Below are 288,358 nucleotides of genomic sequence, written 5' to 3'. Positions count from 1 at the left end.
TAGTCTACACTGACACTTTGAGGAGCATCCCACTCATAACCCCACATCTAGCAAAAGCCAATCCAAGTAACATGCACACCTTTGAATTGTGGGAGGAAACTGGATCACTTGGTGGATGCCCACGCAGACAGAGCGAGAACATGCAAACTTCACACAGTCACCTAAGGCTGGAATTGAAATCGGTCCCTGGTATTGTGAGGTGGAAGTGCTAACCACTGTGCCACCATGCCTGACTGTGGTCAATGCCTGGAACTGGTTTGGGTGGGTGACTGCCCATGTCTAATTGTGCTAGGATCCCTGACTGACTGTGCGCCTATGGATTTTACTGCAGACTACTCCCATAACATTTTGAGACATGTACTACCACTTACTGCAGATGTTGAATTGAATTGAATTAAATTTCCTGTCACATGTACCAGGGCACAGTGAAAAGTTTTGTCTTGTGAGTAATACAGGCAGATCACAGAGATAAATAAGATGCTATATTGTTTTGCTGAATGCTGCTTCCACGTGATACAGATCCTAGAGCAACATGGAAAGCTGAGATAAGACAAGGTGTACACGATCTTGACTGAGGGCTACTGCATAGCATGACCACCTGTCTGCTTGTGTGCATGGGCTAATTGTCAATATAAGGCATGGCAAGGCATGCATATTAAGCGTAAGTCAGAAGCCACCAGGTGAATGCACACTGAGAGAGCAAGGGGGCAGCCCTGGTAAACAGACTGGTCCATGCCATGTAAAGAGTTCCCTTCTCTGTTTGGCACCTGTACCCAATGCAGCTATATACTGCTGGTCACTGGTGTGAACTGCTAGACTAGTCTGTCCTGTCAGTGAACAGTGCTAGTGCACCTGAGGATGCCAGGATGCTGGCGATGACGCCATGAAAGTGGAATGCCATAGTGGAAGGGCGCATGCAACTGGTGCTGGTGAATTGTGCTCTGTTATTGTTCCGTGGGTAAGGTGGAGGCCTTACGGAGCAAGTGGAATGTTGAACTCGCTGGAAACCCACTCTGATTGCCATGTTGAATTTTCCCGATGGTTGGTTTGTAAGGTGAGTTTGGTCAGATCATTGCTGTGGTTCTGTTCGCCGAGCTGGAAGTTTTTGTTGCAAACGTTTCGTCCCCTGGCTAGGCGACATCATCAGTGCTTGGGAGCCTCCTGCGAAGCGCTTCTTTGATGTTTCCTCCGGTGTTTACAGTGGTCTGTCCCTGCCGCTTCCGGTTGTCAGTTTCAGCTGTCCGCTGTAGTGGTTGGTATATTGGGTCCAGGTCGATGTGTTTGTTGATGGAGTTTGTGGATGAATGCCATGCCTCTAGGAATTCCCTGGTGTTCTCTGTCTGGCTTGCCCTATGATAGTAGTGTTGTCCCAGTCGAATTCATGTTGCTTGTTGTCTGCGTGTGTGGCTACTAAGGATAGCTGGTCGTGTCGTTTCGTGGCTAGTTGATGTTCATGTATGCGGATTGTTAGCTGTCTTCCTGTTTGTCCTATATAGTGTTTAGTGCAGTCCTTGCATGGTATTTTGTACACTACATTCGTCTTGCTCATGTTGGGTATCGGGTCCTTCGTTCTGGTGAGTTGTTGTCTGAGCGTGGCTGTTGGTTTGTGTGCCGTTATGAGTCCTAGGGGTCGCAGTAGTCTGGCTGTCAGTTCCGAGATGCTCCTGATGTATGGTAGTGTTGTGGTATGTCCTCGTTCCGTGGTCTTTCTCTTAGGCATCTGTTGATGAAGTTGCGCGGGTATCCGTTTTTGGCGAATACCTTGTATAGGTGTTCCTCTTCTTCTTTTTGCAGTTCTGGTGTACTGCAGTGTGTTGTGGCCCTTTTGAATAGTGTCCTGATGCAGCTTCGTTTGTGTGTGTTGGGGTGGTTACTTTTATAGTTTAGGACTTGGTCTGTGTGTGTGGCTTTCCTATATACCCTTGTAGTGAATTCTCCGTTCGGTGTTCTCTGTACCATCACGTCTAGGAATGGGAGTTGGCTATCCTTTTCTTCTTCTCTCATGAATCGGATTCCTGTGAGTGTGGCGTTGATGATCCGGTGTGTTTTTTCTATTTCCGTGTTTTTAATGATTACAAACGTGTCATCGACATATCTGACCCAGAGTTTGGGTTGAATTTGTGGTAGGACTGTTTGTTCTAACCTTTGCATAACTGCCTCTGCTATGAGTCCCGAGATCGGTGATCCCATGGGTGTTCCGTTGATTTGTTCGTATATCTGGTTGTTGAATGTGAAGTGTGTTGTGAGGCACAAGTCCAGTAGTTTAAGTGTGCCGTCTTTGTTGATAGGTTCAGCGTCCTGTTTTCTGTTCTGTATGTCCAGTAGGTTGGCTATTGTTTCTCTGGCTAGGGTTTTGTCAATCGAAGTGAACAGTGCCGTCACGTCGAATGATATCATGGTTTCTTCTTTGTCTATGTGTATATTTCTGATGATGTCCAAGAATTCCTGTGTTGATTGTATAGAGTGTTTGGATCCGCTGACCAGGTGTTTCAGTTTCTGTTGTAGTTCTTTAGCCAGTTTGTATGATGGTGTCCCTGGTAGTGATACTATGGGTCTGAGTGGGATGTCTGGTTTGTGTACTTTAGGTAATCCATAGAATCTGGGGGTGTTGTTGCTTTCCGGTTTCATTCTTTGTAGGTCAGCTCTGGTTATCTGTCCGTTTTTTTTGTAGATTCCTTAGTGTGTTATTTATCCTATTGGTGAGCTGTGGGGTGGGGTCAAACTCCCTCTTTTGGTAGGTGTTGGTATCTGCAAGTAGTTGTTGTGCTTTTTGGATGTAATCAGATTTATCTAGGATGACCGTCATTCTGCCTTTATCTGCTGGTAGTATGATTATGTTCTTATCGTTTCTTAGTGATTTGAGTGCTTACCTCTCCTTGGTGTTGAGGTTATGTGTTTGTCTTTTCCTTATTATCATAGGTACGACAGTTTGTCTCACTGTTTGTTCTGTCTCTTCTGTCAGTCCATTGTTCCTGAGTGTGCATTCTAGTGCTGCTAGGAACTAGAGGAAACACCGGAGGAAACATCAAAGAAGCGCTTCGCAGGAGGCTCCCAAGCACTGATGATGTCGCCTAGCCAGGGGACGAAACGTTTGCAACAAAAACTTCCAGCTCGGCGAACAGAACCACAGCAACGAGCACCCGAGCTACAAATCTTCGCACAAACTTTGGTCAGATCATAACCAGTAATGAGTTGGGCTGTTAACAAGGTGTTGCAACTATAAACTTCAATAGGGAACTCACCACTGCTTAGCAAGAATCTCACTACACCCACTGCGAAAAACAAACCCGTTGCTGTGAGAGGATCTCGATATTGAGATAGGCCCTGCCAGATATCTCACCTGATTCTCCCAACCTTCTCGCTATAGTCCACATCACCCAGAGCCTGGTAAGATTCCACCTTGCCATTCTTAGAGGACTTACTGGGACTAATGGGAAGAGGCTGTTTTCCAATCTGGAGAGAATATAGGAACAAAAACGTCAGGATAACAGTTCTCCTAAGATGTGACTTTGAGAGCACCACAGCTCAATGCTAAATACACTGCATTCACAAAAAATTACCATTGGCTGAATGTGTTTTTCATATGACAACATTCCCTCATCATGCTGGCAGCTATCACGATGCTTTCCGTTTGCATCAGTCTGCTCTTCCATCAGTCTTTCAGCCGCTAGAGTAAACTAGAGGGTAACTACCGGGTGCTCAGGTATATCAGCTTTACATATGGATGATGCCTCCACTCAGCAATTGACTATATGTGCCCAGAGTGTTTACAGTGATTGCTACAGTGCCATATGGTAACATTGTGTAAAACAGTTTATGCTTAGAAAAGTAAATTAAACTTTTAGTATTTAAATCAATTTAGTGATGTGTTTTTATTTTTACATTTTCACACTGTACCTGTGTGTGTTTATTAAAGGCTAAATCATAAGATCCTCAAGTGTTTATCTTGATTATAAATTAATTATTCATTGCTGATGATTAAATGAGGGCAGCACGGTGGCTCAGTGGTTAGTACTGCTGCCTCACAGTGGCACAGACCCAAGTTTGATTCCAGCCTCAGGCAATTGTCTGTGTGGAGTTAACACATTCTCCCTGTGTCTGCGTGGGTTTCCTCCAGGTGCTCTGGTTTCCTCCCACAATCCAAGATGTGCAGTTTAGGTGACCTGGCTGTGCTAAATTGCCCATAGTGTTCATGGATGTGTAGGTTAGGTGCATTGGTCAGGGATAAATACAGGGTGGGGAAATGGGTCTGGGTAGGTTACTCTTTGGAGGGCCAGTGTGGACTTATTGGGCTGAAGGGCCTGTTTCTACACTGTAGGGATCCCAGTTCAAATTTAGTGCCTTAATAGTTCTTATGCATAACCAACCCTACTTTCAAAAAGTTTTTGCTAAGCAAACTGACTTTACATTTACAGTATACAGTAGTTTGTTCCCCTTATCAAGGTTGTGTCCTTGGTATGGTACATTTAAATGCTATCTCTATACATATAAAATGTAAATTTTTGCCAAACTATGAATTATTTCCAGTCAGCTACATAGGTTAATAAAAATCCAGTGCAAATTTAATCTTCCTTGTGAAGCAACTATTTTTTAATATTACAAAGTGCTCATGGTTTTATTGCTCACTTACCACGTTAAGACTGTGTGACAGATTTACAGTCCTGAGCCCAATTTAATCTTGGAGAGCCTGAGTGTTAGTTTCTAGGATTGCAGTATATTTCTAAAGTAAAACAACACAAAAATCTTTGATTTTCAGAATACTGTATCATAATTGGATCTGTCACATTGACCCTAACCTGTAATAAAAATAAAAAAATGCCTGAAATGTATTACAAGTAGAACTCATCCTTCTAAATCAAGATAGGATTCTCTTTCTGAAAGGAAGGTAACAAAATCATAGCTATCGTTTTACTATGCACGTTCTAACTGTTTAACTTTGTATTTGTATTGTTTTGCTTGTATTCATCCTTCTGTGTTTCTTTTGCTTTCTGGCATTGCACAAGTTCATGATAATTAAATGTAAATATTTGTTGCTTTCTTTTTAATGAACATTATATTCATAAATGCTGTGATTATGAAAAAGTAGTGATTTTTTTTAGGAAACAATAACAGAAATGCTATGGAAGAGTAGGCCATTCATCCCCTCAAGCATGTTCTGTAATTTAGTCAAGTAATTGCTGATGTGTATTTCAATTCCACTTATTCATCTTTGATCCACATCCCATGATAGCATTTCTTAAAATCTATTGATCTCAGTCTTGAACATTTCTATTCATGTACACCCGAAACATAGACCTATTTGTTCTCTGGACAGGTACAGACTTTCTGAGTGCTTCCAGTATTTTTAGTTTATCTTGCAGATTTCTGGCTTTTGTGGTGCTTTATAGTGATATCCGTAAGCTCCCTATTGTATTGGCTTTGCTTATAACCACAGAATTTGATCCACAGTTTATTAATCCTGTTGTATCACCATCTGCTGACAAGCTGCAAGAATAAACAGGTCTTACTTTGTTTATGTTGTAATACCAATATCACGAGTTGACAGTGAAAATTCTTTACAGCACAGGTGGAATTTAATTTCACCCCCGTGAATAGGCTGGGGAGGTGGTAAGGGAGAAGAGACTGCAGAATGGGAAGGGAAGGCCTGAGCGGCAGTGCCTGTTGCCTTTCCAACACCCCAGATTTACTTCCGAGAGAGAAATTTGAGAACGGCCTTCCCCACTGAGGGCTCTTAACTGATTAGTGAATGATCACTAAAGGACCTCATCCACTGCCATCTTGGAAGGCTGCCATCTTGGAAATAAAACCAGCTCATCAACAAAGAAACCTCACCCCTGTTGAGTCCTGCTTGACTAACCTTGGCAAGACAAACAAATGTACCTTCAATATGGGAGCTTATTTTATCCATTCTATTCCAGGCCAGATATAGTATCAGCAGTGAACACCTCTCCTGGTGGCTGGTCCGGGATTGAAGAAATGTTGTCCCTTTGATTGGCTGGCAGCTCCTGAAGCAGGATCTCTATCCATGAAGAAACAGAAGGCCTGTTGTCTTCCAGATAAATACCTGCACGCAATTGAGTCGCAGTTTTTGAAAACCATTGTGGAAGGGTAGCTCACAGTTTTCCTTCAATTCAATGTTACAGCATGATTGGATGCAAAAGGATGTAGTTTATGGCAAAAGTGTAGAAATGGTAAAAGAAACAAGCTTATTATAGGTCTACTGCAGCATGAAACATTCACCAATTTGATCATTTACTATGTTTAACAACAATGGAAATTATGTGTAAATTTCTACATCCTTTATTGTCACGTGCCTTCCATATAAAATACAGTGAAAAGTGTGTACCATCGCTCAGACATAAGCACCATTCATGGAATAAAATAAAAAACATTAAGGCGAGTCCAACTTTTCCTTCTCAGCAGCTACAGCATACCACGGTCAGATACCACTCCGGGTATCCCAGCCCACACCATGCTGCAGAGAGTGTCCCTCTCCGTGTATCCCAGCCTACACCATGTTGCAGAGAGTGTCCCTCTCCGGGTATCCCAGCTCACACCATGCTGCAGAGAGTGTCCCTCTCCGTGTATCCCAGCCTACACCATGTTGCAGAGAGTGTCCCTCTCCGGGTATCCCAGCTCACACCATGCTGCAGAGAGTGTCCCTCTCCGGGTATCCCAGCCTGTGCCATGCTGCAGAGAGTGTCCCTCTCCGGGTATCCCAGCCCACACCATGCTGCAGAGAGTGTCCCACTCCGTGTATCCCAGCTCACACCATGCTGCAGAGAGTGTCCCTCTCCGGGTATCCCGGCCCACACCATGTTGCAGAGAGTGTCCCTCTCCGGGTATCCCAGCTCACACCATGCTGCAGAGAGTGTCCCTCTCCGGGTATCCCAGCCTGTGCCATGCTGCAGAGAGTGTCCCACTCCGGGTATCCCAGCCCACACCATGCTGCAGAGAGTGTCTCACTCCGGGTATCCCAGCCCAGACCATGCTGCAGAGAGTGTCCCTCTCCGGGTATCCCAGCCCACACCATGCTGCAGAGAGTGTCCCTCTCCGGGTATCCCAGCCTGTGCCATGTTGCAGAGAGTGTCCCTCTCCGGGTATCCCAGCCCACACCATGCTGCAGAGAGTGTCCCTCTCCGGGTATCCCAGCCTGTGCCATGCTGCAGAGAGTGTCCCTCTCCGGGTATCCCAGCCTGTGCCATGCTGCAGAGAGTGTCCCACTCCGGGTATCCCAGCCCACACCATGCTGCAGAGAGTGTCCCACTCCGGGTATCCCAGCCCACACCATGCTGCAGAGACTGTCCCTCTCCGGGTATCCCAGCCTGTGCCATGCTGCAGAGAGTGTCCCACTCCGGGTATCCCAGCCCACACCATGCTGCAGAGAGTGTCCCACTCCGGGTATTCCAGCCCACACCATGCTGCAGAGACTGTCCCTCTCCGGGTATCCCAGCCCATGCCATGCTGCAGAGAGTGTCCTGTTCCGGGTATCCCAGCCCATACCATGCTGCAGAGAGTGTCCTGCCCCGGGTATCCCAGCCCACACCATGTTGCAGAGAGTGTCCCACTCCAGGTATCCCAGCCCACACCATGCTGCAGAGAGTGTCCCGCCCCGGGTATCCCAGCCCACACCATGTTGCAGAGAGTGTCCCACTCCGGGTATCCCAGCCCATGCCATGCTGCAGAGAGTGTCCCGCTCCGGGTATCCCAGCCCACACCATGCTGCAGAGAGTGTCCCTCTCCGGGTATCCCAGCCCACACCATGCTGCAGAGAGTGTCCCTCTCCGGGTATCCCAGCCCACACCATGCTGCGGAGAGTGTCCCACTCCGGGTATCCCAGCCCACACCATGCTGCAGAGAGTGTCCCACTCCGGGTATCCCAGCCCACACCATGCTGCAGAGAGTGTCCCGCTCCGGGTATCCCAGCTCACACCATGCTGAAGAGAGTGTCCCTCTCCGGTATCCCAGCCCACACCATGCTGCAGAGAGTGTCCCTCTCCGGGTATCCCAGCCCACACCATGCTGCAGAGAGTGTCCCGCTCCGGGTATCCCAGCCCACACCATGCTGCAGAGAGTGTCCCGCTCCGTGTATCCCAGCCCACACCATGCTGCAGAGAGTGTCCCTCTCCGGGTATCCCAGCCCACACCATGCTGCAGAGAGTGTCCCACTCCGGGTATCCCAGCCCACACCATGTTGCAGAGAGTGTCCCACTCCGGGTATCCCAGCCCACACCATGCTGCAGAGAGTGTCCCACTCCGGGTATCCCAGCCCACACCATGCTGCAGAGAGTGTCCCACTCCGTGTATCCCAGCCCACACCATGCTGCAGAGAGTGTCCCACTCCGGGTATCCCAGCCCACACCATGCTGCAGAGAGTTTCCCACTCCGTGTATCCCAGCCCACATCATGCTGGAGAGAGAGTGTCCCACTCCGTGTATCCCAGCCCACACCATGCTGCAGAGAGTGTCCCACTCCGGGTATCCCAGCCCACACCATGCTGCAGAGAGTGTCCCGCTCCGGGTATCCCAGCCCACACCATGCTGCAGAGAGTGTTCCTCTCCGGGTATCCCAGCACACACCATGCTGCAGAGAGTGTCCTGCTCTGGGTATCCCAGCCCACACCATGCTGCAGAGAGTGTCCCTCTCCGCGTATCCCAGCACACACCATGCTGCAGAGAGTGTCCCTCTCCGTGTATCCCAGCCCACACCATGCTGCAGAGAGTGTCCCGCTCCGGGTATCCCAGCCCACACCATGCTGCAGAGAGTGTCCCTCTCCGGGTATCCCAGCCCACACCATGCTGCAGAGAGTGTCCCTCTCCGGGTATCCCAGCCCACACCATGCTGCAGAGAGTGTCCCACTCCGTGTATCCCAGCCCACACCATGCTGCAGAGAGTGTCCCACTCCGGGTATCCCAGCCCACACCATGCTGCAGAGAGTGTCCCGCTCCGTGTATCCCAGCCCACACCATGCTGCAGAGAGTGTCCCACTCCGGGTATCCCAGCCCACACCATGCTGCAGAGAGTGTCCCGCTCCGGGTATCCCAGCCCACACCATGCTGCAGAGAGTGTCCCACTCTGGGTATCCAAGCCCATGCCATGAGGCAGAGAGTGTCCCTCTCCGGTATCCCAGCCCATGCCATGCTGCAGAGAGTGTCCCTCTCCGGTATCCCAGCCCACACCATGCTGCAGAGAGTGTCCCGCTCTGGTATCCCAGCCCACACCATGCTGCAGAGAGTGTCCCACTCCGGGTATCCCAGCCCACACCATGCTGCAGAGAGTGTCCCTCTCCGGGTATCCCAGCCCACACCATGCTGCAGAGAGTGTCCCTCTCCGGGTATCCCAGCCCACACCATGCTGCAGAGAGTGTCCCTCTCCGGGTATCCCAGCCCACACCATGCTGCAGAGAGTGTCCCACTCCGTGTATCCCAGCCCACACCATGCTGCAGAGAGTGTCCCACTCCGGGTATCCCAGCCCACACCATGCTGCAGAGACTGTCCCTCTCCGGGTATCCCAGCCTGTGCCATGCTGCAGAGAGTGTCCCTCTCCGGGTATGCCAGCCTGTGCCATGCTGCAGAGAGTGTCCCACTCCGGGTATCCCAGCTCACACCATGCTGCAGAGAGTGTCCCACTCCGGGTATCCCAGCTCACACCATGCTGCAGAGAGTGTCCCTCTCCGGATCCCAGCCCACACCATGTTGCAGAGAGTGTCCCGCTCCGGGTATCCCAGCCCACACCATGCTGCAGAGAGTGTCCCGGTCCGGGTATCCCAGCCCACACCATGCTGCAGAGAGTGTCCCTTTCCGGTATCCCAGCCCACACCATGCTGCAGAGAGTGTCCCACTCCGGGTATCCCAGCCCACACCATGCTGCAGAGAGTGTCCCACTCCGTGTATCCCAGCCCACACCATGCTGCAGAGAGTGTCCCTTTCCGGTATCCCAGCCCACACCATGCTGCAGAGAGTGTCCCACTCCGGGTATCCCAGCCCACACCATGCTGCAGAGAGTGTCCCGCTCCGGGTATCCCAGCCCACACCATGCTGCAGAGAGTGTCCCTTTCCGGTATCCCAGCCCACACCATGCTGCAGAGAGTGTCCCACTCCGGGTATCCCAGCCCACACCATGCTGCAGAGAGTGTCCCACTCCGTGTATCCCAGCCCACACCATGCTGCAGAGAGTGTCCCGCTCCGGGTATCCCAGCCCACACCATGCTGCAGAGAGTGTCCCACTCCGTGTATCCCAGCCCACACCATGCTGCAGAGAGTGTCTCACTCCGGGTATCCCAGCCCACACCATGCTGCAGAGAGTGTCCCACTCCGGGTATCCCAGCCCACACCATGCTGCAGAGAGTGTCCCACTCCGGGTATCCCAGCTCACACCATGCTGCAGAGAGTGTCCCTCTCCGGTATCCCAGCCCACACCATGTTGCAGAGAGTGTCCCACTCCGGGTATCCCAGCCCACACCATGCTGCAGAGAGTGTCCCGCTCCGGGTATCCCAGCCCACACCATGCTGCAGAGAGTGTCCCTCTCCGGTATCCCAGCCCACACCATGCTGCAGAGAGTGTCCCACTCCGGGTATCCCAGCCCACACCATGTTGCAGAGAGTGTCCCACTCCGGGTATCCCAGCCCACACCATGCTGCAGAGAGTGTCCCGCTCCGGGTATCCCAGCCCACACCATGCTGCAGAGAGTGTCCCGCTCCGTGTATCCCAGCCCACACCATGCTGCAGAGAGTGTCCCACTCCGGGTATCCCAGCCCACACCATGCTGCAGAGAGTGTCCCGCTCCGTGTATCCCAGCCCACACCATGCTGCAGAGAGTGTCCCACTCCGGGTATCCCAGCCCATGCCATGCTGCAGAGAGTGTCCCACTCCGGGTATCCCAGCCCACACCATGCTGCAGAGAGTGTCCCACTCCGGGTATCCCAGCCCACACCATGCTGCAGAGAGTGTCCCACTCTGGGTATCCCAGCCCATGCCATGCTGCAGAGAGTGTCCCACTCCGGGTATCCCAGCCCATGCCATGCTGCAGAGAGTGTCCCTCTCCGGTATCCCAGCCCATGCCATGCTGCAGAGAGTGTCCCTCTCCGGTATCCCAGCCCACACCATGCTGCAGAGAGTGTCCCTCTCCGGTATCCCAGCCCACACCATGCTGCAGAGAGTGTCCCACTCCGGATATCCCAGCCCACACCATGCTGCAGAGAGTGTCCCGCTCTGGTATCCCAGCCCACACCATGCTGCAGAGAGTGTCCCACTCCGGGTATCCCAGCCCACACCATGCTGCAGAGAGTGTCCCTCTCCGGGTATCCCAGCCCACACCATGCTGCAGAGAGTGTCCCGCTCTGGTATCCCAGCCCACACCATGCTGCAGAGAGTGTCCCTCTCCGGGTATCCCAGCCCACACCATGCTGCAGAGAGTGTCCCACTCTGGTTATCCCAGCCCACACCATGCTGCAGAGAGTGTCCCGCTCCGGGTATCCCAGCCCATGCCATGCTGCAGTGAGTGTCCCACTCTGGGTATCCCAGCCCATGCCATGCTGCAGAGAGTGTCCCTCTCCGGTATCCCAGCCCATGCCATGCTGCAGAGAGTGTCCCTCTCCGGTATCCCAGCCCACACCATGCTGCAGAGAGTGTCCCGCTCTGGTATCCCAGCCCATGCCATGTCACCGTCTGGGTCCTACTCCTCGCAGAAGCAGAGTCCCGCTCTGGGTTTCACCAACTGACCAATCGTCTCCGTAGCCACGCTACCTCTGACAACGCCACCGCCGCACCGGAGCCCATCGATGCCGCCACCTGCCAAAGTGCTCTTTAATCAGGTAAGATTGAGGAAAAGAGAAGGGGTAGAAGGAAAAATAAATAAAAGATAAGTGGAGGCCAAGAGGACATGCTCAGGCACTGGAGCCTGAACGCTGCCTACTCATCCGCTGCCATCTCGACTAACTGACAGCATTATGGGGGAAAAAAAAATTATTGTTGCAGGTTGAAATTGACTTTCTACAAGTAATATAGGAAAATATAGGAGAGATGTTTGCATTAAGAGTTTGTATTAATAGACTTTAAAATAGAGGCATCTGAACATATATGTGTCTACAATACTTACAAATCGAGAAATACCAAATCATAGAAAGTATGAGAAGTAGTTAAAATGACGATGCAAATGAACGTTTTAAGTACTTCAATAGTTTTTCAGCATGAATGTAGCAATATAGAAAAGAATAATGATAACATTTCCTTAAGTTATGTGCTACTTCCCTTGTCTTTGCAATTTTTCAATGGATGCAATTGCCAATATAGCAGCAAAACTCTTTTGCAGCAAAGGGATTTTAGAACGAAAACAAAGCAACCATTTTGCAAAATGCTTTTCCTTCTGAAAGTTATTCAAGTTTTATATTTTTAAACTTCTGAGAACTTGAAGGAAAAAGCCAACACTTCATAGGATAGTTGTCTAAAGTGTAGGAAGTGTGATGAAAGCTGTGTGATTTATAGATACTAATATAATTTTTTCAGACTTTGGAATTTAAACCAGTGTCATGTGGACATTTGTCTATTTTTGTTCAGAGATTTAGTAATTAACTAAGTCAGTCTTTCCAGGACAATGAATTTAAATCTGTATGTGCCTTCTGGATTGTTATGCAAGTTTGTTTATATTGTGCGTATTTAAAATAGGAAAGAGAAAACCTTGAAAAAAAAATTAGTTTTTTTTGCAGTTAGAATAAACAAGAATTGTTTTTAGCTTAGAAATCCTCAGAGATTGGAAAGCTGTGGTGCGGTACGAGAAAACCCTGACTATTTTCAGATGCAAGAATAGTTCTCCTAGTCAAATAAGGTGTGATTTATGAAACTTCTAGATCGGAATGTTTAGTTAGAAATCTGTAATGGTTATTCAAAACTGTGAAAGTCCAAGATCTCAGTTATATCTGAGGATTCAAGGAAAAAGCTTCACAGCTCATTGGATATGAACTGAAGAAAAAGCAGTCAAATCAAATCAATAAATTTGACAGGGAAGAAAAATTTCTCAAGCTTTTGAGTAGCTGTAAAATGATGGTGTTGGGCAATATTTGAGTTTTGGTTTTGTCATGTGATTTGAAATCTTTCAAATTGTGTTATATTATGATAGCTTAAATTATTTATTTTGTTCTTAGTTTGTTTGTGTACTAAAAATTCCTCTGAACTGAATTATAGAAATATGTTTGAAATAACTTCCAGCAACATCTCTGACGTAAATGATTAACTATTTAGACAAAGTTGAATACAACTCTGTAGCGTTACACAATTTTGTTAATTGGCAAATGCTCATAACACAACTTTTGCCAGCAGCTGGTATAATAAAGTAGCTGAATAATCTAACCAGCAACTCCAATGAACAAGATGTGTCCATTTAAAGGTAAGTGGCAGCAAGTGGGATCAATATTTTTCCAGCCATTTTCAAGTTTGAAATAGACATGAAAATATCAGTCAGGTTTTGCCAAGATTGGGAAGCAGTATAGTAGAGGAAAGAAATAAAACACATAAGTAAAATGAGGCAACTCAGTGGAACCTATGCAATGGTATTACCATGTAGTACTCGATCCTCAAGTAATGTTGTTTAGGTTATGATATACTGATAAAAGCTCAGCTTTTAGAGCAGCTATGATAAAATCTTTTTTTTTGTACTCATTTATGTTGTGTGAACTTAGTGAACTATTGAAAGTGCAATATTTAAACTCAAGATGGTACAATGCTGGAAGCATTTAATTTTACTGAGTAATGGTGATAGGATTCTCTTGAAGAGTTTTGAAAGGTCGCTCAGAACACTTTAAGTGTCAGTGAACAGAAGTTCAAGGGTCAGAGTCAGTTATTAGTGAAAGAGAGATTCAGAGAAGGTGATTTTGTGCCACAAAACTGCTGCCATAACCTGGCTCTGTACTGCTTAATATTGGGGCTTGTGTTATGATCCAAATTGATGTTATTACTGGACAGGTCAGATCCTAGACTGAAACCTGATTTGATGGATCATATTATTTATACTTAATGAGTCAGTCTTTCATTGAAACACAAGCATGCAATGCTGCAGATCTGAATTTAACAATAAACAGAAGTTTATTATTGCAAAAGAAAAGATGAAGTAGAATGAATTTTCATTTAACACAATTTAAATGATTTCAAAACATAGCGTGAAAATTCAATGTTTTGTTTATATCCACAGGTTTCATTTACAGTGCTCAAATACCAGAGATTTTCCTTCTCTATCACATTCAACTATTGCTTTCAATTCCTTGTCTGATAGCCTTTTCCTGGAATATCCACGCAACTGAGATGAGACTTCCTCAGCCTTCAATAACCCCTTCAGAGTTCTAATCAAACAGTCTGGAATTTCAAACTAAGTCCTTCCACTGAGGTAACATATTACCTATTTTTTTCTGAACCACTTCTCTTTTACCCAGAGAGATGGTTTCATACATCCAAATTCAACCAGAATGCATATAATATGAAACCAAAAAGCTTTCCAAGCTATCAGTGTTTCTTTTACACAAAAAAATCAATTCCTGATCATTCTAAATTAAATCAGCCTGATGCTTTTCCTGATCAAGGGCTCATGCCCAAAATGTCGACTGTCCTGCTCCTCAGATGCTGCCTGACTGGCTGTACTTTTCCAGCACCATGCTCTTCGACTCTAATGCTTTTCAATGTTTACCATGTCTATTCATAAAGCTCTTCCAGTGGAAATAAATTCCTCCTTGCACTCCAGGAACTATCTCTCTTGTAAAAAAAAGTCTTGGCTGCAGAAGTACTGAAAAGTTATCATTAAGCTTCTTCATATAGATAGATCAAAACCTATATGCCACTAGCTCAAAAGTAAATAGTAATCACAAACCGTACACTTTACATAACACTCGAAAACATGCCTGATTCTTATTAACTCAGTGAAACTGATGAAAACCATCTGCTAGAGAAGGTGCAAGTTCAGTTCAACTGAGAGTTAGGGTTAAGGAAACCCATAGGCAGCATTTGCGTGGTGCAAAATGGAAGACATAAGTTTGGAGAAAGCTATAGGCAGTGAAAGCCTAGCTAAGCTGAATTATTGTTTCCTCCATGGAGCTGGAGTACATCCTGAGGAATCCAGTGAGGTGCAATTTTGGGATGAGATATTGGCCAGCTTTGTGCCATTATACAGTTGAGTTGTGTTGCTTGGTAACCATCCATAGGCCAAAGAAGAAGCAGGAGAGCTTTCTGGTTGAATAGGCATTGTTTTTGAGGGAGGTTCATGAACAATTATAATATCTGCTGACAGAGTAACTTGTGTAATGAAATTTGATCTCCCGTAGTATCACTACTATCTGAATGTCTTGCTGAGAAATTTTTGGGATTGGCTTGACCGCCCCTGTTTTTTGATGTTTTTTTAAAGTTTTTTTAAAATCACAGTTTGCTTGTTATCTATGCTTACCCTATGTTAATTTTGGATGTAGAGTATAAAATTGATTTATTTTTATAGGAGACTGATGTCATTTATTAACTTTGTGTAGTAGTACTTAGTTTGTTTGCTCAAAGGTGTGAAATTTTGTGGATTGCTGATTGCTGACCAGATCATAAACTAAATTTGGCAGTGTCTTCTGGAATCAAAACACAGCAAAGAATTGTCTATTATTCTGTTGTACCCATAGTTAGATTTTCAATGTTATATCAGTTACACTTATTGTGATTTTATTTCCATTTGAGTTTTTTTTAGAAATGTTAGATTATAACAAAACTAAGAATCCTATAGCGATAGAATGGTCGTCATTTCATACATTGATTCACATTTCTGTACACAAACATATGAGAGCAACTTGCAAGATTATTATAATAATGCTTCTTTAATGCATGAACATGTGATGATGTGTATGCACTGATGAACTCCCCCACCTGCAGAATATTTCCTTCTGTATGTGCTGGGATCTCAAAGGTACTCATTCCATTGTGATTGACACCTAACTGAGCAAAGGTGGCATTTACCAACAAGTTGACCTGGATTGGCCTGGGAGGCTAGTCACAATGATGTTAAATTATGTGCAGTCAAACAAAACACTTTCCAACAAGGCTGAAATGTTATAAATGTGATAGATACTTCTGTCATCACTCAGAAAATGTTACTATAAACCTTAGACTAACACAAGGACATTTTAATTCTGCTGTAACACATATTCATTGAAATCAGAATAATAAATTTCAGTTTTGCCCTTGTACCTTTTTGATATTGCCGTTCACCAAAGCAGCAGCTTTATTTATAGCAATAAATCTCATTTCCATGTTTAAATGAAACTGTCTACTCATAGCCTCATTTAAAATTATTTATTCTTGCCAAAACAAGGAATTAGACCTTTTAATTGCCTGTGCTACAGTAAAATTCATCACTTGCTGCACTTTTCTCATATGAATTATTACAATTTTATACACTGCCACTGATGTTATAATATACCTTCATGCAAATAGTTCACAATGTAATAAGATTTACATTTTGATCTGAATGTTTCAGTCATTGCTCCATTGGGCTTTATTACACTGGTGTAGTTAATCAGTGGTTGTCCATCCTTCAAGCTATGATTCATCCTGTATTTTCTGCATTAATGCATTTGCATTGAAATAATCTACATGTATTAACTATTTGTGCATTTTGTTCTCTTGTAATAGTAACTATACAGACATTTCTGCAGCGCATTAGTAAGAATTGGATCACATGACCATATCAATTTAGTGCTTTCAAGAAATATCCTATACTTTTGATCTAACATGACCTACTTGTTAGCAGCCCTCTGCAAATCCAGTCTAGAAATGGGTATGGTATTCTCACATTCATATTTATTTAATTAATATTATTGTTGGCTTTTAAAATATTGAAATAGTCTTTTTAAGATGTGGGTAGTGTAACATAAATATGAATGTATTAAGTGCTCATCAATATCAGAATAATTCTTGTAATTAACATTATTGGCCTTTCTTAAATATATTGAGGACATTGTTTAACATTTTATTGTAACTGTGCAAGCAAATTATGATTTAAAAGTAGAAACACTTACATTTGGAAACCCTCTTTAGAAAATTGTGGCACTTACTAAGCTTTAAACCTGTGTCAAGACCCACGTAATGGGACGAATGAGAGGGAAATAATCAACTGATTAAATCTCAATTATGCCCTTCACCTTAGTAGATCCTACTTTGGAAGTGACTAAAGAAGCTAGAATGATGTTTATTCTTGTTAGTAACTGATAGAGTTCATGCATGGATCAAAGCCCAGCAATCACATCCTAAGTTATAGTGAATATGGTTTAAAAGCATGTTGCACAAACACTGTCATGAATATACCAACAAATCAGGAATAACGTCATTGTTGCAGGTTTATGAACTGTTGACAATCTTGGAAAATTGTACTCAAAATGATGTTTCCACAAAAATAGACAAGTTATTCAACATAATGCACAATTCAAATTACTTTCCTAAGATGCAATGTTTTTTGTGTGTGAGCATAAAATTTCTCACAGCTGAATTTTACAAAGCCTTGAATGACATTGAGTGTGACAATTGGGAAAATATGTTGAGAATGAAAAATTGAAATGTCAAGACAAAAAAAAAATCCGATTTTGCGTATGAGGTTCCAACAGCTAAATGAGAATCTCACTAGTGAGCAACTAGGGGCCTATTTGTGTGGATTAACATCTCATTTATACCTAATCTCACCTCATTTACATGCACATTTCTATTTTCACAGGCAATGGAGAGAAATTAGGCAGCAACAATTCCCAACCTGAAAATCAGAGCAGGTTCTTGGTGGCTGTAATTCGTCAGTTTCTTCTCTGGACACCTTGGCCAGTATTTCACAAGATCTCAGGCCGTGCTCCAGAGGCAATGATTATCTGCACCCTCCATCTACAGAGCCTGTCATCAGTTGGACATAAGCTTCACTTCATCATAGCACATATTAGGCTCATTGATAAGAATGTCTTCCAGATAAGGATGTCATGGGACACTGTGACAAAACTGTGATATCTTCTGCAGTACTCGAGTCCAGAATGATATAGCCTTGACAGAGATAGCAATCAGAATGCCATATTCTGAGGCCCGACATACATGCAACAACCTCTGCCACTGAAGCTAACAAGGACCATGCAATCTGCAATCTCTCCTCAACATGAACTACCTATGCTCCTTCTGTCTGGTGGGCAGGGTTCATTACAGGACAGATAGAGGATGCCACTCAATCCTTGCATACTTAGCTCTGGATAAGTCGAGGATTCAATGAGGGTGTGTGATGACCAAACAGTATCTGTGAGAGCCGCAGCATTCAATTGAGTAGGAAAATAAGGACATTCATCAGAAGGAACAGCAACTTCACAATCCTACAGTACATCAACCAATCCTTATCTTCTTTAGCAGCCACCAATAATAAAACTGAGTTGGATGAAGTCATCATACATCAACTGTAAAGGTGTTAACACTCAGAGGCAAGGAAGCCCTGTTTAAGCCCAATTGCAAATGCAGTTTACCAGGTTGTAAACTTGAAAGTGTTAGGAATGCATTCACAGTAATGGAAATGGAAGAGTGCACAGCACCCCGCAATAAAACAGCACATGAAGCTCTCTGCATTCCTGCATGTCTGGTTTCTATCCTCTCTCATGAGGTCAAGGTTCTTCTCCTTTATTGGAGTGAGGGAACAAAATGTTGGCCACCCCACCATCTTTCTTTGTCCTTTCAGATCTAACCTTGGCCATTTTCACCTGCAGTGAGACAAAGGGAGGGAAATTATTGAGATAAAAGGGGATGGCACAGCTGTTTGTGCTGGTGCAGTCACAGAAACAGATAGTGAAGTGTGAGAGAAGAGGAAGCAGAAGGGTTAGTCGCTTGGGGACTGGCATGGATGAGATGTGTTGAGTGGAGATGCAGCAATGACGGTGGTAAGCCATGAGCATTAGTGAGTGGTGGGTATAGCATCAAAATTTGAGTGAGTGTGAGGTAGCAGACTTACCTATGTGAAGGGCAAAAGGCCTTTCTTACTGCATTTCTGGGCATTCCTGCAGATTGTGGAAATGGCACTGACGTGGGTGACAACTTCAGACCGGTAGGCAGAGGTCAGAACTGTGGTCTTCTCTGAGAGCCTAGGGGAAAGAAGAAGGGTCCCCTCTCCACTATCTCCTCCCCCAGAAACTCCAAGTCCCTGTCAGCAAACCAGATTACCAATTTACCTGTCTCTTGGAATAACTCACTTACAATTCTTGAAGGCACACAAACTGTGAAGGACAATTCTTGGCTTGCATTATTTGAAAAGGTGCACAGCTAGGGTTTAAGTAGAGTGTCAGCAACGTAAATGCTGGAGGGTCATGGGACCAGGGAGCAGCTCCACCACTGCTGAGTACAAGATTGTATAAAAACATCACCATGGAGATCAGGTACATATTCATTGAGGTGAGCATAGAGTCACAGAGTCATACAGCATGGAAAGAGACCCTTCAGTCCAAATAGTCCACACCAGCCATAATCCCCAATTAAACTAGTCCTGCATGCCTGCACTGGGCTCATGTCCCTCAAAACCGTCCATATTCATGAACTTATCCAAATGCACTTTAAATGTTGTAACTGCACCTGCACTCACCACTTTCTCTGGTAGTACATTCTACACATGAACCACTCTCTGTGTAAAAAAGTTGCCGCTCATGTCTTTTTAAAATCTTTCTCCTTTTGCCTTAAAAATATGTCCCGAGTTTTGAACTCCCATACCCTAGGGTAAAGACCCTTGTCATTCACCTCAACCATGTCCCTTACTATTTTATAAACCTATATAAGGTCACCCCATCCAACCTCCTACACTCCTACACTCCAGTGAAAGGAGTCACAGTCTTTCCAGCCTATGTTTATAACTCCATTTCCGGCAACATCCTGGCAAATCTTTTCTGAACCCTCTCCAGTTTGATAATATCAATTCTACAGCAGGGTGACCAAAATTGCACACAATACACCAACATACTGCACAACCTCAATATAACGTCCCAACTCCTGTACTCAAAGGTCTGAGCAATGAACACAACCACGCTAAACACCTTCTTAACCATCGTATCTGCATGTGACACAAATTTTAAAGAATTATGTACCGAGGTCTCCTTGTTCTACAGCACTACCCGGGCCCCTATCATTAATTGTGTAAGTCATGTGCTTGTTTGTAAAACTGAATGAGAATACTTATGAGGGCTCCTGAGGGCTTCCCTCCATGAAACTCCTTGAAATTAACACAGCCAAATTTTGCGAAATTTCAGCCTGCACTCCTTATGCGACTGAAAAGTAATCCATTGGCCTCCACAATTAAACTGTTTTGAACATGTGTTAAAGTCATCATGGCAGTTTAAGAATTTCTACTTGGTTTTGTAAACAGGCTGCTATTCGTAAATATGATAGCAAGGAATTGTATCAGCTGTAGCTCTGTTAGTAATGCTCTTAGCTCTGAGTCACAATGTTGTGGGTTTAAGTCTCACTTCAGAGCGTAAGTACAGTAAAATCAAAGCTGACATGCCTGTCCAGTACTAAAAGATGCTGCACCTTTAGAGGTTTCCATTTTCAGATGAGGTGCCAAAGCAAGGCCTTGGCTGCCTGTCAGGTGGGTGAAAAACATTGTATTATTTAAGAAAAAAACAACAGACAGCTTTCCCTAATGTTTGGCCAATATTTATCTTTAATTGCAAATTATCTGGGCATTATCACTTAGCAATTTGTTGGATCTTGCTGTGCACAAGGTTGCGTTTCCTACATTGCGACACTTCCTACATTTCAAGGAGTACTGTAAAAAGGACTTTAAGTGTGTGCTGGTTGTGAAAGGGCTCTATTAATGCAAGTCTTTCATTTCTATAACACAAATTATTCATTTTAGGAAAGAAAACCTGGAGCTGAGTTTTACCAGAAACTGGTTACATGTAACTTTGAGCAAATTTCAGAGATGGCTTCTCTCTGTGTGAGCCCTAGCGAGATTCTCCCATTTTTCTCTGCAAGTGCCTCCTTAGCCATACATCAGACTTCTATAGTGTCCCAGTCATCCTATCATCCATTTCACCACCTCAGCTAGGAACTCCTTGGATTGCTGGTGCTGGCACTATTACTAAAGCCCACCCATGCATCAAGTCAAGTGCTGCCAGGCAGGAGTGACACTTCACCATTCAAGTGAAGGTGGGAAGGTAAATGAAACAAAATGTTTCTCAAGGCATGGATGTAACACTTCTTTGCAAAAACAATTGCATGTGTGTAAATGTATTGTTATGTAAGAACTAAGCTAGACAGGTTACTCATCCTTAGCATCATCCCACCCTAAGAAACTGTGTAAAGGAGTGTTACTCTTCCCCCAGTACCCAGTGAGCCTTCTTAATCAACACTATTTCTCTCGTCCTTTCTTTCTTTTTATTTGTCTTTACTGAATATCTTATAATCCAGTAATACTTAACACCCAGTCTTACCCTTCCTTGAGCTAGGTCTGTGTTAACACTACAATATTAAATTTGCATATGGCTTCTGCACATATTATCTTACATGTTGACTTTCAATGAGATGACTCTCAGGACTGACTGTGGTCTACCTGTAAAGATTGTTTTCTGTCACTGCAAATGTTTTTATACCTCTTCTGTATGACTCTATAGCTGTGATTTTTTTTTTCTGTACTTTTAATTGCATACTGAAGGGAGGAATGAACTGCTTTAAAGTCAACAAAAGCTGGAGGATTGCTTCATGTTTTGAAGTCAAGTGACCTGACAGATTGTGAAAGTGTGGTGGTGGATAGACTACAGCTGAGGAGTTCTTTGGTTGGTCCAAGTTGCTGATCAATCTGTGGACTGATAACCAATTATTAATGACATAAAGTCTTTTGCCAGCCTACTATCATGTGATTGGCTCTTGGGTAGCCCAACAACTTGGAGCTGTGAGCAAGATATAGAGAAACTTTCAGATTCTCACAGCTCAGAAACTTTGTCTGTTCTCTGCAGTAAAGGGCACTTGAAGCTTAAAGGAAACCTGTTTACCTTTTCTCCAGCAGTTACCGTATATTATTACTTTTAAGTCATGAGTCTAAGGCCTTTTAAAAGGATGAACCAGCCACCCTGCCATTTGCAAACCAATGGAAACATCTGCAAAATGAAGACCAAGAAGCAACATTCTGACCACATCCAGACCATCTCAGCAGACCATGGACCACTGAACTGCTTTTCTAATTTTCCTTCTGTCCATAATGCCCATGTTTTTATTTTCCTGTCTGTATACGCCTAAGGGGAATTTCTAGTATTTTAATTAGTAGAGTTAAATACCAACAGTTCATTATTGTTTACCTGAAGCTGGAATCTAATTACATATAATTGATAGTATTTTTTATTAAGTACAGAAATATGGTCTGTGCATTCTGTCAAACTTGAGCTTCAGGTAAATTGGGGAGGCTTTGCAAATTTTTAAAAACTTTTAATTTTTGTGATAACTCCAGGAATAGCAGGGCCAACATATTTCCCCAGTGAGGATCCCACTGGCTTCCTTGAACAGACCGCCCCAATCAATAGCTGACCAGAATCTTGACTGATATGTGCAGAGCTCCCCAGCTATTTCACTATTTGAACTGGACCCTGCAGGACTGACAATGGACCATGACCTAGACTGTAGAGGTACAGAGCCCCAACTCTAAACATCCTAAGTAGCTAGCTAAAGTGTCCAAGCCTCTGATAGTGGATAATGCCCTTAACTTATAATGCTGGACACCTGACTGAAGGCTTGTCCCCCTTGCCCTTACAATGAATTCCCCCCTGTAGACTTTGAGACATGGCCATTTAGTTGAAGCACAATTTGTGTGTTTGCTGCCTAAACTGCTGGCACAAGATGAAGTATCATGGATCTCTACAATAACATGCCCACTGTCTTGACTGTTCACTGCTGATAATCATGACAAGCTGATCGGCTCGGTGCCTGTGCTAAACAGCAAGACAAGGTAGAAGTTATTGTGAGCCTTTAGGTTCACATCTGAATTGTCACTGTCTAGTTTCAATCCAGTGGTTGGAAGTATGGGAATCTGCATGTCAATGAGACAAGATTAGGTAATAATTGCATGCTAATTCATGCAAATGGATGCAAAGAGACCTCTCACTGCTCACTAGAGAAATTTCTATCTCACTGTTCAAAACTCAATTGGAGAAATTGACCTTTTCTCTTTTCACGTTGAATATCTTACTTCTGTTGATCTCACTCCATTTTCCCAACCTATGTCATTCAGCGGGTGGGCAAATTCCATTCTCATATCTTTAATTTATACCTAATCTCAATTTGGCTCCTGGTTTCTTCTGAACTATTTTCTCGCAATCCACCAAGCTTTTGTAGTGTTCAAATAAGAAAAATTAAGACCATCTCTTCTGGGCAACTATGGGTGCACAATATCTGCCAACCCTTCCAGCAATGTCTCCATCTGAAGAATGAACTTATGAAGTTTTTGCTGTCGATGTAATGTCAAGGGTAACAATGCTATACTGAAGTACAACATTTTTGTATTACGCATTAATAATGATAGTGATACATCCATGTAAGAAGGATTAAACTGCCTTCCCTCTGTTCAATGTTCCCTTTTGGCCACACATTATGGTTAATTTCTTTTTACATCAACCTATACCTCTCTCCTGTTAAAAATGTTGTGAATTATTTTTGCACTAAGCAGCCCATCAACAAGGTTTTCTTGAGTTAAAGAAAAAGCAAATGTATTAGCTGTTAATACCAATGAAAATGTTAAATATATGACTTCAAGCGTATGGCTTCTGTGCAGTCACTTGGCCATCTATATATTGTATATGATTAGATTACTTATAGTGTGGAAACAGGCCCTTCGGCCCAACAAGTCCACACCGACCCTCCGAAGAGCAACCCATCCAAACCCCATTCCCCTACATTTACCCCTTCACGTAACACTACGGGCAATTTAGCATGGCCAATTCACCTAACCTGCACATCTTTGGACTATGGGAGGAAACCAGAGCATCCCCATGGAAAACGTGCAAACTCCACGCAGATAGTTGCCCGGAGTGGGAATTGAACCCGGGTCTCATGGTGCTGTGAGGCAGCAGTGCTAACCATTGAGCCACTGTTCACACACACACACACACACACAAACAAAGGGGGAATAGAATATGTGGTTTAGAGTGATCTGAGGTGTAGGTTTATAGTTCAAGTCTAATGCTATTAAGTTGGTTTCTCGGATACAGTCATTGTGGCACATGTTACAGTTATCGAAAAGATCTCAATTTCCTATTAGTTTTGATTAGACTAGATTCCCTACAGTATGGAAACAGGCCCCTTTGGCCCAACAAGTCCACACTGATCCTCTGAAGACCCATTCGACTATCCTATATTTACCTCTGACAAATGCACCTAATACAATTTAGCATTGCTAATTCACCTAACCTGCACAGCTTTGTGGATTGTGGGAGGAAACCCAGGCAGACATGGAGAGAATATGCAAACTCCACACAGACAAGATACCCAAGGTGGGAATCGAACCCAGGTTCCTGGTGTTGTGAGGCAGCAGTGCTAACCATTGAGCCAACATACTGCCCATTTTCTGATCACTTTTTGCAAAACCAGGCACCACTTTCAAAGGGAGAGATCAAGACCTTATATTTGATGTTACTGCAAGCTTTTGAATGTTACTTTCTGAGCGTTTTATGGAGGAAGAAAAGCACAGGCTCATAGTCATAGCTTCTCACAGGAAGTCAGTGTAAAGTCAGCTGTTGTCTACCATTGAGGTAATCCATTGAGTTTGGATAGTCTATTGTCAGATCTCCCTTCGGTCACCATCTTTGACTATTTGGATTCTAGTAATACTTATCACTGAGAAACCTTGGCCTCAGAGACATTTGAAGATTGTGAACTGAACATTTCACTCTTTCGATGTCCAGGTAATTGCCCCTTGGATAACCTTAGAAATTCTTTTGAAGTACCTGTGAACTGGAGTACTTACAGGTCAGATGACTTTGGTGGCCATTTTAAAATGTCCCAATTCATTTTTAGCTCTATTTCTTTCAAATCAAATTCCAAAGTTTTTAAATTAGTTGATAAAATTTTGAATAGTAGTCTGTATTTTGCATGATCATTTTTCTGTATGTGTTTGAAGAATTGCTTTAATTGTGCATAAATACCCACTTCATTATGCTTCATGAAATATTGGATTAGATTACTTACAGTGTGGAAACAGACCCTTCGGCCCAACAAGTCCACACTGACCCACCAAAGCACAACCCACCCAGACCCATTTCCCTACACCTAACACTACGGGCAATTTCGCATGGCCAATTCACCTAACCTGCACATTTTTGGATTGTGGGAGGAAACCGGAGCAAACATGGGGAGAATGTGCAAACTCCACACAGACAGTCACCTGAGGCAGTAATTGAACCCAGGTCTCTGGCACTGTGAGGCAGCAGTGCTAACCACTGTGCCACTGTGCCACCCAAATATATTAAGACATCTGACATCACTGGTAGGGAAATTATTACAAAAAATTCTGAAGGACAGGATTAATCAATACTTGGGAAGGCAGGAATTAATCAGAGATAATCCACATGTATTTGTTAAAGGAAAATCCTATCTGACAATTTCAATTGAATTTTTTGAAAAGGTGACTAAATATATTGATGATGGTGGTGTAGTTGATATGGTTACATGGACATCATTAAGGCCTTTGACGAGGTCCCAGTGGAAGGCTGGTCCATAAAATAAGAGCCCATGGGACTCAAGGTAATTTGGCAAGCTGGATCCAATATTGGCTTTCAAATAAGAGGCAAAGGATGGTGATGGAGGAATGTTTTTTCTAATTGGAAACCTGTGGCTAAGAGTCTACTACATAAGGATTGTGCTGGGAGCCTTGCTGTTTATGTACAGTAAAGAATTGGATATGATTGTGGAAGGTATAATTAGTATGTTTGCAGATGACACAAAAATTAATGGCATTTTTGATAGTGAGGAGGATGGTCTCAAGCTGCAGTCTGATATTGATCCCAGAAAAATTAAGCAGAGCAATGGCAGATGGAATTTAATTCTGAAAAGTGTTAAGTGATGTATTTTGAAAGGTCTAATAAGGGAAGGGTATACACAATGAATAGGGAATACGGAAGCACAAACTGACCTTGGCATCCAAGTCCATAAATCACTGAAGGTGTCAGCACAGGTAGACAGAGTGGTGAAGGAGGCATATGGGATGCTTGCCTTCATTAACAGGAGCAGAGGATATAGGAGCAAGGAAGTCTTGTTACAACTTCATAAAACATTGGTTAGGCCACAGATAGAAAACTGTGTGCAGTTATGGACACTAAACGATCAGAAGGGAGTGATTGCACTGGAGAGATTCACCAGTATATTGTCTGGGATGAAAAGTCTCAGTTTTGAGGAGAGACTGGATAGGCTGGGTTTGTTTTCCTTGGACCAGAGGTAACTGAGGGGTTGAGGTATACAAAATTATGTGAGATACATTCAGGATAAATTGTGAGAATCTCTTCCCCATGGCAAATTTGTCTTAGACTGGAGGCCACAAGTTTAAAGTAAGCAGCAAATGGTTTGGGTGAGGTCTGAGGAAAAATGCTTTTGTCCAGATGATGGGAGATATATAGAGAGGGTGGTGGAAGCTATAACAATATCCAGAAGCAATGAAGTTTGCAGATGACTCAAAAAGTAATGGTATTTGGATGAGCAATTAAAATGCCATAGTGGGCTATGGAACAAGTGCAGATAAAAGGGATTAGTTTCGTTTGGTATCTGTTAATCAGCTTAAATGGGCAGTTGGCTAGATGGTTGGTCTGTGATGCATAGACAACAGCACCATACTGCAGGGGGCCATTCAAGCAGAGAGAAAATATATTACATTCAGTATAATTAGGGTGACAAATGCTGTTTAATGCAATTGAGGGTATGACTCCAAAAGGCTGTATTGCTTGTCTGGAGAACAAGTGGGAGGGGAAGTTCTCATAGTTTGTATGAGTACAAATGACATAGGTAAGACTAAGGAAGAGGTTCACTCAGAAAAGTTGACTCTGATTGTTTAATAATTTTGAGTATGCAAAGAATTGTGCTGACAATCAGTGTAGTAGGATCTGTAGCACTTGCACTGAAGAGCACTTGTGAATCCTCGATGCCACATGTATTAAAGCACAGGGCCCTGTTCTTTACATATGTACAAGAACAGCACCTGTTTCAACCCAATGAAGTAGATGACAACAAAGATCTCATTCATTTCTTACCTGACCTTTTCCTGCCAGACCCACTCGATCCCCCAGCTGGTGGACCTGAAACTCTCAAATCTGACACTCACACTCCCCAAAGTGTACAGGACTCAATTTCTCCCACTTACCCAACCTACCTAAAACATTGCATCACTTCTCTGACCCCTTGCTGACTTGCACTCTGGCACCCTACTCCCTTTCCACTGAGCCTTATTTACCTGGAACTCTATTCCATACTCCTGCCATACTCCACACCCATCTGCTCCCTAACCCTTCTATCACTCTGACATCATGCTTTCCTTATATAATTACCTTTTGACAACAGCTATCAGGACTACAAATTTCAGAATATAGCACTTGACTACTATGGGGGGGAGCTTAGATTTCCTTCATCTAACTGTTCTACACTATGAAACTGTCAGAATGGATGAATAGCTCTCTATTTCTGAAGGAGACCTAAGTGAAACTTCCTCTCAGAAGTGTGGACCTCCCTTCTTTTGTCTAAAAGAAGGACCAGTGCAAAAATCTGTGTGAGATTGCCATTCCCCAGAAAATCTAGCCCATAGTCTAATAAATACCCTCAGAGTGAAGAGTTAATGTTTATCCCAGACCAGAAGTGTGATGATAAAACCCTGAACAGGTTCCTTAAAGCTGTGTACATTTTTATGTGTCTCATGCACCAAACCACCAAATTCCCTCTGCATTACATATTTTTGGAGACTCTCTCCATTTGAATACTTGTCTACCTTTTTATTCTTCCTGCCAAAGTACATGACCTCATACTTTCCTACATTAAACTCCAATGCCTCCTCACTCAATCTATCTAGATCACCTTTTAGATTGTCCATGCCACATCACAATGTGCTTTTCCATCTTTTTTGTGTCATTAGCAAATTTGGATATATTAGGCCCTGCTCCTCCATCAAGTAATTATATAGATAGGAAATAATTGAGGCCCTAGAACTGATTCTTGTGGCATTAAATCTGAAAAGGATCCTTTAACCTTCACTCTCTGTCTTCTATGTGTTAACCAATCGTCAATCCATTCTAATACATTATTTCCAATAATGTAAGTTCCTATCTTATGCAATAATCTTTTATGTGGCAATGGGAAATCCAAATTTGCTGCATCTACTAATCCCCTTTATCAACACTGTTGTTATATTCTGATAATCAGTTTTGGAGCATCTTTGAATGCAGTTGCATGTGACAACAATGCTGGATATGATTTTCAGCTGGCTCTGTGGGAATTCTCTGTGGGAAAAGGGTGACCAAGATTAGAAAATGAATATCCGCATATTCATCATTTATGAGGTATATGCAAAAGGAAAAGGAGGTGAGATAGCACCCTTAAGAATGGACAAGGTTGGTACATCATCAAGAGAAGATCTTAGTAAGATGATCAAGATGTAGAATTACTTTGGGTGAAGGTAAGAAATAGCAAGGCACAGCAAAAAATTATGATGGTCATTGATGAGTCACCAAACATTTGTGATAATGTTGAACACTGTAGAAATCTTAAAATCAGAGATGCATGCAACATGGGTATGTTACGAATGATGGACGTGTGAGCCAATAATTGAACCTCATTTTTTCACAGCCATCCCAAAAGTATAAAATCCCAATTAGACCTCCAAGGTGACCAACTTTTTTGGCTGACTGCTATTCACCACATAATTCATCAGGTCTATCAGTAACAGAAGCATAACTTAGAATTAGGTTCTTATTATCAAATGTGTGCAAGTACAAAAGTACATGAGTACAGTGAAAAGTGTACAATGTTGCCACACACAGTGCCATCTCAGGTACAAAGCACCTAGTTACAAATCTTAGGTACGAAAATAGATGAGGTACAAAAATAGAAAAAATAAAGAAAAAAGCTAAAAGCGCTACATTACAGTTCTTCATTGTATAAATTAGGAAAATAAAGAAACAATGTTAAAAGATAAACATTACAGTCCTTCAGTAACTCCACAGTAGGGACTCGCCACATGTGGTCTCACTCTCCCCGGCTGACTCCAACGAGCTCGAATTTAATTAAATGCAAAAAAAGGATTTCTAATCTACTACTATGCTATTTAAAATATACCCTTTTAAAACACCAAATACACACAGACAAACTCATTCAGGATTAAGACAAGTAAAAGACAGTTTGGCACAGCTTGTCACAAGTTTGTGGATGGTAAAAGAATATACAGAGGAAACTCGATTATCTGTAGGACACAGGCGGTGAGTATTTCGTTCAGTTAATCGAATGCCAGATAATCAATGCCGGATAACATAGTTAGCCACGCATTGGGACCTTGTGATCTTGTTCGGATAATCTGAAATTTGGTTGATTGAATGCTGGATAATCAAGGTTCCTCTCTAGATGGAATAAACAAAATTTCAAAGATTGCTAGTCCGGATTTCAAGGGTGGGTTGAATTCTCTCACACAGTCTTTTTTGATTTTTAGCACTGATGACACACTGTTGTCTGTAGGCCATCCTTCAATTCAATAGTTGATTGGGTGTGTTTCAGTCTTTTCCTATGGAATACTTTCTTTTGAATTTTCTTGTTCTTCTGTTTTTTTTCCTAAAAAGACAGAGAGAGAAAAGGAGATGGATGCTTTCCATTTGCAGTTTTTGGATATTTTCCTCTGGCAATTACAGCTTTTTAACACTCTGCTGCTCAACCAATCGGAAGGCTGTCATCAAACAAACAATTATCAGTGTCACTCATCACAAATTCTATTCCCCACTGTTTCAAAATCAACATTGTATTGCATGACACAAAAAATATGAAGGTCTTGATTTTCAAATTGCAGTACTCATCTGAAATTTCAGTTATATAGCAGTCCAAGTTGCATTTCAGATTATACTTCCAACAAAGAAAAATATGTGGTAGTTTATAGAGAGTACAGTAATAATTGGTGACTTTAATTTGCATATAGGCTGATTAAGCCTAATCAGTACCAATGCTGTACAGGATGAATTCCTGGAATATGTATGAGATAGGTTTCTAAAGCAGTATGCTGAAGATTTAGGATTATCTAGTGAGAAAGGGGTAATTAATAAACTTGCAATAAAGGAGTCATGGGAAAATAGTGACCATAATTTTCATTTACATTTGAATGTGATAAATTTCTTTATGGTACTATGGTTTTAGATCAGAATAAAGGAAGTACAAGAGGCAAGTTGACTATGTTGGGTTGGGAATATATCTTTGATAGGCAATGGCTAGTATTTAAAAAGTATTCCATAACCTCCAACAGATATATGCTTCTCTAAGGCACAAACACCCAGCGCGAAAGATGAATCAACTATGACTGACAAAATAAATCAAAGATTGCATTAGATCAAATGTGGCTTAGAAAGGTGCTAAAAAAAGTGATAAGCCTCAGGACCACAAGCAATTTAGAACTCAGCAAAGGGTGACCAAAAAAACTGATAAAGCAATGTCGTGAGAAATATAAAGTAGAGGATAAAGGTATCTGGAAAAAGAAATGATTAGTGAGGACAAATGTGGCCCATTACAGGAGAATTTATAATGGAGAACAGGGACATGGTAGAGAAGCCAAACAATTACTTTGCCTCTGTCTTCATGGAAGAAGATATCAAAAGTCTCCAGGAAATATTAAGAAATCAAGGGACTTATCATAATCTTAGAACAAGGTCCATTTTCCTGAGAAGAGATATGGTTGTATTGGAAGTAGTTCAGAGGATATTCAATAGATTGATTCCAGAGATGATGGATTTGTCTTGATGGACAGAGACTGAGCAGTTTAGACTTACATTCTCTGGAGTTTAGGAGAATGAGAGGAGATCTAACTGAAGTAAATAAGCTGTAGGACAGATGTTTCCTCGTGGGGCAATGTAGAGGTCATAATCTTAACACTAGGAATAGCAGACTTAAAGCAGAGTGGAAGGGGAATTATTTCTCTCAAAGAGTTATGAATTTGTGGAACTCACTGCCCAAGTGTGGGGTGGATACTGGAACAATGAGTAAATTTAAGTAAGAGATAAATAGATTTTTAATTAGTAATGGGTTGAAGGGTTTTGGAGAGTAGACAAGAAAGTGGATTTGAGACCAAGATGAGATCAGCCATAACAATATTACAAAGAACTGCAGATGCTGGAGATCTGAAACCAAAGAGGGGTTTGGAAGGAGAAATGTACAGATAGGTTGAGATACAGCCTAGAGAGAGGTATACAAGGAGATAATGGATAGAAGACCAGAACAGAAGATACACAGAATAAGTAATAATAAAAGCTAAGAGTGAGAAGATAGGTTAGTTGTACTAAATACAATCCATAAAATGTGATATTGGACCAAGAAGCAAAGTGGAAATGGGTGACTGTGCTGAAAGCAAAACCTGTCATAACAGGACTGGGTTTGGGTGGGTTAAAAAACATGGAAGGCTGGACTCAGGCTCTAATTTTGAACTCAACGTTGAGTCCTACAAACTGTAGGCCTCCCACGTAGAAAATGAAATGTTGTTCTTTGAGCTTGCACTGAGACCTGCTGGAACACTGCAGTCAGCCCTCAGCTTACAAAGAGGAAAGAAAGGCAGATGAATGCATAGGTTAAAAGTTGGCTCAAGAGGGGGAGTTCAGAATTCCTGGGTCACTGGGACTGTTTTTGGAGAAGGTGGGACATATACAAATTGGTCGGTCTGCACCTGAACCACACTGGAACTTTCATCCTTAATGGTAGTTTTGCTACTACTGTTGGGAGAAGTTTAACATAGTTCTGGCAGGGGAAGGGGGACACAATATCAATGAAACAATGACACATCATGCTACAGCAAAGGAAGCAAGTTAGAATGAGTTCAGCTGTGTTGAGTGTCAAGAGAGTAAGGCAAGGCTGGATGGTCTTTAATGCTAGGAGTGTAATAGGTAAGACTCATGAGTTAATGGAGTGGATTGACATGCAAGTATGATATTGTCGCCATCATAGAAACATAGTTGAGGGAAGGGTTGGACTGGGAACTTAACTTTCTACAGATCTTTAGGCGAGAAAGAAGAGGGTATAAAAAGGATGATAGCGTAGCACTACTATTAATTCAGGAGTCAATTATTGCACAGAGCGATGATATATTGTAAGAATCCTCAAAAAAGGCCCTTTGTGGGTAGAACTTACGAATATTAAAGGGGGCAGCTACTTTACTGAGAGTTTATCTTTAGTCCCCAAAGAGTCAGCAGAGAAGAGAGGACCAAATGGTATTTCATCTCAATAAGTATGAGTTGATGCACTTTGGAAGAAGAAACAGATGAGGGAATATTTAATGCATGGCAAGACATTGGGTAGCTTAGCAGAACAGAGGGATCTTGGGGTAATTATACACAGATCCTTGAAGTTGACAGGGCACATGAATAGGAATGTTAAGAAGGCATATGGGGACACTTGCTTTCATCAGTCATGGCCTCGAGTATAAGGACAAGGAGGTAAAGTTAGAGTTGTAAAGAGCATTGGTCGGGTTCCAGCTGAAGTACTGTGTGCAGTTCTGGTCACCTCACTACTGGAAGGATGCAATAGCACTTAAGGGGGTACAGAGGCTGGTCACCAAGATGTTGTTTGGGATGGAGAAATTGAGCTATAAGGAGAGACTAGATAAGCTTGGATTGTTTTCTTTAGTGCAGAGAAGACTGATGGTCATAATTGAAGTGTATAAGATTATAAGGGGTATGGACAGGGTGAATAGAGAGCAGCTGTTTACCCTTGGTTGAGGGGTCAATCACAAGATGGCATAGTTTTAGGGTAAGGGGCAGGAGGTTCAGAGGGGATTCGGGAAAAAACGTTTTCTCAGCCAGCAGTAGGAATCTGGAATGTGATGCCTGGAAAGGTGGTGGAGGCTGGAAATCCTAAAACCTTAACAAAATATTTAGATGAGCACTTCAAATATCATAACATTCAGGGTAATGGGACAAGTGCAGGAAATTGGGATTAGCAAAACTTTAGTGGTAGTCATATCAGCGCAGACTTGATGGAATGAAGGGTCTTTTCTGTGCAGTATGAATCTATGAGACCACATTGTGAGCAGTGAACACAATGGGTGAGATTGAATGATGTATAGATAAATCACTGCTTCACCAGGAACGTTTGTCTAGTCTTAGGGTATAGGTGGTGAGGAGGGAGAAGGTAAACAGGCCGGTATTACACCTTCAGTGATTGCATGGGAAGATGTCATGGGAGTGTGAGGAGATGCTTGCAACAGAGGAGTGTATCAAAGTGTTCTGGAGGAAATGGTCCCTTGCAGAATGCTGACAAGGGAGGGAAGGAATATGGTCATAACACAGGGTGACACGGTGGCTCAGTGGTTAGCATTGCTGCCTCACAGCACTAGGGACCCAGGTTCGATTCTAGCCTCGGGTGACTGTCTGTGTGGAGTTTGCACACGGTCCCTGTGTCTGCGTGGATTTCCTCCAGGTGTTCTAGTTTACTCCCACAATCCAAAGATGTGCAGGTTAGGTGAATTGGCCATGCTAAATGCCCCATTGTATTCAGGGATATGTAGGTTAAGTGATTCGTCAGGAGTAAATATAGGATAGTAGGGGAATGGGTCTGGGTGGGCTCCTCTTCAGAGGGTCAGTGTGGACTTGTTGGGCTGAAGGGCCTGTTCCACACTGTTGGGATTCTATATATTCTATATCCCATTGGATGTGATGAAAATGGCAGCTTACAATCCTTTGGATGCAAAGGCTGGGGGTGGGGTGGGAAGTGAGCATCACAATGTTGCTGTGAGAGGGAAGGGTGAGGGCAAAAATGCAAGAGCTGGGTTGCACATAGCTAAGGGGCCTGTTGTTCACAGTAGTGAGGAATCCTTGGATGAAGGGAAAGGTGGACGTTTTTGAGATCCAACTGCATAAGGTGTCATCAGAACCTTCCCTCCCCCATTTTAGCTTCAGCATAAATGTGATTTTTTTTAACTAATAACATGTCTAATAAAAAGTCACTGGCCTCAAAGCATTAATTCAGCTTTCTTCCCACAGATGCTGCCAGACCTGCTGAGTTTCTCCAGCAATTTCAGGTGAGATCAGTCATGATCATATAAAATGACAGAGCAGGCTTGAGGGGCTGAATTGCCTACTCCTGTTCCTAGTTCTTTTGTTATTAGAGAGGAGAAACAGTATAGTGACTCTTCTGTAATTTATCTCACTGAATACGTATTAGTTTATCCTCTACTCCCAATATTACAATAAGGGACACAATAAAAATTCCTCAATTGTTATTCACACCATTAGAATGTATTGACTAGAGATTCGCATAAGCAAGGGTCATGCTATGATCACACCAGCAGCTGTTTAATCTTAATATAAAAAGTGATTTTCTATGTCCTCCTGGCATTCAGGGCTGGTGACAGTGGCAGCAGAGTTTCCCCAGCAGCACTGGACTCTTCAAAATGGTGATGCCAGCAAGGTGACATCTGCAGTCGGAGTGGGACTCTTGATATGGTGGCATTTGGCCTGGCACCGGAGCCAAGGACTCCTGCTTGCAGTAGGCCCAGAGAGGGGACTCCTGGCGCTGGTGTGGCGGCAGCTGGTATGCTCAGAGCAGGGACTCCTGGCATCATCGAGGTTCAGCATGGGACTTGGCGTTGGCGAGGTGAGCCCAATGGTGAAGAGATGATACCTAGGGAATGGTGTTGGTGGGTCTGGCACAGACAATGACAGGCAGCGAAGGACTCTCTTTTTTACTCTTTTTATGCTTAAACTGTTCAAAATGGCGCCAAATTGTAGTCACCGTTGAAGCTTTCCAGTATACTGTATTATTCACTGTAAAATGCAAGTGACAATAATAAACCATGTATTCATTTACTTTCCCTGTGCAATGAGTCTTTGTGTTGGAAAAGATTATCACTCAAAAGAAGAAATTAGGAGGGTCTTTTCATGAATTCCTTTCACGCAAAAAAGAATGGAAAACAGAATATATTATTTGGAATGTTTACTGAAGCCAGTTTTATCACCATACATGAAAGTGAATTAAGTAAACATGTGAAGACAAAAAAAAAGTAAAAAAAGAAGTGTACAGCACACAAGCAAGGACATGGTGCAACAACAGGTTCCAATGATATCGTGCTGCTACTGCCACAGGCATTTTTGTTTTGTTTAATAATTTATGAAATCCCTCTGATTCTATGATCTCACCTCTGATTTGACTGCAGTATGCATGTTTGCCCAAAGAACTACCAGCATTTGCAAATGTCCAAAGCTCCTTTTATGGAAATGTTCATGTCCAAATTCCCACTAACCACAATCTCATGGAACTGCTAAAATGAAAGGAAACCACAACAAAAACTTAATTTTTGATTCTTTATTTAGTATTGTCTCAACAAATTGGAGTGAGACAAGTAACTTGAGTGCAAGGTAACTGGATAAGTCCATTAACCTTCCTTCTATTGATATAAACCACATCGATCATTGGGAACAGATTGTGGCAGGTTATCTATTTATGATAACTTTTAAATGCAAGATGTAGAGATAGGCAAAAATGGATTGTTTACAATTTATTTGTGTTTCTCATACTGAACATTGAATTAAAACATTGAATTCTGCTGTTTAATTCTTTAAATGTCCAATTAAATTCTTTCCCATATAGATTGAATATTTTTTCTATTGCATAACTATTTTTTGTGTAATAAACTATTTGATCATAATCAATATAAGAGACTGGAAATCAAGAATTTTATTTTGGCTTTGCACTGAATCTATTAAAATTCAAATAATTTGGAATAACACCTTCCTATTTAATGATACAGTCCATAAATGCTCTAAAGGAAGCTACCAGGTGTCATCACAAAATTAAAGGTGTAGACGCAGAGGCTGAAGCTGAGAGAAGCAGAAGAAATGATATAGATAAGATTAGTGACATATGTAGGGGCTGAGATACTGTGTGACACAGTCTACCCAGTTGAACAAGCTGAAGCTACGAGTAATAGAAAGAACGTGTTTTACCTAATCCTCTCAGATAAGCTGTTCCATCCAGAATTATCACAACACAATCTTCAGGGTATGAGACTGAAAATGAAGTTTCAAACAGGTTTGATTCCTTTCCCATAAATGAGAAACTGTCAGATGGAACTTTATTTATTTCCAGCTCCCTTTGAAACACCCTTCAAGGGTGCCAATATACCAGAATTAATGCCTAAAGCCTCCTGCACTGATTGACAGACTGTGATATAAAGCAACCCATATGACACATGTAACACACTTCATTGAAAAGAAAAATGTTCTGTGAATTAAAATATTTAAAAATTAACTATTTAATTCAGTTGAAGTATGTGAAATGCGAGTGTATCTCCTTTTTGTGGTTTGCAGTAAATTGGAGGATAGGTATTTCTATAAAAATAGGAAGGGATGATAACTTGGCATTGTTGGCATTTTTGATGCTATGAATGTCCTTAGAACTCCAAAACTGCATCCATGATGACCACATTAACCCTTGAGATGGGTTTCACATTGGACACAGCTGGGATTAGATCCAGCCCCATTCAAGATGACAACTCTTTGCGAGATCTCTCATTTCTGGAAATCATTCTACCCTTTTAAACCCCAACTCTAAGTTTGTTAAAATTACTAACAATGTTCTCTTAATTCTACTTGCTAGTCTGATACTTCTATGGTCATTCAGAGCCAAGTATTACCGATGTTAGTTCCACAAGCCGAATGTAAACCTACTGGCTTCCCACAGGCCCGATCTTCCCAACCACAAGGAAACCCGGAAAAATGGACCGTCCAGCCCAAGAATGAACACTGGCCCCACAACAACTCGATGTTGAGAAGGCCCGACCAGCCCAGGAATGACAACCGAATCTTAAGGGAACTGAACAACATGGAGGCTCGACGGAACTGACTCCAAGTCTCCCCGGAGCACCCAAGGCCGTACCATGCCCAGGATCCCAGAGCACACAGTTACCTTCCAGAGCAGCAGACTTGCATCACCGACACCCGGGATTGACCACCTTACCAGGAAATGAGGAGGATATACTGGCCTGAGACTGAAACAACACAGTTTCAAGATCCAGCACACTCCTGACAAGCATCCAAGCCATTGAGAACAAAATGGATGAACTTAAAGCTCGACTTCAGAGGGAAATGAGAGATTGCTCTGTTTTAGAGAGACATGGCTCACTCTTGCTACACCTGACTGTACCTTACAACATGAAGGTTTCTCTATACACCACAAGGACTGCATGGCTTCCTCATGTAAGGCAACGGGCAGTGGAGTTTGCCTTATCATTAACATCTCCTGTTGCTCAGACATTGCGACACTGGCGAGTTACTGCTCCCTGGAACGAGAATACCTAACAGTGAAGTGCCATCTCTACTTGTTACCATTAGAGTTCACCTCTATTATTCTGACAGCAGTCTACATACCACCCCATGTGAAAGTGAAGATGTTCTTGATGAAATATACACCCGCTACAAAAGGGACCCGAGTCGGAATACCCTGAAGCCTTATTCATCGTAGCTGGTGACTTCAACCAGGCCAATCTCAAGAGGGTGCTACTGAAATACCATCAACATACCTCCAGCCCTACTAGGGGGCTGAGCATCCTTAGATCATTGTTATACAACCATGAAAGATGCCTACCACTCCATACCCCATCAGAACTTTGGAAAATCAGATCACAATGCTATGTTCCTCCTCCCAGCTTACAAGCAGAAATTGAAACCTGAGGACCCAGTACAGAAAGTAGTACAGCGCTGGTCTGATGTAGCAGAAGAGCTTCCGTTGAACAGGTCTATATTCAAGAATTCAGTGGCCAACCTAGATGAGTATGTCACTACTGTTGCAGCCAATTTTCATCCTAACTTCATCCACAAGTTCGCTGACTACATCACCATCATAGGCCAGATTTCAAACAATGACAAGGCAGAGTACAGGAAAGAGATGGAGTGCTCGGTGGCAGTGTGTAAAGATAACAATCTCTCCTTCAACATAGCAAAACTAAAGAGCTGGTTATTGACTTCAGGAAGCAAGGTAGAGGGTATACTCCTTTCTACATTGATGGAGCTGAGGTGGAGATAGTCGAGAACGTTAAGCTCCTGGGAGCAATGATCACCAACAATCTGTCCTGGTCCACCAGTGTTGATGTGATGGTCAAGAAGGCACAATAATGCCTCTACTTCCTCAGGAGGTTAAGAAAACTCTTACTAACTTCCATAGATACACCATAGAAAGTATTCTATCTGGATGCATTGTGGTTTGTTGTGAAAACTGCTCTGCCAGGACCATAAGAAACTCCAGAGAGTTGTGAACACAGCTCAGACCATCAGGCAAGCTAATTGTCCATCCATTGTCTCCATCTACACTTCTTGTTTCCCCAGTTATAATCTTTTCTAAACTCTTCTGCCAGGCAGAAAGTATAAAAGCTTAAACGGATGTACCAACGAGTTCAAGAACAGCTCTTCCCTGCTGTTATTTGACTTATGAGTGGACCTCTCTAATTTCAAATCAAATGATGAGCTTGCTTTTTGTGATCCTTCTCTGTAGCTATAACATTGTATTCATTGCCCTGTTCTATCAGTTATGAACTTCCCGTGGTGTGATCTGCCTCTACTGCAGACAAAACAAAGCTTTTCACTGTACCTAGGTATATGTGACAATAATAAATTAAACCAAAATTAAAGACATTAACATGTGCATAATGAATGGCCAACAGTAATACACAAAATTGATATATCATAATGGCAATTAGTGTGCAAAGTTCATTTTCCTGACAGCAGCACTATTTTGGAGATCAACAATGCAGGCAAAGTACACTTTTTAACTCTGTATAGTTGAACACGTTCAGCAGCAGGAAGGAAATACTCACCAACATGACTGAAAGGGATGAATACTCCTGACATTGCTGAGACAATAACAGGTTTGTACTCCATGAAAGCACTGGCACTTAAGCTTGTTGTTATTGCAGCAATCTTACTAAACTGTTGGTGGATGGATTCCTTCAGGCTTAACCAGATTGTCTGCATCATCATTAAGACCATCTATAATCGCCTTCATATCATTGTTTGACTCCATCACTATCTTAGCTTATCTACTGCTACAACTATTATTCATGTCTTTGTTATGTCTAAATTTGAGTACTATTCCAATGCACTCTCAATTGGTCTCCTACATTCTTTGACTTATAACCCATCCAACCCCATGCTCATTGGCTTGCAATAGCTCCTATCTAGCAAGACATTGAATTTAAAATACTCATCCTTGTTTTAAAGCTTTTCATGACCTTGCCCCTCCCTATCTTTGTAATCTCCTTCAGTCTCCACAATCCTCAAAGATATCTATGCACATGTAAATCTGACCTATTTGGCACCCTTAGTTGAAACTGTTCTATCATTTGTGGCCATTCTTCCATAGGAACAGAAGAAGGCCATTCAGCCTGCCGAACCTGCTTCACCATTTAATGTATTTATGACTGATTGAACACTTGAATGCCTTTTGCCCACACTACATTATAATTCTTTTTGTTATTGATAATCCAAAATTTATCAACCTCTACATTAACTACACTCATAGACTGAGCTTCCACAACCCTCTGGGTTAGGGAATTCCAAAGATTCACTACCCTCTGAGTAAAACAACAAATCTCTTCATCTCAGCCTTAAATGATACCCTCCTTATTTTAAAATTGTACCTCCTGGACCTAGTCTCCCAAAGAGGAAAGACCTTTCCAACTTCTCACTATTTAAAAAATACTCTGCACATCTGTTCTTTCTACTAAAGTGAATACCCTCACATTTTTCAATGTTATCTTTTTACCATGATATGCTTGTACAATCACTAAGCCAGTCCAAATTCCTTACAACACACATTCTTGCTTAGCCTTGTATCATCTGCCCATTTCGAGTGTTGTATTTGGTCTTCGCATCCAAATCACATTGTAAATCACTAAGGCTCAAGTCCTGCTCCCATGGTGCTTCACTAATTGCAATCTATCAATATGCAAATGACCCATTTACTCCTACTATTTGTTTTCTGTCTGTTAGCCAATCTTTATTCCATGCCTGTATATCATCTCCTATCCCTTGTGCTTTAATTTTGCTAACTGACTTCCTGTGAGGGACTGTTCCATGAAAATCCAAATATACTACAACCATTGACTCTCCTTTATCAATTTGTTAGTAACACTCTCAAAAACTCCAACAAGTTTGTCATACTTGATTTCCATTCCATGCCGACTATACCTAATCAGATTATTTTTATTCAAGTTTCTATTTATCACATCCTTTGTGAAAGATTCTAGTACAGGTGCACAATCCTTTATCCAAAATGCTCAGGACCAGCTGGTTTTCGGAATTCAGAATTTTTTGAATTTCACAATAAATGACAGTTTGATGATGACATTTTTTAAAAATCTTACTGGAGAAGCAGACCCACCTGAGTAAACCAGGCCTTGAGACAGAATTGAGGCCTGCCAGTGCAAGGCCACGCCCCTCCAGGTCACATCTGAGTGACATGCATTGAGTGGGTGTTGACTTAGGTTAAGTGTTTGCACGCTAAACAACCTTGTTAATGAGAAAAAATATTTACAAAAAAACCTTCGGACTTTGGAGCTTTTCGAATTTCGGGATTTTGGATAAAGGGTTGTCTACCTTTACTTCTGATGGGTCTGTAATTCCCTGCCTTTTCACTTGCTCCTTTCTTAAATAGTGGGTGACATCTGCAGATTTCCAATTTGTAGGAATTATTCCAGAAATTATGGAATTTTGAAAGATGATTACTCTATAGTTAACTGCTTCCACACGCTTGAATATAAACTTTCAGTTCCCAGGCACTTATCAGCTTTCAGAGCCATTAATTTCTTGAGTACAACCTTCCTATTAATAACAACTTCCTTAACTCCACGTTTTACCTAATTACTTGGATAGCTAATTCTGGGAGCTTTCTTGTACCGTCCTCAGTGAAAATAGATACAAAGTAACCACTTAGCTTCTTTTTCTGTTTCCCTATTCCATATTGTAAATCTCTTGACCCTACTTTTAGTGAATCCACACTCATCTTAGCTAAATGTTTCCTTTTTACATATGTGTAGAAACTTATAGAGTCCTTTTTTTTCATGTTTTTGCAAGATTGCAGTCACACTATTATTTTCTTTATCAGTTACTTGGTCCTCCTTTGCTATATTCTAAAACTTCCCAATCCTCAAATTTATTAATATTTCTGGCTGCTTTATATGCCTTTTCTTTTAGTCATTAATGATCCTTCACTTCCTTTACCAGCCAACATTGCATCATGAAGAAGGCATAGGTGCCGTCAGCTCTGTATTAGTTCTTTAAAGACTGTTCTTTGAATATCTACAGTCATTTCTTTTAATGTATTTTCTGGATCAACCTCAACCAACTTGTGCCTCATGCGATCATAATTCCTTTATTCAAATTTAACACCTTGCTTTAGATTGAACTATCTCACTTTGAAATATAATGTAAAAATCTATCATATCGTTGCTGCTCATTCCGAAAGGTTCTTTCACAATAAGTTTTTTTTAGTTTTCTACACTCTTAAGCTCTCAAATTTTCTTGCCACATCTCTTTGTCTCTCTCTATTGCATTCATCCTTTGGGATACTTATTAAAACCTACCTCTTTGATCAAGCTTTTGATCATCTGACCTAACATGTCATTATTTATGCAGAGAGTTTGTGAATGCATGGAATGTGTTGCCAGCTATAGTGGTGGAAGCAGAGTCATTGGGGTCTTTTAAGCAACTGTTGGACATGCACATGGATAGCAGTGAGTTGAGGGGTGCGTAGGTTAAGCTACGATGTTTCACATTAGGATTAAACCACGGCACAACATCGTGGGCCAAAGGGCTCATTCTATGCTGTATTTTTCTATGTTCTATATGATTTGGAATCACATTTTGGCTCATATTGCTTTTGTAAAGCAGCTTGGGACATTTCATTACATTAAAGGTGCTTTATACATTTAGCCCCACTGTGTCACAACTAGAATAATATGTTGCGTAATGCAAGAACTATCATTTAATGAAATGCTTCTTCATGAATTTAAGAAACATTAAGTGCTTCATATAAAACTAATTACATTGAAGTGCAGTCATTGCTGTTTTACAGGATAAGTGTAGTAGTCAAATTACACATCTTAAGAACTCACAAGTGGAACAATCAGTTAATCTGTTTTTACCAAATTTCTTCACGGAAAAAATACAGCAAGGACACCGTGAGGCTGTGGTATTCTTATTCCATTAATACCATATTTAAAGCCCTCCTAAATACACAGATACAGCCTCAACAAATTGGGAAATCACAGCATGCTTTCAGTGTTGGGATCATTCCCATTATTTCCTAATTTATGCTCCCATTTGGAAAGAGGTTGCCTTAAGAGAGTACACTTGAAAGATGTGCTATAATTAAGTGAAATGTAAATGCAAATTAGGCAGGTTCTATAACAGGTTGGTGATCTGATCTGCCAGTTTATTGCTCAAGTGCTGAAGGTGAAAATTATCCTCACTGAGTGAATTAGTCAAATTGCATTTTCATTGCATGATAATCTCAGATTTTTCCAGGTATTTTGCAGATCAAAATTTGCTCCTTTTTCATGAAAACTGCAAATTAACAACCTAGATTATTATATGTTCTTTGACGAATAGTTTTCTCAATTTTTACCTATATATGCAAGGAAGAATATGCAGTAAATAATAGCTAAGATCCACTATCTCTATGATGGAGAGGGGGAGGCCTGACAGTCAACAGCAAGGGAAGGTCTCGGTCCAACGTAGCACTGGATAGAAGCTTTCTTTTTGGTTCGTAAAGCTGAGATTGTGGTCCTAAGTTAGTGGATCACTGAAGTGGATCCTACAGTTCTGCAATAAATACAGGATTCAGAATGGGGACCTCTTGGATTTAACAGCACACTATCAATATTTGTGGATTGTAAGAACAATACAAAGTTTATTATTATGGTAGCTATATAAAACGTGGGTTCTGGCAGTTATGCAGAAGTGATGTGAGGGGTAGAAGAATTTGGAAAGAAGCTTCTATCTGATTTCCTTACAGAACAAAATAATTGTGCTCAAACAAAATGATTAAGATTTAAACAAATGTTTATGTTTTCTGTGTATGGATGAGAGATGGGGTGTACAATGTAGGTTTGTAAAGGAAACTGTACAAGAAGTCTACCCAGAGGATCTTAAGACACCTTGTTTTGATTGGTTCCAGGAAATATGTGACAGACAAGTCAACAGATAGGTTAACACCTGGATAACCTGGATTTGGACTTGCCTGGAGATTCTTCTAAGCTATTTAAGAGATGAAGCTCTGCTCAACAAGACAATTGACATAAAGGACTGAAGTTAAGTAAAGTAAAGCTGAGAGATCTCAAACCCTCAACTTGAGTTACATGATCTGGCAGATTGTTGGCCGGTATGCTGAGAAACAAATGGCATATCATTTTTACCCATGGCAGGAATGTGTACCATATTTGGATGGGGAAGAAAGGGAAAGATTCAAACCTGAGTTATAACCTACCAGCCCTAAGAGGGGATCAATTCAATTTAGACCTTTCTTTCCTTAGCAGAAACAACTTGATTTTAAAAAGCCATTGAGTGAAGATTGGCATTTTCAGGAGGCCCACAGCATCTTTCCCTTGCTCAGTGAACAACTTTATTCCTTGTGACCTTTTTGTGACAGAAAGGTACTTGAAAACACAGCAACTAAAAGCTCGTAATACAATAGGTATTTCATGTATTTCACTATTATATATGTTGCATAGACTACATGTATTATGCACAGAGGTATGGGGGCTAAAATGTGAGTACTGGAAGGTAATGGGGGCTAAAATGATAGTACTGGAAATGGGTGCAGAAAATTGCAATTTGCAATGAACCTATACCTGTTTATTGAAACGGCAACTTTCTACTATCTTCTGTCTTAAATAATTTCAGCATGCAGTTAGAGCTAAATGCGTTATTAAATGTCTGCTCGACTAAAGCGACAAGTTTGTGAATTGGCTAGCACCAATTAGTTAAAGTTAGCCTGCACTTCCTAAAAGGAGAGTGTATCATGGTAGCATCAGGTGTTGCCTGTCATGAAGAAAGTGAAAAATGTCACAATGCAGAGACAGTGGGTCCAAGGTTTGCTGGAGTTGCACTGGAGGCCTTAGTTGAGAAGGTGGCAAGGTGGAATGATGCCCCACATCAATAGTGGGCAAAGGTATCCTTTAGACACATACACAGAATACAATAGACACAGGTATCCATGGAAGTCAATGTGGATGGCACGGTGGCACAGTGGTTAGCACTGCTGCCTCACAGCGTCAGAGACCCGGGTTCAATTCAAGCCTCAGGCGACTGACTGTGTGGAGTTTGCACGTTCTCCCCGTGTCTGTGTGGGTTTCCTCCGGGTACTCTGGTTTCCTCCCACAGTCCAAAGATGTGCAGATCAGGTGAATTGGCCATGCTACATTGCCCGTAGTGTTAGGTAAGGGGTAAATGTAGGGGTATGGGTGGGTTGAGCTTCGGTGGGTCGGTGTGGACTTGTTGGGCCGAAGGGCCTGTTTCCACACTGTAATGTAATCTAAATGCCAATGGTCAAGCTCCTAATACCGAGATGTAATACCTGTGAATAGTTCACATAATGTCTTTTCGATTCTGCACCCCTCACCAGCCAACCACCAACAATCTCTATTAATCTGGTCTCATCTGACATTTAATGGAGGGCCCCACAGTGCCCTCCATTCTGCTGAATCACAGATCCACATCTCTCAGCTTACACATTCTGCCAGCTATAGCCATATCACCCAAAAAAAAAGACATTACTCAGTGACACATTTCCCACCCTCTTGTTGGACAAAGTGGTACAGAATTGGTGTCAGCAGGAACTAAGTAGATAGGATAATACTGCATATAACCATAGTACAATGATAGAATCATTAGACAATTATTTTGCTTTGGTATTTACAAGAGAGATAGAACAAACAGACATGACATTGAATGATAAGATGAGGGAAAAACAAAGTGCATTTAAAATAAAAGCAGGATGCTGAGAAAATAATTATCAACCTGAAAGAGGATAAGTTCTCTGGTTCAGATGGATTCCACCCATATAATTTAAAAGCAAATAGGGAAGAGATAGAAAATGCATGACTGCTCATATTTAATAACTCATTGGAAAATGTTTTGGGGGATTAGCTGATAGTTAATGTAATTCCTGTATTTAATAAGGGGAACAGAACAGTAATGTTCAAGGATTTGCTGACCTCTAAGCTTAACATCAGTGATAGGAAAAGTAATAGAATCCTTACCAAAGGAGATAATAGCACATCGAGAAATTAAAAACAAGACTAATAAGTATGATCAGAGAATATGGAGATGGAGACAATTGATAGAATAGATAGCAATCTATTCTTTCAAACAGGGAGCAGTGAGTAGAAATAAAAAGTATTTATTCAGAGCAGCAGATGGTAGAATATAGTATGTACAAGGTTTCATGTGGGGACCACTGCTGTTCATAATTTAAATTAATAGTTTGGACATAATGTATTTTGAAATCAAAAACAAAAAATTTCTTAATCCTTTGATGATACTAAATTGGGGGATAGTCAACACTGAGAATGACTCTAAGAAATTACAAGAGGACAGAAAAATATTTGCAAAGTAGACAAATAATTGATGAATGAAATTCAGCAAAATTAACTGTGAGGTGTATATTTTAAAAGGAAGAATAAAGAGGTCACTTAATTTTTTTTAAAAAGTTCCGATTTAGGTGGGATACAGTACAGTTGTATCATCAAAAGTTGTGCCACAGTTAGCCATAGGAAACCAAGCCAAACATCAGGCTTTACTTTTAAAAGGATAACATTTTAAAAATTGGGAAGTTATGCTAAATCTGTTTGAACCTAGGTAAGACAAGTCCTGCATACAGTTTTGGTTGTAGAAGGATATAGAGGCACTGGAGAGGATGTAAAGACGACTTACAATGATGATCCCAGAAATACATGGGTATTTATATGTTGATATATCTGGAATGATTTAACATTCCCTCTTCTTTCTTGGAAAAAGTAGCCTATGAGGAGACCAAAATACAGCAGATGTCTTTAAAATTATGCAAGGTCATGATAGAATACATACAAAGAGAATGCTTCCTTATGTGAGGAAGAACATAACTAGTAGCCATCAAAAACATCTTCACCAAAACTTTTAATAGGAAACTTCGAAGAAATATATTCAAATTAAAGAATGGTAAATGTATAAAACTCACTGTCACAGGAAATCTTAAAGTGAGTAGTGTGGCTACATATATGGGGGAGCTAAACAAGATATTACGGTGAGGGGATTAGATGGTCACATTGGTGGATTTAGATGAGAAACATAGAAAATAGGTGCAATTTGGTTCTTCGAGCCTGCACCACCTTTCAATATCTTCAAGGCTGATCATGCAGTATGTGGAGGTGATGGCCTAGTGGTATTATCGCTGGACTGTTAATCCAGAGACCCAGGTAATGCTTAAGGGACCAGGGTTAAAATCCCAACATAGTAGATGGGGAATTGGAATTCAATTTAAGAAAATGTGGAATTAAAACTCTATTGTGGTCATGAGCTCATTGCCAATTGTTTGGAAAAACCCACTTGGTTCATCAATGTCCTTTAGGGAAGGACACTTCTGTCTTCATCTGGTCAGCTTACATGTGAGTCCAGACCCACAACCATGCAGTCGACTTTTAACTGGCCCTAGGGATGGGCAATAACTGCTGGCCTAGCCAGCAATGCCCTCATCCCATGAATGATTTTTTAAAAATCTGCAACCCACTCCCTTTGATCCCTGTCCATACACTTTGATCTCTCAAGGGCCACACCCAGCTTCATCCCAAATATTTCTAACGAACTGGCCCCAACAGCTGTCTGTCATAGATAATTCACAACTCTGAGTGAAGAAATTCTTCCTCATCTTAGTCCTGAATAGCTTACCCCTTATTATTAGACTGTAACCCCTAGTTCTGGACTTCCCCAACATCAGGAACATTCTTCCCACATCTAGCTTGTTCAGTGCCATCAGTATTTTATATTTTTTTAAAAATGAGATTCCCCCTCATTCTTATAAATTCCAGTGACTACAAACTCAATCTTTCTTCATATGTCAGTCCTGCCATCCTAGGAATCAGTCTGGTGAACCTTCACTGGATTCCCTCAATAGCAAGAATATCCTTCCTTAGACTAGGAGACCAAAACTACAGACAATACTCAAGGTGTGGCCTCACCAGGGCCCTGTACAGGGCCCTGTATAACTGCAGTAAGTTCATCCCTATTCCTATACTCAAATCCTCTTGCTATGTAGGCCAGTATGCCATTAGCTTTCCACACTTCGAAGAAGAGAGGATGCTTGAATGGAGCATAAACACCAACATAGACAGTTTAGGTTGAAGGCCTTTTTCTATGCCATATATCCTGCCAACCCTAATTTTGAGTCAAATATGTTTACATATTGTGGCATACTGAATGATGTCATAAACCACTTTTTAATTACTCTTCTGTTAAACGTATTGATTTTTGTTGGACTATGGTTTCATAGCTAAGCCTTTTGTCGTTCAGTCAGTGAAGTCATTAATGCCACCTTAGTTCATATACATTCACTAGGTTCCTGACAACGAAAGACAGTATGGAGAGCCTCTTTTATTCAAAATGAAATTTCCAGCATCAGTTGCACATAAGCAATCATAAGTGCAAAAACTGGTTGATCATTTCCTTCTTTGAAGGAGAGGTTTCAAATTTCACACACAACCATAAGACAAATTAAGGCATTTTGGAAAAGTAAGAGCAAAAGTAATTTTAAAAAGTGACACCTAGAAAGTAAAACGTCAGCATTTTGGACATTTGGTCAGCGCTGAATAGATAGAGATTTGCTTTTAAAAGTCAAAGCGGAGGGTAGCAGAAAGTTAAATAAGCTTGGACTTAGTTGGATGACACAAGTCAGTGGTTGCAAAGAAGTTAACAGTAGTTGTTTATGGATGGTGCAAGACAGATTAGAGCGATATACCCAGACAATGGCTTTAAAAGTAGGATTAGCTACAAGCAGAACAAGTATGAACCAGAGGCAGTGAGTTCAATCAGACTGATCCGACACGTACTTTGCTAATATTGACGAACTCTGCACAATGTGGAAATTCAACACGAATTTTATGATCTATAATTTCTCCTACATTAGACTGTATCGTTGCCCATTAGGATATGTCATAGGTTAGTCTTAACTATGATGCTTATATGATGATGCAGGATAATGGCTGTGAATGTTATTCTTTTGCTAGCAGAAGACTATTTTAAACATTGTTCTGACTGGAACTCTCTATCCACATGTCTTGCATTGTTATTACACACAATATAGAATGTCACATTTCAGTGAGGTTTTTGCACTGTTCATGATTAATTCTAAGTATTTATTTGAATAACCAATTGATGGATGGATAGCTTCAAAACAAATTTTTTTTATTGAAATATTAATCAAATCTGAGACATGTATGATCTATAATTGGAAAACTAAAAGCTCAAGGGTTGTCAAAGTAACTGAAATTACTTTACAATAGCTAAAATTGAAGGCTGATTACATTGTTGGACACTTAAGCAAAAGGCTATTTTGATGTCTCTAATATTGCTGTCAATGTTTTGTTATCATGCTGTTCAACAAAGTTTATTTATTACAGAAAAATATTTATGCTGCAGAATTTTCTGATGCAGTACGGTCCTCACTGTGCACTGTTGCTGGGCCTGCATGGTTTTTCTGGTGCTGTCAACTACTGAAAGATTGTTAATTAATGCGTGAGCAACAATTAAAATAAATTCTCAACAATTTCTCAGTTAAATTTGGTTTAAAGGGTAGAAAGCTTTTATGCATGAATAGTAAGCAATCAGAAAGGTAATTGTCATGTATTCTTTTATTGCAAGGGGATTGAAATACAAAAATAAATAAATCTTACTATACTTCTATATGGCTTTCATAGGATCACATGTAAAGCAATGTACTTAGGTCTCTGTATTTAAGGAATGATATACTTTCACTGGGTGTGATACAGTGGAGGTTCATTAGCTTAGTTTCTGGAATGATTAGTGGTTGACTACATTAAGCCCAGGCAGCATCCGAGGACAGGTGAGGGAGGAGCTGTGGGCACAGGTGTTACACCTCCATCCAAGGCCCTAAAGGAGCCTTCCACATCCATCAAAGTTTTACCTGCACATCCACTAATATCATTTATTGTTTCCGTTGCTCCCGATGCAGTCTCCTCTACATCGGGGAGACTGGGCGCCTCCTAGCAGAGCGCTTTAGGGAACATCTCCGAGACACCCGCACCAATCAACCAAACAGCCCCGTGGCCCAACATTTCAACTCCCCCTCCCACTCTGCCGAGGATATGGAGGTGCTGGGCCTCCTCCACCACCGCTCCCTCACCACCAGACGCATGGAAGAAGAACGCCTCATCTTCCACCTCGGAACACTTCAACCCCAGGGCATCAATGTGGACTTCAACAGCTTCCTCATTTCCCCTTCCCCCACCTCATCCTAGTTTCTAACCCCCAGCTCAACACTGTCCCCTTGTCTTGTCCGACCTGCCCAGCTCCTTTTCCACCTATCCACTCCACCCTCTCCTCCCTGACCTATCACCTTCATCTCCTCCCCTACTGACCTATTGTACTCTATGCTACTCTCTCCCCACCCCCACCCTCCCCTAGCTTACCTCTCCACGCTTCAGGCTCTCTGCCTTTATTCCTGATGAAGGACTTTTGCCCGAAACGTCGATTTTGCCTGTCCTCGGATGCTGCCTGAATTGCTGTGCTCTTCCAGCACCACCAATCCATAATCTGGTTTCCAGCATCTGCAGTCATTGTTTTTACCTTATTACGTTCAGCCCATACAATTCGAAGTTCAGAACAGTAAAAGACAAACTTAATTCAACATCCATAATTTTAAAGAGCTCTGTGATACTAAGAGGTCAATTTTCCTTACTGGGGAATCTTGAACAAAGCAGACCTACATCAGCATAAGGAGAAACTGAGGACTGCAGATGCTGGAGACCAGAATCGAAAAATGTGCCGCTGGAAAAGTACAGCAGGTCAAGCAGCATCCAAGGAGCAGGAGAATCGACGTTTTGGGCACAAGCCCTTTATCAGGTAAATGGGGGGAGGGGTGTGGGGGGGAGAAAGGGGGATGAAAGATAAATCGGAGGGTAGGAGGGGGTGGGGTGGAAGATAGTTGGGAGCTATTGTGTCCTTTGCTCTTTATGTGGTCTTGTCTACATTGGGGAGACAGGATGCAACTTGTGAAACATTTCAGGGAACATCTCTGGAACACACACACACACACACACACACACCAAATAACCCCACGCCCTGGGGCTGATCACTTCAACTCCCCCTCTGCCAATGACATGCAAGTCCTGGAGGAAGAACACCTCATCTTCTGCCTTGGGACCCTCCAACCACACAGGATCAATGTCGATTTCCTCATCTCCCCTCCCCCCCACCTTATCCCAGATCCAACCCTCCACTGCCCTCTTGAGCTGTCCTACCTGTCCATCTTCCTTCTCATCTACCTTTCCACCCTACCTCCGACCAATCAGCATCTCCCTACTTGTATCTACCTATCGCTTTCCTTGCTACCTCCCCCCCGCCCCCACTCTCACCCCAACCCTCCTATTTATCTCTCAGCCCTCTTCCCACTTTCCCCCCCAACCCCTCCACATTCTTGATGAAGGACTTGTGCCCAAAATATCGATTCTCCTTCTCCTCAGATACTGCCTGATCTGCTGTGCTTTTCCAGCACCACACTTTTCGACTATGTCAGCATTGCAGAGTTAGTTGATCTAAGACTGAAGCAGGGACAAGTTTCAAAAGCTGAAATTGGGTAGACAGATTTTCAATATCTCAGGAAATAAACAGAAATGGGGACCAGGCAGGAAAATGGAATTGTAGGGTAAGATCAGCCATGTATTGAATGGTAGAGCAAACATAATAGGTCATAACCACCTCCTGCTGTTATTTCTTCTTAGGTGTCCTGAGACACATACAACTACACATGACAACAACCTACTTCCAAGTGTCAGCAAATATCATTCTGTAATGGGTTGTATTGTACAAAGTGTGCGAGGAGTCTCACCCTTCAACTTTCTTTCTATCCCTATGTACTTGATTTTTGCTGGAAGCACAGTTGAGATCAAGAACCTTTCATGTGCAAGTGGAGAAATGGAGTCTTGCCTGTTTGTTATCTCAGTATGTTAGGAATTCTGTGTTACAGTACTTCAGAAACTACTATAAAAATGGAAAAATCTTAGCTTTCCCAATCAATGAATAACACGAAATTTTCATTGGCTATAAGTATTCAGCAAGACTAATGCTTATTGTTGTGTAATATAGATCGCAAAATAGGAAAACAGTGAGGTGTAGAGCACTCTACAACAAGAGCACTCTACAACAAGTTATAGTTTATGATTTATATATACACATGTAAAACTAACTGCATATCGAGCACTTCATGATAGTCATGGGATTAGGAATGGGAAGGAGGGAGAACAGTAGTTATGGGATCGCTACTGGGAGAGGATGAGGGTGAGAGGGAGGTAGTGAAGAGCTCAAAAGAGGAGTGAGGAGAGGGATGTCTCAAGGTGATTGGAGAGTGAAGCAAAGAGAGGAACATAAGGAGGGGAAACTAGAAGGGAGCTAGGGAGGATGCAAGCGAGACGACAAGAGGGAAGGAGAGAGGGGGTCAGGAGTGAGAAGAAATGAGAGAGTCAGCTAAAGAAATGTTGAGTGTAAAGACCACATATTTTTATTTTGCTGTGTCACTGATCTTTACATTGGGGAAAAATAACTGTTTTAAAAGCCAAGAATTGTTGAAGGATTACTGCACTTTTTTAAAAAAAGTGAGTACCTGACAATTATTGTAAATACTGTTTACAGAGCTGCTGGTTCAAGCAGTGAGGAAAACCTAGTTCAGGGTGAGCTGGTGCCAGGAGGTCGCATACGAATAGAGATGTGGCCGACAACAAGTATTTGATTGGTCTGTGAACTAGTGACTTGTTGCTGATAAAGGCTCCTGTCTACCAACAATTATGGGATTGATTCCAGGTAGCCGAACAAATTGGGGATGGGAATTTTTGGGCAGAAGCAATTGGATCTTTGGAAGGGAAGGAACTGGGTTTCAGCTCTGAAATAAAAGCCATCTGAAGGTAGCTATTTACTTTGACTATCAGTTGTTGCGAGCTGTGATTTTTCATTAATAAGTCAGAGATTTTTATAAGAATGCGCCAGTCGCCCTGGGGTGCCTCCTGTAAACAAATGAAAGTATCTGGTGAAAGAAGATCAAGAAATAGCATTGTGATCTGTAAAATAATCATCTCGACAATTCCTTGGGGTGGGGGAGGAGGTCACTGAACTCTTTTCCCAGTCTTTCCCTCTGCCTGCAACACCCATATTTTTGGGTCTGTCTATTTGTGTACAGAGAAGGAGCTTCAAAAGTGGTCAGAGTTTTAATTACTCAAATTATATGTTGGTGGGTTCATAATTGCTTATCTGTAGCTAGATTCTACTGATTTGTAACACATACTAATTATTGTTAAGTACAGAAACCTGGTCCATGCTTTCTGTCAACCTGGATCAAAAAGAAAGGTAAATTAGGAAATGTTGTATATGTTCTTCAAAAAAAAAATATTTGTGACAATTTCAGGAACATTCTAGTCAGTAAAAAAGCTAAAATTAAATGGTTAATGATGACCATGAAACCGATATCGATGGTTATAAAAATGCATCTGGGGTTCACTCATGTCCTCTAGAAGAGGAGAATTGTCACCTTTATCTGGTTTCAAAAATTCTTAAAAACTGAATGAAACCAGATGGAGAAATTGGCACTGACCTGAAACAATGACAGCAACTCAGCTCTGTTGACCCTGCCATATCCTCCTCACTACCATCATGCCACCAGTGAGAAAGCTGTCTCACAGACTAATCAAGTAATTTGGTTACATTATCACACTTAGAGTTGTGCCTTACAAGACCATGTCCAAGGTAACACCATTATTTCTGGGTATATTCTGTCCCATTGGCAAGACAGGCCCAACAGATATGGTGGTTCACTGGTACACTGTAAGGAGGGTGCTCCTCTGGCAGTCATCAAGATCGATTTCCATGAAGTCAGAGCAGCCCTACACAGTGTGGAAACAGGCCATTTTGCCTAACAAATTCACACTGGCCCTCCGAAGAGTATCCCACCTACACCATTCCTCCACCCCACTACTCTATATTTCCCCTGACTAATGCACCTAGCTACACATTTCTCAACACTATGGGCAATTTAGCATGGCCAATTCACCTAACATGCACATCTTTGGACTGTAGGAGGAAACCAGAGCACCCGGAGGAAACCCGCACAGATACAGGGACAATGTGCAAACTCCACACAGACAGCTACCCAAGGCTGGAATCGAACCCAGGTTGCTGGTGCTGAAAGGCAGCAGTGCTAACCACTGAGTCACCATGCCAATAGGTTTAAAACTGGCAAGAAACCTCTTGCTGATTACCATACACAACTTCATCAACTGATGAATCAGTTCTCCTCTTGAACACCACTTAATAGATGGACTCAGGGTGACAAGGATGCAAAATGAACTCTAGGTAGGAGACTTCAGTGGCCAACGTCAAAAGTGGCTTGGCAGCATCACGACTGACTGAGCTGGTCGAGTCTAAAAGGACATAGCTGCTAGTCTGGGTCTGTGACAAGTGGTGGGATAAATGACAAGCGATTTAAAAAAAAACACACTTGATTTCATCCTCACTAATCTGCCTGTCAAGATGCATCAGTCTTTGAAAGTATCAGTAGGAGTGACCACTGGCCAGTTCTTGTGGAGGTCAAGTCTGGTCTGCACATAGAGGATATCCTCTATCATGTTGTGTCATACTACCACCTGCTAAATAAAATAGATTTTCAGCCAACCTAGCAACTCAAGATTGAGCATTCATGAGGCACTGTGGGCTATCAGCAGCAGCAGAGTTGTACCCCAACACAACCTGCAACCTCATGGTCCAGCATTTTCTTCACATTGCAATCCCCAAGTCCTGGGATCAACCCTCATTCAATGAAGGGCATACCAGAAGCAGTGCCAGGCATACATAAAAATGAGGTGTCAACCTGGTGAAGCTATAATACAGAACGAACTGCTTGCCACATAATACATGCCGCAAGTGATAGACAAGGCGAGGTTATTCCATGGATTAGATCTAAGTTGTGTATTTCTGTCTTTTCCAATTTGTGAATTGTGGACTATCCAACAACTCACTGAAGAAGGAGGATCCACAAATATCCCCATCTTCAATGAGAGAGCCTAATGAATCAGCACAAAAGATAAGCCAGAAATGTTTGCAACAACCTGCAGCTGAAGTTCCAAGTGGATGATCCATCTTGGCCTCATCCAGAGGAATGCTTTCAACACAAATGCCAGTTTCCAGCCAATGCAATTTGCTCTACATATTATAAAGAAGCAACTGAAGGATTTGGATCCTGGAAGTGGGGTGTGCCTGGACAACGTTTCCTGAAGACCTCTGCTTCAGAACTGCTGAACCTTAGCCGAGTTGTTCACATACAGCAAAACATTAGCATCTAACCAACAATGTGGATTTAAAAAATATATATACATGGGATATGAGCTTCACTGGTTCAACCAGCATCCATTGCTCATTCTTGATTGACCTTGTGAAGGTGGTGCTGAGCTAAGATATATTTACGGCGATATATTTACAAATCAGGATGGTAAATGGCTTGTCGGAGAACTCGAAGCTGGTGGACTACCGAAGGGCTGGCTGCCCTTGTCCTGCTAAATGATAGTGGCTATGAGTTTGGGGGGAGTGCTCTAGATGCCTTGGTGAATTTCTGCACTGCAAATGGTACACACTTATGCTACTGTGTGTCAGTGGTGAAAAGAGTTAATGTTTGAGGATGTGCTGCAAATCAAGAGAGTGGTTTGGTCTGAAATAGTGTCAAGTTTCTTGAGTGTTGTTGGAGCTACACTCATCCAGGAGAGTATACCATTACATTCTTGATTTGTGCTTTGTAGATAGTTGGCAGGCTTTGGAAAGTCAAGAGCAACTTTCCTTCTAACCTCAATGTGCTTACAGGGAATGCTGGTCAGGAGATGATTTACTTACTGTAGAACTCTATGACCAGTCCAGTTCAGTTTCTGCTTAATATGTTAATAGTGGGAGATTCAGCAATAAGCCAAAACATGATGGGGTGATTTGTAATTACTTGGCAATTTTGAGGCAACAATGTACTCACCACTTGTAAGCCCAAGTTTGGATATTGTCCAGGCTTTGCTTCATTTGGGCATGTACTATATCAGTATCTGAGGAGACATGATTGACCTTGAATAATGACAATGATGAACATCCCCACTTCTGACCTTGTCATTGAGGGAAGGTCATTGATGAAACAGCTTCAGTAGTCTCATGAGGAGAGGTCATATAGGCGAGACTTGCAAATGCTGGAGTTTAGTACAATAAGAAGTGACTTGTTGTAACATCTATAATCCTGAGGAATCTTGACAGTATAGATAGATAATGTAAAGGATGTTCCTTTTATGGGAGAATTGAGATTTATAGGTCAGTGTTTTAAAATAAGGGATTGCCCATTTAAAACAAAGGTGGATTTTTTTCCCCCTCACAATACGTAATGTATCTTTGGAACTCAACCTGAAATGGAACTGAAAGCAGTGTCATAGCATCATAGAGATGTACAGCATGGATACAGACCCTTCGGTCCAACCTGCCCATGCCAACCAGATATCCCAATCCAATCTAGTCCCACCTGCCAGCACCCAGCCCATATCCCTCCAAACCGTTCCTACTCATATACCCATCCAAATGCCTTTTAAATGTTGCAATTGTACCAGCCTCCATTACTTCCTCTGGCAGCTCATTCCATACACGTACCACCCTCTGTGTGAAAAATGTTGCCTCGTAGGTCTCTTTTATATCTTTCCCCTCTCACCCTAATCCTATGCCCTCTAGTTCTGGACTCCCTGACTCCAGGGAAAAGACTTTGCCTATTTACCCTATCCATGCCCCTCATAATTTTGTAAACCTCCCTAGGACCTTACTGTTAAGTGTAGAAGTCCTGCTAAGATTTGCTTTCTCAAAATGCAGCACCTTGCATTTATCTGAATTAAACTCCATCTGCCACTTCTCAGCCAATTGGCCCATCTGGTCAAGATCCTGTTGTAATCTGAGGTAACCCTCTTCACTGTCCACTACACCTCCAATTTTGGTGTCGTCTGCAAACTTACTAACTGTATCTCTTCTCACATCCAAATCATTTATGTAAATGATAAAAAGTAGAGGACCTAGCACCGACCCTTGTGGCACTCCACTGGTCACAGGCCTCCAGTATGAAAAACAACCCTCCACCACCACCCTCTGTCTTCTACCTTTGAGCCAGTTCTGTATTCAAATAGAAACGTGGATTTAGGGTTATAATCAGATCATTCATAATTGGGTGCGGAAGGTTTGAGTTATAAAAAAGGCTGGATAGCCTGAGACTTTTTTCACTGGAGTGCAGGAGTTTGAGAGGCGGTCTGATAGAAGTTCATCAAATAGTGAAACAATTACAATGTATAAAAGACACTTGGATAGATACATGATTAGAAAAGGTTTGGAGGGATATCAGCCAGGAGCAAGCAGGTGGGACTACTTCAGTTTGGGATTATGTTTGGAATGGACTGGTTGGACCGAAGGGTCTGTTTTTGTGCTGTATGACTCTAACTCTATGGCAGTGCAGGCTCAGTGGGGATTGTAGGGAGGGGATTGGGAGATCCAAATGGCTTGGTGTTCTTTGCTTCTTGTTTGCATAAAGCAAATAACTTGGATTAAGTTACTTAATTAATGGAAAGGATTGATGCTAGTAGTGTAGTTGATGTGCTTTATGTTAAAAAATAATATGATGATGTACCAATATAGTATATTGGAAGGTATCATGAATGAGGCATGACAGTTATGAGACAGAAGTTGAAAATTTTCTATGTGTAGAACATGAAATGTTGACAGGACATGGAGCATAAAATCGTGAAAGCATTTAATAGAGTAAGCAAAGCGGACTTATTCCCACAGGTATGTGTTGTTAATTGAAGGACACCTTCCAAATATACCAATTTTACTCCACAGAAGGGTTAGGGCAGTACAGGCATGGTCACAACAATACAGGCAGGTTCACCTCCAAGGTAAAAACAATGATTGCAGACTCTGGAAACCAGATTCTGGATTAGTGGTGCTGGAAAATCACAGCAGTTCAGGCAGCATCCGAGGCGCAGTAAAATTGACATTTCAGGCAAAAGTCCTTCACCTCCAAGCCATGTATCATCTTGACTTGAAACAACATTGCCACTTCTTTGCTGTTGTTAGCTCAAAATCTTGGAATTGCTTTCCTAACAGTACTGTGTGTGAACCAACTTCATATAGACTACAGCAATTTAAGAAAACTGCTCACTATCACCTCCTCAAGGGCAACTCAGGGTAGATAACAAATTCTGGTCTAGCCAGCATTGCCCATATCCTGTGAAATAACATTTCAAAAAAGCTTTAATGCATTGATCAATAGAGGTAGAAGTGAAATGAGAGTCTTTTTGTGGAGTGAGTTGGATAATGATTTGGAATGCACTGCCTGAAACGGTGGTGAAAAATTATTTTCAAGAGGAATTTGATAAGGTGAATCCAGAAGATCTTCGAATGTATTCTTTCTGACAAGGTCTGCAGCATATGAGGTGGGCTGTGGGTGAAGGCTTCAAACATTTAACGTTTCCATGTGGTGGGCTGTTCAAAACACACACCTATCTGAACATCCACACACTCAACTTCTTTGACCTCATTTTCTTTCAAACTTTACTGGCCTGCTCTCTCAAAAATTACCTTCTCAATCTGTCTGCTTCAACTCCTCTACTTGCTCAAGATCACTGAACCTAGTGCTTATTTACCTCCCAATTCAATCTCTCTGCATTTCAACCAAATAGCATTCTTAACTCCAAACCTAAAATCTATTCCATAAATAATTTTGCACTTTTATCGGAACCTGGTGCCCTTTCCAAGATTTTTAGGGTGATTTTTCTTGGTGCATTAGAATATCAGTTAATGGTAAACAACGGTGAGCAGTGGGACTTTTACTTAAGTCTGGGTTACAACTGAAGAAAACACTTTTAGGACCTTACAACTCGTGGAGGATATAATTATTCACCTCGTCTCTGTAGGCTACATTCACATCTGGAAACTTCAAATGGAAGAATGTGTTTGTACCTGATGCCAATACTGGGTGTTGGATCACTCCGGGAAGCATTAAGGAAGCAAAATTAGAAATGACGAGGTGATAATAAATCTTGAGAAATATCGCGGAACAAAGAGATGCCATAAAGCAAGAGCTTCCCCTTTCACACCTAGACTTATTTACCTTTCTATTTTTAAACGAACTGTTAATTCAATACCCCTGCACGTTATGTTTCTCGTGTTAACGAATTTCGCAACGACCCCCGCACAATTTTTCACAATTACCTCAACACGAAGTGCAGAAACCATTGATTTTAAATATATTTCATTCTCAATCTTGATACTAGGAATAAGAGAATCCGGAAAACTAATTCATATCACATTATCTAAACTTAATGTTACATTATTCATTATATTTTTTGAACGCCGTTGATCCTATAATCTAAATTCATCTTGCATCCAGAAGTGCGAGGATAGTCAATTGGATAGAAATTCTCCAGTACTCGTAATCGACTCCAGAATTGTCCATGCAAAGGCAGCATGCACTACGACATGGACAGTACTGCTTCTAGTTCCATGTGAATTAAAAAAAAACAAGATCTTACCCTTTGCAGGTGACCGCCTCGGCTACCTGAAAAAAAAACCTGAAGGGAGTAGCATCATTGTCATTGTTACTCAATTTCTCGGAGCTGAATTAAATGTAGCATTTGCCTCCTTATTTGCATATGCAAGGAACCTCACGCCCGTTTTAGGCAATCCTATCAGCTATTTTGCTGCGTTCACAGCACCGGACGTAGTCGGAAGAGTCATTTTGAACTATTTTCCGCTTGTAAAAGGGGATATTAACAACTGATTTCAAATACTTATGAGTAGAATTGAGAGACCCCGTGCAAGAGATCCCAATACATAACTCCGAACTCTTTGCGAATAGTGTCTGGACCTATTTTAAAAGTACAGTTTTAATTGTGCCTTTAAACGGGGATGATGAATTTCTTCCGTCTTGTCGTCACAGTTTATAATGAAGAATTACAACTGGAATGAAATAGACACAGTTGCTGACGAGATTTACACCTTTCAGCAATTAGAAAACCCGACAAGGACAGCGCAGATTTTAGGATTTCAGTTAATGTATTTCTTTACTGTGAACGTTCATTGGAAATCTTAATATCCTCAATAATTAATGGCTTGCTGGTTATACAAAGACAAGAGTGAAAAACTGAATAGCCTTAACAAACCAATTTTACAATAATCTGGACTACCTACATTAAAACCAACTGGTCAGTCGGTGTAAAATTGACTGTGATAACGATCATTGTGTTTTAGTCACTTCTAAGTATCTACTGCTCTCAATGTAATTGCCAAATCTTACACAACTCTCAACGATGCGTCTTCTATGTCATTCATTCAGAAGAGACCTTAAAAACATTGTGCTATATTTCGTGTTTGGAACATGGGGCAAGTTAAATTTCATGGGCACCATGGAGCATTCATTCCACCTATAATGTTGGCAGAAAGTCATAATATGTAAATCAAACATCTGAAAATTGACACGAACACAATTGCACTTTGTTTTAAATTCAGACTCCTCCTAGAATCATTCATTCAATCAAAAGATGGGCTGGTAAGAATGTAAACAGAAGATGGCAAGAACAAAAGGAAGCAATATCTCAACATAATATAGAAGCACTTTGTTGTCAAGGGAAGACTACTATGTTTTGGAATCTTCTGCTGAAAGGAAAAGTGTTACAATAAAAACTGTGTGAATGACGAGAATACCACTCTATCGGCCCCTCTCCACTGCTACCAATATTGCCACCAAATCAATTTTTGGACTATACTAGAGAGCTCCAATTGGAGGAAAACTGAATTAGCTGTTAAAGGATATTATTTCAGTGACATTATGTTTGCGCTCTTTTTAATTAAAACTCGAATCTAAGGCAACGATTTAGCCAGCGTCTTGTTTAGTGGTCACATATTACTTATTTGTTTTAGTTGTGTTATGAATGTCGGCCGCAATGATGGATCGAATTGCTAGAATTTTATAACGTCTCCATTTCCGCCTTCCAAAGAAACATTCACATTAGTAATCACATGCGCTTCCATACAGAAAGTAGCTAAGAAAAAAAAATCTGAAATTATCTGTTGGCTATCAACCATTTTCTTTCCAGAATCGCTCTGAGTAAAAATGAATCAATAAAGGCACTGTTTTCCTAAGGAAGAAGTGAAAGCATTAAATGTAGTTACATATAATTTTCGACGGGCTTGCTTTTGAATTGGGTTTTGTTATCCAGAGTTAAAACATGTCAAATTCAGGAGGTGCGAGCAAAGTGCTCCTCCATACCACCCACCTTCCTCCCCTTGCTCACCTTTACGGAGCCTTGGGGGTCCCCAACCCTCTCTGTAATGACAGATTGCTCCAGTATTTTGCAAAGAGACATTCGACCCTAATTAACCAACATTGCAGACAGCATTCGCATAGAATAGAGCACGAGAGGAAAACACTCTCATTTCACCTAACGCCGGCAGAGCCCACGTTACTTTGATTGACAGATGAACAAATGTTTCCTCTTTTTTCACCAACTTTCCGCTTGCGCTGGAGGGTGAAAAAAATCCTGAGCACCCGGCGAACGGCAACGCGCTCTGCGCCGCCAGGCGTCCGCCGTGCACATTTTACCCACTCTCATTGGTCTGTTCACCAGCCCACCGTCACCGCCCCACGTGGGGATCACCAGCCGAGGCTGTTCGGCATTGGCCAACACTGGAGAATGGGAGGGCGTGACCAACGCCGTCCCGCGCGGCGATTGGTGGACGGTTTGATACAGACGCGCGACGGGGTGTGTGGTGGAAGCAGAGTCGCCGCTTGCCATTGGACCGCAGATCAAAACGGCAGCCGTCGGGGCAGGCATTGTGCCGCGCAGCTTCATGGGAGTTGTAGTTAGAGCGGCTCCGGTAGTCCGTAGTCTGCAGCCAGGAAGGAGAGGCAAGTAGACTACAGATCCCAGGGTCCATCTGTACACCTCTCCCCACCCCGAGTCTCTGGCTGCTCCGCTCGGCTCCGGGTGAAGTATCGCATCTCCTATACCTCCTCTTTCCGTCGCTGAAGTGAAGTTGACCGGGGTGTGAATCTGTAAGAATGTTAATGACACGGCGCTTCTAAATTTGGTAAACACGAATCATTACTTCGGTCTGTTATCGGATGAAGAGCAGGGAAGAAGCTGCTGCTGTTGCTGCCGCCGCCACCACCGCCGCGGCCAGTCCGCCTGTCGCCCAGGCTCCTCGTCCCTCTGCCACGGCCAGTCTGGACTCACTGATGCTGTGAGGTCGCTTCGAGCCGCTGCCCCGCACAGCAGGATCCCGGATCGGAGGAAATCTCCCGGAGAATCTGCAGTCCTCATCCCGATGCTCCACTTTTTTTTTCTGTTTGTTTCATTCGCTTTTTTGGGGGTCGGAGAGATCTAAAGAGAGGGAGAGATCCTCGCCTTCCACCGGATCGCCTACAACTTGGTGACTTTTTAAATTAAGGAACTTAAATGACACCAATTCTGACCTGATCGACCGAGAAGGCTTTTGGTGCAAAAATCCCAGCGAGATGTATCCTCAAGCCAGACATCCCGTAAGTGTGTTTGTGTGTTGCATGTTGTTTTTGTATGTTTTGTTTTATCTCCCTCCTCTTCCCCAAACATCACACACGGACAATCACAACGCGAGCTTTAGATTTCTCTCAACACGCCTTTAATTATAGTCTTTCAGTAAATATTTGGAGACGTGCAAGGTGCAGTGTTTCCGTTCGCTTTGTCAATAACGTGAAGGAATAGCAATTTGATGGGATTGGCGGACGACTTGTCTCGGTACTGATGCTGGTTTTTCTCACCTCTTATTTCTAGGCGCCTCACCAGCCCGCACAGCCCTTTAAATTCACCATCTCCGAATCGTGTGATCGCATCAAAGAAGAATTTCAGTTTTTGCAGGCGCAGTATCACAGGTAGATAGAATAGCTTTTCATGTAAAGAAAACCTCGCAACATTAGTGTTTCTGGAAGTACAAGTCAAGTGTAGTTATACGAATGGAGTAAGGGTATTAAAAACCTTTCTCGGTTTTTAAACCTACTCCTTTTCTCAGCGTCTTCCTTTTGCACGGGTAGGGTTATGGTGTACTGTATACTGTCTACGCGTGGAGAATTGCATGTAAGCTTCTATTTCCTCCCATTTAATCGTCTGAGGGGAAATGTTCTCGAGGTTGCTGCTGTTTGGATGGTGCATGAGTGCAAAGCTGGCACTATTTCTCATGTTGAAAATGAAATGAAGACGGATTTTTAACATCAATGCAATGGGGTACGGAGGTGACTTGCTTCAACCGAGCCGTTGCATTCTGTTGAATTTCTTCTAAAACGTTTCTTCCTACCAGCGTGAAAACAAGTGATTCGAATTGCTGTGAGGGACTTCGAGCGCGGGTCATCTCTGCCCTCCATACACTCAATGTTTCGATATTATTTTTAGATCTGTGTTCTGATTTCCTTTTATTTCGCGTTCACATTTTCTCATTCGTGTGATGTGACGGTGAAAAAGCAATAACCTCTGAAACTGCTCTTCATTCGCCTGACATGTCGAGGCTACAAAGTGTGAAACAATCGCATCTCTTATTATTGTAACGCCCCCAAAGCTGCATTAAAACACTGTTCGGTGCAGCTCGGCAGATCTGCAACTTCGATCATTGTTTTTAAATATATAGCATCACTTTTTAAAATCGCTTTTCGTTAGATATTATTTCAAACTTTTTGAGATACTGCACATTTTCTGTTTTTAAATGTAGCGATCCTGTTTTGTTGTTGCAGAAAGTATAAACTTTGTAAATCACACAATTTGGCACTGTTGGTAGTGGACCAAGTATTGCTCTCCTCAGAATCCCTGTATTTTGTACCAGTTGAGTTGGTATTTTTAATCGCTAAGTAATGGTTTCCTTTTCTGTTCTAATGAATTGAGTCTATTGAAAGAAATAACGTTGACGCACTTGTCATGTTTGCATGTGTCAGGTTTGGGATTCTACTTGTACTTATTAAAATCAATCTTAAAATACATGCTGTCACATTTTGGCATGTACACAGAGTTGGCATCATAAATCATTTCTGGAACAACAAAACGCGGTACAGCATTAATTAAGTGCACCCTGTCTTCGTAAGCCAACACTTCCAATCGTAAGGGTAACAACGTTTACGCAAAGTGTAGCCGGCAGCGCGGTCTATGAAATGTCCAGATAGCGTCTTGAACAATTTTTCTTTATTTAAACAGTTTGAAATTGGAATGTGAAAAGCTAGCCAGTGAAAAGACCGAAATGCAACGCCATTATGTCATGGTAAGTTTAAACTTGACTTGTGTTTTTGTAATGGCAGATGTTGATAATTCACCATATTTATCAATTTTCGTGATTGTGAATGCTAAAATCAAGGTGCGTTTACCAGCTATATCTTCTGTTCCATTCCCAGTATTATGAAATGTCTTATGGACTGAATATAGAAATGCACAAACAGGTAAGAGTCTTTCACTTTCAATAAATATTTGGAGGATGTAGTTGTTATTTGAAAATGTAATGTTGGGCAATTGAAGTAGATTTATGCAAATGTGATTATAAGATTTTGAAGAGGAGTAATTGAGAGTTCAATGCTGAAAACGGCAGAAACTTTACAGGATTAGTCAACTCCTTAAGGAGTTGTACATTATATAGTTCCACCTGACTCTTTGTTTAACAAACCAAAATTATGATAGTTGAACATATCTTGTTACTGAAGTTTATTCCACAAGATGTGTACATATTATGTTTTGAATAGCAGCTGGAATCACTTTTGATCAACATCTTCAGCATGAAAATAACTTCTAACATTAAAATTATCAAACCAAGATTTCCTCCCTGTCTATTGAGAATCAGGAGGTTTCAAATGAAAATATTGTTGCAGAAATTTGTAAGACTGCGATGGTATCAAAATGTTCCAGTTCAGGACTTTTTTGTTTACACTGACTTTTTTAACACCTATTTCAACAATGATACTTAACTATCCAGAATTTCACATAGCATAAGTGACACCATGTATTGTATTACTTGAAATTGAGCTCCAGAATCTAAGTGTTGATCACAATATCATATCCTTTGACATGATTTTAAAAACACTCATTGATTGTTTGCCTGTGTTTGGAGTAATAAATCTTTCACACTTTGGCAGAGCACTGATGTACTGTCCTTGTCAGCATGATTGATAATTCCACTCTGAGTCACAGGAACAGGTGTGTAAATCAAGCAAAGAAAGGTATCTTTTGTGTAACTCCATTTAAGATGTTTCTGTACAAAAAAAGGGATATCCTGCTTGTGAAATGCAATTTCTTACCACTTGTAAAATGATTTGCATAATTCCCCCATCACCTTTGAGAGATCTTCTGTGGATTATTGCTTAAAGTGGGATGCTTGGTGTAGATTTGTTCTATGTGACTCTGTCCTTACCATGTATTTGTAAATAAAGCCAACTATGTGTTTTGGGGAAAGCTGAAAATGTCTAGAGGATGATGCTTTTGTGGTAGGGAAATATAGCAGGTTTGTTGCTTTGTGAGTAAGGAACTGGATAATGTTGTACTATCTCACAGATGCACAAATTATCTTATTTGCTTCTTTCAAAACTTATTTCATAAGGATGAGTTTTGACGAGCGTGTCTGCAAAATTACCTGAATACGCTGTAAAACTGAATGGTAATGAATTTTAAAATATATGGAATAATCTGTTTTGTGACTTTGTTTAATACAATATATGAAGGGTGACTGTGTAAATCAATACCGACGCTCTTTAAACATTTTTAAATGGCCACCATTTATTCTTTTAGATATCGTGAGCAGGAAGTGGAAAATATAGATCAACGAAGGAGCAGAGTAATTTGATAGCTTTTCAGAATGCATTGTCATCTAGGAGAAGGCATCATTAGAATAAGACCCCTTCTGCTGGTCCCTTGACAACACTTGGATTATGGTCTAATCAGGAAATATTGGCGCTTAGTTTCAAAAATCGTACAGCAAATGAGCCTTGATAAGGGGCAGTAATGAGGATCAAATTGGTGCTTCTTGCATACTGGTCATTAGTTCAGGTTAAAGAACACCTTTTTAACTTGGGGGAAATTGAGCAGTTTACAGCTGATGAATCCCCATGTGAGGAAGTAAATGAGTTTTGAGAAGTCCACCTTGCATTCTCTTGAGTATAATTTTTAAAAAGACATCTGCTTTGATTGTCTAAGGAGAGGGTAAGCGGGCTTGTATTTAAATGAGAGCATGGTGGGTATATGAGGGGCTTTGAATGAAGCATTTTATTTAAAACATAACATATTGATAGTTTAAAGATATAAAGACAATTTCCATTTTAGATTTAATATTAGTTTTGGTATTCACATGTAGGAGCTGAAGTTAGAATGTAGGTATCTATTATTTTATAGTGAGATTGATTTTTATACTGAGGTGGGATGAGCATGCAGTTCCCTATCCAGTTCTGATATTGTTATGAAACTAATTTATTAGACTGCTAGTTTTTTAAATTTTTCTCTTAAAGACTAGGAGTCCTATGAAATAGTAAAATTAAATGGAAAGAGAAGTTTGGAGATGCACAAATATCTTATTCTTGGAAATAACTCTGAGATCAAAAGGATTATTGTAGACAATTTATTCCTGTATTTGCCACATGCAAGAGTCAAATAGGCAGGCTTAATCTTTATTTGTTTGCACGCTCTTTAAGGGGAAAATAATAGCTTGTTTCAAGGCTTAGCCATGAGAAGTAGTTTTATTTTAAGTGAGATAGAATGTTAATGCGAATTAAAGAAGATTAAACAATTGCAGCTTTTTAAAATAATGTACACAATAAGATTGTAACACAGCTTATAAAGCTAGTGAACCACTGTATCCGTAGCTTGTGCAAATTACCCAGATATATTTGCACTGTAGCATAATTGGGAAATGTCCACTCTGCTTCCAAACAGCCATTGCTTTGTCGAACATGAAATGCAGACAGTCAAACAACGATGATGTCACTGAATTGGTGTCGTATTATCTACTTATGTAATTTAAAATTTATGCCCTCAGTGGTTCATGTGATCTTTTTCACCACTGAGTTTGTGAACTAATTGAAATATGCAGTATTGTTTAGGGTTTGCCTATTTAAAATATGTAGTAATTCAAAGGATTTATATTTATAAAAATGTGATTTGTGCATCTTATTCATTTAATCCATGTCCTTCATTTGTGTAATTCAATTCTGAAAAGAAAAGTTTATGTATCTTTTAATTACCATTTTATTTGCTCTTTGTGCAACGAGCAGAAATGCTGGTGGCTTCCAGTTCCTTAATATACTGTGATTTTGGATATTTTAAAACCTCTCTCTCACTTCCATGACCTTCAGGAACAAAGGATTTTTTTTTCGAATAAAAAGGTTTTCCTGATCAGGTGTATATATTCATAACAAGCAGCTTGTCAGAAAATTGTATCTGTATATACACATGCATATGTATATACATGCACACAGTGGAAATCTTTCAAGCCATTATTTAAGTTCTGATTTTATTCCAACCTTTCAGCAAAACATTATGTATTATGTACCAGATATTTTCAATAAGGTCTCCTTTATTGGGAAATGGACAATATTTCAGCTGAATTGATCTGTTTTGCATTTGTACCTTGTTCTTGAAATCAGTATGGACTAATTCACTTAAGAGCACTGGAATTCCATTCTTGCGTTCTAAATGTAGCACAGTATTTGGTAATGTGTGTATTTTGGATGTATAAATTATTGTTCCCCACCATCCACTTTAAAGATTCAGTTTATGTTGTCTGAGCCTAATTATATTAGCATATAGCATGATGGTTGTAATGGTATTATGATGGGATTAGCAAATATCAGGAATAATGCTTTTGCACCAGTCACACCCTAATGTTGATTTTGTCCTTAAATTTTATTCTGCATTCTGTTTTGGTCCTCATTCATTTTACACTTCCTTTAGCAGAAATGATTGAAGTGAAGTATTTAAGAATATATTCCTTCTGAGAGAATTGCACCATTACTTGAGTTTTGCTTTGTTCTTAGTAATGCGTTATCAAGGATTTTGTTTTGCATTTAATTTATTGAAAACTGTGGGAAATATTTCAACATAGTATTCATCCAAATTCTGCCAATTTCAGATGTAAAATTTTAGATTGTCATATGCATGCTAAAAGTAACTTCTGATTTTTAAAAGTAGTATAGTTTTATATTTAACCATAGTAAGTTTTACTGCAACTGATTGAACAATTGCTACCAGTTGTGGTATTGTAATGAGATATTGAGCTATGGCAACGATGTAAGGTCCTGAATTTATCCAGAATGTAAGCTGAAATACCACAAATTCTGAAACCTGTTTTAAATATTTTAAATGGTATACGCTTGTTAAAGTAGGTAACTAATGCTAATATTATAAATATATAAATAATATTTAAAGAGATAAGAGATTTAAAGTTATTTTAAACATTTTCTCTCTGATACACCTCTTTTAAATCTAAATAACTAAGATGTCAGGTTTTTTCCTATTGTTAAATTCAAGGCTTATAGCTATTCTGTTTGAAGATGATCTGGATATATTTTTGTTGTCATTCAAATTTCAAGCCTCATTTTTACTTCTTAGAAAACTTGCAGTGATAGTTAATACTTAAGTGTAAATCTTCATGTGCTTAAATTAACTTCTGGATTTTATATAATCAATATGTTGGTGATCTGCATTCTGTTTTAGTATTTCATATGCTACATGATGAATTGCATCTTCAGTATTAATGTTAGTATTAAAGCATAGAAGACGAAGATTCAGAATGCAACTGATCTAGGGAATTTAATTGAACCTGCCAGCAGTCTAAGAGTTAGTCTCTGATTTTATGATAAATTTCTGTACTTGTCTTTATACAACAGGAATCTACATCAGATTTCTTATAATCACACTTTAAAACATCTAGAATTATGATTTTCTACCGATCAATTTATAATAAAGCTAATTTTAACAATGTTCAGTTTTTGTTGAGGTTAAAACTATTAATCTGTATGTATCTCAATGTTATGCATGACAGAGTACACAGAATAGCACTGAAAATGATTATGGCTAATCTAATCTGGGGGTTCAGATGACATCATCAGCAGTAAGAGTGCTGATTAAGTGGTTTGTAACAGTTACCTGAGCCACAGTATTCAATTTCAACTTTGCAGTTGCTCTTATGTATACAATAACTAATTTGAGTTGAAAATTTGTATTCCTGTCAACTGAAGTGCTGATACAATTGTCTACTTCATGTTTGTGAATAATTATTTTCACTCTAAAAATTACTCTGAATTTGGTGCATTGATAAACTGGTCTGTTTTGGAAGGAACTGTATATGTGGACTAGAAAGCTAAGGATATAAAGGAGACAGTACAAGGGTGATGACAGCTTGTTTTCTTCGCAGCCCTTTATTGTTTCCACTTGATATCAATCAGAAGCTTTCTGTTCTAAGGATTTTTGGCAGAGTAAACCTCTAGTGTGAGCAATGTACAATAAAAAATGTGATTGTTGTTCAAAACAATTAAATACAAATTTAAGGGCTCGGCCCATTGATTGAATCTCAAAATCATAACTGCAGTAGTCGATCGGAAATGATGATAAATAACATTAGAAACCTTTTAGTGAAGTACAGTGACTACAAGGAGGAGAGGAATATAGATTTGCATTATATCCGATACCCTCCAGCACCAAGTGGATTGTCAATACTGCTTGTTTAGCATTTTCTAAGGGCAATAGTAGTATTGATTTCTGGCTTACAAGCGACGGCTCTATTTTCACTACTGAGAAGTATTGCAGGTTGTTAAGAAGAAATTGACTTGAAGAGGCTTGACTGCTGCCCATCATGAAGCAAATAAAGCAAAACTGCTGAAGCATGGCGGAGCAGCGAGACAGGGGCTCTCAGCAATTTGTTGCTATTAATTTACCATGGTCGACAGCAAATCAATTGGCGTCTACTTCATCTGTTCGAGAATATGCTGTCCGGAGCAGATAAAAAGCCATGTGTGGCAACAAGAATAGACTATTTGCTGGATAGAGGATGAAAGTAATGTGCAAATAAGTGAATTCAAGGCTTCAGAGCACCTTTTTAAGTGAGTAAAGTTTTAATGCAATGTATTCTTAAGGACTCAATAAGACATTTATTGACTTGTACTGAGTAACAAGTGGGTTCTATTTTATTTCTGATCAATTCTATTTTAATTGAAAGAAGATGTTTTGTAAGTTTGTATTTTAGTCCAATTGCCTTTGCATTCTCTTTTTAAGCTATTTTGGAGATTTTTTGACAGGCATTCAATGTACAATAGCTTGTAAATAGTACAGATATCAATTTGTTATAGAATGGTCTTATCCGATTAATTGGTGCTTTGGGAGTTTGACCATGTAGGTGTGATTTTAAAGGACAATACAGTAGTGTAGTTAAATTTTAATATGACTTTAACAAACCAGTTGTCTAAAAGAGTAGGTATTAGATTGCAACATTCAATCCTAAAATAAGCCTATTGAATCAAAAGAAACACCAGCTCGAGATTTTTAATGGCCCTTTGCACTATTGGATTCTATCCACTAATGGTTGTAATGAATGTTGCAGCATTTTCTACAGCCAAATAGGGGCCTTGCGTTGATTTTATGCACTCAGCTATGTCTAATGTTGTAATTGACTCTCAGTCCCTTATTCCAGCGTGTTTCCAAATAGAACTGTTATAATGTCAATTTCTATTACTATCAGTGTTGAATATTGAAACTATGCATAATAGGATTACTTCTCAGAGTTTGCATTCAGGATGGTGAGAGTTTAAGCATCATCAGTGAAAGTAGAAACATGTCTAATACAACCCAAATGGAGGCCATTTGACCCAACATGATTGTACCTTCAAAAGAACCACCAAGTCAGCTAGCCTCACACCCCTGTTCATTCTCCAGATTCCAGCATTTTCTTTTTCTTTTCAAGCTCTTTTCATTTTTAATTACCCAATTTCTCTTAAAGTAATCATTAAATCATTTTCTATAGCCTTTTCTTGCAGTGCATTCCAGAATCATAGAATCCCTACAGTATGGAAGCAGGCCATTCGGCCCACTGAGTCCACACCAACCCTCCGAAGGGCATCCCATGCAGATCCAGCCCCGACACCTCTCATGGCAAACATGGGGAGAATATGCAAACTCCACACAGACAGTCATCCCAAGGATGGAATTGAACCTGGTGCTGTAAGACAGCAGTGCGAACTACTGATTTTCCAAACTGCCCCTATCTGTATGAGTTTCCCCATCATATTGTTTTTGGGTTCCTTTGCCAATCATTTAAAAAAAAATCCCATTTTGAGTTATTTAGTAAATGAGGTCCATGGCAGCTGGTCCACCATCTCTTGCAGTGCTTTTTCTCAGTAAATCTTTTTACAGTTTCCCTTGTTTATAATTCGTGTTGGCTCTTTGGCGTCCTCCTTGTGCAGTCATGTGGCAGGAGATGTGGAAGTGCTTGCCACTGCTGGAACCTTCCAGCATTCACACTGTTGGCATCATTTATGAAGCCTAGTGCCATACCATTTTAAATGTTGCAAGCCAGGCACTGACGCTCACACTGTGGAATTTGCTCATTATCGCTGAGGACGTGATCCAGAAAGGCAACCTCACACCCAGCTTTCACAGACAGGGACCTGGTAAGTGGAATGGTGCAATGGAGGGCCTTTCCTCTTCCTGCTGGTCAACAAAGGAGCCATGCCACCAGTCGCAGCCAGGCTGGGCACACAAAGCAGCCCAGGTCATTGCTCGGCAGTACCGGAAGGGAGTCAGTGTTTACCTGGACTTTTACAAGGCTAAGTGCCGCTATCTGTTCTATGCTACCTCACACTCACAGGACCATCACTCACTCTAATTTTGCCACTGTGCAGGTATTGTACCAGGATTCATTGACTACAACTCGCGTAATGGTTCTAACTCATCTCATCTACCAAACTACTAAACCTTCTTGGGAGGAGAAAGTGAGGTCTGCAGATGCTGGAGATCAGAGATGGAAATGTGTTGCTGGAAAAGCGCAGCAGGTCAGGCAGCATCTAGGGAACAGGAGAATCGACGTTTCGGGCATTAGCCCTTCTTGCCCTCTGCACTTCCTACTCACTCACTAGGGCCACCTTGCCAACCCTCCTTCTCCTGTAATACCACTGACTGCTTTTCTGTTTCTATATTGTTGAAACCATTCCCTTGGTTATTTGCAAGAAATATTGACCCACCCCTGGATTGATGGATTCTCTGTAATCTGGGTGACCTATCTGTCATCTCTGGACCACTTGCAGGATTGACCATGGCTCAGTCCCCAGCACGCAAAAGCATTCATCTTCAGACTCTTGCAGACAAAGCTCTAACTTATCATAGCCAATCCATGATCTGGAATAGAACAAGCCCTTTGACTAACTGTGATGGTATCACTTGACTGACTGTAGCCTGTCTTGATCCTAATGAGGACTGCTCTCTTTCATACATAGCCATTCACCTTGAAGCACATGCAGCATGTTTGCCATGTAGGCTGCTGGCCCTTGCTGCAGGTAGGCTTTGATGTAGCCTGATGTTGTACAGCAATGTGTCCATCTCTTTACTGTTCAGTGTTCCCTGCTGTGACAAGCTTCCCGTCTCCTCCTCTTTTTCTGTGCTGAAAAGCAATACCAGACATAAAAGCCGGCAGTCTCCAATTACTGACAAAGTGAATAAGTGCCAAGACTGCAAGGAGCCATAGGATCATGTGATCATCTTTCATATGTACTGGTAGGCTGTTTGACCAGGACAGAGAAGACATTTGCACCAAATATAAGAAACTAAAATGTATTTTCTGCAAGCCTCCTTCATGACAACTGGTCAAAATTATCACAGTGACTGCATTTTAGAAGTATTTCATTGGCTGTTAGGGGCACTGTGATTGGCATTATATAAATGCAAGCCTTTATTTTTATTTGATAAAATAATCATTGGTACTTTTCCTTCTTGGGTAGGGTCAGAGAAATCTGCATGTCATAGTGTCTGCGCTGATCAAAAACAAGCACCTAGCTAATCCAATCCTGTTTTCCAGCACTTAGCACATAGGCTTGTATGCCTTTAATATTGCAAGTGCACAGTTAAATACTTCAGTGTTATGAAGGTTTCTGTCTCTACCACTCTGACAAGCAGTTAGTTCCAGATTCCTAACACCATCTGAGTAATTTTTTTTCCCCTCCCATCCCCTCTAAACCCCTGTCCCTTATCTTAAAACTCTGTTCCCTGGTCATTGATCCCTCCACCATGGGGAAACATTTCTTCCTAAATACCCTATCAATGCCCCTCATAATTGTATAAATCTCAATCATGTCCCACTAAGTTTCTTCTCCTTTAAGGAAAATATCCCCAGTCTATCCAGTCTCTCTTCTTATCTGAAACTCTCCAGTCTAGGCAATATGCTGGTAAATGCCTTCCTCTTGGCTGTGAGATCATTGTGTAAATGCATCCATGATGTAGTAGTGAGCCAACTTCTACAAATGTTCCATTCTATGAACAAAGTGCAATATGATTCACAGTATATCATTTATATGCAACAGTGTAGCACACTGTGTACCATTTTAAAAGATGTGCTGCAGAAATTCATTGAGGCTACTTGCAAATCTGCCAAACCAAAGACCACTGCCATATCACATTAGTTTAAAAGATAAGGCTGAAGCATCCGCAACAGTTTTCTGCTAGAAGTGCCATGTGAATGCTTCATCTTGGTCTTGGCAGTCCCAGCATCACAGATACCAGTCTTCAGACAATTTAATTCACATGATACACAAAATGATTTGAGACACTGGATGCTGCATAGGCAGTGATCCTGACAACATTTTGGCAATAGTACAAAAGGTCTCTAGAACTTACTGCATTCCTAGCTTAGCTGTTCCAGTACAGCTTCAGAATTCACATTTGCTTGATAATATGGAAAATTAATCAATATGTCCTCTATAAATGGAGGACAGATCTGACCTGACCAAACCCCATTGTTCTACGCTTGACTATCGGGAAAATGGTGGAAAGTATCACCAGTATTGCTATCAAGCAGCACTTGCTTACTAATGTTTAGTTTGGGTTCCAGCAAGGCCACTCAGCTCCTGACTTCATTACAGCCTTGGTTCAAACATGGACAAAAGAGCTGAATTCTGGTGGTGATGTGAGAGTGCCATTAACATGAAGGCTGCATTTGACTGGGTGTGGTATCAAGGAGCCCGAGAAAAAGTGAGTCCATGTGAACTGGGGAAAATTCTTTACTGGTTGGAATCATAGCTAACACACTGGAAGATGGTTGTGGTTGTTCGAGGTTTGGTATCTCAGTTCTAGGACATTTCTGTAGCCATTCCACGAGGTCGTGTTCTGGGCCCAATTTTATTTTTAATAAGCTTCCAAGGTTAGTTCAGTAAACAGATTGGACATTATAAAAATTATAAATAGCTATTACAATTTTGTTATGAATCCAACTGAAGTATGTATTTCAGTAGGTAGATGTCTGAGATTAAGGAATAGGCCAGAACGGTAAAATTCATGCTTGGAAAAAGAAGTTCTGTATTTATGTGGTGCTTCTCGTGATACCAGACCTCCAATAGCCCTTTAAAGCTGATGAAGTTCTTTAAAAGCATAATTTCTGTTGTTAGGTAGAAATCACAGCAGGCTTGCACAATGTGAGCATGGCCAAATAATTTGTCCTTACGATGGTGATTGAATGATAAATATCGACCAGGGTAACTCTGCTATTTCAAAATGGTGCCTTGGGCTCCTTTATGCCCACTTCAAGGTTTTCATTTTGGAGGAGGGTCTGGCAAGTTTGCTCATGCTGTATTTGTATTCACCCATGCTTTGTGGCAGAGATAGAGGAGGCAGGTCTGCTCCAGACTATAAGCACTCACAGGTGGCGATGGAGGCAGGCTGATGATGAAGTGACCTGTTTAAAAGCCCGTGCCTACATGCAGACTCCGTTCTGGCAATGAATGTGAGCCCCATCCCTCTCCCTTTGTCTGCATATTCCTTTTGTATCCCTCACCAGCAAATACTCTTCTTCCCCCATAAAACCTAAACCACTATAAACAGAACTCAGGAACCCTGTAACCATATTGAGAACCTCCACAATCTGTCAAAACAAAGTTCACTTGTAAACCCACGTAATTAACACCTCGTGGATCTGTTGAAATGGCAACTTATATTTGCTGTTACAGCTCATCAATCCACTGTTTAAGCAACCCCTGTTGAGCTGAGTTAATTTCTTGGTTTGGAACTCAGCCAAGCATTCACAATAATATTCCCTTGAACAATCATACCACCACGCCCCTTATAGCTGAATACCTTTTAAAATCTTTGAACATAACTAGAAGCCATCGATCACTTCTTTTAAACAGCTACACCAATGTCTGAACTTCAAGGAAAACATGGAAGCAAAAACACATTTCATGCAATCAGGTTTGAATTCCACCATTCTGTAAAGAGTGCACAATACTCTAATGCATCTGAAGACTTTTTCACTTTTAAAAGTTAATGGTAATGTACCATTTCAAAACATAATTACTGTATTAAAATTGCAAACTTTATTATACAGGATTTCATTATGATCTGTGAGATTGGCAAAACCTTTTCATATGGTTCCTAATTCCAAACCATGATTGCTCTGCGATTCACAATGTGAAACATGTCTTCCCAAACAGGCCTGAAACCTGAAAATTGCAAAAGGTCTAATATGCCCAGTTCTGCATTGGAGGAGCTAACATTGACACATTTAAGTGTGGGTTTGTGACCTGTCCTCTTTCCCACATCAATAAGAAATGTTGGTACCTGGAATTGGACAGGAATCAGGTCCTGCCCTTCACTTTAAAGCCCGTCTGATAATATTTGGTCCTGTGCTGGGATGGTTTCAGCCTGGGGCCTTGGTGTAATGGTATTTGAAAGACAGCAACTTTTGATAGTACAATCTCCCTCCATATTGCACTGAGGTGACAGCCTAGATTGTTGAGGTCATGTCTTGGAACTGGTCTTCAATCAGCAGCCTATGACTAGAAGCGAAAGTGAGTTCTCCTTTATCAGTGAAGGCTTTTTGTAATGTACTGTAAGTTAATTGTCCAACACAATATAATATAACAAGTTTATGAATCTTTGCTATTACACTGATATTATACTGCTAACTTGGGAATCAAATCCTGTGATACGAAGATCTATTACAACATGGTACCTTATAACAAAAATGTGTATGTGTTATTAGGTCAGGTCAGATCACATGAGGAAAAGTCCTTTAAACTACTCTGTGTGAATGATATATCTTGAAGCTTTTGTCATTTGGCTGAACAGTGAAGTTTGTACAGCAGGGATGTAAAGATCTGCTTGGATGTAATCTGGCTTCCAAAAATCCAATTAGCTATGATTGTGCAACATTCATCAGCTTTGATCTTTTAGTAGACACACATGCTGTGTATTTTACATTGTACTTTGACTAATTATGACAATAATTACATCTCTCCTGGAAACAGGTACCGAGGTATGTACGTGTTGGGTCAATTAAATACTATAGCTTTCCTTTAGGCTACAGGAATAGCTTGAATGATTATGGGTAGAAGTATTGTCCAGAGAATATGTATTTTGCATTTTACTTTTGAAGACTATGGTTCTGAGAATCTCCTGATTGTTGCCCCAGTGAGAAAAAGAAACAACCTTGCTAAGCACTGCTAATAGAGTTTTAATGGTCTTGCTAGTCTGTCAGAACTGATGGAATTCAGTGCACTGAATGGTGTTTCCTTCTTTTCACTTACCTTTGCTTTTTTCAATGTCCTATAGTTGAGAGTGTGGTGCTGGAAAAGCATAACCGGTCAGGCAGCAGCGGAGCAGGAGAATTGGTTTTTCGGGCATAAACCCTTCATCAGGAATGAGGCTTATGGGCCGGGGGTTTGAGAGATAAATGGGAGAGGGGTGGGGCTAGGAGGAAAGTAGCTGTGAATGTGATAGGTGGATGAAGGTGCGGGTGGAAGTGATAGGTCAGAAGGGAGGGTGGAGTAGATGGGTAGAAAGGTGGACAGGTAGGACCATTCAAGGGGGCGGTGCTGAGTTGGAGGCTTGGGACTGGGATAAGGTTGGGGTGGGGGGAGGGAGAAATGAGGAAATTGGTGAAATCTACATTAATACCGAGTGGTTCCGGGGTCCCAAGGCAGAACATGAGGCGTTCTTCCTCCAGGTGTCTGGTGATAAAAATTTGGTGATGGAGGAGGCCCAGGACCTGCATGTCCTTGGTGGAGGGGGAGGTAGTGTTCAGCCATTAGACAGTGGGGTTGGTTGGTGCGAGTGTCCCAAAGATTGTCCCACAGAATTGGCATCCTGTCGCTCCGGTGTAGAGGAGACCACATTGGGAGCAATTGATACAGTAGGTGACGTGTATGGGAATACAGGTAAGTTTCCGTTGGATGTGGAAAGATCCTTTGGGGCCTTGGATGGAGATGAGGGGGGAGGTGTGGGTGCAGGTTTTGCACTTCCTTTGGTGGCAGGGGGAGGTGCTGGGGCTGGTGGGAAGGGTGTGGATTTGAGGGAGTCACGGAGGGAATGGTCTCTCCGGAATGCAGATAGAGTGGGTAGGGAAATACATCCCTAGTGGTGGGGTCTGTTTGCCGGTGGCCGAAGTGGCAAAGGCTAATGTGATATATGTGGAGGTTTGTGGGGTGGAAGGTGTGGACCAGGGGGGGTTCTGTTCCTTTTGCGATTGGAGGACTGGGGTTCAAAGGCAGAGGAGCAGAAGTGGAGGAGATGCTCTGGAGGGCATTGACGACCATGTGAGAGGGGTAATTGCAGTCTTTGAAGAAGGAGCCTATCTGGAATGTTCTGTGGTGGAATTGGTCCTTCTGGAAGCAGAATGATCAGTGTCCTGTATCATTATTTCATTTGATATTTTGTGTGACTTTTAAATATACGTTACTTGGATCGTATCACATTTAAATTTTAAATTTATATTACTTGGCGTACCAATTCAGAGAGTCTTGAACTTTATGGAATAATATACACTGTGGACAGCAGAAGGCAAGAGTTATGTATTGCTTGGGAATGGGAAAAAATGTTCTACAAATACAGAAGACTCATTAATCATGGGTGCCATAAGCCTGAGACAGTTAATGACAGCTATTTGCTTCAGTGAGAATAATTTCACATAATTGGTAGTGCAATATGTTATTAAACAGGTATACTTCCAAGTGCACATTTAAAATATATTTGACATAACATTGTAAAAGTATCATCCATCACCATATAACCACGTCTCATGGTCTGATATGTGTCAATCATTACTGTATAGTAAGCATATGTATCCATGGTACTTCTAACCCTCTGAACTTTTTAAAGCGATGTATGACCAATAAATTTTGATTACAGACTTTTTTTTCTATTGTGAGGGGAAATCCTTGTAAAAACGTATTAGAGATAACACATTAAAATAGACTAGGCTGAAATGTTTATCTAAAAGACTGATTCATAGTTGAACAACTGTGACTAGAAGTTAAACAGAGACGGTTTGGAGCTGGTAGGTGTTTGATGTATGGTTGCAACTTCTTTAACTATACATAAAACTTAGCAAGGGAGGGGTGGAAAGTATTTATTTAAAAAAAAATGTTTGTGGAGCTGCTGTAATTTTTCCAGAACGAGTTGAGACCTGCAATGGTGTGATTTTATTTTCACAACACAAACTATCCAGCCCTCCATGCAGTTCTAGTCTAGTGTGTGGCTTTTAGTTTGTTTGACCATCATGATTGATCATGTATAAATAATTTTGGGGGTTTAAATTCCATAAGGCCACTCAGAACATTAGGGTTTTGCATATGTTGAGCTATTTCTCAGCAATTATTGAGTTGTAACATTTGAATGTAGATTTATTTTGAGGGAATGATTGGTTACTAATTGGCATAAGTTACATTAAGAGTCATACATTCATAGAGATGTACAGCTTGGAAACAGACCCCTCTGTCAAACCCGTCCATGTCGACCTGATATCCTAAATGTAATCTAGTCCCATTTGCCAGCATTTAGCCCCTGATTCCTCTAAACCCTTCTTATTCATATATCCATCCAGATGCCTTTTTAAATGTTGTAATTTTACCAGCCTCCGCCACTTCCTCTGGCAGCTCATTCCATATACGCACCACCCTCTGAAAGAAAACGTTTTCCCTTAGGTCCCTTTTAAACCTTTCCTTTCTCACCTTAAACCTGTGCCCTCTAGTTTTGGAATCCTCTACTCTCAAAGAAAGAGCTTAGCTACGCACTCTATCCATGACCCTCATGACTTTATAAACCTCTATAAAGTCACCCTTCAGCTTCCATAGCACTAGTGAAATTAACCCCAGCCTATTCAGCTTCTCCTTGTACCTCATAACCTTCAACCCTAGCAATAGTTTTGTAAATCTCTTCTGAACCTTTTCAAGTTTCATAGCATCTCCCCTATAGCAGTGAGACCAGAATTACGTGCAGTATTCCAAAAGTGGCCTAACCAATGTCCTGTGCAACTATAACATGACTTCCAACTCCTATACGAAATGCACTGACCACTGAAGGTAAGCAAACCAAATGCCTTCGTCACTACCCTGTTTACCTATGACTCTACTTCCAAAGAGCTGTGAACCTGCAACCCAAGGTTTCTTTGTTCGGCAACACTCCCCAGGACCTTACCATTAGTGTATAAGTTCTGCCCTGATTTGTCTTCTCAAAATACAGCACCTCCCATTTATCTAAATTAAACTCCATCTGCCACTCCTCGGCCATTTGCCCACCTGATCAAGGTCCCTTTGTACTCTGAGGTAACCTGCTTTGCTGTCCAGTTACACCACCAGTTTTGGTGTCACCTGCAAACATACTAACTATACCTCCTATATTCACATCCAGTGGTTATTTTCAGTTACATACAATTATTGGCATTGATTTTAGCAAATAATTGTCATATTTTCCATGCTCTAATATAGTCAAGATTGAATGTTGTCTCAAAGTGTCAAGGAGATTGAGGCTGGGTGTGCAGACATAGAGCTGACCCCATTTTAAGTAATAGAATTTCTCATTATTCTCTTTTGAATATAAATTTCTGTGCCCGTACTTTTGATGGAAATTTGTATGTGAACTTTTGTCATGCTATAATTTTAGTCCCTTTTTCTAACCATCTTTTTCTCTCTTTGTCATTCATCTTTCTTCCCCTTTTACTTAATCCTCTCTCTTGTCTCTTTTTTTTTTCCTTTCATTTCTCTCTCGCATTGACAGCATTGGCTTAATATAAGCACTGTTGCTTCTCCATCAGAAGTTTGTGGATTCAAACTACACAGCAGACATTTAAACAATTAATTCAGGCTGACACTGGCTATTTCCACCTCTTACAATTCCTGCCAACATAATATTTTCCGTTTCACCTTTACATCAGTCCATTCATGAATTGTCATCTCCAGGCTTGACTCTTCCAGTATTCTCCCTGCTGGCCATCTATCCTTTACCTTCTTTTACAGTCTAGTGCACCAAAAACTGCTGCTTCTATTTGATCTGATTCCAATTCTGACTTGCCTATTATTCCTGCTGCTGAACTATATTGATTCTGGTCTTTCAACATGTCCAATTTGATGATCTAATTCTTTTGTTGAATGTTTTTGTTGGCTTAGTTAACAAAATCACACAACACCAGGTTATAGTCCAGTGGGTTTATTTGGAAATACTAGCTTTCGAAGTACTGCTTCTTCATCGGGTAGTTGTGGAGCAGGACTGTAAGACACAGAGTTTATAGCAAAAGATAACAACTTTGTCATGGAACTGAAATGATATATTGAATAAATCTAGATTGCTGTTTAGTCTTTCATCTTTTAGAATGGGTTGCAGTTTTGGTTAATGCAGATGTAAATTCCAGAACTACTTTTAAGTCACATCCTTAAGATTTTATCTAAAGAAAGTGACATCTCAGCTCAGACAGTGCATTAAAGGTGTGAGGTTAGAGTCTGTATCCCAATCTTGAGTCAGACTGGTTCTATTTCCAAAGTGCTGTTTGAAGTCAAGTTAACAACATGCTAGATGGTCTGCTGGTTACTACTGTTGGTTGCAACTCTGGCAGACATTCAGCTCTTCTTCAACACAGAATATAGGCACATAACTAATGGTATTAAAAGACAACAGATCCATCAGCAAGGAAAATGGTGGCTTGACAACAAAGACGACAGCTGCAATAAATAGTTGGGAGAGATTGGTGGAAGATGACTGTGAACTTTATTCAGGCAAATTACAGGAGGAAGGACTCTTTCATTGAGGAGGCTCGAGGCACCATAGACAGCCTATCTCTCATGTTCGAGCTGAATATTAAATCGACTGTGGAGGACTTGGCAAAACCACTGACTCCAGGTGCTGAGAAACATCTGCTGCAGAAAGTGAATAGACATGGAGAGAATTTGGTTTTTGACAAACAGCATCTTGAAATACTAGTTTCACGATTCAAAATGTTATTATACCGGCATTTAACTGCATCGGCAATGTAATGCTAGAGGGTTTTTTTATTGTAGCTTCACACATCCAGACTCCACAGTCACTGAAACGCTTACATTTGGTGCCGAAACCAACATTTGCATCACAAAAGCTGCAGTTACATACAAACTGCACAAGAAACTGCGAACACCAAACTGTGATTCTACCAAGCCTGCATTCTGAATGCATTTCACTTTAGTGGTGAGGTTCAAACAGCATTCAAACAGCAGGTTCAAATAGCCAGGAGAAAAGCATAGACATTTCCTTTGCTGTCTCGGATGTATCCTCAGTATCTCTTGGGAGGGCAAGGTCATCAGCAAACACACATTGCTAAACCAACAATGTCAGCACTGAGTCAACAATGTTCATTGGATGGATGTCAACAGTATATCCTAAGAAATTCTAAATGGTGAATGTGTTACTGGCTTATGACATCCTTAGCATCATACTCCTTTTAAGAACATTTGCAAATCAAATATGGAAGCGGTGGATTGTGCCAGTTGCAACTGGCAGACAGGACCTCTCATTCCCAATATTTTGGAAGGATGTTATAGAGGCAAGGATAAAATAAACAGCTCAACTGGCCAAAAAGAGGTCCACTAAAACAGAGTCCAGTGCATCATGCACCTCTTTTTCAACTGTCTTTCTTTGTCATAAATATGTCAGAGTCTACAATTTCAAAGAACGAATACTAAGTCACATGAGTGATGCTTAACATGGAGTGGATGACTATGGCATAAAAAATCATCACAAAGCTGCCACTTGCCACTTCACATTGTGATTAGGTTTCCATGCAGATTCACACTCTTATTTCATACCTTGCACTTCCTTCACCATATGGTGTTTTATTTCATTTGCTCTTGTCTGTTACTACCTCATTGCATTGAATCTCCTAGAGTTTCCAGTTGCCATGAGTCCACCCCTTCCCAGCACCCTGTTTCCCTTTGAACATCCCTGTGCTTCTATGTTCTGCATTTCACCTTTCATTCCCTTTGTATCCCTCACCATTATGGCAAATAAGCTGAGAAGGAGCCCTTCATCACTTTCCTGGCTACATGATGCTTTTTGATGTTTTACTTCTTGAATTTTGCTGCACTCACGATCACCATCCCTGTGGCTGAATTCTACATTCTCCCGTGCTGCATTCTTTATTTTTTATTTTTCTATCCTCTGAAGGTGAAATATGACAGTTTCCCCCTCCCATCGTTTTTCTAGTTCAACATTTTGAAAGTGCATCTGAAAATACCATTGCACCTTCTGCCACTTTATAGAAACATTTCTCGACCTCCAAAATGGTATCAACATATCACATTATGGAACAGTGTTTTTGTGAGAGTGTAAGATAAATACATATAGATTTATACACAAATCGAAAGGCACCACCAGACATGACTTTTTAATTTTTTTATGTCTTAACATTTCAAAGCATTTTCAGATGAACAAATTTAATTTTAAAGCCAAGTCAGAATTGTAATTTAGGTGAAAGTAACAACCTTTTTGTGGACAGCAAAAGCCTTTAAATACATAAGTAGCCTTTAAGATTAGTAACTATTAATTTCTTTTTGTGGTGTCAGTTGATGGATAATTGTGAGCTCTCCTGCCTTTAATAAGGCCATGGGATGTTTCACACTTACCTGAAGCATGGCTTAAGTTTTGGTTTGATTGATGCATCTTTCTCAGTATTGCATCTTGTGCCAACTCTTCCAAATAATACAATGTATATATTAAACTTAATCTGCCACAATACAAATCTGAAACTTGTTGCATTTTCAGAGATTAAACAGTCATAAAGTTGAACTTTGTTTTAAAAATGCATCAGAAAATGCCTAATTGTATTAATCCAATTAGGATCAAACAAGTAACAGAGATATTTTGGCCAAATTTGTTTGTGAGGTAGTGTAGCTGAAAGTACCCTTTTGGGTACATATTGCATATACTGTCAGTGCAATTCCGTGTAAGGCAATCTGTTACTCAACATTATTGTTCACTGAAAAATTCACAAAATCAAGCATGCGATATCTTCAAGAAAGTAATAATCTGCAGGAATATTGTTAAGTAGCAAATTGAAGGATGCACGTACAAGGGATGGACATTTTTCATACATATGAACATACAAATTAGGAACCAGGAATAGCCTACGCAACTCCTCGAGCCTGCTCCACCATTCAGCAAGACATTGCTGAAAACAAAACAACCTGAGTTCGAAAGAAGGGTCACTGGACCCAAAACATTAACTCTGTTTTTTCTCCACAGATGGTGTCAGACCTGGTAATTTTTTTCCAGCAATTTGTGTTTTGTTCAAGATCATTTGCTGATTTGATTATTGCACATTTCTGCCTACCCTACTAACCTTTCATCACCTTGCTTATAAAAGTTATAAATTGAGTAATTCTAATTAAGGCACAGCACAGTAAGCTACAGAAGATTCCCCAACTCACCCCCTAAAATGACCCATTGGTTTAACCTCAGTTGAGAACTTGCTCCTATGCCTCTGAATTTTAATTTTTCATCCAGCCTGAGGTCAGACCAGCAATATGTTCAGAATTGTGCGCCACTTAGGAGACCTGGCTAATGTCCACTTATAATTACATTCAGAATGCTCCAAGTGACTTCCAATTTGGCTTTTACCATTGTAGAGAAACTTGATAGATGCAAAACGATGGTTGCTAATTATACTCTTTAATCGCCAAACAATTCCTTCAGTTAAATACCAGAGTGCTATGGTTTTCTTTCACAATTCAAAATGATTTTGAAAGTCAGGGATGAGCCTGTCTCCACAGGGCTGGGAAGCCATGGCTGGATTTTAGTGCTGTCTCACTTTTAACTGCTTGAGGTCGTGACTTCTATTCCCCATCCAAAAAATGTGAACTTCCACCAGAACAAAGTTGAAATTTGAAATCTTCTCTATGTATGGATATTATCAGTCGTGCTAAATACTTTCAGTATTATGTATTTTAGTTCAGACTTCCAGCATGCACAGTATTTTGCTTTTGTCTGACCTTTGTAATGATAACAAGTTAAAACCCTGAAATACTGTGGACATTTTAAACTAGTAATTTCAAAATGTGTTTTCTAATGCATTTTGATACAACCAAATATGGTAGCAGATATAAATGTTGTTTGGGTAGAGCCCCACAGAATATTACACCTATGATATGAACAAAACCTCAAACAATAGCTCTTCTATATAGGGAAAAGGCAAGACAAGACAGTTTGGAATGTGATCTCTTAAGACTACAAAGATACAAATTATTTTACAAACTACACACGTTATTTTGTGTTTTCCCTTTCAAATAATATACAAGGTCAAGATAAAAAAAAAAACAGTTTCAACTGTGCTGGCATGTGCTAGTGGATCTGAACATTTTTATATGTACAGACCCACATTCAAGTGTTCGTGAGCTGAGGAAGTCACTGTTGAAGAACTATTCCTTTGTCACAATATGTTGCATGTAAAAGAAAACCATCTCTCACTCTGAGTATTGCAAATCGGACAAAAAGAAATTGGACAATAAAAAGACTCTCTCTCAGTCTAAATTTAATCACAGTGTAAAGAAATCAGAACTGCAGAATCACAGCCGTACAACAAAACTAAGGATTGTGAAAACGATGGTTCAGTCGCCATTGTAAATACTATTGGTGTTACCTACTAATACTTTCAATGTCATCCTACCTGCTATTCACAAACACTTCAGAGACTGATCTGTGTATCTATTCTTTTTTAAAACATTTTTTAATGTTTTTAGACTCACACAAAGATTAAATATAAGAGATATGTGTGTTCCATTAGGGTTTCTTCTTACATGTACTAATTTTTAGAGACACTGGTGATGTCAATGCATGAAAGTCTGTTTGATTTGCTCTTTTTAAAACACAGTTCTTTTTAGTCTAGGAGAAGGATTTCCACAGGGAAGAGATCCTTTTAAAATTAATCTTGTCAAAATTAACCAAGGGTTGGGTTAATAAATAAGTGGAGGCATTTCATCCCTCCTTATCTGAGGATTTAATAGATTAATGTATCTGATCTCGAACCACAACAAATTGGGGAACTGTCCATGATCTGGTTATAATACTCTGGAAGCCCTGGCTTTAGACTGTAAGGGTTGTCTGGTTGTTCAGCAACATCTAAGACATTGATATAGTGGCAATACAGGAGCAGGATAAATGCTGCCAGCCTGACAATGGCTACTGTACACTTGCTTTGTGATGCCTCTGTCACTGCTGTAGAGATGTGTCTCACCCATCCCAAAATAAAATTGAAGGATAGATTGTAGACTGCTGCAATGTCTTGCAAGCCTTTTCAAACACTGGTGGCCACTGCTATGATTTGCATCAGTTGGAGCTCGCATGGCAGTAAATTGGAATTGATGATGACTTCTGTCTGAACTTTCATTCAGCATTTAAACATCTGCCTTTGTTGTTCTGAAAGCTGAGACAGATGTTGCATCATGGATGCATTTCTGTGTTCATGGAAATGTCCATGCTCCCATGCTGGAGAAAATGGTCTGCTAGCTATACATAGCATTATTGGACTGCTCTATGCTCCATGACATTAGAAGTAGGCTTTTTAACACTTTTGGCAATCTATTAAGCATTTTATGGAACATAATCTTTAGTGTCCTGTGTAGGCCACCCCCATCGAGGTTATCATCAGAGTCTCCTGCAGCAGAACTGTAACTTCACCATCTGGCAAACTGAGCTGTTCTTGTCTCTCTCCTAATGTCATGACACATGCTGATCCCAGCACTAAGCTATCCTCTGAATAACACATATCAGTAATTGAGCTTGTTGCTGAGAGTGATTGGTGTTTCTTATCCATCACTGTCTTCCTTCATTTCTGTCACTGCTCTTCCAAGTTGCCATTTTTTGTTTCTGAAATGGAGAAGGGTTAGATTAGATTAGATTACTTACAGTGTGGAAACAGGCCCTTCGGCCCAACAAGTCCACACCGACCCGCCAAAGCGCAACCCACCCATACCCCTACATTTACCCCTTACCTAACACTACGGGCAATTTAGCATGGCCAATTCACCTGACCTGCACATCTTTGGACTGTGGGAGGAAACCGGAGCACCGGGGGAAACCCACGCAGACACGGGGAGAACGTGCAAACTCCACACAGTCCGTGGCCTGAGGCGGGAATTGAACCCGGGTCTCGGGCGCTGTGAGGCAGCAGTGCTAACCACTGTGTCACCGTGCCGCCCACGGGTTATAGTGCAAAGGTGATGTAAGAGTGCACCTCATGCTTTACATCATCTACTGTTTATAAATCATATGAGGGAAAAGTTTACGAGTGAGATAGAGCAGTAGTTGGAACATTCCAGCTTCTTTAGTTTATAACTTCACTGCATACTATGACCATTGCAGTAATGGTGAGCCCTGTCTCCTCAATTGGGGTACAAATATGTAGTTACAGTAAAAGATCCTGAAAGAATTAAGTATGTTAATAAATGTGGTGCAGTGTAATTTGGTGATGTGCTCATCATGGTTTAATGGTTGACAGTGTGGACAAGTAATGAGGATGTGTATGTAAATTTTATAGCAGTGCTAAATGTCTGACAGTGCTGTAAAGTTAAAAATTGAGAAATGTGAACCACAATTGCTAGAGATTATTGGTAAGCGGTTAAAAGAGTATATTGTGGTGTATTGAGCAATGTGAGAGGCTTGAAGAGTTGTGCCATATGAAAAATCATTCACTGACTTTAATCAGTCGTATGAAGTCATTTACCTTCTTTGAGCATCAATTTCAGGATTTTGGAGCTTGACTCTTGTGTTGTCTGGCATGGCTATCCTGTTTTACTGCCTTTTATGTGGTTTGTCTGCAGGGCCTCCTTGACCTTGTGGATTGATGATGTCTCTCATGTTGTCCACTTTCTGTTCAAAGGCCCTCCATGTATAGCGTCGGAAACCTTGGAGACTGAAATCTGCCACATTGTGTCATTTATTGATTAGTCCCGATTTTAAAAATCATTTTAGAATGACTTCCAGCATCTGTTCCCATCTCCATGTGCCTCCTTTTTAAGTATTTTGAATTCTTGTTAGCATGGTTTTATTTTCCCTGCTTAGCCATGTAGGCAGTCAATGGCACACTCTGTTCTGCTTTGTCTGTGAGGATCACTTGCATTAATAAGAATAGCTGCCTATGTTAGAAGAAATGGGTATGGTTTAATCTCAGTATGATTCTTGCATCTGCTTTAATCCAATTTAGTGTCTGTGGAGAGAGTACTGATGGTTGTTACTACTTCCGTTTCTAATCAAATTATTGACTCTGCATACCATGAAGGCTCAAAGTTTTCTCATCCTAGTTCTTTGCATTGTCATGTTGAGATATTGTTTACAAAAGACTAAATAAAAATTGTTGAAATATAATATTAAGAATGAAATTTAAAAATCTGTGCTTTTTAATTTGCTGTTTACTGACTTAATTGTCTGGATGTTCCCTTGGTCAGAAAGGTCTCCAGTGTAGAAGAGAGCTGAGCATTTGGGACCTGAGCAAACCCCATTCTAGAAAGTACAAAGGTTTGCCTGGAAAATTGAAGATCCCACTGGGTAATTCCTCTGCATCTGGAACCCTCCAAGAGTCTCCATTTTTAAATCGGATAATTCAGAAGTTTCCACTAAAATCAAGTTTAAATTAAGCAAATAGTTATTAAATATTACACTAAATATATAGTGTAATTCCTGAGGAACTGTTTAACTGGCCCTATATTGAGCTCTCACAGCTGCAACTACACCTCGCCAAACATTTGGTCAGACACCCACTCCCTACAGCTAGATTCCAAAACCTTTATTCCTCCCCACCTCACCCTGGACTCTCCACCCTCTTCCCTGCTCTGGAGTAGTCCGCACCGCTACTGTCCGGATCCGAACTGTACTGATGTCTTTGGTGGGATGGCAGGTTAAGAGAGTAATTGAAGATGGAAGAACAAATATGTCCATAGGTTTTCCTTCTTTGCTTATTTAGAAATGAATGATTTAGCTTTGACTCTTCAGCTTTTCTGGTAGGTATTTTACTCCCATTTGAAATACGTTTAAAACCTTTTCAAATATATCACTTATTAAAGAGCTAAAATCGGCATATGTGAAAATAGGATTACATGAAATGTATCTGTTTTTGTCATTTGAAGCAAAGATTCCCTCATTCTATGTCATTCTGTGTATTTGCCTTTATTTGGAGGCCATGTGAATGATAAACCATGTGTTCTGTGAATCTGGTTATTGAGAACGAAAGAGTGCCTCAGGATTACTGCCCCTCTCTCTTTGGAGAAGTGCCTGGCCGCCTCCTTTTGAACCTAACTGAGAAAGAGAACTTTGTGAAGGGATGAGTATATTCTACCACTGGCACAGTTCCTGGTGCAATGTTGCAAATTTTCATTTAGTTTCATTTCTTTTAATATAAAAGTTGTATTATGTATCTGATTCTCAGGAAAAAAGACTGTTCTTGCAGCTGCTGGCACAGTCTGTTGGCTTTCTGCAAGATACAGAGGTACGACACAATTGTCCATATTGTGTGAAACTTAAAAAGTTTGTTGCTTATTGTATCTCTTTTGTGACCTGTGGGCATGAACAATACTTTTCCAGCGTGAACAAAGTGGCATTTCACATTAGTAAATAGAAACAATAATTTAGATATGTGAAATAAAACTTTGTGGTGATTCCTGTGTTTGTGTATTGAGCTTGTTGCATGTTTTGTTTCCCTATCCAGAAAAGATATGGGGGAGGGGGTGTCAGCAACCGACAGTGTGGGCAGTGTTCAAATGTGCAGTAGAATCAGGTGAGATGTTTGTCTTGACATTGGTAATCTCCTCAGAATACCCTCCCTAACCTTGCCAAAGCAGCATGATGAGATTCTCACGAGAGAGTGGTGAGTTTCCAATTGATATTATTCATTTTTTTTATCGCTTGTGAGATTTGGACATTGTTGGCTAGGCAGCATTTATTGGCTGTCCCTGACTGGTTTGAGAAGGTGGTGGTGAGCTGCTTTCTAGAACTGCTGTGGATCACCTGCTCTGGGTTGACTCATAATGCTAATAGGGAGGGAATTCCAGGATTTTGACTCAGTGACAGTGAAGAAGCAACAATATATTTCCAAATCAGCATGGTTAGTGGCTTGGAGGGGAATGTGCTGGTGGCACTATCCCCATGCATCTGCTGCTTTCACTACCTCCCCCCCAACTCCAGTTCCATAGATGGAAGTGGTCATGGACTTGGAAGTTGCTGTCCAAGGATCCATGATGAATTTCTGCATCCTGTACATGTTGCTGCTTCTGAGCATCTGTGGAGGAGGGAGTTGATATTTATGGATGTGGTGCCAGTCAAGTGGGCTGCTTAGCTCTGATGGTGTCAAGCTTCTTCGTATTGTCTGAGCTATGCACATGCAGGCAAATGGAGAGTATTCCATTACACTCCTGACTAGTGCTTCATAGCTGTGGATGGACCCTGGGAGCCAGGTGGTGAGTTATTCACCACAGTGTCCCCAGCTCCTGACCTGCTCCTGCAGGCATTTTACCTATGTGGTGAGTCCACTTGAGTTTCTGGTCAATGGTAACTTCCAGGATGTTCACTGTCAGGGAGTTAGTGATGGTAGTGCCATTGAATGTTAAGGGTAGTGGCCAGAGTCAAGCTGGAATATTGTCCAGATCTTAAACAAAAAGAAATTGCTGGAAAAGCACAGCAGGTCTGGCAACATCTGTGGAGAGAAAACAGAGTTCATCTTTCAGCTTTCGTGACTCTTCATCAGAACTGTATTGTCGTTCTGTCACTATCATGGTGTCAAAATCCTGCAATTCCTTCCTGAAGGCAGCAGTTCATGAAGGCAGCTCACCACCATGGGAACAATGGGGATGATAGGGTCAGGCAGTAAATACTGGCTAGCAAGCAATGTCCACATCCCACAAGTGAATTAAACAAAAAAAGCTTGGTCGTATTCAGTATCTTAATATCACTTGGAGTAAATTGAATTGACTGAAGACTGGCATCCGTGATGTTGGGGGCGACAGGAAGAGGCCAAGATGGATCATCCAGTTGGCACTTCTGGCTAAAGATTGCTGCAAATACTTCTCCCTTATCTCCCTTAGCTTAGATCTGTGGAGCACTTAGCTCTGTCCATTACTCGCAGCTTATGCTTTTTGGTAACTTCACTGTGTACACACACTTCTCCCCCTGCTCACATGTGATGTCATTGTACATCATCATCACCCCCCCCCCCCCCCCCCCCCCCCCCCAACCCATGAGAGTGCAACTTTGGGGATCTAGGACTGATATGGTGGGGCACAACAAAGCATTCAGTCCCCACATAGAAACCACATGAACCATGAAAAACAGATCTTTTTCACAAACTCAAACATTGCACCAAAGTTTCAGTTGTGGGCCTATGGGCTCTCCAAAAGTCTTTCTTTGCTTCTCCATGCTGCTGCACCTCACTGAGCTCCCCTGTTATTGTAGAGAACCTAATCCACAGTGGAGATAGGTGACTTTGAAGCTTTGGTTGGGTAATTCATTCTTGTCTGGTTGGGTCCTCCATGCAGAGTGTGAAGTTCTAAGGATCGGATGGGGGCCGGCAGAGGAGGGGAGGTGGAGGGCCAGCTATCTCTGCAGTTACCTGAATGTACACAGCAGAAGGCTATGTGTGTGGCTCCCCCTCCAACTGGTTCTTCCTGGTATTGCCCAATCCCCATGTTAGGATGGGGCCTAGTCCTGGCTTTGGCTCTGAGGACCAGAGTGGTGATGTGGATGTGTGTGTGCGTGGCTTGCCAGCCAATCCTCAGGGTGCCGGGCCTCTCTGGCCATTGCATCCTCCATTCTGTCAATGGAGACAGTCAGACAGTCATTGGGCTGGCCATGTTGCTCCAGTTTCTCATTGAGGAGAGCCACAGCATCCCAAGTGCCTGCCTGCCGTTCTTATCAGTCTCTGAACATGCTCATGATTCTCCTCATAGTCAGGACCACAAGGTTGTCTTCTATCCCTGGGTGTGCAGGTACCTGGTTTCTGGAAGTCCTCTGAAAGCCAGAGATTGAGCATTTCTCCTTCATCTGTCTGCACTTCTGTGGGTGTGAGGTCATCAGCAGCCTCCCATCCCACACTCCCTTCGCCGATCAAGTCCATCATTGTTCCAGTGGCATTCATGCTGGACAGTCCATCGGGCAGCTTTGCTGATAGTTCTTCCTTACCGTGATCAGCTTCTTCTCCTGAAAGCATGGAGATCTTCTCCAGGGGAGATGGTTACCTCTCACCTAGGATGCTCAGCAGATAGAAAAGGCAGAGGGCATCGCAGCCAATATTAGAAGCAGTGCCTGATGCAACACACTGCCTGGCGAATGTCAGCAGTACAATGCTATGACAGGTGGGACTTACTCATTTGCCAGGATATATTTGTCTTTGCACCCCTGCAAGACCTGTCCTGGTCCTTGCAAGCTCGGCCGAGTCTGGTCTCGAGACAGGCCAAGTATCCTGTTGTTATGGGGAAAAAGGACTCTGACATCCAGATTCCCTCGCCACACTTCATTTTCTCTCAGCCCTGTTGTGGGATGTTTTGCTTCTGTAGTGAAAAAGAGGTCATATGCAAGTGGATGATATGGCTGTTAGGGCTGGTGCATATTCTGAGGGAATGAGGGGAGCAACGCAGAGGGGCTGTAGTGCTAGTGGTCTGGGTGGATGGGAGATTAAGGGAATAGGTGAGAGAAAACGTTGCATGCAACATGTTTGTCTTAGCAAAGACCTTGGTGGCATGGGAGTCCACTAGCAGAGAGAGACTGAGTCTGAAGCAGCAGAAAGCAGAATGTGACACTTAACCTGATGGTACAGAGAAGGTCGTGGATAGGGCATCGACTTGGGGGGTGATCTCTGATAAGGCAGACATTGTGTGGTTGTACAGCTTTCTTTGCTTGTCCTTGGGCAAAGGGTGGTCCTCCTGTGGAACACCCCGATCAACCAGGACCTTCAGGTGGAGAACCTTGGTGCCAACTTTCGCTTGTCAACCATCTTCATCCAGTCACCAGTCATAAGCAGGGCAGATGCCAGATGCAACTCCTTCAGGTGCACTGTGGCCTCTTAAAGATGGCTGGCTGCAGTGGATGCTGATCTTACTATAGATGTCCAGGGAATAGCAAGTTCTTATGAGATGAGTCGATAGGATGGAGATATGATGTGATACTCCCCATTGGGTTAACAATGGGAATTGAAGTGGAAACTTTGGTAAGATACAGCAAGAAAAGTCGCCCTTCCTCTTGGTGACTTTCATTACATTAAACTCGATGTGACTCATACAATACAAATAAAACAGTAAGATTCTACTCATAGTATTTAACTGAGAGAGTTGTATAATGTGTGAGCTAGTGTTTTCCATTCCATTCACAAAAGCATTCAGTTCACGTTTGTACGTGGAACACAAAGACTTTCTACGTGAAACTTAGAAGGAGGAAGTCAAGGATTTTAACTCTTAGGTCATCAGATTTAGGATTGATGTGGATAAATGTCTAAAGGTCAGCTGGATCAGTGGAGTATGTAAACTCACTAAGTCTCAATTTACCTAGGGGAAAAAAAACAAATTCATCTTCTTCTATAAATAATTGGTTGGACAAAAATATAAGTTGTTTCCATGATTTGGAGAACCACACTATCTTTATCCAATGCAACTTCACCTTTGTCAGCTGAGTTAGATTATCATTGCCTGGATTCAATTCTTACACAATTGCAGCTAATGAATCTCTGTAATGGCTTTCCTTCCCACTCACACACCATTTCTTTTCGGAATTGTTCATCCATGGCTGTACTCACCATCATTTGTCATGGCTCTTTCATTGGCTTTGAGTTGTCAGGCAGTTTGCCTGGTGATCATTACTGAATGAGCTGTAGTTTCTTCCACTTTTTAAAAGAAATTCACTCGTGGGATGTGGTTGTCACTGGCTGGGCCAGTATTTATTGCCCTTGAGAAGGTGGTGAACTTCCTTCTTGACCCACTACAGCCCATGTGCTTAGACTTGCGGAAGACCAAGATATTGTCTGTCTCTGTTCCCAGTGCAATTTCTTTTTCTGTTTCCACTGATTTCAGTCCCCACTTGTATCTGGCATCCATGCTGAATTACTTGACCACTGAACTCCCACCCTGTTATTATTTTTAACATCACTAATAATATTTCCTCTTGTCCACATTGTCATTATTGCCTGTCCTTTTATTCAACCTGGGTATCACTCAGTGTAGCAAGGTTCTACCATGGGTCTTCATGTGACTCAACATGACTGATAAATTTTGACTGACAATTTACTCTTTTAATTTTTGACTTTTGAGCTCATGGTAAGGATGTCTCCTTCATTGGTGAAATATGAAGGGCAAGATTTGCTTCCTTCTCTTTCCTGTTTCAGCTCTGCCTTATCATTAAGTTCTTTAGACTTGAAACGATGCAGTTTGATGGACAGGTTTTCACTATTTTGAGTGATTGCTTGCAATTACTCAGTCATTGTTGTCAATGCTGCCATGCGTCAGGCAGAGTTCAGAGTGTCTTTGAAGTCATTTCTTTGTCAAATAGCCAACCTTCCAGGAAAGAACAATGAAGAAAAAGGGCCTGGCAAGAGAGATGCCTTTCGGTAATTCAGGTAGTGTCTAATAGAATTGATTTTGCAGGAGCTCTGCTTGTTGGGCTGGCTTCAAGAAGGACACTCCTTTGATTGACAACCTGCTCATTAAATCCAGAAACTGTTGCAGGGGTACTGCTGATAGAGTTTCTCTAATTTTCTTATGTGTCACTAACACTGGTTCACTAATGTTCTTTTAAGGAAGAAAATCTACCATTCCTACCTGGTCTGGACTACATTTGACTCCAGACCCATAGCAATTTGGTTGACTCATAACTGCCCTCTGGGCAATTAGAGACAGGCAATAAATGCTGGCCTTATGTTCCACATAAACTGAACAAAACAAAACACATCAAGCTTGTCTCAATACAGTTGGTGGTAATGATTGCTTTGTACACTAGGACTTCTGTTGACTTGCCAGTGTCTTTTCCATCAAGCACTCACTGTCTCACGATTGTAGAAGGTGAAGTTAATGCAGATAAGCCAAATGTCTCTTCATCAATGGTGGTCTTTTATAGAAAAGTGGCTTCTCAGGTATGGTAAGTACTCAATATATCCCAGAGTTTCCTCTTCACCGTATATCGAAGTGGAATATTTGGCAACATTCAAGGACAGGCTGAGTCCTTTGTATACAGAATTAAAGAGCTTGAGAATACCTGCAAATCTGGTACAGAGTAGACAGTGACACTGCAGTCATCTGCAAACCATAGATCAAAAATAACTTAGTTTGCTTTTGGCATAAAGGCAGCTGAGGTTAAACAATTTTCCATCTATCTGGTATTTCAGTGACCAAATGATCTTTTGAGGTGAGATTTCATGGAAAACTGCAAATAGCAATGAGAGAATCTAACCATCGCCGGTTGACATTCAATGGCGCTGCAATCACTAAGTACCACATCACCATCACTCTGGGGATTACCATTGACCAGAAACTGAAGGATTACCCGCCTAAGTACTGTGGCTACAAGAGCAGAGGTTTGGAATCTTTCGTGAGTAGCTCACCTCCTGATTTCTTGAGATCTGTCCACAAGGCAAAACTCAGGAGTGTGATGGAATACTTCCCACTTGTTTGGGTGAGTGTAGCTCCAACAACATTGAAGAAGCTTGACCAAAGTATCTTGCCAGTCACCGTAGTTTTAAACTCAGGAAATACAAGTGGACGTTCTCCAAAGAGAAGCCACTTCAGTTCAGTGTTTCTTGCTGCTAGGCTACCTGGGAGCCTACAGCAATGACTGTGCATCAAGACACGTGGCATCTGACCAGAGGAGAATTGGGCTCTGCAGATATGAGTAGTTAATTCAGCTTGAGGTATGCACAATGGCATCAGTGACAGTGGAGCATTTGCTGGCATCGCTGTGAGAGATTGCAAGAGATAGGATGTCTGTTAGATAGGTGCAGGTCATAGCCTCCACATTTCTGGGGATGCAGTGTAAGAGGCTACAGTCAAGGAGCAAGTTATGGTGAGTGGGCAAGTTGAGGGTCTCTCATTCCCCTGCAGACACCAGACTCCCGAAGGAAGAAGTCAAAATAATGTTACAGGCTTCTGAACCCAGACTTGGGAGGGAGGGAGGGTGCATGTAAGTAAATGGAGAGAGTATGTTTGTGTGGGAGAGAGAGGGAGAGTATGCACACTGTGAGACTTCGTGATATATACAAATACCATTGCTGTTTGCTGTCAAGCTTGTACATTGGTAGAATCCATAAATACATCAGTTGGAGACCTGCATCAAGGTTTGTTGATTTTTGTCAATTTGAATGCTTGTTGCAAGTGTCCCATTGATATATGCATGGATTCTACCCTAATGTACTTGGGGATGGCCTGGTGAGTATCAGCTGCCATGCAGATTCGCAGTTGAGGAGATGTTCAAAATGTTGTTTGCAGCATTGATGAATGCCATCCTAATTATTAAGTAAAGACAATCATTTAAGCAAAGAGGATTTTGTCGATTTAACCTCCGTCTGTGTGGGACTTTGTCTATAGATGGCTTCAATGGTTAGTATATCATTGGGTCTCTCAAGCTTTCTCCTCCTTCTGCTTGTCCTTTATTTTCCAAATTTGTCTTTGAGTTTCAGCCTTGAGTTGTTGGAATGCTGCCTTTTTGACTTGTAACCTTGGGTATATCTGCCAAACAATGAAGGCTGCTTCTTTTTGTTCCAGGAAGTCACATTTCTACATCATATCATTGAACCCAGTTCTGGTTTCTCAAATCCTTGGTCTTGGATCCACTGCTATACATTGTGGTACCAACCACTAGTGTCTTGTGGTTGTGGTAAAGTGCTGTCAGGAATCTTCCTTTCTACTTTTCTAAAAATAAAACCTTAAACACGTTAGATAGCCTTTGCCTGGGCATTGTAACAAAACAAAAATCAAGCTGTCAATGAAAACTGACACACCTGCAATGGAAACGTATCAAAATTAAATCAAGGGACTTCACCAGTTTCCTCATTTTCCCTCCCCCCACATTACCCCAGTTCCAACCTTCCAGCTCAGCACTGTCCTCATGACCTGTCTTACCTGCCAACCTCCCTTCCCACCTATCCGCTCCACCCTCCCGTCTGACCTATCACCTCCATCCCCACCCCCATTCACCTATTGTACTCTTTGCTACCTTCTCCCCAGCCCCATCCCCCTCCCATTTATCTCTCTACCTTGGAGGCTCCCTGCCTCCATTCCTGATGAAGGGCTTTTGCCTGAAACGTCGATTTTTCCTGCTCTTGGATGCTGCCTGACCTGCTGTGCTTTTCCAGCTCCACTCTGATCTAAACTCTGGTTTCCAGCATCTGCAGTCCTCACTTTTGGCCAAAATTAAATCAAGGTCAAGTCATACACCAAGTTATAGTTTATTTGAAATCTCAAGGTTTTGGAATGTTGCCCATTCATCAGCTGAAGTGAAGAGAGCAACCAGGCACAGAGTTTCTGATCAGAGAGATCAAAAGATCATACAAGTGGTGTGAGTGGGGTGTTGATAGGCCGAATAGTAGGTCTCTGCAAGTGATCAATAGTGTCAGATGCTGCGAGTAAAGTGTCAACAGCTGAATAGCAAGTGAATGGATACCTATAATTCAGTTAATTGAGGCAGAGAGATAATTACAAAAAAATTTTTAAAAAGGTGGTGCTAGAGACAAACCCAATGACTGAAATAACATGATAGGTACAAGAGTTGCATACCGAGGGTCTAACCAAAGTAATCTAAGACTGTACAAACTAATTAAGGTAGAGAGAGATTATAACAAGTTATCAAGGTGATGGTGTCAAAACAGGACAGTAAGGAAGATTTTACAGAACAGTATGGTGAGTTCACAAGTAGCGTCACATGGTCCGAAGCCAATCGCAACAACATCATCAAACCAGCAGAAAAAGGAGGATCCATCGTCCTCCAGAACAGAATGGACTATTGCAATGAAGCGTACTGACGACTAAACAACCAGGAATACTATAGCCTTCCGAAGATACACAAAGCCAACACACCTGGATGTCTCATCGTATCAATCAACACGACCCTGTGTGAGAACTTTTCTGGCTGTGTCAAAGGCATCTTGAAACCCATTGTACAAGGTACTCTCAGCTTGGTGCGACACTACAGACCTCTCACAGAAATTCAGCACCCATGGATCAGTCGAACCAGGAACATTCCTCGTCACAATGGACGTTTCAAACTCTACACCAGTATCCCCCATGCCGATGCATTGATTCAACAGCATCAGTACTCAACACCAACAACTGCCAATTTCCAGATGCCATCCTACAACTCATCTGCTTCATCCTCAACCACATCTTCACCTTCGACAACCAACTTTTAAGCCAGATACACGGAATGGCCATGGGGACCAAATTCGCACCCCAGTGTGCCAATATTTTCATGCACAAGTTTGAGCAAGACTTCTTTGCGCAGGACCTCCAACCAGTGCTGTGCACCAGATACAAACATATTTTCTTCCCTTGGATTCATGGCAAGGGATAATTGAAACGACCGTACAATGAGATCAACGAGTTTCATTCCACTCTTAGACTTACCATGGGCTACTCTTCAGAATCAGTCTCATTCTTGGACACGCACATCTCCATCAAGGATGGACACCTTCGTACCTCACTGTACTACAAGCCCATGGATAACCTCACAATGCTGTACTTCTCTCGCTTCTACCTTAAACATATTAAAGAAGCCATCCTCTCCAGACAAGCCCTGCATATACACAGGATCTCTCAGATGAGGAGGACACCTAAATATGCTGAAAGACAGTCTCCTAAGAATGGGATATGATGCACAACTCCTCAATTACCAGTTTCGACATGCCACAACAAAAAAACCGTAATGGTCTCCTCAGAAGACCAGACACAGGCCATGACTGATAGAGTACCCTTCATTGTCCAGTACTTCCCCACAGCTGAGAAATTATGCCATGTTCTTTGCAGCCTTCAACATGTCATTGATAATGACACCAAGATCATCCTTAAACTCCGACTTCTTGCCTTCAAACAACTGCCAAACATAAACAGGCCATCATTTGTAGCAAACTACCCAGCCTTCAGGACAACCACAACATCACACAACCCTGCCACGGCAACATCTGCATGACATGTCAGAACATTAACATGGATATTATTATCACATGTGAGAACAACACACCCACCACATACACGGCAGATATTCTCATGACTCGGGCCAATGTTGTCTATCTCATAAGCTGTAGGCAAGGATACCCTGAGGCATGTATATTGGCAAGACCATGCAGATGCTAAGACAACGAATGAGTGGACACTGCACCACAATTGTCAGGCAGGAATGTTCCCTCTCAATTGGAGAACAGTTCACTGGTCAAGGACATTCAGCCTCCAATCTTTGGGTAGGTTTTCCTTCAAGCTGGCTTTTGAGAGACTCAACACCACAGAATTGCTGAGCAGAAACTGATAACCAAGTTCCTTACCTATGAAGACAGCCTTAACTGTGATTATGGGTTCATGTCACGCCACTTGTGATATCACCATACTGTTCTGTAAAAGCTTGCTTACCAACCTGTTTTGACACCATCACCTTGATAACTTGTTACCTCTCTCTACCTTAATTCGTTTGTACAGTTTTGGGTTGCTTGTTACTTTGGTTAGATCCTCAGCATGCGACAATTATACCTATTATATTAGTCCAGTAATTTGGTTTGTTTCCAGCACCACCTTATTTTAAATGTTTTGTAATTATCTCTCTGCCTCAATTAATTGGATTAAAGGTCATCCCTTCAATTGTTAATCAGCTCTTGACACTTTACTCACACTGTTTGACACTCTTAATCACCTGCAGAGACCCATTATTCAGCCTGTCGACTCTCCACTCACACCATTTGTATGATCTTTTGATCTCTTTGCCCGTTCATCTCTTTGCCTATAAATTCTGTGTCTGTGTGCTTGTCTCACTTCACCCGATGAAGGGGCAATGCTCTGAAAGCTTATGATTTCAAATAAACCTCTTGGACTATAACCTGGTGTCATGTGACTTCTGACCTTGTCCAGCCCAGTCCAACACCAAAGTGTTGTTACCAGGGTGATGATGCATCCCAGTCCTAGCAGTGCCAACAAGTCCCTAATAGTCTCCAGTGTGCCAGTGGACACTGCATACTTCCTCTCCCATGGACACCAAACATGCTGTCACCAGGGAAGAGGGCCAGGACATGAGGTAATATGCTGCCTGGACCTGTTGATGACCACTTTTGCCAGACCCTGGAACAGGCCTGTGAGGCGGTACTGTGAGCTCGTGGGGTGGGTGCAGATACACACCATAGATTAGGAGTGTAGAGCTGAATAGCAGCCAAAAATTTTAAAGCTGCCCCTTTTAAGATAGCAAACAGGGGCTATCAATGGGTGCTGTCAACATAATCTGAGAGATAGTTGTCTCCGGGTCACAAAAATTGCACAACTTCTAGTGAACCTATTGAACCTTTTATTGCATGGGACCACAGTGTACAACACTCCATCTCAGGTCTCCAATGGAAAGAGGGAGGGCCCTTCACTGGGGATCTCTGCCACTAGGGGTAGGATGTTACACCAAGGCATATTCCAGCATCAGGCAAAATGTAGGAAATGGAGAGTGTGTATGAGCGACCGTTGTTTTGAAAGGCATATGGGTAATTTCCCTGAGAGAGCTTGAATTGTGAACACTGGCTCAGACACCAAATCAAGACCTCCACCCCCCTCAAGATTCAATGTCAACTTCTGGACAGACGGGGTGTCAGTTCATTCAGATGCTGTGTGCGTGCCTGAGCTGCCTTGATTTTGATTCCTGTGTACTTCCACAGCCAAGTACAACAGACAGTCTCTGGTTGGCTCGGGCTGTGTCCTGGCCTGTCACTGATGTCTTACAAGCCAATTGCACTGGCATTATTCAGCCCACTCCGCCGCCACCCAACATATCCCCTCTGAACTGCCCAGTATCCAGAGCTCATTGCTTTGCCAGCTACTTAAAACCTTGCTGATGAGAGAACCCGTTTCTAAGTAGCAGTTCCCTTATGACAGCACCACTATTGAAGAGAGAAAACTCAATTGTGAAATGATCATGTCCCAAATCTTGATGTGGTCCAAATAGAAGAGACACAATTCCTGGGTGAAGGTCTGAGGACTCATACACTCCATCAAACAGGACCTGCATGTCATAATTGAGCTCGAGGAACTGTCACATTGGCGGTGGTAGAGAATAAACCACTAATGAATCTTTACATGATGAAAATAATATGTTTAAGTTACACTGGCTAGTTCAGTAAAGGGACAAAGACTACCCGGAATCAGAGATGGCACATCTAACCCCATTGGGATGTTTTGCTAGACTGCTTCTCCACCCAAATTGCTGTGTGATATCATCAGATTGGGTAGAGCCTAATGCAACTTTATCATAAACTCTTTCAGAACCACCATCTTATACAGCTCTATTATCTTCATAACTAGCACCATCCTCACTCCAGATTCAGTTCATGTGCTGTGGAAAAGTTCATTATTATTTCTATACATTACATTTCCCATGTTCCCTTTATCAGCCTCCGATTTTCATCTTTTTGTAAACATGAGTTCATACCGTAAGACCACAACATATAGCACAATTAGGCCATTCGGCCCATCGGATCTGCCTCCGCCATTCAGTCAAGGCAGAGAGTTGGACTGAAGGTCTGTTTCCATGCTGTGTGACTCTATGTTCCTCAAGCTGGTTCTTCTGCCTTCTCGCCATATCCCATAATCCCCTTACTCATCAAGAGCCTATCTTTCTGTCTTAAATAGACTTAATAACTTGGCCTCCACACCAACTCTATCCATGCCTCTCAGTACTCTGTAATTTTCAATGAGATACTCCCTCCTCTTTTTCAACTCCAAGTGCAGACCCAGATTCCTCGACCGGTCCTCATATGACAAGCTCTTCATCCCTGGGATCATTTTTGTAAACCACCTCTGGATCACCTCCAATGCCAGCATATCCTTCCTTAGATACAGAGTCTAAAGCTGCTTGCAACATCCCAGATATGGTCTGTCCAACCTCAGCAGTACATCCATGCTCTTGTGTTCTAGCCCCCTTGAAATTAATGCTAACATTGCCTTTGCCTTCCTAATGATCAATTGAACCTATACGTTCAGTTTAAGAGAATCCTGAACTAGGTCACCCAAATCCCTTCAGATTTCCAAAGCTTTTTCCTGTTTAGAAATTAGTCCATACCTCTATTCTTCCTGTCAAAGTTCATGACCTCAGACTTTCACATACTTCTTTGTCTGCTCTCCTAACCTGTCCAGGTCTTTTTGCAGCTTCCTCACTTCCTCAACACTATCTGCCCCATTACCTATTTTTGTCTTCTGCAAGTTTTGCAATAATCTCCCCAGTTTCTTTGTCCAGATTGTTAATGGATAACATGAACAATTGTCCCAAACTGACCTTTGCCAAACTCCACAAGTGACCAGCTACCATCCTGAAAAAGCCTTCTTTATCCCTACTCTCTGCCTTCTGTCAATCAGCATTCTGTATCCATGCCAGGACTGGCCCCTAACATGAGCTGTTATCTTATTTAGCAGCCTCTTCTGCGGCAACTTTACATGGGCTTTCTGGAAATGCAAAAAGATCACTTACACTGGTTCTCCTCTGTCTGACTTATTTATTACCTCCTCAAAGAATTCTAACAGATTTGTCAGGCATCATCTTCCCTTGATGAAGTCGTGCTGAATCGGACCGATTTTACCATGCACTTCCAAGTACTCTGCAATCTCATCCTTAATAATGGACTCTGAAATCTTACCAATGACAGTGGACAAGCTAACTGGCATATAGTTTCCTGTCTTCTGCCTCCCTCCCTTTTAAAACTGGGGTATTGCATGAGCTATTTTCCAGTCCTTTGGCACTCTCCCTGACTCTGGTGATTCCTGAAAGATCGCCACCAATATCTCTACAATCTCCTCAGTTATCTCCTTCACAACTCTAGGCTGTAGTTCATCTGGTCCTGGTGATTTATCAACCTTCAGACATTTTGCAGCTTCTTCTTAGTGATAGCCACTGCACTCATCTCTGCCCCTTGACTTCTTGAAACCAGCGGATAAGGGAGGCGCACTGACCACGATATTGCTGAAGCCAGGCACCAACTCTAAGAGACCTCCTCCTACTGCCCCTTTGACCATGACCTTATCTCCCATCACCAAACTATCATCTCCCAGACCGTACACAACTTCATCAACTCGGGCGATCTCTCACCCACAGCTTCAGCCTCATAGTCCGGGAACTCCACACCACCCCGTTCTACCTCCTACCTAAGATTCACAAGCCTGACTACCCTGGCCTGCTCCTGCCCCCCGAACTCATCTCCACCCACCTCAATAATGTCCTATCCCCCACGGTCCAGGAACTCCCCACATACATTTGGGACACCACCCATACCCTCCACCTTCCCCAAGACGTTCGCTACCTTGGCACCCAACGCCTCATCTTCAGCATGGACATCAAGTCCCTGTACACCTCAGTCCGCTGTGATGAGGGCCTCCAAGCCCACTGTTTCCTCCTCTCCGGGCGTCCTCACTGTACTCCTCCACTGACACACTCATTCGGTTGGCTGAACTGGTCCTCCGCCTCAATTTTTCCTTTGAATTCTTCCACTTCCTCCAGACCAAAGGGGTAGCCATGGGCACCCACATGGCCTCCAGCTATGCCTGTCTCTTTGTTGGTTACATGGAACGGTCCATCTTCCGCACTTACACTGGCACTATTTCTCACCTCTTCTTCCTCTGATGACTGTACCGGTGTCACCTTGTGCTCACCCGAGGAGGTTGAAGAGTTCATCAACTTCACCAACACATTCCACCCTGACCTTAAGTTCACCTGGACCATCTCTGACACCTCCTTCCCCTTCCTGGACCTCACCATCTCCATCAATGGTGATTGACTCAACACAGACATCTTCTACAAACCCACTGACTCCCACAGCTACCTGGATTACACTTCCTCCTACCCTGCCTCCTGTAAAAATGCTATCCCTTATTCCCAATTTCTCTGCCTCTGCCGCATCTGCTCCAAGGAGGACCTGTTCCACCAAAAAATACACCAGATGGCCTCCTTCTTTAAAGACTGCAATTTCCCTTCCCACATGGTCGATGATGCCCTCCAGCGCATCTCATCCACTTTCCTCAGCTCCGCACTTGGATCTCAACCTTCCAGCTGCAACAAGGACACAACCCCACTAGTCCTTACCATCCACCCCACCAACCTCTGTATACATCGCATCATCCTCTGCCATTTTTGCCACCTACAAACGGACCCCACCACCAGAGATATATTTCTCTCCCCACCCCTATCTATGTTCCATAAAGCCCTGTCCCTTTGTGACTCTCTTGTTAGGTCCACCAACGATCCCTGCCACCGCAGGAATTGTAAAACCTGTGCCCACATCTCCTCCCCTCACCTCTGTTCAAGGCCCCAAAGGAGCCTTCCACATCCATCAAAGGTTTACCTGCACTTCCACACATCTCATTTACTCTATCTGTCGCTCCTGATGCGGTCTCCTCTACATTGCAGAATGCTTCAGAGAACATCTCCGGGAGCCCGCACCAACAACCCATCCGCCCCGTGGCCAAACTCTTCAACTCCCCCTCCCACTCCGTCAAGGACATGCAGTTCCTGGGGCTCCTCTATCGCCAAACCCTAACCACCCGATGCCTGGAGGAAGAAAGCCTCCTGTTCAGCCTTGAGACCCTCCAACCACATGGCATCAATGTGGATTTCACCAGTTTCCTCATTTTCTCCCCCTCCCCACCCTTTATTCCAGATCCAACCTGCCAACTTGGCACCACCCTCATGACCTGCCCTATCTGTCCATCTTCCTTCCCACCTATCCACTCCACCCTCTTCTCTGACCTATCACCATTACCCTCACCTTCATCTACCTATTGCATTCTCAGCTACCTTTCCCCCAACCTCACAGCATTCCCCCCCCCCCCCCCCCCAATTTATCTCTCTACCCCCTTAGCTCACCAGCCTCATTCCTCATTAAGGGCGTTTGCTCAAAATGCGATTCTCCTACTCCTCAGATGCTGCCTGACTTGTTGTGCTTTTCCAACACCACACTCTTGACTCTGATCTCCAGTCCTCACTTTCTCCTTCTTGATGTTTTGGTCTGCTATTTGTGTGTTCCACCATGCAAAATGATGCAAAGTACCTATTCTGTTCATCTGACATTTCCGTAATTCCCATTACTACTTCTCCAGCCTCATTTTTCAATGGTCCAATGTCCACACTTGCCTCTTTCATTATAGATGTGTAAAAAATACTTAGTCTTTTTAGTACTAGTTAGCTTCCTGTCATATTTCATCTTCTCTCCCTGTATTTTTTTTTTAGTTATCCTCTTCTGGTTTATAATGGCTTCCCAATCCTCTGGCTTCCCACTAGTCTTCACCACATTGAATGGTTTTCCTCTGCTTTTATGCTGTCCTGACTTCCCTTGTCAACCATGTTTACCCCATCCTCCCCTTAGAATGTTGCTTCTTCCTTGGGATGAATTTCTGCTGGGCTTCCTGAATTACCTCCAAAACCCCCTACCACTACTGCTCCACCATCTTCCCTGCTAGTCTCCCTTTTCAGTTCATTCTGGCCAACTCCTCTGTCATGTCTTTGTAGTTAGCTTTTATCTAATTGTAATCCCAATATATCTGATTCTAGCTTCTTGTTCTTAAACTGCAGGGTGAATTTTATCATCAATCCAGTCCCCGAAGAGTTCCTTCACCTTATGTTCCCTGGTCAGCTCTGTTTCATTACACATCACCAAATCCAGAATTACCTGTTCCCTAGTGGTCTCTACCACAAATTGCTCCAAACAAGATCAACTGAAGGATATTCCATAAACGCCTTTTCTTGTGATCCATTACCAACTTAATACTAATATCCTTTAAGGAAGGAAACTGCTATCTTTACTTGGTCTGGCCTACATGTGACTCCAGACCCACATCAATGTGGTTGACTCTTAACTGCTCGCTGGGATGGACAATCAATGCTGGTTATCCAGCGATGCCCTCATCCTGTGAATGAGAAAAAAAGAAGCCTGATTTTCCAAGCTGCAAATTGACGTCCACCATGATTATTGTAATAGTGCCTTCCTCACAAGCCTTTTCTATCTCCTGACTTATTTTTTCCTGACATCCTGAACACAGCTAGGAGGCCTGTACATAACTCTTTTTTTTCCTTCTGTGGTTCTGCAACTCTACCCACACAGATCTCATGCCTTCCAACTCCATATCTTGTTATCAGTTTAATTTGACTTCTTACTAGCAAGTTCAATTCTGCCCCCCTCTGCTCATCTGCCTGTCCTTTTAATAGGACATGTATCCTTGGATATTTAGTTACCAGCCCTGATCCCCTTGCAGCCACATCTATGTGAAACCCACAATATTCTACCTATCAATTTCAATCTGCGCTACGAGTTAATTTACCTTGTTTCATATACTTCACATATTTAAGTACACCCTCCTTAGTCACAGTTTGACTGCCTCCTTCTCATACTCGTTCCCTTATCTGCTATGCCTGAAGATGGTTTCCTGACCCTTTTCCATACTTTGTGTCCTATTACTTGTTGTGGAAACTTTAGTGACCAAAATCTGGCTTGGAAGATTAATTAATCCATTAATTGATCCATTTTGAATCTTGATTCTTCATTGCAACAGTTTCAAATTTGCATATTCTGTTTAAATTTCTCCACTGCTTCATCTCGAACTTTCAACAGCCCTCTGAGAACAAAAACCTATCTATTTGTCTAAACTTTTAGTAGCTTGTCCTAATAACTGCTTCTTTGGTTGGGTTTCTTTTTTACCCTGCTAATGCCTTTGCATTATGCCTTGGAGTAGTTAATGAAATTAAAGACACTGTATAAATAGTTTTGAAATGGTAGAAGTAGAATAAAAGGATAGGACGAATCTTTGTGATTTTACTACAGGCTATTCCATCTCTTTTTAATCAATAATTAAATTCCCACCTGCATATGTTTTTTCTTGGCCTATAGTCACTTGTGGACATTCCAGTACACTAAATCCCCATTTAACATTGCCCTGTTTTATGTTGTCTTGTTTTAAGATGATTCAGTTAATGAGGTCTGTAATCTAATTTCCAGTCACTAGGTTCTGTTTTAAGTTGTTCCTTGCCTTTATGATGATGGATCATGTGACTGGTTGATTGCCATTTTGGAGCAGACTGCACTTTCCCTTAACCCACTCTATTACTGCTGACCTTCCACTTGCGACGTCACTCACTCCTTATTTCAGCCCTCTTACTGCTGAGCCTTCAACCTGCAGCTTCTGCCATTCCATAACCCCTCACCGACCCTTCCCCTTGCCAAGCACCCTATTCCATGTCTCTGCTGCTCATTGCCTCCCTTTCCTGAACTCTGCAATGAATAAGGGAGCTACAAGACTCCTACGATCCTGTGAATTAGACTCCAGTCTGATGGGCACATGTGCACCGTTGGGACCTGCATTCCCACAATCCTGAAGCTCCAGCTTTGGCATCTATCTTCCTATGCCAGGGTTGATATGAACGGGATGTGATTAATTGTACAGGAGGCATAATTACCCTTTGTTTGTTGTTGAAATGGAAATCAAGAATGCATGTGACAGACTTAGAATGCATGTAACTTCAAAATACTTCAACCTGTAAACAGTAAGAGACAGAATCATGTTGGCCCGGATTTTCTAATGGCCAGACATTTTTTGTTTCAGTGTAGGTGGGAGTTTTCCATGTGTGAATGTCCATTGTAGTATAGTCCAATGGAACTGCCCAGAAAATTAAAGATCCCACTGGGCATTTCCCTTTTGTTTGGAATTCTCTGAATGCCTCTGTTTAAGTTGAAGATTTCAGAGGGATCAGAAGATATTAAGTAAATCATTAATCAGGAAAAGTTAGGTTATGACACATAGTTTAATTCCTGTGTAACTTATTTAACTAATGTTGTACTTAACTCCTAGGCCGTAAACTGATTCTCACTCTTTCCCGTAGACCCGACATGCTTCCCCGCTTCCCCATTTGGACCTGACTATTCCTTCCCTACCCTGGACCCAGCCATCCCCACCCACCTCAGGAGCAGACCACCCTTCTCCCATTATATGCCCTTTTCTCCCTCTTATACTGAACCCCCTTCACCGCACTGGATTCCGTCTTCCTTTCCCTGTGCTGCCCACCCCTCTCCTTCCCAAAACTCCCTTTCTGCTCCCGTCACAACCCTGCAGCCCCCCCCCCACTCCACACCAGAGCTAATGGCCACCCCTTGCACCCTGGATCTGGCCTCCATTCCCCTGCTCCAGATCTTTACATTACCACTGCAATCCGTTTTCACCCTCTCTCCCCAATCCCCACCTTCCCTGCTATGGACATGACTTGCTCTCTAACTCTACACTGGAACCGGTATGCTCCACACCCACTATGGACCCTCTTCCTCTTTTCCCCACTCTGCATAGAACATTCCTTCCTCCACTCCAGAGAAGAGCCTTGTTTTGTCTGGTGTCCCTTCCTCTGCTACATTTGCGCACAGGCATCTCCCCCCCACCCCCTTGGCTCTTTACCCACCTGGCATCCTACACCCTGACACCTTACCCTCTTCTCAGGTGGCACACTACTTATCTGGTACAAACCTGGCATCCTGCCTCCTACTACTCTCACTGTGCATTTTATTAACTTACTGTTTGACAGTAACTGTGCAAGTGGTTGTGTGTAATTCTGGATCCTTAGATTTAAGGGTCTGGTAGCTGATGTCTGTGAAGTGGGTAGTATGGTTCGCTTTGCCTGATAATTCTGCACCAGGAGAGAACTGTCAGAATCGAAGTGCAACTCTGCATTTCTGAAGGAGCCCTGATCAAAATCTCCTGTCAGAAATGTGCTGTGGTCTCCTTTCATAGAAAGGAATTGAGATTGCCACTGCATGGAAAATCCGACCCGATATTGAGATCGGCTATTTAAATATTTTAGAATAAACGATAACACATTCCTGTTAACTTCCTGTTAACTGCTCTAAAATGAAGATTGCAATCCTGAAAGGTAAACATAGCAACTTACCAACATGATTGCAACATTTCTCAGAAGGTGATTCTTGCTGGCTTGTCTGTGACAGTAGCTGTATACAACACAAACATCTCCCATTTTTAGTGCAACCACAGGCAGGCAGAGGTAAAAACTGGAATTGCTGCTGCGTTTTTTTCAGCAATTTCTGTTTTTGTTTCTGATTTCCAGTATCCATAGTTCTTTTGACAGGCAGATATCCATTGAACTACAGGTGTTAGAGTGTATAGATTTAGGCAACCCACAAAATCGAGGAATCCTGCATGAAATTCATCTGTTGTGTAGTTTGAATCGTATACCTTCAGGAGAATTACCTATGCACAAGAGCAGATTGGTACTGTCTCTGCCCAACATTAAAACTCATATAATTGTAATTGTAATGTAAGTGAACAATTCTCCAAAGCTATCATAAAAACTTCATTAAACTTGAATTTTTATTTTTGAATTTTTGTTCTTGGTTCCACTAACTGAACCAGGACAGAAGTGCCACAGACGTTAGAATTCTAGCTCCTCAGTGGGAGATCAAGGCAGTCCCCCAGGCAATTTTGGAGCAAGAGCAGGGGCAGTGATTGCTGGGTGCAGAGACCAAGCTGATGGAAGACCTGCTTTGGTGGCACTGACATTTTGTGTCAGAGTTGGAGGGTTTGAGCTATAGGGAGTGGCTGAATACGCTGGGGCTGTATTCCCTGGAGCATCAGAGGCTGAAGGGTGACCTCATAGAGATTTATAAAATCATGAGGGACATGATTAGGATAAATAGCCAAGCTCTTTTCCCTGGGGTGGGGGAATCCAGAAATAGAGGGCATAAGTTTAGGGTGAGAGGGAATGACTTAAAAGGGACCAAAGGGGAAACTTGTACATACAGTAGATGGTGCGTATATGGAATGAGCTGCCACAGGAAGTGGAGGAGGCTAGTAAAATTGCAACATTTAAAAGGCATCTGAATGGGTATATGAATAGGAAGGATTTGGAGGGATTTGGGCCAGGTGCTGGCAGGTGGCACTAGATTGGGTTGGGATATCTGATAGGTATGGACGAGTTGGACCAAGGGGCCTGTTTCCGTGCTGTACATCTCTATGTGAAAAATGCAATAAAACAGGAAATGATCCTCACACCCTTTCAGCCCTCACATCACATCCATGAAACCGCACACCCTCCACTCCCCCAGTACCAATTTCAACCCTCCATAGCACGACATGCACTTCAACCTATTCCCCTATGGCCTGTCATACCATTCATACCTACCTATGTTCTGTAGCCTTCCAGAAGGTGCTTTATGGTTTCTATACCATGTTAGGCTAACTCATGTCAGCCCATCCCTCTACCTATCAAATTTTGCCATTGCAGCTACCCTGTCATTGAGCCACTGTCTACTATGTGCAGACCTTAGGACTTACGTTCAGATTAGATACAGTAAAGTTCTAAAGAGTCTGTTGAAAAATTCAACATTTACAAAAAAACATACTTCATGATCATATCAGACTCACTAACTGTAACTTCCTTTAATATCATATAAAAACAAGCATTGAAAATCATAGTCCCACTTCAAAGGCTTTTGGAGCTGAAATTCAAAATGTGAGCTGAGAGGCATCCCGTGGTGAAAAAGAAAGGTTGTGACATAAATCGTATCACACTAATTCTGTAATGATAATCCTGAGGGTTATGTCAACAGTGAATTAGCAGGCAATGTTCCTTTTTAATTCTACTGCAGACAGGTTTTCAAATATTTAAAGGACAGTTCCACATTCATAATATTATGTAATGATGAAGAAATTCCATGCTTACACAAGAAGTTTAGGCATTAATATCCATTCCCTTTTTTTGAATTGTCTGAATTTCTTTTCTCACTTTAAAGGCATTATTTAAATACGACTTGTGGTAGTTATTAATTTTATCTCTTTACAATCTACTCCCCTGTCATTGAGAGTCAGTGTCTTTACTCCTTTTGTATGTGATATAAAGCAGGAGTTAAAATAGTAAGATAAATAAAAATACAACGTTATGCCAAATATGAAGAACACTGGCCCTACTAACGACATGTGAGAGCTTTGTCAAGGAGTGTGGAGAGAGAGCCTCAACAAAGGATGTATTGTGAAATTTTAACTCCAAAGCATAAAATTTTTTGTTTAAAGACAAGACTCTGATTTCAATGGCCGATTTGCCTCCCAGTCGGAAAACAGAGTGCTCCAAAGCAGGCTGCCACCATAGATAAGGGGCCTGCAATTATTACTGGGAGTGGTCTCAAACATACAAACAAAAGTAGGCTAATCAGCTTCATAATTCAATAAATTCATGGCTGATCTGATTTTAACCTCAAATATAATTTCCTGCATATCCTGGATAATATTTTGTCCCTTTTGGTAATCAAAAATCTATCTATCTTTGTCTTAAAAATATTCGCAGATTCTGCATCCACTGCCTTTTGGTAAATTTAAATGCCAGTGCCATTATAAGTTCTAAATAATCAAATGGCTCCAGGATGTGAATTAGCTGTCTTCCCCGATCTCATATTCATTAAACCTCCAAACTGGGCATGTTGGAGGCAGGTTTGAGATTTTATTTTGAGGTTTTGTATGATCCAAATTGCCTTCTAATCATTAGTGTGTGTTTGTAATCTGACCAAAGTAAGAATGCTTCGATGAAAATCCAGACATTTGCTGACATTCCAAATGGTTCCAATATTATCACTTAGAATTGTGATTTCATTAAATCACAACTTTAAGTAAATCATATTTTCCCATTGAAACCAATGTAAAAGCTGTGGTTAGGTTCTACAGGATCTTTCTCCTCAGAAGATGCAATTAAATGTTATACACTAAGTCAAAATACATTAAATTGCTGAATTCTTTTATTGGTGAATAAAAAAAATGTAAAAGTAAGGCTGTGTTTTTTGTCCTCGCAACTGTTTGGCTGCCCTCAGGGTTAATGAATCACATAGCCTGTGAAAGTACTGCCAGTGACTCCACAGTGAGATATCTGTAAAAGTACAGGAGCAATAAAGCTAGTGTTTTTCAAATGTTGCAAGTGAATTCAAATCCTGGGATCCCAATTTGCCCCACTCCAAAGACTTGTCCACCCTATTCCTGACCCCTTACAGCCTCCCTCCTGCTTATTGCTGTGTTGCTTCACTATTCGCCAAGCCTTGTAGTGAGGGAATGAGGAAGTGAAAGGTAGGGAGTGGAGCAACTGAGGACTTAAAAATGGTTGCAGAGGTGGTGAATGGGAGAGTGGGTGCCAGTGGAAAGGCCAAGCAGGAGATGGGAGTTGAGAGTGGGGCAACGAAGGAACAGGAGAGTGGGCCATTGAGTGAAGCAACAAGCATGAAAGCAAAGCCCCAACTGCAGCAGTGAGATTCCTAGGGTGCAATTGGCACCACGTTGCATCTGAGTGGAGCAGGTGCCAGCTTTCAGCTCCAAGGGCAGATGTCACTGTGGCAGGAAGAAAATATACACTTAAAAATATCCCCACCTCCCCAAGTTTTTGTGCTTTATGTCCTTTCGGTCCAAGTTCCATGCAAAACTTTCCATGCGCAGACAGCCAGGTGCTTTTGTGGTTAATATTTTATGTTCAAAGGCATCTTGCAAAACATATGTTTTGACAGAATCATAGAGGTACCAACACCAAGCCGTTTACAATGTGGCCGAACCTTTGTTTTGGAATATAATGCTGGAATGTCAATGCCACACGTTGTGAATTTTATCTCTCTTTCCTATCACTTTGCTCAGAATAAAAATAATTGCACAATTCATAATTACATGGACATACCTCATTAATTAAATTTGGAACACAACTTGAAGAGGTATAAATAAAAACTAGTTTGATATAATAATTAAACTTTTGTGGCAGCACTTTTTTCTTGTACGTAATGGAATTATGTGTTTGGAATAGTATCAATTGATGAATGGTGGTATTTGAATAGAGAACCCCAAAAAATTGGAATACTTCGACTATTCAAAGAGTACATACAAAAAAATTTGTCTGACTCTTTTTTACCGTACTTAAGGATTACTAAATAAAACTTAAATAGATACCCTATCTGCCTCTTCAGGTGAATGTAAGATATCCTCTGACAAGATTCAAAGAATAGAACATTTCTTTATATAAATCATCAAAACAATTTACGAGATCATTTATACGAGATCATCAAGATCTCAGATATACCAGTATGAGAATTGTTAATCACATGTCTACATAGTAAACGATGATTCTATTTTAAACAATAAAGTAATTAATTTGCTGTAAAGTATTTTAGGATGTACGGAGGTCATGAAATACACTTCAGAAATGATGATACTTACTTCCAACAAGGGGCCTTTTGTACAGTATAGCAATTTAAAAAAAAAAATGTACGGAACTCAGAAATTCAATTTTTTTTCATTCCATTGGTAATAGATTGCTATTCAAATAACATCCAATTGGTAAATTATTTTAAAATGCAATCTCAGAGTTTTAGCTCACAGCAGCACTGAGGTTGCAGTCAACCTGTGTTTTTAATGATATAACTTGAGCAATAAAATGAGTTGGTTGGGGCACTTAGATCTTGTCAAATAGTGCCATGCGACTGTGTTTTCTTTTACCTAAATGAGAACGTATCTAATGTGAGCAGACAAAGTGCTTAGTTTAACTTCTCATTCACAGAAGGGTCACTGCAACAAGCAGCACTCCCTATATACTGTGCAGAATTGAAAGCCTGGATTACTTGGTGTGCTGAGTTTAGCATTGTACTTGAAGCTGCTCATAACTTACTAACTCAGATGGAAGTACTATGTAGACCTAAATTGATTGTTTGTAGCATGAAAATTGAGCCAGAAATTCCAAGCACTATCGGAAACCCCATTTCCTACCCTGATCAGGTTAAAACACCTCCAATTACCTTCTGATGGCTTATGTGCTGGAGATTCATGGTTCGAGGCCTTTTGTTATGAACCTGTTCAGGAATCCTTGAATCCAACAGTAGAGAAGATCTTCATTAAGATCATGCCCCATTTTGCAGCACTGAATACCATTTTCTGAAATTCGCATGTCCAGTAGACACTTCGAAAGTTGCTGAGATAATTGAGGAGTCAGGGTGGTGAACATATGGTGAATGGGTAGGTTGCCAGGTGTGGAGGGTGCCAGAGTAGTATGGTGCGGGGTAGGTGGGACGCTGGACTGTTAGTTATAGAAATCAGTAGGAAGATAGGGTGTGGTGTTGTGTTTTAACAGATCCATATAGGTTTTTTTCCAGTTTCAATTGTCAAGTTGTTCAGGTCATGAAATAAACAATGTTGCTAAATGAAATACAACGCCTTTTCAATGTCACACTACACATACAATCTATATATTTCAGTCTGTAGTGTTCAACAGTCTGTCATGTTAATTTAAGCTTGACAAGCAGTTTCTTGTCAGCTCTTAAGATAGAATTTGCTCCTTATTAATACCGATTTAATTTCTAGAAGAAATCAGCATATGCATTCACTGCCAGCATGCACATGCACACTAATCTCGGTTCACACCACCTTATTGGAATTAAAGACTTTTTAGTGGAAGGGTTACTATAGTGATTTTTATGCGATTACAGAACTGCATACAGTTACTCAGAAAACTTAATGGTGTAGAAGCAGACATGCTGTTGTGTGTATGGTTTCTGTTCATTTAAATTATATAATTCTAAACTTTGGATGTACTTTTAACTCGGAATGTTTATCTTTCTGGAATGTAATAAAGCTTTCACTTGAGTCTTTCAATGAATTAAGAAAGGGCTTCAGAGTTCAATAGGAAATGGGAAATGCATTTTTCAAAATAAAGAGTAGTGTTTTGTCAGCTGAAAAAAAAATGTGTCAATGGACTTTTTCAATTTTGCTTGGAAACAAAATAGATGATAAGGAAGCATCCATGGGAGGAACTTTTTGGAAGAGTTCAAGTACCTTTATTACATTCAGTAATCTTTGTTTTCTCATCTCTCTTCCATTTCTACCCCCTCAACCATGATAGGCAGCATGTAAGAAATCAGTTCTTTTCAAATGACCCAAGCTATCAATGAATGTAGTTGTTCAGGGATGTGTGACCCACGTGACCTATAAATCTGATTGGAAGTTACAGCGCTGGCAACATGGTTGGATTCACTGATGGATGGCAGATTAAGGACTATGATTAACCATGTGATTTGCAGGCTTGGAATCTGTTGCCAACGCAACATTCATCGGATGCAGTCAGAATTTCAAGTGACCAAATGAAATTCAGGTGGTGCAGCATTTTCTCTTGCTTTTCCATTTTTCCTATGTGGCCTACACTTCAAAGTGAAAAATAAATCTTTGATGAATCTGCTGTTCACCCTTAAGCTGTCTGTTACTCATCAGACACCAGGTTGCAGTTCAGTGAACAGAAGAAAAGGTTTTAATAAAATCGTGCCACAGGCAGTAATGCATCATTTTAGGCCTCTAATTACATTACAATGACAAATATCAATGGTGACAACAGCAATAACCTACATCCTTTAATAGCTGGGTTGGAAAGGATTTTGGGCTGTTTGCCATTATGTTAGACTCCATTTCAAAAGTAGACCATTAGGAGTGTGTATTTGACAGTATTATTGTCTGATAACCCAAGCTCTGTGAAAGGGTCTGTAAATAAATGATGCTTCACTATCTGCCTTTCCCTGAGGACAAAAGAGGGCACATTACATGGTGACCGTAGAATGCTAGGGTTGCTGTGGTAACTTTCTCTTTAAACAGAGAATGTATCATCTAATTTTTTTAACTTTATAGTCTTTGTCTTCTGGCAATTAGTGCCACTACAAAAAAAAAATTTGTTCTCTTTACAAGTGAAAGTTAAGATTCTATCGTCACAGTGTTGCTATTTCTGGGATGGGTACATGTCAGAGACCAGTTCCTTTACTGAACTTTTTTCATTCCTAAGTCTTACTTGTATACCTTCCAACTTCTTGAATGTGCTAACGTTTTTTTGGATATTTAGGATTATTGATAATTCTATAATAATGTCTTGCAAGTAAGTATCTTTTATGTAAAATGAGACAGCGAACTATCTAATATAGGGGGTGAAATTTTAATCTTTAATGATTGGTACATTGGGATAATGGTGAGAAGTTTTAAATATAATGCAGTCCCTACCCCAATTTCTGCATTTCCAGCTTTAATAGGGATGTGTAACTAATTGGTTTTCAAGGCAGGTTGGCCAGTAAAGTATTTTAAAATCTGTGCCTCCATGTTAACAGAATTTTTATTTTTAATTTATAAGTGGTGTTCCCTCAGCTCAGGAACCCAACAGAATTGGCTTTGGCCCTCTCTTTTTCGTTTACAGCATTACTATGTGTGAGCCAGGGGAGCGGGAGTGATTCCTACAGGCCTAGCAAGCTGCTGATCATTTTACCATCCTAAAGCAGAGGCTATCACAACAGAGCCCATGTCTGTTCTTCAAAAATATTGTCATTCAGAAGTTTTTTATTCAACAGGATTGGGAACGCAAGTGGCCTATTTGTTTTTTGTCATGCCACCAAGACACTGAGGCCAGTTTTTGTACCTTAGCTGAGATCAGTTAATAAAGTGGAGATTAAAGTACAAATCTGGGATCTTTCCAGGTTGCATGGTTTCCTGTCGTCACTGAGAAATCAAGAGTTTATTATTGGATTTTTGATTGATTTCAATATTGCTGTGCTTGTATTTCCACAACCTGTCAGATGGTTCCAATTAGATTAGGATTGTAACACTTGATTTGGTTCCTTGTGTTTAAAGGATTACACCGGTGTAATGATGAAAGGAAAATTTGAGGTATTATAACCAGATTGGTCAAAATAAAAGAATTGCAACAAGACTGATAGCGTTGAATTAATTGTAATTGCAAATGACAAGATTGATCAGGAGATAGTATATTTCAGCCAGTCAATTAAAGACCTTTAAACATAGTGCAAGAATGAACAGTAACTCACGTGGCAAGAAAAATTGAGAGGCACTGCACAAAAGATACACAAACATTGTCTTTTCCTGACTGATTTGATCATTTAAATAGCTGATTTTTTTTCAAGATAATACTCAAGGAAAGTTTTCCTGCTTCCAGCAATTTGTTTTGAATATTTATGACAGATCTCTAACTATATGACAGTGTTCAACTGTGGTTATTCATTTGATGGTGCACATTCTCATTGTGCTAATTAGCAAAATAAATACTCATTATTGTTCAAACACAGTAGCAGTTTTGTTGTATAGATATAGATGACTAGTGCTGCCATAGCTAACACCACTCCCCCAGGACACTAGGATGCTTGAAAAAAAACTTGGATCATCTTACTGTAGGTCATGTAAGGCACAGACTGTGTGTACTGTAGCATAAAAGACATGAAACAGCTCTCTTGCTATTATGATTTAATATCTTCAACAGTACATCATACATTATTAAAACAGAAAATGAAAGTTCTTTCAGCTTTATAGGTTATATATCTAACATTGTCATTTGTTTATTAAAATAGACGTCACAGCATCTGGATTTGTTTAAGAATGTCAGTTTTAGAAAATCAAAATCAAAAGCATGCAAGTAGAATTTACTGAATGGAAGATTGTGAGGGTTGAATTAGCATCAGTAAATATGTTAATTTACAGAGGTTGGTTCAATGATCTTGCAATTTTAAGTGTGTGTATTAATTCGGATCACCCACACCGTTAGGCTCAGTAATTCTAAGCTGCTTTCACCCCCCACCATTTGTCAACTGTTCAGGCAGAAATCAACAGAGAGACTAATGAGACTCATTTCTGTAAAATAAGAAATTCTGGACTGCCAGTTAAATGCAATTTATTTAAAAATTCTTCTAGTAAAGAGGGAGCACATTGGTCCCAGGGCCACAAAGACCTGGTTAAGTGAGTTATGGGGGTGGGAAGGGAAGAAAAATTTCAGGTAGAACTATAGTCACCTGGACATGCATAATTTCATTTCTTTCAACTGACTTGACAGATACTTCCAGGAGGTGCAGTTGGGCCTTGGCCTTGAGGTCATTGCCATTCCTTTCCCTGGTTCCTTTTCTTTACTTCCTCTTGCTGCTGGGTGTTCTTAAAGAATTCTGACCCTTCTTACAGAGCCTTCCACCAAGTTGGCTTCTTGTGAATGATGGTCTCCCTTGCGTTAGCATCTATGGTTGCATTTCTTGAGGGAAGCCTTGAGGAAGTCTTTGAAATACTTCCTTTGTCTTGCCCCATGCTTGATTTGCCTTTGATAGTAGAAACTCCAGCATCCTAAACATGTGGCTGGCCCAGAGGAATTGGTTTCAAATGATTATGTCCTTGATGCTGGTGCTGTTAACTGCTTCAAGGATGCTGATGTTAGCACACCTGAGCTTCTACTGATGCACAGAATCCATCTCAAACAATTTCGATAATATTTCTCAAGGGTCATGAGGTGGTGCCCATTCATCATCCAGGTTTCCATAAAATAACTATGCTGACTGTCTCTGATTAAATGAACATAACAATGTTCATTTCAATGTTAATGCTTATAATTATCCCACTGCAGAGATCAGATGGACTGACCTATTATTACAGTATTTGATCCATCTCGAAGATACTTTTTTGAACAGTGGTTCAACATTTGTAGATCTCTATTTTCTAGTAACTCACTTGTATCTAATGAGGATTTGAAACTGATCCTCAATGTCCCCTTTTTTTTAATCTCCCTTCTGGCTTCCTCTGACAGCGTGCGATACGAATCATCTGGCCCTGATGTTTTATCAACCTTTTAGGAAGTTAGTCATTTTATACTTCTCTCAGCCTTAAACTTACTTTATCTAATATTTTAGCTTCTCTTTAATGGGACTGTCTGCATCACTCCTCTCCCTTGTGAAGATCGAGGCAAAACACTCTTTAAGAAGTGTCATATCATCTTCATCCACGCACAAGTAACCATTTATGTTCTGATAGGCCCGACCCTTTCCTTAGTCATTCTCTTCTTCTTAATGTACTGATGATACATTTTTGAATTTTCTTTTATTTTACAGGCCATTTTTTTTAAAAAAAGTCTCCTCTTTGCTTTCCCTATTTTCCTTTTTTGTCTGACCCATGTACTGTCTATGCTACTCCAAACATCCTAAAGTATTAGTGTTTTGAGATTTTCATATCCTGTATTTTTCTGCTTTGTTGTTTTGTATATGCTTCTGGATAACCAGAGGGCTTTTGATTGACAGGAGCACCCTTTTTCTTTTGGAGACATGTCGACACTGTCTGTGGAATTGCTATAGAACACCTTCCACTGATGTGCCAGTTACATTCCTACAAGTAACTGTAACAAGACTGCTTTTGCCTGGTCATCTCTTACCTTTCTAGGTTTGACTTTCCCCAAAGTAGAATAGGATAGAATCCTACAAGGAAGTGTGGAAGCAGTGTATTTGACCCATTGAGTCCAGACTGACCCTCTGAAGAGACCTACCCCTCCCCCAACCTTATCTGTGTAACCTAGCATTTCCCATGGCTTACCCACCTGGCCTACACATCCCTGGACACTGTGTGCAATTTAGCATCACCAATCTACCTAAGCTGCACATCTTTGGACTGGGGGAGGAAACTAGAGCATCTGCAGGAAACCCACGCAGATATGAAGAATGTGCAAACTCCATACAGACAGTCACCTGAGGCTGGAATCAAACCTGAGTCCCTGACGCTGTAAGGCAGCCGTGCTAACCACTGACCCTCCATGCCATTTTTAATACTCGTGGAGTTGAAGTCACCACTCTCTGCCACTCATGTGTTCTCAATATTGCATGAAGAGTCTTTTCTCAATGGCTTTCAACCACCCCATTCCTCCAAACTCCTAACCCTTCCTGCTTTCTCTTCTTCCTAGTCCCACACACGGGATGCCACAACATTTTTCCTGACTGAGGAAAAACCAGCCCTCTGATTGACGATAGTTTCCCTTTACTTGACTAAGTTAGACTTGCAGACATAACCACTTGGTTGGAGCACATGCTGTGTAAGCTGCTGGCTCATGCTGCAAGTGTGAAATTGATGTAGCTGTGAGCTATACTGAAACATGTCCACCCACTTGACTGTTTATTGCTCGCAAACATGATAAGCTGCCTTTCTGTGTTATAAGACCAGGCAAGGTAGAGCTGCTGTGTGTATCCAAGTAAGTGCAAAGTGAGTGAGTACTGAGAAAGCCAGTTAAGACACTAAGATGCACTCTATAATGCTGCATGAGCTGGTGCTTGTTCCTGTGTCCAAAATTGACTGGCTGCAGTATTGCAATGTAAGGTGTCAGTGAGCTCCAAAATATAGTACTGAAGTGCTGAACTGCATTAGATGTTTCCCAAGACATATCATGATTATGTGCTGAGGCTGGTGATTTCCTGATGCCAACCTTTGTGAATGGAGGATGCAGGGGGTTGCTCCTCATTGAGTGTGTGTGAACAGAGGATGCTGGAGATGCTGAACAGGTCTGGCAGTATCCGTGGACAGGAGTAGAGTTTACATTTTGAGTTCGATGTGATCCTTCTACAGCTAATGAAAATGAAGCTGTCAGACCAGGCTGCTGATTTCTCCACCAGTCTCTGCATTTGTTTTAGATTTCAGAACAACAATATTCTGCTTTTGTGAGTGCACCTTGAAGCTGCGGAATGCTGGTCAAGTTGTATGCCCAGAGGAGACATTGGCAAGCTGCAGCTGCCAGGTTACTGACTTTTAAGTCAATTATTGGCATATCTAGTTTCTCTCCGGACTGGCAAAAATAGCAACATACATGTAAGTGAGGTAAGATTAAATAATAATGGGATATTAATGCTTGCGTACAGGCTGTTGCTCAGTAGCAAAATTCTCATTTAGACATTGAAATGTTAGTGGAAAATTGGATTCTTGATGTTGATAATCTTAGTTTTTCATTGTCACCATGTTTTCCCCAACTATCTCGTCATTGCCCACATCGGAAGGCTCTGCCCTTGGTGTTTCATTTATGGCATTTATGTGTTTTTAAGCTTTTGCAACATCTACCTACTCCAACTTTCCTCTTCTTCATGCGTAATACATGGAAAATATTTAATTTTGCATCTGTTGAGGTTGAGAAAACAGTTAAAAAATGTACTAAATATGGTCAAACTTGAAATGATCAAATGACTGTCTTTTATCTGTGGTTGTAAATACCATGGTGACTTTGCTGTATTGATAAATGCCTAAGCTTTCAAATTGTGATTTGTCAAAAAGTTGGCTATTTCAGGCCAGCTAGATGCTCTGCCTTTTGAGTATAACAATATGGATGTTTATCTCTGTGTTATTGGCTCATTAAAATTCTGTATGTGTGCGGATCTAAATAATGACTGGCTTACAAGTAGAAAAACAGCTGTTTTTGAACTGGTTAAAAAGCTGAAGTAAATAGCAAGTTCCACCCATTTTGTCCTTTGATTTGTATTTGAGTGGATTTAACATTTAACACCAATATTGAAAGAAATACATTTTCAGTGCAGGAGGCCTTTAGGTCTGCCATATTTAATGTTTCTTTGCCCTGGGTTCTTGACTTTTGTCTGTAAATCTTTAAGTCCTCATCTTTTAGTATTTGTCAAATTCCTTCTTAAAAAAAACAAATTGTCAACTTTTTGAATTTATTTCTGGTATGGTTTACAGTTGCACCTTTTTCCCATGCATTTCCCTGGCAACCACTGGTGTTCTGTTACAATCCCACCTCAGAAACATGCTGCTCAGAAGCCTTTGATTTAATACATCATTTCAGTTTTGCATAGAATTATTGCAATTATAGAAACAGGCTTTTTAGATCAAGAAGTCAGTTATTAGTATTTGTTCTTCACATGAAGAGGATTGCTCATAGAAACTCTCAACAAATTCTCCTTCTTGCTACTTTCTTTCAGTCTCCTATCTCACATTTTCTTCAATATTGCCATGGATTTGGCTTCAGTTATAACTCTAATTCATACATTCCACAATCTCGTACCATTATTTTTCTGCGACAAAGAAATGTTTGTGCCTCCCTGGTCTGAGTTTTAGCAAAAATCTGCTAAACGTCATTTTCAGGGTTTCTCTCCACTAGCTGTAGCGAGTTATCCCACACAACTTTACACTGCTCACTTGATTTTATATAGATCACGTCTCTGTGGCATCATTCATTCATTATCATGTGTTAACAGGAGCAGAAGTACTCAACACTGCTGGCACCTTCTGAGATTTCTGCTGCCATCTTTAACAAAGCATGATGCCGTTTAACAACATGTCCGCTCCCTTGAACTGTTCATTGCTGGCCAGCGTGTCAGCCTGTGGCTTTGTGTCTGCACGAAAAGGCAAGGCAAGATAGAAATACTATCAGTCTGTAAATTCTGAGTGAAGCAGCATTGCACAAAAGGGCAAGGCATGGTGTTCTAGCAAAACTGTAAACAGGAGGTAAACTTTTCACTGGTTCGAGTCATGCCTGGCACATGGGAAGATGTGATTATTGGAGATCAGTCATCTCAGCTGCAAGGTGTCACTGCAGCAATTCCTCAGGGTGGTGTCCAGGTCCAACCATCATCAGCTATTTCATCAATGACCTTCCCTCACTTATAACATCAGAAGTGGGGACGTTCACCAAAGATTTCACAATGCTCATCACTATTCGTGACTGCTCAGACACTGAAGCAGTCTGTGTTCAAATGCAACAAGATCTGGACAGTATCCAAACTTAGGCTGACAAATGATAAGTACTGTTCACACCACAAACATACCAGACAATGATCATCTCCAATAAAATACTGCCCTTTAACATTCAGTGGTGTTACCATCACTGAATCCCCCACTGTCAACATTCTGGGGGTTAGAATTGACCAGAAACTCAAGTGGATTCATTACATAAATAATAGCTATAAGAGCAGGTCAGAGGCTAGGAATGCTGCGGCGGGTAACTCACCTTGTACTCCCAAACACCTGTCCATCAACTACAGGAGACAAATCGAGAGTGTGATGGAATACTCCACACTTAGCTGGATGGCTGCAGCTCCAACAACTCTCAAGAAACTTCACACCATCCAGGTCAAAACAGCCCGCTTGATTTGGCTCCACATCCATAAGCATCCACTCCCTCTACTACCGGACCTCAGTATATACTGCTGCTGTTATCTACAAGATGCACTGCAGAAATTCACCAAAGATCCTTAAACAGCACCTTCCAAACCCACAACCACTTCCACCAATTAGGACCAAGGCAGCAGATATATGAGAACTCCACTACCTGCAAGTTTCCCTCCAAGCCACTCATCATCCTGACTTCGAAATATATTTCTGTTCCTTCACTGTTGCTGAGTCAAAATCCTGGAATTGTGCATTGTGGGCCTACCTACAGCACATGGACTATAGCCAATCAAGGAGGCAGTTCATCATCACCTCTTCCAAGGGTAACAAGGAATGGGCAATAAGTACTGGCCAGCCAGTGACATCCATGTCCCATAAGTGAATAAAAAAAGATAAGGATGCTCTGAGCACCTACATAAACACAAAGTGAATGAATGCAGAGGAAGTACATGAAGAACCTGAGATGTAAGTTGTTTCGATGCACAAGATGGATCCCTGTCCCTGAGCTCAAACAAGTCAGCCAACAGAATTACAATTAAAGGTATCAGTGTGCTCCAAAATTCAGTATTGAAGTTGAGAACTGTATTCTGAGAGAGCAGAGATGTGCCATGATGATGTGATGAGGTTGATGCAGGTATGATGCCAACTTCCATAACCTGTGGTGCAGGCAGTTGCTGCCCATGGAGTATGTTCTGAGATGTTGTTTTCTGCTGACCAAAATGGAGATCCCAGGAGGAGCATATCACGAGTTACAAACATCTACTCTGACTTTCATTTTGGGAACTGTCACTGTCTAATTTCTCTCTGCTATGTGGAAAAATGGCAAATTGAATATAAATCAGCAGAGAATAAGTAGTAATGAGCCTTAATGCAATCCAAAAGACCTCTTGCCATTTGCGAGCAAGATTCTTGTCTTGATGCAAAATTGGACATTATTTTTCTTGACATAATGAATCTCATTTTTTCTGATCTTGCCATATCTTCCCAACTAATTTTCCATTGCTAATATTGCTCAAGAGTTGGGAAGATGCGGCTGCCCATTCTGAATTCCTTTGTATTTAATCATGTAACTGTGTCCAATCTTTTTAGAACTCTAATCACTTCTGACAGCCTTGTGCCATACGTTTAAAATTTCAAACAAAAACACACAATTTTTGTCATACAGACAGCATACTATGATACCCTTTTTAATGGATCAATGTCTTCACTGTATTTTAAAGACAGATTTTGATGTAGAATTCTAACTGTGATCTTATCAGGATTCTTCTAAGTCTGTTATTTATCTTATCTGTTTTATTTTATGTTTAGTATCTTTGTGACATGCAGTGTTGATAAACCTGCTTATATTAGATTACTTTACACTGTGGAAACAGGCCCTTCGGCCCAACAAGTCCACACCGACCCTCCGAAGCGCAACCCACCCATACCCCTACATTTACCCCTTACCTAACACTACGGACAATTTAGCGTGGCCAATTCACCTGACCTGCACATCTTTGGACTGTGGGAGGAAACCGGAGCACCCGGAGGAAACCCGCGCGGACACGGGGAAAATGTGCAAACTCTACACAGGCAGTCGCCTGAGGTGGGAATTGAACCCAGGTCTCTGGTACTGTGAGGCAGCAGTGCTAACCACTGTGCCACCGTGCTGCCCTTTGTGAAAGTACTTTGTTTACAATAATTATATAATTCTTCAAAAGATTTTCTTCGTGCTAATACCTCTGGCTTCTAAATCCTAAGAGCTTTGGCTATTTTTCCCTCAGTCCACATCCAAATTCAACCAATTAAGCAAAGTGAGAATCAGTAGTAAATACACTCTCATAAGCAAACACAGAACAACCACCTGATGAAAGAGCAGCGCTCTGAAAGCTCGTGCTTCCAAATAAACTTGTTGGACTATAACCTGGTGTTGTGTGATTTTTAACACAGAACAACTGAACATTACACATAGCTTAACCAGTGTGTTTCTGCTTTTTATAATTGTTCATTTCCTCATTGAACTCATAGACTCATAGAGATGTACAGCATGGAAACAGACCCTTTGGTCCAGACTGTCCATACCGACCAGATATCCCAACCCAATCTAGTCCCACCTGACAGCACCCAGTCCATATTCCTCCAAACATTTCCTATTCATATACCTATCCAAGTGCCCCTTAAATGTTGCAATTGTACCAGCCTCCACCATTTTCTCTGGCAGCTCATTCCATACCCGTGCCACCCTGTGTGAAAAAGTTGCCCCTGACGTCTCTTTTATATTTTTCCTCTCTCACCTATGCCCTCTAGTCTGGACTCCCCGACCCCATGGAAAAGACTTTGCCTATTTACCCAGTCTATGCCCCTCATAATTTTGTAAGACTGAATAAGGTCACCCCTCAGCCTCCGACACTCCAGGAGAAACATCCCCAGCCTGTTCAGCCTCTCCCTATAGCTCAAATCCTCCAACCTTGGCAACATCTTTGTAAATCTTTTCTGTGACCTTTCAAATTTCACAACATCTTTCCGATAGGAACGAGACTAGAATTGCACGCAATATTCCAACGGTGGCCTAACCAATGTCCTGTACAGCCACAACATGACCTCCCAACTGCTGTACTCAATACTCTCACCAATAAACGAAAGCATAACAAATGCCTTCTTCACTATCCTATCAATCTGCGACTCCACTTTCAAGGAGCTATGAACCTGCACTCCAAGGTCTCTTTGTTCAGCAACACTCCCTAGGACCTTATCATTAAGTGTATAAGTCCTGCTAAGATTTGCTTTCCCAAAATGCAGCATCTCGCATTTATCTGAATTAAACTCCATCTGCTACTTCTCAGCCCATTAGCCCATCTGATCAAGATCCTGTTGTAATCTGAGGTAACCCTCTTCGCTGTCCACTACATCTCCAATTTTAGTGTCATCTGCAAACTTACTAACTGTACCTCTTATTCTTGCATCCAAATCATTTATGTAAATGACAGAAAGTAGAGGACCCAGCACTGATCCTTGTGGCACTCCACTGGTCACAGCCCTCCAGTCTGAAAAACAACCCTCCACCATCACCCTCTGTCTTCTACCTTTGAGCCAATTCTGTATCCAAATGGCTAGTTCTCCCTGTATTCCATGAGATCCCTATTCTCTCCTGAGTTACCCTTTTGTCCTTAATGTATTTGTAAAAATCCTTTGGATTCTCATTAACTCTATTTGCCAAAGCTATCTCATGTCCCCTTTTTGCGCTCCTGATTTCCCTCCTAAGTACACCCATACTTCCTTTATACTCTAAGGATTCACTCGATCTATCCTGTCTATACCTTACATGTGCTTCCTTCTTTGTCTTAACCAAACCCTCAATTTCTTCAGTCATCCAGCATTCCCTATACCTACCAGCCTTTCCTTTCACCCTGACAGGAATATACTTTCTCTGGATTCTCGTTATCTCATTTCTGAAGGCTTCCCATTTTCCAGCCGTCCCTTTACCTGTGAACATCTGCCCCCAATCAGCTTTTGAAAGTTCCTGCCTAATACCGTCAAAATTGGCCTTTCTGCAATTTAGAACTTCAACTTTTAGATCTGATCTATCCTTTTCTGTCACTATTTTAAATCTAATAGATTATGGTCGCTGGCCCCAAAGTGCTCACTCACTGACACCTCAGTCACCTGCCCTGCCTTATTTCCCAAGAGTAGGTCAAGTTTTGCACCTTCTCTAGTAGGTACATCCACATACTGAATCAGAAAATTGTCTTGTACGCACTCAACAAGTTCCTCTTCATCTAAACCTTTAACACTATGGCAGTCCCAGTCTATGTTTGGAAAGTTAAAATCCCCTACCATAACCACCTTATTATTCTTACAGGTAGCTGAGATCTCCTTACAAGTTTGTTTCTCAATTTCCCTCTAACTATTAGGGGGTCTATAAATACAATCACAGTAAGGTGATCATCTCTTTCTTATTTCTCAGTTCCACCCAAATAACTTCCCTGGATGTATTTCCGGGAATATCCTCCCACACCACAGCTGTAATGCTGTCCCTTATCAAAAATGCCACTCCCCCTCCTCTCTTTCCTCCCTTTCTCTCCTTCCTGTAGCATTTGTATCCTGGAACATTAAGCTACCAATCCTACCCATTTCTGAGCCATGTTTCTGTAATTGCTATGATATCCCAGTCCCATGTTCCTAACCATGCCCTGAGTTGATCTGCCTTCCCTGATAGGCCCCGTGCATTGAAATAAATGCAGTTTAATTTATTAGTCCTACCTTGTCCCTGCTTGCCCTGACTGTTTGTTTGACTTGCTTCTGTTCTCAACTGTACCAGTCTCCGATTAATCTCTTTCCTCACTATCTCCCTGGGTTCCACCACCACCCCCCCCCCCACCTTACTAGTTTAAATCCTCCCAAGCACCTGTAGGAAATTTCCCTGCCAGTATATTATTCCCCTTCCAATTTAGGTGCAATCCGTCCTTCTTGTACATGTCACTTCTACCCCAAAGAGATTCCAATGATCCAAAAATGTGAATCCTTCTCCCAAACACCAGCTCCTCAGCCATGCATTCATCTGCTCTATCTTCCTATTTCTGCCCTCAGTAGCTCGTAGCACTGGGAGTAATACAGATATTACTACTCTTGAGGACCTCCTTTAAATTTCTGTCTAACTCTCTGTAATCTCCCTTCCGAATCTCAACTTCTCCCTTCCTCTGTCGTTGGTTGCAATGTGGACAGAATGGTGGTGAGGGTCCTTCGTTCTGGTGAGTTGTTGAAGGAAGAAACTATGGTCTCATTCGATGTAACGGCACCGTTCACCTCAATCGACAAAACCCTAGCCAGAGAAACAATAGCCAACCTGCTGGACATACAGAACAGACAACAGGACGGTGAACCTATCAACAAAGACGGCATACTCAAACTACTGGACCTGTGCCTCACAACACACTTCACATTCAACAACCAAATATATGAACAAATCAACGGCACACCCATGGGCTCACCCATCTCTGGACTCATAGCAGAAGTGGTAATGCAAAGGTTAGAACAAACAGTCTTACCGCAAATTCAACCCAAACTCTGGGTCAGATATGTGGATGACACCTTTGTAATCATTAAAAAATACAGAAATAGAGAACACACACTGGATCATCAATGCCACAGGAATCCGATTCACTAGAGAGGAAGATAAGGACAACCAACTCCCATTCCTAGACATGATGGTACAGAGAACACCGAACGGAGAATTCACTACAAAGGTATACAGGAAAGCCACACACACACAGACCAAGTCCTGAACTACGAAAGCAACACCCCAACACACACAAAAGAAGTTGCATCAAGACACTGTTCAAAAGGGCCACAACACACTGCAGGACACCAGAACTGCAAAAAGAGGAAGAAGAACACCTATACAATGTATTCGCCAAAAACGGATACCCCCGCAATTTCATCAACAGATTCCTAAGGGAAAGTCAACGGAACGAGGACATGCCGCAACCCAAAGGACTAGCCACACTACCATACATCAAGAGCATTTCCGAACTGACAGCCAGACTACTGCGACCACTAGGACTCATAACAGCACACAAACCAACAGCCACTCTCCGACAACTCACCAGAACGAAGGACCCTATACCCAGCATGAACAAAACCAATGTAGTGTACAAAATCCCATGCAAGGACTGCACAAAACACTACATAGGATAAACAGGAAGACAGCTAACGATCCGCATCCATGAACACCAACTAGCCACGAAACGACACGACCAGCTATCCTTAATAGCCACACACGCAGATGGCAAGCAACATGAGTTCGACTGGGACAACACTACTATTATAGGACAAGCCAAAAGAACAACCAGAGAATTCCTAGAGGCATGGCACTCATCCACAGATTCAATCAATAAGCACATCGACCTGGACCAATATACCGGCCACTGCAGCGGACAGCTGGAACTGACAACCGGACGCGGCAGGTACAAATCACTATAAATGCCGGAGGAAACATCACAGAAGTGCTTCACAGGAGGCTCCCAAGCACTGAGGATGTCACCTAGACAGGGGACGAAACGTCTGCAACACAAATTCCCAGTTCGGCGAACTGAATCTATCTCATTTAGCTCACTGATAGTGTCACAAAACATGGAGAGAATCCTCAATGTGAAGATGAAACTGTCCATAAGGACCCAGCAATGGTCATACTGTCATGGACAGATATGTCTATGCCAAGTAGTTTGGTGAGGGAGAAATTAAAGAGGTTCCTTCTTTTATATTCATTGTCTTGGCAACTGCCACTAACCTAGCATTGTCCTAATTTTCCACTTATAACCTCAGGACTCAGCCACCTCAAATCGGTAATCATGCTACCAAGCTAATCTTGGGGTGATGGATGTTGAAGTCCCCAGCCTATACTGTATTCTGTGGTCTTAGCATCCTCAGTGCTGGTTCCTAACTATTTTTAGAAGAGCATATGTTTATCACTGGAAAAGGGCAGTAGATTGTAATTAACATGAAATTCCTTTGCCCTTTTTAATCTGATGCCATGCTATTAGACTTGATGGGGTCCAGAACTGATATTGAGAACTCAGAGGGTGGCTTCCTCCTGACTATACTATCAATGTTCTGTTACCTCTTTACTGGTGGGACAGTAAGTCGCCAGGGATGGTGATGGAGGAGTACATGAACATAATATTATTCCAAATGGCAAAGGAAAAGATGAGAACATTTTTTTGATATGACAGTTTATTGGAATTTGACTTTCTTGAAGTATGGTAAAGTTGCCACAGTCTTACCAGACCATACAGCTGCTCTGCCTTTAGCGAGAGATAACTGATGGTAGTTTAATCTGAGGGTAACCATACCTCAGGTGAGGGAAGATCTTGAGAAGGAGAGTCTTTCAAGGTAATCTCAGCTGGTGTGGGAATTGAATCCATGCAATTGGCATTACTCTACATCGCAAGCTGGTCACCCAGCCAACTGAGCTAACAGACCAAGAATATGAGTGAAATATTATCATGTAATTTGACAAGAAATTGGATAATTATTTCCAATGACAGAACGCCTATCCCTGTAATCTCGATATCTGGGGAGATTACAGGGAAAGGAAGGGAAAATGGGATTATAGTAAATGCCTCCTATTGAAGAATCAGCACAGGCTTTAATTTATGATTTAGCAACTACAAAGTAGTGATATAATAAAGGGGTTCTAATGATAGCCTAATCTGGAAAGCAAAGTTCAAAGGTTAGTTCACCTGAAATCATGTATTAGCTTACAACTTTAACATCACTCCAGGATACTTTTTGTCTTAGTTAGTAGTGCATGTTTGGAAAATGAGATGGCATTATTGTACTTTACTCGCTACAGTATTGTGTGATGTGATATACCTGATGTGTGAACTTGAAAAGTCCTAGTCAGCTGTAGTACCTGTGTAACGTTTTGTACTTGCATTTAGCCAATGAGTAAGATTTTTAAAGCTATTTGAGGCATAATATTGAAGTATTAGTGGTTTTGTTGGGAGCATAATGTGAAACTCTTGTGCATATGGGTTTCTCCATATCTGGGGAGATGTTTTCTCTAGATGTTTGAAATGAGCTTATTCTGATACTTAGGATAAGTCATCCTCCCTGATTTTGCTTATTGTCTGCTGTAATCTTAAAGAAAAATAGGTGGACCATTTCAATCTTATCCAGATGTGTAGAATGTTTGTATTCAGCCAAATGATCAAAATCACATGCACTTTATTGATCTGATGATGAAAGTTAAGTTTTCTGTAACTTGTGAATTCCTTTTTTAAAATCTGATTGTTTGTTACATGTAAATGCACAGGAGCCTCATAAGTTCAGAAAGAAAACAAAACGCGTTAACTCCTTTTGTGGGAGTTAGGCAGCTAGCAGTGTCACACATGGTTAGCACATTGAGAAAGAAACAACAAGCAGTGATTTAGTTAAAAGGCACTGGGATTCCAATGACATTATAGAGTTATTTCATTCACAGTATTTAGCTAGTGTCCTCTTGCTCCCCTAAAAGATTCCTTGGACCATGGAAGAGTGAATCTGGGCTGGGAAGGCAGGGTTACAATTGTTTGTATTGTTTGACTGAAAAATTAAACAGAATAAAACTCTCTAGTTAGTAGGTTTAGAACTGCTGTTTCCAAACTCTTGCAGAAGAAAAATGCTCCCTAATACATGCTTTATTTAATTATTTATAGAATCTCAGAATAGTGACAACACTGCAGGAAGTCGTTTGACTCATTTTATCTTTGCTGGCTCTCTGTAAGAGCAACTCTACTCCATTGCTGTTTTTCCCCCCCCCCCCCCGCCCATGGTTGTTCACTTTTTTTCTCTTGAGTACTTATCCAATTACTTTTTGAAAACTCCTTTAGTAACTGCTCCTGTTCCACTCTCAGCTACTGCAGTCCATATCCTTAGAAGGAATAGAAGTTGTATAATAGGGTGAAAGCAATCACATTTGATATAAACCATATGCATGTATTTTACCAGTAAATAAGTATATTCTCACTTAACCTAATTTTGCTGATTCTTCACTCCTTATTGATCCACATGTTACCTTGAGAAAAAGTTTTATTTCATTTTATTTTTAATTGGTGCCAGCTATCTCGCCATGTAACATAAGCAGCTAAATTTGTTACTGTTCTGTAGGCTAGTTTGCTGCAACAAGAAAATAGTTATTACTTTATGTATTGGAATAATGATTGCACTAATGACAAAAAAAAAACCTGGTTATTGTTTTGTTTCAGGCTGAGATTGTCAAGAGACTAAATGCCATTTGCGCCCAAGTCATTCCTTTCCTGTCTCAGGAGGTAAGCTACTCTTAATATTACATATTTGTGATTCTGCTAATGTAGCTGTTACTTGGCTTCCTGAAAGTGAATATATCTTATTTTTGATGCATTTTCCTTGCTTAGTTCAAAGTCCAGATGATATCGAAGGAATAAACTTCCAACTGGATGTCTCTTCCTTTTATTTGTATTATAAATCTTAAAGAATTTGCTGTTTTGGGTGAACCAGAACTCAAAACTCTTGTATGTGTTGAGCTGTTATCAGACCAACATAGATGGTAAAATCAAATTCATTTTAAGCTACTTATTGCTTTCAATGGCATAATCTTACACATAAAGGGGTCTGTTTATTGTAATATGTATCAAGTGTACACAATTTGCAGATATGTATTCTTCATGCTTCCTTCCTAAAATTGGGTGTTGATAACTTTTCTAATTGTGCAAGGTTTATTTGTAGATATCTTTGATCAATCAGTTCAGACATGTTATGATACACCTTGAGAGCAGGTGGGACTTGAATCCAGACTTTGCAGTTCAGAAGTAGGGACACTACCACTGTGCCATGACTATTAAAACCCTCAATAACTTCATGCTGTAATGCTGAGATGAGCTTTCAATTGCAGGTTAATTAATTAACTTTAAATTATGTGGGCAATACAGTCGCTCAGTAGTGCCTCACAGCACCAGGGACCTGGGTTCAATTCTAGCCTTGGGTGACTGTGTGGAGCTCTCCCTGTGTCTGCATGGGTTTCACCTGGGTTCTCCAGTTTCCTCCCATGATCCAAAGATGTTCATGTTAGGTGGATTGGCCATGCTAAATTTCCCTATGATATGCTATCTAAATGAGTTGGCCATGGTAAATGCAGAGTTACAGGTCTTCGGAGGGTGAGTGCAGACTCGATGGTCCAAATGGCCTCTTTCTGCACGGTTGTGATTCTGTGATTCATTTCAGCTCACAGGATGGGACTTGGACCAATTTTCCCAGAGTATTGACTTGGCCCTCTGGCTTACTAGCCCGGTGACACCAGTTACACTACACCAGTACCATCACAGCACTGTCATCCCACACGATTTGTGTATAAATGTAAACATGGAGATTTAGTGGTTTGCTTGCAGTGTTAACGGGACTTAATATTGCACTTCCAACGTATCATATGTGTAATTAAAAAATACTGCTTCAAATTAAAATGTTTGCCTTCAAAAAAAAAGAGTCCAACAGGAATTGGGTCAAGTAAGCTTGTTGTGTTAGTGAAGAAGCCACTGATACTGAAGAGTGGCTGTCTTGTACCTGTGATATAAAATTGCAAAAATATTGTGAATCAAGTCTTGCAGTCTTCGGTCATTGTGAGACAAGATATGTGATTGAAGACACACATTGGAAATCCTGAGAGGGGGACTAACATGGGAATCACTTCAGAGATTTAATTTCCAATTGGCAATTCCTGAAGGTCCTGCGTGAATGTTTATGACTGAATTGAGGTGGAGACTTCAGACTGTTCCACAATAGTTACCTGGATAATTAGTCACAAAATGTTAGATAAATAAAAATCTAGTGCAGGAACATATTTGACCCTCAATGAATTAATGAATTGACATCTCGACCCCATCTGACGATCTCCTATCGCTCCCTGACCATTGATCCCTACCACCTGACTACCCCTTGATCCATCCCAACTATCTGATAAATCAGCCACCTGCCCCCTACATGACTATCCAATTCACTTACTTTACCAACTCAGCCATCTACTGTCTTACCCATTCACCAACTCACCCACTCTGCTATTCATCCATTTACCCATTCATACCCTAATCAGTAATATTTGAAGACTGAACCTTTAAACCTATTCTGTGGCAGTTAGTTGCACCAAAAAGTGATATATCCTGTCTTCTTCAACTTTATTTCGCTCCAACAAAATTCCCCAAGGCACACTCTGGTTGAGTGTTTCAGGTTTAGAAGGATCTGGGCCAAATGCAAGCAAGTGGGACTAGTTTAGACTGGGAAACTTGGTCGGCATGATCGAGTTGGACAAAAGGAGTAGTTTTCCATGTTGTATAACACTATGACTATGTCTCTATTAGGAAATCCTGGAAATAGTGGTCACAGTTCAGGGAGTTTTCAAGTGCAATGGCAATTCACTCAGGATTGCCGCTGCTTGGAATAGTTAGATCTGTAAGCTGTGAATTACTTTGCGGAATATGATGAGAAAATAAGGCCAAACTTTTACTCGTTTGAAACCCATTCACTTATACAGTAAAATTTGGGTCACAAGGCACTAAATGAATTACATGTATAATCTACCTTGTAGATTAACTATTATAACAGTGTGTCTTTTCATTCTGAAGGATTCTTCTTTCATCTCATGGTTGGATTCTTCATTATATCCTGCCAGTAGATTTTAATGAATCTGCTAATTGTCAGGGAACTTGATGGTGTATGTTTAGTGGGTGCCTCAGCTGTTTGATATCTTTCAGTTTGGATAATTGCTGCAGGAAGTGATGGAAACATTGAAATATATTTTTGAGCTCCACCTTGTTATACCTGTATTTTGTGTACTTTTTTCTTGTAAATTGTGAAAGCTAGTGAATAACTTTTTTGAGGGTGGCATAATGCACTGGATTCTCCATGTGTAAGTCTTTATAGGTTTATGAAGAGCACATTATCTTAATGTATTTATTAGAAGTTTGCAAATATTCAAGATACTTAAACTTATCATTTAAGTTCAAACAGTGTTTTATAATAATAATTTATTTATACTCCTCAGTACATAATGTTACATTTCATATATGGTTGTCAATCCATTGGATTTTTTTCTATAAAGAAGTCAATTTTTTTCAACCTAAGATGCAAGGACAGTTTTAGTAATCACATAACTAATTGACTTGTAGTTCTCTGTTGTGCACTTTAAACCATTTAACTAATTCAAGTTTTGAATTGCTGTCATAAGAAAGTCTTAGAGAAGGGATTGGATTGAGCAGTTCAATATGCTCTGTGAACATTACATACATCATTGACCAATGAGGTTTTTCACTCTTAGGTTTAAGAATGACTTAATGCTACAGAATGCAAATGAAACTGACATTATTTGCTTTCTGAAATTCACTTTCAGCACCAACAGCAAGTGGTGCAGGCAGTGGAGCGGGCCAAGCAAGTGACCATGGCTGAGCTAAACGCCATCATCGGGGTACGTGGTCTTCAAAGTCTGCCCCTTACAGTGTGTATACCCATTTTATTACTCTCCTTACCACTGCTGGAGCCAGTTTAACAATTAAAATGAGGGAGATCACATGCAAAGGGATCCATTACCTTTAATTTTAATTTTAACTTAAAGATACAGGCATAAATTATTGCTCAATTCAATCTAGCTATTATTGTTGAATTTTGTGTGTTATAAATTCAAGTCCTAACTTATGTTAGGAAGGGAAAAATAAAAATTAATGAATGTTTAGGTGTGCAATTATACATTTTAAAAAAAATTGGCTGTCATTCACATGAGAGTTAAAATGTTGTGAAATCTTCTGTGCTGCATAAACATCCTAATGTTCTCCCAGTGATTGAGTCAGAGGGCTCTGGGCAGTTTAGTTTTTCCAAAAAAGCCAAACAAAAATTGAAATTCTGATAATCAGCTGAACTTTTTATAAAATGGAAGTGAAAAGTATTAAGTTTTATCTGTTGCTACTGCTGGTATGATATGTGCAAGTCTGGTGAGATTTTAATCATTGCCATATCATTAGACATGCAGAGATGATCTGTTATTAGCTTTTTGTACTGCTTTTAATGTTAATTGTTTGAGAGATATCTTGAACTATTTCATGTCAGACCCACTTAATTTCTTCAGTTTATAATATTGATCCATCTATCGGTGCAGATTGCATACAATAATCATATTCCTCCAGTAAAATGTGTAACCAACTCGCCACCATTGCTTCCAACAGTTCTAAATAACCTATTTTCAACCAATCATTGAAAGAAATGTTAATGACATATCATTTTTCACTTTTCAAAGTTAGTGCCTAGTCATTATATTAGTCTTGCAAAACTCTTATGCTGCAATAAGGTTTATAAATCCCTCGAGAAATTGAAATGTGAAGGGATAATAATGATTTCTTAAGGTGATTAATGAGGATGTGCGAGAATCTTGTGTACCTTCTGAAAAGACTCCTAAAATAACCAAGAAATAAAAAAAAAGCATGACATAATGGCGCAGTGAGTATAAATGGTCACCATCCAGCGAAAGGCTATTGCTGTTGTGTTTTACTGTTGCAGTGAGGTAAAGCTCAGAAATGGAACCTTAATTTACACAATATGACATTTGGCCAAGTATTCAGTTTCGAGCAATTGCTTCACAACCTTTTTGTGATTTCGTAATGTAACTGATTTTAGCCTAAACTCCTGATTTCCAACGGAAAATTAGCAGATTGGCAGAACCTTTAGGAAATGGTTGACATTTCACCTGGTATTCAACTGGTCCACTGGTGTTCAACCTTATTGTCCAAAATTGGAGAGTCTTTATTTATTTGGTGCTTTGAGTTGGAGCAATTTCCTTTTTAAATTAGGTTCATCCTTTGCCCCTACAGAAATCTTATTGAGTACTAATCTTTAAAAATTACATGTTTTATAAGGAAATATCAATTATTTAAACTAAATTATTGATAAAAATATTTAAAATGGAATAAATAGACTAAGTATTTCATTTTCCCACTGAAGCATAACTTTGCTCAAACATGCAATGAATGAGGCAAACTATTTTTCTTTTTCATTTTCAACCTCTCCTAAAATCCATTAATTAATGTAGCTGTAACTACAACACAACTAGACAATGAAGCTTCCATCTTTTAATCCACACGTTTGATGTTCTTCGCAATGAAGCCAGTTATACAAAAGTGCTAATAAAACTGTCTATGCTAAAATAACATATAAAAAATTATTTTATCTCTATGGTAATCTCCTTCTCATGTAACTGTGCAGCTGGTTCTAGCAATTATGTTTTATAAAATTTTATTTGGATTAACTTGCTATGTAGCAATTTTTCTCTCGTGTTGTCTGTGAAGATTTCTGTTTTTTTTTCAATGTATCAAATACAGTTTGAAATGGTAATTATTCCATTTGGTTTGATTAAAATTCAAATCACTGAGTGAAGATGTAGATAAGGGTCACTGAATAATCAATCTGAAGTGTAGGTAGTACTTCAGTTTTTTGGCTTTGTAAAATAGGAAATTGGAGCCCTCTGATTGGAACTGATAGTGGCTTTAGATGTGACTTGATTGCTAGTTGTTTTTTAATGGGCTACTTTAAGAGCTATTTGGAGCTTGGACAACTACATGGAAGATATTGGCAGTTAATTAGATGAAATAAAATAGAAGAGTGACCTTCATTTCCTGCTAAAGGCCTTTCACAAAGTGGGATGAAACTAAGTCAGTCATGAAAAATTGTGAATTATGTTTATTCTGAGTCTTTCATGCTTCAGTTCTCAGAATTGGGGTTGAATACACTGTGCAGTTATGTTTATGATCCCTTCAAAATCGTGCAATTTATGTATCAGACATTATTAAAAGTCATTATTATGGACTCATGCACGCAAAATCAAAATCTGATGGTTGCAGGAAAACAAAGTAAGGCTTTATAATATACTTCCAAAACTTATATTGAAGAGGGAACTTTTAAAGCTAAGCAAAAGTCTAGCTGCTGGTAATTTTAGATATTGAGTGGATATTTCCAGTCAGAAGGTCATGACTATAGAATCATAATATTGCCTGTGACTTGAATTTGCTGACAATCAGGTAAGTTTTTACTTTTAGCTGATTCATGTCTAGACTAGATGAATGCTGAATAATGATTAACATCGGTTTGGAAGACAAACTTTACTTTGACCTGAAACAAATACAAAATGCTGTAGAAACTCAGGTCTAACAGGATCTGTGAAGACAGAAACCAAGGTATTGCTTTGAATCTGGTGTGACATGTATGAAAGAAGGGCAAGAAACATGAACTCAGTGTCTCTCTTCACAAATGCTGTAAGACCTGATGAATTTCTCCAATATTTTCTGTGTTGTTTCAGATTTACAGCATCAGCAGTATCTTGCTTTTATTTAAGTTTGATCTATTTATAATTTACATTGTGTTTTTATTGATGCATTATGGGAGTACCATACTTACTTAGAGATACCCGATTGTTTGGAAGTTACTTCCTATTTAGAGAAATATGAATCATACATTAGCTATGGGAAAAACCAGCTGAGATTTTCTATTGTATTGCCTAACTCTCAAGGCATGACTCTGTCTCGACTAATGAGAAAGCTCGCTGGAGTGAGCTCCAGTCAGCTTCTTGGCACAGTTTTTGGTAAATCACATATGTGAACCGTCACACCTCACTAGAAGCTGCCAGCCAATCGGAGATTGACAGATTCTTGATTTTAGACATTATCGCTGGAGGCTTGATCTTCATGGGATTCAATGGTGAGAAGGTAAGTCTTTTTCTTTCGTGTCTCTTAGGGTAGGGATTACTGGGAGAGGCCAGGGGCTCAGTGAGTGCTAGAGGCATGGGTCACAATGGACCTCTTTGCCCAGCATTTCATTGCTGATGTAGGACGAGGGCGAGACAACTGGTGGTGGTTTAAGTTTTGTGTGACTATGCATCAAGCGAGGGGCGCGGTTGAGAAGGCAGGACCTTCATGGTGATCTCAGCCAGTGCAGGGATTGAACCCGCACTGTGCACTTTTGGCATTACTCTGATGTAGCGAGTATCTATCTAGGACTAACTCTTCAATTATTTGCTCATCCTACCACCTTTCTTTTTACCTCCAGTGAGGGGAAGATTGTGCTTATAGTTTCAATGAGCAGTCACTGAAATTTGATCATTTCTACAGCAATGGATCTATCTCACCTGTCCATTCTATAGTGTACTATACAAGTGGAACTGGAACAAATCTCTCCGATATTAGAATGCAAAGAAAAAAGAAACAGTAATTTGGCTTCTAGAGAAAAATGCAGGAGTTATGGAGATACTTTGGCGAGGAAATGCTTATTATGTAATGGGATGAACACAGGAAACAAGTTACCCCTATTGTAAAACCCTGGGCCCTAGTTCTGAACTCATCCACAACAGGAAACGCCATTTCCATTTTTGCCTTGTCAAGATCATTTAGAATCTTATAAACATTATCAGATTACCTCTTGCTCTTCTAAACTCCAATGAAAATCAGTCCAGCCTGTACAAGCTTTCTTCATTTCAGGTATCAATCTAATAAATCTCCTCAATCCATTGCTAACATATTTATATCCTCCTTTCATAAGGAAGGCAAGACTGCACATATTTTTCAAAATGTGGTCTCACCAATGCCTTAACAACCTTTTGCGTTCAATACCTCTCTCACTCCATAAGTCACCTTAGTTACATTCTGTACCTACATATTAATATTTTAAACTAGAACATCTAGATGCCTCTGCATCTCAAAATTCTTCACTTGTTCTCTGTTTCTGTTTTTTTCCTTCCTGCTGAAGTAAACAATATCATTTTTTCCCATGTTCTCTACTATCTAGAGGAAAGTTACTCTACTCCCAGAGTACCATTGGGCTGCTTACTCATTTGAGGGCGAGACAACTGGTGGTGGTTTAAGTTTTGTGTGACTATGCATCAAGGGGTGCGGTTGAGAAGGCAGGACCTTCATGGTGATCTCAGCCAGTGCAGTGATTGAACCCGCACTGTGCACTTTTGGCATTACTCTGCAATCCAAATCAGCTCTCTAGCAAACTGGAAAATCCAATCTCCAGGTACACTGCTGACCATGCAATTAACCAATCTATATCTGTTTGCAACCTTATGATGTTCTCTTGACAACATACGTTCCTATTTACTTTGTGTCCTCTGCAAAGTTAGTAACTATATCTTCATTTCCCCTCATTTAAGTCATTGATATAAAGTGTTAAAGGTTGAGAGCCCAGGAAGGACACTTGCAGACCACCATTCACTACATTCTGCCAATCAGAAAAAGACCCATTTATCATGACTCTATTTTCTGGAACTATGAGATAAAGAAGCAGAATTACGCTATTCAGCTCATTTGAGTCTGCTCCACCATTCAATCATGGCTGATATGTTTCTCAACCCCACTCTCCTGCCTTCTCCCTGCAACCCGAGATCTTCTTACCAATCATGAACCTATCTATCTCTGTCTTAAATGTATTCACTGACTTGACTGCCACAGCACGCTGTGACAATGAGTTCTGCAGATTAATCACTGAAGCAATTCCTTCTCCTCCTCAGTTCTGAAAGGTTATCTCTTCACTCTGAAGTTGTGCCCTTGGGTCCTAGTCTCTCCTACTAGTGGAAACATCTTCTCATGTCCACTCTATCCAAGCCTTTCAGTATTCAATCAGATCCACCATCATCCTTCTAACCTCTATTGAGTACAGATCCACAGTCCTCAACTGCTCCTTGAATGACAATCCCATAATCTCTGGGACCATTCTTGAAAACCTCCTCTGGACACTTTTTTCAAGGCCAGCATGTCCGTCCTTAGGTATGGGGCCCAGAACTGCTCACAATGTTTTAAATGTTCTCATCAGTACATCCCTGGTCTTGTATTCTAGCCCTTTCAAAATACATGCTAACATTGCATTTACTTTCCTAATTGCTAATTGAATCTGTATGTTCACCTTCAGAGAATCCTGAACTAGAATTCCTCAGTTCTTTTGTGCTTCGGATTTCTGAAGCCTTCCTCCATTTAGAAAATTGTCTACTCTATTCTTCCTACCAAAGTGCATAACCTCACACTTTCCCACATTGTATTCTATCTGTCACTTCTTTGACCACTCTCCCAGCCTGTACAATTCCTTCTGCAGCCTCCCCACTTCAACACGGGTGGCACGGTGGCTCAGTGGCTAGCACTGCTGCCTCAGTGCCAGGGACCCTGATTTGATTCCAGATTCTGGCAACTGTGTGAAGTTTGTGCATTCTCCTTGTCTGCCTGGGTTTCCTCCAGGTGCTCTAGTTTCCTCCCACAACCAAAGCTGTGCAGGTGAGGTGAATTGGCCATGCTAAATTGCCCATAGTGTTCAGGGGTGTGTAGATTAGATGCATTAGTTAGAGGTAAATGTACAATAATAGGATAGGGGAATGGGTCTGGGTGGGTTACTCTTCGGAGGGTCAGTGTAGACTTGGGCGAAATGGCCTGTTTCCATACAGTTGGGATTCTACGATTCGATGACTCTGTGACTACTTGTCTTTCAACATATCTATGTGTCATCTGCAAACTTGGCAACAATGCCCTTAGTTCCTTCGCTAACTCTTGATTTCTCTCCACAGATGCTGCCTGACTTGTTGCGTTTTTCCAGCAATTTCTATTTTTGTTTTCTCTCAGTTCCTAATTCCAGATCATTAATGTATAACATGAATAGTTATGGTCACAACACTAACCCTCTTAGAACTCCACTAGTCATTGGTACTTTAGCCAATCTTCAATGTAGTGTAGTTTTTAACCCCTTACACCATGTGCTTCTACTTCTCACAATAAACTTTTTATGTGACACTTTTTCTCAAATATCTCTTGGAAATCCAAGTAAGGCACATCAATGGACTTTCCCTATCGATATCAGCTGTTACTCCTTCAGAGAATTCCAATAAATTGGTGTCATGATTTCCCTTTCTGAGACCCATGCTGACACTTCCCAATTACCAAGAGTTTTTCCAAGTCCCAACTATAACCTCGTTTATTATCAATTTTAATACCATGGCCTCAACAGACATTAAGCTAACTGGCTGGTAGTTTCTTGTTTTCTGATCCCCTCTCTCAAATGGAAGAGTTCTAATTGTTACTTTCCCATCTGATGGAATATTTGCAGAAGCAAAGACATTTTGGAAAATTAACACTGGTGCATCTGGTACTTGATTAGCAACCTCTTTTAACACCCTATGGTGAAGTCCATCAGGACTCAGGCTCGTCAGCCCACAGTTCGATCAGTTTGCTGATTAATACTTCCCTGGTTTATTGTAATTTCACCAAGTTCCCCTCTTCCTTCATGTTCCAGATTTAGAGCCATTACTTGGATGTTTTGATTCTTATTAAGTGAAGACAGAAGCAAAATATTCATTAATTTCATTCACCATTTCCTTATTGTTTGTTATTAGTGTAGTTCCCTATTCTCACTCTGTTTAAGATCCAACACTCACTTTACTTACACTTTCTTAGATACCTGTAGATATGCTTGTTCTCCGCTTTTGTTTCTTACCAGCTTCCTCTCCTCTTATCCTGTAATTTATTACTCATGATAGCCTTTCAATAATTTTCTGTCCTTTCTTTACATTCTGACTAGTCATTTGACGAGCTGCTCACCTTTGTGCAAGTGTTTAATTTTTCTTAAATTTGATGTTTTCCTCCATTGTTGGTGAGACTCCATTGGAAATTTGCTTTAAAATATTATATTCTGAAATATCCCTTTAAATGTCTGCCATTGCTTCTTTATTGATCTATCCCCTAGCCTCGTATTTCACTTCACTTCAGCTAGTTCAACATCCATACCCACGTATTTGTTCTTACTTAAGATTAACACACTAGTCTTCGACCCATTTTTCTACCTTTCAAACTGAATGTAAAATCCAATCAAATTGTGGTCACCACAGCCTAGAGATGCCTTTTCCTCTGAGGTAACTAATTAATCCTGTCTTATTGCATAATGCCGAATCTGTTCTCTTGTTGTTTCCAGACCATGCTGCTTTAAGAGGTTATCTCAAAAACATTCTATGAACTCCTCATCCATGCTATGATTACCAATCTGTTTCTTTCAGTTTATTTTTAGATTAAGATCACCCATGATTATTACCATGCCTTTATCACAAACACCCAATATTTCTCCTTGTGGTACTCGGTTCCACATTGTAGTTTCTGTTAGCCTATAGATCACTCCCATTAGTGATTTATTTTCCTACTATTCCTCATCTGCACACAAACCTGTTCTACGTCCTGCTCTCCTGAACCAAGGTCATCTTGGAACCACTGTTGTGTCCAAGGCACTGGAACTAGTAACGGTATACACAACTCTCTCAACCTTGCAATGTCCTCCTTACTAAGACAGGAGGGTTTTGCAATATTTGTGAGAGTTGTCCCACAGACTAGTCACGCAATAGGTTGACTGCCATTCTCACAGAATCATATGGAGGAAGGCAATGCCTTTTGCTGGATTGGTAATTCAGAGATCCCTATTTATTCTTAGCTTGAGGGTACAAATTCTGGCACTGCAGTTGCATTCAATATTATCTGGAATTAGGAGTCAAATGATAGCCAATAAACCATTGTTACGTGTAACAAAACTCATCTGCTTCACAAATATCTTTAAGGAAGGAAAACTACCATCCTCCCTTCGTCTGGCCTAGATTGACCCACCAAGTTATTCAGTTGTATCAACTGCAAGAAGGTCTTTAAAAAAAAAGGAACTAGATGGACAACCGGGCATCGACTCAGGCACTCGAAATGGCTTTGCAAAGTCCTACCTGAGGTCTAGTGCCAAAACTGTCTCTCAAACTAGTCAGGCAACAGCCTGACATAGTCATAATCATGGAATCATAACCTGACAGACGACATCCCTGATGCCACTGACAGTTTTCCTAAATGTATCGGCCCCATTAGCAGGGCAAACCCACCAAAGGAAGTGGCAGAGCAGGGTACAGTTTGGAGGGAGTTGCTTTGGAAGTTAACATTATCTTCGGATTCTTTGAAATCTCATTCATATCAAAAATGGGCAAGGAAAATGCTTCCTAATTACCACATACTGCACCCCTCGGCTGATAAATCAACACTCCCGTTTTGAATGACACTTGGAGAAAACACTGAGGGTGGCAAGGATGTAACATATGGGTTGGGGCATCTCAGTGACCATTACCAAAAATAGCTTGGCAGCAATACTACTGACTGAGCTGTCAACCCCATAATGTCATAGCTCCTAGGATACGACTGAGAGGGTGGTGAGGGGGACCAGCGAAAGAGCAAAACCATACTTGACCCAGTCCTAACAAATCTGCCTGTTGCAGATACATTTGTCCATGATAGTATTGACAAGAATGTGGAGGCAGAGACCCATCTTCAAATTGAGAATACCCTAAATTATGTTGCGTGGCACTGTCAAGATGCTAAATGGAATCAATATTAACAAATCTATCTATGCTATATTTGATCTCAGGTATGGGGTTGCATAATAGAGTCATGGTTACAGTGTGCAACCCTTGTCTCCCTGCAGCACTCCTTATAAAACATTCAGCCTTTGAAATGGAACGGTATCTGAGAGTTCTCAACGATATAGGTATCATGACAGGTCCCAGGATACTGGCGTAGACTTCTAAGATGCGGCACCGATGACCACAGATGACTTTATATCGGCCTAATGGGACATTTTTCTACTGAACAATGCAGCTTTGTTATGGTGTGGTGCTCTCAATGTGCCTGTCACATAGGGGAAGCCAGCTACGTTGGCAAAGCCTACTGCATGGGCTGCAGCACTGACCTCGTCATGGGGAATATGAGATGAAGCAGTGTGATCCTTCCCGAATTGCATCGGTAATGGTCTTGCTGCAATCATGGGTTGAGGATTGAGAGATCTCGCACAGGTCCCCAGTGGCTGCTTCCAAGCAGCCAGTAAGTAACATAAAGATTTAGTGCGGCTGTCATCTTGATGGCCATTTGGTCAGAATGTTACACACCCACTGAGGTAATCAGTTCTGCAGTAGCAATAGTCCTCACTCATTTAGAGGAAATGATACTGAGGACGATAACATCTGAGCTTTCTCTACCTTCTCCACATCCTGATGGGACCTTCAGCTGTAGAGTCTTCATGTGGAGGCTGTTGACTGCTACTAATGAACTTATTGACTTATTTGGTCTCCCTCCATTTCTTGTGCAGTGGCCACAGCAACAATAACCCCTGCTCTAGCTGGAAGTATTGGTCACAGTTCCTTTGGGAGAATATCAAAAGAAAGCAACACCTTAGTAATATGAGCAGTCAGCAGCTATGTTTAGATTAGATTACTTACAGTGTGGAAACAGGCCTTTCGGCCCAACAAGTCCACACCGATCCACCACCCACATTCTCCTATATTTACCCCTTTACCTAATACTACGGGCAATTTAGCATGGCCAATTCACCTGACCTGCACATCTTTGGACTGTGGGAGGAAACCGGAGCACCCGGAGGAAACTCACGCAGACACTGGGAGAATGTGTAAACTCCACACAGTCAGTCGTCTGAGTCCGGAATTGAACCCGGGTCTCTGGCGCTGTGAGGCAGCAGTGCTAACCACTGTGCCACCGTGCCACCCACTATGTCACTTATGTCACGCATAAGTAGTTCAGCATCATTCTCCATACAATGGGACATGGAGGACTCGAGGCAAAAGTGAGGACCGCAGATGCTGGAAATCAGTCCAGATTAGAGTGGTACTGGAAAAGCACAGCCGGTCAGGCAGCATCCGAGGAGCAGGAAAATCGACGTTTTGGGCAAAACCCTTCATCAGGACCCATGGAGGACTCTGACCAGGAGGGTCATGGAATGTCTTGACATGGGTCTTTGATATAGTGAACTTTATTCTGATATATAAAGGATAAGCCATGTCTTGCAAATATAGTAGGAAATTATAGGAAACATTGATGACTTAGCAGCATCCTGACCTTCAACACAACCCAAGAAAAATAGCATTTCATATAAGAGCCAGTTGTCAGGTACTTGTCATCCAAGGTGAGAAGAAATTTCCTCTGTGCACTAGTACAGACTCCGGGGCCTATGATTGTCCTTGTGAATTCTGTCCTGTGTGGACACTTTTAACCTGAGATTTACTTCTGCCTCACAGATGAGTATAATTCATTTGTAATGTCTAATGGTCACGATTGCTTGTGGTCAGGATTTGTTTTTGATGTAGTTGGTCGTTGTATGCAGTTCGCATGCAGAAATTTGTCATTGCAGATGCCTTCAACCTGGCCTGTAAGTGCCTGGTTAGTACAGTTGCCCCTTGTTGTGCTGCATCTCATTCACAATTGGTGCCTGTTCCCTCAAACAGATATCAACGCTTGCAGCTCTCACTCTGGGTATGGTAGCAGCCAAATTTCATTTCCACTGTGCATTTGTTATTCAAATGAGGATGGAAAGTAATGGGTGGTGCTTCAGAGTCCATTGCAGATGCAGCCTCTTAATCTAGATGCCCTCCCAGACCTACGTGTGTTGCATTTGCTGTCAACTATATCAAGTTTCAAGTTTTCAAGGAAAAGATGAATATAGTTCTTGAATGACTCAGCAGGCTGAAGGGCTGAATGACGTATTCCTGCTCCTATTTTCTATGTTTCTATATATCCATTTTCTTACACAACACTTTTTTAACATTTAAGTGCTCATGTCCTCACTTATTTCTGAGCCACAGGCCTGTATCTTAATTATGTCAAACATTTCTTATGAAACCGGGGTTATGGTAATCATTATCCTGTAGTATCCCCTGACTGTGGTCTACACCCCTCTTCATCTTGCAAAGACAGCCTCAACCATTGAGTGACCGGACCCTTGACTGATGTCTGTGTAGCACCCAGCTGCTTTACCACTAGTTCCTAGACTGATTACATTGAACCTGTAAGATTGTCTATGGGCCATTCCCAGGGTGTAATGGTATGGAATCTCTGACCCCGAGTGCCCCAAACAACCAACTGACCATGTTCAAGTCGCTGGGCTGAGATAGGACAGTGCCCTCCATCACAATGCTAGACTTGACTGAACACTGCTTTCTTAGACTTTGAGATATGGCCATTTAGATGAAACATGTACAGTGTGTTTGCTGCAAAAGCTGTTGTCACATGGTGTAGTTGTAACATTTGATGTAGCATGAAGTTGTACAGCAACGTTTCCACTCCTTGATTGATCTTTGCTCACAAACGTGACAGGCTGCCTGGCTTTGTGTCTGCACCAGAAGATAAAGCAAGTCAGACTCAGTGTGACCCTGTAAATTCTGAATGAGTTTACAATGTACAGTAAAGGGAAGATAAGACAAGGTAGAGATGCTGTGAGCATCCAAGTAGATGCAAAGTGAGGAAGCACCAAGTAAGCAGTTTGAAGAGTCCCACGATGCATCCTGTTGTGATGTACAATAAGTGTGCCTGTCCCAAGTGTGCTAATTGGCCTGGCAGCAGCAGTGTAATGTAAGCTGTTATTGAGCAGCAAAATGCAGTCTTGAAATCATGAAATATAAATGAGTCAGGGATGTGCCATGATGATATGGTGAGGCTAGTGCTTGTCTGATGCCTACTTCTATGGATGACAATGGTAGGCAGCATCTGTCCATGGATGTTACCCTGAGAAATTGAGGAATGTTGGTCAAGATGGAAGTCTGGAGGAGCAAGCAGTAAGTTGGAGTCACCAGGTAACTGTTCTGACTTTCATTTTAGGGATTGGCACTGTCTGGGAACATAGCAGCCTGCATGTAAATAAGGTGAGTTTAGGTAATAATAAGATGTTGATGTACACAATATGCCTCCAACCACTCCCTTATGAGGTTCTTCATCTTGGTTGAAAAATTGGACTTCTTATTTTCTTGATGTTGAAAATTTTATTTTCTCTTTTTTGCCATATTTTTCCAACTGACTCCCCATTGTCCATCTCATTCAGGGGCTAGAAAAATCATATCCATTGTAATGCTTGATGTAAACAAATACCTTTCTCCTGACTTAGTGTTCTTGCTTTTAATATAATATTCAAAAGATAGATAGACTTCCATTTATATCACATGTTTCACAACTTTAGATATGTAAAGTGCACTATAGCCAGTGAATTACTGCTTTAAAAAAATTAGTCCTCATTGTAATGTTGGAAATTGGGCAGTAATTTAGACAGTTTCCTCCCATAAACAGCATTGAAGGAATGACCAAATAATGTAATTTTTTAGATGTTGGTGACCATTATTAGAGTCATAGAAGTACAGCATGGAAACAGACCCTTCGGTACAACTCGTCCATGTGGACCAGATATCCTAATCTAATCTCGTCCCATTTGCCAGCATTTGGCCTATGTCCCTTTGAAGCCTTCCTATTCATATACCCATCCAGATGCCTTTTAAATGCTGTAATTGTACTAGCCTCCACACTTCCTCTGGTAGCTCATTCTATACACTCACCACTCTCAGCATGAAAACGTTGTCCCTTAAGTCCCTTTTATATCTTTCCCCTCACCCTAAACCTATGCCCTCTAGTTCTGGACTCCCCCACCCCAGGGAAAAGATCTTATCTATTTATCCTATCCATGCCCCTCGTTGTTTTATAGACCTCACTAAGGTTGCCCCTGAACCTCTAATGTTCCAAGGAAAACAGCCCCAGCCTATTCAGCCTCTCCCTATAGCTCAAATCTTCTAACCTTAGTAACATCCTTGTAAATCTTTTCTGAACCCTTTTCACGTATCACAACATTCTTCCAATAGGAAGGAGACCAGAATTGCACACAAAGTTCCAAAAGTGGCCTAACCAATGTCCTGTACAGCTGTAGCATGACCTCCCAACTCCTATACTCAGTGCTCTGACCAATAAAGGAAAGCATACCAAATGTCTTCTTCACTATCCTATCTGCCTGTGAGCCTAGATTATGAATTGCTGTCTGTTGTAGTTTTTGAATCGTATGTATAACTAATTTTAAATTTGACAGTGATAATCTTGCCAATGGAAGATTTTAAAAAGCTAAACATCTGTTTTGAATTTGTTGGTCATTTCATAAATTTACATTTAAATGATCAGTATTTTAGGCAGTTATTCCCTACAGAAAATTAATGTGAATTTTAGAGAAGCAGCAGCGATTCCGATTGCTTTGTGATTGGGAATGTCAAACACATTTGACAGCTTGAACTGTTAGTGAAAGCTAAGGAAGGAAATTGATTAAAATGTTGATGCTTCAATGGTGATGATGGAGCAGTGCAATTGAACCGTGTCTCTCCTGTGGCTTGAGTAAGGTACAAAATTAAACTAGAATACCTTTGAACTTCCCTCTCTATTGATTAGAGGTAGCATGTAGTGAAGTGATTTAATTGTGTAAACATTATTTTGAGTAATGAACTGTTTTCTGCTGTAGATCTCTCAAGGTTTTTGCTTTAGAATGCTGCAAAATAAATTCACTGAGATGAAACGTACCTTTTAAGATCATTCATTTCACATTAAATTCTGAAGGTTCATTTGAAGCTAACCTTTAATGTGGTTAGTGCTATATGTTGCAGTTGGTTTAGGAGGTCATTCTAAATGGAGAATGTTGAAGTGGATTTGCATTAATGCTGTATATATCAGCCATTAATAGCCATTCAGGGTGTATATTTGACTTAAGATAATTATTTATTAATCCTTGTGTCCATTATTTAGCTTTTTAATTTTTAAAATATTTTTTAAATGACAAGTGAGATTCACTGTTCTTATGCCAGGGAAAACTTTGAATTAAAAAAACCTTACTTGACTTTATATTTCAAGAGGGAGTATATCAATGCTCAACCTAATTCTAACCCCACTTGGAGCTCACTAGCATTGATTTGTAGTTGAGAATGGAACACTCCGCAAGCTAAAGGTCTTTGAGGTTAAATGTGGTGCCCCATTTCTGTCCAACGATCAGCTAGGCTGTTCCTGATCTGTGTAACTTAATGCCCCAAGACATGATGTAGTCAGCATGTCAAGAGCTCAAGGAGGTTACGGCTTCTAATCAGTTAAGAGAAATTCCAGCTAAAATGATCTATTATTCTAGGACAACATTTTTATATCATTCAGCTAGAAGTCATCCATCTTTAATATCATCTTCCAGGATTCTAATGCCTAGAGCTGAAACAGTACCAATTTTATGGTCAGAGTATTTTATTTTTCACAAGGCTGCGTTATATGAATTTTGTGGCTCAGCATAGTTGCCTTGACTTACTTGTCTCTGGAGACATATATTAGGCAGCTTTATATTTAAGAGGTCCTATCAGTATTTATTTCTCATGTTGCTGCTGGATGCTTTCATTACACAATGTTATGCTTAACTCAGACAAAAAATAGTCATTAAAATCAGGATTATCAAAAAGATCTTACTGATCTGATCATATTGAAATTTTCAGTTTCGGTGGAGGCTAGAGCAGGTAAAAGAGATGTTTCCCCTGGGTGGGAGAGGTGGGCTCAGGTGGGGGTGGGGGTGTCTGCAGGTGCTCTAGAATTAGGGGCATAGTTTCAGAATAAGGAGGCAATCATTAAAGATGGCAATTAGGAAGAATTGCTTCTCTGGACTCGTATCTTTGGAATTCTGTATCTGAAAGAGCTATGAAAGCTGAATCATTAAATATATTAAGGGTGGAGACTGACAGATTTTTGAACTGTTATGAGGAACAGAACAGGAAAGTCGAGTTGAGATTAAGATCAGATCAGCCTAGATCATAGTGCACTCATGTTATAATAGGTTTAAGGAACCATATGTAGACAAACAGGAGCTGGAGGAGCACAGCAAGCCAGGCAGGAACAGGAGGTAGAGAAGTCAACATTTCGGATATACCCATTCTTCAGAACCCTACTTGAGTAGGGAAGAAGGGTTCTATCTGAAACGTTGACTTGGCCATCTCTTGATGCTGCCTGGCTTGCTGTGCTCTTCTAGCCTCCTGTTTGTCTACTTTGGATTCCAGCATCTGCAGTTTCTTTTTTGTCTCTAAGGAACCATATGGTCTACTTCTATATATTATGTTCTAATGTCTAATGTATGGGCGGCACGGTGGCACAGTGGTTAGCACTGCTGCCTCACAGCGCCAGAGACCCGGGTTCAATTCCCGCCTCAGGCGACTGACTGTGTGGAGTTTGCACGTTCTCCCCGTGTCTGCGTGGGTTTCCTCCGGGTGCTCCGGTTTCCTCCCACAGTCCAAAGATGTGCAGGGCCAGGTGAATTGGCTATACTAAATTGCCCGTAGTGTTAGGTGAGGGGTAAATGTAGGGGTATGGGTGGGTTTCGCTTCGGCGGGTCGGTGTGGACTTGTTGGGCCCAAGGGCCTGTTTCCACACTGTAAGTAATCTAATCTAATCATCTATTTGAATGTATTGCATACCGGGGAGTTGCCACCAATGAAACTAACTATTTTTCATAATATCCAAAACTTCAAATAGGAAAATACACAATGAGGGTTTCAACAAGTTAAGTTTAAGTTTTTCTGGTTATTCTTTGTTATGGACCAGATCGTACCCCCTTCTGAAGTAACAAGGAGATAGCTTAGACCCAAACATTTTCTTATTTGTAAAGGCAAGTGTAAGACATTGTGTTTCGGATGTAATTCGATTGGTCAAGCTAGCAGGTTTGAAGCAACATACACTTTATTCTTACCTTATAGATAGGATTCAAACTAAAGAACAAAGATTGGAATAACTTGGATCTACTGGAAAATTTAACAGAATAACCGGTTACTTAACTTCTGAATAGCAACTATTCCAATATAGTACCATCCTCAATATAGCAAAATACCCTTGGCAAAGGCAAATTCAGTAAAATAGTTTGCCTTGCATGCAATTCTAGCAGCAGGAAGAGAACCCAAGCTTTTAGCTGTAGCAAAGAGAAAAACAGCTTCCATAGTGGAGGCCCACTCTCTGGATTCATTTAAGTAAGAGTTGGATAGAGCTCTCAAAGATAGTGGAATCAAGGGTTATGGAGATAAAACAAGAACAGGATACTGATTAGGAATGATCAGCCATGATTATATTGAATGGTGGTGCAGGCTCGAAGGGCTGAATGGCCTACTCCTGCACCTATTGTCTATTTTTTCAAGACCCCAGCAACTACTGAAAGTTAAACTAAAATCCCAGTGGGAGCTTAACCCTACTCCTTCATGCTGTTCCTATTGTTCCAACTTTTAAAACCAATCCAAGGCCTCTCAACGTGTTTATTGGCTAGGAATAAGGCACTCGATTCTTCTGTCTCAACATCTCTTCATAAAGACAGGACAAAATACGCTTCTTAAAGCCTTAGTCACCACCCCCGATCCCCATCCCTTACAAAACAATGAACCATCAATATACAAAGATGGTTCCATTTTTTAAAACCTTTGGTCTTATTAGTATTAGCTATTAGTACACTACAATACATATACATTACATTGGCTCTAAGCACGCAAATATGCAGCACTGCAGTCCATTTTAATCCATTTCTTCTGCCACCAAATGCCTCTGTCTTCACTCATTGAAGTCACCACAATGCGGTCAGCAATTACATTCTTGTGTCCTGCTACATGTCAAAATTTAAAATTGTGAACGGCTGCAACAATAAGCTCCATCTAAATAGTCTGGAATTTTTATCCTTAAATTTTTCCAAAAACTTTAATCAGTAGAAACAATTGAATCAGACGCATTACTGTGTTGAAATCATACCACTAACACCAAGGTCTCCTTCTCAATTGTGAAATATTTCTGTTAATGAATATTCAGCTTTTTATATTTTCTATCTCCTTAGTATTTTCTTGTAAGAATACAGCACCAACACCCAAGTCACTTGCATCGATGGCCACCATGAATGGCTTTGCATGGGTGGATGTAGCTAACACTGGAGCAATGGTCAACACAGCTTTCAGGTTGTCAAATGCCTTTTGACACCCTCCTATCCACTGAAATATTTTGCACTTCAGTAGGTCAGTAAGTGGAGAACCATGCTGCTAAAATACGGTATGAACTTCCGATAAAATGCAATCAGTCCCAGAAAGCGTAGTATTTCTTTTTTCATCAATGGTGTAGGAAACTCCCCAATAATCTTTGTTTTCACACCTTGTGGGGCCATCTACCAAGTCCAATAACATCACTCACGATTGTAAATTGGACTTTTGCGAGGTTACTCTTAGCCAGGTTTATCATCAAGCCCACCTCCTCAAGTCAATCAACAATTCCACTGGAAGCTCAATGTTTCTTCTGTGTGTGATTTAAAATTACCAGATTGTCTATGTACACCACATAATTAGGTAATCCCGAAATGATGTTATTGGTTAGTCATTGAAATGTGGCTGGTGCATTCTTAAAACAGCATCACTTTAAACTGGTACATTCCATTGGACATCATGAAATCCTATATTTCGTTTACTCTTTCAAATAAAGGCACATGCCAATATCTTCTGAGTAAGTCCAGCTTCAAAATGTAAGTAGCTTGCCTTACCTTCTCAGGACAGTCTTTCAAACTGGATAGGAGTCAGATTTTGTAACCATATTGACTTTACAACACAATTGTTGGGTACCACCTGGTCTTGACACCATTGCTGCAACTCACTTTGATTATATTGTCTTTGAGCATGCTTTCAATTTCTTTCTGAACCTCTGCTTATTTTGGAGGGTTATATCTATAAGGATGTTGCTTAAGTGGAACAGCATTTCCTATATTTACAAAACGTGAAATTAGATTTGTAGATCCCAACTTTTCCTGCATATCTCCTTGTGGTTGTGATAACTCTGTCAGGTCATTTTGATTTTCCTTTGGAAGGTAACTTAAAAATTTATCCCAATTTTTCAGAACTTCCTCATTGTCCAATTTAATTTGAGGAATGTCCAATTCACTATTATCTGAACTTGGTTTTTCACTCTGTGTTATAGACAGTAACACCTTCTCCTTTTACTTTCCTTCCCTATCAAAATTCATTTGAAGCATACTTACATGACACATACTCTGAGATTTCTTTTTCTATCTATTTGACATTCTTTTCAAATAATTCACCTCACTCAATTTCTTTTCGATTTGATAAGGCCCACTAAACCATTCCTTTAAAGGTTCACCTACCACTGGTAGTAATAGGAACATCTTATCTCCATTAGCAAAATTGTGATGTTTTTGAAATCTTGTCTGCTTTCTGTTTCATCACATGCTGTGTAACTTTTAAATGCTGTCTGGCCAACTCACCAACTCTGTTTAATCTCTCCCCAAAATTTGACACAATTTAAATATGTAGTTCCTGAACTTTGACTCACCAATTTCTCCTTAATTAAGTTCAGTGGTTCTCTCACCTGATGCTTAAAAACTAATTCAAATGGACGAAATGTAGTTGATTAATTAGGTGTATCCCTAATTGCAAAAAAACTACAAATGGAATTCCTTTATCCCAATCTTCTAGGTAGTCTTGACTATAAGCCTTCAACATGGTCTTTAACATTTGATGCCACTGTTCTAATGCTGCCTGTGATTCTGGATGGTACACAGTGGAGTTGAATTGTTTTATTCCTAAGCTATCCATAACTTCCTTGAATAATTTTGATGTAAAATTTGTCCCTTGATCTGATTGTGTTACTGTGGGTAGTCCATTAGGACAAAGTGAGGAGGTCAGAGTCAAGAGTGTGGTGCTGGAAAAGTGCACATTATGCCTGCAATGTCAATTCTCCTGCTTCTTGGATGTTGCCTGACCTGCTGTGCATTTCCAGCACCACAGTCTTGACTCTGATCTCTAGCATCTGCAGTTCCTCACTTTCTTCTAGTTGATTTTAACCTTGCTGTGAAGCCTCTTCCAAGGATGCTTACCTTGAAAAAGTTCTCCACCTCTCTCTATAAGAACCTCAGTGAGTCTCTCTCTCACTGAATCTCCCCCAGGATTTCTGATGAAGGGCGATATGCCTGGAACGTCGATTCTCCTGCTCCTTGGATGCTGCCTGACCTGTTGTGCTTTTCTAATACCATACTCTCGACTGTGGGTAGTCCATATCTAGTAAAAAGAAATTGAGTAACTCATCTAAAATCTTTTACTCTTGATGGAATGGCCTCTAGAAATCTAGTAGACACATTCATTATGTTCAATAAATACCGATTCCCACTTTTTGTTTTAGTTAGGGGTCCGACACCATTAATTAAGACTCTTTGTAAAAGGTTCCTCAAATGTGGGGATGAGTATTAAGGGTGCTGGTTTCATCACTGCCTAAAGTTTTCCAATTATCTGATATGTTTGACATAATTCAGCCCCAAATCTGAGAAGTCCAAGCCAATAAAAATGTTTTTGTATTTTGACTTGAGTTTTCCTTACTCCCAGTTGACCTCCTATTCATAATTCATGTGCTACCTTCCTATAACCCACTGATAATGCAACTTGATGAACTTCTGACCATTTTTCATCTGCCTGAATATGTGATGGTTCCCATTTCCTCATCAAGACTTCATTTTTAAGATAGTAACATCCTGGGAAACACTCAGATTCTTCTTCTGTGTATGATTTTTGATACAACTGCTTTAGTTTTTTACTTTTGTTGTAATTATACTAATTTCTCTGAACTAAAAATATCCACCTTGCTTTCCACTTGTTTTTGTTTGTTTCTCAATCATTTGATCAAACGTAGTTTCTCAGGAATGAACTTTAACTTCCTTATCTGTACTCCTCGATTTCTCCTTCTGTTTCAGTCTGTGGCTTTGTGACCATGTTACCACACAGTCAGGAAAAATCTGAGGATATATGTCCTATAACACCTTAGTTGTCTGATTTTCCACTGGGTTTTCAACCTCAGGCATCATTCCCACCAGCTATAACTTTACCGAGGATAAACTGTATTTCTGGAACCTTTAATTTCTCCATTACTCCTACCACCACTTCACCACTTTTCACCGGACCCTCCAACCTCACTTTATGTGTGAAAACTGCTCTTCTCACTAGAAATTCCACATTTTACCACCTTTTCTGGCAATACTTCTTCAGAATTCGTATCTCCTTATCTTCAACCATCAAAGATTAACTTGCTCCCATATCTCTTTAAAATTTTAATTTCTTTGCTTGCTCTTCCTGGCTTACATAAGTAAACCTTAATTACATAAGTAAATTCTTTAAAGAGATCTGGTACTTCCTTCTCAACCAACCCCTGACCAGGTTGTACGTTCTTTTGCAGCTTTTTAGTTTTTACTTTTCTTTACCACTTCAACAAAACTCACTGGCTTATCCTGTTTTCCCACATCTGTCTTGCCCGTGCTTTTTCTAAACCACCGACACTGCAACTTCATGTAGCCTACTTTATTGCCTTGAAAACACACAAACGTTTTTACTTTTCTTTCCCTTTTCATGGGTTTCCTTTTACCCTGTGGTAAATTATCTTTGCCATTTATAAGGAGACCTCCTTTTCACTTATCAACTGAGGATTTCTCTTTTCCCCAATTTCTATCTGTCACAGACCGAAATTCCTGTCAAAAGCTAAACTTTAATTTACGAACGAACTCACAATCATCTGCTATTTCTGTTGCTAATCATGCCGTCTTAACTCTCTGCTCTTCCACATGAGTCCTCACTATTTCACAAAGTAAATTTTTGAACTTTTCCAAAATAATCGTCATATGTTTGATCTATTTTCAATGATCTATCAAAATTACTTTGTTTGACCCTTTCAAAGTCAATGTACATTTGACCAGGTTCCCTTCTTAGATTCCTAAAATGTCTGTAGGCACATGGCACTAATTCAAATGCACTTGAAATGGCTTTTTTCACCTCTTCATACTCCCCAAATGCCGCCGCAGATAGTGATGCAAATACCTCACCAGCGCTTCCTACCAACTTTGTTTGAATTGACAATACCCACATTGTCACTGGCCATTTTATTTGTTTAGCCACTTACTTGGATGAAAAAGAATTCTACGTCCTTCTCGTTGGACTTAGACAAAGCTTGGACATATTTCAGCAGACCGTAAAAACAATGACTGCAGATGCTGGAAACCAGATTATGGATTAGTGGTGCTGGAAGAGCACAGCAATTCAGGCAGCATCCGAGGACCGGCAAAATCGACGTTTCGGGCAAAAGCCCTTCATCAGGAATAAAGGCAGAGAGCCTGAAGCGTGGATTGATGAGCTAGAGGAGGGTGGGGTTGGGGAGAAAGTAGCATAGAGTACAATAGGTGAGTGGGGGAGGGGATGAAGCTGATAGGTCGGAGGTGGGGGGAGGGTGGAGTGGATAGGTGGAAAAGAAGATAGGCAGGTAGGACAAGTCATGGGGACAGTGCTGAGCTGGAAGTTTGGAACCCCCACCAGGCATTTGGCCATTTGGCTATGATGGGATTGTTGTCCATCACTGTGCTCATTGCTACTCCTACCTTTCCTCTTTACCTCTGCCATTTTAAGTCAATTTTGAGTTTTTAATTTCAAATTTTAAAGTTCAAAACTCCTTGTTTCTCCCTTTCTTCTGCTTTTAATCATAATTCAAATTGTTATGTTTCCTTTTCTCTTTGTTTTTGTTCAGGGATATTTTTCTTCGTCTTTTATCCCCCCTTGCCGTTGCCTCTAATTCACGCTGCTTCATTTGAAATTGAAATTTAGCCATTTCTGAAGAGTCCAAGTTCATTTCTGGCATTGTAAATTTTGAATATTACTGCAAAGGCCAAATGGGAGATAATTGCAGAGACAAAGGCAACCCCAACTCCAGCTTGTCTGCCAATTCCAAAAGCTTTGCCTTGCTCATCTTCTGTAAAACTGACTCCTTCCACCCCTTGAAAATGCTTAGTGACTGGAAGAGCCATTACTACACAAGACACACCCTACTTAAACTAACCAAATGCAACACCCCCAAATAAAACACTAACACTCATCAAACCTGTCTTTGAGTCCAATAATCCTAAACTCAACCTTGAATTTGGAATTTTGCCCCCAACAACAGCCCCCAGTTTGTTGTGGATCAGCCCAAACCCTCTTCACATGTAACAAGGAGATAACCTAGATCTCAACTTTTTTTTCTTATTTGTAAAGACAAGTATAAGGCATTGTGTTTCAGATGCAATTCAATTGGTCAAAATGTGAGTTGGAAGCAAAACACACTTTATTTTTTATTCTGTGGATAAAGTACAAACAAAAGAACAAAGAAATGGAATAGCCTAATTTTATTGGAAACTTTAACAGAATAACAGATTATTTAACTTCTAAACAGTAACTATTCCAATATAGTAACCTCCGATAACACACCCTTATGACAAAGGCAAATTCAGTAAAATAAACTGGCTCACATGTAATTCTAACAGAAGGAAGAGAACCTAATCTTTTAGCTGTAACATAGAGAGGAATAATAGCTTTCACATCCAGCCTCAATACCCCAGCAACTACTGAAAGTTAATCTAAATTCCTGGTTCTGTGGGAGCTTGTCCCCATCCTTCATCCTGCTTCTATTGTTTGAACTTTCATTTTAAAAAAAAGGCCTCACAAGCTGTTTACTTTATTAGCTTGAAACAGATCACTGACTACCTTTGTCTCAGTTGCTCTTCAAAACATAATACAGGGCAAAATACATCTCTTAAAGCTATAGTGTCGTCATATCTGGTAGTTGGTAATATTCAACTGAGAGAATCTGATCTCAGTTTGTTTCCCGCTGAACTGTAGATTTTGAGAGTCTATAATTTCTCCCTTAGGGAGACATGAAACCAATAATCAATTCTTTCCTAAGTTCATTATATGGAGCTGACAGTGAAGGTATCTCCTTGTCTCAGTAGAAGACTCTAGAGTATGCCTTTTGCACAAATGGACAAGATTTTCCAAATAATCAAGAAGTATCAGTTGTAAAAGAATAAGAGTTCATGGTGTTGGGATGGTTGGGAGAGAGGACTAGTCAGCAGGCTGCTGTCAGTGTGTCGATTGTTGGGGGGGGGAGGGGGCGAGGGAAGGGGGGGTGGAGGAGTGCATAAAGATGCCAGCTTTGATGGAAGATCAACATTATTCCATCACCACTGGATCTTACCAGGGTCTGAGAACTAAATATGGATGACGAGGTATTTGAAATAAGATTTAATTCTGCAATCTGGCTTTTAACTGTCAGTGTATATGCTTCCTGAGCTGTCTGTAACCTATCAGGGTCAGCAAAATACAAGCACCATGGAAATGGACAATGCTGTGAATTTGAAGAGCTTTAAAAGCCTTTAAATACTGACCAGGACTGTTGCTTTCTTGCCAAAGTGAAAAGCTTTACTCTGAAGACTTCTTCTGACAGTGTGTCTTCACTGTTACAGATGTGCTCGCTAACATTTACTTTGATCTGCATTTTCAGCTGTTGTTGCAGTGTAGGAGCAGTTCAACCTTGTATCTCTGATGGGGTATATGAGGAGCAGCACCAGCAACAGCAACAAGAATGTTAGCTGCAGTAACTTTCTCCTTTTCATATGCCGCTCCACAGGATAGAGGGGGTGAACACAGCTTTTTCAACGTAAGATATACAGAGAACATTTACACAACTGAGTAACTGTTCCCTTAACCAAGCTGTTTCAGTACAGCCACAACACGGGCATCTACTGACAATGTGAAAAATTATTCAGTTATGTTCTGTTCACAAATGGACAAATCCAATTGGGCCAAATGCTGTCCTTTCAGTCAACTCTCAATCGTTAGCAAAGTGATGGAAATGGTCATCAACAGTGTTATCAAGTGTCATTTGCTCAGCAATAATCTGCTCACCAATCTTCAGTTTGGGTTCTGCCAGGGTCAGTCAGCTCTGGCAACAAAAACTGAAATTGCTGGAAAAGCTCAGCAGGTCTGGCAGCATCTGTGAAGTGAAGTCAGAGTTAATGTTTCAGGTCCAGTGACCCTTCCTCAGGACTTGGCTGTAGTCTTCAATACAATCTTAGTCTAAATGTGGAAAAAGAGTTGAATTCCAAAGGTGAGGTAAGTAAGACAGTCCTTGACATTAAAGTGGAATTCGACTAACTGCAGCATCAAACTTAGCAAAACTGGAATCAATGGGAATCCAAAGGAAAGCTCTCCATTGAAGCACGATGGAAGATGGTTGTGATTGAGGGTCAATTATCACAGTCCCCAGATAATTTTAGAGGAGTTCCTTAGAGTCATGTCTTATAACCAGCCAACTTCAGCTGCTTCATCAATGCCCTTCTCTGCAAAGAGAACAGTCATTTCCCAAGTGAAGTGAGGATGGTTGCTGATGATTGCTCATTGTTTGGCACCAATTGCAACTCCTCAGTCCATACCCCACACATAGCAAGACTTGAACAGCATTTAGTCTTAGGCTTATGATTGGCAAATAATATTTGTGCTACCTAAGTGCCAGCTGTTGACTATCTTCAACACGTAGAAATCTCACCATCTCTCCTTTATCTTTAATGGCATTGCCATTGCTGAATCCTCACCATCAATATTCTTTTGTGTTATCGTTGAAACGGAACTGGACTAGTTCAGATATAAATATCATACCTTAAAAAAAAACCAAGCCAGAAACTGGGGAGTTTACAACAGTTCCTGCCTCCTGAAGGCCTATTCAGAATCTACAAAAGACAAGTCAGCAACGTGCTGAAATACTTTCCATTTGTTTGGATGTGTGCAGCTCCAATAACACTCTAGAAGTTGGGCTTCATCCAAGACTAAAAAGCCCATTTGATCGCCATTCCATTCACCACCTTAAACTTGGAATCGCTTATAGACAAGATTTCCATCAAATGGACTGTCCAGTGACCATACATTATTGGGGAGACAGTGGCATGCTGGTTATCTCACTGGACGTGTCATCCAGAAGCCTAGACTTGATGCTCTGGGGATTTCCTACCAGCTGGTGGCAGCTGGTGGAATTTAAATTCAGTTAGGAAATGTAGAATTGAAAGCTAGTCTCAATTATGGTCATTGTGAAAATATCATAAATTTTGGTAAAAAGAAACTGTGAAGGACATCTGCTATCCTCTGTAATGGTCTGTCAAATCACTCCGTTCAATAGCAACTTGTATGGACAATAAGTAACACACAATGGCACTCACAATCCATAAGGAATAAAGAACAAGCAACAGTGTGAACCGTCTACAATATGCATTTTAGTAATTAGCCAAGACTCCTTCAGCACCTTCCAAACCTACAACCTCTACTCTGCTGCCTTTGTTCTTCCAGGTTGTAATGTAAATAACATCACCTGCAAGTTGTCTCCAAGTCACATAACATCTTGATTTGTTCACTGATTGGATCAAAGACCTGAAATTCCCTCACTAACAGCACTACAGCTCATTACCACCTACTGAGAGCAGTTAAGGAAGCCCAACAGTTATTGGCCTAACCAGTGACATTTGCATCCCAAGGACGAATGAAAGGACTGACTGTCTTAGTGATTATCAATAATGTCAGTTCCTTCCCAGAGTAAATATTTCAGCCAATGGGTCAGTGAGCGTATTGTGTTAGTGGTGGTCAAGATTACCACAACTCTGGATGTCTTTGACTATGTTACCTTCTGCTGAATTTCACAAATGCTGCACAGATGTGTATCTTTTAGGTAAACATGGTCACGTTTGCCAGGGCTTCTATTTACTACTGACGAAGACTGTCAAACAGGATAGCTGTGAGAACTGTTGATAATTGGCTGATGATACCGGTGAGGAAACCCACAAGTAATGAACAAGAAAGATGAAACTTAAGCCACATGAACATAAGAGATCACTGAGCAAGCCACTGGTTGCTAAAGGTGTGATTCTGGTTATATGTACAGATTTCAGTTTGTACTGGCTTCAGTGTTCAGAATGGGAGCAGTTACCTATACTTGGCACATCATGATACTACAGGGAGGACTGGGACTTTGGGTGGAGAAAGGTCAGCAGTCTGTCCTGAGAGAGGAGGAAGCTGATGTGGCCCTGCAGCATCGTACCAGCTGAAACTCCCTACTGGTAGGCACACACTCCATGGAGGTGCACTTAAGTGCAAAGGCATAAGACATGGTACGGATGCTAGAGAGGGCTCCTCCATTGTCTCTCACGTTACCTCTAGAAATCTTAAAAGAATCTCATACAAGTTCAACTGCTACTCCAGAATTGTTCTATTCGTGGATGACCCTCAAGACTCAATATCTATGTCTAACTGATAAGAGCTGGGAATATCTTGTACCTTCTGCCCAGGAGTCAATGGCTGTTGCTAACACCTTCTTTAACACTTGTATGTAATTCTAAATGTGATAATATAATTGCCTACCTTGGAGATATCTGCAAGATGTAATTGCTTGGGAAACCACAGCTTGTGGTAGTGATGGGATCTCAGGTTTCAGTCACCAATGAAGATCCAGTAAGTTCCTCAAGTCAATTTTTAGGAAAGTCTGCCTATAGCACGTGTCAGTCAGGCCATTGGCAAGTGTTTGTCTGGGATCAGAACTCCAAAATGGTGTGGGGGAGGTGGAAGTCCCCACTGAGAATTGCCAGAAAATCAGAGGCCATCTGGGCTCAGAGCAGAGATGGATGATGATGGGAGGAACTTGTGGAGTTGGGGTTGAAAGTAGGGGTGATGTAGAGGAGCTGGTAGAATGAGGGACTGATGCCAGGCATCAATAAGCAAACATGCCAGGATTGTTTTCTTATTCACACTGAATGTTGAGTCCTATCTGCCACCAGATTAATACCAGTAACAGTCAGAAGTGGCTCTTAAGTGGGTACTAATTGCCAAATAAAAAGACTGAATTCATAGTGCAGAGGCAAGGCTAAATGCCCTTCCACTATTGGCTGAATCACAGAGACATTAAGTCATACAGACCCTTCAATCCAACTCATTCATGTCAAGCAGGTTTCCCAAACTAAACTAGTCCCACTTATCTGTGTTTGATCTATATCCCGCTAAACCTTTCCTATTCCTGTATCTCCCCAAATGTCTTTCAAATGTTGCAACTGTACCTGCATCTGCCATTTCCTTTGGAAGTTCATTCCACATACGAGCCACCATCTGTGTGAAGAAGTTGCCCCTCTGGTCCCTTTTTAGACCTTTCTCCTCACCCTCTAGTTTTGAGCTCCGCTACCCTCGGGAAAAGACCCTTGCTATTCACTTTATCTATGCCCCTAATGATTTTGTAAACCTCTTCAAGGTCACCCGTCAACCTGGATTGGTCCAGTGACAAAAGTCCCAACCTATCCAGCCTCTTCTTAGAACTCAAACCCTTCATTCCTGGCAACATCATTGTAAATCTTTTTTGAACCCTCCCCAATTTAATAATTATCCTTCCTAAACTAGGGAAACCAGAACTGTAGGAGAAAGTGAGGACTGCAGATGCTGGAGATCAGAGCTTAAAAATGTGTTGCTGGAAAAGCGCAGCAGGTTAGGCAGCATCCAAGGAGAAGGAGAATCGACGTTTCGGGCATAAGCCCTTCTTCAGAACCAGAACTGTACACAATACTCCAAATGTGGCCTCACCAACACCCTGTACAACCTCAAGATAACATCCCAACTTCTGTACTCAATGGTCTGAGCAATGAATCAGGTTGGAGGCAGAATGTAAGTTTGCCCCCACTTCCTGTGAGTAATCTTCAGATGGGGAAAAGGGTGTAAGAATTTGTCAGTATTTAGGATGCTAATGCATGGCTGGGCCAAGAAGCCATGGCAAAGTTAATCAGTAAAATTTGGGGATTTCAGCTTTCGAAAGGCCTCAACCAGAGCCACTCAGGGCTTGATTGATGGGCTCAGCATTATGTTGTGCACACAGCGTCAGTTGCCTGCCCTTGCTGCCGACTCATGTACTCCCTCCAAATCTGTCACAATCACTTACTTCTGGTTTGGCTCCTGGGCTTCAGATAAAAGATGTTGTGAAACTTGAAAGGGTTCAGAAAAGATTTACAAGAATGTTGCCAGGGTTGGAGGATTTGAGCTACAGGGAGAGGCTGAACAGGCTGGGGCTGTTTTCCTTGGAGCGTCGGAGGCTGAGGGGTGACCTTATAGTGGTTTACAAAATCATGAGGGGCATGGATAGGATAAATAGACAAAGTATTTTCCCTGGGATTAGGGAGTCCAGAACTAGAGGGCATAGGTTTAGGGTGAGAGGGGAAAGATATAAAAGAGACCTAAGGGGCAACTTTTTCATGCAGAGGGTGGTACGTGTATGGAATGAGCTGCCAGAGGATGTGGTGGAGGCTGGTAGAATTGCAACATTGAAGAGGCATTTGGATGGGTATATGAATAGGAAGGGTTTGGAGGGATATGGGCCGGGTGCTGGCAGGTGGGACTAGATGGGGTTGGGATACCTGGTTGGCATGGACAGGTTGGACCGAAGGTTCTGTTTCCATGCTGTACATCTCTATGACTCTATAATCGATATTCTGGCAGCTTCCCTGATGGTGCTGCTGTTCTTACAAGTAGTCTTCAATTGGCAAGTCTTGTATGGTCTTACACTCCCAGGGTCCAGTACTCAGAAGAAGGCATGCTGGATCCCATTGGGTTCTGAGTGGGTCTTAGGTAAGGGTCTATGTCCCACAAAAACGTCTAAATGGCGTTCACTGTCTTCAACACTGTCTACACCAGAACTCAAGAAATTAGTTCCTCCCATATTTATCACATGTCTATAAATATTTATTTTTACAATATTTAATCATAGAATCCCTACAGTGTGAAAAGACGCCATTCAGTCTATTGAATCTGCACCGACACTCTCAAGAGCATCCTACCAAAATCCCTACCTATCCTTGTAACTCTGCATTACCTAGACTATTCACCTAGACTACACATTCCTGATCACTATGGACAATTTAGCATGGCCAGCCCACCTAACCTACACACCTTTGGTCTGTGGGAGGAAACTTGAGCAACTTGTGGAAACCGGAGCAACTTGTGGAAACCCACACAGAGATGGGGAAAATGTGCAAACTCTGCACCCAAAGCTGGAATTGAACCCAAAAACATGTCACTGTGAGGCAGCAGTGCTAAACATTGAACCATTGTGGCGCCTTTGTGAGAGGTAAATTTAATAGTGGTAGCATTATAATTTGAATGAGTGAGTTATTCAAAATTGATTACAGGCTGCTTTTCAACATGGAACGGCAGACAGATTTTCTTTCCGGATTTACATCTGCTAAGCTGGACTCCACTGACTGATCCCACAGTAATTTTTCCTTTTTATTTTCAATTTGTCTCGTGGTTATACTTAGAAAATCAATGAATTGCTTCCTTACCTATTTTCTAGTATAAGATGTATTTACTTTGTATTTAACCCCCTCCCCCCCCGCCCAACCCCTACTAATCAAATCTGAGAAGTATTGCCACAAATTGATTATTGTAGCATCTCTATCAACAGGATCTTGTTCTAAGCTCCCCAGTGATCAGACTTTGGCTATTTGATTAGTTGTGTGTATTGATTAGGTGACTGCATGGGAAGGCTATTATAATCTGTAAATGCACAATGAACTCTAGGTAATACATAATGATCTACGGATTAAGTGATGGTCACAGGCTTTCCCTAAGTTGCCCACTGAGTTAAATGGGACCCACATTAATTGCTTGTTGAGCACAGGATAGGCAGCTTTTTCCTCTTTTTAATCAAGGATCCCAATTATAGATCTCTAAAAGGGGAAGAAGAACACCTTATTGCACCTTCAGAATGTTTCAAATGCAATAATAAGCTACAAACACTTAGATGTTTGCAGGAAACATTTTGCATATGGGAAAATCTCACAAACAGCAGTGAAATTAATAACCAATTAAGTTATTCTCTTTAGATGTAAAAACCTCAAGTTGTTTGATGCTTACCTAGATTTAGAGGTCAGAGTTTAATGGTATGCCCATCTACTTGCTGGAGAGCTGGTGGACATCCCAAGTGCACTAATTTCTGAGAGTTCTATTATATTAACTTATTGTGTAAGGTAGCAGTGCCCTGCCTCATAGAACTGCTGGTCAATCAGAGGCTACAGCTCTTTAATGTTGACAGCACCACCTAGAGTGGTGACCATAGCTTGTACTGCAAGAGACCTGAGGATGTACATCACCATTGGATTCCCAGGACAAAGTTTTGTGTGGCAGGATTTCCAGGGACAATAAGGCAGACCCAGCAAGTAGAGGTTGGGATGTGTGCTGGTGAGCAGATAATTGTAAAAGGCATGGGCTGTCTTTCCCTGCATCTTCCATTGAACAAAGGGTGCACAGAAATTACACCCCTACCCTCCCCAAAATACCAAATGGCTGCAGGTCTTCTTGGCTGTTAGCCCACACGGTATGCCCTGAGCCATGTATTGCTGGTTAAATACTCTCAGTGGCATGAAGAAGGATGAAGTGGCCAGTACAGTCATAGCTCAATTGGTAGCTCAATTACCTCTGATCACAAGGTTATGGGTTCAACCACTAGCTACTTCGGGTTTGAATAGGAAAATACAGATTGATACTGCAGTGCAATCCTGAATGAGTTCTGTGCTGATGGAGGTGCCATCTTTTAGATGAGACATTAAAGAGGGGGCCTTTCTGTTTACATGGCAGACCTGTGATGTAACAGATGCTATGGCATTATCTCAGAGAAAACCCAGTGAAATGAAGAGGAGTCAAGTTCAACTCTAAACAAGTTTTGTTTCTCTTTCCACAGATGCTGCTAGATGTGCTGAGCATTTCTAGCACTTGCTGTTTTTAGTATAGGTCTCCAGCATTCATGGTATTTTGCTTTTAGTTTTGAATTCTCTCTAATATACTTATTAATCTTATCCCTCAATTACAGAATGTTTGGTGATGATCACATTGCTGTTTATGGGTGTTACTATGCACACATTGGTTGCTGCGTTTCCTAGAGAACAATGGTGACTATGTTTTAAGATGTGCTTCATTAGCTGTAAGAGCTTTGAGCCTTTTTCATGAAGTAGCCACTTAATAGCCTCAGTTGGTCTCAAAATATGAAGGCCATCCTCGACTTTTCCTGACTGCACTTAATTGAGCAAATCGAGAGGAATGAGTAGGTCTCCATCCCTCACTCTCATCTGCACACATTCTCCTTCATCTCCCAGTTCACCTGTGGATTCATTGTAGGGGATTTCACCCAATGTCTTATTTGAAAGATAATCTATAAAACTGACAAAACCCATGGTTTTCAAATGCTGGCCTGAATACCTTATTAGCTGAGCAAAGATAATGCTCAAACCAGTTAATACAAGATATGGAGCTGAATTTTATATTTTTTTGCCTAAAGTTTGAGTTGTATTGGATTTTGTTTTTGGACAGCTTGTCACCACAAAGTGTAGTGAGTTCTCTTGCTGTACCTTACCAACTCATTTCATTAAGTGCTGTTCCTGTGCCTTTTGACATCTCATCTATCAGATAATGGCCCCACCTTGCCACACAGCATTCCCAGACAGCTCACTGAAATAATTCCACAGAAGCCGGTATCCCATCACCAAGTCATCCTTTAATTTACACATGGAGAGTCCTTGACACTGATCCAGCTCTGAGTAAACAGGATGTCTGACACTTCTGTTCTTCTCTGTCAGTTCAGACTCCCTGATTGGACAAGGTTAACAGCCCCAAACAGGGAACTCCTATTCCTGAGGTCTACCTGGCTACACTCACCATTGAGTGGATATCTCAGAATTCACCAGCATCCCAACATCCCTGCCAGCTTTAAAAGCTGGCCGAGCACCCAGACAAGTACTGAAGTCTGGAGCTGCCCTGCCTGGTACCTAACATTTACTCTAGACGTGGAAGACAGGAAGAAATTGACACTCTGCTGTCTGGCCAGAGATCTGAAGGTCCTCCTGGCCGGGATGCTGCTCAGGTAGGACATTCTGTTCTCCCAGGGCCAAGAATGGAGGCCACAACCCTGCTATGTCAGCCAAGTCTGAGGTTTCCGCATGAGTAAAAACACTCTCAACTGTCTGGAGGAATGGCCAGCACTGTGGGATGAAGGCCATTGATATCTTCAACTTTGCCACCATAGGTCTTCTCTCTGATAACTCTCACTCACTTTGTCTTTTTATTTTGTAAATATATTTATTAGCAATTTTTTTTAACTTTACTAACATATAAAATTATTGAAAAATACAAGCAATAACCAATATCAGTATAATAAAAAGAAAAAAAACACAAGTTACAATACAACTACTGTCTACTAACTACTAACCTACCCTATAATATAAAACAAACCCCTAACACTGCAAAGCAACACCAAAAAAAATCAAAAAAACCCCAAAAAAAGACACAAAATACAGAACAGCTATGCTCGGTGCAAAGCTCCCAAACAAAGGAACGCAAGCATTGTGTATATATACCCGTATTAACTCAGAAGACCCTTTCGAGGGCCCAGGGCTTGACAAACCTAACCATCCTGGTTAAACAGACGCTTTGGTAAAGATAATTGACAAATCTATATCCAAATAACTCAAATAGGGCTGCCATGTCTTATAAAAATGGTCTGTTGTGTAATGCACCATGTTTGTAAAAAAGGTCGAAGGGAATGTGCTCCATAATTAATTTCTGCCATCCCAGCAAGCCCAGCGGGTTCTCAGACACCCAATTCATCAGAATATTCTTCCGTGCACAGTATGCAAGAATGTTAAACAGTTTCTTCCCATGCCCATCTAAAGATGGTAAATTCGGTAGACCTAAGAGGAGAGATATTGGGTCTACTTTGACTTTAGTCCTCAATACCCTCCCTATCTCTCCCACCACAGCACTCCAATAAACACGGGGTCTGTGGCATGTCCAGAAGCAATGGGTAAGAGTACCTACACTTATTTTACATTTGGGGCACACTGAACGGTTAATATCTTGCCAGGCCCTATCACCCAGCAGGCGATAGAGGGCACTAACTGAAAGGATGCTTGTGGAACGTAGCAACAACCTCTCTGTATCGGGCTTATAGGGCTTATTGAGAAGCGTAGTCTTTTTCTGGATGAAATCCCTAACCTGAAAAAACGCAAAAGATCTCTGCTGGGCAATCTGTATTTGCGGCTCAGTTGCTCAAAAAGCACCATAACCTCCCCCTCAAACAAGTCTCCCAAACTAGAAACTCCTCTCGCTGCCCATAGTTTGAACCCTGAGTCCATCATCCCTGGTCGGAACCCTGGCATGCCAACTATAGGTGTAAGTGGTGAAGTCTTGGATAAACAACCCTCCCTCTGACGCATCGCCTTCCATGCCTTGACTGTACTAATAACAATGGGATTCCGGCAATGGTCCATAACTGTCCTCATCTTATCCATGAATAACAGATTAATAAGAGGGCACTTTGCCTGGGAGGCCTCAATATCCAGCCAAATTGAGTTTGGATCGTTACCTACCCAATCACAGACAAAGGAGAGCAGGAAACTCAATTGATACCTCCTGATGTCTGGGAAATCAACTCCTCCCCCTCCTTGAGGCAACTACAATTTAGTAAGTTTGATGAGGGGCTGCCCACGATGCCAGACAAAGGAACCAAACCATCCCATAAGCTTCCGCAGCGTTTACCTGGGAAACATTATAGGGAGCATACGCATGGGATAAAGCAAACAAGGAAGAACATTCATCTTAATGAGAGATATTCGACCCAGCCATGAAATTGGAAGAGCCTCCCATCTCTGGAGATCTCGCCTAATATTGTTGAGCGAGTGAGCAAAGTTAGTCTGAAATAACAGATCAAACTTGGGGGTAATAAAAATGCCTAGGTATTGGAACCCTGCCCGTGACCACTTAAAAGGAAACTTAGGGCCACCTTCAACTTCTGGCACATTCTTAAGGTTCCCCAAAGGCATAGCCTCCAATTTTGCAAAGTTAATCTTATATCCTGAAATAGCCCCAAATGAATTGATACATTGTATCAAATGGGGTACGGAGGTCAGTGGGTTCAATAAAAATAGAAGGACATCATTCGTATACAATGTGATCTTGTGTGCCCTCGATCCCACTTCCGGAGCGATTATGTGGACGTTCTGATGAATGGTCTCTGCCATGGCTCTATCACCAATGTAAACAACAATGGTGAGAGGGGGTAGCCTTGCCGACTACCCCTACTAATCCTAAAATTCCCAGACTTCACCCCATTGGTGATGACCGCGGCCAGAAGGTGGCGATATAAAACCTCCACCCACCTAGCAAAGACTCCACCCAACCAAAACTGTTCTAAAACATAGCTTAAAAATGTGTTGCTGGAAAAGCGCAGCAAGTCATGCAGCATCAAAGGAGAAGGAGAATCGACGTTTCGGACATAAGCCCTGAAGAATGGCTTATGCCCGAAATGTAGATTCTTCTTCTCCTTTGATGCTGTCTGACCTGCTGTGCTTTTCCAGCAACACATTTTTAAGCTCTGATCCCCAGCATCTGCAGTCCTCACTTTCTCCTGTTCTAAAACATAAAAAAGATACGGCCATTCCACCCGGTCAAATGCTTTCTCTTCATTTAAGGAAATCACCAACCCCTGAATCGATTGATACTGGCAAACTTGGACCATATTCAGCAACCTTCTAATATTATCAGAGGACCTACAGCCCCTTATAAAGCCTGTCTGGTCCTCTTTAATAATATGGGACAACACCCTTTCCAATCTCAACGCCAGAATCTTGAAATCTGAATTTAATACAGAGATGGGCCTGTATGAGGCGCAATCCTCAGGAACTTTCCCTTTCTTAAGAATTAAGGAAATATTAGCTTCTCTCAAAGATGGTGGTAGGCATTCAAGCATATAGGAGTGATTGTACATCTCCAACATCGGCCCTGACAGAATCCCTATAAACTCCTTATAAACCTCACCCGGGAGACCATCCGGGCCAGGCGCTTTCCCACTCTGAAGTTGCCTAGCTGCCTCCCGTATTTCCTGAACTGTCAAGGGATATTAAGGAGAGTGGCCTGTTCCAAAGTTACCCCTGGGAGGTTCAAGTTCTTAAAAAAGCTTTCCATTTTAACCCTCCTGTCCTCACAACCTTCAGACCAATCCAATTCAGAGTAAAAGCTCCGAAAAGCCTTATTAATCTTTTTAGCATCATATGTAAGGACCCCGGCGCTGTCCCTGATTGCAGTAATGGATTGGGGAGCACATGTATTCCTAGTCAGGTACGCTAAATATTTCCCTGGCCTATCCCCATATTCGAACAGCCTTTGTCTTGCAAAACGTGAGGACTGCAGATACTGGAGATCAGAGCTGAAAAATATGTTGCTGGAAAAGCACAGGTGGTCAGGCAGCATCCAAGGAGCAGGAGAATTGAAGTTTCAGGCATAAGCCCTTCTTCAGGAAATTTTTAACTAGGAGAAAGTGAGGACTGAAGATGCTGGAGATCAGAGCTGAAAAATGTGTTGCTGGAAAAGTGCAGCAGGTCAGGCAGCATCCAAGGAGCAGGAGAATCGACATTTTGGGCCGAAACATTGATTCTCCTGCTCCTTGGATGCTGCCTGACCTGCGCTTTTCCAGCAACACATTTTTCAGCTTTGTCTAGCAAAAACATGTTCTTTCTTTGCGTTTTTTGTCAGTATTGAATTCAAGGCAGCCCGGAGGGCCGTGATCCGCTGTAGCTTAGTCACCGAAGGACGGGCAAAAGGTGCTGCCTCAGCGGCTTTCAACTGCGTCTCAAGTCGACGCTGCTGTTCCTCCTTCAGTCGTTTCCAGCTAGCCGAATAAGAAATAGCTAATCCCCTAGCAAAGGCCTTGGCAGTCTCCCGTAGCATAGACGGAATACTAGCCGTGCCTGAGTTGATTGCCAAGAATTCCTGAAACTCCTTCAAGAGTTAGTCCACAAATTTGGAATCCTTAAGGAGAAAAGGGTCCAAACGCCAGTGCTGCAAACCTCTCCCTTCACTCTTGGCCTTAACCTCCAAATATACTGCCGCATGGTCAGAGATAGCTATATTCCCAATTTTACAACCCATAATCGAATCCAGAAGGGCCGAAGGAGCCAGAAAGAGGTCAATCCTTGTGTGACATTTATGTGGGTTTGAAAAAAAGGTGAAATCCCTGCCGGTAGGGTGAGGACATTTCCAAATATCCACCAGCCCCAACTTCTTGCATAAGTCAACCACCTGCTTGGCCTGCCCACAAGGCATCCTGTCCACTGTCGGATCCAAAAGACAATTAAAGTGCCCCCCCCCTATAATAATGTGCCGTGATCCAAAAGCACTCAACTTCGAGAATGCACTAATCAAAAATTTGAGAGGATGCACCGGAGGATAGTAGGCATTTAAAATGCCATATTCCTCCCCATGTATCAGGGCTTTAAGTATCACAAACTGTCCATGCTCATCTTTCACCTGCTCTAATAATGTGAACTGAAGATTTTTCTGGATAAGTACTGCCAGTCCCTTACTTTTAATTGTAAAGGATGAAAAGGATACCCGATCATAACCCCCCTGTTGTAAATTTAGGTGTTCCCCATCATCAAGATGAGTTTCCTGCAACAAAGCGATATCAACCCTTTCCCTCTTAAGGCTAGAAAACACTTTTTTTCCTTTTAACAGGCAAATGACTTCCCTTAATGTTCCAGGTGCACCATTTAATAAGACACTTAGCCATATCCCCTTTCAGAGACCCTTGAACCCCTGGGAGGGGGATCCCTGCTTACAAAGCGCCGAGCATAAGTAAATAAAGACTCAGATAGTCGAAAAACTATATATACAAAAACTACTCTATCATAACTATAAACAACTATTACTACCAAAATCCTACAAGGAAAACCAACTATAAAACCTTGAATGGAAGACTCTCCCCCCTGCCCATACGGGGCACTCACCCAACCCATCCCCTCCTTCATAGCTCCTTCAAACCCGGACTGTGCCCCAGCCTTAGGCCGGAAAAAACGAGGAGATGATCCTTAAATCAACAGAAAAATGACAGTCAGGATGAGCACTCCACCCATCCCTGGCTTCATGTCACCCCTACTTGTGACTAAAAGAGAAACAGAGTAAACAAAAAAAAGAGGGAGAGACAACAAAGAACATACACAACATTTCCCATCAGAAAATTCAGTTATTAAAAAAAAAGGAACAACTTATTCCAAGGTCATCTGCCCCCCCCCCCCTTTCCAAAAAGGAAATTATTAGGGAGAAAGAAAGGAATAAAAAAGAAGGAAGGGAAAACATGGGGAAAGATAGAAAAGAGAACAAACATTAACCATATTTTTAAGGCTGATCCATCTATTTTAAAGTGTCCACAAGGTTTGTAGCTTTATCCGCTGAGTCAAACGTATAAACTGAGTCCTCGTGGCTGAAATGGAGCACTGCGGGGTATCTCGTGGAGTACTGGATGCCCAGGTTCCTCAGCCTCTTTTTAACTTCATCGAAGGATTTCCTCTTTCAAATTAAAGCTGCAGAGAAATCCTGGAAAAACATGATTTTTGACACCTTGTGCAGCAGTGCCTGTGGATCTTTTCCCAGGGATCTGGAAGCTTCTGTGACTTTTTGCTTGTCCTTATATGAGTGGAAGTGCACTAGGACCAGGCGGGGGCACTACACAGGCCCTGACCTGTGCACTGTAACCCAATAAGCCCTTCAATCTGCAGCCTGCTGGACTCGATGTGAAGGCCCAAAACCTTCGGAGCCAGCTTTCAAAGAAGCTGACTGGCTGCTCACCTTCCTCACACCGTCAGGGAGCCCAACAATCCATACGGAGGTATGGCATTGAGGGTGAGTTGGAGGTTTGGATTAGGAGTTGGCTGGCTGGAAGAAGACAGAGGGTAGTAGTTGATGGCAAAGGTTCATCTTGGAGTGCCGTCACTAGCGGTGTTCCGCAAGGATCTGTTTTGGGACCATTGCTGTTTGTCATTTTTATAAATGACCAGGAGGAGGGGTTAGAAGGTTGGGTGAGCAAGTTTGTGGATGATACGAAAGTCGGAGGAGTTGTAGACAGTGAGGAAGGATGTGGCAGGTTACAGCGGGATATAGATAAGCTGCAGAACTGGGCAGAAAGGTGGCAAATGGAGTTCAATGTAGCTAAGTGTGAGGTGATTCACTTTGGTAAGAGTAATAAAAAGATGGGGTACTGGGCTAATGGACGGATACTTTGTAGTGTGGATGAGCAGAGGGATCTTGGTGTCCATGTACACAGATCTTTGAAAGTTACCACCCAGGTAAATAGTGCGGTGAAGAAGGCATATGGCGTACTGGCTTTTATTGGTAGAGGAATTGAGTTCCGGAGTACTGAGGTCATGTTGCAGTTGTATAAGACTCTGGTGCGGCCGCATCTGGAGTATTGTGTGCAGTTTTGGTCGCCATACTATAGGAAGGATGTGGAGGCACTGGAACGGGTGTGGAGGCACTGGAACGGGTGCAGAGGAGGTTACCAGGATTTTGCCTGGTATGGTAAAAAGATCGTATGAGGAAAGGCTGAGGCACTTGGGGTTGTTTTCATTGGAGAAAAGAAGGTTTAGGGGTGACTTGATAGAGGTGTACAAGATGATTAGGGGTTTAGATAGGGTCGACAGTGAGAATCTTTTTCCACGTATGGAGTCAGCTATTACAAGGGGGCATAGCTTTAAATTAAGGGGTGGTAGGTATAGGACAGATGTTAGGGGTAGGTTCTTTACTCAGCGAGTCGTGAGTTCATGGAATGCCCTGCCAGTAGCAGTGGTGGACTCTCCCTCATTATGGGCATTTAAGCCGGCATTGGATAGGCATATGGAGGATAGTGGGCTAATGTAGGTTAGGTGGGCTTGGATCGGCGCAACATCGAGGGCCGAAGGGCCTGTACTGCGCTGTATTCTTCTATGTTCTATGTTCTATGTTCTAATCCGGAGATTTATCCTCCGACCTCGATTTTTGAGGTCGTCGATATGGTCTCGCAAAGCCCACACCTCTCCCTCCAGCACCTGGATCCAACTGGATGAGGACTCCATCGCAGCGTCCGAGGCCTTTGTTTGACCCTCCACCTCCTCCAGCCTCTCCCTGAGGCCCTGGATCTCCTGCTTATGCTTCTGCAGCATGGATGCAATAGGTTGGACCTGGGCACGAATCTCCCCATGGATGTCCTCAAACGCAGCCCCAACTTTCAAGGTAAGTCTCTCCATTGCCGCAGCCAATTCCTGTGAGTCTGTTAGGTCCCGGGGGTTCAGGAGAGGCTGCTCCTGGTGTTGCTGCAGTTTCTGGTGTGATAGGTGCTGCAGGGGAGTGTCCTCCCTGCTGCTGTTTGCTCGCTCATTTTCCCTTTGGCATCCTTCCCACTCCCAAATATTAACAAATGTGCGTTCTGTAAGGTTTTAAACTAATAACTCCACCACATAAGTTGGCCAGGGATGGTAAAAAACACCAGTATTCCTTGGCTGTTAGGCAGAGCTGTCCACAGCAGTTCTACAGAATCACCGCCATCTTGCCAAGTTCACTTTGTCTTTGATACTGTATTCATCTCCCATCAAGGCTGATGCTCCACTACTCTCTCAATGCATGCAACATCTTCCCTCACACACTGTAACCACTTCCAACCCCTGACACCACTAACTCTGCATACCGTCAGTGTTGCTTGCCCACCTGCTTTCATCTCCGTGAAAATCTGCCTATGTTTTATTCCAGGCGAAAGCAGCCCACAGTTGGTCAGAGAGAGTCAAGACGGGTGGTGGGTTGCCTAACATTCAGCTCCTCACTCGTTATATAGAGTGCATCCACATTCTGATCACCCAAGTCACTGTCTGACTGTTTTCGATCCCCTGGGCTAGTACTGGGGCTGTATTTGGCTTACTGTGCTGGGAACCTTGAGCAAAGGCAATCCCCCTTGATTCAACTTAGGATTACTGACAGTCATAACAAGCTTACTTATTTGTCTGTGCGCTGAATGGCAAAGCAAGTCTGAAGCAATGTGAGCCTGGTATCCCTGACTGAGGGGGAAAAGTGCAAAGAGGGAAGATTTGATATATGTCATGAGGTTATCATGTCAGATGCCAGTGATCATGGATGTGGGATTTGAATGGCTGATGCTCTTGGAGTCTGCAAACATGGAGGTCACTCAGTGCAAGCATTGAGCTGAAGCTGCGAAGTACCTGCACTGATGTCCATGTCAACATTTTTGTGATGTTTAGATTGTTTGACAAGTTTCATAAAATAGAAAGCTGAATATTAATGAGGTAAGTTGGGTATCAACGAAGCACTTATCAAACAATAATCTTCCTTAATTTGCTACTCGCCCGACCCTAACAAGGTAGGTACCTTGTCACTGAAACTCATAAAAGATGGTGCAAATTGTTTCTGCCATTGAGATCAGCCTTAGCGGACTTCTCATCTAATTTTGCCAGATGCCTTACACAGCCTGCATTCCTCAGACTCTTGTTACGTTCCAACCATAGATTTTATTGGTGATTTCATCATATTGGTAAATTTGAATTTGGTGGTCAAATTGACTTTACTGTCTGCTTCTAATCATATTTACTTCACTGATGCAGTGATTGCTTATTTTTGCTTTTGAGTTTGTCACGTTGCATTTAATACAGAACTCCCATGTGGGTTTTTTTTGGCTATGATCACATATGTTTACGGTGAACCCACGAGTAAGAAAATTGTGTTTCCTGATTGACACAAAGTCCACTTTTGGCCTCTGGCCTTCATTTATTTTTAGTATAGTGAGATCTGTTTTTGCTGAAAATGTGTTGCTGGAAAAGCGCAGCAGGTCAGGCAGCATCCAGGGAACAGGAGAATCGACGTTTCGGGCATAAGCCCTTCTTCAGGCTTATGCCCGAAACGTCGATTCTCCTGTTCCTGGATGCTGCCTGACCTGCTGCGCTTTTCCAGCAACACATTTTCAGCTCTGATCTCCAGCATCTGCAGACCTCACTTTCTCCTCTGAGATCTGTTTTTGTCTTGAGAAGTAGGTTTCATTGTTACCAGTAAATTTACTGGTGATTTCCGACATATGATAGCTTTGTATGTTGTACATACTTCCCCAGCTTCCTCGGAGTTGCAGTAGATTACAGCAGATCTAAAGATTTTACTTTCATTTTTGGTCAAAAACAAAATTGATCCTCCTATTTCTAATAGACATTAAGAGGATCATAGAGTCCTATAACATGGATATGGCCGAACTCGTCTACGCTGACCAGGGGTCATAAATTGAACTAATTTCATTTGCCTGCATTTGACCCACATCCCTCTAAATATTTCCTATTCATGTACTTATCCAAATGTCTTTCAAATATTGTAATGTCACATCCTTTGGCAGCCCGTTCCATGTACGCTGCACTCTGTGTGAAAAAGTTGGCCCTTTAAGTCAGAGAGTCATGGAGTCATAGAGATGTACAGCACAGAAACAGACCCTTCGGTCCACTTGTCCATGCCGACCAGATAACAACCCAATCTAGTCCGACCTGCCAGCACCTGGCCCATATCTCTCCAAACCCTTCCTACAAATATACCCATCCAGATGCCTTTTAAATGTTGCAACTGTACTAGCCTCCACCAGTTCCTCTGGCAGCTCATTCCATACACGTACCTCCCTCTGTGTGGAAACATTGCCCCTTAGGTCTCTTCTATATCTTTCCCCTCTCACCCTAAACCTAGGCTGTCTAATTCTGGACTCCGCCACGACAGGGAAAATACTTTGTCTATTTATCCTGTCCATGCCCCTCATGATTTTATAAACCTCTATAAAGTCACCCCTCAGCCTCCAACACTTAAAGGAAAACAGCCCTAGTCTATTCAGCCTCTCCCTATAGCCTAAATCCTCCAACTCTGGCAACAGACTTGTAAATCTTTACTGAACCCTTTCAAGTTTCACAACATCCTTCTGATAGGAAGGAGACCAGAATTGCATGCAATATTCCAACAGTGGCCTAACCAATGTCCTGTACAGCCACAACATGACCTCCCAACCCCTGTATTCAATACTCTGACCAATAGAGGAAAGCATACCAAATGCCTTCTTCACTATCCTATCTACCTGCGACTCCATTTTCAAGGAGCTGTGAACCTGCACTCCAAGGTCTCTTTGTTCAGCAACACTCCCTAGGAACTTACCAATAAGTCCTGCCAAGATTTGCTTTCCCAAAATGCAGCACCTCACATTTATCTAAATTAAACTCCATCTGCCACTTCACAGCCCGTTGGCCCATCTGATCAAGATCCTGTTGTAGTCTGAGATAACCTTCTTCGCTGTGCACTACACCTCCAATTTTGGTGTTATCTCCAAACTTATTGACTGTAGCTCTTATGCACATGTCCAAATCATTTATATAAATGAAAAGTCCCTTTTAAATCTTTCCCCTTAAACCTAGTTTTAGACTTCCCTACCCAGGGAAAAGAAGCTGTGAAATCTTATGTGTCTATGGCAGTAATTCATGGTCCACATGTACATTAGAAGTATGTTTGTTTGTTTTCCAAGATGTAAGGCAAGGTGGCATACAAGAAAGGAGCCTGTGCTCCACCAATGATTTGCATCAATTGCACAGATTGTAGAAGCAAATTACTGCAGATGCTGGAATCTGAACTGAAAACAAAAAAAATACTGGAGATCACAGTGGATCAAGCAGCATCCATAGAGAGAAAGCAAGCTAATATTTTGACTCTGTATGACTCTTCATCCATCTAGACTCAAAATATTAGCTTGCTTTCTTTTCATGAATGTTGCCCAGCCCACTGCAATATCCAGCATTTTTGTTTTCATTGTACAGATTGATTTGCATGCCAGGACCAGACTGATCTGCCTTGTTTCTAGAAGTCAGTAGAAATACATGTCAATGCCCATAATCTTTATGATGCTTCTTCTCTCATATGAGAACAATTCTCAATTGTTGGGCAGTGTGAGGAAGGAAATCTTGTTGTCACCAGCTACTGAATACATTTGTTAAGCAGTTCAGATGCTTTGAAGTCGTTGACAAGAGAATTATGCAGAATTAATCAAAAGTGGCAGCAGCAAAGAAGAAAACAGAGCTATTATAATATCTAGAGTTATACTGTTCCTGACATTACACAGGGAAGAGTTCAGCACTAATACTAAGAATAAAACCAGCTATTGGAAAATGTAAAGTCGTCAAAAGAAAGTAACATTATAGACCAGCAATTTCATGTGATTGAAACAATGTTTGGCAATCTGCATGATAAATGAGTTTCCGTTTTTGCGAGACTTTTTTAACTTGCAATTTTTAACTAAAAAATTATTTAATTAGAAAGCTGTAGAAAGAAAGTTTAATAATTCACAGAAATGTCATTAAACTTAACAATGAAATTTTCCATGCTGAAGATTTAAGATAATTGGCAAAAGCAGCAGATGGAAAATTAGGACAATTTATTCATGCATTGTGTTATGATTTCAGTGCATTTTACAGCCTGAAAGCGGGTAAAAGCAGGTTCGGTACGAACTTTCAAAAGGAAATTGGATATAGTCTGAAGACATTTCATGGTGCATGGTGGAGCCAGCTCTCTGGATTCAAGTCCCAACTTAGGATTTGGTGCCCATAGAAAATATGTCATAATACGGCTGGAGAGATTGATTATCAATATATAAACCTTCCAATAAGTCTGTATTAGGTTCCCAAGCTTTTTCTTGATATTCTAAGTTAGTTGATTTTGTTTGGGAGATTGTGATTGACCTTTTGGCTAACGAAGGGGAAAAAAAAACTGACAGCCAGATCCCGAACGAGAGGAAGATTTGCTTTATCTGTGTTCTGTTGTACTTTACAATAACTTACCTTCTCTTGCTGTGTAGACCAGTGCATGAACAAGTATCACCTTGCAAATTTTCCAGGACCTATTTAACTAAACCTCAGAAAAACTCAGTAGAAGGGAGGAGTTCTAGGATGGGTGGTGCCATCAGCCGGAGACAACTAAAGGTTCTTGTCTGAAAGGTTCTCTAGGTATCATTCCTAATCTGGAGGAGCTTAAATATCTCTTTTATGGATCTGGCTGAACCAGACTTCTCATAACAGTTGCATCTGTTTGATACTGAGCTGAACTTCCTCTTTGTTACGAAATCATTTACATGCTGCTCTATCATAGCATCTTTCTCTGCTCTGTCTAAAGTCATTTGCTAAAGTTCTTATCCATGACTTTGTTGTCTCCAGACCAGACTATTCACGTGTTTTCCTGACACCCTCTCTTCTAGATTTCTGAAGCTCAGGCTGATCCAATATTATTAGTCTGTTTACATCTTAACTTGCACCAAATCACATTCACCTATTATCCCTGTCTTCACTGAGCTGTATGGGCTCCTGATCTAGCAAAACCTTGATCTTAAAATTCTCATCCTCATATTCAAATCCCTCCCTTGCCTCATGCCTTTCATGTTTCTGAAACTTTCTCTACTCCTGCCCCTCATCAAACCCTGTATTCCTCCAATTACAACCTCTATTGCACACCCATCCTTGCCTCACAGGTGATCTTGTGTCTTCAGCTATCTAGGTCCTAAACTCTGGAATTTCATCTCAAATTTCCTGCCTTTCTGTAAGACGCTAGTTGAAAACTAACTCATTGACCCAAGTTTCGGTCACACATTCTAATATTTATTTCTGTGGTTCACTGTCAATTTTTATAAATGCATTTTGATCACTCCTGTAAAGTGCTTTAAGGTGCTTCACTATGTTAAACGTGCTCTGTAAGTGCAAGTTGTTGTTATTGAGACTCACCAGTTAAAAAGACAAAATTGCTGGAGAAACTCAGTCAATCTGGCAACATCTGTGGAGAGAAAGCAGAGCTAATATTTCAAGCCCAGTAATCCTTCTTCAGAACGGTGCTAAATAAGGATCAAAGGACTCGAAACATCAACTCCTCTTCTTTCCACAGATGCTGCCAGACCTGCTGAATTTCTCTAGCATTTTCTGTTTTTGTTTCAGATTTCCAGCACCACAGTTTTTTATTTTATCTTATTTGGTTTGTTGAGGTAATGTTGAAATGAGCCAAAGTATTTTCTTAAAGTCTTTGAGAATTTTCAAAACCAGTATGAAGAAAATATTATCGTGCTTGGCATTAACTTTTTAATCTCTACCATAGCATACAGAGAAGAGAAGGTTTCAATGCTGGCTATTGGTGAGTTTGAGAAGTGTCAAAATGAAGATCTACCAATTGATCTCTTCAAATTAGCATACTGTGGTGTTTTATTTATGCTAGAGCATAGAAAATTACAATAAGCAACTGTGCCAACATTTTCTCATTATTTCTCTCTTGTTTGACTTTGCTTTTCATGCTTGATCTCTCTTTTGTGGCCACTTTCTCTTACACATGCACATGTGTTTTGCCTATGTTTGTCTCTTTCCTGCCATTCACCTTTTACTATTGTTTTAAGTCAGGAGACAAATTTTCTTTTTCATGGGTAGCCAATTAGGGAGATATACAGCTAACAAATTTGCTGCTGTGATGCTATTGAAAGTGTGTCAAAAATTGTATTAGTTTGAAGTGCTTCAAGTGAATTTATGGTAAGGTGAAAATGGTTTGTAGGAAATTGACAGTTTATGCAAACAATTAAGATTTAATTGAATGAGCAAATGAAGAGAAAGGAAATTCATCTTCCTCTTTCCTTTCCCATTCTTTTTCTACCTTTCTAGGAATGTAGAAGAAATACATAATACATAGAAAATTCACTGAAAAAGATTTCATATGAAAACAAAGTAACAGATCCATATCAGGCTGGGAAAGGGGAGATGAAAGGAGGGAGAAAAATTCATAGAAGTGCCCACTCTCTAACAGCTGTCACTTATTTCCATTTTCCACCTTTTCTCACAATCCTGCAATCCTTTCTTTTATTTAAGCATGTATCCAGTTCCCACTTGAGAATAATATGATCTTTTACTTGATAGTTAATTTCTCTTTCTTGCCTCTTTTTCGAAGCAGATTAACAAAGATGGCAGGTTGTTAATTATACTAGGAGAAAGTGAGGACTGCAGATGCTGGAGATCAGAGTCAAAAAGTGTGGCGCTGGAAAAGCACGGCAGGTCAGACAGCATCCGAGTAGCAGGGGCATAAGCCATTCCTGCTGTGCTTTTTGACTCTGTTAATTGTACTGATCAGGGAAGAACATGTTGTAATAGTAACAATGGAGGACGCATGAAAATATGACAAATTTGCAGAGTTTGCAAGCAGGACATGATTGGACCTGCTGAAAGAATTGAATGGCTACAGCATTTAAGAAGGATTGGATCTGGGAGATTTTCAATTCAGGGACACCAGTAAGAATTAGAATTTGAGTTTTGCAGGGTAAAGAGACTTAGTCTGTGACTATTGTGAAAGAAGTAGAAATATGCTTTGTCAATGAGACTGGGAAGACCGAAGTTTTTGAACTCTTGACAAGTTAGGAAACCCAGAAAATGTGGGATCATTGGGTTTCTTGGGACAGCTAGCATGAAGGTGAGTTGGGGGTGATGCCAGGAAAGTCTGGATTTGGTATCTCAATTCTCTATTTCAGCAGAGGGACATTTGGGGTTTGTATTTTTAGGAACCAGGCAGAATTTTGTCATTGAATTGATTCAGGCATCAGTCAGAAATGCCTGTAAACAATGTGATTGATCAGTTGGCAGGATTCCCCTGTGATTTTTGCCCCTCATAAATAAGCTGCCACTGGGTCAGCCTTCCAGAACAGGAGACCGTAGTGCCTACCCACTGAAGCTGTCAGCCCAATCAGATGACCAGTAGCTGCAGAGGTAGCTGAGGAGTAATGGCCACTGTTGAGGTGTACAGGGGCCCTTGACTTTGCACAGAGTCACAGAGTTGTACAGCACGAACAAACCCTTCAGTCCAACGAGTCCATGCCGAACATAATCCTAAACTAAACTAATCCCACCTTCCTGCTCGTGACCCATATCACTCCATAGAGTCATAGAGATGTACAGCATGGAAACAGACCCTTCGGTCCAACCTGTCCATGCCGACCAGATATCCCAACCCAATCTAGTCCCACCTGCCAGCACCCGGCCCATATCCCTTCAAACCCTTCCTATTCATATACCCATCCAAATGCCTCTTCAATGTTGCAATTGTACCAGCCTCCACCACATCCTCATGCAGCTCATTCCATACACATACCGCCATCTGCGTGAAAAAGTTGCCCCTTAGGTATATTTTATATCTTTCCCCTCTCACCCTAAACCTATGCCCTCTAGTTCTGGACTCCCCAATCCCAGGGAAAACACTTTGTCTATTTATCCTATCCATGCCCCTCATAATTTTGTAAACCTCTATAAGGTCACCCCTCAGCCTCCAATGCTCCTGGGAAAACAGCCCCAGCCTGTTCAGCCTCTCCCTATAGCTCAAATCCTCCAACCCTGACAACATCCTTGTAAATCTTTTCTGAACCCTTTCAAGTTTCACAACATCTTTCTGATAGGAAGGAGACCAGAATTGCATGCAATATTCCAACAGTGGCCTAACCAATGTCCTGTACAGCCGCAACATGACCTCCCAACTCCTGTACTCAATACTCTGGCCAATAAAGGAAAGCATACTAAATGCCTTCTTCACTATCCTATCTACCTGCGACTCCACTTTAAAGGAACTATGAATCTGCACTCCAAGGTCTCTTTGCTCAGCAACACTCCCGAGGACCTTACCATTAAGTGTATAAGTCCTGCTAAGATTTGCTTTCCCAAAATGCAGCACCTCGCATTTATCTGAATTAAACTCCATCTGCCACTTCTCAGCCCATTGGCCCATCTGGTCAAGATCCTGTTGTAATCTGAGGTAACCCTCTTCACTGTCCACTACACCTCCAATTTTGGTGTCATCTGCAAACTTACTAACTGTACCTCTTATGCTCGCATCCAAATCATTTATGTAAATCACAAAACGTAGAGGACCCAGCAGCACCTATCCTTGTGGCACTCCATTGGTCACAGCCCTCCAGTCTGAAAAACAACCCTCCACCACCACCCTTGTCTTCTACCTTTGAGCCAGTTCTGTATCCAAATGGCTAGTTCTCCCTGTATTCCATGAGATCTAACCTTGCTAATCAGTCTCTCATAGGGAACCTTGTCAAACGCCTTACTGAAGTCCATATAGATCACATCTACTGCTCTGCCCTCATCAATCTTCTTTGTTACTTCTTCAAAAAACTCAATCAAGTTTGTGAGACATAATTTCCCATGCACAAAGCCATGTTGACTATCCCTAATCAGTCCTTGCCTTTCCAAATACATGTGCATCCTGTCCCTCAGGATTCCATCCAACAACTTGCCCACCACTGAAGTTAGGCTCACTGGTCTATAGTTCCCTGGCTTGTCTTTACCGCCCTTCTTAAATAGTGGCACCACGTTTGCCAATGTCCAGTTTTCCGGTACCTCACCTGTGACTATCGATGATACAAATTATCTCAGTAAGAGGCCCAGCAATCACTCCTCTAGCTTCCCACAGAGTTCTCGGGTACACCTGATCAGGTCCTGGGGATTTATCCACCTTTAACCATTTCAAGACACCCAGCTCTTCCTCCTCTGTAATCTGGACATTTTGCATCTATTTCCCTACAGTCTATATCTTCCATATCCTTTTCCACAGTAAATACTAATGCAAAATATTCATTTAGTATCTCCCCCATTTTCTGTGGCTCCACACAAAGGCTGCCTTGCTGATCTTTGAGGGGCCCTATTCTCTCCCTAGTTACCCTTTTGTCCTTAATATATTTGTGAAAACCCTTTGGATTCTCCTTAATTCTATTTGCCAACGCTATCTCATGTCCCCTTTTTGCCCTCCTGATTTCCCTCTTAACTATACTCCTACTTCCTTTATACTCTTCTAAGGTTTCACTCGACCTTTCCTATTCATGTATTTATCCACGTATCTTTTAAATGTTGTAATTGTACCCGCATCCACCACTTCCTCAGGAAGTTCATTCCATGTGAACCACCCTCTGTGTAAAAAACATTTTCCCCTCATGTCTTTTTTAAATCTCTCTCCTCTCACCTTGAAAATATTCCTCCTAGTCTTGAAATCTCCCATCCTAGTGAAAAGACACCAGGTGAAGAAAGTTTTTTTAAAAAAAGTATTAAATCTGTCTTGTTGGAGGAAAACAACCCCTCTGACTGACTCTTTTTTTAAAGTCAGGAGAGCTTGCCTTCCCTGCCCTAGGCTGCCACTTTGTATATAAAACATTTCCCTAACCAACTCCCATCACTCCTTTTGGCTGTCAACAGTAAAAAAGTCCTCAATATTGCTTTAGAATATTTACGTTTGTTCCCTGTCTCCTTTGAGAGAAATGCCCAATGGTGGGACCATGTTACGGAACTGATCTGACATGACTTCTTCTAATTTTAACACCTCTCCCCTGCTTTCTCTGATTCCTCCTCCCAGGATTCTCCCAGATAATATTTCTTAAGCTCCAAAACATTTCACAGATCATATGCACATCCTGGCGTGGATTTGAACTCACAAGCCTCTGACCTTGGAGACTGACTACTAAGCCATCCAGATAATGTAACTGCCGGTGAAAGAGGGCCCACAAGAGCTGCTCAAGATGATAGAAAATGGTAGCTATAAAGAGCTTAAAACAATGCATTCACAACTGCACTGGAAGTTTAATCTGGAGCACACACAACACATATGGAGTTGTAGCTGAAGCAGGAGAACAGAAAATGCCTTATAAACAAATAGTGACTTGCTTGAGAATGGACAATGATTAAGTCTTATTGGAGAGCCATACGAAAGTAATGGAAAGGGGAGTAATGGAAAAATGCAATGACGGAGATTTATTCTGTGGACAAAGCTGCATTTGTTATAGGACTCGGCAGTTTTATGTTTATGCTTACCCTTTTTAGAGATTTCAGTGAGCATGCATTTCCAAAGTGCTATAGATTAGTGCTTTAGTTTTACAGTCTAAACATAAATTTTCCTTTGCTGCAGAACTCTTCCTTCCTTGCAGATGTGGCTTTATATTACAGTTATCTCTCTAGGAGTTCAGGAATGATAGTGTGATGCATCACTAACTCTGCTTCATGAATTCTGAAAACCATTTATCCTCAGTATAAGGAATACACAGATTTGGCTCTGAGAATTCTGCCTCCCCTAGTATATGTGTTAAAATGCTCACACTCGACAAACTTCTTTTTCTACCTGTGCTTGAATTTCTGAGTGAATGTCTGTTTCCTGACTCTCTACACCCCTAATGTGGAGACACATCACAAAATCACATTATAAGTAAGATAAGTATGGTCCTGGTGCTGGTCCTGTCATCCAAGGTTTGGACTTAGAATCCAGAGAAGTGAGTTCAAATGTCACCATGATTGCTTGGAGAATTTGAATTCAGTTTATTTTTAAGAAGTCTGAAATAAAAAAAGATGGACTTCGTATGCTAACTCTGAAGATGTCAGATTGTCCCTAAAAGATCACCTGGCTCACAATGACAATAATATTTAAAGAGGTGGTGCACTACTGTCTCCTGGAGGGAAATTAGGAATGGACAAAAAAAATTGCGCTTGCCAATGACATTTTTATGCAAAGAATTACTTTTATAAAAATAAACTCCTTTATGAATGGAAACCTGGTGAGACCTGTTTATGAAACTAATCCCCCACCAACATGGTTGGTTCTTAACTGTCCTCTGAAGTGGCCTAGCAAGCCATTCAGTTGTATCAGATGGTACCACCTCTTTCTCAGGGCAGCTGGAAATGAACAATAACTACCAGCCTTGTCAGTGATATCCACATTTTGATTTTAGCAAGATTGAATAGAAGGTTCTAATGATTCATAAAATCATATTTAGCACTGGAACTAAGCACTTTGAATGGTAGTGATCAGAATAGAAATGTCAGAGTTATACTGACATCCACTCGTCAAGAAACCAATTAGATTCTAAAATAGTTCTAGCAATTGCACAGGAATTTGATTTCAATGTAGCTGAGAGATTAGGTCTTTATTGTGTAGCATCACATGGGTAGTGTTTGCTCATGGTCATGTCAATGAGAAGTCCCTTTTGTCCCTCAATTAATATGATCGGAACATGTGCTCCTTGATATTTTATGAAATATATTTAAGCTTTGAAGTTGATTGGCATTTGGACATGCCTTTCTTTTTCTGTAATTCTATTCAATTTCTCGAAGCCTAAAGTATCCTTTGGCTTCATTGTTTCAGTTCAGGACTTTTCCTAAATTGTATACTGCTGAAAAAAAAATGCCAAAGCTTTTCAAATTGTGCTTATCAGGACAAACCAAAGAATGTTAAATTTCAAAGAACCGCAACAGGGAGAAAAGGTGCTGATTAATTGGCAAGTTAACACTGATAAATTATTGCCATAGTGAAAGCAATAGAGTCCACAGAATCCCTACAGTGTGGATGCAGCCCATTCAACTCCTCAAATCCATACTGAATCTCTGAAGAATATCCCACCCCCTACCCTATCCTGGTAACCTGCATTTTCCATGGCCAATTTGCCTAGCCTGCATATCCCTGGACACTATGGGTAATTTAACATTCCATCTGCCGATCTTTCGACTGTAGCAGGAAACAGGAGCACCAAGAGGGAACCCATGCAGACCCTGGGAGACAATGCAAACTCCACACAGACAGTCATCCTATGGTGGAATCAAATCCGGGTCCATGGCACTGAGGCAACCGTGCTAATCGCTGAGCCACCGTGCTGCCTTGTAAGGGCTTATGGGTTCTTAGGTAATTCAAAAGTGGTAGAAAGTTTGAACATCTCATCTTCAATTATTTTCTATTGGTATTTAAACATATGGACAAACATATTGATGAAGATAGAATAGTGTAGGATAGATAGGCTTCAGATTGGTTCAATAGGTCAGCGCAACATCACAGGCTGAAGGGCTTCTATGTGCTGTAATGTTCTATGTTCTGTTCCAGAAGATATATCTAACACCCTTGAACAAAGATTTACACATTTTAAAGGATGTTATGCTGTCAGCAAAGAATGTGAAGTTTAGGAACTTTTGTATTGGTTTCCCCATCCTGCAAGATATGTTACATTTTAAAATTCCCATTCTCCTCTTTATCTTCTCCATGCACTTTTCCGTGTTGGATTTCCATGTGTCACCATGCTTAATTCTCATTGAAAGAGATGAGTTTCACTTCAACCCTGGTACTATTTCGTTTCTTCAATTCAATATCCATTCTCTTCCATTGGGACAGTTCTCTTTGTGAAGAATGCTTTCTAAATTCAAGTTGTTTTTCTTTTGCACTCTCATTCCTCTGCATGCAGCTTATATCAGTACATGTGTAACGTGTATGCATGCATGCACAATGTTTGTAGGTATGTATTATATATTTCTATTTAATATATAACATCTATGTAGTATATGGCTGTTGGATAGTTAACTCATTATGGATTGTATTTGTTAAGATTAGCGAGTGTTTCTTTACAGTTTTAAATGGGTGGTTAATGCTTTTAATACTATCCCACTTGACTTTGCCATATAAATCTCCTTTAGCCTTCTTAGAAGTAGCTACATAATTTTTACATGTATACTTTGTCTGTATAACCTGGAATGTAGTCACTAAGGTATTTCAGATGTTCTGTAATCATTTTTGTAAATTTTTATGTGGTACCATTTTTTAAATAAACTCACACCCTGCATATGCATAATGTAAAATTACTCCCAGACAGAAGAGGCATATTATGCTCTACCTTACACAGATGGTATTGCGGATTTCTAAGGAGTAAGGTGAGAATTGTTTGGTAGATTGCTCCAATTATTAGATAGTCTATCAGTGAGCGTAAATACTATATGTTGGCTGATTCCGATTTAAAAAGGTAAGTATTTTGTATTTCTACATCTAACCTGGTCCTGTCTAATCTTATCCTACCTATAACACTAGTCCCTAAAGTTTGTCACTACTTCTTGTAAAATTGTCATGTAAATACGTATTTTTAGCATTTCAGAATTGTACATTGATGAGCAGTATTTTTGTCTCTTTATTCAATGGTAAGATTTCTGTTTAATTCAATTGAATAAATCAAGTAGTCCTTCTCTTTGTTGCATTTGAAATTTTACATTAAAATTTCTTAGTGAACGTAAGGAATGGGAACAGAAATAAATCATTTGATCCCTCAAAGCCATCCTCTATTCAACAAGACCCAGGCTGATCCTCTCTCTCTCAACTTTAACTTTCTACATTATTCCCATATCACTTATCTCCCTTAGAGCTAGGTAGACTTTTGGGTCCTATCTTGCGTATATTCAGTGACTGAATATTCACAGCTTTTAGGGGTAGAGAAGAGATGAGATCTTCAACTTGGATTGTCCATTTGGCAAGAAAATGCAAACAAGCTTTCAATATTGATCAAGAAGGGATCACACAGTAATTAGGTGTAAAAGCACCTCTCTGAAAATGGCTTAACAACACATCTTTAATTTTCATATCTAGGCCTTAGTTTGTAATGAAATTCAGAAAGAAATGGATGGAGTTTGTGCTGCATGTTGCTGTGCCTGGTATAGTACACTTAATGGAACAGATGAAATTGGGCTATAAAAAGGCTCAAAATGTTTTTACCATGATATTTTTGTCAAGCTAGAAGTATGAATGGTGCTTTTGTCACTATGTGGGGGCTGGCTTTCTGTATTTGACTCCACTACTTTTCCCTCTTAGGACTTGCCTGTATGTCATTTTGACTCTGTTTCAGGTGTGATTTGCAAACTGTTATATGGGGATAGCTATTTGATGCTCACTCTGTCTTTTGTTTTTGGGTGAAGGAAGATATTGAATTTGGCTTCATATTGCAGAGAAATTGCTATCACTGTGCTGACTTGCAGTTATTTTGATTATATACCATGTTCTGCCTCCAAATTTTCAATACTAATGCAGAGCAAATTTTCACCTTCTTGCCAGAAATTGTGTTGTAATTTTTAAGTTAAAGTGGTTTTGATGACCAATTAGTGCCAGAAATGCACAATCTTATTTTCCTTTTGTTAATAAATTAGTTGACATCCGCAGTTGAGACAATGAGTTATTTTGCATCAGAGGAGAAAGTGAGGACTGCAGATGCTGGAGATCAGAGTCGAGAATGTGGTGCTAGAAAAGTACAGCTGGTCAGGCAGCATCTGAGGTGCAGGAGAATCTTCCTGATGAAAGGCTTATGCCCGAAGCATTGATTCTCCTGCTCCTCTGATGCTGCCTGACCTGATGTGCATTTCCAGTACTACACTCCCAACTTATTTTGCAGTACAGCAGGAACACCATTTCAATATGTCTGTTCAGAGGGATTCTGTTGTACTAGGAGGAATGTGTCCAAGTGTGACTGATGGGCCACATGTTTTGTGGCAATATGGTCTCTGAAGTCTATCCAACTCCACGTTTCTAGTTCTTGTATTTCCTACACTTTGTTTTGCTTCATATAGCTCTTCTGGAGTTTTGACTTCCCAGCAATTTCAAAGTGCTGTTGCCTAATTGGTGGACAACCTCTAAATTAGAACACCTCAATCTACAGTTAACAATGTATATCTATTTATAAGCACTAATTTGGTATAAAATAATGGAAGTAGCCCACATAGATCTACGATTTGCAATTCAGCAAGATAAGAGTTTTGACGCTTTTCTGCTGGGATTTGAAAGCATTATTCATTCATTCAAAAATCTATACAGATTCACTTCGTACAGTCTAGTCTTTTGGTCATAGAGAGGTACATGACTATGCAGTGCTGTGCTTTGGAAAATAATTTGCACAAAACAATTTAGCACTCTGATTACAATTTGCTGCAGTCCATTATTGGCACTTCTGTTGCTTTTTGTCTTGTTCTTTCCCCATGGAGCAAATTTCAGATTGAATTTTGCAGTGCGAAGGACATAACCAATGCTGATAATTTTTTTAATGTCGCTGTAGTTCACTGAAACTTAGCATTGCTTCAGGATATTTGCATAGAATGAGGCAGAAACCCAGAAGTAGCTGTCAGTCATTCCATGTTACTCCAGAGTGCAATGTTGAAACACCTCTATACAGCAATCAATGGAAAATCTGAAAATACTTTTAGTCCCACTACACAAACATGTAAAGAAAAACCTCCTGGAATGAAGTGGAACTGGGTTTTCAGTGGTGTGTAGCGTTCATAATTATGTTAAACAGTAACATTGGCTCTGAAAAACTAATTTTGTATCTGCGGAAAGTGCAATGTTTCCATTATGATAAAAATCCGTAACTTTAAAAAGAAATCTGTTCTTTAAAAATATCATTGTATTAAAGTATAAAAAAAAATTAATCATAACTTATTTTGCTATATAGGTTTTAATTATTCAACTCCCCAGTTTGCTGTGTTTGAGAATGTTTCATTGTTGCTACTGTATATCTGGAGATCCTGTTGACGAGGTGTTCAATTTAAACTGCCAGAAAGAAAGGGGAAGTCAGCAGCATAGATATGATAGTTCTTTATGCACAGCTTTATGCTAAATCAGTGGTGAATGTCATTGCTTCATCACTGATTTCAAAATTCAGTCAATATTCTTTTAGGTTTGAATTCTATATATAAACATCCTTTTTTTTAAAAACGTGTATATCTCAGTATATTTTGTTCAAGAAATAATTACAATAGTTTGCTCCAGTGAAATAAATAGTTGCATTTTCACCTAAATTAAGTTATGCCACAGCTCATTGAAGCTAATGTACTGAAGCTAATATTGAAGATGGACTTTTAATATGTAGTCAGATTTACTTAAATGTACAAATATATTATAATCCTAATGTTGATTGAAAGAATCCTAATGGATTTGATGCTCAGGCTTTGATATGATTCATTATATATTCAGTAGTCTATACGCTAATTTCAGATTCTTTCACCACCACACATCACCTCCCCTCCCCCATCACACAACAGCATCAACCAACTATCTACCCACCAATTGTCAGTCCACCCACAGAGTTCCTTACTGCTCTGGCTGAGGTCAAGTGCTCAAATACTAACCTCTTGAGAGTTTTTCTGTGTTGCCAGTGTACTGGTAAAACAGACTTTAAACTCTTGTCAGTTCACTTACTGGCGCACGCATCATAGTCCCACTCAAATAAACCTGTCACAACATAGACTCACTGGATACCAAAGAGTACAAGGGCAAACCTTTAGCTTTTATTCGAGCAACACCAAACGTGCACGGAGTGCATAATTATTTCGCCATTATTGAGCAAACCTAAGGACCTGAACCTCTACTACATCAGGTTTTTTTAGTAATTTGCTGAAGTGCTGCTAAGGACGTTGAGGACTTTAAATGTTGGCTGCGATCCGGTTCCTTTCTGGGTCATTTACTTCATTTTTCTCACATGTTAACTATTGCTATGCCATGGATGCTGTGGAGGTAGTTTCTGAGATACTGCTCATTTCTTCAGTAAATTAATTTTGGAAATGCAAAGTTGAGGCCTATTTTATGACACCTTCCTTCAGTAACATGTTTTGTTTCCTATGGAGTACTTTGACTATATTATTCTGAATGTCACAGAGTAATTGACTCAAATTAATAAAATAGTCCTTCAATTTTAGTTTATGTGCTGCTTTATGCAAAATGAATTACTTCTGCATTTTGTAGTTTGAAGTCTGATTGTTTTTAATCTGGGTTTATGGTCCCTTTAAAACTGTGATATTTTTTACAATTCTACAATTTCAAACGAGCTACATGATTAAAACATCCAAATCAATCCCTTAGTGATCATGTGTCATTGCGAGTGGAACCATCAATTTGAAGGAATGGGGAGTTGAAATACAAACTATTGTAAATGTTTATACAGCAGGAAAAAGAATATACAGCACATGGTCACTTAGATCCAGAATTTTGGTGTTATTTACTTTATTGTGTTTTAAAGTCTTTTGCAAAACTGGTGTTTAATTTATTTCACGGAACATTGGAATTTGACCTCATGGATCTGTTTGGGTAATCATGCATTGGTGGGTATGGGTACTGGATCATTAAAAATACATTGATCTTACCAATGTTCAACTGATTATTATTGGAAAATAATAGTATAGCATCAATTACATATTTTTGTTAAAAATAGCTGTCCAAAATTGTGGGTGCTGAATGAAAGCCCAATTTTTATATTGGTTTAACATGCAACATCTGTAAATGGACATTTGGGTTTCACTGTTAAATTGCCTCTATAACAGACAGGAATGAGTCAGCAGATGATAATTTCAACTCTCTGAGTATATTGCTAATTTGATGTGTCTACGCCCATTTCATTTTTATGAAATACTTCATGAACATGTTTAAATTAAAACTACCACTGCATAACTGAGAACCTAATTTTAAATAATTAGTTGCTCCCAGAATTTGGAAAACTTAACTGTAAATCTGAGGTTAGGAATTTAAGTGCCTTTTTACGGGTCTTTTGGGTCAGTTAGAGTAGGAGCACTTTGTGGCCGGTCTGGATAGCCTTTGGGCTCCCCCTTGCTAAATTTGGCTTGCCTGGAATTTCGACACCCTCTACCATAGCTACCCTCCTTCCCTATTTTTCTCCTAATTGCTCCTGTTTTCCCTCATCATTCCCTGTGTACCTTCCATCTAAGCTCTATTTCTGGCTTCCACCTGCTCAGTTGCTGAGGACAGTGCCCAAGGTTCCATAGCTTTGGCCTCTTTTGCTATTTTGTTTTCATTGTACAGCAGCTCACAATGCTATCAATTTGTTTGGCAGCTGTGGGGGAAAAGAGGTAAAAAAAAGACACATCATTAGCCATCCTGTTAAATTTGGCATGACATCCACATGTTCGGTTTTCCATAAGTTCTGGGGTCCAGGTCTGTAAGAAAAGTGGAAAATCCAGTTCTAAAGATGTTGTGACTTTAATTTACAAGTGCATTTTTAGTAATTGTGCAAGTGATTTCTTATTTTTTTTAGTTACTGTACTATACCTAATTTCTCCATATTCTATGTTCATGCAAATTAATTTTTTCACAGCAGCAGCAACAGTTACAGGCCCAACATCTATCCCATGGCCATGCACTTCCAGTACCTCTCACCCCTCATCCGTCTGGACTCCAGCCCCCAGGAATACCATCAGTTGGAAGCAGTGCAGGACTATTGGCATTATCAAGTGCAATGAAAGATGAGAAAAAGCATCATGACACGGATCACCAAAGAGGTAAACAGTTGCAATTGATTATAGACTGTCAATTAAAGGCTGGCAACTTAGAAATGGCAACTTGATTGTTAATTTAATCTCTCTTTAGAAACATAAGGGAAAGGAGTAGACGATTCAGTCTGTTTGAACAGTTCAATTAAATCATGAATGGTCTGAATCTTAAAAACCATCTCTGTCTCGCTGTTTCCCCTTAGTATCCTCGCATTACAAAATATTTCAACCTAAACTGATTTTTCCCCTTGTGTTTTGATCCTATTAGAGACTGTTACTTTTTAAAGAAAGCACAAATACCAACCATTCAACCGGCTGAGTGACAGCAAAGGATTTCAAATTTTTGAACAAAAGCAATCTTTATATATATTACAGTAGAAAGATTAAACAATGCAAACACTATTACTTAATGTCATAGTTTATAATTATTTATGCCATGAACTCCGTTCTGCCTTTGAGTCCACGTAAGAACTACCTTATACAATAAAGCAGTCCTGATCATTCACTTCCTTCGGAACGAGTCCATAATGTGTGCTACCCTCTGAAGTTCACTTTAAATCTCCTCAGATTTCTACTGATTCTCCAAGGTAAGATTCTATGGGGGTCCTTCCACTGCCTTTTTGATTGTGTCACCTTTCACCTTTTTTCACAGACCTCACAAATGTGGATGCCTCAGCTCCTTGTTTGGATTGCTGACAGATGCCCAACTAATTTCTCATCACCTTCCAAGCTAATTCTGCTAACTGCTCTCTACCAAAGGCTCTTTGAGGATCACTGCAAATTTTCTCCACTAGAGCAAATCCACCGGCTGCTTTTCACACTCAAAAAATCCGAACTAAACTCCTTGCTTTAATAAATGTACGCAAATATATTAAATAAAAGAGCCTTTTGTTCCCACAGCTTTTTTCTATGATAATTGACATTCTCTGGTTGGTCTCAGACATGAAAATAAACAAAGATAAAGATAAACAAAATATTTTATGTTCAACACAACTATTTGATTCTGCCACTCATCTGAGCAATTTCTAAATCTAAGGGAACTGCGCAATCCTCTTTCCTAGAAGTGCCAGCTTTTGGCTTATTTTGTGGAAGTAAGAATAGACACCCCTATTCTATCCAGAAGTTCAGAAATAGGCCATCCATTATTTAGTTTTTTTTTCACTTCCACCTCAGATCTTGTTAAATAAACACAAGCTAATTAAACCTAGGCTTGTTTGGTTTGCCTTAGATTGTTGATCAGTTTGTTAACCAGACTAAGAACCATTGTTCTTAGATTCAAAATTTTAATCTCTGACAGTTATATTTTAAAGCAAATGAATTATGAACCAGATTTTCAGAGTTCCCATTTTTCCAATGTGGTTCTTGAAGCTAAAAACTAGCTTTTTATGTATTATTAGTTTATTTGAAAAAACAACAGGAAGATAAAGAATGAGATGAAAGCAAGAGCTGGAGATGGTCAGTTTAAGAAGTCTAAGAAACGTCACCCAGAGAGCGATAAAATGTGAAGCTTTACCACCTTGAATAGTTGAGATGACTGATATAGAGATGTTGAAGGGGTAGCTAAATAAACATTTGATGGTGAAGGAAATGTAGGCAATGCTAATAGTTCAGTGAGAAGAGCCTTGAATGGAATAAACGTTAGCCTTGGCCAAATGGGCTGAAATGTTCTGTCTAATTCTAAGATTATATAAAATACAAAAAATTATAGGATTTTAGATTGTGGGAGACTAGCCATGAAATTTTAGCCTTTGTCTCTCTTGGTAGCCGACTAGAGTCATAGAGTCATACAGAATGGAAACAGAATCTTTGGTCCGACCAGTCCACACCAACCATGTTCCCAAACTAAACTAGTCCCACATGCCTGCACTTGGTCCATATCCCTCCAAACCGTTCCTAATCATGAACGTATCCAAATGTCTTTTAAACATTATAACTGTACCTGTATCTATCATTTCCTCTAGCAGTTCATTCCACACATGAGCCACTCTCTGTGTAAAAAAAGTTGCCCCTTATGTCCTTTTTACATGTTTCTCCTCTTGCCTTAAAAATGCAGCCCCTAGTTTTGAGCTTCCCCACCCAAGGGAAAAGATCCTTGTCATTCATCTTATCTGTACACCACATGATTTTATAAACCACAACCTCTGATGTTCAATGAAACAACTCCCAGTCTTTCCAGTCTGGTTTTATATCTCAAACCCTCCATTCTTCGTAACAGCTTGGTAAATCTTTTCTGAACCCTCTGTTTAATACTATCCTTCCTATAATGGGGTGACCAGAACTGCACATAATACTCCAGAGGAGGCCTCACCAATGTCCTGTACAACCTCAACATGATGTCCCAACTCCTATACTCAAAGGTCTGAGCAATGAAGGAAAGCATGCTAATTGCCTTCTTAACGCCCTGTCCATCCGTGATACAAATTTCAAAGAACTGTGTACCTGAATGCATAGGTCTTTCTGTTTTACAACACTACCCAGGGCACCTTCATTAATTGTATAAGTCCTGTCCTTGTTTGTATTACCAGAATGCAATACTGCACATTTATCCAAATTAAACTCCGGTTGTCACTCCTCAGCCCTTCTATATCTCATCCAAATCATTTATATAAGTGACAAACTGAAGTTCCAATTCCAATGGAACACTGCTGTTCACAGCCGTCCGGTTTAAGAACCAACCCTCCACCATCATCCTCTGTCTCCTATCCAATTGGCAAGCTCACCCTGAATCCCATGTGATTTAACTTTACTAATTAATCTACCATGCAGTTTCATTATTCGGTGTTGCGCAGCATAGCTAGCCTTATCTCACAAAGCTGGAGTGCAATAGCCAGTTCATGCCAAAGAAGGAGGATTGATGTATATTCATGTTGTTTAGAATAGCTATGAAGAAAACACAACCGGTTAATTAGATTAGTAAATCTGCAATTCCTCTGGTTACATTTGGAGAGAATGTTATAACTAAGATAAAGCATGTTTAGTTTTACTGATGAATATTTGAAAATGTGGGTAGATACTTTTTTCTGAATAATCTCCTTATAAATTAAATAACAAGATAAATATATATCTATTATTATGCAAAGTGACAGTTTTTATTTCCACAACCAAAGCATTTTTGTTGCCCATTGCAGTGAGGAAGTACCAAATTGACCAGTCAAAGCAATTTCTTGGCTATTTACCCTATCTTGTTGTCTCTGATAGAAATAGAACTATTGGAGATAAGTATATAATATAATTAACACAGTTCTAGTGATGTTGGAAGGTATCAACATTCTCTTGGGGAGAGGAATTTTAGGGGACTTTGATGGAAGGAGTTGCCAGTGGTGAAGCTAATTGGCTCCCAAAAATGATGCTTACATCTAGTCTGCTAACTGGTTATAGGTATATCAGACCTGCTTTATGTGCTGCTTATTATTTACCATAGCTTGCCTGTGTGAACTGCTGAAAGGATCTGTTTAGGCTAATTCATCAATATTATGGTTGCTCAACAGTATAAATTAGAATGAATTGGCAACAAGGGAACTGATGCACTTTGCAGAAATGCTTGAATAGGAAACAATTTTGTGGCTGAAGTTTGTCGAGTTATTCACCTTTTTTTTATTTACTCATCAGTGGGGATACAGGGATTGGTTTAAAAGTTGACAAGTGTTCAAAAAAATTTCAAAACAAGTCCATAATATTTTAAGTTTATTCATGGTAATGACTAATTGCTTTATTGAAGTGTCTATTGTTGAACATGGATTGGCTTCAGGAGGGTTTTGCTGAGAGTATTATTCAAAAAACAAACAATGACCAAGTTTGTATCATTTCACGAAATATTCACCTCTCAATTCACCATGACAGTGGTGTAATATCCAATTCATATTTGCAAGCAAGAGCCAATTAGATAAATATAATGTAGTTGCTATATTATTTGGCTTTCAAACCACAAATTTATTAAATTAATATTGAATTAAAAAAACACTGACAATATTTTTAGCTAATTTTTGCTTGCTGTGCACACTCCTTTTTCTATAGTGTTTAAGATTGCCATGTGACTATGCTTGTACTTATTTTTAAAGACCACTACTCTGCATGAGCTATTTGACCCATGTACAGTTAGCACTGGTTTCTGCATGGCTCTGCATCCGCGCACTTTGGAGAGAACATTGCTGTCAGTTGCTGCTATAGTTGTATTGTCTGAACTGCAACACTTTTTACAGCACTCCTTCATTTGTATTTCTTCTGATGTTATTTGCAAATAAAAATCATGGATCCAATTTGAAGTTTGGGCAAGTGCATGGGATTTGAGTGAATTAGAGTTTCTGTCTGTCGATGGGAGGGCAAGTTTTCATCATCCCTTATGGTCCCCCAAATCTATTTTACGACGTACTATGTTGGCTTTAAACGAGGCTTGAAAGGTCAGAATTAGATGAAGAGTTCATTTATATTCCACTGTCTGGAGGTTGGTTTTGGGATAAAATTGGTGTAGATTGCTGAATATCAAGTATGTTAAAACAGCATAGCTAATAACTGGTGTAAATAATGTTGCTGTTGATGATAATAAGTGCTTTTCTTTTTCTTCCAACCCCCTTCCACCCTACCGGAATGCTGCTGTTGCTACTTGTTCTTGATCTGTACCTGCTTGCAACTTCATTCATTCTCTCATGACGTGGCTTAAATGAGAACAGACAGAGACTCAGTAAAGGTAAGTTACAACTCTGTTTTTATTTCACAAAAAGGATTAAAAAAAATCCATTGATGACTTCTTACTTTGTTTATTCTTTTTAGTTTTTAGTTAATTGTTCCTATACCTTTTGACATTATTGCAGTACTAATAACAAGAATGCACTGATCGATACAATAGCAAATATCATCTTTAAAACCATGCTTGTAGATATGTTCATTTTCAAGCTGAAATTAGAAACTGTTGTTCCTCAAAGAGAAATCTACAATCACAAAGCATCAACCTTTCCTTTATAGTGTACCACCATTCTTCTGACCCATGTTGATGGTAAGTGGGAAATAGATATTTGTTCTTCGTACCTTTGAGGCTGGGCCTTGGAAACCAGGCCAGCTTGACATTATGGAAGATGAACACTTAGCTTTTCTTAGGTTTTTATGTGCCAGAGATGGGAGCATATTGAGCAGATGCTGCATTACATATTGTAACAAAGGTAGACAAGCAGGAAGCTGGAAGAATACAGCAAGCCAGGCAGCATCAGGAGGTGGAGAAGTCAACCCTTCTTCAGGACTCGAGCTTGCTTTTTTAATTGACAAAGTTGATGGCCAAACAAAGCAGTTAACCAGAATTTTATTTAATCTTCCAGTACAAAGAATTGTTTCAGTGTAGGTGTTTGATCAAACGTGACTACTACTTTGAGATGTAAAATATAAGTAGTTTTGAAAAAATTGTATTTGTTAAGCATCTTTTCACTGTCTTCAGTGCTTTGCAAAGCCCTTTTAGAATAAGTTATTTATTTTCATGGTTTTGTTTCTGAGATAAATTAATTGTTAAATAGACAAATGTCACAGCCCATTTCTAGGCATAACAATTTTTTTTAATGGTTGAGAAGAATCTTTGGCAATGTACTGGAGAACTTCCTGATCATCTTGCATATTTGTTTTATTCCTTTAAGGGAATCAGCATCATTGTTAAGGCTTATCTTTGTGGCCATTCCTAAATGCTGTTGAGAAGGTGGTGGTGAGCTGCATGTTGAGCCAATGCAGACCATCTATTGCAAGTGCCCTCCCAGTGCTGTTGGAGAGGGATTTCCAGGGTTTTCCAGTGACAGTGGTAAAACTCCAAGTCAGGATGAGGGTGTGGATTGCAGAGCAACTTCTGAGGTTTACTGAATAAATGAGGTTCAAACTAGTGCAGTAAGTGAAAGTGAGACGAATAAGTAAGCTATTTAATAATTAATTACATCAATTGTTTAATTAAGACAATAAAAGTGGTAGGACAGGTGATGTGTTGTGACTACAGGCTGCGCAATCTCCTGGAATCTACTGTAATCCAGAGAAACATGTTTGCAGTAATTGTCTGTGACTCAAGGAATTTCAGCTCCAGTTTTACTCACTGAAAGGGCTGAGTTGCAAGCTCTGACACATCAGGGAGGGGGAAAGTTACTGAGACGCTTTGTTCCAGAAAGTAGTCACACCTCTGAGGAAAGGGAAGCTGATTTAGTTAGTGGTCAAGGACAGGAAAGAGTGATTGTGAGTGAGGCAGACTCAGACCCCAGATAGGTGGGAAGAAACTTAACCATTGCACTTGTCCAATGGGTTTGAGGTTCTTGAGTCTGTGCGTGGATGAACAAACTGATCAAGGCACCATTGCATTGAAAACCATTTCAGTAGGAGAAATTAATCAGAATATAGTGATAGTATGGGAGAGGATAGCCAACTGGGGGATGGTGGGGGTTGGGAGTGGTTGGTGGAGGAGATGTTGGGAACCAATGTAGTTCTATGCGGCTCAGCAGGAATCCAGAGGGCTGTGTTACCAGCCCAGTGCCAGGGTTTGGCTGTTGAGAAACAGTTTGCAGACCCATGTAGATGCAATGGTCAAGAAGGCACAATAATGTCTCTTTCTCAAGCGGCTTAGGAAATTTGGCATGTTCATAAGGGTCTTCATCAAATTTTGCAAATGCACCAAAGAAAGCATGCAATCCGGTGCATAAAGGCCTGGTACAGCAACTGCTCTGCTTACTATGATCTGCCTGTACTGCTCGCAAACAAAGCTTTTCACTGTACTAACATACATGTGACCACAATAAATCAAATTAAATCCGATCAGCTCTGGACTGGGGACAATCTTGTCATGGGAGTTCATAACATAGGGGGTATGGCTGTGTTGGTGGAGGCTTGATTAGTCAATAAGAAACAACATAAGTATAACAGCAGCATTTTTGGCTTGGTAAGATATGGTGAGTGGAGTGCTATAGAGATCAGTGCTGAGGCCTCAACTATTCACAATTGATAATAGTTACTTGTTTGAAGGAACTGAAGTATCGGTGTTAAATTTGTTGATGACACAAACTTAGATACGAAAATAAGTTGTGAAGGCGACATAGAGTCTCAAAGGGATAAATTAAATAATGTCGTTTATTGCAAAAATGCCACAAGAGCTCTGTAAGTCCTGCAGCATCTGTGGAGAGTGAAACAGGGATAACATTTTAAGTTGATATGACTGTAATTCAGAACATCAAGTTTTAAAACTGTTGAACTCTGTTCCCCAGAGAGCAGTGGAGCAGGAATCTTTGAATATATTTAAGACTGAAGTAAATAGATTCTTGATTGTCAAAAGTGTTAAAGGTTCCTTGGGTAGGAATAAATGTGGAGTTGAGGCCACAATCATTTAACCATGATGTCATTGAATGAAGCAGGCTCAAGGGACTAAAGAGATGACCCTGCTGTTTATTTGTATGTTCATGCCGGAATATGAGAACCGGAGCCTGCCCCATGGTTGAGTGCACTCAGGACTGATGGAACAATTTGTAATGCCTTTTACCCGGGCGGGGGCTGGGGGGGTTTAAACTAATTTGGCAGGAGGATGGGATCTGGACTTGTAGTCCAGCAAGTAGGCTAGCTGTTTATCAGGATGTCCAAGAATGTAGGGAGGCTGTGAAGAAGGTAGCACTGACAGGGAATACTTGCGGACACAGAGATGGGTTCAAGTGCGTATACTTCAACGCAAGGAGTATCAGAAATAAGGTGGGTGAACTTAAGGCGTGGATCGGTACCTGGGACTACGATGTTGTGGCCATCACAGAAACGTGGATAGAAGAGGGACAGGAATGGTTGTTGGAGGTTCCTGGTTACAGATGTTTCAGTAGGATTAGGGAGGGTGGTAAAAAAGGAGGGGGGGGTGGCATTGCTAATTAGAAATGGTATAACGGCTGCAGAAAGGCAGTTTGAGGGGGATCTGCCTTTGGAGGTAGTATGGGCTGAAGTCAGAAATAGGAAAGGTGCAGTCACCTTGTTGGGTGTTTACTATAGGCCCCCCAATAGCAGCAGAGATGTGGAGAAACAGATTGGGAAACAGATTTTGGAAAGGTGCAGAAGCCACAGGGTAGTAGTCATGGGCGATTTCAACTTCCCAAATATTGATTGGAAGCTCTTTAGATCAAGTAGATTGGATGGGGCGGTGTTTGTGCAGTGAGTCCAGGAAGCTTTTCTAACTCAGTATGTAGATTGTCCGACCAGAGGGGAGGCCATTTTGGATTTGGTACTCGGTAATGAACCGGGACAAGTGATGGGCTTGTTAGTGGGTGAACATTTTGGTGATGGTGACCACAATTCTGTGACTTTCACCTTGGTTATGGAGAGAGATAGGTGCGTGCAACAGGGTAGGTTTTAGAATTGGGGGAAGGGTAATTACGATGCTGTAAGACAGGACCTGAGGAGCATAAGTTGGGAGCATAGGCTGTCAGGGAAGGATGTCGTGGAAATGTGGAACTTTTTCAAGGAACAGATACGACGTGTCCTTGATATGTATGTACCTGTCAGGCAGGAAAGAAATAGTCATGTGAGGGAACCTTGGTTGACGAGGGAGGTTGAATGTCTTGTAAAGAAGAAGAAGGAGGCTTACATAAGGTTGAGGAAACAGGGTTCAGACAGAGCAGTGGAGGGATACAGGATAGCCAGAAGGGAGCTGAAGAAAGGGATTAGGAGAGCTAAGAGAGGGCATGAAAAATCTTTGGCGGATAGGATGAAGGATAACCCCAAGGCATTTTATGCGTATGTGAGAAACATGAGAATGACGAGAACGAGGGTAGGTCCAATCAAGGACAGTAGTGGGAGACTGTGTATTGAGTCGGAAGAGATAGGAGAGGTCTTGAATGAGTACTTTTCCTCAGTATTTACGATTGAGAGGGACCGTATTGATGAAGAGGAGAGTGTGAAACGGACTGGTAAGCTAGAGGAGATACTTGTTAGGAAGGAAGACGTGTTGGACATTTTGAACAACTTGAGGATAGACAAGTCCCCCGGGCCTGATGGGATATATCGTAGGATTACGTGGGAAGCAAGAGAGGAAATTGCAGTACCGTTGGCAATGATCTTTTCATCTTCACTGTCAACAGGGGTGGTACCAGGGGACTGGAGAGTGGCGAATGTTGTGCCCCTGTTCAAAAAAGGGAATAGGGATAACCCTGGGAATTACAGGCCAGTTAGTCTTACTTCGGTGGTAGGTAAAGTAATGGAAAGGGTACTGAGGGATAGGATTTATGAGTATCTGGAAAGACACTGCTTGATTAGGGACAGCCAGCACGGATTTGTGAAGGGTAGGTCTTGCCTTACAAGTCTGATTGAATTCTTTGAGGAGGTGACCAAGCATGCGGATGAGGGTAGAGCAGTGGATGTAGTATACATGGATTTTAGTAAGGCATTTGACAAGGTTCCCCATGGTAGGCTTATGCGGAAAGTCAGGAGGCATGGGATAGAGGGAAATTTGGCCAATTGGATAGAAAACTGGCTAACCGGTTGAATTCAGAGAGTGGTGGTAGATGGTAAATATTCAGCCTGGAGCCCAGTTACAAGTGGAGTTCCGCAGGGATCAGTTCTGGGTCCTCTGCTGTTCGTAATTTTTATTAATGACTTGGATGCGGCAGTCGAAGGGTAGGTCAGTAAATTTGCAGATGATACGAAGATTGGTGGAGTTGTGGATAGTGAGGAGGGCTGTTGTCGGCTGCAAAGGGACTTAGATATGATGCAGAGCTGGGCTGAGGAGTGGCAGATGGAGTTCAACCCTGCCAAGTGTGAGGTTGTCCATTTTGGAAAGACAAATAAGAATGCGGAATACAGGGTTGACGGTAGGGTTCTTAGTGAGGTGGAGGAACAGAAAGATCTTGGGGGTCTATGTTCATAGATCTTTGAAAGTTGCCACTCAGGTGGATAGAGCTTGTAAGAAGGCCTATGGTGTAAAAGCGTTCATTAGCAGAGGGATTGAATTCAAGAGTCGTGAAGTGATGTTGCAACTGTACAGGACTTTAGTTAGGTCACATTTGGAGTACTGTGTGCACTTCTGGTCGCCTCACTTTAGGAAAGATGTGGAAGCTTTGGAGAGGGTGCAGAGAAGATTTACCAGGATGTCGCCTGGAATGGAGAATAGGTCGTACGAGGATAGGTTGAGAGTGCTAAGCCTTTTCTCGTTGGAACGGCGAAGGATGAGGGGTGACTTGATAGAGGTTTATAAGATGATCAGAGGAATAGATAGAGTAGACAGTCAGAAACTTTTTCCCCGGGTACAACAGAGTGTTACAAGGGGACATAAATTTAAGGTGAAGGGTGGAAGGTATAGGGGAGATGTCAGGGGTGGGTTCTTTACCCAGAGAGTGGTGGGGGCATGGAATGCGCTGCCTATGGGAGTGGTAGAGTCAGAATCTTTGGTGACCTTTAAGCGGCAATTGGATAGGTACATGGATGGGTGCTTAAGCTAGGACAAATGTTCGGCACAACATCGTGGGCCGAAGGGCCTGTTCTGTGCTGTATTGTTCTATGTTCTATGTTCTACCCACCTCATCTCCATAACCGTGCATACCACAGGTAATCAGAAACCTAGTACTCTCTATCTTAAACACACTCAAAGACTGAACTTCCCCAGCCATCTGTGTTAGAGAATTCCAGTATCTGCTGTCTTTGTCCTTCCAAGTGATATTATTTACTGTTTTGAAATGTATTGTCAAAGGGGCCTTGAACAGTTGCTGCAGGGTATCTTTATTTAGAGTACATGTTGTTGTCACTGTGTGAGGTGGTGGATAGTAAATCAAGTAGGCCCCTACTCAATGATGTCGAGTTGGTAGAACATATCGAGCTAAGGAAGTAGAGAATATTCCAAAATATTTTTAACTTATGCCTTGTAAATGATAGGCATGCTTTGGGAGACAGCAGGTGAGTTAATTGCTGTGGAGTTCCAAGCTCTGATCTGCTATTGTAGTTACTGTATTAATATGCTGGTTCAGGTCACTTTCCCATCAATGGTAACCCCACCAGGATGTTAGTTGTTCAGGATTCAACAATCAGAGCCAATAAAGTGTGAGATTGGAAGAAGTACATTAGGTCAGACAGCATCTGGGGAGCAAGACAATCAATGTTTCGAGCATAACCCTTCATCAGGATGTGAAGGAGAGATAGTTAGATTATTCCTTGTTGGAGATGGTCATTGTCTGGCGCATACATGCTATTTGCCATTAATGAGCCCATGTCTGGATGTTTTCTTGGTCTTGCTGGGAATGGACATGACTGATCTAAAGATGATAACAAACATTTTGTAATCATTAGCGAACATCCCTATTTCTAATCTGACCTTCCGATGCAGAGAAGATTGCTGATGAAGCAGTTGAAGATGGTTGGTCCCAGCACACTACCTTGAGGTGTTCTGGAGATGAGATGACTGACCACCAACAATCGCAACCATCTTCCTTTGTGCCAGGCATGACTCCAATTAGTGGAGCGATCTCTCTCCCCACCACCATTTCCATTGACTTTAATTTTGCCAGTATTAATCATACTGAGGCACATTCTGCCTTGATGTCATAGGTGGTTACTATCTGCTCATCTCTAAAATACACCTGGGTTTTGCATCGTTTGGACCCAGGCTGTAATGAAGTCAGGAGGCAGGTGACCATGGTCGAATTTGAACTTTGCATCAGTGAGCAGGTTAATGTTGTGCGAGTACTCCTTGACAATACCGTTAATGACCTCTTTCATGACTTTACTAATAATCAGATGTAAGCTGATGATGTGGTAATTGGCTACGTTGATTGTTTCTGATTTTTGTGGACAGGACATATCTGATCGATGTTACACAGTGTTGGGTGGACGCACTATTGTAACTGTACTGGAACCACTTGAATAGGGGTGTGGCTTGTTCTGGAGTACAAGTCTCCTATTTCCAGAATGTCAGAGCCCATAGCCTTTGCAGTATCCAATGTTTGCAGCCTTTTTTTGATATCACCTGAAATAAATTCAGGATGAAGACTGGCATCAATGATGCTGGGGACCTAAGCAGGCTGCTTAGATAGATTATCGCCTCAGCATTTCTGGCTGTAAATGATTGCAAGTGCTTCAGCCTAGTCTTTTGCACTGATGTGCTGGACTAATCTTGTCATTTAAGGATGTTGATATTTGTGGACCCTCGTCTAATTATTTGTTTAATGACACATCAGCATTCACACCTGAATGTTACAGAACTCCAGAGTTTAAATGTGATGTGTCAGTAGTGGGATCATTTAGCTCTGTCTGTCGCATGCTGCTTCCACTGTTTGACACACAAGTAGCCCTTTTTTATAGTTTCATCAGATTGGTACCTTTTTTTCAGGTATGCCTGGAGTCACTTCTGACATATCCTGCTGCACTCTCCATTGAGCCATAATTAATTTCTCAGTTTTATGGTAATAATGCAATGGGAAACATGCCAGCCCATGAGGCTATCATTTGAGGTTGCATTCAGTTTTGCTGCTACAGTCACAGTGCCACGTGGATATCCAGTTTTGAAATGTTAAGTCTGTTTGAAATCTGCCCATTCAACACAGTAGTAGTCCCAATCAACATGATGGAACTGTGTGTCCATTTAAATATGGATCTTCTGGGTGATACCTGCCACTTCTGAGATCAGAAGCATGTAATGTTAAGGAACTACCTTGCCAGCTCCCAGCAGGATTTATGAAGAAGGGGTAGAATTTGGTGGAACTTGGACCCACTGCTAAATTCTGATCATTCAATCTGCATTTGTCCTGGTCATTGTCTCCCAGATCCAAACGTTCTGGGTCTTGAATCTGAAAGAGTCAAAATTTACAGCAGTATTTGTGGTCTAAACCACAGCTTTGAAAATGATGCTTCAGCAAAATAAGTGGACCAAAATAATTGATAACGGATAATTATTGGCTCTTTTATGAGAATTTAGCTAGTTCAGATTATTGATTCATATGTTCGTTAGGTAGTAATTTGATTGCATTTTAATTGTCAGATCATTTTCACTACTTCAACATTGTGTGTTTAGAATTGCTCAACATCCTTTAAATGCTTGCATCACTATAAGTTAGTTTATAGTTACAATAGAATTAGGAGGACTGTAAAACAAAAGAGATGATACTACTAGAATATAGAAACATAAAAACTAAGAGCAGGAGTAGGCCATAGAGTTATACAGCACAGAAACAGACCTTTCAATCTAGCCAGGCCATGCCGACCATAATCCCAAACTAAACTAGTCCCATCTGGGCTTGGCCTATATCCCTCCAAACATTTACTATTCATGTACTTATCTAAATGTCTTTTAAATGTTGTAACTGTATCTGTATCCACCACTTCCTCTGGAAGTTCATTCCACACTCAGACTACTTTGTGCTTTTAAAAAAAAGCTCTCCTGTCTTTTTTAAGTCTTTCTCCTCTCATCTTAAAAATATGCCCCCTAGTCTTCAAATCCCCAAAACTAGTGAAAAGACACCTGCCATTCACCTGATCCATACCCTTATTATTTTACAACTTCTAAAAGTTTACCTCTCAGACTTCTGTGCTCCAGTGAAAAACGTCACAGCCTATCTAACCTCTCCTTACAACTCAAACCCTCCATTCCCAGCAACATCTCAGTAAATTTCTTCTGAACTGTCTCCAGCTTAATAATATCCTCCCTATAACAGGGTGACCAGAAATGGACACAGTACTCCAGAAGAGGTCTCACCTATGTCCTGTACAACTTCAACATAATGTCCCAACTCCCATATTTAAAGGTCTGAGCAATGAAGGCAAAAATGCTAAATGCCTTTGAAACCATATTATTTATATGTGAAGCAAACGTCAGCAAAGAATGGATCTGAACCCTAGGTCTCTCTGTTCTACAACATTGCCCAATGCCCTGCTTTCTATTGTGTAAGTCTTGTCTTTATTTTACCAAAATGTAATACCTCACATTTATTCAGATTAAACTCCATTTGCCACTCTTCAGCCCAATTGATTTTTTTGTATTCTTAGATAACCTTGTTCATTATCCAATTTTGGTGCCATATGCCAACTTATTAACCAGGCTTTCTATATTCTCAACTAAATCATTAATATAAGTGGCAAACAAAAGTGGAACCAGCCCCGATCTCTGTGGAGCACCACTGGTCATAGGTCTCCAGTCCAAAAAACATCACTTTGTCTGCTGTCGTTAAGGCCATTTGGTCCTTTGAGCTTGCTTAGCTATTCAATATGATCATGGCTGACCATTCAACTCCGTAACCTGTTCCGAATTTCTCCCCATACCCTTTGATCTATTTAGTCCTAAGAATTATAGCTAACTCGTTCTTAAAAACCTTCAGTGTTTTGGCTTCAACCACTTTCTGCGGCAGAGAATGCTGCAGACTCACTACTCTCTGGTGACAAATTTATTCTTGATCTCAGTCCTAAATAGCTATCCCTTTATCCTTAGATTCTGTTGGCATTCTGATCTAGAGTTGATGAACGATAGTACTGGATCACAATCTTTACGCATTTTATAAGCTTTTATTTTCAGTGATATATGATACAAACATACGCCTCCAAACCCATCTGTTATAGTTTCTGTTTGTTCCTATATAGAAGAGCCGAGGTAAATCCACTGTTAATACTTATCACCTGAACACAGTTAAAAGCTTAATTAGCATGAAACTGTGTGAATGAATTAACAGATTCCCTTCTCTCTACTTAAATAGTCAGAGTTCATACGTACAACCAAAATTTGCAAAATAGTTCAGATTAAATACAAAAAACGTTTCCTTATCCTCTGTAAAGCATTACAATAACAGATACTCTTCTTATTCTTCCTTACTCCTAATGCTTTATGTCTGCATATGTTTCTTTTAGTGAAGCCATCTGGCAGTCAGTGGCTCAATTCTCCTCATTTAATTTTAGAAATTTTCTTTCTCTCTAGCATTTGTTCCAAATGGACAACAGCAAAACATGACCTTTTCTCACTCATCTTTTTTTGCAGAGTCTGCATTAATCATGACCTGTCAATTTTAATTTGCTTTCTCCCATCTTTCTCTCCACGATGACTGCTGAGAGTTCTATTATATGCCTGAAATTCTTTTACTTACTTAGTTTCTAATATTTGCCTTTAAACAACCATTCCCTGCTTCCATGTTCTGATCCAAATTATCACATTGTGAGGAAAGAATTGGAATCATGTCTTTACATGCTCAACAATCTATTATTTGCAGAGATTAGTGTTTTAAATGTGCACCTTCACAACCAACTATCATAGTTTCAATCTGTTACTCTTTGCAGAAGCTCAGAAGAATCCCCAGTTAATGCCCATCAAATTCTTCAATTACTGGTCAATTACTGCACACCTGTATTTACCTTTTTGTGCAAATATACCTTGAGGCAATGTTATCTTTTCTCAAAAAATAATTAAAATATGGAAATTTCTCACATTGCTTGAATGATCCCTATAAAATTCAAGATATTACTTTGCACCCTCTGCAGTCCCAAAACATAATCAACTAAAGATTTATCTATGCTATGCCTGCATCAAGACCAAACCTGTAATGAGGTAAGCAGCTACCTCATTGACTCGATTGCAGCAAATTTGCTTTCCATTGGCTTTCTCTTCGTTCAGGTGGGAGTCGAGCAGCAAGGTATAAAAACATGTTGTATAGCCAGCCTTCTGTTCTTGGAGACAGTCTGTCCCTCTTACAGGAAGTTTTTGATGAATTATAAGAGGCTGCTGATGAATACTGTTGCTACAATTGTGAACAGGTAAAATGGAAAACCAGGACAGAGATAGAGTTCCTGTATATTTGACAAGGTTCTGGGAGCCTTGATGATGGAGGTGCTCAAGAAGAAAGACACTGTGTTTCACCTAGGGTTTGAGGAAAGGCATTGGGAGCAGATGGTCGGAAAGGTTGATTCCTGGTGTTTGGACCTATGGAGCCAGCAGCACTATTACAAGGAGTCTAATGACCTCATCTGAATGCTCAAGATCAGTGAATTTGTCTTCACATGATATCTCCTGTTTCATCAGTTCACCAGCTTTGCATTGCGTAGTGTACCACACTGCCTTCATTCAGTCCCTGGCACTTAGGACTCACACCTAACATCCAATTATTTCAGCTAATTCTTACAGATCTTCCAGTGCTGCCAACTTTACACCCACCTCTCACCATCTTTATATGGGAGGTACTGCACCTAATCATGGTGCTGTTTAATTTTCTTTGTTCTTCTCTCCTGCTTGCAGGACAAAGCAGCATGCAGTAAGAGAGTTATCGAGCAGAATGGGTACAGTACAGGGATATTTTCATCTTCCCGAGTGCTGCAAACGAGACGCTCTGCATCATGGGACTGGCTATAGTAGAATCTGTTGCATTAGGATGATGGCATGTTTCGGCAATTTGCCCCTTAATTCCCATCTCACTTCCATGTGTGAGTTGCAGATGGATGTGACGACGAATGCCTGATTACTACCCAATTGGCCCCTTTTTGCTTCTCTGCTTTCTGGCACCTCAGAGCTGCTGCATATTCAGCCTCACAGCACATTCAGGAGGAAGGGAGAGAGCAGAAGCTCAGTAACAGTGAATAAGCCATGTCACGTGATCTGGCTAGATACTGGCCCTAGAGGCACAGAGGTAGGAACAGCATGTAGTTTATCAGCTGCAAACAAATCAGGGATAAAGAATGATCATATCATTTCTCTAGAGGATGTGATCGCAGGTGGACTCAACTGCACGTGACTTGGATGAGGGCTTCCTTGGTATTGAATACTGGAAATGCCAATGGGCATGCAGACTAGTATACTGTCAAACAGTCTCCCTACCATCGCGCATTAACAGGAGAGTCTGCATTTAGACAGAATTCCTCATAGACACTTAATTGGCCAACGTACCTATAGCCAATGAATTATTTTTGAAATATAGTTACTGTTGTCATAAAGGAAGTGAAAAACCAGTTTGTGCATAGTAAGCTGCCATAAACAGGAACATGATAATGATCAGATAATGTTTTTCGTGATATTGATTGAGGGATAAATAATAGCCAGAAGACCCAGGGTAAGTTTCCTGCTCTTTTTCAGAAAAGCGCCATAGAATCTTTTGCATCCACTGGAAAAAGTGGGCAAATAGGGCCTGGATTTACCATATGGTCTGAAAGATGTTGCTTCTGACAGTGCAGTATTTACTTGGTATCGTGCTTAGTGTCAGTCTTGATTTCTGTGCTCAAGCCTTGAATTGAGAGTTGAACTTGTAAGCAAGTGTCTTAGAGGTCAGAGTGCTATCCGTTGAATCATAGAATCATACAGTACGGAAACAGACCCTTGGTCCAACCAGTCCGTGCCAAACATAATCCCAAACCTAACTAGTCCCACCTGCCTGCTCCTGGCCTATATCCCTCCAAACCTTTCCTATTCATGTACTTATCCAAATGTCTTTTAAACATTATAATTGTACCCACAACAAACACTTCCTCAGGAAGTTCATTGCACACATGAACCACCCTCTGTGTAAAACTAAATTGCCCCTCGTGTCTCTAAATGCTCTCTCCTCTCACCTTAAAAACATGCCCCCTAATCTTGAAATTCCCCCCCCCCGCCCGCCCCATTAGATAATGACTGACAATCATCTCATGATAATTTATTTTGGTATTTCTTGCAAACAGTTCTGATGATCACACGATAAATGCATTCAGCAATATTCTAGTTATTTGTTGATTGTTGAGACCAACGTGGGTGGACTTGATCTCTTGATACAAAAATAAGTGTTTCAAACCAGTGGACTATCCAAGTCCATTTTTGGGTTGCAAAAGTTAAATTTTACAAGAAATCATTACACGGGAAAAGACATACCTGGAAATGTTTGAACAGGGTTCTTCCAACATCTGCTACCATTTCTAACAACATATCAAGCTGCTGCACTTCTGCTGTCTCACTATAAGGACCACAGAGGGCAAAGATGAGAAAATCCAGAAGAGAACTAATCACCAATACCCCTGTCTCATGATCCACAGGTTGACAGAGGACATTACACAGAGTTTCACCTTCTGCAGTCTCTTCTCTGTCTCCCTACTGTGTTGCAAACTCAGAGGCAATTTAAGTAAAGCATACCTGTTGCAGTCTTTCCATGGAGTCTGCACCAAATCTTCTGCCCTTTCTGTAAGAAATCAGTTACAGTCTCTACCAAATTTAGGAGCTCATCATGACAACTTCAGAATACTTTCTGAGACTTTACGCGAGCAGAGATTAGTCAAAACCTCCATATCTTCAAGTTGTGTGCCTGAAACTTTAGGTAGCAATCATACTGGCCTCTTCGTATAGCTAATGACTTGATCTGTGTTGATTGCAAAGCAAATTTTTTGAATGGATGGTAATGGTGCTGTTGCTTGGAGACACCCTCTAATTCTTGGCTGCACCTCTCAGTGATACACATCATCCAACTAAGTTGATGTCTCTTTCTGCTGCCTTCCAATTTGTTTTCTGGAAGAGATTCCTGTCATGTTTCAGCTTTGATTAAATAGTCAAAATACTGACATTTTCTTTTTAGAATTTTTTTTAGAGCTTTGTTTTCCCCTTGCAATTTCAAGTACCTTTTCATATGGTCTGTAAATGGAATTTATTAGCATACATTTTAGCATCCGCATTACAAAACCCTCTACTTTTCTTCCATGGATTTGACTTAGTGTTTAAGCTACTGAACCCTATAGGAAAGTTGGTGGAATGCAGGATCTAGAGCTTTCCCCTCATCTCATGTTTTAGTTTTTGTGTTGCTAACACATCATTAGCTTCACAAAATGGTGTGGCTATTTTGTGCACAAGTTGGGCATTGGGCCCCATACTACTGGAAGGGCTACTTGATATCATGGTTGTGCGATTTCAGCTAAGGGACACTCTCATAGTACCTTTTTCAACGTAATATGCGATTCCGGCTGCATCAGAAGTAGCTGGTGATGCAAAATAATCTTCCAAGAGAGCATGCGGCTTCGTTAAGACCAACCTGAATTTTCTGCCCCTCTTTTTTTTTTTGCTTCTCTCTCAAATGATGTGAATTATCACATAGTTCCATTGCGAAGAAAAAAAATTACTGGTATAAATTTAGCTTTAAGTGATAGAGATCACAGCTGATTTTATAGTTATAAAGAAAATAATTTTGCTTTCAGAAAGTTTGATATTCATCAGAATGATTTAGTTTAGGATGAAAAGCTTACTGCCAGCATTTCCAGATACAATAGCTAACTAATTTCCTTAAATGTTTTCAGCAATGCACAAAGTAGCAGTTAGTCTCTTGTTTTATTGATCTGTCGTCTCTTAAGTGGTTCTGTGTAGGAGAGGTTTTTTTATGATTTTATACCATGTGACTAATACTGATGTTTAACCGCTAGAATGTGACAATTCCCAACAGCTGCACTCTGTATTCTTGTACCAGATAATTTATTCACACAGGATAATGCTCTTTAACATTTAACAGGTAATAAACATGACATAAATTTCCTCTTGCATTTAATTTTTCCCTTTTCTCCTCTACTTATGTGCAAACAGGCATTACGCGTGCTCTAAATAATCATCAATTTTGGCTTTTTGTCAAGGGGAAATTTCAGTGCAAATTTAAATTAATGATGCTTGAAATTTTTTATAGCTCCTTTGAAAGCCATTAGTGTGCAAAGTAAAGGCTACATTGGCAACAATTAGTGCAGGATATAATGGCAGCAAGTAAAGTTTGGTGTTGTACTGATTGTCTGATGTACTGTTTGAAAAAAAACACTTGCATAATAGAATTTTTTTTTCTCTACAAATCAAACCACTGCAACCTTCTCGTGGATAGAAAATTGAAGTTGACAATTTATTAGGTTCTGTTTTATTTATAACTTTCAATGTTATTAATTGTTTCACACAATGAGATTAGTTTCTTTCACAAAATATAATGGTGAATAAGTACAATTATTTTTCTTTTAGCGGTAAACAACATCATGGTTTACAGTGGTGTAACACACCCACAGGAAACTTCTTTTATTAAAGTCAAAATCTCTCATTTCTATTGGTTATCTGTGATCCCTTTTATCATTGTTGTTTTAGTAACTAAAAATATTGAAATTTTGCTCTTAAAACAACACACTTTTACATAATATGCACAGTTTTCAGGCTTCAATTTCACATACACTTTCTAAATCAGTGCATGTAAAAATTGCCATCAATCAGTGTAGGCTGTGCTAACTGTAAAAGAGAAGATTCACAAAAATATATTTAAGATTAGCATATGAACAGTTCCGCCATATATGAGGAGAAAAAGGCAATTGAATAAAAGCTATTCATAAAACAACTTCTACTTGAAAATTAAAAGTATCTGTATTTCAATTCTGCCAACACCCTGAACTACACAGACATGCATTGTTTCTCGTTCTTCTTAAAGAGGTATTTCACCCTGCTGCTGAAGGAGGGAATTCAACAATTATGATAATAGGCTCATCTAAGCTGTTATGATGGCAATAGTTGTCTTAAAATTCAATAGAAATCTTGAGTTTAAATGGTGCTCCTTCAGTGACATTGTGAATGGAGAAGTGCTCTCAGGAGAGTGAGTTCTGCTTACAGGGGTTGCTGCCTGCCAGCACCTCTGAGGAATTAAATAGGTTATAAGGATGGCTGAAATAGGCAAGAATGTTTAAGATTAATTAATGCGAATTATGACACATTTCAATTACTGTAGCATTTTGGTATTCAAATTTGAAAAAACATTTTGGAAGCTGGAAGTTGACCCTTGTTCCCCCCCCACCACCCCCAATCATTGTCACAAACGACTGCATGGAAAGCTGTCCTTTCTAATACTACTTTAAAAAAGAATTAGTAGCCTGTCCCTTGGTGAGAAAGAAGTTGCTGTAATTTTGTATGGTACAGCTTTCAAATTTGTAATGAATAGGTAGATCAGTTAATACATTTTATGGATATTGCCAAACATCTGTAATTATCTAAGGAGACATCTAACAATTCGTAATTGTAGAGCAGCAAACAATTGTAAAATAGTTGCAGCACAAATTAATCTCATTCAGCCTGTTGAGTTTGTGCCAGGTTTTGCTTACAAACATACAAATTAAGAGTAAGAGTTGATCATTCAGCCTCTCGATCCTGGTGTTCCATTCAACAAGATTATGGATAATCTAATTCTGGCCTCGATTCCACATTGTTGTCTACCTCAGATAACCTCTGACTCCCTTGTTGGTCATTTAATCCATTATGTATTTGAAGATTTATTTTATTAATGGGCTGTTTCCCTATTTGCTCCTGTCAGTCTCTTAATTATATTTTTATTGTATTAAAAATATGGGCACTAGTAAAAACCATTTTTGTGGAATTTTTAACTTGTCATAATGATTAATTATATGACGATGACTTAGGATTTTAAAATTAACTTTAAATAATCTTAATACTACTTATACTTAATTTACCTTTAGCTGCACACATCCCACAGAACCTGTAGGTGCTTTAATTGTTGATGGGACAATTAGCTCCTGACTAAGTTATTAGAATATGCAAATAAATCAGTGACTTAAGTTGTATACTGCATTGGTGATGTATTGATTTAATTTAATAATGTAATTTGAAATATTGCAGTAACAATTAAAAAGTATTTTGTTTTCCATATTAGAAACAACTGAAACTGATGAGCAATTCTCCAGATTAGTACAGTTTAGCCTTTTTAGAGTCAAGAGTAGAAATGCTGTACTTTATGCATTAAAGGAGAGAATGAAAATCCATGTTGCCATGCCAGCAAAACTGCTTTCTAGATTGCTTCCTAAGATATATCGCAATACAAGCAGATGTCTGAATCAAGAAGCTCGCTCTGAATATCAACAAATAACTTTTTAGGCAGGTGTTGAAAATCATATGGAAATCCTATTAAGAGGCCTTGGGTTCTTGTCAGTCAGGAAGCCATCGACCACAAAGAGGTTAGTTGTCTGAATGAAACGGACAGAGTTGATTCTCATTAGGTTTTAGCTTTCCCAGGAAATTATTGTCTCAGCATGTTCGCTTTCTCCTGTGAGTTTGAATGTAGTCTGTTCTTCTATTGATCTGTTCTGCTGGCCCTCTGTAAATCAACACTTGAACCACAGTAGTCCTTTGAGACTTGTGATGTTTCCCTTGACCGGCCTGGGCCTGCCAGATCCTGCTTGGATTAGAGGAGAAATCCGAGGTTGTAGGTGCTGGAAAGGTGAAGCTGTTATATCTGCCCAGATGATTAAAGGTTTATTGATATTGTTGAGGATGTGTGTGTTTGTGTTCTGTCCAACAGCCACCTTCCTTAGTGCTATATTTCACTTGGCACCAAAGTACTGAGAACAGGAATAATAATTTGTTTTTGTTTGCAGGTTTACTAGTTTGTGCATGCATTAAACAAAATAAATACTATCTATTATTCAGTTTATAATTAATGCAATTTAGTCACTGCATTTAAAATGGGGGACATTTTGATTTCTATGATGGAAATATAAAGAAAAACAAAAATCTTCAGTTTTCATTTTGAGGTTGATTATTAAATTTTTAATAACCATTTGTATATAGAAAATGCAATTATAATATTGATGTGCAAAAATGTTCAGCAAAAGCTTCACTATTATCATGCAATACTTTTACAATGATGTGATCCATTTTATAAAGCCAATAAAATGCACATTGGTGGTCTCTTGTTGCCCCAGTAACAGACCACAGGGCACGATGCATTTGAAATGCATGAACATCTGTGTTTTAATCTTTTTAGTTTTATTCTTTTCTCAGCACTGATTGGACCACTCAGGCTTCTGTCTGTGACATTGCGTGAGGAGGGATAAACTGCAGAGTTCCCTTGGGCTCTGCCCTAAGTGGTTGGCAGAATAGAAAAGTGAAGTGAGATTTAGCAAGCCAGCATTTTCAGTGGTTGAGGGATTTAACCTGACTGTGCTCTCGGTGGGACTTTATTAGCTTAGTTTCTGCTATGCAAAGAAATGAATAGAAATTTTCTAGTAAATCTAGGTATTAGTAGGGTTTATTGGTCTGTCTAGAAATACAAGCAGGAGAACTGAAGCAATCACTGTTTTTATATTATAAATTTCTTTGTGCCACCTGCATTCTCCCTGGATCCTGTCCACATTCTGCATTATTGAATAAATTTAACTAATGCTATGGAAGAAATTCATATCTGTGGTATATATGGCTTAAAATAAATAAAGTATAAAGGCTTTATAGAAAGTATATTTAGAATATTATTAAAACAGAAAACTTAATTCTGTAGTATTATTGTAAAATATTTTCTGTTAATATGAAGCTGAACTAAAAATTGTGAATGCATGAAAAAAAGGAGAGTTTGCATTTTGATTCAAGTTAACCATGTGATGTTTAACCAATGCAATTGTGATGCAAAATGTTCAGTAAATTTCAAATGGATTTTTTAGTTCTTTTTATTTATCTCAGCAGTCCTAATACTCATTTATATTTAAAAAAAAACAGAAAATTGACAAACTTTTATATTTTACAGTTTGAGTTGACCAGTAGTGATCTCTAAACAAGATAAATGCATGGCTAATTGTCAATCATTTCTGGGACAACATATCATTAATTTGAGTGTGAAAGACTTTTTTTTTAACAGTTGTTTTGAATTGACTTTGACTTATATCCTTATAAGTAAAGATCATGGAAAATAATTCTACTCCTAGTATAAGGCATTTTTAACAAATTTATCTAAAGGTTTTATCTTAGTACTTATTATGTTAGCTGTATAGGACTTTTTTTATAACCTGGAAAAATGTACTTACATTGTATACATCAGGTAGAGCCCAGTGTTTGAACAATATTACAGTGGTGTTCACTTCAAAATCCTAAATCTTGATTGTAGAGCTCCCTTTTCAATCTACCTAATTTTTTAATTACATGTATGTCTTAGTAGAGGTATAGCTTTCCTGTTCTGGTTGCACTTCAATTTAGCAATTCAGTAAAACACTGGGTAGCATATTCTAGTCCTGAAGGAGACAAGAAAAGAATGAGGTGGGGCGTATGAACTTAATTAGAGTTAGCCACAAAATATAATTCTTGCCATTGAAATAAACTTTTACAATGAAAAGGTGGAATAAAAGATTAATGGGTGGCCTGACCTTCCCAACCACAGGAAGGTTATCTGCGTGCAATAGCTTCTCATTCAAAGCATAATTTCCTAGAATTCAGTAGTGCTTCCCAAATAACTTCTACGCAATCAAAAACTCCATCCCTTCAGGGAGCCGATTGGTTGGTTATAACTGGCGTGTATGTTTGTATGGAGTTGTGGTATAAGGTTTCCAAATATATTCAAAGGTTTGAAGGGAAGACGTCTGGCCGTATCTACAGGCCAGGTTAAAGTCCAAAGGGCTAAGGGATCTATGGCTCAGGGTCATGTTAAAGTACAATTGGGAAAGGGTCAGTTGGGCAATGGTGCAGCACTGTCTTTATCAGGGTGCAAGGATAGAACTTGCAGTAGTTTTTGTCACATCTTGGGCATTTGGAGTCATGACAGGAAAGCTGCTTAGGGTGTGGCACTTGCTGCAGGAAGCTCATGTTCTGCAGTGTTGCTGATGTATGGTATATGTGGTGGAGGCATTGGATGTAGTAGGGTGGGAAGTTGGTAGGTCAGACTCAGGGAATGTAAAGTCTTGTATGGTTGGTTCAAGTCTTGTCAGTGGGAGGCTAGAGTGTCAGGGAGCATTGGGACCTGGATTGTTAGGGCTCAGCAGACAAAATGGGGAAATTAACAAACACATTGGTGCGATTGATGGGAATGATGCCTCACAGCACCAGGGTCCTGGGTTCAACTCCTTGGGCCTTGGGAGACTGTCTGTGTGTAGTTTACATGTTCTCCCTGTGTCTGCATGGGTTTCCTCTGGGTGCTCCGGTTTCCTCCCACAGTCCAAAAATGTTCAGGTCAGATGGAGTGGCCATGCTAAATTGTCCATCGTGTCCAGGAATGTGCAGGCTAGGTGGGTTAGAGATGGGAAATGCAGGGTTACGGGGAAGGAGAGGGGAATGGGTCTGGGTGGGATTCTCTTCAGAGGGTAGGTGTGGATTTGATTGGCCGAATGAACTGCTTCCACGCTCTAGGGATTCTATGATTTTATGAAAAGTAAATGTCACCATCTTCAGACAGTCTATCTTTTAATTTCGAAATAGCTATCCCCAAAATGTGAGGAGGATTTTTTTTTTGTTCTGTGTTTTGAGTTATAACTTAGATTTCCAGGCTCGCTGTAGCAAAGTTCGATTAATCACAATGACACAGATTGACCGTGACCTCCTTTTTGGTCATTTTTGCTACTGAGGTGGAACTAGCACCATTGGAAGGAAGAAGAGCGACAACACCCAAATGCTGTGGCCCAATCTTCAGAGGGACAATGGTCAGAGCAACAGTAACTGACAAATAATGCATAATGTGTCTCAGCATCTCCCAAGGTGTTGTCTCTACATTTGTAGCTGCTGAATGAGTACAGGAGTGGGAAGCAATCCTATGCTTGGTACATGTAAAGGATGCAAATGGATTATTTCAGGTAACCACCGGGGACTTTTGCATTTGTTAATAAATCCAAGCGGTGGTCAATGCCCTTTTCACTAAAGTGCACAAATTAGTCATGGCATTGGGCTTTGCTGTAATAACAGGTTTCCCAGTGGTGCAGGGTACAATCAATTCCAACCACATTGCAGTGAGTGTCCTGGCAACAACCAGCTGTGTATGTCAGTAGGAAAGGGTGCCAGTTTCTGAATGTGTAGATCTGTGATCACAGCAGCCAAATGCTCCAGAGCTGTGCACTATATCCAAAGGGTCTGTCACAAATCCTACACTGTGGAGCACTCACAGGTTGGTGAAACTGTTATTGCCCCACGTTATCTACAGGGCTAATTGCTAGGAGACTGGGGCTATTTCCTTTGGACCTGGCTGATGATACCTGTCAGGAATGCTCAGACTGATGCCAAGGAGAGGCACAGTATGACGCATGCCACCCCAAGGACAATTATTGAAAAGACCACAGGAGAATAAGATTCCAGTGCTTGAGGCACTCAGACAATGCATTGCAATTTACACAAGAGAGTGTACATTGTGTCATGCTGTACCTTCCATGTCCTCACCAAAGTGGAAAATGTCTTGGGAGAAGAGTACAAGATACAGGAGTAAGAGATCTCTCATAGGTTGGAAGAAGCCAGGACAATGATCCAACGAGGCACCCAAGGCTATGAAAACCTTTTATTGCAGACTAATTTTAGAATAATTGGTTGAGATATGTGTTAATTGTGCATGAGTGTAGCTGTACGAGAGTGTGTTGTGGAACCATGGGTTCTTGGAGCAAAGCATACTTAAGCAGATTAGTTAAAAAGAGGCAGATTAGGGCATATGTATCCTGGATCATGCTCCTCAATTCTCCTATGTGCTGGACGATGTAACTAATCACCTTGTTTCCTCACCGTACCAAAAGTCCTAGAGAAACATTTAGTTCCTTTACCATTATATTGACTGAGCATTGTTGCTGACTATGATCCTATCATTATGCACTGGACAAGTCAATCACTTCCTTCTTATCCCTCCAAGTGAATAAAGTCCTTCATAGCTTAGTAGTGTTCTGCCTACAATTTATTCTGAAAATTATTGGCCTGGCAACACAGCCCAAAATATAGAGGTAAATAAATGTTTCCTTCCTGCATCCTTCAGAATCATAGAATCATTGTGATATACAGCATGGAAACATACCCATTGGTTCAACTTGTCCAAGATGACCAGATATCATGAATAAACCTAGTCCCATTTGCCAGCATTTGGCCTATTATCCATCTAAACCCTTCCTATTCACATGCCCATCCAGATGAATTGTTGTAATTGAAAAGCCTCCAGCACTTCCTTTGGCAGTTCATTCCATGCAGCCACCACCCTCTGCATGAAAAAGTTGCCCCTTAGGTAAATACTTTTAAATACTTTTAAATACTTTTCCTCTCACCTTAAACCTGTGCCCTCTAGTTTTGGACTCCCCCCCCCCCCCCCCCCCCTCCGAAAAAAAAGACCTTGTCTATTTACCCTGTCCATGCATCATGATTTTATAAACCTCTATAAGGTCACCTCTCAGCCAAGGAAAACAGACCCAGCCTATTCAGCCTCTCCCTGTAGCTCAAACCCTCCAACCCTGGCAACATCCTTATAAATCTTATCTTAACCCTTTCAAGTTTCACAACATCCTTCCTATAGCAGGGAGACCAGAATTGCATGTAGTATTCCAACAGTGGCATAGCCAATGTCTTGTACAGCCAAAACATGACCTCCAAACTCCTATACTCAATGAACTGACCAATAAAGGCAAGCATACCAAATGCTGACTTCACTATCCTATTTACCGGTGACTCCACTTTCAAGGAACCTGCACTCCAAGATATCTTTGACCATTCACATTTCTCCATTACTCACTTAAATTGGCTCTGTGTTGTCTGCAATGTTGCACTCTCGGGCAGGCCCCAGTGTACTAACTGTGATCTGATGAAAAAGGCAAGATCACTGAAATATATCTCGTGAGCCTTGACTGCAATCGCCAAATGTTCGGTTCAGTCTTTGCTGAGACACTCGGGGGTGTCTCACTGGAACACTAGCGTTGCCTACTGACATGACAGATGCCTCAACCAACCACATCAAAACCTAGCGCCTAATGAGATTATGGTAAAGTTTACCACTGTGCAAGTGAATATATGTTTATAGATATGCAGGCAAAGTACATTTAATCAATGCCTTTGCCACCCATGTGTCCTCCAAAATATCGCCTTTTTTTTGCTATCACTTTGTCTGGTCACTGGTCTGACATTCTCAGCTCAGGTGAAGGCTACTGATTGTTATGCCCTGCTAACTGTGATATCTTCTGCGTATGTCATTTGGAGGCTTGAAGTTGAGGGTGCCCCAGCCTGCTGTGAATCTCCTGCGCAGGTTCACGTGCAGCCTCCTTGGTTTGACCTGCTGCAGACAATAGGAGTCCATGGCAGAGGGGAGATGAAATATCTCTGGAGTTTCCTAAGATGAAGTTCTAACACTGCTCCTTCTGAGTGCCTGCTTATTCCTCCTTCCCTCTTTGAGGTGAAGAAGTACTTGCAGTGAGGTCAAGATGCCACGTGCCCCCTTGCCTTGCCATTGATGTATGTATCAAAGAAAACACCACCATTTCCATGCAGCAGGCAATGACTACATTAATGATGGTCTCCTCTATATTTTGCTCTCGATACTGACAGCCTCTGGCATCGCTACCCGATTTTTTCTGCCTGTCTCTACTTGTCACTTATGGCTCAAAACAGAGGCATATTATTTGTATCGAGCTCAGCCTAACCTGAGTGTCAGATTTGGATGTTGCTTTTTCCACTGACTGTTGGATTCAAGCCAGAGATATGCTCACCAGTTTGTGACCCTGAACCTACTCTAGATAGTGGACCCATCAAAGTGAATGTCTCAGTGGTGGCCGAGGATGCAGGTGAATTATGTACCAGTGCACCTTGAGATTTCCAAGACATCATCATTGGAGGTAGTGTTGCTAATTGGGGATGTTATGACATCTTGTGCTTCATTCTGTACTGGTGACCAGTGGTATCTGTAGTACAGAAGAGGAAGAATTGGTTGGTAAACATACAAATTTCTCACACCATCTGCACATCTGAGAATAGCTGACTATAACCTTTCACCTGGCTTCTTGTAATATTCATGTTTCACTATCTGTGGAGGAACAGTCACAACTCTCCCCTGTTTGCTCTGCAGCCCACTCTTTGAATGGGGTGATAGTCTGAATATTCGGCACCGCTCCACTGTGCAAGCCTGTTCTGTCCTGTTGTGGGTGATCCTGTCCTGCAGAAAGAGGAGTTTGATGGAACATGCAGAGCAATACCAGCTCCTGAGCCCTCCCTATTAACTGAGTACGAAGATGAGCACCCTTCATCTGTTACAACATTGAATGCATGAGGTGGCTATCAGTAGGGCACATCATCCATGAAATACTTGAGAGTTTTGAGTGATTGTATTATGTGACATGCTGGGGCAGTGGTAAGATTTTACTAGTGATGCCCTTCTGATTGTCAATTTGCAATAAGTAGACCATGGCACTTACCAGTGTGGAGAAGAGGATATTGATCATCCTATTTCTGCACGGAGTCAGGGTTCTCCAGTGTGGGCCGTTGGCACTGACCTGCCAAGTGACCTTGCTCAAGGCTGTCTGGCTCTGAAGGGAGGGCTCTCTGCTTCCATTCTTATTTTGTGGTTGGTCTGAAGTAGAACCTTTAGCGAGCTGTCACTGAATCTTGGATGTGGTTTCTGTCTGTTTAAGAAACCTCCAGCGACCACCACAGTGAGTAACACTGTCAGCAAACAAAAGCCTGCAGGACCAGCAGAGTCAAGAATCCCTTTGCCCACTCTGTATGATTCACTGTTCAACTTGTGGCATAACTCCAGTGCATATGCAATGAGCTGAAAAGCCCAACCCTGCGTAAGAAAACACGCTGAGGCCACAAGTGAAAGTCACGACCTCAAACTTGCCCCATGCCACACTTGGCCCCAATTTTTGCTGAGACATAGAGCACCTTTGTTGCAGCAAAAATACTGGAAGAAGTTGGAAACCCGAAGTTAGGCCTTTCAACTTAACAGTTCTAATTTTCTTGGGGACAGGCCATAATTCACCCTGTGATTCCTGGAGGCTGCTGGTCATTTGAAGTTTGGAGTGCTTAGTGTCTGGAACCCAAAGCTGGAGATTAGATGAAGTCAGAACGGGTCTGTTCTCAGTGTCTCTTTTAGATACGCAGGGTAACCCTTTGGAGAGCTGATGACCATGGGACACTTTGGGAATATGGGTGAGAAATTGTTTTCAAGGTGCAGGTGCATCGGGTATCCTTTGGGGACTAGGCTGATGGCAAAAATGTCAAGACATTTTCCCAAAAAAGTGGAGTTATAAAACTGTACTAGCTGTTTCAAAGTGCCTGCACGAATGAAACAATGAAAGGATTTGAGCTGCATGATTTATTTCCACAGTGTTTACAGTGGGCTGCCTATTGATGGACATCACTAACTACCTATTTAATGGAAATATTTGTTGACAGAAGGGATTAACCACTTAAATGAGACGTTGAACTTAAATTTTCACCAGCTGCTTTTGTTTAAATAGACATCACAGTACTTGAGTGAAATGTTTGTGTACATGTGCAATTAGTTGAAGCAATTTCAATTATTGGCAGTTTCCTTGTATCAATGAGAGAGTCCTTATTTAAACAGGGACATTATCAATAAACTGTATTTTCTGTCGGGTTACCTCCTGATTAATACCCATGCTGGGTAACAGGCCCCTGAGGGGGAAGGACAAAATAGGTGGGGGTGTATGAGTTGGCACGGTTGCTATAAAAGGCCATGGGAATGTTTGGAGACATGAAGAGAAATAGATAGGTGAGTATAGGGTTTGCTGTATAGGTATGGGTTGGCATAGAGGGCATGATGTGAAGTGATGAGAGCAGAGGGATGTTTTCTGTTTCAAGTTTTATTTTTAAACTTTAACCACAGTGCTAGAGCTCATTGATAGGCTTTCCACCCAACCTGCATGGGGACCTGGCAGTCTGTTAGGCTCTTCTTAGGCTGCCTGACCTGATTCCCATTCCAGTTCAACCCTAAACCAAAAATTAGAAGTGAGGGCAACCATTTTTAAAGGTTGGGTTTGCAAAGTTTAGGGTTACTCATCACAGCAGGGAAATTGTAGCTTTGGAGTCCAAAATGGAACATTGATCCCACTAATACTGAATCTGGATGAGACAGAGAATGTGTGTGCATGCAAGTGTGTGAGCAAAAGCTGGAAAGTACAAATCTGAAGTGTGTCCTGGACCATGGAGGGGTTGAGGGAGAGGGTATCAGGCTGGGCTCCCAGCTGTGGATACTTGTCAGTGTTCTTCACTCCTGGAAGGTTTATATTAAGCTACAGAATGGTTGTTTGGTCATAACTTTTCAAGCTACCACAGAAAGAAAAAAAACCCTTCAGCCATTTACTCTTAAATTCACTACCTTGAAACTATAACCCAGAATGCTTTTAAAAGAAGGGTGAACGTTGGAATAAATAATTTTTCTCACAAAGGATCTTCTTATCGTTGTGTTTAATAGTCAATCCTCAATTTATGCCACTATTGTTATACACCACAGATCTGTATTTGAGTTCCATGTTTTCAGAAGGTATACCTGATTTATCAGACACTTGTTACAGATATGAGTAGTTATCCCCAATCTTCCCTACTGCCTTTGGTATAGTCTGTTCCTCTTGATTCCAATCTCTTGGTGTCAGGTAAAAATGTGAGTTATTAAGATTGTAATTGAAACTGAAATGTGTGAAATTATTTTCTTTGCAAAACAGTCATTCTCCAAAGCTTAAATTTCATAATCTGTTCATCTTGTGCACATTCTTCTTAGTGTACACATTATAATACTGTAATTGTTTTGAACCTATTTACTATATTCAAAATTGCTTACACTTGCTCTGCGAGTTTCTGGTCTGGTCATTTCATACTCATTTTAACAGGCAGTCCAGTCTCAGAAATGATCCATCTACGTAAATACAGTTCTGCAAGCCAATTATTTACACCAAAATTCTCAGATATTGTAATAGAACATGTAACAAGCTGTTACGCATGGTGAAGTACGCAAATCACTAATCATTACACTTTCTTAGCATGTTGCTTTGGCTGTCAGAGTATGAATTCATTGGATGGCTCAGAATTTGATAGCGAATAGCATTTATTTAACTTGGATAACAGTTCCCATCCCAATTTTTATTCTACTGAACAAAATTTTTATGCATATTGCAAAGATGGCCCCTGAATTTGTACCATAAGTTCAATGATATTTGATAGAGTGGACTGTACAAGGTCACAGTGTATTATGATCTCGTCAGGCTGTCCTCAATCAATGCCAACTGTTCTCAACTGACAATTGCGAATATAATTAAGTGATAATTTTCTGTGCAGGTATACAGTGAGACATATAATTGAGGGCTGGTAGTTTGATTTAAGATGAGATGTACGGTTAGAAACTTAGGACGGGCTGTCCTAATTACAGGTTATTGGACCTCAGCAAGGAATTATTGCAATTCAGTTAAGTCTTTATTTTATGGTGATTTTTCTTAAAACTAGTGTTGCAATCTGAAGCAGATTATGGGTCTGTGACTTGAAAATAAAACATTAGTTTAATTTAATATTATTTGTTATCAAAACCAATTGTGTTTAAAGTGAATAGTTCTGCTATAAAAATCCTAGTTTACCCATCCTGATAGTTAGTTTGCAGGTTAGGTAATATTAGGGCACTTTAAATATGCTGATGGCTGACTTTCCGATGTGCTGTCAGTTTTCCTAGTTTATAATTCCCTTGCCTGTACTCAGTGCTCCTGCACATTACAGTTCAGCCAAGATGTGGATGAGAGACTGTTTGTTTAAACTTTCCTATTCTGGTAACTTCCTTCTAATGCACAAAATCTGTGTACTCATGGACCTAGATAATAATCCTCCCCACCCACTCTGAGTGACAGGCTGGAGAAAGTTGAAAATGTTTAAAAAATGGGGAACATGGCCCAAATTGCCATGTATGCACCTGTGGCTGCTTTTATTCTAGTGGGTAGCATGTCAGAAAAATGCCCTACTCGGAATATTCTCCCCAGGACTCGTAGCATTAACTTTGATTTCGTTCCACCGATGCTGCCAGATCTGTTGAGTTTTTTTCCACCATTTTAAGTTTACATTGTTGAACATGGTCATTGCCTGGCACTGTGTGACATTAATGTTATTTTCCACTTACAAGCCCAAGTCTATCATCCAGATCTTGCTGAATTTGAGCATGGATTCTTCAGTATCTGAAGAATCTCAAATAGTTAGCAAGTTTTAAGATTTGTAGTTCAGGTTGAGGTTCTGGATGTGGGTTTGCTCACTGAGTTGGGAGGTTTGTTTTCAGACATTTTGTCACCATACTAGGTAACATCATCAGTGAGCCTCCAGATGAAGCATTGGTGACATGGCCCGCTTTCTATTTGTGTTTAGGTTTCCTTGGGTTGCTGATGTTATTTCCTGTGGTAATCTAGTTCCTGTTCTTTTTCTCAAGACGGTGATAAATGGGATCCAAGTCAATGTGTTTTTTGACTAAGGAAAACTGATTAATCAACCAATGGGTGGCTGCTATGTTTTCTGTAATCAGTAACACAGATTGAGTAGTGTTGATTCAGCTTACTTGTAAAGGTGAGAGGTTAGACTACAACTTGCAGTTGCAGATAACTGTGCACACCAAGTCCTAGCTTGCTTCAGCCAGAACTACTCATGGCAGTTGGTAATGTGGCTTAAATCTTGGTCCTTGGCTCATTAGCATATCTTAAGGCAACATCGCCCTTAAAGAAGTCCCCATTTTTCGAAGATATACTTACATGCACTCAGAAAATAATACAATATGGTTGTTGCAAAGCGATTTCCACAGAAGTTAAAGTTTGAAAATTTAAGAGGTTGAGTCTAAACATGTAATGTATAAGTGGTTTGATAATCTTTCTGGATCTTGTAATAGTATGACCTTCCAGAGATTTAGACTTCACACTTAACCGTTCTTGACCCAAGAGATGTAATGGAGTCTTCACTTGTTAGTATGTTGCTGTCTTGATGGTCTTCCCACACTTTTATTGTCCAACCTTATTTTGTGTGTCTTTTGTATTGTATAGTTCCCTGAGTTGGCTTTTGTTTTTCCTTTATGTTGCTCCATTCAGTGTCATGACTTTGTAGGATCTTGGCTCACTGCACATGTCAGCTACCTTTGCAGGCAATCATATTTCCTATGTAGGATGTGTGACTCTGACCTTCAGTCCTTAATGCAGATTAGGCACTCCCGCATCTGCAAGTAAGTCATGCACAATCACCATTCTTCCTGGTTTTGCATTTAAATTTGTATTTATGTGCGAGAACTTGGACATAGTATGGCATGGCAGGGTAGTCTTAATTTGCTTTCCAAATATGATCTCTGCTGGTAACTGTAAGCCATATTGGCACAATTATTTTTACTGGAATTTGTTGCAGTGTCAGTGGTTTATGCCAATATTTTTCAAATGGTTTGTGATTGGTTTCAATGGTGAAATGTTTATTAATACAATACATGTGGAATTGTGAGATAGTGAATAGAAAGTAATTTTTGGATTAGATCGGATTAGATTAGATTCCCTACAGTGAGGAAACAGGCCCTTTGGCCCAACAAGTCCACACTGCCTCTCCGAAGATTAACCCACCCAGACCCATTTCCCTCTGACTATTGCACCTAACACTATGGGCAATTTGGAATAGCCAATTCACCTGACCTGCACATCTTTGGACTGTGGGAGGAAACCAGAGCACCCGGAGGGATATGTTGATCCTCCTGCTATGCAAATTGTATGCCTCCTTAAGAGATTTCCAATTGCTGATGCTTGCCAAATTTGGTTTGTATGATATGAGGAAGGTAATAAATCTGAGCTCTCTGTAAGTTTTCTTTGTCTTGGTGAGTAGACATGTGATCTGCACCTGCAATTTGCCTGGTCAGGAAAAACTGCATAATATACATAGATAAAGCCAAAAAAGTTGATCTGACCTATGATCACCTTATTCTAATTGCTGTTGAAGATATGTCTTTCATGACGAGATGCTGCTATTAGCAAATGTAGATTTCCATGTGAATTTCTCTAGTTTTATGCATGACCTCAATGTCATCGGCAAAACATTCGCATCCAGGAATATTATCTGTAATTCTGTGCAAATGTTGCTGGAGCAAATCTTGACTGACAGAGCAAAACCTGCTGCCTGGAAAAAATATCATCCACACCATGTTCTGAACATAGCTATTTCCTGAGATTCGTTTGCTGAGTGAACTGAACAATATTCATGTTTGGCACTAGCTTGGGGAATAATTTAGTTCCTGTGTATTTGGGATTCAGTTCCTCTCCTGTTGCAGTTTTATATAGGCATCTTTTTAGAGAAGGTTTCAGATATAATGGGTCCAAATATACTCATGTAACAGAACTACACAGTATGTATGTTGACAAGATTATGCTGTTATTTTCAATATCAACATGCTCACTCTTGATCTTCTCTTGTATGCGAGCATTGCACTTACTGGGATGGTCGATTGATAGAATTGCAACGTCTCCAATGTGAAGCATCAGCATTTCACAGTAGAAGACACTAATTGCATTCCAAAATTACTTAATAATCAAGGGACAAAAGGAGGACTGGAATAAGCACAATAACTATCACCAAAGAAAACGTGATAGGGTACCTAATAGGGCTAGAGACTGATAGTTCCCCTAAACTTGATGGGCTTCTCCCTAGGATATTATCAAAAGTAGCTACTGAGATAGTGAATGCACTGGTATTAATCTTGCATGAATCCTTAGATTCTGGAAGTGTTCCAGAAGATTTGAAAACTGCCAATGCTACACCTCTGTTTGAAAAGCAAAGTAGACAACAGGAAGCTAGAGGCCAGTTAGCTTAACATCTGTTATTGGGCAGAATGTTAGAATCTATTATTAGGAATGTAATAGCAGAGCATTTAGAGATACATAATATGATTAAGCAGAGTCAGCACACCTTCATGAAGGGGAAACTGTGCTTGACAAATTTAATGGAGCTCTTTGAGGAGGTAACAAATAGGGAAGGCAAATGAAATGTTGGCCTTTATTTCAAAAAGAATGGAATATAAAAGTAGGCAGCTTTTGCTAAACCTGTGCAAAGCACTAGTTGGACCACTACTGGAATCCTGCAGTTTTACGCCCTTTTATATAAGGAACATATATTTTTATTGGAGACAGTCTAAAGAGGATTATGGAGTCACAATCATAGATGTCTACAGCACATAAAAAGGCCCTTTAGCACATTGAATTTGTTCTGGCCACCCAAGTAATTCTGATCCCGTTTTCCGGCACTTGGGCCATAGCCTTGTATGTCATGGTATTTCAAACACATATCTAAATGCTACTTAAATGCTATGAGGGTTTCTGCCGTTACCATGCTGATAGGCAATGTGTTCCACCACTCTGAGTGAAAAAGGAATTCCCCTCTAACCCTCCTGCTCCTTACCTTAAATCTATTCCTCTGGTCATTGATCCCTCTGCCTAGGGGAAAGGTTCGTACTGTTTACTCAAACTATGCCCCTCAAACTTTTATCAGTCTTAAACATGTCCCACTCAATCTCCTCTGCCCCAAGGAAAACAACCTCCAGTCTATCAAAACTCTCTTCATAATAAATCTCTCCAGCTCAGGCAACATCCTGGTAAATCTCCTCTGCACCCACTCCAATGCCATCAGATCTCTCGTGTAATGTGGATTTCAGAACTGTACACCATACTCTATCTGTGGCCTGGCCAACATTTTAAACCTTTCCACCATCACCTCCCTGCTCTTAAACTCTGTCTCGGCTATTAAAGGCAAGTATACCATATATCGTCTTAATTCCAGAGCATTAATCTGAACTTCCAGATTACCAGCCTGGTGACTACTTTGTTTGTTGGTATTTCAATATTTTTTATTCTTAATCCAATCATAATCATTTATTTTGCTATCAGAAAATGTAAAACACCCCAATTGCTATTTGTGAGAATACTTCAGCGTGAATTGTCTACTCACCCTGCAGCTCCATGTCTGGAGAATCCTTTGACGTGTTGCTACGTTTAAACTTGTTAGAAAAGAGAAAGTCTACATCATAAAAATCACTAGATCTTTGTGGGCAACTTCTGTAAAGGTAATCTGTGCATGCCTTTACTGCTAACCACAAAATCCAGCTAATAATATACTTTAGATGTTAGTGTCCATATATTAATTAATTTTATAAAGTTGTTTTCTTTCAATCTCTTTGTCTCTCAAAAATACTCTTTTGATTATTTTCAAATAACTTTATTAGCAGTCTTTTATAAATAAATTACAGTTAAAAATAATTTCAAGTAATGAATGCTTTATTATTTAGATGCTGTTGATGGTAAAAATAAAATGAAAGGCATAAGCCTATTTTGTGCTCCACCTCTGCTTTGGTGGCAAGAAACCCACATTATATAGTCCATCAGTATTCAGTTTAAGCAGTCAGGCCACAGGAAATATTTTAAGAAGGCATTGCTTCATGGATCAAAGAACGCAAACCACTAAACAAACACACTGTATGACTAAATTGTCCTGTATGTTTACAGAAGCAACAGACACCAGAATGCTACATTTCCTGTTGAAAAGGTTTTGTGCTGACAGTTTTGACCTACTATTGGGTTTCTGCTTTCTATTGACAGTGTTCTCATCAAGTACAGGCTAAACATATATCGACAGCTGGACAGATAATTGTGGGTGTGCAGTGTTGCACATTAACCTGTGTTTAAGATAGTTCTTTATTTTGTGAAGTTGTTGTTAGGTACAAATGAGAACAAAGGAAAGGTCAAAAGGTCAGGATAAATCTTAAGCTAGTAGAATTTTTTGACGTGAAAACTAAACACAAAATTATGAAGCCTGTTGAGCTATTCAGGATATTTTCTTTTATGTTTCGTGGTTGAAAGCAGTTTGTATCTCTGAAAACACTGCATCTAAAGGAAAGGGTCCAGGTGAAATAATGCTGTTCCTGTCATAAACTAAATTAACGAAAACCAAATTAGTCTCTTCCTTTTCTCGCTTTAGCGTGACCACTGTGGCAGTGATTTTTACTTTCATCCTTGCACAATTCAGGAGTTTGAATATCAATTGCAGGAAAATTAAATTGAGATTTTTTGTGAATGTTAATGAACAGTATTACAAAACATTGACATAAATCAAGCTTGCTGATAGAAATAATGTTAGTTTCTATATCTTAATGCAGGTTAGTGACATATTGCTTGCAAGTCATTCATTTTCTGTCTGGTTGTGTATTGCAAACAATCAGCACTTGAAAGTTAATGAACTCATAGAAGTCATAGAAAAGTACAGCACAGAACAGGCCCTTTGGCCCATGAAGTTGTGCTGAGGTTAATCCTAATGTAAAATATAGTAACTTAACCTACACGCTCCTCAACTCACTGCTATCCATGTAATTGTCCAGCAGTCGCTTAAATGTCCCTAATGACTCTGCTTCCACCACCACAGCTGGCAACGCATTCCATGCATTCACAACTCTCTGCGTAAAGAACCTACCTCTGACATCTCCTTTATACCTTCCTCCTAATATCTTCAAACTATGACTCCTCTTACCAGTCAATCCTGCCCTGGGGAAAAGTCTCTGGCTATTGGCTCTATCTATTCCAGTCATTATCTTGTATACCTCGATCAGGTCTCGTCTCTTCTTCCTTCTCTCCAGAGAGAAAAGTCCAAGCTTATTCAACCTTTCTTCATAAGGCAAGCCATCCATTCCAGGCAGCATTCTGTTAAACCTTCTTTGCACCCTCTCCAAAGCCTCTGTATCTTTCCTATAATAGGGTGACCAGAACTGGATACAATATTCCAAGTGTGGTCTCATCAGGGACTTGTAGAGCTGTAGCTAAACCTTGCGGCTCTTAAACCCTGTTAATGAAAGCCAAAACACACCATATGCTTTCTTAACAACCTTGGGTGGCCACTTTGAGGGATCTATGTACTTGCACACACACATCCCTCTGTGCCTCCACACTGCCAAGAATCCTGTCTTTAATCCTATATTCAGCATTCGAGTTCGACCTTCCAAAATGCATCACTTTGCATTTATCCAGGTTGAACTCCATCTGCCATTTCTCAGCCCTGTCTGCATCCTGTCTATGTCGTGCTGCAGCCTGCAGTAGCCCTCTATACTATCGACGACACCTCCAACCTTTGTGTCATCTGCAAATTTACTAACCCACCCCTCAACCTCCTCATCCAAATCATTTATAAAAACTACAAAGAGCAGAGGCCCAAGAACAGAACCTGTGTGACCCCACTCAACACTGACCTCCAGGCAGAATACCTACCATCTACAACCACTCTCTGCCTTCTATCAGTCAGCCAATTCTGAATCCAGATAGCCAAATCTCCCTATATCCCATACTTCCTGATTTTATGAATGACCCTACCATGGGGAACCTTATCAAATGCCTTTCTGAAGTCCATATGCACCACATCCACTGCCTGATCTTCATCAACCTTGTCATGTCACCTCCTCAAAGAACTCAATAAGATTTGTGAGGCATGACCTGCCCCTCACAAAGCCATGCTGACTGCCTTTAATCATACTATGCTTTTCCAAATAGTCATAAAACCTATCCCTCAGAATTCTTTCCAAAACTTTGTTGACCACAAACGTAAGACTGACTGGTCTGTAATTGCCAGGGATTTCCCTATTACCCTTCTTGAAAAGAGGAACAATATTTGCCTCCTTCCAATCCTCCGGTACGAGGAGAGTGAGGAGGCAAATATCCTTGCCAGCGGCTTAGCAACCTCCTTTCTTGCTTCCTGGAGCAGCCTAGGATAAATCTGGTCTGGCCCTGGAGATTTATCAATCTTAATATTTTCCAAAATTTCTAGCACATCAACTTCATCAATCTTGATCTGGTCAAGACTGTATCCCAGCTCCTCATAGATTTAGTTTACGACAAGTTCCCTTTCCTTAGTGAAAACCGAAGCAAAAAACACATCTAGGGCTTCCCCTATCTGCTCAGACTCCACGCACAAGTTCCCTCCGCTATCCCTGATCGGCCCTACCTTCTCCTTGATGATTCTCTTATTCCTCACGTATGAGTAAAATGCCTTTGGGTTCTCCCTAATCCTTCTTGCCTTTTTTGTTCCCCTCCTGGCTCTCCTCAGTCCATTTCTGAGCTCCTTTCTAGCAAGCCTGTAATCCTCTAAAGCTATGCTAGATCCCTACTTCCTCCACCTTACGTAAGCTGCCTTCTTCCTTTTGACAAGAAGTTCCCCTGTTGCCGTTATCCAAGGTTCCTTAACTTTACCCCTTCTTATCTGTCTCAGAGGAACAAATTCATGCATCACTCGCAACAACTGCTCCTTAAATAGTCTCCACATGTCTACTGTGCCCTTTCTGTGGAACAATTGCTCCCAGTCTGTACTTCCCAACTCCTGTCTGATAGCGTCATAATTTCCTTTTCCCCAATTAAATATCTTCCCTCGGTAACTGCTCCTTTCACTCTCCAAGGCTATGCTAAATGTGAGGCAGTTGTGATCACTGTTGCCAAAGTGTTCTCCCACCGCGAGATCTGACACCTGTCCTGGCTCGTTGCTGAGCACCAAATCCAAAATGGCCTCTCCCCTCGTCCGTCTGTCTACATACTGAGTAAGGAAACCCTCCTGAGCACACCTGACAAAAACAGCTCCATCCAAACCATCTGCACTTAGGAGGTTCCATTCGATATTGGGAAAGTTGAAATCACTCATAACAACAACCCTGCTACTTCTGCATTTTTCCAGAATCTACCCGCCTATGAGTTCTTCGATCTCTCTACTGCTATTAGGTGGTCTGTAGAAAACTCCCAATGTGGTGGCTGTTCCCTTGCTGTTCCTAACTTCCACTCATACTGACTCAATAGACAAATCTTCCTCGTTTCTGTAGCTGTGATGCACTCTCTGTTCAGCAATGCTACACCCCCTCCTCTTTTTCTACCCTTCTTTTTTTTAAAACATTCTAAACCCTGGAACATCAAGCAACCATTCCTACCCCTGTGAAACTCACGTCTCCGTTATGGCCACAACATCGTAGCCCCAAGTACTGATCCATGCTCTAAGTTCGTCACTCTTATTTCAGACACTCCTTGCATTAAAGCAGACACACTTTAACCGATCCCTTTGTTTCATTGCATGATAAACCTTCCTGATAGATTCAATACATCCTGTCACTGCCCCGTCTGCAACTGACCCCCTCTCAGACATGTGGCTCTTATTCCCATCTCCCTGCCAAACCAGTTTCAACTCTCCCGAATCACACGATCACCCAGGACATTTGTGCCCCTCCAGTTCAGATGCAACCCATCCTTTATGTACAGGTCCCACCTTCCCCAGAATGTATTCCAATCTCGCCCACTTAAAACCTTCCCAGAAGTCCTTCGCTCCTCCCTCGCACCTCTCGGCAAACTGTTGTAGATTTGCATGCGTTATGTTTTTGGCATGGTAATAAAACCAAAGTAATTTGAATATCAGGTTTACTCCAATAATTCGTACAATCTAGGTATACAATATTCAAATTTAAAACATTAATTTTGTTTTATACTGCAAAGAACTTCTCAACTGCTCAATGCTTGACTCATATTGCTCTTTGCCTTCAATACGACTGTCAAAGTTTAAATATTTTTTAAAACTCCTCCAATTTCATGGTCGCATTTGTCTTGGAATTTACATTTAATAAAGAAATTCCAATGTTCTTGTTGTTAGAAGACCAACTGAATAGATTCTGTACTGTGTGGAAAGAATAGCCATATCAAATGTTCTGAATGACAAGATAAGAATAGAATGGTATGGCTTTTCCTCATGTATCATTATTTATATGCTTTGGATTTTGCTGCTGGACATTTTTTAAAGCAATAGGTCCTTCTATTTAGAGAGCACCTTTGAGAAAAGCAATTTTCACAAAAGTATATCTTTCCTTCTAAGAAAAAAGACCGTGGAAACAAATTGCCTAACAAAAGTGTGACCAAAAGCTCAGTCACAGAGGCAGGTTGCAATGCAATCTTTGAAGAAGGTTCGAAGGTGTTTAGTGATTGAATTTTTGGTTGTGTGCTCCTCTACAAGCAGAAGACTTGGCTGCCAATGGTGAGGCAATGGAGTTGTGGGAAGGCGGTCATAATTTCCAAAATGAGCCACGGACAATGGGAGATTGAATTTGGGATTGTAAGACTGGAGGAATTTAAAGAGATAATCAGAAATAAGAGTAACAGTGGTTAATCTAGTCCATCAAGCCTCCTCTACTATTGAAGAAAATCGTGACTGATCTGATTGTGGCCTTAATTCAATTTCTTACCTGTCCCCCATTGACTCCCTTGTTGATCAAAGCCTTGTTCCTCAGCATTTAATATATGAAATGAACCAGCCTTAACCACCACATGTGGAACAATTCCAAAGTCTAATGCTCCTTTCAGAGAAGAAATTCCTCCTAATCTTAAATGAGAGACCATTTACTTTTAAAAAGTGATCCCTAGGTCTGGATCTCACTACCCTTGCCCTCCAACCCATTTGCATGAAAGAAATAGCCTCTCTACATCAATCTAGTGAAACCACCTCAGAATCTTAAAAAACTCATATGTTTTAACAAGATTTCTTCGCATTTTTCTAAACTGCAATGAGTATTGGACTAACCTGCTCAATCTTTCCTGATAAAATAATCCTCTCCATCTGAGGAATGTCCCTATGGAACATTCTCTGAACTGTTTTAAATGCAAGAGTGTCTCGTCTTAATTAAGGAGATCAAGACTGAAAATTCTGTAGGTGCCACCAATACCTTGTATAGCTGTAATAGATCTTTTCTACTTTTATACTCCATCCTGCCTGCAATGAAGGACAACATTTGATTTGCTTCCTAATTACTTGTTATACCTGCATGCAAATATTTTTGTGATTCATCTACATGGACATCCAGATCCCTCTATATGGCAGCATTCTGCAGTCTCTCTCTATTTAATAGAAAGTAGACTAGTCTTTTGCTAGTCTACTTTCTCTGTCAAAGTGGACCAGCTCTCATTTTTCCACATTATATTCCACTCACCTTTTTTTTTGACCCCACATGTCCCACTTTTATCTCCATACAGATTTGTTTTTGTATCCTCCTCATAATTTGTTTTCCAACCAAACTTTATTTCATCAGGCAAATTTTGCTACAACACAGTCAATTCCTTAATCTAAGTCACTCATGTAGAACCTTAACTGGACTCACCACATAAACACAGTGATGACAAGAACAGGTCAGAGGCAAGGAATACTGCTGTGATGAACTCATATCCTGACTCCCCAAAGTTTGTCCACTATCCACAAGGCACAAGTCAGAAGTCAGGAGTGTGATGGAATACTTCCCACTTGTTTGGATGGGTGCAGCTACAACATTACTCAAGAACCTTGACTCCATCCAGGACAAAGCAGCCTGCTTGAATCATAGAATCCCTGCAGAGTGGAAGCAAGCTATTTGGCCCATCAAATCCACAACGACATTCTGATGAGCATCCCACCTAGATCCAATCCCTCTACCTTACTCCGTAAGCCTGCATTTCCCATGGCTAATACACCTAATCTGCACATCCTTGAATGCTATGGCAATTTAGCATAGCCAATCCACCTAACCTGCACATGTTTGGACTGTGGGAAGAAACTGGACCACATTAGGATTAACCCTCAGCACAACATCATTGGCCAAAGGACCTGCTCTGTGGTGTATTTTTCTATGTTCTATCCACTTCCATCTAGAAGGACAAGAACAACAGATACATGGAAACACCGCCACCTTCAAGTCCTCCTCAAGCTACTCACCACACTGAAATATATTTGAAATGTATTGCCATTGCTTCACTGTCTGGGTCAAAATCATGGAATTCTCTCCCTATCAGCATTGTAGGTCAACCAAAACAGGTGGACTGCGGCAGTTCAAGAAAAAGCAGCTCAGCACCACCTTCTCAAGGGCAACTAGGGACGGGCAATAAATACTGGCCAGCCAGTGACACCCACATCCCACAAAACTAATAATAAAAAAAAGTAAACACTTGAGGTCCCATTTAGTTCCAATTTGCTAACCTGAAAATATCTCGTTGAACCCAGTACTCTCATTTCCTGTTAGTCAATCCTCCAGTCTAATATAATATTACTCCCAACACGAGGAGCTCTTGTACAGAAACCTTTTATGTGGCAGCTGATTTTTTTAAAGACCTAAATACATTACATTGACTGATTTCCCTTTTCTGTCCCTGCTTATGCATCCTCAAAGAACTCAATAAATTTTGTCAAACACAATTTCTCTTTCACAGAACTCTGTTGACTCCGCTTTCTGACATTATGCTTTCCTCAATGTGCTCCTGTACATACTTAAGCGATCCAAGTGTTTTCCCAGTGACAGCTGTTAGAGTGAGTAGCACAGAGCCTCCTGTGTTTTGTCACCCTCCTTTTTTGACTAATGTCATTTACATTTTTGCAATACAGTAGAACCTTTTGAGAATGTAGGGAATGTAGGAAGATTACAACCAGTAAATTGACTACCTTTGCAGCCAGTTCTTTTAAGACCCTAGAATACAGACCTTCAAGGGCACTATTTTCTAGTGATGCTGCTTGTTCCAAATTCCTCCCTCATTTTTGACCCCTGGTTTTCTATTACCCTTGAGATGCTTTTTTTGTGTGTCTTCTGTTATGACAACAGATAAAAATACCTGTTCAAATACGCTGCCATATCCTTGTTTGTCCTTATTAATTCTGCAGTCTCACCCTCTAAGGAAACCAATGCTTAATTTAGTTATGCTTTTCTCTGACATATGCTTGTAAAATGTTTCACTGACTAAGAAATTTTATTTTATGCTCTCCAATTTCTCCCCCTTTAATATTAGTTTAGTCATCTTTTGTTCCTTTTCTCAAGTTTTGCAGTCTTGTGGCTGCCACTAATCTTTGCAGCAATGTATACCTTTTCCTTCAGTGTGGTAGCATATTAAAATTACACCTAATCATTACAATCTTTATTTCTCAATGGAATATATAATTAGCAAGATTGGGACTAGATTGGGTTGGGATATCTGTCGGAATGGACAGGTTGGACCGAAGGGTCTTTTTCCATGCTGTACATCTCTATTTCCTTAATTGTCTGCCACTACTTCTCTACAATCTTACCATATAACTGATATTTCACTTATATTTCAGCTAACTCTGTCTTCATATCCTTCTAAATGTTTTACTTGGGAAGTTGGACACACTTGTTTCAGACCCAAGTTTCTCACCTTCAAATTGAATGTGAAATTCTGTCATTTCATGTTTACCCTGATCTAAAGGAAGCTTTTTGGAGGCAGTCATAAGTTAATCCTGTTCCATAACGCATTACTACTATTCCTTAATTAGTGCTGGAAAAACACAGCACGCCAGGCAGCATCCGAGGAGCAGGAGAATCGACATTTTGGGCATAAGCCCTTCTTCAGGAATGAGCTGAAATTGTGTTGCTGGAAAAGCGCAGCAGGTCAGGCAGCATCCAAGGAGCAGGAGAATCGATGTTTCGGGCATGAGCCCGAGACTTCCTGAAGAAGGGCTCATGCCCGAAACGTCGATTCTCCTGCTCCTTGGATGTTGCCTGACCTGCTGCACTTTTCCAGCAACACATTTTCAGCTTTGATCTCCAGCATCTGCAGTCCTCACTTTCTCTTACTTCAGGAATGAGGCTGGTGTGCTAAGCGGGCTGAGATAAAGGATAGGAGGGGAGGGAATTTGGGGGAGGGGCGCTGGGAATGCGATCAGTGGAAGGAGGTGAGGGTGAGGGTGATAGGCTGGATAAGGGGTGGGGGCAGAGAGGTTGGGAAGAAGATTGCAGGTTAAGAGGGCAGTGCTGAATCCGGGGATTGGGACTGAGATAAGGTGAAGGTAGAGGAAATGAGGAATCTGGAGAAATCTACATTCAGTGGGAAACTACAAATGGCTCCTACCAATTATTAGTTTTTCACTGATACTTCTTATTTTCCAAATTGATTCCCTGAACCAAGATAATTTCTTCCTATTTACTGATCATATCCTCTATTAACAGAGCTACCTCACCTCATTTTTGCTACTTGCTGTGCTTCTGATAAAGATAACATTCCATTAACCTTCTTAATTACTTGTTGTGATTCAAGCGCAAGAACACCTAAATCCCAGCACGTTTGAAATCAGCAATCATTCTCTTTTAAGTAACGCTCATTTATTCTTCCTGCCAGTGTGAGCAACTTCACATTTTCCCATATTATACTCCTGTCACATTTTGGCCCATGTACTCAACCTATTTATATCTATCTGCAACTTCCTTGTGTCCTTCTTAGAATAGACTTTCATATCAATCTTTGTTTGATCTGCAAATTTAGCTACCATGTCTTCACTGTTCTCATGCAAGTTATTGAGATAAATTATAAAAAACTGAAGGACCCAGCATAGGCCCTTGCAAGACTATATTTTCTGACAATCAAGTAAAGACTTATTTATGTAAATTATCTGTTTTATACCAGCTATCATTCTACTGTCAACACCACGTATACCTACTTGTACAGTAACCTTTTATGTGGTATCTTGTCAAAGTCCTTCTGGATATCCAAGTGTAGCATGTCTACAGGTTCCCCTTTATCCACAGCCCATGTTACTCTTTCTTTTAAATAAATATGATAAGTTGATTAAACATGATTCCTGTTTCACAAAAGAATGCTGGCTCTTTCTGATTATCTTGAATTTTTCTATGTGTGTAGCTGCAATCCATGTAATGATCACTCCTGAAACCTTTCCAAGGTAAATGTGAAGCTATCTGGCTTGGTCATGGTTAGAGGAGTTATGTTTGCTACTTTTCAGTCCAGTGGAGCCTTCTGAGAGTCCGCTGAATTTTGGAAAATTAATGTCAAAGCATTTTCTACCTAAGTAGCCATCTCTTTTAGGACACTAGGATGAAGTCCATCAGAGCCTGGGACTTGTCAGCCTGCATCTTCAACCCACATCAGTTTTCTCTGTGCTATTGTGATTTTGTTAAATCTAGACTACTAATTAGTCTTAATATTATTTGATACTAGATGTAAGATGTGATACTAATATTACTTAATACTTAGTACTTAATATTAGACCACTAGACTAATTAAACAGAGACAACAATTGTACTTCTGATGTCCTTTGCATAACTGGGATCTTTCCATTAACTGGTTTTTAATCTCTTACTAATACCTCTTTCAAAGTGAATATAATACAGGCTGATGTTTGTCGTTTCAGAGCTCCTCAGTGTCACCATCAGCCAGTTTCAGAACTGCAGAGAAGCACAGAAACTCAAATGATTATTCCACAGATAGTAAAAAGCAGAAGACTGATGATAAGGATTTAGCAAATCGTTATGTGAGTAACAGTCAAAATTATGGGCATGCCATGACTTTTTCTAATCAAATTTTGATTAAATCTTGGATCTGTTCTCAGTTATTTGTCTTTATATTTCGTATTTTTACGAATTATGATTTTCAGCTTCTAAAAACAATCACCCCATTGAGGAAGAAGGAGAAAATAATGCTTAAGTTTTTTTTTCCCTAACAGTATGATTGTTTCAATAAACTGTCTCGTAGTAGATTGCTTTTCTGAAAATACGAGTTTTTCTGAAAGTGCTGAATTATTCATGTAAGAAGAAAGGAATTAGCATTCGTCCCAACAGACATGGGAAAATGTAAAACTCACTTAAATTATGCCACCTCCTGAGTGTAACAGTATAGTCCTCAGAGACATTAGATCAGGAACACTAAACTGAGAGTCACATGCTTCTTATTATATTATGGTGTTGCGCATTTGATCTAGAAATGTCTTGCTCCCAAAACAGTGACAGAGCAAAAGGGTGGCTGCTATGATGCAAGGTAAATAAGTACAGATGTGCTTACTATACCAAATATAACACTTCTTACTGGGTTGCTGTAATCTTTTATATTCCACGTTATTCTGTACATATACTGAATTTATTCAAATCAGAGTGAAGCTCCTTCCCCAACAACATGGCATGTTTCAACTTAAGCTCAGGGGAGCATTTAACACTGTAAATGGTGTGATTTTTTTCCCCCCATTTTTCAGCCTTGCTGTGTTGGACCATATAAACTGAGGACTGGTTAGAGATTGCCCAACTGCATTCGACCCAAGATAAAGGGCTTTTCTGTCTCCTGGCTGTTAAGAATCCTATGAAAGTAAAAGACGAGTATCTAAGCTGCATCTTCAGTTCAAAGCTTTCTGTTTTTATATCATTACAGTCTAACATCATGGCTATTATGGGGACTGCTATGTCATTAATTAAACTGTTTTAAAATGTCTACTGATATATAATTAACTTTTATCCATGCATAGGTTGTTACCTCCATTACTATATATTTAAGCACTTGTCTGAGTACATTTGGAGTTAATGTGTATTGGCAATTTTTAAAGGATTATGTATTATTTCTTTGTATTCATATTTAGGATAGTGATGGAGAGAAGAGTGATGATAACTTGGTGGTGGATGTCTCCAATGAGGTTTGTTGTGGTTTCTTTTAAAAATGTTGGATGTAGTCATTTGTTTTATGTTGACAGTTAACGTGGACTTCCTATTTATATTGGACTACTTTTTCTTGGCTCACTGTTCTTTCCATCAAGTATTGTTTTAAGCTTCTCAAATCTAATTTAAATGGCTATCAAAATAAAGAAGTGACATGCCTCTAAATATAATGGAAAATATGGTTATTGGAAATGCTTTATTGACTTTCAAAGCAATTTTGAATACTAGATACAAAACTCCACAAATGAATATGTGTTGTTTGTGTTTATCTGCAAACATGAAGTAAACGTGCATACCAGGGAGTGATTAGGGGACAGAGATATGAGATATATATATATATATATATATATATATATATATATAATAACTAGATAAAAATGTCATTAAAAATGAAACTAGAATACTGGCTGAAGTGGTCATACCTGAGATATAACAATATCAGTATTCTTCACACAAGAAGTGACTCATTATCTGTGAAGAGCATCAGACCAGGATTGAAGGAAGTCATAAGGTCAAATAAGTATCCTGAAATGACTTGATAACATTTTTAGAATCAGGAAAATGTTCCATGGAACCTTTCTCCTGGAGAAGTGAACAGGATAGTATTCATATTATTTTAAATGGTTCACGATCAACAAAAGAAACAGAGCAGCTATCATTTATATTTTCCACTCATTAAAAACCACCCAACTGCACCCCTGCCTCAACTTAACTATTTTGTTTCCTCTTAGATCTTTAGATCTGAATATTCAAAGGGTCTGTAAACCGGTCTTCCAACTTGTACCCTCTGTATGCTTGAGCTCATTGAAAACTCTAATGCCTGTATTGTGATGGTACTGTGCCTTTAAAAAAGATTTGTTCTGTGCTGTTTCTCTTGCAGAGAGGTGTTGCCACAGTGGTTGCAGAATGTTTACTTCAGAAGCAGTTGGTAAACAGCTTTGAGCTCCCTTCAGTGTTTTTTTTTCTAAATTAGACAAAAGAAGCATGAGTGGATAGAGTCAGGCTCACACAGTCCTGAGTTTTAGTTTGGCTTTTAGTTGGGGTTTGGAGTTGGCCATTGGAGCTGATAGATATAGCTCTCTCTGCTGCAGCAAAAAGCTTGAGTTCAGTCTTCGCTGCTAGATTGTTTCTTTCAGTATTTCTTTGACCTGGACTGGAAAGGAGATAGCACATGAGAAAAATCTGTTTTGCTGAATTTGCCTTTGCCAAGGGTGTGTTTATGGGATGATAGTATATTGGAATGGATTTTTTTTTAATTTGTGGGATGAGGGTGCTGATGCCAAGGCCATTTTTTGCCCAGCCAAAGGAGCTGTTATGAGTATTCTAGGTCTGGAGTGATTTGTAGGCCAGACCAACTAAGGATGGCAGTTTCCCTCCCTGAAGGACATCTTTGAACCAGATGGGTTTTTTTCCCAAACCCAGGTCCCTAGAACATTACCTGGGTTTCTGAATTAAGAATCCAGTGACAATACCACTAGGCCATCACACATCATTATCTACAACAAATCTCATTCACCCATCATCCCTTGCGCGCCAATCATCCCTTCAATGCCAATACCTTAGTCACCCTCATTGCCCTTCTCAATCTCTGAGCAGAATCATTCAGTCCGATCAAGAGCATTTAGAAGGGCAGGCATGGAAATTTAATGGATGGGAGGCAGACATTCAGTTTTCTGAAGTGCCATGGGAGTCTCTATTCTGCTCCTATTCTATCTGTGTGCAGTGGCACATCTGTCACCCTATGAGGAGATGGGGCACGTTGAGAGATTAGGATCCCTTTACAACCCCCGACCTCTGCCCTTACCTAGTCAGTAAGTGTATGCATCCATGTTCCAGAAACTGAAGTAGAAGTCCCTATGCATTCCAGACAGATACTGATTATTCTGCTGGACCTGACTCACTCCAGAATCTGCCATCAAGGTAGATATGTGCTCCCATACTGGAGCCATGACATCAGCTCAGTCCCTGTTTCCAACCTGCTATTGACCTCTGACACCTCTGCTAGATGTTTTGCTGCCTGCCTGTGCAGCTGTGTTATGCTCAGCAGGGGCTTGTTGCCCACCAGAATGTGACCCTGGGCTTGTGGAGCTGAAACTCTTTGCACAAATGGAGAGTATGATACAACACCTTGACAGCACATCCTTCAAGGCTTGCAACTTTTCCTCCACAGAGGTATAGTTCACAGGATGTATAGACATGGGGCAAGGGCCTGAGACCTTTTCTTTTTAGATATGGGATCTGGAGGACTGCAGTGAAAAATGCAAATATTTGTTAAGAAAATAAACTCAAAGGACTGCGGATGCTGGAAATCCAAAGAAACGCCGAGTGTCGAGTGTTGAGAGAAAACAAACAAGTGCTGCCAGACTTGCTGTGTTTCTCCAACAAGATTTGTTAGTAGTGTGTGCTGCCCCAAGGTTTCATGTGCACTGACAGGAAGAAATTGGAGGCTTGCTCAGTAAACGCCTGCAAAGATCCAGACTTCTGTTCAACACCAGTATACACTCCTGTTCTCCTGCCAGCTCAACAACTGGCTTCTCTAAGTGGGTCTGGAGCACTTGTTGTGCATAATCTTCTCCTGCAGAAGGATGGAAGCATTGGCATGGATACATGTACACAGTGCCAACATTGCTGGAAACAAGTAGTGTTGTTAATCTGCAGAGCTGTGATTTTCCTTGTGGGTTACTATTAAAAAGTGTGGACTAAGGGGGAAGTTAGGTGTTAAAACATTCTCGAGAGTCTGGTGCTGGAAAAGCACAGCAGGTCAGGCGGCATCCGAGGGGCAGGAGAATCGACGTTTCGGGAATAAGCCCTTCAGGTGGCTCAGTGGCCAAGAAGTGTTGGCAAAGAATTAGAATTGATTACAAAAATAATTGTGAAGCAGATAAAGCCTCAATTTAACATTTTTTTCCAAAAAGCAGATTTTTAGCATTTCTGAAACGTAACTCTCTCAATAATGAACTAGATTATGTTCCCGCTTGCATTGATATTTTAGCCAGAATGTTTTGATTCTTGCCGAAGCAGATTTCATTCAGCATTCATTCATGTACAAGTGCTCTGTGCAAAGGTAGCCATTAGTTCAGGGTCTGCTGGCAGTTCATGCTGAGCTGTCTTGTTAGTTTTTGCCAGTGTTGCTTTGCGATTGCGTTCCACTCTCAGGGGGGAGGGTCCCAAATTGGAATAGGAATTAAACCCAGATTATTGGCATTATTCTGAACCAAATATTAGTCAGTCAGCTATCTGGATTACCAGGCCTGGTGTTCAGTCAGCCATCTGGATTACCAGGCCTTGTCTCCAGTCATTAAACATAAATGGAATATTACTCATTGACAACCTTCCTTAATCATTGCGATGCAATTTAAAATCCTACCAATAAACTGGCTGAACTGATTAAGACATGTGTACCAGAGGTAGTTGCTTCCCTAGCCAACACTAGAATGTGCTTGGTAATGCAGGGGCCTAGCCATTTCTATTCTCATAAGAAACCGTAATCATTGCTTTAGTGTTGAAGTTATCAATAGAACCATTACAACCGAAAATAGAACCTCACTAATAACCTACTCAGTTACAACCAGTTTGGCTTCTGCCAAAACCATTTGATTTCCACCTTTATCCAAGTGTCAAACTTATGAAATGAATACAGCTTCCTCAATGTCAAGACAACAACCAATTGAACATGGCAACAAAATGCTCGAGGAAAGCTGAGGCGAATGAAGGTTAAATAAAATACTTTCCTCTGGTTAGAATCCTACTCCTTGACTTGAACAGATGGAGTGTAGAGTCAAAACATTGTAACCACAGACCATGACTACTGTGGTTCTTCAGTGAAATGATTTTTGGTTTAACAATCTTGAAATACTTCATTAATGAAGTTCTCTTCATCATAAGATCAACTGTGTAGTTCTGTGTTCAATGCATTTCAACAAATTCTACAGTTATATTAGACAGATTCTTATTGGGGTCTGAGCAACATGAGGTTTGTGGCAGAATTGGGCGAGAAATCTGGTGAGGCCCATCTCAAAATCAGAAACATCTCAGTCCATCTTTAATGATTTTTGCAAGCGGCATGTTGAGATTTTCGCTAGGCAGCAGCTGGTTGCTTATTGATGATGATGATTACTTATTAAATATCTTGTTGATGGCTCATTTGCCTCTTAATATTCAGGCTTTCTATCTTACCAAACTTGCCAAACAAGCTAAGTGTTAAGAAAACTCAAAGTGGAAGCAAGAGTGGGTACCTAGTGAATTCAGCAGCTGCTTGCTCCAAAGATATTTGGTACATGGACATTTGCACCCAGCATGTGTGAGCTTCTAAGAGATAAGAGGATGGATAATAGGAAGTAAAAAATAGGCAAAACATGTGATCTCATACTCCCAATTCCTCTGCCTCTGCCGCATCTGCTGCCAGGATGAAGGATTCTATTTGGGGACATTCCTAATATCCTTCTATTTCAAGGACCGCAATTTCCCTTCCCCGTGATTAATAATGCCCTCAACCACATCTCCTCCATTTCCCACATCTCTGCCCTCATATCCCCTCCCCCAACTACAATAAGGATAGAGTTCCCCCGTCCCCACATACCACCCCACCAAACTCCAAATCCAACGTATCATCCGCTGCTTTTCGCCACCTGCAGTCAGAGCCCACCACCAAAAAGGAATTTCCTTCCTCACCACTATCTGCTTTCCATAGGGAGCCGTTCACTCCATGACTCCCTCGTAAGTTCCATATTCCCCACCAACCTTGCATCCAGACCTTTCCCTGCAATCACAAGAAATGCAACACCTGCCCCTACACCTCCCCTTCCACCTCCATCCAAGGTCCCCAACAATCATTCCAAATCCGGCAGAGATTCACCTGCATCTCTTCTAACCTGATCTATTGCACCCATTGCTCCCAATGTGGTCTGCTCTACACTGGAGAGACCAAGCGCAGACGCGGGGACTGGTTTGTGGAGCATCTACACTCTGTACACTCCAATCAACACCACCTTCCGGTTGCCAGCCATTTCAATTCCCACTCCCTCTCTCTTGACAACATGTCTATCCTGAGCCTCCTGCACTGACAAAATGAGGCCAAACACAAATTGGAGGAACAACACCTTATATTCCGCATTGGGAACTTACGGCGCAATGTCCTCGGCATAGAGTTCACCAGCTTCAAAACCGTCCCACCCCCAACTTCAACCCACATCCAGCCCTCCCTCTCCTCCCCACCTTCTTGACCTGACCTAACCTGTCTATCTTCCCTCTTCCCCCATCTGCTCCACCCTTCCCACTAGCCAATCACAATAATCCCCTATCCTGCATCCACTTGTCACCACCCCACCTACCTTCCCCACATCCATGTATCACTAAACCACCTGCCCTTTCCCATCTCACACCCTCTCTCTATTTCTTTCTGAGCTCCCTTCCCCCTCCCTAGCCCTAATGACCCAAAAAATTGACTTCCCAGCTCCTTCGATCCTGTTTGACCTGCTGTGCTCTTCCAGCTCCACACAGTATCCCCTCTGTTTTGGAAGTTAGCTGGTCTCATGACCTACTTTACATGCCCCTGTATTGAAAATGCACCAACCGGGGCATATAATATTCAGCCAATCAAGGAGAAATCAATATGTCTTTTCCAGTATTGCTCATTTCTAAATGCAATGGGTTTAAAAAAAAATCCCTCCTGCCTTGCTATTATAACTTGTATAGTGAATTTCATGGTTACATGTGTAACATATTTTCTTCAGATATTGTGTTGCTGTCCAATTAAATCCAGTTCTGTATTAATTCTTAGGATGGATTTTTTACTTTCATACGTGGAGCTTAACCAATTTAATGTGTTTTACCTCACATTTGTTGCAAAATTTGTCTATTTAGTAAGATGTTATATAAGAGGTTTATATTATAACTTGTTGCTTGCAAGTACAACCTTGTCTTTTGTTCCTGTTTTGTAATGCTACTAATTTAAAAATTATGTTCCTATTTTCAGGATCCCACCTCACCACGAGGTAGCCCACCACACTCACCACGGGAAAATGGCTTGGATAAATCTCGCCTATTAAAAAAGGATGCACCTATAAGTCCAGCTTCTATTGCTTCCTCCAGTAGTACTCCTTCCTCAAAGTCCAAAGAAATTGGTCTTGTGAGTATAGTTAATACACGTGAACCCTTCAGATGGAAATTTTCAGTGCTAGTTCAGTAAAAGTATTTTTCACTCCTGTCCTCTTTCCCCTACTCTGGAGATTGTCTTTAAGTACTGCTATAGTACATGGAACCTAGTGATAAAATCTAGTGATCATAATTTTTCAGCAGGATAACTATGAGTGAATTTTAGTCATAGAGATGTACAGAATGGAAACAGACCCTTCGGTCCAACCCGTCCATGCCGACCAGATATCCCAACCCAATCTAGCCCCATCTGCCAGCACCCGGCCCATATCCCTCCAAACCCTTCCTATTCATTTACCCATCCAAATGCCTCTTAAATGTTGCAATTGTACCAGCCTCCACTACATCCTCTGGCAGCTCATTCCATATATGTACCACCTTCTGTGTGAAAAAGTTGCCCCATAGGTCTCTTTTGTATCTTTCCTCTCACCCTAAACCTATGCCCTCTAGTTCTGGACTCCCCGACCCCAGGGAAAAGACTTTGCCTATTTACCCTATCTATGCCCCTCATAATTTTGTAAACCTCTATAAGGTCACCCCTCAGCCTCCGACGCTACAGGGAAAACAGCCCCAGCCTGTTCAGCCTCTCCCTGTAGCTCAAATCCTCCAACCCTGGCAACATCCTTGTAAATCTTTTCTAAACCCTTTCAAGTTTCACAACATCTTTCCGATAGGAAGGAAACCAGAATTAATTATAAATTAAATATATAATGTCTGACAAAATGCTGTAAATCTGAACCAGGGAGAAAATATCTTGGATTCCCAGGTCACTCACTAACCACGAAAAGGAAAGGCTGATATTTTGGCTGTAGACCCTTCTTCATGGTGAAATATCATAGTTGTGGGTATGTTCGCTGAGCTGAGAAGTTGATTTGCAGACGTTTCATCCCCTGTCTAGGTGACATCTTCGGTGCGTTGGAGTTCCTGTGAAGCACTGCTGTGCTGTGTCATTTCTGGATGTGATTGTAGAAAGAATACAGAACAGTGAATGCACCTCAAAAGTGTACAGAAAAGCCACACACACAGACCAGAAGCTGAACTAAACAGCAAACACACACAAGAGAAGCTGTATTAGGTCCCTGTACGAAAGAACTACCACATACTGCAGCACTCCTGATCTACAAAGGGAAGAAGAACATCTTCACAGAGTCTTCACCAAGAACGGATACCCCAACAATTTCATCCACATATGCCTAACAGACAGACAACGCAATGAGGACATGCCACGACCCAACACACTAGCCACGCTAACATATGTAAAAAACATATGAGAACTAACAGCCAGCCTTCTTTGATGACTGGGATCCATGACAACCAATAAACCGACAACATCTCACCAACATCAGACAACATTTCACCAGGACAAAAGACCATATACTCATCATGTTAAAGGCTAACATAATATACAAGATTCCATGCAAAGACCACACAAAATACTATGTGTGACAAATAGGCAGACAGCTAGCAATCCGCATCCACAAACACCAACTAGCCACTAAATGCTCTGACCAGCTGTCCCTAGTAGCTCTACATATAGATGACAAGGACTACAAATTTGACTGGGTAAAGACAGTGACCATAGGACAAGGTAAACAGAGAACAGGCAGAGGATTTCTAAAAGCATGGCATTCATCCACAGACTCCATCAACAAGCATGTAAACCTAGATCCAATATACCGATCACAACAACGAACTACCGGATCTGGCAACCGCAAACAGCAGCAACGGAACTAAATAAATTGCAGAAGACACATTACAGCAGCACTTTAAGGGAGGCTTCGCTGCACTGAAGATGTCACCTAGGCAGGGGACGAAACGTCTGCAACTCAACTTCCCAGCTTGGCAAACATACCCACAACCATGACAACTGACACCCAAGCTATAAATCTTTACACAAACCTTGATCATGATGAAATATCAAAACAACTTGAAAGCCTGTGATTAACTGTTTAGACTCTGATGGGGGATTACATGTCACTCACCAATTTGCTTGTTTCATGGCACTATTTCAGCAAAGGGCTATTTTCTTGAAGGTGGGATGGGTGGGGGAACAGGGCTACCAAGCAATGTGTAACTGACTCAACTTATTAAAGATCTACTCCTGCCCAATGTTTGAGGCTGACTGGGGGTTTCAAGGCAGCTTTCAGGTCCCCATACGTAGTGAGGAATGATACAGCTTCCTGAAGGTGGCTTCCCAGAGACAGCCAGAGGTCTAGTGCTGCAGGCAACCTTAAAGGCCTTCTGTATCTTCCAGCTTCCTGCTGGCTGCCTTGAGAGGGGCATCACCTATAAGGGGGTCTACCTCTACTGATGCCATTTTTAAATTTCAAACTGAGAAAAGCTGGAGAGCAGAAGCAGACACCTCCATTTTGATTGCTTTTTCCCTCCATTGTTGTCCTCTAGCCACTAATTGGCCTATTTGAAGAAATCCAGGTATGTGCCTGTGTCCCATTTAACACAAGCTAATGCTCCCATGTGAGTCTGGCTTTGGTATTCTGTCCTAGGACTCTTCACTTATGCCATATCTGTATTTCGCTCAGGTTAAAAAGTATTTAAACTCAGCTTTTTACAAAAAAAAATTGATTTTTCATATAGTTAATTTAACATTTTTCTCAATTGCAGTGATTTATTTTAATTGTTGATGATACTGGTAAAAATTTACATTGGTTATTGGCTATAACTCTTATCAGTACAATTCTAATATGCAGTAAATTAATCTTTGCAGTATCAATTTGTAGTTGCAGTATTGACAAAGCAGTTTTCTGTTTACTAACAGAATGAGAAATCAACTACTCCAGTATCAAAGTCGAACACTCCAACTCCACGATCAGATGCTCCTACTCCAGGAAGTAATTCCACCCCAGGATTGAGGCCAGTCCCTGGTAAACCACCAGGAATTGATCCATTAGGTAGCTAAATGGTTGACAATAAGCAGTTATTTTGTACCGTTTTCTAACCTTATCTTTGATGTTGGCATGAATTCCTGTTTTATTGTAGCAGGAATCCATTTTCGATTTCTTGCATTCGTAGTTGCAAAAAAAACATCATATTACAATTCTTACATGGAAAAGCTCTTAAAGGAAGCTAACCACAAAATGTAACATTATATGCACTTTGTTTTTTTTTCTCCTCTGGATTGCACGACTTTCACAATAAAATGTGCAGCTGAAATAAACTAAAAACTCTGGCAGGTATTTGGAACTTACAGTCACTGATAGCAGACTTTGGTCATTTACAGGTTTGAGGACTCCCATGGCAGTACCATGCCCTTATCCTGCTCCTTTTGGCATAGTGCCCCATGCTGGTATGAATGGAGATCTGACAAGCCCAGGGGCATATGCAGGTTTACATAATATCTCCCCCCAGATGAGTGCAGCAGCAGCTGCTGCAGCAGCGGCAGCTGCCTATGGCCGATCTCCAGTGGTGAGTGAATCGAGCAGGCTTTTAACCTTGAATTGACTAAGCTTTTTTTTGCTGTCAATAAGATGACTGCTGATTTGAATGAATTTAAGCCAGAGAAAAGTTCAATATGTGACCATAGATACAATTGTCATAACTAAGAAAAGGCAAATACACTTGACAATTGAGGCATTTTGAACAAATGGGATTAATGCATCCCGTCATGGTGGGGAACATGGCAGTCAGACCAACTTAAAATCCCGCTGTGGCAGAGTCTTCCCCAATTACATCGCTGGCATAAGGAGTTGGAGTGGAATTCCCAGCTGCCAGCATTGGAATGCCAATCAGGTTCATTAATGAGCTAATTAATACTCATTATCTTTGAAATCCCTGCAATTTAATGGTGTCCCAGGAATTAAATGGGAGCCGCAAAGCTTAGCTGCTCCTCCTAAAGGCTGCCAAGCAAGCCCCGTCAGATTTTCCAACAGCCTACCAGGAGGGCTCTCTCATAATTAAAGCTCTGTGCCTGATTGAGAAACAAAGCATCAGGAATGGGGGCCATTGAAAGCCATCCCTCCCTTGCCTCTGAACCCTTTGATCTCACCTGTCTCAATTGCCCTCAAACGCCACCAGCCTGCATCCCCATCCCTTCTTCACTCTGTGTTGGCCTCAGGTCACTCTGTGATCCTGGATCCATGGTGGGTATGATACCTTCTCTTCCACTATGGCAGGTGATGTAGGGAGCAGCTGGTCTCTGATTAGCAAGCACCACCCATCAGATGGAACCTCTACTGCTAGGATCCTGATCCCTATGGAGGGCCTGGTCATGGGCACATGAGGTCATTGTGTTTCACCAATCGAATTGAATCAATGGGGTTTCTTAACCATTTTCCACTAGTTCTTCAACCATTGGGGAAGACTCCATCAGTCTGACTTAAAGGGGCACCCATCCAAAATGCTTTTCTAAAAAGTAAAACCAGATTCACTGTTTTTAATAAGAGCAACAATTCAATTCCAATTAATTTACAACTTAATTCTGGTGATTTTTAGGTTGGGTTTGATCCACATCACATACGCGTACCTGGGATTCCACCGAACTTAAGTGGCATCCCTGGGGGAAAACCGTAAGTCGATTATTGTCATTCTGCTTGTTAACCGGGCATGAAAAGAAAATAATATAACTTTTTCGGAAAAAGGAGGTAAATGGAGAGAATAAAGCCATGGTGGAATTAATTTTGTAATTTGCTTTCCTCCAAGATTTTTGCATCTCACTGGTATTATCAGTCTGCAAACTGATTGATTCAAACAAACAAGCCATTTGATTGTCCTGGCTATGGCACTGACTTTGAAGTGAAACCATTGCTTGGGTTGATTTGGTGTTGATACTTTCTAAGTGTGTGAGATCCTGAAAGTGTTGCCAGCATGGTCCAAAGTTAGAACACAAAGAACAATCTTTGCTTTGATTCCAATGAATGACATTTCTTAAAGGCATCCAGTACATTTGAAGTTGCCACTTTGATTGTTTTCAATACTCCTGACAGTCTCAGATGTTGTGCACTTTGAGGTGGAAATATCGTTGCACAGTCAGTACAGTTGCCAAGACCACACGGACCATTGGCTGGCTGGCTGGATTGATGCTAACTTTTCTACATTGGTCTTTCCACCACATTAAAGCCTGTTATATAACTGACATAATTGTACCTGCTATCCATCTAATGCTTATCATTTGTCAGATGACTAAACAGGAACTGATCTTCCTGAAGGAGAGCTGAGAGAACAAACTAGTGGAGTTGAGGTGGTTCTAAAACGAATCTTCAGTATCTATATTTACCATGCATATGTTATTCCAGGATGCTGTTAGAGTCATTTACTGAATCTGGCTCATCACATTGTGGAGGGACAGCCTATCAAAGTGGGACCAGTATTTGTTGTATGCGGCATCAGAAACCTTTGGAAGACACTGCTCCAATGAATCCACTAACTAATCGCTATTACCTAGTTAAACTCTAACAGCACCCTGTTAACATGATGGCCCTTCATGCTTAGCTCTCCTGACCTTGCTTTATTTCTTAAGTAAGTGGATTGTGTTTCTTTGGGAACACGTTGCACATTGTTAGGCTGACAAATCCTACAATGAATCTTCAGAGCTTGACATGTAGCCTCTTAAATAAAGTAATGGTTTCTGTGCACATTAGATAATTCTCAGCACAATAAAAATAATCAATTCTAAGTTTAATATTTGAACAGATTATGTTAGAATTAAAATTGATTGAAGGGCATGCTGAAATATTACAGAATGTTGGCGTTATTGGAAAATCTGAGTCGCAATAACAGAAAATACTGCACTGAAAGTAGTAGTAATTTTCTAATCAACACTTTCCTTCTTTGTTAATAGTGCTTATTCATTTCATGTAAGTGCTGATGGACAAATGCAACCTGTGCCTTTTCCTCCTGATGCCCTGATTGGACCTGGAATTCCAAGACATGCTCGACAAATGAACTCTCTGAGCCATGGTGAAGTTGTGTGTGCAGTGACCATCAGCAATCCCACAAGGCATGTGTACACTGGTGGGAAGGGTTGTGTCAAGGTCTGGGACATTAGTCACCCTGGAAACAAGAGCCCAGTCTCTCAACTGGACTGCCTGGTAAGAGAATCTCAAGAGAATAAGATATCTGGTGGAAGAGGAATTAAGGAATATGTGCTTCACTGACACAAAAAACATGTATGTTATTCAAGAGAAGAAAATTAGTTTTACAAAGTAAAAATGTTGTTCTTTTCACAGACTGTTATCTGTGGAAATAAGGGTTAAAATCCCTGACTATTGCGTGAAATAATCATGTGCAAGTACTAATGAAATTCTCTGTTGTGCTGAATTGCTTGCGTTTTAATTATTAAGACCACAAGAGAAACTGGTATGGAAAAAAAATCCAACACAGGTACACATATTTCATATTAATGTCAACAGAAATGAAAACTAACATTTTTATGATGTGGAGATGCTAGTGTTGGACTGGGGTGGACAAAGTCAAAAGGCACAACACCAGGTCAAAGACCAACAGATTTCTTTAAAATCACAAGCCTTCAGAGCGCTGCTCCTTTGTCAGGTGACCATTTTCATGATATTGATTTTCAAGCTTTGAATTTGTAAAGACAAACTTTGTTATAAAATGTATTTTGACATTGAGGACAAACATAGATACAAGAGTCGCGCCTGTGACACTAATTCATTGTTGGTAACGTCAAGTTACCGGCCCAAATAAAGTTGATTATCATTCTGCAAACCCTTAGGTGTGTCATCAGCAGCATAAAACAACTCCTGACAAAATGTCCCCAAAGAATTTTGAGAAATGTGGCATGATTGTAGCCTCTGTACCATAATTTGCATAAATAGCCCCTAAGGCAATGAAAATGCTTGTATTTGGTTATCAATTGCTTGCTGCAACAAATCACTTGTCCAGAGCATGACATCTGCTGCAAACATTAATGAACCCTCGATGGAATAACCCCACCAACCTTGAGGGAACAACTGGTTTTACATGAATAATCCCTGTTAGCATTACAGTTCTGTGTCATCATGTGCCCAAGCCACTGATTCCATCTTCCTAAATTTCATGACTCTCCTGCCAGAAGACCAGACCCTGCACCTTAAAGACAGCTGCTATAGACTAATGTGGGATCCTTTTCAACTCTGATTCCTTGGCAGACATAAATAACACCTTCTACTAATCTGTGTACATTATTATGCCAAATTAGTTCTCTGAGTAAAATAAAGGTCAGCTTGGCAATATTGCATACTTTGTTTCCTTCCTCAACTGGTTGTTTAGTTGTAGTAATGTTGAATCTTGAGTCAGAAGGTATCAGGGCCAGTACATGGTTATGGAAGATCCACAGAACTTGCATTGAGGCCTTCTCAGATGAAGCATTAAATTATGGTTCTGCCACCACTTCCCACTCTCTCCACAATCCACCCAATGCCATTTTTTTGGAAAAGAAATAAGACCATTCCCGTCTTGCCCAGCACAGTATTTGCCCCTCAGCCAGCACAACAACAAAAAAAGTGATCAATCTATATTCATTTATCTCATTGATTTTTGCAATGTTGTTAGCATCAAATTAGCTACTGGATTTTTCCATTTTACATTGATGATTATATTCTGAAATATGCAATGACCCTTGAAACATTTTGGAACCTGTAAAAGGTGCTACATTTGTGAAAGTTATTTTTCTTCCAAGTGTTCAATTGTGCTGTGCTAGCCCAACTTTTTCAGCTTCTTTTACGTTAGTTGGCCTGCTCCCAAACAACTGGTTAGAGCCTTCCTAGAGCTCACTACCTGATTATCTGGCAAATCAGAAACTAAGCTGGTTTGTGTTCAAATGTATACTTATTAGATTCAGCGGCTTTGAGTTTTCATGTTTCAAAATTCAGCTTTGCCATGTACCTTGTCGAGTTAAAGCTGAGAGGTGGACTGTGCTTTTCTATCCCTTGGCCTTTTTTATAATGCTGCATGATACATTATGTTGACATTGCAAATTAAACAAGTTGCACTGTGTTTTATAATAACTTGCATTTTTATTTCAATACTTGTTACTTGTTTCAACTACAGTCATCAATATTCTCAATATTTGTAACTATGCTCAGTCAACCAAATACCTATTTTCTGTGTATCAAAGTAAATTTAACTACCAAAAGTATAGACACTCTTCTCCACTTCCACCAGTCCACTTTTTACAGTTCCTGTTTAATATCATTTTTGGAAAATTCTTCTGATTAAAATTCCCTGCATCAGTGTTCTGGGATGTGAAATAATTGATTTGGAGACACCGATGTTGGACTGGGGTGTACAAAGTTAAAAATCATACAACACCAGGTTATAGTCCAACAGATTTAATTGGAAGCATTAGCTTAGTCACCTGATGAAGGAGCAGTGCTCCGAAAGCTAGTACTTCCAAATAAACCTGCTGGACTATAACTTGGTGTTGTGATTTTTAACAGTGAAATAATTAGTGATTTTCATTAAAACCCATCTACTTTACTAATGTCTATTAGTAAAGGAAAATCTGCTATCCTCACCTAGAGGTCTACATACGACTCCATCCACAGTCAGGTTGACTCTTAAATGCCCTTTGAAATAGTTTAACCAGCCATTTAGTAATTCTCAATACCTACAAAGTCTGATATAAGAAATGAAACTGGATGGGCTTTGCATTGACTAGGGTACCAGAATCCATATTGGCACTTGCAGCCCTGTTAAGTCTGCAAAATCCTCCTTCCTGGCATCTGAAGGCTTGTCCTGCAGTAAATCAAGCAACAGCCTGACATGCACATTCTCATGAAATACTCTCCATTGTGTTGTCTGATACCATTACCACGCTGAATGAAATAGGTTAATGAATATGGTGATGCTATGGGCCATTAGCAGCAACAGAATTTAATCACAATCTGTAGCTTTATGGCCTGGCATTTCCACCATTCTACCATTAATATTAGCCAAGGGATCAATCCTGTGTCAGTGAAGAGATTAAGAGGTTGTACTCGGAGCAGCACCAGGCAAGGTTAAAATATCTGAACCAGAGGGTACCAGTATCCTTGGGGGTGGGGGGTAAATTTGCTAATGCTTTCCAGGTGGGTTTAAACTAATTCAGCAGGGGGATGGGAACCCAAATTGTAGTTCGAGTATACACGAGGTTGAGAGTAGTGAGGTCTGAAATAAGGTTTCAAGGTTGCAAGAGGGCACGGGCAAGCAAGAAGTTGGTTTGAAGTGTGTCTACTTCAGTGCCAGGAGCATCCAGAATAAGTTGAGTGAACTTGCAGCATGGATTGGTGCTTGGTACTTTGATGTTCTGGCTATTTCGGAGACATGGGTAGAGCAGGGACAGGAATGGTTGTTGCAGGTTTCAGGATTTAGATGTTTCAGTAAGAACAGAGAAAATGGTAAAAGAGGGGGTGGTGTGGCATTATTAGTCAAGGACAGTATTACAGTTGCAGAAAGGACATTAAGGACTCGCCTACTGAGGTAGTATGGATTAAGATTAGAAACAGGAAAGGAGAGGTCAGCCTGTTTGGGAGTTTTGTATAGGCCTCCTAATACTCCCTGAGATATAGAGGAAAGGATCGCAAAGATGATTGTCGGTAGGAGTGAGAGTGACAGGGTAATTATTATGGGGGGACTTTAACTTTCCAAATATTGACTGTTTTTGTCCAGTGTGTGCAGGAGAATTTCCTGACACAGAATGTAGATAGGCCAACAAGGGGCAAGGCCACATTAGATTTGTACTGGGTAATGAACCTGGCCAGGTGTTAGATTTGGAGATAGGTGAGCACTTTGGTGATAGTGACCACAATTCGGTTATGTTTACTTTAGTGGTGGAAAGGGATAAGTATGTACCACAGGGCGAGAGTTATAGCTGGTGGAAAGGCAATTATGATGCGATTAGGCAAGATTTAAGATGCATAGGATGGGAAAGGAAATTGCAGGAGATGGGCACAATTGAAATGTGGAGCTTATTCAAGGAGCAGCTACTGTGGGTCCTTGTTAAGTATGTGCCAGTCAGGCCGGGAGCAAGTTGAGTGCAGAAACCGTGATTTACTAAAGAAGTTGAATCTCTTGTCAAGAGGAAGAAGAAGGCTTATGTTAGGATGAGATGTGAAGGCTCAGTTTGGGTGCTTGAGATTTACAGGTTAGCCAGGAAAGACCTAAAGAAAGAGTTAAGAGCCAGGAGGGGACATGAGAAGTCGTTGGCAGATAGGATCAAGAAAAACCCTAAGGCTTTCTGTAGATGTATCATGTGTAAAAGAATGACTAGGGTAATATTAGGGCCAATCAAGGATAGTAGTGGGAAGTTGTGCATGGAGTCAGAGGAGATAGGGGAAGTGCTAAATGAATATTTTTCATCAGTAATCCAACTAGACAAAGACAATGTTGTTGAGGAGAATACTGAGATACAAGCTGCTAGACGAGATGGGATTGAAGTTCATAAGGAGGAATTGTTAGTAATTCTGGAAAGTGTAAAAATAAATAAGTCCCCTGGGCTGCATGGGATTTATCCTAGAATTCTCTGGAAAGCCAGGGAGGAGATTGCTGAGCCTTTGGCTTGATCTTTATGTCACCATTGTCTACAGGAATAGTGCCAGAAGACTGGAGGATAGCAATGTTGTCCCCTAATTCAAGAAGGGAAGTAGAGACAACCCTGGTAATTATAGACCAGTGAGCCTTCGGTTGAGGGTAAAGTGTTAGAAAAGGTTGTAAGAGATCGGATTTTTAATTATATAAAAAGGACGAAGTTGATTAGGGATAGTCGACACAGTTTTGTGAAGGGTAGGTCATGTCTCATAAACCTTATTGAGTTCTTTGAGAAGGTGACCAAACAGGTGGATGAGGGTAAAGCGGTTGATGTGGTGTATATGGATTTCAGTAAGGTGTTAGATAAGGTTCATTACAGTGGGGTATTGCAGAAAATACAGAGGCGTGGGATTGAGGGTGATTTAGTGGTTTGGATCAGAAATTGGCTAGCTGAAAGAAGACAGAGGGTGGTGGTTGATGGGAAATGTTCATCCTGGAGTTCAGTTACTAGTGGTGTACCGCAAGGATCTGTTTTGGGGCCACTGTTGGTTGTCATTTTTATAAATGACCTGGATGAGGGTATAGAAGGATGGGTTAGTAAATTTGCAGATGACACTAAAGTCAGTAGAGTTGTGGATAGTGAGGAAGGATGTTGTAAGTTACAGAGGGACATAGATAAGCTGCAGAGCTGGACTGAGAGGTGGCAAATGGACTTTAATGTGGAAAAGTGTGAGATGATTCACTTTGGAAGGAGCAACAGGAATGAAGAGTACTGGGCTAATAGTAAGATTCTTGGTAGTGTAGATGAGCAGAGAGATCTCAATGTCCATGTATATGCCAACCAGGTTGATAGGACTGTTAAGAAGGCATATGGCGTGTTAGCTTTTATTGGTAGAGGGATTGAGTTTCAGAACCATGAAATCATGCTGCAGCTGTACTAAACTCTGGTGCAGCTGCACTTGGGAGTATAACATACAGTTCTGGTCACCGCATTATAGGAAGAATGTGGAAGCTTTGGAAAAGGTTCAGAGGAGATTTCCTAGGATTGTTGCGTGTTATAGAGGGAAGATCTTACAACAAAGTCTGAGGTACTTGAAGCTGTTTTCATTGGAGAGAAGAAGGTGACTTAATTGAAACATGTAAGATAATCAGAAGGTTGGATAGGGTGGACACTGAGAGCCGTTTTCCTCGGATGGTGATGGCTAGCACAAGGGGGCATAGCTTTAAATTGAGGGGTAATAGATGTAGGACAGATGTCAATGGTTGTTTCTTTACTCAGAGTGTAGTAGGGGTGTCGAACGCCCTGCCTGCAACAGTAGTTGACTCGCCAACTTTAAGGGCATTTAAATGGTCATTGGACGAGGATGGAATAATGTAGGTTAGATGGGTTTCAGATTGGTTTCACAGGTCGGTGCAATGTTGAGGGCGAAGGGCGTGTACTGTGCTGCAATGTTCTGTGTTCTAGGTGTGTGAAGATACAACTCAAGACTATTTACGTGCCAAACAGTATGAGCAGCTTGTAATTGACAAAACTGAGCAATTCCACAATAAACAGATCAGACCTAAGCTCTGCAGTTCTGCCACTTCTAGTTGTGAATGGTGGACAAATAAACAGTGTACTAGAGCAGTAGGAGGTTCCACAAATATCCACATCCTCCATGATGGGATAGTCCAGACATCAGTGCAAAACCTATGACTGAACTATTTGCAACAATATTCTGCCAGAATTGCTCAGTAACATTCAAGCCACACAAGTGCTAGGCAACAGCCATTCTTCAACAGGAATACTGAAGCACTTTTTGTCTTGACATGCCATTCGTGCCATCATTGAATCTGCTACTATCAGCATCCTAGGCCTTACGAATGATCAGAAACTGAATTGAATCAGTTAGAACCAAGGAGACAAACTCAGAGAATGCTGGACAAACTCAGCGGGTCTGTCAGCATCTGTGAAGAAAGGAATAATTAATGTTTCAAGTCAGATATGATTCTTCTTCAGAGCAGATTATAGAGGCTAGACACAAGTCAGGAGTGCTATGAGATTGACTCTACTGGCTAAATGCATGCAGTTCCAATAATGCTCCAGAATATTAGCATTGTTGAGGACAAACCAGCCAACTTGATTGGGAACTCATCTAACACCCTCAACTACATTTCCTCTACCACCAACATGCAGTGTCAGCAGAATGTACCATCTCCAAGATGAAATACAACAACACACAAAAGTCTTTCGACAGATCTTACAAACCCTCAACTCCTACCACCTGGAAGGACAAGGATAGGGGCAAAAGTGAAGGGAATTATCACCACCTGCGATGTCTCCTCTAAACCATGCATCACCCTATCTTGGAACTTTATCACAATGCCATCCCTGTCACTGGATCACAATCCTGGAACTCACCCCCATTCCCCCACCCCACCCTGCCCCTCCCCAACCCAACATCATAATGGGTGTACTTACACCCAGGATTACAGCAGATCAAGAAGGCAGCTCACCATAACCATCAAATATGGGCAATAAATGCTGGCCCAGCCAGTGATGCCCACATCCTTTGAATGAATGAAAAACTATATTTTATGAAGATTATAATGTTTCTCTATTAGAACCTTTGTTTTAATATAGTTCAATTGTGATGCTTTTGCACATCATCCTCGAGTAGTTGGACTTTAATGGCTTTTAGGAAAAACTCGGGAAATTTACTGATTTGGAACTGTTTGCATTCCCTCATTCTCAAGTCCAAGATGGCGGAATGTTTACCTTAAGTGGTCCCACTTTTTCTTTAATTGCTAAAGACCTCATATATTCTGTTTGCTGTTTGATGAAGCCACTATCATTATAACTGAATTTTGTATAAGAGTGTCATTGATACAATGCTAGATTTTATGCGCCTCTGACAATGGGTTTGAAGGCAGAGATTGCTCGTCAGATCTAACACATGCTTCCCTGCCTCTACCACAGTCACATCACTGGAGGAGGTGTTGTCAGCAGCCCTACCAACGGGACACTTGAAGTCCCAATATCCTCGTAAGGGTCTCACCCTTCTGCAGCCAGGATTTGATTGCTAATGGGAAAGGCCCCTCACTAATCAGAAAGCAGGGCAAGTTTTCTTGCATGGGCTGGTAGTGGGCACGAGTGGTACCTCCTTAACTGTCTTGATTCCCCTACCCCGTGATCAGATTCTACTCCCTCCATTGCTTCTTGAACCCCAGACCTCTCCCTGGCATTCTCACCACCTTCACCACAGCTTGACCACTTGCCATTTTGCAGCAATCCATGTCCTTATCCAAATCCTGGTTTTATACCACATCCCTCTATTTGAAGGCTTGGAGAGTTGCTGGACTCTGATAGGCACCCGGTGACTTCCTGTTCTTGAAATCCTGCCTCCATCCATTATTGGTTAATTGGCCATTAAATGGTTCCTTTCACTGTGCTCCCCAGCCTCTTAGCCTGGGGAGTTAGGAAATCTAACAGCTTGTGTAATTTAGCTCATAGCTTCAGTGCCAAAAATATCAGTGGGGTCAGTATTAAGAAGTGAAAGAAGGTCAGCCACAGTGTTAGTCCCTCACTGTGATAATTTGGTACAATTACATTTAGTCAATCTGTTTGTACATGATATGACAAATCTCGGGTGAGACTTGAGCCCAGACCTCCTGGCTCAGAGGTGGGGACACTGCCACCATGTCACCAGAGCCTCACAATTTGGTGTTCATCTGCCACAAAATATTAAACCACATAATTTAATATTAAATAAATAATTGGGAGAAAAGTAAAGACTAAATTTAATCTTGGGATTTGGTTGTTCAAATTGTATAATAGTTGCACTTCTACAAATTGCTGCACAAAGATTAATTATGTATCCCAGTCTTGGGTTTTATTTGCTGAGTATTAGGTTTCGTCTTTGGCCTTATTCATTACCCCTAGGGGTGGTGCCTACATACTGTGGAGTGCTGCTTCTGGGTTAGAGTGAGCTGAAGGATTACGAGGCATTTTTGTGTCAGACATTGGAACTCAATGAGACAGTCAACCAGCTTGTCCTTTGTAGTGAAATCAAATTTCTAGATTCGGTGCTCTTTCTCAGACTTCCCTTTCCAGGAACATGGGTAACTGCTACCTTTTTCTTTGAGCTAAACTTCTGCTCCATGTCATGTCTCACCAAAGGTGTTATGTCAATGACATGGAGATCCTGGGCTCTGACTGCATTGTGAGGTTCAGATCTGTCACTGGTGAGGATGATCTTAAGTAAAAACCATTCAAGAATATTAATGAATTTACTTATTTTGAAGACCATATTGTGCTTGACCTTTTCCATGTAAGCAATTGCTTAATGGCTTCTATTTTAACAGAACAGAGACAACTACATTCGATCATGCAAATTATTACCTGATGGTCGTACCCTGATTGTTGGTGGGGAAGCCAGCACTTTATCTATCTGGGACCTGGCAGCTCCAACTCCTCGTATAAAGGCAGAGTTGACATCCTCTGCTCCTGCCTGCTATGCTCTGGCGATCAGTCCTGACTCCAAAGTCTGTTTCTCCTGCTGTAGCGATGGTAATATTGCTGTCTGGGATCTGCACAATCAGACATTAGTCAGGTAAGAATTGATTTTCTTCCAGAAAACTTCAATGCTGCTCATTATAATGTGTCTTCTGTTGTATCACCTGGCTACTAACCATTGGTGGTTTGCTGTAGTTGGGCTAGTTGGATGCCACCATTCCTCCTTTCAACTATTTTACAATAAACAAATCAAACATAATTAAGACAAACAGCCCCTATGGCACCCAAATATAAGGAACATGGGATTGAAGTGCAATCAAAATTTAGCATTACCTCATTTAAAAAACAAAACTGGGTCGAAAATCTATATAACCATGCCTCAAAAACTTCTCAAGGCTGCAAAAAAAAGCATAGGCTTGGAATTCCTCCTTTCCGTGCTTTTTAAATAAATATTAATGAGTTTGCAAACTCCTACTTTGGTTGTGCCCGGTGGGGCACTGTAACAAAAACACAATCAAACAGTCATCAGAAATTTATAAAAGGATATCAGAAACTTTTCAAAATTACATTAAAATGCCATTTCCAGAGATGGTGTGCTTTCTTCCTTCTAATTATCAGTGGTAGAGCACAAAAGGGTCTTATCGAGAAACACCACTTGTCTCAACTAATGAGGTATTATTTTTGCATATTAACCATACGTACAATGTTGTCATTAAACATTTAGCCTAGCTAGGTAAAGAAAACCCTCCAAATTCACAAATTAAAAAAATTAACCTACTTTAAACTAACTTATTAAGGATTAACACGCCTCAGTTGGCAGCAGTATAAACCTTGAGTATGTAGGTTATGGATTCAAGCTTCACCACAAATTGTGATTTAGGGCAGGCTTTAAGTTCTCCAACATTGGATGTGCTGTTTTCTAAAACATCAACTGCTCAGATGAGTCGGAAAGATTTCATTACATGATTTTGAAATAGGAAAGGAGTTCCCGAATCTCCTGCTGAACCTTTCTCCTTCACCCAACACAAGTAAATCAAATTATCTGATGCATGGAATCAGTTAATATTTTTGGGATCTTGTATGAATGTTTTCTTTTATTTATTCATGGGATGTCACCATCACTGTCTAGCCAGCATTTATTGCCCATGTCTGTGTTGCCCTTGAGAAGTGAGGTACTGTCTTGAACTGCTGCAGTCCATGTGCTATCAGTGGATCCATAATCTGTTTGGGAGGGAATTCCAGAATTTTTACCTGGCGTCAGTGAAGGAATGGGGATATCTTTCCAAGTCAGGATGATGTATGGTTTTGAGGGGAATTTGCAGGTGGTGATATTCCCATATATCTGCTGCACTTGTCCTTCTATATGGTGTTCTTGTGGGATTAAAAGATGCTGTATGTGCGAAGACAGGACTTTATCTCCACAATGACTGCAGTAGTTGCTCTTGCCAATACTGTCATGGACATACACATCTGCAGCAAGTGCATTTGTGAGGATGAGGTCATGTATGTTTTTCCCTCTTGTTGGTTCCCTCACCACCTGTCACAGACCCAGTAAAGCAGTTAAAATCTTTAGGACCTGACCAGTTCAGTAAGTAGTGGTACTGCCGAGCTGTTCTTTATGGTGGACATTGCAATCTCCCACTCTGAATGCATTCTGCACCATTGCCATCCTCAGTGCTACCTCCAAGTCTGTTCAACATGGAGTAGTATTGATTCTCAGCTGAGGGGTAGAGGTAGGTATGCAGTAATCAGCAAGTGGTTTCCTTGCACATGAATCACTTGATGCCATGAGACTTAATGGAGTCCATTTTCAATGTTGAGGACTCCGAGGGCTGCTCCTTCCCAATATATACCATTGCGTTGTCACTTGTGTTGGATCTACCAGTGGAAAAGTATACAAGCTGTAAGTTTCACCTTCAGACCAGCCAGCAGCCTCAGTGATGGCTGCTGTGGGTATCTTCACCAAGAGACTAACATTTCATTGAACCCACTTTCATTGCCTATATCACTGACTTTAAGTGGGCAGGGAACCCATTTCCTTACCAATTAAATACTTGCCTTACCAGTTAAATACAGCTAAAAATCTGAACGTTAATCAATTTCCCTTTTCTTTCTCAACTGAATCCAAACCAACTCAATTTTCCACCTCTGTGATGAAGATTCAACTCAGTATTTCAGTATAACATTCTTTGTCTGTTTTAAAACTTTTGAATAATGTTTCATGCCAATATTTTAAGGGTTAAATATTTCTTTTAAAATGTAAAATTAACATATGTATAGAGTAGAAAGACCACGAACATAATTGTTGATGTAATATAAAGAATAAAATGACCCCATGAGGGAATATGCTTAAACCTATTGCTTGCTTCATGTTAATAGGCAATTCCAGGGTCACACAGATGGAGCCAGCTGTATTGACATTTCAAATGATGGTACCAAACTTTGGACGGGAGGTTTAGACAACACTGTAAGATCCTGGGATCTCCGGGAAGGAAGGCAACTACAACAGCATGACTTCACATCTCAGGTGAATGTGTGAGAGAATGGGAAAATTTGTGCAATAAAGATGTTTTGTAAGACAACAAAACCAGGAAAATAGCAAATATGACATGATTTTGAATGTCAGATGAACAGAATGTGTTGCAGATTTGTGCCAGTGCAAATTCCCAAATATGCCTTACATTGATTAGTTAAGATTTAGATATGCCTTACATTTATTGGTTAAGATTTAAATATGTGCTCTGTAATTCATTATGTTTTTGACATAAAGGTATTAGAATTACTGTTTGCATAAGCAATTGCATTATAATATTGTGGAAATTAAGCAGAACTTTTCCATACTACCATCTATCAGCATTGACAATGTTCTGCTTCAAATTTTTGATAGCTTCCAAATTTAAGTTTCACAATCACCTGTAACCTGTCACTTACAATCTACATATACATCAGAAAAGCTTCAGCTATTATGTCCAAACTGAATAAGAGAGTGTGGAACAACAGCAACCTGACAGAATACTAAACAGCAAGTCTACCAAGCTTGCATCCTCACTGAGATCCATGTTACCTGAACAACTTATGTTAGACAAAGTAAAAGGTTAGACAGTTTTACACCTTAGCTGCTTCAAGTGTACCATCTTGGCAGGACAATACTACTAATACAAAGATCCTAGAGCGTGCTCCTTCCATCAGCATATACTCTTTGCGAACCCAATGACCTCTCTGCTGGCTTAGCCAAATTTAGCAGATAGCAGTATAATCAAAATATTTCTGTGTGTTGAAGATACGAAGACGCAGTTATTGACTCTAATAACTGAGATATATCACTAACTATTGTGACCTCTGGAAATTGACTGTTTCAAAAGGCAGTGCAAGAGGTGAGGAGAAATGAAAATCTGAGCTGGCTGAGATCCCAGAGACAATAGAGGCCAGTGAATGATGTACCTTCTCAGCCCATTGTCTTCCTCTGCAGCAAATGTAGCACAGTCTGCCATACCAGAATGGGTCTCCTGAGCCACACTAGGCAGTGCTTAACACAAAACTGACCAGTGTGGCAGTAATCTTGTTCGATTAAATGGAAGGCCAACCCAGAAGATTTTGTTGCAAACGCCTGTTGATCTGTTTATGGACAAAATTCTGAAGTTTATAAATTCATTCCAGCTATCTTTAATGCATGCCTTCAGAATATCAGGATATTCTTGATGAAGGGCTAATGCCTGAAACATCAACTCCCCGGCTCCTCGGATACTACCTGACCTGCTGTGCTTTTTCTAGCACAATGCTTTTCGATCCTGACTCTCCAGCATCTGCAGTCCTCATTTTCTTCAGATATTATGTTAGGACAATTGCAAGATTTTTTAAAAATTGCTCTATTACTTACCAAATGAACTTTCTTGTGGAGGAGAGATTCTAAAGGTTAATTCTGATTTTTGTTTAATCCTAGATATTTTCATTGGGATATTGTCCCACAGGAGAGTGGCTTGCGGTTGGAATGGAAAACAGCAATGTAGAGGTCCTGCATGTGACAAAACCGGACAAATACCAATTGCATCTCCATGAGAGCTGTGTGCTATCCCTTAAGTTTGCTCATTGTGGTATATGTTTCTTTGATACTACTTATTATTATGTGTATCTATGGTGTTGTATATTCAACTATTCTTAAAGGGGGAAAAAGGCTGAGTTTTTTTTGGATATCTAAAAGAGTTCTCTCGATCTCCATCCCATCTTGTAGCTATGAGGAGGCTGAAGGGCAAAGGGAGGGAGTGGGCCAGGATGGATGACAAAGAGCTTTCCTCACATAATACCAGAGAGATTTTTACTCCAAGGTGTCATCTGCCTGCCTGGTCAGCTTTTCAAATAGGATTGGCAGGAAGTGGAAATTGAAAGAACTATCCAAAGTGGGTTTGTGAGTTGATCCTATGGAAGGATTGAGAGCATTTTGTGTCCACCTATCCCATATAGAAAATCACTAAAATTAAAATAAAAGAATTGTGTCTATTGTGACAAAACTGAACTTGAATTCTCTTCCTTCAAAGGGACTTCATGGGAAAGTCACACCCACTTCACCCTTAGGCCCACATTTAAAGTAGCAATTAAACTCTAGTAATATCCCCTTTGCTCAATTTACTCATTGAATATTGAATGACGTTTCCTGCTGATTCCCATCAGGAGTGTATCTTGCCTTCTCAGAAGAATGTTTTTTTCCTATTCAGAACTAAGGATTCACCTCAACCATAAACAATTTAGCTGTGAAATTAGATGTGTTTGCAAGTGAAAGTGAGGCCTTTTCAGCAGGCTGATTGTGTAATGATTATACAAATAATTCCCAATCTACATTATCTCGCAACCTCATTCAAGCTTTTACTGGTACAGAAAGACCTTTGGTAATTCTTCATGCTTCCTCTTTTATTTGGATGTTTTCTGTTTTTCTTATTTTTGATTACTGCTCAATTTAAAGTGAATCTAGCTAATGATAATAAATGCCCTTTTGATTATCTCTTGAAGCAGTTTTGATTTATCGGCAAAAAAGGATCAACCTTCTCAATAATTCAAGGTTAATGAGAATAAATCTACCAAAGGTGTGGAATTTAAGTCTGAATGATTCAATTGTAAATCCATTGCCATGGTTCCATTACAATGCTATAAACAATTCAACAATGTGTGACAGGAAGAGGTGGAAATTATAACTAGGACACTGCAGCAGAAATAGTAGACATATTGGTTGAAATACTTCAAAACAGTAGATTTCAGTACACTGAATTTTTTTCAGGTGGAAAATATATAACTAATGGAGTGCCACAAGGATTAGACCTCGTGCCTCAATTATTTACTATCTACATTCATGACTTGGGGAGCTGGCAGAGTATATTTCATCCAAATTTGATGCTGATTTAAAAATAGTTGGAGGGTATGTTATAATGAGGACATAGGAATCAACAAAAGGATGCAGATAGTTTAAGTAAGTAGGCAAAACTTGACAGATGGAGTTTAATGTAGGAAAGGTGAGGTCGTGCATTTTGCTAGGAAGAATCAATAGGCAGACAATTATTTAAATGGCAAGGGTTTGTAGAAAAGTGCAGCACAGTGAGGTCTAGTCGCAACAGTATTTAAGAAGGCAAATGGAATTTTGGCATGTATTGCTAGGGGTTTGGAGTTTAAAATAAGGAAGTCTTTTTACAACTATACAAGGTGTTGGTAAGCACCTGGAGTACTGCGTACAGTTGTGGACCTGTATTTAAGAAAGGATATACTAGTATTGGAGACAGATCAAAAGAGGTTCACATGGCTGATTCCTGGGATAAAGGGGTTGACTTATCAAGAATGACAAAATGAGTTGGGCCTTTATTTATTAGAGGTCAGAAGAATGAGGAGTGATCTTGTTGAAACATAAGATTCAGAAACATAGAAGATTCTGAGGGGGCTTTCTCAGGGTAGGTGTTGAGAAGATGTTTCCATTAGTGACAGAATCTCAAACTAGGGGACATAGTTACAGAATAAGGGGATATAATTCTGTAATTTAACGCGAGATGCAAAGGAATTTCTTCTCCCAGAATGAATGTCTGGAATCCATAACCTCAGAATGTTGTAGAGGCTGTATCCCTGGAAGAATTTTATTTGGAGATAGATAGATTATTGAAATGTCAAGGAGTTGAGGGCTATGATCAGCTGGGACTAAAAAGGCATGTGGCAGATCAGCTGTAATCTTACAGAATTGTGGAGCAGGCATGAGGGGATGAATACAGTAGTTCCCCCCCCGACCCCCCATACCTATGGGGATACGTTCTAGGACCTACTGCGGAAGCCCAAAACCATGGGTAGGACTGAACCCATTTAATTAAATGGAAAATATATCTTCCCAGAGGTCTCCTCATCCCTGGTACTGGAAGGTTCCCTAAAATATGTTCAGCCCGCAGTAAACTGCATGTAACTGAAAACGCAGAACACTATTCCGCAGATATGGGGGTTGCCCTGTATTTCACTCCTGATCATATTTCTTAAGTTCTTATAATGCCTTAAAAATTCAATTGAGTACATTATAAGCAAATTTAAATCCAAATGCAAGTTTTCACAGAAAATGGTGTTTGGCAAAATAATGACTTGTTATAAATAAGCTTGGTGATTATAAACCCAAAAATAATTTCTCAAAATAGTGATTTTTGTTTTGTTTAAAACTGGCTTCTAGGTAAGTGGTTTGTAAGCACTGGCAAGGATAATCTGCTGAATGCCTGGAGAACACCTTATGGAGCAAGCATATTTCAGGTAAGGATGGATCATTAGTAATTTCCATCTCCAAGCCTATGTTACACTGTACTGAAACACTGAAGTGTTTATAATCCATAGATGATGCATCACTGATTCTCTTGGTAATTTAATGTGCCTATAAAATCTGAAGAATACACCCAAAGGAAGATTCTGAGAAGCCCAATTTACTTCAATTTTATTGACTGCAGTAGATGCATTTAAAGATCTTTTAAAGCTTTTATTCTTTTATTCCTTTAATGATTTTTATTCTGGCATAATGTATAATGTCAGTCATTATTTCTAACTGATTATAATTACAGTATAAAAGCAGATGAAGCTGATTGAGCTTTTTATTGGGAGAGGGAAACATGGCATTCATTGATATGAAACAATGCACAAACATAACTTTATAAAACTATTATAAAATGGAGTGATAGTGAGAGATCTCACCTTCTTACCAGTTCTTTTGTGCTCATGTGGTTCACTGAAAATATTATTTCACTACTTCCCATCAAAATCCTTTTGAACATTTATACAATGTTTGACCCTATGTTGTTTGTAACAGAAAGTTGGCAGATAGCAAATGGTATTATCATTGCTATGCCCCCAACTTTCAACATGCTGCAAACTGCATTGGCCAGAAACTGAATTTGAGTAGCCATATAAATTCTATGGCTCCTAGAGCAGAAGAGTGGCTGGGAGTTCTGCAAGAAGCAATTTGCTGATGACTCAGTCTGTCCACTGTCTACAAGGTACAAGTTAGGAATATGATGGAATACACTCCACTTACCTGGATGAATGTAACACCAACAATACTCAAGAAGCTCAACACTTCTATCCACTTGATTGGTGTCCATCCAACATTTTCAGCATTCACTTCCTCCACCACTGAAATACAGGAGCAAAATGTGTACTATTTGCAAGATGCATTGCACATCCTGTGAATGAATTAGCAAAAGATCTAGTAACTGAACTAGATCTAACTAACTGACTAACCCAGTATTACTTCAACTCCCCCTTCCACTCTGCCGAGAACATGCAGGTCCTGGGCCGCCTCCATCACCACTCCTTTACCACCCGACGCCTGGAGGAAGAATGCCTCATCTTACACCTCAGGATCCTCCAACCGCATGGCATCAATGTAGATTTCACCAGTTTCCTCATTTCCCCTCCCTCCCCCATGTTATCCCAGATCCAACCTTCCAGCTGAGCACCACCCTCATGACCTGTCTCACCTGTCAAATTTCCTTAACATCTATCTGCACCACCCTCCCCTCTGACCTATTACCTTTATCCCCACCTCCATACACTTATTACGCTCTCAGCTACCTCCCCCCCCCCCCCCCCTCCCCCCCCCCCCATCGCCACCCCCTAGACTCCCAGCCACATTCCTGATGAAGGGCTTTTGTCCGAAATATCAATTTTCCTGCTCCTTGGATGCTACCTGACCTGCTGTGCTTTTCCAGCAACACACTCACAACCCCAGTACACGAGAACACTATTTTGTTCCTGAATCTGGATCTGAAACAAGCCCAGACTATTGAGATGAAGTTGACTCTGTGTGTCAGCTCCAAAGATTAAGCAATGAATTGCAGATGTCTTAATCCACTTAAAATAGCCCTCTCTGGGAAAGTAATAAAGATGTTCTGATTAGATTTTACATTGTATTGGTCATACTATCTTGTCTACCACTACTTTGCAGAACAAAAAAAGGAGATATATACATTAGAAAAGATACAGGAAAGAATAGCAAGATTCATCCAAATGGGTTGCTCTTTGAGGAAAGATGTCAGCATCTTATATTTTAGACTATCATAACATTTTCCTCACCCTCAGTAGTTTTTTTCACAAAGAAAAATATATAAGAAAGCTTATAAAGTAGAAAGGGTAATGACAATAGTTTGCTGGCAGAAAAATAGAACCAAAAGCTTCCGTTTGATTCATGTTGCAATCAGAGACTTAGATGAGCTTTTAATGGCCATTTAGTCGACTGGCATTTATTAATTTTGTACTCGTAATTTGGTCACTGTAGCTCTTGCTTTTGTCCCATTACTGTAATCGAAAAGTAAAATTCACAGCAAATTGATTGTTTAGCTAGTTCACTGGATGTATTTTACCAAATTAATAGATATATCGTCTTTTAGATCTTGGTTGCGTGATTGGTCTTAAAATTACATCCAAAAATTTATTTGCATCAACTTCCATGTGTAAATGGTGGAGAAGTATTTTCTGGGGAGGGAGGAAGAGAAAAGAGATACTGTAGATAGTAACATTTCAACAAATTGCTATTGTACATAAATTAAAATGTACAGTCGGTTCTTCTATAATATGATGGTCATGTTTGTGTGCACCTCCGCATTATGGAAAAATTGTGCTTTAGAAACAGCATTCAAGGTGTTGCCATTGTAATCGCATCACAACCAACACACATTTTCAAAGCTCCCACTTTAGAAACAGCTTCTCCAATTCATCAATCGCATTACAGTGAATTTGCAGAAAGTATTTAAAATCAGAACGACCTGTATATTAAATTAAATATTAAATTTTGTGCAAGTCATAGTGAATTTAAAAACGGTAAGACCGCTAAAAAATTTAGAAATTAAAATTTCTGTCAATACAGAAATTTAAAAACCTTTATTAAATCTACAGGAACAGAAGTTCCAAGAAAGATATACAATGATTTCCTTATTCTTATCCCTTATATGGGTATAATAAATTGTCTGAATATAATGAATAGAGGAAGATCACACAGGAGGATACCACACTATTAGCAACCCAGCATAAATTTTTTGTCCAGCTAATTTAACAGACAAGAAAATTGGACAGATTTCCTTTTGAATATGCAACCCATCCCATCATTATTTCTTTGATTGCTTCCAAGCAATTTAGTTCAGTATGCTCAGAGAAATCTGTCCACTAGCCTTGCAATTTTTAATGTGGGTTAAGTCTGTTGGATTCCCAGACAGTATCCCTTGGATCATGTGAAATAACTCCAAACAATTATTTGTTTATGTTGTGGAACATTTTGCAGAATCAATGCTTTTGTAGTACCCAAAGTGCTGTAGAATCCACTCTACTTCAAGTTAGAAATGAACAACAATGTGGTTGGGAGTTAGAATTCTTGACTTCATTTCTGAATGGGGACATAGATCACTGGTTCATTCAGGTGGGCTGAACATTCAGAACTGAAAAGCAAGGGTTATGTTGCCAAGATAGTGGTTCTGCCTTAGGAAAAAGTGGAGGCGAAAGAAACCCAAACTATTCACCTGAAGGCAATAGCATTAGTTTGTTGACCTAATAGCGCTTCAGTTCAAATTGGTGTCAACAGCAATGGAGCATGAAGTTAAATGTGGCATGCTACTAAATTCTGTGTAATGATGTACATTGTTCATTCTCTAACAAAGTGCTCATTGGTGCTAAGTTTTCCATAATAACATAGACAAGCTTATTTTCTTTCCCTTTCATTTGTTTGATTTTTTTTTAACTTCACAGTCGAAGGAGTCCTCTTCAGTGCTGAGCTGCGACATCTCAGTGGATGATAAATACATTGTCACTGGCTCTGGGGACAAGAAGGCTACAGTCTATGAAGTTATTTATTAGGAATGGAGCCTGAACACAAAGATACCTTTCACTATAGCACTTTTGTTAGATTTGCTCTTTATGGCTGACTTTGCAAAACAAAGACTTTAATGTCCTTGGCATCATCTCTCAGCTCTGTGCTGTATTTGATCATAATTTCTGGACACAACCATCTAGGATCACAAAACCCACAACATCCAGATCTTGAGTGGATGGGATAAGCTTCTTCTGCCATTAATTGAATGAAGGACCAGAAGGTTTCAACTATTTATTTTGTTTTCAAGACTTTTTATAATTAATTTCACCAAAGCTCTCCTTCAGCCTTGGTGACAAAGGTTAGTTATGCTCATTGGGAAAGGGGATGGAGGATGGTACTTCATTTCAGTATTGATTGATCTTGTGTTTTATTAACTCTCCATTGTATTACAATATTCACAAAATATTTTAATAGGACTATGAAGTTAAACAGTAATATTCTTGAAATTTGCCAAAAGTGAAGCTTGTTGAAAATATGAAGGTAAGGCAACCAGAAACCTTAAGGTTTGATACATCCTGGAATAATCACTTGATGCTTGAAAGTGATTAGTGTTGCTTTTGTCAGAAAGACACAGGGTTGAAAGTAACAACAGTGATATAATGCCACAATATATTGCAAACATTGTGAAAATTAGGGGAGAAAGAGTGTGAGAAATCTGCAAGTTGTGAAACATGCTGATTGGCTCAGGTGTTTCACATATTGGGGAAAAAACTAAGCCGAAAGTATTAAACTTTGCAAATTACTTCGTATTTTCTGGAAAATAACTACCACTAAAGTGACCAAACAAATCCTTTAAAATAAATATTTTCAAGCAGCTTGGTTGACTCCCCAGTGCACCACATCATAAATCACTTAAATTACATTTTGTAATGGAACAGACAAAAACAAAATTCAAAATTAAATGGCTTATGTTATCCATTCTATATTTTATCTATCCCTCACATGGTCATCCCCTCTTTCGGGCCAATTTCCAGAGCTTCAAATACATCAGTTAATCTTTGGGATTTTATGCTTCGGTCTCTGCACAGGCCTTACTGGCCCTTATCCTCCTACTCTTAACTTTCAGCCAACTTAGAAACACTTTCTACCTACTGTCAGCCAGAATGTTTCTACTCCCTCCCAGGCTCTTATTCTGTTTTCCTAGTCCTACCCGAGAATCTTTGAATTCTCTGACTACTTCTTAAAGTGGTCTTGCAATAAATGTTTCTTTTATCGTATTCACTGTCCTTAGCCAATGAATGGTTGTCTCTCAATCCACTCAAATCTTCTTCTGAAAATTAATCATTTTAACTGTAATCCCCTCTGACCTCATTTGTCCCAGTTTCACTTCTCATGACATGGTGGATCAGTGGTTAACACTACTGCCTCACAGCACCAGGGACCCAGTTTCAATTGCAGCTTTGAGCGACTGTCTGTGTGGAGCTTGTACATTCTCTCCGTATCTACATGGGTTTCTTCCGGGTGCTCCGGTTTCCTTCCACATTCCAGAGATGTGCAGGTTAGGTGAATTTGCCATGCTAAATTGCCCATAGTGTTCAGGGATGTATAGGTTAGGTGCATTAGTCAGGGGAAATGTAGACTAATAAGGTAGGGAAATGGATCTGAGTGGGTTACTCTTCCGAGGGTTGGTGTGGACGTGTTGGGCCAAATGGCCTGTTTCCACACTATAGGGATTCTATGATTGTAACCTCACTACTCTCACCTCCTGGATTGGGTTTCCACTTTCATTCCTAAACCATTTTGCTGTGAGCAATGTCTTGGACAGTCAACTAGTGACTGATGAAAAACAGTTTTTATTTGCTGACTTAAAACGTCTAACATTATTAAACAGTTGTGGATGAGTAAGGAATAAAGGGCGAAAGGAAGTCAACTGTAACGCATCTAATAAGAATAATGCAGATGCTTTATTTCTTGTGGTAGTTGGAGGCTTTGTGTGTGGGTTTGTGACTGATGTTCATGATCAGCCTTTACATTGATTTAAATGTCAACAGGATTTACATCAAATGCACCAATACTAATATAGTCTGCCAACTGTCCAAGCATAATAATAGAAAAATAAAGTGAATTACAATCAAGAGACTGTCATGAACTGTCCATACGTTGCTGTATGAACCCTGAGATGAATGTACTCTATCGAATGGACTTATTGATACTGCTAAATTACTGCAACCTCTCACCGTTATAATTGGATAAATCATTACTTCTGTGGATCTTATATTGTTTATTGCTTATTCATTAATGTATCTCTCATTATTTCATTTCAAACATGGCTTGCAAAAATTTATCTTTGGCCCAAGTATCATCAGTATTCTGAATTTTCTTGTTTCACTTTATTTAACTATTGCACCCAGAAAAATCAAAGGGTCGCCTATGGACTTCTCATCTGTTCTTGGACACATTGAAATTGGTTCTTTGCTGTCTAAATTAACCTTACTTCTTTTGAAGGAAGTTTTATATGTTTAGCTTATTTCTTCTAGATAGCTTCTTAGGTTTAGGTTACATTTCTGACCACTTTAATGTAGGCTTATATTTTAAAACTTTGCATGAGTTACCAAGAACATTTTCATCTGCCAGTGTTTATATCAGAAGGAAATGTCTGCTGTGATGTTTACTTGAGTAAACTCCCACAGATTGGAAGCATAAGGCCAAATAGATGGAAAAACTGAATTCCATGTCTATGGTCAAGGGCAAATTCAAGAGGAAGTAATCCTCAATTCAGGATATATTATGGTTCAAATTTCAGTTTATCAGCATGATAAAGAATTGCTGTTGACTCGTAGCAAACATATTTTCCATACTAAAGCAGCACAATGAAAGCATTACCCTTTCTGCAGCCATTTAAGTTGAATTCCTTTGGATTTTCTATATCAAGTTGTGATATAGGAATCCTTTTCCTACCTATGATTACATCACCGTTTAATTTGCCTAAGCATGTTCCTGTTAGTCTTAAGTTGGTGTTCTTGATGGTCTTCAGCCAGGTACTGATGATATAGATGGTTAATAATCAGTGAGTCAGATTTGGAGAATGGAGAACAGAAGCTTAACTGTGTACCATAATGAAGCTAAAGTTTGAATAGCTGTTCCCTGCATCCTATACATAATGTCCTTAGAGACCTCAACTGAGCAATGACAACGGTTGTTTTTTTCTGGTTTCACAAGCAACAAATTAGGTTTTTGAAGGTGAGTTCATGATTTGCAACATGTCCATGTCTATTCTTCTGAACGTGCAAATTTGATGCACCTATCTCACCTGAAAGATTGCAATATCTGAGCAAAGAGGTCCCACACTACTGTTGTCTTAATACTACTGGCATCCTCTGTATTTATCAGGGGAGACCTGCAATGTTGTTCCCAAACTATTTGGGGTAAGCAAACTTCAATTTGTAAAGGCAGTTATCCCATCTGTAATGCAGAATATTGCTGCAATTTAAATAATGATAAAATGATCACCAATGCAGCTGCCTCTTTCTAGAGAATGTGTTCCAGGATAAAAGATGTTCATTGGAAGCACTTGTGATCAAGATGACCAGTAAGAGAGATGCCATTGTTCCACAGGGAGCCAGGAGACCTTTGAGAACAACTGTAGGAAGAGAATGGGAGCAGGTAGCCATGAAGGTCATTTTTTAGAGTTGGTCCTGAGTCTTGGCAGCAATTTCATAGAGATTTAATGTGGTCAATGTCAATGACATTTCCTCACGTTCACACTGCTAACTTTGCACTGCCCAATGCATCACATCCCATTACTGACACATCATCTTGCTATTCAAGATTCATACCTATCACTGAACCTTGGGGAACTCCATGATAAACAAGGATTTAACATCATCCTATTTTTAAATCAGTACATGACAAGATGAAAAATAAACGTTACATTTATGGTTGTTATTGTTACACTTTCATCTTCACTCCCCTTTTCTAACTAGCCATGAGCTCTTGAAAGTTTCATCCACACCTTTATTACTTCCAGTGTTTGATTTTTCAGTGGTTTCCTTACCAGTCTCCTATCCCTCACCCCCCCACCCCCCCATACCCTTCTGCTCATCCAAAACTTTATTGTCCATAATCCTATTCTGAACATCTTCCATCTCCACTTTAAAATTCTCCTCTGTTTTTATAATATCTCTGCAACGCACTGATACTACTTTTTAACCTTGTCGTCACCCTACAAGAAGAATTCTGTCTGCCTCAGCGACTTAGGTTTTTTCCATTGCTCCCCTCAGAGGGCAATATCATCATCCATTTTGGGTCTACATTCTGGAATTCCGTGCAGAACTTCCTCTTACCCACTTTGCTCTCCTCCTTAATGGTCCTCCTGAAAATTCACCTTGGTGTAAGTTTCAATCATTCCATCTACTCTGTTATGGAGTTTTCTGGGAATGTGTTTGACAGGATATATAAGCAAGGTCTTATTGCTCCTTATAGCTTTGCTGAAATGTGCAGGCTGGTCTAATGGAAGACAAACTGTAAGTATTTTTATGGCAGTCTAATAATAGGGGCAGATAGTGGTGTGTGGTAATATTCTTGGATCAGTAACCTAGAGCTCCATGGGTTCAAATCCTACCATGGAAGCTTGTGAATTTTGAATTCAATTAAAACGTTGGAATAGGACCTAGTCTAACAACAACAATATAACTATAGTCAAGTCCCAAGACTTCACTGAGTGTAAAGGTTCTATTCCTTAGTCAAAGTGGGGAAAAGCATCAATTCCAGATGTCCTGTTCCCAAACCCGGCAACTACCCTTTTTACTAACAGTGGGGAATGCAGGCAGAGCATATTTCCTGCATCTGCACTTTATGAATTGCATTTAGAGGTGCATCAACAGGCAATTTTCATCACCAACATTTATGAATTTAGTTGGTAGAGGGCTCTAAAAAGCCATGGCATGAGTGGGGTTTCATGGATTCTCCCCAGATTTGCATGGAGTCATAGAATCATACAGCATGGAAGCAGAGCTTTAGTCCAACCCGTCCACACTGACCATGCTGCCAAATTAAACTTGTCCATCTTCCTGTGGTTGGTCCAAATCCTTCCCAATCTTTCCTTCATGGACTTAACCAAATGTCATTTAAATGTTCTTACTATACCTGGAGGGTATAAGGGCCATGGGAGTTGCACAGAGGAGCAATATGGAAAGGCATGGAAGATATGAGTGGCCGTGAGGACTGGGGACAAAGTATGAGTTGGCATTCAAAAGGCATGAAGTTTGAGGGATGAGTACTAGAAGGTTTATTTTACGTTTCACTACTTTGATTATAACTCTGACGCAGTTTCAGGGCAGTGAAGAAGACTGTTTCAGCAAACTGTCTTGGCATCCGTAGCCCTCCAAACTTTCTATGAACGTGAGGCATGTTTATATGCTTACTGGGGTATTAATGTCCTAAAATTGATGTTAGAATCCCAACGTCATTCTGCCTTTTTCTAAATTTCACTAGGGCAGAATTTAGGATCAGCAGGTAAAATAACTCCATAGAAGCCGGTATCAGTCACCAAGTCACCCTTTATTTACACATAAACAGTCCTTGATTTTAGTACTGCCTCACTTCAGTGGCAGCTACCAGAGTGTCAGGATCTCTGACATTCACCTTTTTCTATGTCAGCCATAGCTCCCTGATTGGGGTTGTTCAGCTGGCCCAATCACGGACCTCCCATATTCTAGCTGGCTGACTTCATTACAATCACTACAGCAGGGATTTTTGGGTCTCTTGATTTTGTAACTAAAATTAAGTTAGAAATTAAAAAGTAACTGAGTGTTGTTTTAACAATGTATTCTGGATTTGCTGGTCCAGGTAGACGGACTGACACCAACTTGCCAGACACAGTAAGTTGAGTGTACAGTGGAAAGAGCTTCTTCAGTGAGAGTGAGAAGCTTCAGCCCTGGCCATTGAGAGGCTGCTGTCCGAAGCATTTGTCTCAGATTGTTTTTGGAAGACATTTTACCTGTCTGGCATTTCACTCACTGCAGGCTACACTTCCCTGCTATTAGTTTGCATAGCACAGGAGCAGCTTCTGCAACTGCAACTTGCATCTCTGGTTGTGGACCAGACAGGATGTAACACCACCACCAATGTCACTAGAGGCAGCAGAAGCACTAGCTGTCTCCTCCTCTGTCACATGCTCATCCTCAGGGCAGAGGTGATGGAAACCAAGACAGTGCTGGCAGGAGAGGAGACTCCCCCACTTCACCCCCAGAAAAAAGTGGGAGCCGCAGAGAGAGGATCATCTCTCCCAGTATGTCTGAGCACCAGTGCCTGAGGAGCTCAGCTTCTCCCTGCAAGATGCTCCTAATTTTGGCAGTCTCCTGGCACAAGACCTCCTTCCCACCAACCAGGATGGCACGTAAAACCAATAGCCAATAAAGTGACCCCCACTTCCCTATCACCAACTCTGAACCTGTGCCTTTCCAAAAATGTGTATGTTTCCTTCTCCAGGAGGAAAGGAAACACAGTTAAGAGTGTTAGAATGTTTCTGTGGGTAGGAATGTGGAGGACAACATGATGAAGGTGGGTATATATGTTGTCTTAGAGGTGAAGTGAGCGACCTGTAGATACAGAAATAAATGGAATGACAAGATGTGTTGACAAGAGTAGTGCTGTGCAAAAGTAATAGGTGGTGGCATCACACCAGAAAATGTTATGCCCTCACCTATCATAGCTTCCTGAGGCCTGGATCCTCTTGGTGCACTGAGCATACCTCTGCAGTTCCTTTATCACTTAAATTCAAGCTTGCTTGTTTGGAGAGCTTGTCCACTTCCTCTTTTGACCTTTGGAGAGCTCACCTCATTACAATCTCTCAGATTCCACTGCAGGATCTCAAGGCAAGAGTTAAAGAGCAGCCTTCCCTGGTCTTTTCCAGTACTGTGGTTGCTGAAAAATCCAAAAAATGCTCCTTGGGTATTTGATCCCTTGTAACCCATGTCATGGTCCCTTTAAATAAAAATCATTTGTTTGACAAAATCAATGTATTTTTTCTTCCCATCTCCAGTGAGATTTGAATGCTGTGGCTCAGAAGAAGAGCCATGACAACATAAACTCCCATGCCATTCTGGTTTCCGATCTGTAAATAGATTCACTATTCCAACTGGGACTAGGTCCAGAAAATCCAGCCCTTAGAACATACTAGGGAAACTTGGCTATGAGGAGATCCTAATAACAACAGTGGATAATGATTTCAAGGGCCAATTTTCAATACATTTTATGAACTTCTTTGTGAGTGGATTGGACAAATGACTTTGAGCCCTAAAAGTCTGTCTATTAATGTCATTTAACAATAGAAAGATTTAACACAGAAGTTGCATTGATCATTCCATGTTGCTGATTCTTGTGCAGAAAATACTTTCATTTTCCATATCGGGCATTCCCTAGATTGAACTTGAGTTTTGAATTCACCACACATTTTCAGATATACCATTGTACAGCAATGATACCTTGAGTTGGACTGAATCTACAGCTCATTTTGAAAAATCAAAATGCATGTTCAAATGTGTATGATAATATTCACAAAAGCTAAGTCTTGTAATTTAATGAGGTTGATTTTATTTTAAATTTAAAGTCTGCAAAATTAAACCAGAACTTTTCTTAACTCAACATTGTAGAAATCAAAGTAATTCAGTTCACCTCAGGCCTGGCATTGCATGGTACTGTTTGTACCACCTTCTCTGATTGCTCACCTGAACAGAACATGGTGCACAGCCTTGGTATCCTGTTGATTCTGATCTCAAATTATCATCCAGTTTTTCTTTTGTATTTGATCATTCCCATCATTGGAACTCTTGTTCATTTCAATACTTAGTTTTTCCCAGTCACACTCTAGGCAAATATCAGTTTGTATAGAATTCAGTGGTTTAAATCCACCTGTTGGCTCCTCCACTTTGGACTTTAACAAAAGGATGATGCTTTTGCATTCATTCAGTGGATCTAGTCTATCTGTGGAGAGTTTTTCAATTCTATCTGCAGGCCTGCACAGACTGGTAGTCAGACTCAAAGTAATGCATCTCCATTTCCTCAACTTCACTGTCAGTGGCAGTCTTTAGCCATCCAGAAAAGTTGCATTAAACTTCTTTGCTGCTTTATCTTACCATTTATTAAAAGCCTGTACAAAAGGTTTTTCAGGATGTCTTGATCAATTCATACTTCCTGTTCAACATCACCGTTCCTCCTGTAAAAATGATTTTTTCTTATGTGGAAGATACCATATGAATGTCGGGAGTAGTAATTGGTCATGAGAGTGAGGTAAGGGGTGGGAGGCCAACGGAAGAACAGACATCTTCATGACCTCCCAGATGTTATGTTTTGTTGAAGACCTTTTAAAATGTGAACAATAGTGTATTTTAGCAAAAATACATGATTATGAAATTGAGTTTATTTGGGAAAAAAAACATGATATTTAGGTATTCATTTTATAAATAGTAATTTATTAGTACAGAACTTTAGCATTACTGAAAAAAGGCACAGTTTGTCAAAACTTTTTTAATCTTGCAGTCATGAGGATATTTCACAAGATTACAAATTCGAAGGAAAATGTCTGGTAAATTATACTGTATAAGAGGAGAATGTGGATTAGTTGACAATGGACTCTGACTGCTATTAACTATATCAATACACACAGCCATAATTTCTGCAGTCAGAAAGAACATGTACACACTCTCTATGCCTATTTCAACTCATCAAAATAGGTAATAGCCATTTCTGGTACATTTCTCAAGGCAGTGACCTGACCAATCAGAGTCAACCTGCCTGGTTTCCAATTTAAAAAAGTCCTGGCTGTTTACTGTCAATCAACAGTAATGAGCGCAGTCTCCATGGCTACACCTCTACCAATCAAAGTCCACTTGCCAATCAATCAACGCTGTCCTCTCATGCAATATAAATCATGATTGTCCTGATTAGTGCAAGCCAAAGGCTTTGGCAAAACTTATATTATTTTCAGTAATATTCAGTTTAATTAAATACAAAGTTCTAAATGTTATTGGAAAGGAGTAGAAAGAATAGTGTAAAAAAAACGTTTTTTTTTGCCTGTTCTAAAGGTATGTTCTTCAAAAAAATTCATCTCTATTGTTTAGTCAAATCAAGTGCAGACAGACAAGTCAGACTAGGAAATTGGGTGTCAGCAAAGGAAGAGCTTGCTCAATTCTCATTCTGTTATTTCAAGTGGTGGCTAAGAAAATCGAAATGCCATAATCGCTTGCAGGCAATACTTGCTGCTGAAGTTTACACTCTAAATTCCATCAGCTGCTTTACTCCCAGATGGTGTAGACATAATTCTGCCCCAGGTGTTTGGAAATTTCAAGTCACCTTTTTCTAAATGATCAAATATAATATACTCATTGCTACAGTTAAACTGACGTACTTTTTTTTCAGTGCAGAGAGAAAATTGACAATAGATCATCAGTGGATTTCTTTTTGTTTTACCTCTTTCATTAAGGACAATGAACCAGCAATTCAAAGTTTTAAATGGATTGGATATCCAGATGTTGCAAATGCCTACTTACACAGAAATGTACTTGTGATTAATTATCAAAAGATACTTTTGGTTCCAAAATTAAAATTAAAATGAGTTGTTGTGTGACTTGTATTCACCCAGAAGCCTGTTGGATGAAGACCGGCTCTGCTGGTTTTGATGTGAGGTCTTTGGCATTCTAAGAGTGTTTTTTAAGATGTTTTGAAGACTGTAGACAAATTAACTTTCTATGTCCCATGTCCTTAACATTAAATCATTTCCAACATGATTAACACAAAGAAGAAATCAAGTCTGTGGTCCGTTCCAGGCACTGTGCCTTTGTTAAGTCTAGTTTTGGACATGTACTAAGAAGTAGATTTAGCACTGGAATTAAATCCATGACTGAGCATTGTTTTAATATTTTTAATGCTATCTGAACAAAATATTAAAAAGTATACTCACCACTGTATATAGTTATGGAGTCTATCAGTCATGGACACTGCATTTATCAACAGTTTTCTATAGCTATATACTACATAAGTTTAGACCATTGACTCAGCTTGAGCCTAGCAGTTAAGTAACTCTGCAGTCTGCAGTGTGCCAGTAGGAAAATGATAAGGGTATAATAGAGTGACAGCCTAACTTGTTAATGTGCAGTGGAAGTGATGATGTTTGTGCTCTTCAAAACCTTATTTTTTGCAGGATTATCAAACTTTGACATTTTATCAGCGCTGTTCATTTTTAAAGGTAAATGCAAAAACGCAGGTTATGTGGAAACTTGATTAGTAGTTGGGATGGGAGATGCAGTGCTGAGCATCACTCTGGAATGTTGATCATTTTGTAATCTTTTCATTGGACATGCAGACATCCCCAATTATTCATTACAATGATACTAAAAACTACTTTGTGAAGTGCATTTATGTTGTGAGTGATGGTCCTGTGACTGCTATATTTTTATGCACACATCTGGCAAATCTGTGGTCCTAATGACTACAAATAATGGCCTTAGTTCTATAAGGTAACACAAACCTAGCACTGGAAGATGGTGAGCAAGTCTACAAAATAACAACGTTGTTGTACATTTCAATGACTGCTACATTTTGGCTATTTTTTTCTTTTTCCTTCCTCATTTCCTCTCTCCATTTCAAATCTGTCCAGGCATAACTGTCTGCCCCCAACCTAAAAGGAAACCAGCCATGCTTCTCAATTAGATTCATAAGATGTAGAAATCTAGTTTGGATGTCCAGGCCTTTTTGACCATTTTGGTGGATCACCTGACTTCCAGGAAGTTGTCCACCACATCCACAATTTTTGTTTTTAACATTGTGATAAATCTCTTTACTTAGAATAATTGCAAACATTGTTATATTAATTCCTATCTGCTGATAGCCTTTATACCATGAAATTTTTAAAAATGTGCCTGTTAATGGGATGGCTCTGAGGCCATACAGCTTTCCACCCTTACTGTCCAGGTTTTAACCATAAAGCTAAGACTTACAGAGCTACCAAATTGCTGTTATAACACAAGTAAGCAAAAAGAAAAAAATGGCTAACTAAGGAATAAGTTTATTTGTACAGATGCATTATGTACTACTGAAAGTGCCCTGTGGTCAACATGTTAGCTTTTTATCCCCTTTTCTTCCTTAGAAAAATTGTTATATTTAAAAGTTTCTTAAAATCAGTAGTTATGTTTTATAACTAATGGATGGACAAAAATGCATTTCTGTTCCTGAATGTTTGTTGTATATTTAAAAGGAACTGGTCACATGTGGCTAGTTATAAATGTGACAGTAGGAGAACAGAATGTAAAATGCTGCAGGACCACACTGGATATTCATAAGTGTATAAAAAAATAGTAATCTTTGTTTGAATGAAAGCAAAGATTTGAAACACTGGAAATGTAACCTCAACTAGTCTGTCTCTAGTGGTCTCTGTACTGTAACATAATTCTTTTAATATAACATGCTGTTTCACTGTTTTGGTTTGTGGTTGTTTTTGTATTGTATTTTAACTAACATTGGAAACTATTGCCAAAATGGCCATTGAAGGTATAATTTGCTAGTGTATATCAACCATCCAGAAATCACATCTGGACATTTTTTGTGATTGAACATAAAACACAAAGGTTAAGTTGAACATTAGATGTGGGGGTGGGGGAGGGGAGCGGGGGAGCTGTGGTTGCAGATACTGATGCAGATCTGTTTTTAAGCAAATGTTTGACCGACCAAGATCATGACATTCTGAACACATTGCAGTTCAGAGAGAAAAAGACCTTCCCATTCACTTCTGTGTAAACCAGAGCAATCTTGGCTCAACACAGGTCAGTAAATGTCTGGAATTTCTAAGAAATAATCTTGACTGTGTAAGCCCTCAGATAAACAGCAATGGGAGGGCTTATTAATTTTTACTAACTCTCTTATCTGAATTATATTTCTCACTACCACTAAAGAGCTTCTGTATTGCTCAAGGTAATTTTATCCTTTACTTCAGTGATTTTGATGTGCAGGTTGCTAAGAACTTCAATTAACTAGTACATCATTTGCTCCATCTCTGTATTCATGTCATTATTACAACCAAAATATATTTTGTCATAGACCTCCTCTATGATGCTTCCTGTTGGAGAAAAAGTAAAACACACCAAGCCATGTCAAAGAGTTTGCAGTTGAATGACTGAGCAGCCAACCATGTACTTATTACCCTGTTGTAACCAATTCTCCTAAATTAAAACTTACTTGTACATCAATCAATTACTGGATATAAAATTTAATTTAGGGCTATGCATAATAAAATACTTGAAATAAAAATTCCAGGGTTTTTATACGGAGTGCACCGATGTCGAATAGATGGCACAAAAACATCACCTTGACTGTTTCCTAGACATTGATGATCTCTTCATTTGTTTGAAACTGAGACAACATATTCCAATTTTCCCCAAGCAGAACACCTTGCACAAAATCATCAGACATCCCATAACCTCTGGGAAATTGGATCACATTCCTATTCAAGATGGATCTTTAATCATATTGTAATAAGTCTGCCACGAATATATAGCAACTTGTTTTTGTGAACAGCAGAAAAGGAAAATAAGCCCAGCTGTTTGGAGTTCATGATGCTTATGGGCTGAATGTCATGAGAATGAATGTTTTGCATATAATTGTCATAATCAGCAGAATTGTTAGAAGGTGAATGGTCCTAGACACTGATAGTTTATGGATATGGGATGCTTCTACACCCAGTAATGACACAAATATTCTAGTGCAGGCATTTAATTATAGTGAAGAGAAGTATGTCACTCCTATTTTGATTCTGTCTTCAAAGTATTTGTATCACATATTCCATTTGTTGTATCTGCTCTGAAATTTTTAAAGTCTGTCATTGTATGGGTGCTTACTGTGTTTTGCCTAAGGATGACCAGAGGAAGGTCTCGATATAGGTGTTGCATATTGAAACATTTCAAAATGCCCATCTGGAAATTTACAATGGGCAATTTCAGAATTTATATTTATCTTAACTTTTGAGAATTATGGAGCCAGAGAAAAGGGATACATTGAGAGGAAACTGTACCTGAATGCAATGTAGACTAAGTATGAAGTCAAGAATTTGGTACATGTAGCAATTGTAGAAAATACAAGTTGCATGCCAGAAATGGAGGGTAACCTAGAGATAGGTTTGATTTGATTTCTTATTGTCTTGCACCAAGATACAGTGGTATGTATTGTTTTACATAATATCCAGCCTTACATAAGCACATCAGGTCAATAGAACAGAATGCAGACTGTAGTGTTATGGCTACAGAGAAGGTACAGAGAAAGACCAACTTTAAAATATAACAGGTCCATCCATAAGTCTGAGAATGGCAGGAAAGAAGCCAATAGGTTGAGTCTGTGGATTCAGAGCATTCCAAAGAACATCAAACTATGATGTAACAAGAAAGAAGGTAAGAAATTAGAGAGTGAGTATTTTATTTAAATTGAAGAATTTCATCCGGACTAAGGATAACATTAATTGATATATGAAGATAATGACCAGCAGGACTAGAGGCATTAATTGAAATGCATTTAAGAAAATCAGTTGCTTAAAACAAAATATAGATGAAAGTGATGATGATGTATTGCAGCAGTAGTTTCTGAGGATAGTGGATGTTAGTATAATGTATGGCAACAATATTTGTAGTAAATATCTGTGATTTGAGAAACTGGCTTGGAGTTAAAGAGCTTGCTACCAAGCACTTCAAGGAGGGAGTGTTCCAGAAGGTAGTGGCATCACTTAGTCTTTATTAACTTTGGATTTGCTCTGAAGTCAGTGACAGTAAGGCACGACAGTGATTGAAGAAGGGGTACACCTGAAATGTCGACTTCTGCACCTCCTGATGCTGCCTGGCTTGCTGTGTTCTTCCAGTCTCCTGCCTGTCTACTTTGGATTCCAGCATCTGGAGGTTTTTTTTTTGTCTCTAGTGACTGATTGAGGCAGGTATGGAGATCAAAAAGGTAGAAGTGAAAGTCCCTCAGCCCTTGCAATTATCCCATAGACTTGAGATTTTGCAGCTTGTATGAACAAGAGCAGAGGCTACAATATGTATGAGCAAACTGACCATGGATGATTAAGTAGAAATATAGCATTAAGAGACTATTGATGGGTCTCAGTTCAGTGGAGCCAAGAGCATATTCAAGAAGATTATGTTGCCTGCCTGGTGCCAATACTAAAGGTGAAGGTAGAAAAACTCTTTATAAGCAAGAGTGTGAAAGGTCATCAAGGATGGGCAGAAACGTGAAATTGAGGTTAAAATGAGATCAGCCATGAACTTGGTGAATGGTGAAGCAGGCTGGAGGGACTGATTGGCCTCCTTCTAATTTGCATGTTTATGTATCTCCTAGGACTGGAAGGAAGTTGTACTAAGCACCACCATGAGTAGCTAGCTGACGAAGTTAAGGTTAGTGTCAAATTGAAAGTAAAAGCATGCACTACAGAGAAGAATGGTGTAAGTCAGAAGTGTGGACAAATTTTGGAAACTCAAACAATGACTAAAACAAATTTAGAGAGAAATCAGAGTATGACAGAAAACTTTCTAGAAAATCAAGTCCTTAAAAAGGAAAATAGTAACTAAATAGTGTTGGTCCCTTAGAAGATGAGACTTGAGAATTATTAATGGGAAACATGGAAATGGTAGAAAGATTGAACAGGCAGCTGTGTTTTATTGCAAAAGACAAAAAAAATCCCAAAAATACCTGAAAAGCAAAAGACAAGTGGGAGGTAGGAACTTAAGACAATTACAATCATTAGGTGTAAATGTATTGGTTAGAACAAAAGGCTGAAAAGTCCCATGGATGATAGCCCACATTCTAGGATCTTGAAAGAGGTGGCTGCAGAAAGAGTTAATTTTGCAAACATCCTTAGATTCTGGAAGGATCTTGTCAGATTGAAACATAACAAATGTGACTCCTCTATTCAAGAAAGGAGAGAGACAACAAGCAGGAAACTGTAGAACAGGTCGCTAAACATCTGTTATAGGGAAAATGCTGGAATCAACATTATTAAGGAAGTTATATCAAGGTACTTAGACAATCTCAGTCTTTGTGGGAGAGACTAGAAAAATGGGTCTCCCATTTAAGATGGAGTTGCCTTTCATTTTAAGGTAGATTTGAAGAGATTTGTTTTTCTCTCTCTGAAGTTTTGTATCTTTGGAATTCTTTTCCCCAGAGACACCAGGCAAGAATATTTTGTATTATATAGATCCATAAGTAATAAATGAATCAAAGTGCTTCAGGTGAGCAGGAAAGTGGAATTGGGTCTACAAAGAGGTTAGCCAAGATCTTATCAAATAATGAAGCAAGCTCAAGAGTGGAATGGCCTACTCCTACTTTGTATTTACATGTGTTTGTATTGATGGACATTCTCAACTGTTTAACCCAGAGCATAGCTACCCTCTGAGTGTTTCACCAGATGTTCCCTCAGCTCTCACTGCAGCTCCAGAAATTGCTATATTCCCAATTATACCAGAGACCCATGGTCAGCTTAATGATCAGCATTGACCTGACCTCTCACATTCCTTCAGATGTGACATACTGTGAGCCCAAGTTTACTTGGGGAACATATAGCAACCCAGCTGGGCATGCAAGGGAATGTTATGATGGCATCATCTCTCCATTCTTGTGAATGACTTATGAGAGAAAACAGAACATAAGAACTAGGAGCAGAAGTATGCTGTCTGGCCCTTTGAGTCTACTCCACCATTCAGTAAGATCATGGCTGATCTTTTTGTGGACTCAGATCCACTTACCCGTGCTCTCACCATATCATCAATTCAATCCTAAATGTGCTCCCTCTAATCTTGAGGCTATGCCCTCTTGTCCTAGTTTCTCCTGCCAGTGGAAGCATCCTCTCCTACCTTATCTATTCCCTTCATAATTTTGTATGTTTCAATAAGATCACCCTCAATCTTCTGAATTCCAATGAATATAATTCCAATCTACTCAGTCTGTCCTCATAAGCCAACCCCTGAACTCTGAATCAACCTAGCGAACCTCCTCTGCTCCCCCTCTAGTGTCAGTATGTCCTTTCTCAGGTAAGGAGACCAAAACTGCACACAGTGTGGCCTCACTAACACCTTATACAGCTGCGACATCACCTCTTTGCTTTTAAACTCAATCCCTTTAGCAATGAAGGACAAAATTCCATTTGTCTTCTTAATTACATGTACCTGCAGACCATCCTTCTGTGATTCATGCACAAGGACACTTGGTCCCTCTGCATAGCAGCTAGTTGCAAATTTCATTGCATTCAAGTGATAAACCTTTTTAATATTACTCCTACCAAAGCGAATTACTTCACATTTATTAACATTGTATTCCATTTTCCTGACCTTTGCCCACTCACTCAATGTACCTATGTTCCTCTGCAAAGTTTCACAGTCCTCTGCACACTTTTCTCTTCCACTCATCTTAGTGTCATCTGCAAACTTTGACACCCTACTCGTCCCCAACACCAAATCATCTATATAAATTATTTATAATTGCAGTTCCAGCACTGATCCCTTAGGCACACCACTAGTCACTGATTGCCAACCAGAATAGCACTCGTTTATCCCCACTTTTTGCTTCCTGTTAGTCAACCA

General features: G+C 40.6%; 1 protein-coding gene across 11 annotated transcripts; it reads left to right on the top strand.

Moving 5' to 3' along the window:
* The first annotated feature begins 61,246 nt into the window (after window positions 1–61,246).
* Window positions 61,247–283,225, top strand: LOC122561155 (transducin-like enhancer protein 4). 11 transcript variants are annotated; one of them, XM_043712657.2, is made up of 21 exons: window positions 61,247–62,041; window positions 62,313–62,410; window positions 63,714–63,777; window positions 63,908–63,952; window positions 130,819–130,881; window positions 133,968–134,072; window positions 179,310–179,345; window positions 192,121–192,301; window positions 196,960–196,976; window positions 239,061–239,180; window positions 240,273–240,326; window positions 246,323–246,475; window positions 249,278–249,410; window positions 249,740–249,924; window positions 250,951–251,024; window positions 252,296–252,545; window positions 261,307–261,554; window positions 263,837–263,984; window positions 265,398–265,548; window positions 268,137–268,213; window positions 271,688–283,225. In XM_043712657.2, the coding sequence occupies exons 1-21, from the start codon at window positions 62,018–62,020 to the stop codon at window positions 271,793–271,795; spliced, it is 2,334 nt and encodes a 777-aa protein (XP_043568592.1). In that variant the 5' UTR covers window positions 61,247–62,017; the 3' UTR covers window positions 271,796–283,225. The 11 variants fall into 11 exon arrangements, with proteins under 11 accessions (XP_043568592.1, XP_043568583.1, XP_043568599.1 ...); XM_043712648.2 differs by having other exon boundaries at window positions 192,118–192,301; XM_043712664.2 differs by having other exon boundaries at window positions 61,248–62,041; window positions 133,968–134,042; window positions 192,118–192,301.
* The last annotated feature ends 5,133 nt before the right edge of the window (window positions 283,226–288,358 follow it).

Source organism: Chiloscyllium plagiosum, unplaced genomic scaffold (assembly GCF_037043375.1).
Source record: "Chiloscyllium plagiosum isolate Xiang-an unplaced genomic scaffold, Cpla_swu_hap1 HiC_scaffold_2, whole genome shotgun sequence".
Classification (NCBI taxonomy): Eukaryota; Metazoa; Chordata; class Chondrichthyes; order Orectolobiformes; family Hemiscylliidae; genus Chiloscyllium; species Chiloscyllium plagiosum.
Note: the sequence above shows the minus strand (reverse complement) of the source record. Positions and strands in the feature narration are given on the sequence as shown.

Coding starts and splice junctions, on each gene's coding strand:
- LOC122561155 (XM_043712648.2), top strand. CDS start 62,018: ATGTATCCTCAAGCCAGACATCCC. Junction 249,411..249,739: donor ACCAGGAATTGATCCATTAG/GTAGCTAAATGG, acceptor GGTCATTTACAG/GTTTGAGGACTCCCATGGCA. Junction 263,985..265,397: donor AGCATGACTTCACATCTCAG/GTGAATGTGTGA, acceptor GTTTAATCCTAG/ATATTTTCATTGGGATATTG.